We start from the raw sequence: 288,358 nt of genomic DNA, 5'->3' as shown, positions 1-288,358 counted from the left end.
TAACTATTGCTTATGTTCTTTCATTGTGATCTATCAATCTGAGGCAATGTGCCAAACAAATATGCCATGAATAATCAACACCTTAACATTCTTTTTAAGTAAGTGTTTAGGGAAGTAGAAAGGCAAATATTTCATGAGAAATGGGTAGTCTGAATCCCTAATATCAATAACAAGTCTGCCTTTTCTCTAAGCCTTGTACAATAGGTTTATAGATATGAATAGCTGTGTCAATCCCTACTTCCTCAAAACCAGAAGGGGAAAATTGGTGTACTGTGGCTATCAAAAGTGCATCCCTAAGAAACAGTACCTGTTGGGGGCGCCTCAGTAGCTCAGTGGGTTAAAGCCTCTGCCTTCAGCTCAGGTCATGATCCCAGGGTCCTGGAATCGAGCCCCACATTGGGCTCTCTGCTCTGCGGGGAGTCTGCTTCCTCCTCTCTGTCTCTGCCTGCCTCTCTGCCTACTCGTGGTCTCTGTCAAATAAATAAAATAAAATAAAAATCTAAAAAAAAGAACAGTACCTCTCATAGGGACCACTCGATTCAAGCCAACTGACAGTGATAATAATCATAATATGGAAAACAAAAGAGGCTTCGATTTTGAAGACCTGTTCTAGATCTTTTATAAAGGGAGATAATAAATTTTTCCATTCTTAATGAGATTTCAGAAAGGAGCAAAAGAAATAATGAACTATGAAAGTATTTTTAAACTCTGAAACAGTATTACCTTGCCTTTATTGACAACTCACTGTAAGCTAGGCATTGTCCCATTTAGTCCTCATTAAAAACTCGGGCCAGAAATATTATCTCTTTCCACAGATGAGTAATCTGAGGTCCAGAAAGTGAAATAACTTCCTTATAGACAGGAAGTAGTAAAACTAGGGTTCAAACCCAGAGTTGGGACTTAATATATCATTTCATTGTGTTTTATTATATTACTGTTTTTAAGATTTGCTGGTTCCCAGATAATATTAACATTATACATACCTGGGATTGCCCAAAAATGACTCCAGGAGCTTGCTCTCTGTCCAATACTGTACCCACTAGCCAATTAGGACTATCAAGGCCCTGAAATGTGCCTAGCACGAAGAACTAATTTTAATTTAAACTTTATTTTTTAAATTTTTTTAAAGTTGAATTTAAAAATTGGTACTTAATTTAGGTATTGGAAAACTTCAAAGTATTTATTTGGAACAATTTGGAGATTAAAATCTACTTTCCTTTTTTTTCTTAAAGATTTTATTTATTTATTTATTTGACAGAGAGAGACACAGTGAGAGAGGGAACACAAGCAGGGAAGTTGGCGAGGGAGAAGCAGGCTTCCCGCTGAGCAGGGAGCCTGATGTGGGGCTTGATCCCAGGACCCTAGGATCAAGACCTGAGCCGAAGGCAGACATTTAACGACTGAGCCACCCAGGCTCCCTAAAAATCTACTTTCTAACTGTAAATTTTATGAAATCTATATACAGATAAAGTATTTCCAAAAGAAGTTTAGTGTCCAAATTGAGCAATTCTGTAAGTCTAAAATACACACCTGATTGACATTAAAGACTTAGTAATAAAAAAAAAATGCAAAATATCTCAATAACAGCTTTTATGTTGATTGCATGTTGAAATATTTTGGGTATAGTAATTTAAATAAAATATTATTAAAATGGATTTCACATTTTTATTTCCTTTTTCAACTGTAGTTAGTAAAACACTCACACTTGCATATATGGTTTCTATACATATATGTATTTCTATTGATCAACACTAGCCTGGATAAGTCATCTGCAACTGAGACCTCTCCCCTCTTACCAGCAGGAGGAGCTGACAAGGAACTGGCCATTCTATCCTAGGTAAGTTACCATGGACCCCAGGTTCCCTTTGTTTCCTCAATTCTTCACAAATTTATTGTTTCTTTGTCTAACAGATATAAAAGTGCATTGGTCACTTCTTTGGCGCTCCTGTAGGTATAAAATTAAATTTGTTTTTCTCTGGTTAATCCGTTTTATGTCTGTTGAATTATTAGACTAATCAAAGAACTTAGAAGGGAAGAAGAAGAAAGTTTTCCTCTCGTACACTTGCCCTATAAGATGAGAGATCGAGAAACAGGTCCTGCTCTAGAATGTTCACCCTAGAATGTGCACAGTGCACTGCACACAGCACACCTTTCTATTCTTGCCATTCATGTCATGTCACCACATCTTGCTGAACATTGCTTAAAGTTCCCCTAGCAAAGCCTTTCTAACCCATCGAACTATAGAATTTGCCTTGGCTCATGACAGATGGTGACTATGAAGGGACCCACCTTGCACAAAAGGGGCTCCTGGGATTACTCAGAGAAAAAGATCTAGGAAAAGTCTGAACTTCTTCCTAATAGAAAGATAGATACTCAAAGAACAACGAGATCTGTGATCTTATTGTAAATGTGACACATGTGTAATTAACACAGGAGAAGCCAAGGGCATACTGGTTACATTTGTAACCAGTGTTGGTCTCCTGAGGCACATTATCCCATAAACACATAAGTGGCATTAAAGCAAGATTCCTGTACTAACATACAATGCTGCATTTAACCCAGAATAAAGCTGAAACACAATACAATTTATATACTCCAGGGACAGGGGAATTCCTATCTGCTAGCAAGCTTGACAGAGGGCTACCTATTGATGAGAAAATCTACCTCTGTTTAACCGCTAATTAAACATCTACTGAAAGTATCCACTATATGCCAGGACATAGAATAGACATTAAGATAGTAATGTGAAATAATATAAAAAGCATTAGCTTTCTCATCATGTGATCCAGGTCTCAGTCTCCCAACCTGGGAAACAATGATAGTAGTCCTCAAATGCGTATTGAGAGCCTTAAGTCAATCACGTATTTTAGTGACTAAGGGAGCGACATAGTAAAGACTTTAAATTTTAGCTCCCTCCCTCTGAGAGCTAGAAAAGTGGAAAAGAGTCCCTGGCCTGAAGGAGTTAATGCCATATGGCCAGAAGGGGGGGGGGGCACAGACCAGACTCTTCCTTGGGGCTCCTAAGGCAGTGCTATAGCTGATGGTAACCAAGGACAGGCATGGTGGCAGGAAGGAAGGAGAGCCACTGCAGAATGTGGGTGTAAAGGTAGGAGAGGAAGGGGCAGGAATGTGACCCAGAAGATGTAAGAAATTGAACTGATCTAAAACGATCCCAGAACATAAAGTAAGAATTCCCTCCTTAAAGATAAAATTGATTTTCAATTTGATTTCTTGTCATTTGCCTTTCCTAAAAATGTTTAGCATGGAAGGAATTTAATGAACTATATTCCAAGTAATCACAACTTTAAACTAAATATTTTGTTTTTTACCAGAATTCTAGATTTTTATGAGATGGAAACATGCCTTCCCCTTTAAACTTTACAACTAGGTGTTTGGGGTGAGTTGTTGTTTTTTGGTTTTTGGTTTTTGGGGTTTTTTTTTTTCCATTTTCTCTCAAAATCTCAAATTTGTCCACTCCACTCCCTTGGTTCCCATGGTCACTGTCTTCGTTCTGCCTTTCTATCTTCTTTCTGTCATAATTCCTGATGGGCCCTGCTTTCCAGTTTGTCCTCACTCCAATCCCTCTTTCGTGTCATGACCAGAGCACTGTCTCAGGATCCCACAGTGCCTGCACTGCTTACTACACCATCTGCAGTTCCCCATTTCTACAGATGAGCCCCGGCCACTTGGAATGCACAGGGAGGGATTACACGTGTCCTGCCTAATTGCCTGCCCCAGTTCTTGAGCAGCCCTGCCCTGGGACACCCCCTATCTGGGACATGATGGGCTCCGCACCCTGGCCATCTCTGCCTTCCCTGTGCCCTTCCCTTCTCTCTACTCCGCCTTCAAATCCTCAGCCCCAAATGTCACTGACACTTTAAAACCTTCATCCATTTACTTCTCCCTCCTCCAACCCCTGGTAGACTCTATCACACTTCCTCAGCATTTATAGAGTGGTACATACCGCTAGCACAACTCTGGTCATACCAGATCGTATGAGAATGGATTATTTTTTAAGATTTTATTTTTTCATTTGACAGAGGAGAAAGAGAGCACAAACAGGGGGACCAGCAGGCAGAGGGAGAGGGAGAAGCAGACTCCCTGCAGAGCACAGAGCCCAATGCAGAACTCAATCCCAGGCCCCCAGGATCATGATCTGAGCTGAAGGCAGACACAACCCACTGAGCCAACCAGGCATCCCTAGGACATCTTTTCTTTATCCTCAATTTAACATTGGACATGGGCAAGGTATCATCTTCAAAAATTAGGGCAGGTAGTATTTTTTAAAGTGTCCAGGATAGCGTGAATGTCTCCAAAAAACTTATAGAGAAGAAGAAAATTAGAGACTAGAAAAGGACAGACCAGGGGGAGGTTATTTAGCAACTGAATTTAAAATTTAACACAATTGATTCTTAACCTAGTTCCTAGAGATGAAGTTGCAGTGCTGTGATCGAGGACAACCCACATTGTTTCTGTGACTGTCACTCACCCCATCTGCAAAGTGGCAATAATAATAGTAGATCTTACCTCCCTGGCACTGTTATGGAAGTAAATGAATTGCAAGAGTGGCTGTAAAATTCCCGTTTTGAATTGAATCCAAGGTCATTCTGTTTTTAAAAATGTATTTTTCAGAAAATTGGAAATTTGCTCTAAAATTTTTATTGAAAAAATATTCTCTTTTGTTGAATAATGATAGGAAATAAAACACGCTACAGTTCCAACTCATCCCCCTTTATTAATGAATTAAGCCACATCAAAATGCAATAAAAAGGGTAAAAGAGGCTCCTAAGAAGCATTCAAATTTTTATCTGTCATTTTCCTTCCATAAAATGAGCATTTCTATTAAAATGATATTACATAAAAATGGAATTTTAATGTGTGGAGATTCCTTAAAATCACAAGACCACCTGGTAAAAGGCAGGCTTAACACTTCTTCTCCCTCCCTAGAAATTAGGAATGAAAGAAATCAAAAATGATTAAAATCAGGAAATGCAAAACCAAAATAGCCACAAAATAAATGTGCTCCCCAAATGTGGAAGTGTCAGGGCACCCAACTCAAAGATGCCATTGTTATGAGTATTAGGCTCTTGCTCGGCAGTGCACGGGAGATAAGAAGGTCTACATGGGTCATGAAAGCACATAGGTCATGCAGGAAGGCATGTACAGGAAGGTCATGCAGGAAAGAAGGCCAGTCTGACTGAGAGACGGGGATTGTGACACTGCAGAGTGGAAAACATGCCATGAGAGTCACCGTAGGCAAAAATACAATAAAGTGGAAAGGATGGTCACTCCCAAGGTAAACGGGTTCCACAAAGAATAGGGAAAGGGTGCGTTGGTAAATATGTATCAGTAGTCAGGCTATGATGTCATTTTCAAAATACGACTATTGATGATGAATAGAAAACATTTTAAATTGACAAGTGTTGAGACAATAAGCATAAAAGCTCATACACCGTATTTATAAATATTTGGGGGATGTGAATATTTCTCTTGATCAGCTCTGAAGAATTTTAATTTTTTTCTCATTTATATTTGTAATTGAAGCATTGCTACTCATTTTTTCTTAGATCTCTCTTATAGGCACCAAATTTTAATATCTAAGTCAATCTTTGGGGAAGAAATAGCATCAAGAACTCCCCTTCAGAACAAAACAATGATGTTCTTTCCTCCAAAAAACCAAATTTGAAGTCTACCAAAACCAAAACAAAAAGCCTGCATATAAAAAAAAGTAAGAAAAATCACGTTATAGGGATTCAGTGCATTTAGCAGCCTTTACTGTGGAGCCCAATCATCCTTCAGCTGACCTTCAAAAAAAAAAAATAATAACACCCTAGTTCATCAAAATATTTATTTCCCATTTGTCCTTTTCTTCATTGAATATAATAATTTTAAAAAAGAAAGAAACCTTGAAAGAATTCACAGTGAATCGCCTGACTCATTTGGATGTCATGTACAGCATACAAAGATCAGGGAGGCTGTTTGCAGCACACATGATTAGCGGATATTGGTCTTCAAGGCTTTGCTTTCTTCCAAATAGTGTAAAATATCCACAACTCCCGGTATGAAGGAATTCAGACTATTTCCTTTGAGAATTCCACAGGACAATACAGGCACCCAAGCTGTTCTCCATAGAGTGCCAGGGCTTCTGTCAGATTGACACCGTTACCCTCTGGAAAATATTTCCCATACTGTTTCAGTCCTTTCATGGAGAGGTCAAGAGTCTGTCTGAGAAACTACCATATGAAATCTTCTGGAGATGCAGAGATCAGAACGGCTGTCAGATCATTAATCCACATAATCAAACTCTCTCCCTTCTTTGGTGTACCTCTTTGGTACTAGAATACAATCTTCTATTAAAACCTGAGAGCAGTCTCCCTTAAGATTGTCTAAGGGGTGGCTACATGGTTTTCACAGGTGTTCCTTACATCTGTCAATCACCATTTGGTCAGTCTCTACCATAGTGACCATCTTTGGTTTCGGTTTGACTATTTCACATAATATGCCCCCTACCTCCACCACCTGGAGTCAGTGTATCTTAGCCACCATACGTAGTCTTTCCTACTGCTCGGGATGGCCTATGTGTACCCAAATCACCCTCCGCTGGATGAACATCTCCAAATTGCTTCGAGTGTAGAATTTTGATGTTCTTATAAGGGGAGTCTTCATCTCCACTTCATACACCACTTCATCGATGTCAGGAGACCATCAGTAGTGAGCCAATACCTGTCGAGTCCCTCCTTAAACTACGGGTGGTAATCCCTACACCTCCCTAGTACGGTCCTTTCCCAGTTCTTTCATTCTTTCTTCTACTGCATTCAAAAGACTGTCAACTTCCTGGCCTTGCAAATCGTCACATAACTCTGCAGGTACAACAATGCCAATCCATGTGGGTAAATTCTCAAATTGGTGAAGCTGCCATTTTTGTTTCTACACATCACTAAAATAATCATTTGCACACCATTTGCTAGGTGTGCCCCAACTCTGTCTTCCCTTACTCCTGGAAAATGGATTGGAGACCCTTTTAGAATGGTCTCACCACCAATGGCCCAGAGTGCCAGTGCTGCGATGCTGTCATAGCAGGGAGAGGCCCTGCTATGGGAGGCAGCTTCGGGAGACCAAGGGGCCATGGGCATGCCAGGCTGCCCAAGGAGTGCCTCTCAGAAGAATTTTAATTTGAAAAAAAATAAAAGATAAAAAAATGTAGCAAAAGACCCAACAAACAAAAAGTCTTTCAGGGTATTAGCTGAGTACCTCGGAGGGGGCAGCACCTCCATAGTCTCAGACACAGCTAAAGAAATAACTTTTCTTACACTAGTGTTTCCCCAGTGTACCAGAACTGGGTCTCCCAAGGGATTTCATTCACTGTTAACCATCTTTTATAAGCAGGAAAGATCTAGCTCAAAACACTCAATGTACTTAAGAAATCTACAGGGCCACAAATCACTAGGACTATTATCTCCCATTAGGCTTTCTTACCTCACTGTCAGATACCAATACTGATGACATTTTACATTTGCAGTAAGGTGATTTATAAGAAATATATATTTGGTCATTTAAAATAAACATTTTCCTTATTTATTTGCCTCCTCCCACAGTACTTAACTGACCCAAAAGAGAGATAAAGTTGTCACTTGTTATGTTAATGAGGTGACTTTTGCAAAGTGCCTAAGGACGGAGCCTGAGGGCCCCTGGAGCCAACCCTGGTATCTGAGGGTTAGAATGCACAGTCCCACCCCTTGACCCATGTGGTGGGGTAAATGGTAAAGGTTGGATCAGTTGCCAACCACCAATGATTTGCATCAGTCGTGCCTATGTAATAAAGCCTCCTAAAAATCCAAAAGGCCGGGACTCAGAGACTTCCAGGTTGATAAACATGGGGAGATTTGAGGCGAGTGGTGTGCCTAAAAAAGGCATGGAAGCTCTGAACCCTTTGGCCATACCTTGCTCTACGCCTCTCCTCTATCTGGCTTTTCCTGACTTAATATCCTTTTATAATAAATCAGTAATTTAGGAAGTAGGATATTTCTTTGAGTTCTGTGTTCTAGCCTCTCCAGCAAATTAATCACACACCTAAGAGGGGGTGCTGGGAACCAACGATTCATAGTCAGTTGGTGAGAAGTGCGAATAACAAACCTGAGCTTGTGGCTGGCATCTGAAGGGTAGGAGAGAGGGCAGTCTTGGAGTACTGAGCCCTTAACCTGGAGAATCTGCTGTTATCTCTGGGTAGAGAGTGTCAGACTTGAGTTAAATTGTAGGACATCTGGCCCATTTCTGGAGCATTTTTTGTTGTGGGGAATCCCAGCATGTGAGAACACACCGGCGCGCGCGCACACGTGCACACACACACACACACACACACACACCCCCCGGAACTGGCTTCCCAACATGGGAAAAGCTGGTCCTAGTTTCCAAAGCAACTTCACACACACTAGCTCTTTTGATCTTCAACACGGCCCCTTGCAATACGTATTTCTGTTATGTATTTTTGTTATTTGGGGGATGAGAAAACCAAAGAGCACGAATGTCATCCTTCTGGAAACAGGCACATGGTAGACAAAACTCCAGGTCTCCTGGGTCCAAACCTTCTGCCTGTCTCGCTTCCCTTTTAAACTGCATAAATAACAAGTTTCCATTTCCCCCCTCCCAGGGGGAAAAAAAAAAAAAAAAGAGCAAAACCTTTGGCAAATGCTCCTACTTTTTTCCAGGGCCCCTTGGAAGAGTAGGTGCTGTGTTTTCATCACCTGGGGAGGATAAGACTGCGGTGAGCTGAATTTCTCCCGTGCGTGGAGGCGTTGGCAGCGGGCTCAGGCTACAGATGGGCTGAGGGAGGGGAGACAAGGGGACCAGGCTCCAAGCGGGGATTAAACATGCACAGCGGAAGGAGAACAGCTGTAGCCCCTGTACATTACAGTTTTAAAATTCTGCGCGTGTTAAGAACTATAAAAATCACAAGTAGGCCCTGGATCATAACAGATGAATAAGGGATTTATAATCTTTAAACTGCAAGGAGAATGGCTTGCATTTGTACCATTTCCTATTTTGATTACAATCATTGTCCTGAGAGCAGATTCATGTTGTGCCTTTTCTGATTCTTTTTGCAATCCATCACAAACAGACAACAGAATGGTAATGCTGCTGTACATTCTTTGAAAGACAATAAAAGCCTCTAACTTCAGACCTTCCCCTTTGGGTTTTTTTTTTTCTTTTCTTTCTTTCTTTTTTTTTTTTTTTTCATTGTCATAATTTGATTGGGCAGTCATTTTCTATTGTGGCCTGTTAGCTACCTCATTAACCTGGAAAGGTGAGATGGCCTGGACAATTAATTCCAGAATATTAAAAAGGTTAAAGCAAGAAGCCTGCTGCTTAGTGCTTTTCATAAACTAGCTCAAGTATTAAATTCTGATATCTTGTTCCAGGTTCCCAGGCTGTAATCATAAGAAATGGCACAAAACAAGGCTCTTCCTGAATTGTTTTAAAATGACATTCTTCTCCTAATGCTTTCTGGGCCTGTGTAGTTTATACATCAATAAACCTTGGGGAAATTTCTATGCCTCCCTTCGCTACATTGCCCCGCTGCAGCCGGATGTCCTTTATTCCTTAGTAGGGACTTTTTCAGCTCCATCTGTTTTTCTTGGTATTAGAGGAACATGCATAAAATTGATAAGAACTTCTATCACAACGAAAATTTTCTATTAGTCTGGAATCCACCATCCACAAACGTGGCGTGAGGGTAACAGAAGCTCATACGCAAAGAAACAAATGCAAAACCCTTAGAAATGGGTGGGCACCTCTGGGCTCTGGCCTGGCTATCAGCTCTTATGGCCCAGAGTAGGGCGACAGCAAGATTCACCTGCCCGTCTTATCGTGCTATCCATGTAGCCGTCTGGAAAACTCTCACTGCACTCATGCAAGAAAAATGAAAAAGGAAGCCATGGGTTATGTGACATTTTTCGGGTGTCATTCAAATCCTACCACTGGGTAAATACAAGGATGACATGAAAATCCAGTGATTTCTAAATTAAGAAGGGAACATGAACTTTTTCTTCTCTATGTTAGTTTTTGTCACTCACAGCCCAGCCAGATTGCCCAGGCTTTTATAGCCTAGGAAATATGTGGATCATAAGAAGAAGATCATAGTAGAAGGCCCTCAGCTGGACCCGACCTTACAGAAGTGCACTCCTAGCCTCATCGCTTATATTCCAACTGTCCCCTGCGTGGCTTGATACCCAGGTAGCATTTGGGACCTATAGGGAATTGCCCTTTGGAAGCCACAAAGCCTAGGGTAGGTTATACCACGTGTGGCACATCTAGGAGCTCATTAGGACATTTTGACACAGTGCTTTATGACAGATTAGGCAGCCTCAGGAATTTCAGCTGGATACAGAAAGCCTCTTGTTTGTTATTCTAATTGTGGTCCTTATACAAATGGAAATGAAATGTACATTCTGCTCTTCCTTTGCAAGTAGATTCGGCAAGTGGTGTCTGAAAAAACCAGCCTTGTCACCCACTTCTTTTACCAATCAGTATCCATCTCAGACAATAGACTAACTCATGCATTCACCCTTTCATTTATTCCACAAACACTTACTCTACATCTCTCACGCACAGGGCTACGTGAGAGGGTAACACACATGGGATATACAAAAATGGTGAGAGCTCTCTGCCCTAGTGGGGAGAGAAATCTAGACAGATAAATTATAAGTACTATTTGTTTGTTAAGTGGTATAATTCATGTACCAATAAAAATCTATATCGGGAAACCCAAGCAGGCAGGTTTGGTAGAGATGTTATTTGAATCGGATTTGAGGAATGAGCAGGACGTTTCCAAACAGACAGCTCTGAAGACATCTTCGATGGGGAAAGAGCAAAGGTCTGCAGAAAATGTGTGTCAAGAGAGTTAGTGTTAGCCCCGGCCTATGCAAAATATAATTCAGTAAAGGAAATTCGCTCTCCATTGCTTCCTCTCCGCCTTCCCTAAATCACATAACATGGGCAAACTCCAATACAAATAATCCGGCACTTGGTTTCTGTTCCTCTCTGCTGTTATAAACAAAGAAAAAGATTTTGTTACAAGGGCCACAAAGGTGCCGCGCTCTTTGCCATCTCCTTTGATCTCACAGGTTGTAAGAAGCAATCTAACGCGGTTGCAGGACAGACAACGTCTCAAGGAGCTGGTTAGTGCCCCAGCAATGAAATGGCCTGGGGACTACATTTTCTAAAGACGGAGTGAAAACGCGGGGTCTGGTAACAGGACAATATTACCTTGAAGAGCTGCCAAGATGGAAGGGCACAGCAACTATCTCTCGGAGCAGATCTGTTCTCCAGACCGGGACTGCCCAGGAAGAATTTAATGTGAGGCACAAAAGTGAACCACATATGCAATTTTAAAAAATTTTGTCACTACATTTAAAAAGCTTTAAAGAGTGAAATTCACTTTAATTACGTATTTTATTTAATCTCATCTACCCAAAATATAATCAATGTTGTTAAGTAGTAGCAAGATATTTTACCTTATTATATATATATTTATTTATATATATAAAGTCTTTGACATCCCATGTGTATTTTCCACTGACAGCACATTTCAGTTTGGACTTGCCCCACTACAAGTGCCAAGTAGTCATGGGGTTCTGGTGGCTCTGGTCTCAAAAGGCATGGATCTATACCTGAGAAGCTATCTGTGGTCCTCTCTTCCCTGTACCACTCTGTATTGGTTTGTAATCCCCAAATAATCAAAGGACTAGCCAGGGTTAATCAAAATTCTAGCTAAGGACAAGTGGTAAATATTCTCGGTTTTCCATTAATTCACTTACTCACTTACCAAACAATGGTTCAGCAACTATTATTATATGTCAAGTTATGTGCTTCATGTGGGAACAACAAAGGAAATGGGTCTTGGTCTGTGCTATCAGAGTCTTGTTGAGAAGAAATAAGTACCCAATGAGGGTGCCATGCCTTGAATCTCTGACTGTGTGTCACAGGAAGTCTTAGGAGCTCAGAAGAAAGTCAGGAGTGAACAAGGAAAAGAGGGGAGCTAGGGGAATCATTCAGAGCATGATGGGGCCAGTGAAAGTTTAGTTAGACAGTTGTAAAGTGGAAGGGAAAACATACCTTAAAAGAAAAAGAAATATGTGCAAAGACCTAAGGCATTATTCTGCAAAAGTCAAAAGCAAAAGTAAAGTAGGGTACCTGGGTGGCTCAATCAGTTAAGCATCTGCCTTCAGCTCAGGTCATGATCTCAGGGACCTGGGATCGAGCTGCACATCAGGCTCCCTGCTCAGCAGGGAGTCTGTTTCTCCCTCTCCCCTTGCCCTTCCCCTTGTTCATGCTCGCTCTCTCTCTCTCTGTCTCTCAAATAAATAAAGTCCTTGAAAAAAAAGGTAAAGCATTATTTACAATAGCCAAGATATGGAGACAACGTAAATGTCCATCGACAGATGCATGGGTAAAGAAGGTGCAGTGCATGTATACAATGGAATATTACTCAGCCATAAAGAAGAATGAGATCTTGCCATTCACAGTGATGTGAATGGAGCTAGAGGGTATTATGCTAAGTGAAATAAGTCAGACAGAAAAAGAAAATACCATATGATTTCATTTATATGTGGAATCTAAGAAAACAAAAGCAAAACAAAACAAGTGAACAAACAAATAAATGCAAAAGCAGAAATAGACCCATAAATACTGAGAACAAAGTGATGATTACCAGAGGAGAGGAAGATGGGGGGGTGGACAAAATAGAGGAAAGGAAGTGGGAGGTACAAGCTTCCATTTATGAAACGAGTAAGTCACAAGGATAAAAGCTACAATATAGGGAATATAGTCAATGGTATTGTAAGAGTTTTGTGTAGTAGCAGATGGTAGCTACACTGGTGGAGAGCAGAGTGTACAGTATAGAGAAGTGGAATCACTATGTCGTGCACCTGAAACTAATGTAACAGTCTGTGCACTTCAATAAATAAAATAAGTAAAAGCTTTAGCAGCGGGGTAAGGGCGTTCTGAGGATATCAGAGAATATGTTAGAAACATCTGTGTGCCTGGGTTGCGCGTACCCAGGCGCAGCTGGCATGACATGGAACCAGAGAACCTGCAAGCCTCCGGTAGGGGTCTAGAATGTTCCAATAATTTCCAGGAAAATCCCTGCAACTTGCTTTTAGATAGGGACAGTAGGTGTCTGTTATTAACGCTCCAGTCCCAAACTAAAAATCCAACAATTTACACCACAAATGTATATGCCAGATGTGAATATAAGGTACTGTCAGTTACTTAAAATATTTTCAAACCAAAGACTGGGGGCTTGAGGTCAACATGTCTTGCTTATAAAATAGAACATCTGATACCAAATCGGAGAACTCTATACTAAAATATTTTTGGCAATAGTAGCAGAATTACACTTACCTTGGTTGACTCCCTTTGACTCTAAGGTGGTAGGCAAGCTTGTTTCTCCTCCTACATCCTCACTCTGACACTCACATGTGCAAGCAAGCTGCACTCCAGTTGTGGCAAATCACACACCCTTCCTGAAATACAGAGCTGTGTCTCTCCCATTTGCCCACCCGAGTTCCTGCGATTCCCAGAATGCGATGCTAATTTCTACCTAACCAGCTCCTTAAAACTCAGCTCAAGCACAATGTCCTTGGGGAATCCTCTCGCATCCTCCCACTCTCCCTGCTCTGGGTGGTACTTGTAGGTCCTCTCTCGGACCCCAGTGAGTATCTCCACCACAGCTTTTTCTTCCATTTACTTGCTTACCCACAAGATGGTTAACTACTAGTGGGCAAAGATTTTCTTTTATCTCTATATCCCCTACTCAAGTGCTAAGTGATTATAAATGAATAAATAATGAAACAATCAGTTAGTTAGAACAAAATGATTTGGGTTGAAGAATTTATGTTATGAATAATTTCCACAAAAAGGCAGAGTTGGGGCCAAATATTTTTTTATCGAAAGTAATGCATGGTAAAGATATAAAAGGTTATAACTGATTTAAAGAGAGGCAGATTTGGGATGCCTGGGTGGCTCAGTCAGTCAAGCGGCTGACTCTTAATTTCAGCTCAGGTCATGATCTCAGGGTCCTGGGATTGAGCCCCGAGATGAGCTCTGTGCTCAGCACAGAGTTTGCTTAAGGATTCTCTCCATCTCCTTCTCCCAGCTGCCCCTCCTCCCACCCTCTCTCTCTGTCTGTCTCTCTCTCATTCTCTAAAATAAATAAATAAATCTTTAAAAGACAGAGAGAGAGAGAAAGAGACATAAATTTGGGCTCAAAGTAGAATTTTCTAACATTCAGGGCCATCCCACAAAAGAAGGGCCCATCTCTGCCTAAGCAAATTATGCCAGTGGGCTGAATCCAGCCCATGCCCATGTTTGCAAATAAAGTTTTCTTGTAACACAGCCACACCCACTTGTTTACACATTGTCCGTAGCTGCTTTCACACCCAGCAGCAGAAGTGAGTAGTTATCAGAAAACCCTAAGGCCTGCAAAGCCTCAAATATTTACCATCTGGCCCTGTAGAGAAAGAGTTTGCTGACCCCTGATCTGCTAATGAAGTTGTGAGATTCCCATTATAGAAAGTATTCAAGTAAGTCTTGATCTGTCCAGGATGTGGAAAAAGTATGTTCTTTGAACAGGAGAGTGGTAACCTTTAAATTTCCTCCCCTCTGGGCAGGTCTGTGATTACAGGCCTCCTTTTCTATGACAAGTCATACTCTCTAATTCGTCTTTGACTGACAGCCCTTATAATGGGCAACATTTCTAGGTGTGGAAAAGGAAATCATTGCCCAGCCGTGGTTGAAGTAATGCATCTGACTCCCTAAATACAGTTTACTGGTGCTCTGGATAATGAAAGAAATAAATTTTTGCCTTCAAGTATCACCACGGCCCTAGCATAGGAAGCTGTCATGAAAGATTCAGAGGAAGCCAAAAGGACAGTGACCTGGCCTGCTGCTCACTCTGTATTTCCCACAGACCTAAACCCAGGCTCTCCCTCAGGACCCCATGTATTAATCAGCTGGCAGCCTTCGGCCTTCGCTGTTCTTTTCGAAGCTGGATGGTGGCAGTGGGAGAGGCCCTCTCCTGCTTGCTTTCTTCTTATCAACTCCCCTCAACAGTGCCTGGAGGTCAGGCCTCCAAGGCTGCTTTTCATCCTTTGGCAGGTTTACTTACCAATTCTTACAAATTCTCGGAGCCAAGCACTCTGGATGAAAAAGAATTCCCTTTCAGACAGTATTTCATCTTCACATATTAACATGAGACTTGTGGAATGTTGTTAATGTTGGACTAAAACTAGGTGTGTTCAACCATTTGTTGTATATTAGGAGGGTTGAAATGTCTGTATGCTTCCAGACTTTCCTTTCCAGAGGCAGGCCCCTTTGGGTAGATGAAGGAAGGAGCTCCTGCATCAGAAAGACAGAAGGTGTGCCTGTATCCTGCCATGGAAGGCCTTGCTGCAGGAAACTGACCACGGAGGGCAGGGAGGAAGCAAGGGGTGTCTTGTTCCCACTGCCACATCAGTACAGCTCAGCAGCCATCTTAACACATTTATAGTACGACTAGGTATGTTGTTCTACAAATAAAGAAGGGACAGAAGCTAGCCCCCAAAGACTTCTTTTTTTTTTTTTAAGATTTCGTTTATTTATTTGACAGAGAGAGAGAGCACAAGCAGGGGAAGCAGGAGAGGGAGAAGCAGGCTCCCTGCTGAGCGGAGAGCCTGATGTGGGACTGGATACCAGAGCCTCAGGATCATGACCTGAGCCAAAGGCAGACGCTTAACCAACTGAGCCACCCAGGCACCCACCCCAAAGGCCTCATTTTCAAGTGGTTACATGAGCTTTCCCCAAAGACACTTAACATTCATTCAACCCCCTTCAAATTGCTCCTCACTAAATCTATCAAGTCCCAGGAGATGCTCAAGGAGGAAGGCAGCTGAAAAGACCCCCAAAATTTGTGGTTGAAATTATTTATGGCTTCTGTTGACTTCTTCCTTGGCTACATTTGAAAATGCTTTCAGGTTTCTAATTAATCCTCCACCTTTCCTTCCCAACCCTTCACGCAGTGGCTGTCTCCTTATTAACCACAGTTGCTGTGCCAAGGAGCTGCTCTCTTGCTTCCAGATTTCTGCCGACCTTGTTATCAGTCTGAAGGAACTGGCTGCTTTAGAAGGGAAGGGAAGAAATCTCTCCAGTATCATGTAGTATAAAGGAGGATCATGTAAGTTATAGATGTCTGGGGCCAACTTGCCCAGATCCCTGGCATTGGTTACCCTCTCCCTCCTTCTCCCCTTCTCCTCGCTGCTGGAGGATACCTGTGGTAATAAAAAATAATAGAGAACATTTTGCTCCCATGAAACCTTATTGAGATGCTTCACGAGAAGGAGTGACTAGAGGTCCATAGGGAAAATATTCGGTCAGTGGGATTCAGAGCATCACTCCCTCTTCTGAACTCTTGTAGCACCAACTGGCTGAACAAGTCCATGGCATCTATCAAATCCTGCTCTGCTCTGTTGTCTGTGTGTGTCTGTCTCACCCACTCAAAAAGCTTGTAAAAATTCCCTAAAGGCAATATAATCACACCTGCTCTCCCCTGTACTTCAATAGCTCCAAACACAGGACCGTGCACCCTGAAATCATTTGACTTCTGTTTTGTTTTGTTTTTTGTTTGGTCTGCTACGTTTGAAGCCTGTGAGCTAGTTTGAATACACTTAAGAATTATTAAAAGTTTGGAGAGTAACCCGAACACAAAGAGAAGGATCAGATTGTTTCATCCTTCCTTACTGCAGTAGTCAGAATGATGGCACTCCAAAGATGTCCAAGTTCTAATCCCCAGAAGCCGTGAGTGTTTATTTGACATAGCAAGAGGGAATTAAAGTTGCAGAAGGAATTAAGGTTGCTAATCAGCAGACCATAAAGTAGGAAGGTTTCCCTGGATTATGTGGTTAGACCCAACATAAACACAAAGTCCTTGACAGTGGATGCAGGAAGTAGAAGGACCAGTGTCAGAGTAAGGCCATGTAAGAAAGACTCTGCTAGCCATCACTGACTTTGAGGATGGAAGGGGACTCAAGCCAACCATGTGGGCAACCTCTGCAACCTGGAAAAACCCAGAAAACAGATAATCCCCAGGGCTTCCAGAAAAGAAGGCCGCTCAGCCAATTCCTCACTTTTAGCTCAGTTCTGCCTTCCCCAAAGGTAAGGTAATAAATTTGTGTTGTTTTAAGTCAACAAGTTGATAAAAATTTGTTACAGAATTAGTAAGAAACTAACAGACTCAACTATCCAAGATTTATGGAAAAGGAAAAAAAGTTCAATGAGGAAATATTAAGGATGTTTAATAAGGAAGGGGGTCTAATTTCATGGAGAAGGATAATGTCACCCAGTTTACTTTCCCAAAAATGTCCCTCCTACTTCCCACTGGGCCTTGAGAACTGGGAAAGTAATACCTCAGCCAGTTGAATAGGGCACTGTCTGTGGTTTATGTAAGGAAATCTTTTTTTTTCTTTTTCTTCTTTTTTTTTTTTTTTTTTAAAGAGTGCACATGGAAGGGGAAGAGGGAAAGAAGGGGAAGAGGGGGAAGAGGGAGAGAGAATCCCAAGCAGGCTCCACTCTGAGTGCAGAGCCAGAACGGGGACTCAATCTCACAACCTTAAGATCATGACCTGAGCCAAAATCAAGAGTCAGATAGATATTCAACTGCCTGAGCCACGCAGGCACCCCTCTGTAAGAAAATCTTATACCTGCGGCAATCAGGGGTCTAGTTTTCATGACAGAAAACCACTCGCTATGGTGCCAGGTCAACAAAAATGTCACAGAAAGTGGTGTCCCCAAACCTGATAAGCCGTGGACGTTGCCAACTGAGACAGGCTCAGAACCAATACTAGCTGGAAATGCAAGGTGATGCTTGGAGACACAGGTGTCTGCCAAGCCGGGAGGAAAATCAAGAGAACTGGGCTCCAAAGGCCATCTTTGCTAATATCACAATTTTGCTTATGGTCAAACACTTAAAGGGACAGGCTCCCCAGTTCAGTCTTTATCGAGCTGATTAGCCTGGGAGGGCTGCGGAGACTGCCTCTATTACATGCAACGAGTGAAATAGGAGCCTCCGGGGTTCCTGTAATTGCTCAGTACCAAGGTACGAGTCAAACACTTTTATGGGAGTTGGCCTCTAGCCCACTTCTTATGAATACACATAAACACACCTTTTATTGCTCAATAATGTTTTCCCTTTTGCAACTTTTTATGAACCACTAAAAAAATGGGGCCTGTATTTTAATTTTTTCCAAAAAAGGAACCAGAGAAATACCAAATCTTCCAAATGGGAACTCCTCTTGGCTGCTGCCTCAACCAAATATTATTCGCCAAGGGAGCGATGGAAGCCTCAGCTTCGACAGCTTGATATTAATTTGGCCCAAATCCAACTGACTTGTTCCCCAGACTGAGTTTTGGCATTCCCCTTTATGAGCCCAACCTCAGCCTCCATGGTGCCTAGGTGCAATGCAGCAGAATTCATCAGCTCTTTATGCCTATGGGAGGGGCTCCCCACTGGCTCCGTTACTATCAATGTTCTTACCTTGGCTCCCATCCAGAGAAGCAAGAAGCTCTTTCCTCCACGCACACCTTTCACTACCACTTCTACATCGTGAGTCAAGCCTTTGTGAACCCCTACCTGGACCATTGCAGTAGCTTCCTAACTGAGTACTCTATCTCCATAATCCACATTTCCCAATCTCTATAACCAACCACACCATTGCCAAATTAATATCTAAAGGAGAGATGCAATCATATCAGGCCCTGCTCATCCTCAAGACCCAGTTCAGACATCACTTTGAGGCCTGAGAGCATCTGTTTTGGCTGTGTACCTCTAATTCAAAGTATGCTCCCTCCTGTCTTGGAGTCCCCTTTACTTTCTTCCTTGATTTATAATTTGTATGTCTCATCCCTTTCTTCACTAGCTTTGGATTGAGAAAGTTACACACACACCCCCTTCTGCTCCAGTTTCTGGATCTATAAAATGCAGACAGTAATAACTGTTTCACGGAATCTTAGGATGTAATGGGGTTAGCTCAGTGCCTGGCACATGGTAGGTCCTCAGAATATGCTGTTGTTGTTTGTATTAGCCTGTAATCATCACCATTATCTGTATATGACTCTTTTAGACTGGAAACCAGGATGAATCTTTCTCTATGGACCTCAGTGAAATATTTTACATACAAAACTATTTGCCACTCCTGGTGAATAAATGACTCAATCAATAGAACAATCAATCAATGAGGTAAGAAAAAATTTGGAAGCTGAAATTAAAAGTGGGATTTCAGTAGGCCTACTTTTTCTACTTTTGCTACCCAGTAACAGACCCCAACTAGAAGAGCAAGGATCATTATAGAAGTTCTGAGAAACAGACAGAAAGAGAGCTTTCCGTTGAACACTCTGTGGTCGTGAGGCACTTGGAAATACAGCCCCAGCTCTGTTTTTTTGCAGCGACAGCCTGTGTCTGCAGGTGATTTAAAAATTGGTAATGAAAAGAAGAAAGAAAGGAGGGAAGGAGAGAGGCAAGGAGACCATTCATTAAATCTTTAGAGTAGCCCATGATAATAGGAAACAGATACCCTAGCCCCTGACCTAGTTTTCCAGCTCCGTCAGTAGTCCCATCAAGAGCCATCCTTGGTGCAGCTACTATGTACAGAAGTTAGGGATGCCCCTCAGGCTTTCTTATCTCCTTGGTTACCATTATGGGTCTGTCATCTATGAATTATCTAAACCTTCTTCAAATCTATTTATATGCTCAGCCTTTGCCACTTTCCACTTGTATCTTAAAGCTGTGCTTTAAGCCTCATCTGGATGACTGGGGTGGGGGGAACAAGCAAAAATAAGTCTTTCCAACAAAAAAACAAAGTCCCATTGAAATCTTACCTGTGCCACTCACTCAGCAGCTTCGGACCAGGCATTTGCTCTCTCTGTTTCATTTTGATTCACTTAAAATTGACATAATAATCTTCAGATTAGTACATTAAAGGTTGATTAGATTTTAACTTTCCCTGCCATTTAAGAACATGAAGGAGATTAGATACATGTTACATCTTATTACTGATTCTGGATTAGAATCCATTTTTAATTTGCCTAAATGTGTGCCACTCCCTGATCACTTCTTTGTCGTCATATTTTTTACACCCTTTGGATAATTATGATAGGACCACAACAATGGTTATGTGGACTATGCACTGCAGTACCTAAGGGACAACATTCATATCTTGTTTATCATACATGTACATTTGTTATGAAGATTTCCGGACAAGTACCAGTAAGGTGTCTCAAGGAAGGGCTACCTTTTTCTACCTCACACAAAGATATTAAGAAGACATTATTGTTGGTTTTGAGACAAAATATGTCTTCCCCCACTTTATCCTTGGGTCTTTAATACACTTCCATATTAAATAGATTCAAGGGAGCCCACTGGTAATTCGAATGCAATGACCTCCTACATCAGACTTATCACTCATGGTGTACTGACAGTCCTTTGATGGCAGCTGTTCCTCATGGATTTGGTTCTTGTAAGATGCCAGCAAGCGGGTGCAGAGGTCTTCTCAGTCAACAGCAGCCCAAGACAAGCCCCCAATGTAGGTAAGTTCCCTTGTTTCTTAAACCTGTCACCTACCAATCTGGAGTGGTCTGCCTCTTTCTTCAATCTCTTCCTGCCCTCTGTGTGCAGGGCAGAGGGGGACCAGGGGAACTCCTGAGACTGCAAACCCCAACACCTAGTCTTGGGCCTAAAACAACATAGTCAGGAAATGGTGGCTGAGGGATGGGATGGAGGAAAGAAGTAGAGGGAGGGAGGGAGGGTTGAAACAGCAAGATGACAGGACATGAGGATTTGGCACTGAGACCCACAGTGCTCCATCATTTGCTACAAATTTGCCTCCACTTATAGATTTTGAACTTAAGAACAGAGATCAAAATTTAGAATCATCTTTATATTCCTCCAGCCAAAATGCCTAATATAGACACAAACACATACTAAACATTCAGTAACTGTTCACAACTTTGAATGTCCTCAATGAAATTTGTTGGCTTCCTTCTTTCTCTTTTAGGGAGCGTGATGTGTTGATTAGCCATGCTTTTTAAAATCCACAGGTTTTTGTGGATGGGTAGCTTCTAAATCCAAAATTATAATAAGTTTACTCCTAGTACTAAGAGTAGTACCACTGTTCTTCTTGCCTCTTATGCCCAGGAATACTTAAGCAAACCATGGGCAAAGGAGACTGGAATCTTTTAAAAACTCAAAATTAAAGGAGCCTGCCTTCACCTTCTCTCCAGTATGCCAGCAAGAATTAATTGCCTGCTTTGGGATGAATGAGCAGAAGCATCACCCCATCTAGAATGGGAAAACCAGGCCCTTGGGACTCAGAGGACTTCAAAGCTGAGCCTGCTAAGCTGCATCAGTTTAAGGGGGATTTAAACACTTTAGTCTGCTTCCTCTGTGTCAGAAGTGAATCACACTGAGATGAGAAGGAGGTCTAGCAATGACAGCAAGCATCTCACATGAGGTCAGTTGGCATCGCCTATCCTAGATACTGGAAGTCTAAAGATAGCAACCGTGTCTCTGGAGTTAGCACAACTTTGAATTATTAAGAATGGGGATTCAAGATTAGAAAGAAGCCTTGCATTTAAAAACAGATGGGTTTCTCTTAATTTCTAGGGAAATTAGGAATGCCTAGATGCTGCTGCTGATGGAATTGACTTCTCCTATTAGCATACTACAAGGTTGATGCTGGGTCATTTGTGCTTTATTGCTCTGTAAAATTCCAAAATCTTTAAGTGCTCTCAACAGTAAAAACCCAAGCAAACGAAAAAAGCTCCTTTTGTCCGCATCCCTCACCATCTTGCACTTCCCTTCTTCTGCTTTGCACTGAGCACTTTCTGATTAAAAGGCAGTCACCCATAAAAAGCAGGCAGAAGCCCAGAAAAGGTAATGTGTTTTCCCTTTATAAAATGAGTGGAATGTCAAGCTATTACCCAATACACCAGTTTTAAAGATCTTCAGCAAGCTTTCTAGGTGATAAGCAGTGCACAGTGATTCACTCATTACCTGAACAAACTTTTCTTGAGCATCTGTGTTATGCCGGGATTGAGCTGGCATATGTACTGGTCAGAATCCATCACCAAGGGTTTAGGACAAAAGGCAATGGTCTAGACCTCATAGGCACAAAGGCCAGTACCCTCCATTCAGTCAAAGGTAGGCTGTGATCTCTTCCAATGATATACTAGCAAGAAAGAAAGAAGAAGGTCTTCATAGTGTCTCTAGTAGCCTTTGAAATAAGTTTTTATAAATCTCATGACTTTCTTGTGAAAAACCTACTTACATTGCACTCTATTTTTGTGTTTCAAGAATTATTTGGTCATAGATAGATACACATATATTTTTTAATATGCCAGTTTTTAACCCTGTTTTAGCATTTCTCCATGTGTGAATAGACTGGGTATCTCAAAATATGGAAGTGGCCCAAGCATCCCCGAGAGTATAAAATAATACAGCCAGCATTAATTCGTGGAAGTGACATCATTGTTTTCTAGCACTTAACTCATCTCAAGGTAACAATTACTACCCTTCTAAATCTCCACTAAAGGTTTCTGACAACTCTCTTCATAATGGCTTGATTGCATTTCAATGCAGTTTGGAATTATATTCTGCTGTACTTTCATCTAAATCCTCCCCACATCAATTTCCCTCCATTCTTTCTTCACCCATTGGTGTAAGTAGAACAAAAAAGAGCCATTGACCATCTTTTATAGTGGCTACTCCTTACCTTCCTGCAGTGCATATAGACAAAGTACTTTGCTTATCATAGATGCTGAACAAATGTTGTTCAAATTTAACCCAACAGACTCCTACACCAAATATACCTATCTATAGCTATACATAGATATATAGAGAGCGAGACTATTGAGCAAACTTCTTCTTCCAAAAAACTTCATGTACACTATTTTGCAAAATTCCTGTAAAGTTGTTTTTATTATCCTTGATTATACCGCTGAGGAAACTAAGTTTCAGAGAGGCTAAGTGACTTGCCCCTGGTCACACTGCTCATAAATTACAGAGTTGGGACTTAAGCCCAAGCTCATCTGACCTCAAAGCCATATTTTTGGCTCCAGATTACTAGGTAGTGTCTCACCTTTGATCCTGGGGCTAGATTTGGCTGCTTCTAATTGCCGGCAGTCTCCATATGTACTTTCTAACAAAACAATTCTTAGCTGTGAACAACTCTACAGAGAATTTGAAAAAAATGAAGAGTATATTTGGAGAGGTCAAGGCTTTGAAATTTGTTCTCATCATATTTCTTGAAAGTAATTGCCCAGGAAGATAAGGTGGTACTTGCTTCCAGTAAAATGGTGACAGTCCCAGAAATGCTGACTCACTTGTAAGGGAACATCATTCCTGGAACTATGTCCCATATAAAGAGTCCTGTCAGAGCTCTAGTGGGCGTGAGAGGGACTCCCTGACCATGGCACCTCTTCCCCCCCACGTCAGCAAAGGTGTTCAAGGGACACCTGTCTGCTTGATGCTGACACAACATTTCTGCCTTAAAGAAGCCACCACTTCTCTGGTTGCATTCTAAAATATGTGGCTGCCAGGACACTTGTTTCTTTAAAATGAACAGTTTGAAATTAATGACTTATTTTGTCTCCTTTACTATTTTAACATTCCACTGTTTGGATTATTATATGCTTACTTCAATTATGTGCAAGTCACTTTTATGAGTTCTGACCCTACATCATATAGAGCAGGAAGCCGACCTCTGGCCAACCCTCTCTCCAAAGCTCCCCACCCCATAATTTCTAGTGTCCTATGGCCAAGCTTTATAAAGATTCACATCCAGCCTATCATTTCTCATTCTCTTTCCAGTGTTCAGCCTTCAACCCACTGTTCCCTCCACTACAGTAAAATGGTCTTAGTCATGTACTTCCCAAAAGTCACATTGAATGGACGTTCTGTTCCTTATTTATTTAATCTCTCCAATATTTAGAACCACTCACCATTCCCTCCTTGAGACTTTTGTATCCTTTGACCTCCTTGGTATCATTTTTTTTTCTTGTTTTCCTCCTATTTGCCCAATCCTCCTTCCCATTTTCATTCATAGGATATCTTTCATATCCTTCATCATTCTTTTTCCTCCTGCATACTGAATGCTGATCATTCATGAGATCCTATTTCTGCACTTCTAACTTGGGTGACGTTACTCTTAAGACACTCTTATAATGTGCCTATACTGCGTCTGTCAACTACTGCAATCGTAATAAAGGCAAGGATCACACCAGTCTTGGTCTGGAGCATAGAAGATGGTTATTAGATGTTTGTGGAATGCAGTAAATATCCATCTTCAACCCAGGTCTCCTTCCTGGGTCCCAGGCAATAAATGTATATATGTGTATGTGTGTGTGTGTACATACTACATGTCTACCTCCTGGACTACTCCACCTGCATGTCCTATAGGCATCGCACATTTATCTCAGTCAAAAGAAGCTTATTCTCTACTGGCCCTCAGCCTCTTCCTTGCCTTTGGTCCTCTTTTTTAGTAAATGGCATCATGCAAATCAGATACCTTAAATGGTGTCTTTATGACTCCCTCTTCATGCACTTGCCCTCTCCCCATATCCAATTATTCATCAACCACTTATTTTTCTCTTCTGGAGCTTTCAAATCTACCCTCTCTAATCCATCTACCCATTTGACCACAACCTGAGTTCAGGCCTTCATCATTATGTATCTACCATGACCCTTCTAACTGATCTGTCTCTTCACTCTCTGAATACCTCCAGGCATCTTCTATATTGCCATCAGTCAGAGTATTTTTTTTTTTCTGAAAGTAAACCCAATCCTGCATAACTATATATCCAGCATTAAATGTCCATGAATTTCCCCTTTCTCCATCCTTATGAGGACTGCAACAAGCACATTTCATGAAAGCGGCCCTCAAGGCAAATGCAACTCTACCTTTGTAACAGGATTCAGCCAAACCCCTGATGGGGATCAGAGCACCAGGTCAAGAGCACCCCAGATTCCTTTTTTTTTTTTTTTAAGATTTTATTTATTTGTTTGACAGAGAGACAGAGAACACAAATAGGCAGAGCAGCAGGCAGAGGAAGAGAGAGAAGCATGTTCTCCACCAAGCAGGGAGCTCAATGCAGGGCTCAATCCCAGGACCTTGGAATGATGACCTGAGCTGAAGACACACGCTTAACGACTGAGCCACTCAGGCACCCTGAAGAGCACCCTAGATTCTCTGTGTTCATGCAAGCATGGTAGTGTCTGTACCATATTCCCAGGCAATAAACTCATCTTGAATAGTACTTATTTCACTGCTGTAAAATTTTTGCTAGCATCCCTTGGGCTAATTAATAAACCTTCTAGTGCTCACTGAGATGGCTGAGGCTTTAGCATTTACAGTAGCCACCTGATTAGACTCTTGTAAATGCCAACTAACCTCCCCTGGAGTGTAGATTTCTGATCAAGGTACTTCCAGTATTAGCAAGCTGCCCTCGGAGGTAAGTTTAACTAAACACACACTTACGCATTACACTCTCTGTGCTAGAATGATTTTAAACTAGATGACAGAAAATATAATGCCCTATTTTGTGGGGTCTTACATGCTGGTGTAATTTACCTACTGGGTAATTAAGTGGTGCCAGTATATACCCAGCCCTTGGCATCCTTGCTTCAATAATCAATACAGGAAGGAACATGCAACAAAGGTTTTGTTTATGAATAAATGAGTGATTTTCCTAACTCATACTTTGTAAGGACAAAGATTCTGGACAGGAACTCAGAATTCATTTTGCCTATCTAGGCTTCCATCTTCTATTTCTCTGATCGTAGCTAATAGTAAGTTAAAACATATTGAAAATGCCATCTTTAAAAGTGAAAAACTCGTGACTATTGGCAATTTTATATGGTTCAGCCTTCCATGAGGCTTCCAGCCACCTTCAAATAAATGACAAGAGACAAGTTTAAAGCACTTGTAAGAATCAAGTTCTGTTGAGATGCCTAATGGTGGGGTCCCAGGAAGAGGAACCCCTGACTGTCAGTGTCGTTCATGCCTCCAACCCCCTTAATATTCGTTAATCATTCAGTGAGGGCTGTGGCTGCCTTGAAGTTGTCACGGATCAATTAAATCCTGGGTCCTTCAGAGGTGACATACAGATTAGTGGCCGGGTGAAAAGAAATCAATTCTTACTTCTCAGCCTGTGGGTACCCAAAGATGTCCCGGCGTGACGAATGAACTCTCATTTCAGACACAAAGGCAAGGGGGGCCTCCCTTTTCAGGGCCACTAGCTGATTGCTGAGGTGATGCATGGAAGAATAGGAACCCCAGGGGCCTCGCCTTGCCATTAAGGGCACTGACACAAAAAAGACCTCTTTATACCAGCGGTTCCAAAGAGGGCAGGACAGAATTCCTCTTTCACCAGTCCTTGAAGTAAAATTACCTTGAGAATTCGGGCTTCAAACAGGGATAAGAGCACCAGCTTTCATTACCCAGCCAACAGGTGAAGGGAAGAAATGCTTTCTGTGAAAGAGTGTCCCCGCAGAGGGGTGAGGGGAAGGAGGAGCGAGTCAGGGTGAGGCAGGTGAATTCCACCATTTAATAAGCGATCACCCCTGACCCACCAGACCCAGGGAGTGTGATTCCTGAATGGTTAAGTCAAAGCAAAAGAGCAGGTAATTAGACCGCGAGTGCCAGAGCATTGACAAGTGCTCCATTTCCAGGGTTTGCACTGAGAGCAAATTGGATATATCTCCTCTGCTTTTAATATATTCTGTTTTCTAATTAGCAATCAGAGCTGATTTGTCAGTCATTCCACCTCTAATGCATAAAGCACTGGAACATGGGGCGGGGGGAGAAAGCAAGTTCAGAAAATCAATTATGCTTATATTTACATTCCCTCCAGGCTGAGGCGTTACAAAAAAATGCCGAAATATTATCTCTCTCTTTACAAAGGAGCAGAAAGGAAGGGTGAGATTGCAATTCAATATAATGAATAAATCTCTGGCTGTTTGGGGAGAGGTATAATAGCTGAATATTTATGAGACCAATGATGGGAAATGCATTTCATGTGGTCAGCAATTGTGGAAATAGTCTACCATTTTTAAAGAGCCTAAGAACGAGTACATGGTGAAGAAATATAGAATCATCTTTTCTATGCGGGGAATTAACAGGAAATGTTTAAAATCCAGCCTTTTTATTGAATGGGGGGAGGCAGCATGGGAATGCCTCACACCCCTCCGAAAGCCACGTGGGTGTAACCACACTCTTACAAGAGGTGGTATATAACCTCCTTCCAGGCTTCTCAAGAGTGTACTCTAAACTCATTCAGTTACACCACTTCCTCAGCCCGCATTCAGTCCCCAAAGAAAATGAAGGCATTTCTTTATCATCAGCCGGAGCCCTGGGCCAAGGCCACCAGGATCTCTTAATCTCCAGTTTTGTGAAAACTTCCCATACTCATCCTAACAGACTTCCCTGTGGTTGTTGCCACTGATGCCTCCTCCCTTCTTCTCCAAAGGCCCTCGTCCTTGATGTCTGGGATTCTCCGTCTGCCTCTCTGGCCACTCCTTTTGTATTTCTTCCATGAGCTTCCCTTTATCTACGTGTGTCATAAATATCTGTGCTGCCTGCTTCAGCCTGCACATATTCTTTGAGTGTTACTTGTTTCTGACCTTATTGTTTTAACTGCCATTGGCGGGCCAACGATGCCTAAGTCTCTGCCTCTTGTCCTGATGGTCCCTGAGCCTCAGGGTCAACATCTAACATCCAGATGGGCATTTCCACTGAAAAATTCACCAGCACCGCACACTCACATAGAACTGGCTTCTACTTCTTATGGCCCCAGCCTCCAATTCCACTCTTCCTCTTGCCTCCCCTGCTGTGGTTTGCCATGTGTGGCAGGAACCCTCTCTGAGACGCCCCCAAGGCCTCCCACTTCCTGTTCGTGTGGTTTCATCCCCTCCCCTTGCATGTGACTTAGAACTAGTGATTAGCTTCTAACACATGGAATATGGCCATAAGTACATCCAAGATTTGGTTTCCAAAAGAGATAGTGACTACCTTCTTGCTTGCTCTCTTCCTCTCTCTCCCTGGCTCTGAGGAAAGCCAGCTAGCATGTTGTGCACTGCCCTACCGAAAGACTCAAATGATGAGAACTGATGTTGCCAGACAGCAGCCTGGGCATGCCTGCGTCCTGCCGAAAGCCGAGTGAGTGAGTTTGCTAGAACATTCTCCCAGAGTGGAGCCTCAAGGTGGTTCAAGCTCCAGACACTTTGATGGGAGCTTTGCAGAGCTTGATCTGGCTTATATACTATAAGAATTCACCGTTGAATATATTTAAACAGTGAATTATTTAGGAAAAAACACACATGGTGAAACAATAAAAAAAACAGAAATGATTAACACAGTATTGAGAGCAGTGGTAAACTTTGGGAGGAGAGTATGGAGGATAAAATCAAAGAAAGGATCATAGGAACTTTGGAGGTGTTGGTACTATTTAAGTTTGATGGCAAGAAGTGTTTTGTCATTTAAATTTTATCTTTATATGTGTGTGTATGTGTGTGTATATATATATAAAATGTACTCTTAGTGTACATTTGCATTTGCTACATTTCACAATAAGAAATTAATGTATCCCATACAATCCAACAGTTCTATTTTGGGGTGTATATCCAAAGAATTGAAAACAGGGTCTCAAAGAGGTAGTTGCACACCCATGCTTGTAACAGCATTCTACACAATAGCTAAGAGGTAGAAGCAAAGTGGCCATGGATAAATGAATGGATAAACCAAATGTATTATAAACATAAAATAGAATATTATTCAGCCATAAATATAAAATAGAATATTATTTAGCCTTGAAAAAGTAGGGGCGCCTGGGTGGCTCAGTGGGTTGAAGCCTCTGCCTTCAGCTCAGGTCATGATCTCAGGTCCTGGGATCGAGCCCCACATCGGGCTCTCTGCTCAGCTGAGAGCCTGCTTCCTCCCCTCTCTCTGCCTGTCAAATAAATAAATAAAATCTTAAAAAAATAAATAAATAAAAAATAAAAAGGAAATCTGGGGCACCTGGGTGGTTCAGTTGGTTAAGCGTCTGACTCTTGATTTCCATTCTAGTCATAATCCCAGGGTCATGGGCAGTTGCTCCGTGTGGGGCTCCACACTCAGTGGGGAGTCGGCTTGTCTCCCTCTGCCCCTCACCCCTAATAAATCAATCTTCAAAAAAAAAAAAAAAAGAGGGAATCTTGTCACGTGCTGCAACATGGATGAGACTTGAGGATATTATGGTAAGAGAAATATGTCACAGAAGGACAGTAGTGTATGATTCCACTTAGACGAGGTACACAGAGTAGTCAAAATTGGACATCAGAAGTTAGAATGGTGGTTTACCAGGGGTGAGGGGAAGGGAGCAAAGGGAAGTTGTTGTTGCTTTTAATTACGTTTTAAAGATTTTATTTATTTATTTGAGAGAGTGAGTGAGTGAGAGAGAGGTCATGAGCAGAGGAAGGAGAAGAGGGAGAGGGAGAAGCAGACTCCTCACTGAGCAGGGGGCCCAATGTTGGGCTCAAACCCAAGACCCTGGGATCATGATCTGAGCCCAAGGCAGATGCTTAACTGAGTGAGCCCTCCAGGTGCCCTGAGGAGTTGTTGTTTACTAGGTACAAAGTTTTAGTTCTGGAAGATGAAAAAGTTCTGGAGATCTGTTTCACAACAATATAAATATTTTTAACACTACCAAATTTAACCTTAAAAATAGGCCAAAAAATGGGCAAGATGATATATTTTATGATACTGTCTTTTACCACAATTAAAAAAAAAAAGTCTTTAATAAAAAAAAGTAAATCTATGAGCACCGGGGTGGCTCAGTCAGTTAAGCATCTGCCTTTGGCTCAGGTCATGATCCCAGAGTCCTGGGATCAAGTCCCACATCAGCCTCCCTTCTCAGCCAAGAGCCTGCTTCTCCCTCTGCCTATTGTCGTGCTGGTGCTCTTTCTTGCTCTCTCAAAAAATAAATAAATAAATCGTTGAAAAAAATAAATATATTCATTTTTCGCTTCAAAATGGCAAAAGGTATACTTTTTATACAGAAAGGTCCTTTCTGAGACTAGATTTAAATGCTAATAAATTGTTTAAATTTTATAAAAATAATTTTAGACATAAAAAAAGAACTGAAAAAAAGAACGTTTAAAGTTCAAGTATACCCTTTACTCAGCTTTTTCTTCTAAACTTATATAATTTACATACATAATTTAATGATCAAAACTGGGACATTAACACTGTACCAATACTATTAAGTAAACTAGAAAACGTATTCAAATTCCATCAGTTTCTCCCCTAAGGTCCTTTTATGGCTCCAAGATCTAATCAGAATCCTAGATTGCCTCCTTAGTTTTATTTCTCATTTTTCTCTTGTTTTTCATGTTCTTGACAGAGTACTGGCCAGTCATTTTGTAGAAAGGAGCTTAATTTGTTTTCTTTCCTGTTTTCTTATGACTGAATTGACCTTAAGTCTTTGGGGCAAGAACACGATATTAAGTACTGTTTGGCCTTCTCAGTGCCTATCAGAAGGTCATGCCTTATTACTTGTGATGTTAGCCTTGATCACTGGCTGAGGTGGTGCCTGCAAATTTTTCCTTCCTAAAGCTACTATGATTCCCTTTGTAATTAGCAGAGATGGTTTGAGACTGTGCTAATACCCTGGTTTTCCTCAAAATTTTACCCAATCATTTTAGTGTCTATATTAGTTAGAGGATCTTTCTTCTGGATTCGCTCAGGAATGATTTTGTATTTCCTTTCCTTCTGTACTTTTTAATTGGATTTTTTCTGTAAGAAAGAGTTATCCCTTCTCTTCATGTATTTATTTGATTATTTATTTAATCAAATAATCAAGTATTGACTCAAGGATACTTACTTTATTTTATTGATTATATATTTATATATGTCATATATATCAAATGTTATCATCTTTATATATACAAACACTAAGCCACAAATGCACGCATCTATATTTATTTCTACATCAATCTATCTGCATTTTTATTAAAAACCATGAATTCGTATTGGTGCCTCTGATTTGACTCCAATACCATGAGGTTCATTCTTGCCCTCTCCCTTTATTTTTCTGTAACTTCTTTCCCCAGGGAGACCAAGCTGTCATTATCTACAGTATATCATGTATTTGTTTAAAACTAGTTTACACATAAGGTAGTTACGCTATTGTTCATCAATATCTCTAAGAGAAACAGACTTACTAACTAGATAACAATATTTGTATATCATCTGTTTCATCTTTGGCCTCTCAATATCCAGTCAAAACCTTTTCCAAATCTATTTAGGTGAGTTCTTCTTTAATCCATTCATTTCAGTGCAGTTATGCCTTTCATTTTTAATACAGTTAGATTTGTTTGTTATTGATTACATTCTATTTTAGATTTCCTTTACTTCCTCATTGATTTTATTTATGAAGGAGAAGGTTGTATATGAAACATTACTATGGTTCTAAAAGTCACACCTGTATTTTATTTTATTTATTTTTTTAAAGATTTTATTTATTTGACAGTCAGAGATCACAAGTAGGTAGAGAGAGAGAGAGAGAGAGAGAGAGGAGGAAGCAGGCTCCCCAGCAAAGAGAGAGCCCGATGTGGGTCGATCCCAAGACCCTGAGATCATGACCTGAGCCAAAGGCAGAAGCCTTAACCCACTGAGCCACCCAGACACCCCTCACAACTGTATTTTAAAACATGCATAGTACATACATATATAATGTGTGTGTGTGTGTGTGTGTGTACACCATTATGTGTGTTTCTCCCTCTTTATCCCTACTAACCTGTTCCCATTCATGCCTTCTTCCTGCATCTTTTCCCCCCAACTTCTGCAGGTAATCAATCTCTTTAGTTTCTCATTTATCTTTCCTGTATTTCTTTTGCATGGATGCACAGATACATGTGTATTTTCTTATTTCCCTTCTTTCACACATGAAAGGTAACATCCCATAGACACGTGTTTGTACTTTTCCTTTCCACTTATTTGTCAAAATGTCCTAGAAAACACTCCATAACAGCTCAGAGAGATCTTCCTCATTCCTTTTTACCAAAGCAGACTACTCCACTGTGTAGGTGGCCTATGCTTTCAGCCACACCCCTATGTATTGGAATTTAGATTGTTGCCAGTATTTTGCAATTATAATCAATGCTGTCATAAGTAACATTGACATATATATTTTATTTATTGGAAGTATATCTTCTGATTCCTAGAAGTGGGATTTCTGGGTCAAAAAGCAAGTGCATAGGTAGTTTTTTAAGATACTATTAATTTGATCTCCAGGAGAGTTGTAATGGTGCACATTCTCAACAACAGTTTATAAGGAGGTGTCCGTGTCCTAACAGCTTCACTAACAAAATGTGATGACATGCTTTTTGGTTTTTACCAGTCTCATAGTGAGATGTACATTTCTCTGTTTTAAGTGAATCTGAACGTCTTTTCATATGTTTGAGGGCTGTTTATATATTTTTGTGTCTGTTCATGGGTTTTCCCCATTTTTCTAACATGTCTCAGACTTTATCTCTCAATTTCTCTGTATAAATATCTTTGTAGTATATGTTATAGATATTTCGTCCTAGTTTGTCAATCCACCTTTGATTTTGTTTATGGTGTAGAGGTTTTATTGTGAAAAAATTTTTAATATAGTTAGATTTCTCAGTCTTTACTTTTATTGATCCTTGATTTTGAGTCATGACTAAAGAGATTTTTCCCTCACCTTTAGTAAGGTTGAAGGGGAATTCGCTCATGCTTTCCTCACATATTGTACACTTTCATTTTTTACATTTAGAACCCTAATCTTTTGGAGTTCACTCTCGGGTACAGTATGAGATATGAGTCGAATAATATCTTCTTCCAAATGGCTACCCACTTGTCCAGCACTGTTTATTAAAAAGTCCAACTTTACCCCAATGATCATAGATGTCACCTAATAAACTAACTTCTAAATCTGACAATGAAGAGACGATGAGAACCATCAACTGACAAGAGATTTCCAAAAATTATTTATTATAAGAAGCAGATAGAAGAACATTGACAAAAGAGGGTGAGCTAAAGAAGCCATGCCTAAAATACATACAGAAGAGGGACATTTTCCAATGACAAAAAAAAAAAAAAATCATAAAGAATACATAACACTCTTAAATGGGTGTAACTGTAACATGTCTCTTGACCGATGTTCTAATCTAACAAAATATTATGGGCCTCATTTAACACAAAAGTTTGGGTTGGAAAGCCATTTCTTTATTGTTTAGAAATTGTTTTCCATTTCAACCCACAGAGCCAGAGGCACAACGAGGAGTTTTCAGCCACATCCATAGCAACATCTTAATATTCTCAACATCCTTTAGGTCCTTGGGACACAGCTGGATATAGTATTCATTTAATTTTTCCAGCTGTGAGTTTTTAGCTTTTGCTTTTGGCTTTTTAAATTTTTACCAATTAATTTCTATTTTTCAGGTAATGAAAATATCAAAAAAAAATTTAACAGAGTGGTTCTGGGGCAAGACTTTATTCTAAAAAGCCATGAAAAGTCAAGCAAAGCAGCTACTGGCTACATAGTACAGGCAATTCCGTTCTGTGTTAGTCCTGATCACTGCTCAGCTTCCCATTCTGCAAAAGCATTGAACTTCAAAAAACACTTTGTGTTCGTTACAAACTGGATGATGATTTTTGTTATAAGTAAGATCAGTTTGACATTTAGGAAACTCTCCAGAAGCCGGTTTTAAGGTGTGCATGAGATGGGTAGATTAAACAACTAGAATTCATACCAAAAGATTTTTCCATTTCTCTGAGCTGTTAGAATCAGTGAGTCAGTAAAGTCTTCTCTTCATGTTTATGAAATCTATTTCCTCCAGGGAGTTCTCCTCACACTCATCTCATTAATCATCCACCTATTCCCTTGGAGAAAGGAAAATGGGTAGACGTAGGTTATGTTAGCTCTCTTATTCCCAGGAGGGAATATTGATACTCAGAGAGAACAAAAATAGTAATTCAAATCTGTGGGGGGAAAAAATGCCAACCTAAGGAATGTGTGGAGTAATCATGTAGATTTTACTTTTAATTGATACTGAGGATAAAATGTGAACTCTGCCCAATGAGTATCATTAGTGTCAATTTGTGCTTTAATGTGAAAAGAACTTTAGGGCACTGTACCCATAATGTTGGTTAAAGTTTTGACATAAAATCCAAACTTGTAAGAGTTTTTCTGGCCAAGCTGCTGAAAGCCCTATCTTCCTGTGCATGCTATGAAGACTTATCTGTGATCTGCCTCAGATGGGGATAAATTACTGAATTTCTTCATCTATAAAATGAGTCCTCTGGCCTTGCCCATATGTTTTTGCTCTAGGTACTTGGTAAGAATGAAAGATTAGAGAAGTTCCTTATGCTTTAGAACAAAATAATTCCCTATGGCTAGTCCACAAATTGTTGCAGGTTGAAAGCTGCAGGACCTTAAGAGAAATGAGGACCTTATGCCGCTATGACCTCAGTGAGAATTTTAAGAAAATGAAAATATACCATGAAAGTACCTACAGCTGTTTTGTGCCTCCTGATATTTATTTCTGGTGGATCATGGTTATCATCCCAACCAATGAGGCTTTTATAGGTTGGTCATTTCCATTTGAAGGTATTGATGGGTTTATCACACATATGATAGAATGAAACTAATTAACATTTGGAGGTACTACCTTTGAGTGTGTAATTGCAATTATTCCTAACATCAGCTAAAACAATAAAGCATTATTATCCTCCTTGAATATTTTATATAGATAAAATTATAAAAGAAACTTCTCTAGGATATCATAGCCAGTATGTGGTAGAGCTGAGATTTGAATTCAGGTATTTTAATTCTTAAATACAGGTTCTTTCCAATCCACGGAAACCTTGTCAGCCATAGTGTATCATTTTAATTTGAATTACTGCAATATTTTAAATTGTGTAATTTGCAAAATGGACATGCATCTGTATTTGCTGTTTTGGAAATCCTGGGGTTCTGGATAAGATGGGAACAAATTCAACCTTTGTAAGTAGAAGAAGGATACATAGTGTCTCTTCTTGAGAAAGGCATCCCTGGGGAGTTTGCAGCTCATAGAGATCCTCTGAAGAAAGTTCCATAACCTGACATATCTGGGAAAAGAGTTGTTGTGGGTATTTATAATATAACTGAATAGTGGGTACTTCCAAGATAATAATGTTCAAGGCTAAAATTATGACTGCCATTCAATATGACATAATTTTCAACTTTTATTTTGCCCCAACATCCCCGTGGGATAAAATACACTGATACCAGTCATAGTGGTGTGGTTCTCTGCTATACCATCCACAGCCAAGTGAGCAATCTGTCTGATTTCTTAAGGATGAGGTGGTGTGGTCTCTGTAGAAATATGGAAAAGTTCCCTTTCTCACATAATTCAGCTGTGGGAGTTGGGGGAGGTAGGGAGAGCCATACTCTCAACGTTAACTAACTCCAATACTTGGAACACCTGGGTGGCTCAGTTGGTTAGGTGTCTGACTCTTGATTTTGGCTCAGGTTATGATCTCAGGGTGGTGAGAATGACCCCTGTTTCGGGATCCACACTGGGTGTCAAGCCTGCTTAACATTCTCTCTCTCCTTCTCCCTCTGCATCTCCCCTCTCTCCCTCTGTCTCTAAATTAATTAATTAATTAATTAATTAAATCCAAACCTCATTAGAGCAGACCATGCTTTCACACAAATTATTAGAAATAGCCTAAAAAATGACAGATTCCTGTAATTGTATGGGCCTGGTGTAGCCCATACACAACAGGTAGCTTGAAAAGTACATATTATATACATCAGTCCCAAGTCTCCTCTCTGGGCTAACTGGGGGTTACTCTCTGCAGCTACCAGCAGCAACCACGTTCAGGGCAGTGAAGATACAAGTCTCCACATTTTATTAGAAGCACAGAATGACTCCAACCAAGTACCTGTTAAAAGATTAAAACTTCAATCTCTTTGCTCCTCAGTAATTATCAACAACTCAGTTGATTTACTTCCCAGAAACATTTAATCTACCTAGAAATTAAAGAAAAACAAACTAAAGTGATTTTCCACTTCTCAAAACTGTGATTTTTATAAAGTTTAAACCAGTGCTGATGACTCAGACATTTCTGCCTGCGGTGTGCATATTGGTACAAACTTGCTGGAAAGCTCTGTGCAAAGTGATTCAAAAAGTAAAGATGGAGACACCGGGTGGCTCAGTCCATTAAGCCTCTGCCTTCAGCTCAGGTCATGATCCCAGGATTCTGGGATCAAGTCCCACATGGAGCTTCCTGCTCAGTGGGGGGCCTGCTTCTCCCCTTCCCCCTGCTTGTGCTCTCTCTGTCTCTCTGGCAAATAAATAAATGAGGTCTTAAAAATATATTTAAAAATTACAAAAGTAAAGATAAAGGCTACGTTATAATTCCAGCTGTTTTATATCCGGGAAAAGGCAGACTGCGGGGCCATTAAAAACTGTCCGTGGTTGCCAGAGGTTAGGGGGAAGAGAGGAATGAATAGGTGAAGCAGATAATTTTTAGGGCAGTGAAACTATTCTGTATGATACTATAAATGGCAAATACATGGCATTACAAAGTTGTCAACCTCATAGAACACACAACACAAGGAGTGAACCTTAGTGTAAACTGCAGACTTTGGGTAATGACATATCCATGTAGGTTCGTTGTTTGTAACACGTGTCCCACTCTGGTTCAGGATGTGGTTAAGAGGGGAGGCTGTGCCTCTGTAAGAGCAGGTGGTATAGGGAGAACTATAATTTTCACTCAATTTTGAGGTGAACCTGAAACTGCTCTAAAAAAATTAAAGCATTTTAAAGGAAAAATTTTAAAATTTTTGTTTTAAAAATCTTACTACTAAGAATCAATCTTGAAAAAATCCTCAAGATGCAATCAGAAAGTTACATTAAGGATGTTTATCAGAGTAGTTGTGAAAATTTAGAGACTAAATATCTACCAGTAGGATAACAGGAAGAGAACTAATGGTATAGCCATAATGGAATACTAGGCAGACATTGAAAATCAACCTTTTGATGAATACATAAAACTATGAGAAGACTCCCATTGAGGGTAAAAATCAAGATATAAAAGTAAAAGATATAAAAGTGAAGATATAAAAGTGAAATCAGTAGGATTTATAGTCCTTTCCATCTCCAGGATATAACAAAATCTGTATCTAGGAGAAAGTGTGAAAGGTTTTTCTTTTAATTCGCGGACGGGGAAGGCTTTCTGAAGCATGGCAGCAAAAACAGAACCCAGAAGAAAAAATGGATGAAATTTAATTATGTAAAATATTTTAACTGCTGGGCATCAATCAAAACAACAATTTAAATAAAATTAGTTGTAAACGAGGGGGAAATACTCACAGCATATGTGACACAAACAAGCAGTGAACTAACCTCACAATCTGGTCATCCAGACCATTTCTTACTTGTGTCTGTTCATATTAAACCTCTCTTAAATCAGTTTCCGTTTCTCTAATAATAGCTACCATGTTCAGTTGTTGTGAGGATGAAATTAAACTTTGAAGTTCTTAGCACAACTTATGACGCATAGTTCTAAATTAAAATAGCTGTTACTAGTAATAAGCTAAAGAAAACTCTAGGAAGTCAGCATTTTTCACCCAAAATATTAGTAAAAACTAAAATGGAAAATAATGCCAAGTTTTGGGAAGGGATGAGGACTCTCATAGTTTGCTGGTTGGGAGTATAAACCTGTAAAGTCTTTTTTGAAGGCAATTTGGCAATATATATCAAAATCCTTAGAATACCCACATTTTCTTGGAGAAATATTGCTTCTTAGAATTTACCCTAAGGAATACCAAACACACTATGATGAATATACAAGGTTTTTCATGAAAAATTGTATGTAAGGTTGGAAATAATCTTAATGTTCAACAACAAGGAATTGATTAAATAAATTATGGTACATTAATACTACTAGGATTTTTTGGTTATAAAAGAGAGACTCATTCAATTTGCCTTAAGTAAGTGAATATTTATTGAAACTATAAATGGCACAGAATGAATTTGAGAATCTTATCCACATTATCATGCTTCGGTGGAACCCAAAAATATTCTCAGAGGAAGCACTAGTCCAACCGTCCGTTAAGACCTCCCAAAGATGAGAATGAAATTAAAAGAACCAAAGAGTTATTCAGCAGGCGGCAACCTAAGAAACCCAGGGTTTCTTACTGTTGACTGTTGATCTTGGGGTTGTAAATTTGAGCCCCACGTTGTGTATAGAGATTACTTTAAAAAAAAAAAAAAAGAGCAGGTTCAAATCAATAAGAGTAGTATCTCATTTTTTGTAAAAAATATATAAATTTATATTCGGTCATTGCTTGTTGAATCTAATCCTTCCCTGGTTTGATACATTGGATTTCAAATCTGGAAGTAGTGGGAGAGTGGACTATACCTATTCCACTATTTTAAGGTTGTGTATTTTGGGAGAGAGCGTGTGAGTGGGGCGGGGAGGGGCAGAGGGAAAGGGAGAGAGAGAATCTTGAGCAGACTCTGGGCTGAGTGCAAAATCCAAGCAGAGCTCGATTCACGACCCTGAGATCGTGACCTGCACCAAAACCAAGAATCCACCAAACCACCTGGGCACACCATATTCCACTATTCTAAATGGGAAAAATTATAATCTGTCCATCCAAAAACCCCAACAAATTCTCCAAAATTTAACTAAATATTCTTAAACACCTATATAATAATATCCCTAAGGATTTCTGCATAAATGTATAAAATGCCAGCTACCTACTTATTTAATACTTTGTGGGCTTTTTAATGGATACAGCTTTATATAATATGCAACAATACAGTAGAAATTGGTTTTCCATCTGTACTGCAACAAGCACATATGATAGTGTAAATTTAAAAGTACCATATCTTTTAAAGTTATGTTATGAACATAAGTAACAGTTAAGCAAACATGGAAATTGTTTTAAATGATTACATATCAAATAAGGAGTAGTTTAGGGAGAGGAAGGTAGGCACTGCTGATGTTGCTCAGGATGGGGTGAAGGCGGGGCTCCTGGGTGACTCAGTCCGTTAAGCTCAGGTCATGATCCTGGCGTCCTGGGATCGAGTCCCACACAGGGCTCTCTGCTCAGTGGGGAGTCTGCTTCTACTTCTGCCTGCTGCTCCCCCTGCTTGTGCGCGCTCTCTCTCTCTCTGCCAAATAAATAAATAAAATCTTTAAAAAAAAAAAAAAAGGATTGGGTGAAGATGAGCTGGAGGGAGGTGGCAGAGAGCAAGTGAAAACAGCAAACGCCTACAGTTTGCTCGTGTTAGGTCCAAGACTCTCATGAACAGTCATCTCTCTTTGGCACTTAAGTTTCTAGAAGTGGAAGGCTGTGCACCATTACCTAACCACAGAGCAACCAAAAAAAAAACCAAAAAACAAAAAACAAAATCTTGCAAGAACAGTCACTCATCTGCGTAATTCCAAGTTCCCTAAAGATCAGCAACAAGTATTTACGGCTCTGCTTCCTTCCCTTCCTTTGACCTAGAATGAATATCAAGTCAAGCAAGTGCAAACAAATGCGTTGGTCGTAAGTTCTTTGTACCATCCACTTCACTAAATCTAGCCTTCTTCACAAGATTTAGGATTTTTGCTCTGCGTTCATCACTTCCTCCAAACCTTGAAAGTCAGCAACAATTGCGGGACCAGTTTCTCCCATACTGCATTCATTGTTTGTTATGATACCTGCCAAACCCAGTTGATAAATCTGAAGACCTTCTGAATGTCAAAACTCTTCCATAAATCCTGAATCGAAGCAGTGTTGCTGGCATCATCAGACCATCTATCAGCAGATAAGCACCACATACTGCATCACCATCTGTAAACAATATGCCTTGAAGGCTACAGCAACTCGTAGGTTCAGAGGCCACAGTGATGACATAAGGCTGGGAGGCAAAAAGACCACTGTGATATTATCTCCATAATCGTCAACACTGGAAGGACATCTGGGCGCATTGTCTATTCTCGAAAGAGCCTTGTTCGCAAGTTTTCCATCCTTCTGTGCTCTCTGATGAATAGAGACAGTTAGCCCCTCATGTAATCACTGAGCACTGCCTTGGTCCCCCAATCTTTCTGAGCTGGGTATCGCAGAACAGACAATTCCCTCTTCAACAGCCCCTAAAAGGCGCAGGGGTTTTTGAAGTGATACAGCAGCAGTGGTTTTAGCGTCAACATCACAGTCACTTTAAAGCAACGTTAGCCTATTTTGGATGGTTTATGTTCTAGCACTTTTGTCTCCTTTACTGAAATGAACATGCAACGTAGCCTTCACTTCCAAATAGCCTCGTTTCAACAACAATGAAAATCTGCTTTGCAGGTCAATTGCCTTTGTCAATTGTTGTCTGCAATTCACGGGCCCATCTACTTTCTTCACAGGCTTTTCGGCATTCTGAGGAGACATTTTCATTTCATAAATCGGGGGATCTGATGAAATAATGCACAACGTGTGTAAAGTGTGCAAGCACGGGGTTCCGTGTGATCAGAAGAGTTGAGAATCCGTTGCAGTGGGCTCTCTCTTGTCTCTGAATTTGTGTACAATTTGGTTTGGCCGTTGTGACAATGTGGGTTTGCTAAAGTAAGTTCTTTCTTCAGAGAGTGAATTTGGGAAAGGAGAAATTATGTCATTTAAACACGGATTTGTGTAGTGAGATTCAGAAGACAAGACCTGTTCGTTAGAGTGTGAGAAGAGTATGAAAGGATATAAGCCAAGGTTAACAGAAAACGATCCCTAAAGCCTGGGACAGCCATTTTCATGATTTTTCTTTCTGTTCATTAACGCTTCTAACCTCTCAAGAATGAGAACGTATCAATTTTGTAGCTGAAATGGGAAAAAGAGATCAATCAATAGAATAAAATGTCATCTACCTGGACTAGCAGATCACTTTACACCTGAACCACATGTTTTGGTCCTCAAAGCGGAAAGGCACTTTAACAATATTTCTCATCCACTTATACTGCAGAACTTTATTAAAAATGTAACAAGGTATTGGGGCTCCTGGGTGGCTCAGTTGGGTAAGTGTCCACGTTCGGCTCCAGTCATGATCCCAGGATCCTAGGACTGAGTCCTTCATCCTGCTCCCTGCTCGGCAGGAAGCTCGCTTATCCCCCTCCCACTGTCTGCTGTACCCCCTGCTTGTGCACTCTCTCTCTCTGTCAAATAAATAAATAAAATCTTAAAAAAAAAAAAAAAGGAACGGAGTACATCATACTCCAACCTTAAACACACCTTCCCTACCAGAACCCACAGGAAGTCATCACCCCAGTCTGTTCCAGCCACAGATCTACTCCACAGTGGCTTGTCTTCATGTTCCACTCACTGTGACTCAAGGAACTGGTCCTGAAGATGGTGGAATCAGCTGTTGCACAGCTGAGAAGATGTCCAGAATACAGTGCGTGGGACCTGTCTCACAAATACACCAGACACTCTGCAGGCATGTGAGTGACAACTTCAATCCTAGCTTCATCTTACAATTACTACTTTTTGCCATTGTTCTCTTTTCTCTTTTCCTGTACTACGTTTCTATATAAACCACCTCAAATCCTTTCTGTACTGTGGCAGGGCAATAAGTATATTTATCACAAATGTCTACGGTCCTACCTTAAAATAATTTGTACTAAAATTCATCTCGGACATAATTCAACTTTGTTCTGATAACTATAAAGAAGCTTTGGGGTGTTGTAGTGCCTTAAAATATTATCATATATTATGAACTCCAAATTTAAGGTCACAGGTAAAGAAGAGGACAGGAGGATAGGGGACTGAAAAGAGAGTGATTAAAATTCCTCTGCTAAACACTCTGGGAGATGGGGTGGGGAGGTTGTAGGGCCAGTTGAAGGGAGGAAGGCAATAAGGAACACAGGGGAAAAGAGCCTTACAAGAAATTTCTGTCCCCCAAATCATGGACACTAAAATATGGCACGATTTTGAACAGCTGGAAGAGGGCTTGTGGAAGAAATGGAAATCCATTTGATTTGGCTTTGACTGGCTAAAATATTGAATTTATAATCCTAAAATTATTTGTCTCTATATAGGACAGTATTCACTTCATCATAACAAAGGAAATACTGTGTATTAATATTCAAACTTTGAATTCACCTATAAACCAAACCTGGAAAACTTAACAATATTAACAGAATGTAACACAATGTAAATGTTGCAATTTTGACATTATATGGTTATTTTCTTTGGGCACAAACTGTTAATACTCTCCACTTGCCTCACACCCCCCACCATCCTTCCTGTGGCCCTCTGCTCCAGGGCCCCCCTCACACTGGAGCCCCTGCCAGGGTGCACGAGAGGACGCCCATCATCAGCACCACTGTTCCCACTTCCAATGCATCGGACTTGGGGGAGCTGCCTTTTCATTTCTGGAACATAGGGCCAGATGGATCAGGGAGCTTCCTCAGAAGGAGAACCACAGAGTAAAAAGAAGAATCATGATACTCTCCCTGTAGGAGGTGAACAGGATGTGTGTGGGGAATGAAAAGGAAAAAAAAAGTGGTTAGATATAGGGGACAGGAAACACACGAAAAAGTGGACAGACATAGCGGAAGGCAGACAGGCATTCTAAGAGCCTCCTTCATGTGGGAGATAAATATATTTGTTACAAACATATTTCTCACTGTGGGGAAACTGGAGCTTACTAACCAAGAGCACAGACTTTAGAGCTATCCCACCACCACCACTTATTAACTGGTAACCTCATGCAAGTTATGTAAGGGCTCTGTGCCTCAGTTTCCATGTGTGACAAAGAGGGGGAAGAATGGTGATTTCTCAGGTCCAATGTGAATGACATTGTGAATGACAAAGAGGGGGAAGAATGGTGATTTCTCAGGTCCAATGTGAAGACAAATGAACTACCTGAGTGCTAATAAAAATTTGCTCAGTGGGTTAAGTCTCTGCTTTCAGCTCAGGTCATGATCCCAGGGTCCTGGGATTGAGCCCCACATCGGGCTCTCTGTTCTACGGGGAGCCTGCTTCCTCCTCTCCCTCTCTTCCTTCCTCTCTGCCTACTTGTGATCTCTGTCAAGTAAATAAATAAAATCTTTTTAAAAAAAATGTGCTCAACAAATTTAATGTTATCTAAAGTCATTGAGGGGGTGCCTGGTGGCTCAGTTGGTTAAAGATCTTACTCATTTAAGCTCTGGTCATGATCTCAGTACTATGAGTTGGAGCCCTGTGTGGGACTTCAGGCTGGGCATGGCAACTGCTTAAGGTTCTCTCTCTCTACCCTTCCCCCACTCAAAAAAAAAAAAAAAATTGGGAATTATGAAATGCTGTTTCACTTAGTATAATAAAAAATCAAACAAAAATAACAATTGTTTTAAATTGGAGGTAGAAGGGGGCAAGGAGAAAGTGTAACGTACGTAGACTAAGTATTTTTTAGCCTCTCAGAAGTCTGGCTAATAAATAATGCGTAAAGTTGACAGTTGAAGAAACAGCAGTGTTTTGTATTATTTAAAATTAGGGAAGTAACCGTTAGAAACACTAAAACCAGGAATAGTAAACGCATTTATTATTTTTTAATCAAGTAGAAAATTATACAGTTCTTCATTTAAAAAAATAAAGTTATAATAAATTTGGCATGAATTAATTCTAGGGAAGTTGAAACCACAAAAGCCAAACAAATCAAGCTTAATCTATTCTTTTGCAAATGAATTCAGCCTGGCAGATTTATTTGGAAGTGAAAAATAATCTTTCAGCCTACAATATTTTCCCAAGTCTCTGCCACACTTTCCCAGGGTTATTTCCAGCAATGCCCCTCCTCTTGGCAGCGAGGCACAAATCCTGGGGAGGTATAATATTAGTGCCTTATGTCACATTTTCCAACTCTGCAAAAATTATCCTGGCCCACAGCCCAACTTCATCCGGGCTTACGTGGCTGCTTTTCTAGCTCCAGCATGTGGGTGCAAGGTATGGGGACAAGGAAACACTTTCCCTAATGGATTGCTACAGAGGTTATCAGTTTTCACACTTTTTGCAGGCAGGTGATCAGCCAAGTACTGTTTCCATCAGTAACAACAAGACCGCTCTTTCGACACTTCTAGCAGGTCAGAGCTGCCACCTTTCTCATCTCTTTACCTAACACTCTTCCATGCAATGCTTATAAACTGCATTCTTCCTGTGGCACATCTAACTGAAACAGGTTTGATTTACACCTGCTAAGAGGAACTAAAACCCCAAAGGTATTTAGACATACATTGAATGTGGTTATTTTTCACTTCAGTGATGGAGTTGGTTCACTTTCCCCAATATACTTGGAAAATTTCCATTGTTATTGAGCACCTGTTACCTGTCGGATTCTGTGCTAGCAATTGACAATCTCGTTTAACAGAAAAATTGACAGCCCCCCCACCCCTGCAAGTTCTAGGATGAGGGCAAACACAGAATGCTGCTAGAACATGTAGCAGGGGAACTAATCCAGCCTAAGCAAAAGAGTAGAGCAATAGGTAAGGTTTCTTAAAGGAGAGAATAGTTAAGCAAAAAAGGAGAGGAAGGGCATTCTAGGAAGAGGGTGCAGTATTGACAAGGAGCTAGAATAAGACTGGGAAATATTCTGGGAAGGTTTTATATGAAGAAGTGATGAGTGAGGGGGCTCTAAGGAGGTAGGAAGGGGGCAGATCATAAAGGGAGGACCATTATAATATTCTAAGAAGCATACATTTTTCTGGAAGTATCTAGCAGAAACATCAAAATAATTTTAAATAAGAAAATAACAGAATCATTTGTTTTTAAGAGATTGTTCTGGGGGCACCCTGGTGGTGCTTAAGCATCAGTTGGTTAAGCGGCTACCTTTAGCTCAGGTAATCCCAGGGTCCGGGGATGGAGCCCTGCATTGGGCTCCCTACACAGTGGGAGTGTGCTTCTCTTTCTCTCCCCCTGCCCCTCCCCTGACTCATGTGCTCTCTGTCTCGTAAATAAATAAAATCTTAAAAAAATATATTACTCTGGCTCTAAAGGATGGACCACAGAAGTAGAAGAATCTGTCAGTTAGGAGGTAAATCAGACACTTCCTAATCTACTTCAAACCCATCCCTCTTCTTACTGAAGCCAGTGCTGAAGTATGTGCTACCTACCTCTCACTTCTGCCCCAGGCCATTTCTGAGGCTTGGAGGTGTCAGAATTGCCTGGCATTCAGCATGCAAATACAGCCTAGAATTGCTGGAAACCTGACTTTAAAAAACTGGGGATGGAAGCTTCCCCCAATAACAAATAAAATTTTTCCACAGGACCGAGCAACCCTGGCTTGTGGTAGTGGCCAACTTGATAAAGCAAACTGTGTTGGATTTCCCGTCTCTCTTTCTCCATTCCTACTCCTCAAGATAAACCAACTCAAAACAAAACAAAACAAAAACCTTCGACACAGCCTTGTTCCACATTCTGCTTTTGTAGAATGTAGGCTAAGACTTGATTACCATATAAGTCAAGGAGAAAGTCATGTACACCTGAAATAAAGTATAACAATTAGAATAGTGATGTAGGCATGTATTCCTTTATAAGATCCTAAGGAGTGAGATCCCAGGCTGACTATGAAGAATGAGAGAGAGAAGCCAAGGCATTGGATGATTCCCTGGAGTCTGGCTCAGGAGACAGTGCGGACAGTAATGCCATTCATAGAAAGACATAGAGGGGAAAAAAAGAAAGAAAGAAAAACAGTATTACAGGGGTGAAGGAGGAGGAAGAGACTTCAGATTTGAACTACAAAGTGTGAGGTGGCTTTAAGTCAGGGGATGATTAACTTGGGAGCACCCTAATATATAAATCAATTAATAACCAACATAAAGAAACTCATTTATAATAATACAATAATAGTAGGGTACTTCAACAACCCATTTATAGCAATGGACAGATCATCTAAGCAGAAAATCAACAAGAAAACAATGACTTTGAATGACACATGGGGCCAGAGGGACTTAACAGATATATTCAGAGCATTTGATCCTAAAGCAGCAGAATACACACTCTTCCCAAATGTACATGAATCATTCTCTAGGATATATATCACATACTGGAACACAGATCAGCAAGTAAAAAAAGACTGAGATTATACCACACATATTTTTAGACCACAACGCTATGAAACTTGAAATCAACCACAAGATAAAATTTGGAAAGACCACAAATACATAGAGGTTAAAGAACACCCTGCTAAAGAATTAATGGGTTAACCAGAAAATTAAAGAAGAAATTTAAAAAAAATACATGGAAGCAAATGAAAATGAAAACACAACAATCCAAAACCTTTAGGATGCGGGGTGCCTGAGTGGCTCAGTGGGTTAAGCCTCTGCCTTTGGCTCAGGTCATGATCTCAGGGTCCTGTGATTGAGCCCCATGTCAGGCTCTCTGCTCAGTGGGGAGCCTGCCTCCCCCACTGCCTGCCTCTCTGCCTACTTGTGATCTCTGTCTGTCATATAAATAAATAAACTCTTTAAAAAAAACCAAAACTTTAAGACACAGCAAAGGCCATCCTAAGAAGGAAGTATATTGTGATATAGGCCTACCACAAGATAGAAGCAAAGTCTCAAATACACAACCAAACCTTACACCTTAAGGAGCTAGAAAAGGAATAGCAAATAAAGCCTAAAGACAGCAGAAGGGAAATAACGAAGATTAGGGCAGAAATAAACAATATAGAAATGAACAAATAAAAAGAAAAACAGTAGAACAGATCAATGAAACCAGAGCTGATTCTTTAAAACAATTAATAAAATTGATAAGCCCAAAGCCAGACTTAACCAAAAGAGAAAGGACCCAAATAAATAAAAGCACAATGAGAGAGGAGAAATCACAACTAACACTACAGAAGTATAAACAATTGTAACAGAATATTATAAAAAATTATATGCCAAGGGGCGCCTGGGTGGCTCAGCGGGTTAAGGCCTCTGCCTTTGGCTCAGGTCATGGTCCCAGGGTCTTGGGATCGAGCCCTGCATCGGGCTCTCTGCTTGGCAGGGAGCCTGCTTCCTCCTCTCTCTCTCCCTCTCTCTGCCTGCCTCTCTGCCTACTTGTGATCTCTGTCAAATAAATAAATAAATAAATAAAAATATTTAAAAAAAGTTATATGCCAAAAAACTGGACAATCTGAAAGAAATGGACTAAGTCCTAGAAACAAACCAAAACTAAAACAGGAAGAAATAGAAAATTTGAACAGACCCATAACCAGCAAAGATATGAAATCCATAACCAAAGATCTACCAACAAACAAAAATGCAGGGCCAAATAACTTCCTAAGGGAATTCTACCATACCTTTATTTATTTATTTTTTTATTTATTTACTTGACTGAGAGAGAGAGCAGCAAGAGAGGGAGCACAAGCAGGGGGAGTGTGAGAGGGAGAAGCAGGCTTCCCACCGAGCAGGGAGCCCAATGCAGGGCTCTATCCCAGGCCTCTGGGACCACGACCTGAGCTGAAGGCAGACGCTTAATGACTGAGCCACGCAGGCACCCCTCTACCAGACATTTAAAAAAGAGTAATAACTTTTTTTCTCAAACTGTGCCAAAAATTAGGAATGGAAGGAAAACTTCCAAATTCATTCTATGAGTCAAGCATTACCTTGATTCCAAAACCAGACAAAGATTCCCTGGAAAGGAGAAACACAGGCCAATATCCCTGATGAACATAGTTGCAAAAATTCTCAAGAAGATATTAGCACATCTGATCCAACAGTACATTAAAAGAACTGTTCATGGGTGCCTGGGTGGCTTAGTTGGTTAAGCAACTGCCTTTGGCTCAGGTCATGATCCTGGAGTTCCTGGATCGAGTCCCACATCGGGCTCCCTGCTCAGCAGGGAGTGTGCTTCTCACTCTGACCCTCTCCCTTCTCATGTGTGTGCTCTTTCTCTCTCAATCCCTCTCTCTCAAATAAATAAATAAATCTTAAAAAAAAAAAAAAAAGAACTGTTCATCATGATCAAGTGGGATTTACTCCTAGGCTGCAGGGGTGGTTCAATATTCCTAAATCAATCAATGTGATACACCACCTTAGTAAAAGAAAGGATAAGATCATATGATCGTATCAATAAGATACAATACGATAATATACGATATCGATAAGAACCATACGATCCTCAATAGATGTAGAAAGAACACTTGACAAAATACGGCATCAATTCTTGATTTAAAAAAAAACTGTCAGGGCACCTGGGTGGCTCAGTCGGTTCCGCAGCTGCCTTCAGCTCAGGTCATGATCCCAAGGTCCCGGGATCAAGTCCCATATTAGACTCCCTGCTCAGCAGAGAGCCCGCTTCTCCCTCTCCCTCTGCCTGCCTCTCTGCCTACTTGTGCTCTCTATCTCTCTGTCAAATAAATACATAAAATCTTAAAAAAAAAAAAAAAACCCGTCAGCAAAGTAGGAAGAAGTGGAACATACCTCAACATCATAAAAGCCATATATGAAAGACCCACAGCTAATATCATCCTTAATGGGGAAAAACAGCTTTTCATTTATGGTCAGGAACACAACAGGGATATGCACTCTCACCACCGTTATTTAACATAGTACTAGAAGTCTTAGCTTCAGCAATCACAACAAAAGAAATAAAAGGTATCCAAATCAGCAAGGAAGAAGTCAAACTTTCACTATTTGCAGATGACATAATACTCTACATAGAAAAACCAAAAGATACCTGGGTTGCTCAATCAGGTAAGCATCAGCTCTTGGTTTTGACTCATGTCCTAATCTCAGGGTTGTTGAGATCGATCCCTGTGTGGGGCTCCGACTCTTGGTTTCAGCTCCGGTCAGGACCTTAGGGTCGTGAGATTGAACCCTTTGTCAGGCTCCACACTGGCATGGAGCCTGCTTTAGATTCTCTCCCTCCCTCTCCCTTTGCCTGTCCACCACCCCTCCCCCACCACCACACACACCTTTCCTACTGTTTCTCTCTTTAAAAAAAAAAAAAAAAAAAAAAAAAAAAAAAAAAATTAGAAAGAGTTACCCCCCCCCCCCAATGTTTATAGCAGCATTATCAACAAGAGCCAAACTATGGAAAAAGCTTAAGTGTCCATCAACTGATGAAGGGATAAAGATGTGGTACATATCTACAATGGAATATTACTCAGCCATCAAAAAGAATGAAATCTTGCCATCTGCAGTGATATGGATAGAGCAAGAGTGTAGCTAGAGTGTATTATGCTAAAAAAATTAGTCAAAGACAGACACCTTATGATTTCACTCGTAAGTGGAATTTAGGAAACAAAACATAAACACATGGGAAGGGAAAAAAAGAGGAAAGGAGTAGGCAAATTATAAGAGACTCAATGGTAGAGAATAAACTGGGGGTTGATGGAGGTAGGTAGATGGGGTATTAGCTAAATGGGTGATGGGTTTTAAAGATGGCACTTGTTATGATGAGCACTGGGTATTTCCTTTTTTTAAAAGATTTTATTTACTTGAGGAAGAGAGAGAGAGAACATGAGCAGGGGTAGGGTCAGACAGACAAGCAGACTCCCCACTGAGCAATGGAGCCTGACACAGGGCTTGATCCCAGGACTCCAAGATCATGAACTGAGCCAAAATCAGATGTTCAATCAATTGAGTCACCCAGGTGCCACAGCACTGGGTATTATATGTTAAGTGATGAACCACAAATTCTACCCCTGAAACCCATATTACACTGTATGTTAACAGCTAGAATTTAAATAAAAATTTGGAAGAAAACAAAATTAAAAATTAAAAAAATAAAATCAGAGCTGTTTTACAAATAGATATAGTTTTATAAATATTTATGTGTATTGATATGAATATAGAGTAGAGATAGAGATATACATACATACATACATAAAATAGTATAATGTAAGTATATAAGATGCAGAGAAATAAGGACCAAAGATGAATATTTGGGGAGCATCTACATGTAAGAAATGGAAAAAGATTATTTTATTCACTCAAAGATATATTTGAGATGTAGCTCAACAGGTAGGAGGGGAAAAGAGTAGTATCACAAAATCCAAAGGAGGAAAGAGTTTTTATAAAAAGAGGGAATAATGCATCAAAAAGAATAAAATGCCTAGGAATAAATCTAACAAAGGAAGTGAAAGATCTGTACGTGGAAACTAGAAGACATTAATAAAAGAAACTGGGAGAGACCCAAATAAATGGAAAGACAGTCCATGCTCATGTATTGGAAGAATTAATATTGTTAAGATGTCACAATATCCAAAGCAATCTTGATTCAATGCGGATCCTATCAAAATTCCAATGACATTTTTCACAAAAACAATCCTAAAGTTTGTACAGACCACAGAAGACCCAAATAGCCAAAGCAATCTTGAGAAAGAACAGAGCTGGAGGCATCACGCTCCCTGATTTCAAGCTATATTACAAAGCTATAGTAAACAAAACAGTATGGTATTGGCATAAAAACACAAATACTGATCAATGGAACAAATGAGGAACTCTCAAATATATTCATGAATATATGGTCAATTAATTTTTTAACAAAGGAGCCAAGAATACAGTTGGAAAGGACAGTCTCTTCAATAAACAGTGCTGGGAAAACTGGTTAGCCGTGAGAAAAACAATCAACCTAGAGAGTTATTTCCCATATGGACAAAAATTTAACTCAAAATGGATTAAAGACTTGAGTAAGATGTGAAACCGTAAAACTCTTATAAGAAAAATAGGTGGTAAGCTTCCTGACAATGGTCTTGGCAGTGATTTTTTGGATTTGACACCAAAAGCCAAGGCAACCCATAAAAGCAAAAATACACAAGCTTTGACTACATCAAACAAAAGCTCCTGCACAGCAAAGGAAACCATCAACAAAATGAAAAGGCGACCTACTGAATAGAAGAAAGTATCTGTACATCATGCATTGCAACTTAAGAGCGGAAAAAACAATCCAATTTAAATATGAGTAGAGGACCTGAATACGCATTTTCTAAAGATATACAAATGAACCAACAGGTATATGAGAATGTGCTCAACATCACCAATTATCAAGAAAATGCGAATTTAAATGCAATGAGATACCCATTTATACTGGTTAGAATGGCTATTATCAGAAAGGTAGAAGATAACAAGAGTTGGTAGAAATGTGGGGGAAAGCAAATTTTTGTGAACTGTTGGTGGAAATAAAAGTAAATTTGTACAGCCACTATGGAAAGGAGTAGGAAGTACCTCAAAAAATTAAAAATAGAAATACCATATGATCCAGCAATATTAACCATTTGCATTATTTCAATTATGAAATGCTTGTTTTTCTACATGGAGGTCTAATTTTTTTGGTTTTCTAATTATAATACAATTCTGGATGAGTCCATCAGTTATATAGATTGTAAACATATATGCTGTGACTTTCGCTCTTAATGATGTCTTTTCATGACTAGAAGCTCTTAATTTTAATGCAGATTTATCAATCTTTCCCACTATAATTATCTTAAACATAGTGAGACGTTTAAGCAATATTTTCCAGTCCCGGAAAGATTAAGATACTTTGCTGTATTATCTAGTAAAATCTTCAGTTTTACCTTTCATATTTACATCTCTAATTCCCCTGGAATTGATTTTGTATAGAGTGTGAAAAGAGATTAGATTTTTCTTTTTAAAGAAAAAGATAGCTATTTTTCTCAGCACCATTTATTGAAAAGACCGTCTTCACTGTTTTAAAGTGCCATGTTTGTCTGTTTATCAGTTTTCAGTTATGATCCTTAATTTATTTGTGTTCACTGCACCGAGACTTCTAATATCTGGCTGTCCTGATACTACTGTTTTATAATAAACCTTATTTCTGATAAAGCAAGTTCTCTCACCTCTTCAACTGATTGCTCATATAACCCTTTGTAATATTCATATACACTCTGCAAACAATTTGTCATGTTACAATCCCCCCCCCACACACACAGTCACAAAACTTGTATTTTGATTGCTTGGATTCCTATCAATTTCCCACAAATGGTGAGTTCCATATTTTTCCTCACGCTCAGTTATACACTAATTTATTTTGTATTTTTAATATTTTTAAATTGTATTTCATAAATGTTTGATATTTCCATTAGAAGGATACCCACTCTAACCGTAGTCATGTTGCCCAAAATTAGAATTTTATGAATTACAGTGGCTGAGTTTTATTAAATGACCTTATAGAATCTATTGATAAATCATGGTTTTTTCTCCTATATATTGTAAGTCATGTTCGTAAACTTCCAAATATTGAACCACACTTATATTCTTGAAAGAACACTATTGGATGCAGTAAAATCCCTGAAACTATTCAAAAGACTCTTTACATTAATATTGGATCCATCTAAGAACCTGATTCCCATTTTGGCTCCATAATGGTGCAGAGTTGAGAAATTTGAATCAAACTACTGAGTCTAGGATTTTGATAGATTCTTCCCTCACACTGTGGTCTTTTATCCATTTAGAGTTTATCTTTGTGTATGGTGTAAGAGAATGGTCGAGTTTCATTCTTCTATACATAACTGTCCAATTTTCCCAGCACCATTTATTGAAGAGACTTTTTTCCACTGGGTATTTTTTCCTGCTTTGTCGAAGATTATTTGACCATAGAGTTGAGGATCCATATCTGGGCTCTCTACTCTGTTCTGTTGGTCTATGTGTCTGTTTTTGTGCCAGTACCATGCTGTCTTGGTGATCACAGCTTTGGAGTAAAGCTTGAAATCAGGCAACATGATGCCCCCAGTTTTGTTTTTCTTTTTCAACATTTCCTTAGCAATTCGGGGTCTCTTCTGATTCCATACAAATTTTAGGATTGTTTGTTCCAGCTCTTTGAAAAATTCCGGTGGAATTTTGATCAGGATGGCATTGAAAGTATAGAGTGCTCTAGGCAGTATAGACAATTTAACAATGTTTATTCTTCTGATCCATGAGCATGGAATGCTCTTCCATCTTTTTGTGTTTTCTTCAATTTCTTTCATGAGTATTCTGTAGTTCCTCAAGTACCGATCCTTTACCTCTTTGGTTAGGTTTATTCCCAGGTATCTTATGGTTCTTGGTGCTATAGTAAATGGAATCCATTCTCTCATTTCCCTTTCTATATTTTCATTTTTAGTGTATAAGGAAGCAACTGATTTCTGTACATTGATTTTGTATCCTGCCAAGTTACTGAATTGCTGTATGAGTTCTAATAGTTTGGGGGTGGAGTCTTTTGGGTTTTGTATCACCACGGACAGGACTGGAGATTATGCTGAGTGAAATAAGTCAAGCAGAGAGAGTCAATTATAATATGGTTTCACTTACTTGTGGAGCATAAGGAATAACATGGAAAGACATTGGGAGATGGAGAGAAGTGAGTTGGGTGAAATTGGAGGGGGAGATGAACCATGAGAGACTGTGGACTCTGAGAACAAACTGAGGGTTTGGAGGGGATGAGGGTGGGGGGTTGTGTGAGCCTGATGGTGGGTATTATGGAGGGCACGGATTGCATGGAGCACTGGGTGTAGTGCATAAACAATGAATTTTGGAACACTGAAAAAGAAATAAAATTTACAAAAGGAAATAAACAGGCACACACACACACACACACACACACACACTCACACTGCAGAACAATCAGAAAATAGAGAAACAAAGTGAACACCATATTAGTCTGCTCAGGCTGCCCTAACAGAATACCACAGACTGGGTGGCTTAAAGAAGAGAAATTTATTTCCTCACAGTACAGGAGAATGAAAATTCCAAAGTCAAGATGTTTAAAGTGTTAGCTTTGGGTGAGGCTTCTCTTGTTGACTTGCAGGTGACCATCTTCTTACTGTGTCCTTGGATGGCATTTCCTCTGTGGCCACCACTCCTAGTATGTCCATTCCTCTTTTTTTTTTTTTTTTTTAATATTTTATTTATTTATTTGACAGAGAGAGAGAGATCACAAGTAGGCAGAGAGGTAGGCGGGGGGCGGGGGGGGGAAGCAGGCTCCCTGCTTAGCAGAGAGCCTGATGCGGGGCTTGATCCCAGGACCCTGAGATCATGACCTGAGCTGAGGGCAGAGGCTTAACCCACTGAGCCACCCAGGCGCCGCATGTCTATTCCTCTTCTAAGGACATTAGTTATATTGGATTAGGGCCCCATTCTTATGGCCTCATTTAACTGAAATTACCTCTTTAATAGCCCTCTTTCCAAATACAGTCACAGTGGAGTTAGAGCTTCAACATATGAATTTGAGTGGGGAGGACACAATTCAATCTGCAGCAAACATTAGACTCTCATAATATTCTTTTAGATATATGTTATGTATAAATATGTGTACAGTATATAATTTTTTTAGATTTGAGAGAGAGAGAGAATGTGTGTGTGGACGAGTGGGAGCAGGGGTAGAGGGAGAGAAAGAGGGAGAGGGAGAGAATCCCAAGCAGGTTGCATGCCCAGGATGAGCTCCTCCACCCAGATCATGACTTGAGTCAAAATCGAGAGTTAGGCTTAATGGACTGAGCCACCCAGGCACCTCTGCAGTATGATTTTTAAGAAAATTATATCAACTATTTTGTTTGGTAACTTGCATTTTAAATTAGTTCATCATGACTGCATGTGAATAGATGCATTTCAACAACTTTTTTTTTTTTTTAAGATTTTATTTATTTATTTGACAGAGATCACAAGTAGGCAGAGAGGCAGGCAGAGAGGGAGGGGGGGAAGCAGGCTCCCTGCTAATTAAGCAGAGAGCCCAATGCAATGCAGGGCTCGATCCCAGGACCCTGAGATTATGACCTGAACCAAAGGCAGTTCAACCCACTGAGCCACCCAGGTGCCCCTCAACAACTTTTTTTTAAAAAGATTTTATTCATTTATTTGTCAGAAAGAGCACAAGTAGGTAGAGAGGCAGGCAGAGGGAAAGGGAGAGGGAGAAGCTGGCTCCCCGGTGAGCAGGGAGCCCAATGTGGGGTCAGATCTCAGGATCCTGGGATCATGACCTGAGCCAAAATCAAGAGTCAGAAGCTTAACTGACTGACCTGCCCAGGCATCCCATGTCAGCAACATTTTTAATGGAAGTATATTATTTCAACGTCTGGATGTTTGATAATACCAATTCTTTTTTTCCTTGACATTTGGATTGTTTTACTTTTGCTACTAAAACTTTGAACATAAAAAAAAAAAACAAAACTATTGAGCCTAAGAAGGCTAAAGTAATAATGAGAATATACTCAGACTTCAGATTAATGTAATGCACCATTATCCTATAATCATGTTGTATGTCACATGACTCATCTTTCCTTTAGTCAAGGGAAGTGTGTTCCATTTACTATGATCATTTTGTTGATTTAGCCCAACTATGTTTATTGTTCAGTCTAATGGTCATACATTGGTTAGACTGTATTTTAATTGTACTCCTGGACTTAACTGTTCATCGTTTATTTAGAATGACTGCTTCTATATTCAAAACTGAAATTAATCAGTACCTTCCTTTCCTACATTATCCTTTTAAAATGTTGATAAAATGCTTGTATTTTAACTTCATGAAATGAACTAGATAGCTGCCAATCTTTTTTAATTCTACAAAGTAGAACCATTACTATACATTAAGTAGTATTTAAATGCTGGAACTCAGTTTTAAAATCATTTGGAATTTGCATCTTTTTCTAACAGTGCATATTTACCTTTCTAACTTGTGCTATTTATGGGGCCATTAGAAGTTTCTATGTCCTCTTGAGTCAAGTTTGGCTATACTTTGCTTAGGTCCTCCACATTATCAAATTCGCTATGGAGTTAAACATTTTCTTATGTCTCTCTCATGAATGTGATTCTTTATTAATATGGTTCTATATTCAATATATCATATATGAATTATACAGTATAACCCACAAATACAAGAATGGGTTAACATTACAAAATATATTAATATAATATAACAGATTAAAGAAAAGTGGATAAAACATTTTCTCAATAGAGGTTAATTTTATGTAATATCCATACATGATTACGCATCTTAACAGATAAAGAATATAAACAAACTGTTTTTAATTTGTTAATGGGGATATGCCAAAAAAAAAAAACCTAGATCTGAGAGCAGGTCTCATTACTGAGAAAAACTAGAGGCATTCCCTTTAAAGTTAAAATTAACTACCTGCTAATATTTTGCCAGTATTCACCCAATACATTTCCAACTTCGTGCCTTATCTCAGGTCATTTCCTCTCTGTGAAACACCGTAGTTTTGGAGGGAATCAAAGTTCCATCTCCAATAAAATGATAAAAGCTGTATGGTTTCTGCCAGAAAAATGTGTACATGCACTAAACACAAATATTTTAAACTATCATAGGATTCACTAGCTCCATACTGCAAAATAGATTCCAGATTAAAAGCTGCTGCCCTGGAGCATCTGGGTGGCTCAGTCCATTAAGCATCTGACTTCAGCTCAGGTCACCATCTCAGGGTCCTAGGATCAAGCCCCACATCGGGCTCCACGCTTAGCAGGGAGTCTGTTTCTCCCTCTCCCCCCACAACTTCCTGCTCATGCTTTCTAATAAATAATTTTTTTTAAATTGCTGTCCTACATATGGCTCAGTATATATAATGCTTAGAAATGTTAAAGGAGAAAGGAATAAGCAAATAAATAGGCAAGCAAATATGTGAGAGAAGTTAATTTAAGCATTCATACTGACCTATGAAAATTGGTGTAAAGGAATTATTTAAAACATGAAACAGGGGTGCCTGGGTGGCTCAGTTGGTACCATGTCCAACTCTTGATTTCAGCTCAGGTCATGATCTCAGGGTCTTGTGATCGAGTCCAGCATCATACTCCATGCTCAGCAGGAAGTCTGCTGGAAGGTCTCATTCTCCCACTCCTTCTGCCCCTCTCCCACTCTCTCCAAAATAAACAAATAAATCTTTAAAAAACAACAAAAAACATGAAACAAAATATACTTGACTTTTAATTATTTATTTACAAAGTTCTTACTAATACAACTGCTTTTAAAATCTATCAGTAGAGGGATTTACTATTTAAAAATGGCAAATATGTGGTATAGAAAAAAATCTATATAGTCAGTTAAACTATTAAAGCAGATGACTGGAAATTGTTAAATGACAATTAAGTGTTTACAGTACTCCCTAAACAGATAGGAAATAAAAATAAAAAATTCATAGAAACTTGATTATTTTGTATCATTGACTATTAAAAAAAACCTATTGTGAAAATTAACATCAGGTTTGAAAGATATTTTACAACAGCAAATAAATGTATTTTGATTTTACATTTAATTATGGGACCAAAATAAAAGGCAGACCATACAAATACCTATGTATTTTACTGCAGATTGGTAAAACTGATGTCAATTTTAGAATTATTTCATAAAATGTATAACAGTCTATACCACAATTTCCCCATGGTCTTACACTTCAAAATAAAATTCCTTAAACTATCAAACTAAATGAAGATTTGCTAGTGGCTAAAATCACCCAAAATATATGGTCCCTGAAAAAGTAACAAGTATACACCAATAATACCATATTTGTCAAAATATACATTATTTTTTAATCTTTCTGTTCTTATCTCAATTTGCAAAAATATTTTGAAAACATCTCCTTTAACTATTATTCTTGTTAGTGAGGGCAAATCTTTTAAAATCCACACTCTAGATCTTGAAAACATTTGAGAATAAAATAAACTGCAATAGGAGCAGTTAAATAACTACTTCAAACAGCACAGGTGAACCAAGTCCCCACTATTAACCAGGAATCTATGCAGGTGTTTTACTAGTAAGTTCTGTGATATTACTTAATTTCTTCACAAACTGAGATACACAAATAGGTATTTCCAAAAATTCATTCATGGACAATATACAGAGAGATTCACAGCAGTATTTGTCAAACACCAATAAAATTTATTTACTATTGTCAAGTTGCAAAGCTACTAATATCATGAATAACTTAAATTATTGGTCTTCAAATGAAAGATTTGAGCAAAGAGAAAAATTACATCAAAATCAATATAATTTTTTACATGAATTAACTCAAAATATGTAAGAGGTTAATCTTACTCTTTCAAGAAGAAAATCAAATGACATAGTTTTAGTGTTACCTATATATTCTTTCCAGCTTTCACCAAGTGCTTATGACAAGTACCATTTAAGTCAGTTTCTTGAGTATGAAGTGTTTATAAGTTGCTATAAATTAACATTTTTTAAGCTTCATATCAAATGAGTTGTAGATCTGCTTAAAGTATGACTTCTTCTTTCAAAGAAGGAAGGCAGGCTGACAAGGGAGGGAGATGGGATACCCTGTAAAGACAAGACAAATATTTTATATTTACATTTTTCTTTTAAAAAATTATAACATAGTTTAGCATGATGCATATTATTTTACAAATTAACACAACAATTAATTTTAAAACATCCAAAATTCTAAACTCTTTAAATAAATAAAATAATTTAAATTAGGGGAAGGGGAATAGGAAGAAAACATAATTAAAACTATTTTAGCATTTCGAAAACAAAAAAAAATGGATAGGCTAGTTAACTACATATTGACTGAACTGGTTTACTGCTAATAGGGTATTTCTGTGTTACATTAAAGACTGTTTCAGGTTCTTCGAGAAAACTATAAATCAGTAAATTTTTGAGGTAAAAAGACAAACCCTAGTGGTTTCTTCTTAATCATAAAGCAAAATTAAGAGGAGTGAAATTACTTCATGAAAAATAATTCTCTAAAATTAAAGGTCATACAGTCCTACAGTTTTTGTATTATGTGTATAATCCATATATAGGTGTAGGTATATAATTTTGCTCCATATAAAAACTGAGCAAAATAGCAGCACTTCTGATAACAGAGATTATTAAGTTACTAAGCTATCTAAATTTATTGTTTCAGAGGTCAAAGTTAAACATCATAAGAATTTTCAATAATAACAAAGGAACATGTACAAGAACACCAAAAACTGAAGAACAGATATAAATCAAAATGAATTATAAAGAAAGCTACTGCTTTATTTTAACATACATGAATGTCTATAACTAAAGTTAGAGCCAACAAGGTAGCTGGCTGTAAATTCTCATCAACAAGGTAGTAAAATGCAGTATTTAAAGAGCTAGGTTGGTAAAGAATTACCATTCAGGTGGTAACAAAGATGATTTAAGTAGATAGTATGAAATCTTACATTTTCTTCAAGGGAAACGTTTATGATTTGCCATATTAAAAAGCATGAATTTTATATAAATGTCATAAATCTAAGATTAAGAATTAGATTTGGAATAAAAATCTACTTTATATCAAAATTATTACTATTCTTGTAAAATGATCATTTTCATAAATTGGAAAATTTCTAAGGGGATTGATTTTTTTCTGGACGTAAATTACCTAGCAAAAAAATTTTTATGTGCCAATACACAAGGAATCTCTATCAAGCTTAAATTGTTGTGAATTCAAAGCAGTTATAAAGTTGTGAATTCAGAAGTCCCCACCCACCTAATAATGATTCAGTGAAGAAAGAATACTTTCTTTTTTCACAAATACAAATTTCAAACAGCTAATAAGCTCACATTAAACTTTCACGAGGCTTGTTTCCATTATTGCTTGGCATATCTCCTAATTCTTCACAAATGTCAAAGATGACTTGGATAGGACTTTTTTTGAAATTTGAAAAATCAATACTTCCTTCTAGTATCTCTGAAAAACTAGCTCGTGAGGCAGAATGACGGACAGATCGAAACCAGGAGTTTTGAGAGCGCCCACCAGTAGAGTTTGAGCGCTGTACATAAACATGCTTAGTAAATCCAATTATATTGCTTGTGGAAACAGAATGGACAATCTGTTAGAACAGAAATAAGCAATTGAGAAGAGGACATGAAGGTCTTAAAGATATTTTAAGTACTTCTTATTTATATTATCTACATAAAAGTGACAAAACCATAAATAATTTTCTAAAAATTTTCTGTAAAATCCAATTACATTCATTTGAAAAGCAATGCTTATAATAGTTACAGATATATAGATGCAGGATATAAAGAAGGGGCAGTACTTTGGCCTAACTGTATTTTGTCCACTTTAATTCATTTTATCAAATTTCTTTGCATATATTTATATTATCAAGCATAACTTCCCTCCCACTGAAAGGTTGACCTTCCTCCAAAATTTGTGTAAACATACTCATAGGTTAAACTGTAAGTCTCTGAATTAGAGACTGAACTGGCTTTAAAAAATAAATAAATAAATAAGAGTTACTGTGTATGAAGTACCTTATCTATAAATTTCATATAATAAAAGGTAACCATTCATAAAACACTAGGCCATTCACTATGTGCCAGGAACTATTCAAAGCAATTTGCATATATAAATTTATTTAATCCTTACAACTACTACCTTAAATTCATCTAACTGATAGTGAAATTGAAACAGAGAGATCTTTAATAACTTGCCAAAAGTCATACAGCTAGCAAATAGCAGAGCCAGGATTTGAACATGTGAGTTCCAGAGTTCATGTTGATAACCACTATTCAAACTGTCTCTCATTAGATAATCACATTGTGTGTGTGTGTGTGTGTGTGTGTGTGTGTGTGTGTGTTTAGTCCTTATAGTTAACACTATATGGTTAAGTACTTTTAACCTCTTTTCTCCTCAGCTGCAAAAATGAAGGTAAGAGAATAAGAAACTTGCTGAAGGACACACAACTAAGAAGTAACAGTTACTTGCTTTTCTTAACCTTAGTAGATTAGATCAATAATAATTTTACAAAGAATAGATACATCGCTCACATAGTTAGGGACAGTAATAAATGTTAGAAATGTCCCTAATATTAATTATCTAATAATTCTGATATCACTAGGAATTTGAATTATTCAGAAAACATTTAAAAATATTTAAAACATTTAAAAATTTAGAACTATATCATCCTCCACATATGAATTTAGAATCCATATCACCCTCAGTATATTCTACTCATCAGAGAAATAGTTTAAAAACAAAAAACAAAAAACCTCAATCTCCACTGTATTCTTGGAGCCAATCTCCATAAACAGAACCATTTTATTACTTACACTAACGTGAGGGGCCTAAATAAAACATGTACCTTTTCTTAGATTTTTGAATGTATTTCAATCTCAATAAAATTTCATATCAAATTATACACTAAGTATGTCTCTAGTTCATTAAGTGAAGTTTCTCTCAGTTACCTTTACCCAATAAAGAGGCTAAAAGTTTAGAGATTTAAAAAAAGAGAGTTATCAAGACTTCCATCTTCAAAAAGTTCACAAATTCCAGACCAACTCCATAAATATGAATAAGTCTTTAGCCCATAAGATCAAAGCCACTTACTGCTAATGATGATGTGCTAGTCAGACGACTCATTACATGCTGGTCATTGCTGGAAGGACTTCTTCCCTCCACTGAGCTTTGGGATGTCATAAGGGCCCTTCGCAGAGCTCTTTTTGGGGTTTTTGAAAAAGAGAATGCTCTTGTAACCTAGAGATAAAAGGAGTTACAATTAATTAAGCATAGATAAATTTAATACAATTGACGAGGATATAAACAATGCCAAATATACATGACGTTTTTCTACAAATGGTATACGGCAGAATTAGAATTTCTTTGGACAAAACTGTGTGAGAAGATGAAGTACTCTATTGCAGACTATTCCACCATGCACTCATAAAGCACTATAGCCCAAAGGGAGAAAGAAAACAGGCTGGAAAAACCTGGCCTGGGAAATTAGAAACCTGGGTTTTTATCGGATTCTGCTAAAATTTGGTTGTGAAATCTTTAGTCCAAGGCCACTTGAACCTCAAGTTATTTATTAAAAAAGTGAAAGAGCTCATTTGACATTATTCAACATGTTTATCTAGTATACATTAAATGCTGGGAGATACACGATGGTTAAATAAAGTAGAAGGCCTCCCCTCGAAAACAATAACAAAAAATTGTAGATCATGACTGCAAATTTTGCTCGAACTATTAAAATTCTAGTTCTACTTTTAAGAAGTCTCATTACATGGAGCGCTTGGGTGGCTCTGTCAGTTATCTGACTTGATTTTGCCTCAGGATAGTGAGTTCAAGCCCCATATTGGGGTCCATGCTGGGCTTGGAGCCCACTTTAAATGAATGAATAAATACCCCATTGCCAACATTCTTACATAGTCCTCAACTCTGATAGGGTAAGAAGGGAAGTGATCTTCATCATTAGGAAACTAAAACATACTTATGGTCAAGAATAGATCCCAGGTCTCCTGATTCTGTCAGTGCCCATTGCCAAAAAATATCTGAGGCAATATTTAAGATGAATGTACACATATCTACATCTAAACGACCACCAGTACATTTATAGTGAAGCATGGGGCATAGAAGCATCACTATAACAAGAATGGTAGAGATAACAAGTTGTTATAATTACTGAGCAAAAGAATTTGCTGAACTAAAACTATTATCTCTATGTGCCATTTCCTAGAACCAAGAAAACAGCTCTGTTAGACTATCCTTATACTGGTATTTATGGCAATATTATTTTAATATACTCTGAAAAATACATTTTGGAGATATGTTAAATAATAAGCTAAGACTCACCTTTTTTGAAGTCTTTTTAATTGCTCTAGATGCTCTACTCAACGTACTGTCCATATCTTTAGTATTTACTTCAAAGGATTCTGGATCAGCACTATAGATAAGATTCTCCTGTTGAAAAAAATAACCCTTTTTTATTATTTTAAAATAAACGAGTAAAACAAAATAAAAATACACAACTGTTTCTAAAATCAAGGCTCTAAGCACATGGGAGTATATACAAGCTACTCGGGCTTTTTATATGCTTGACATAATTTCAACTCTTAAGTGTACTAATTTAAGGAGAGTAAAAACTTAGCATTCACTAAATGAAAAATACATTCCAAGGACTATGAACACCAAAGCAACTGAAACAAGAACTCAATACAAAATCTTTTTAACAACCTTAAAACCAACAAGTTAGAACCTTAGTGGACATGCTTCAGTATAAAGTCTGCTATAAAACCAACATCAAGAAACAATTTCCTTGAGATTATCTTAAATTAAAACTTAGACTTTTTCCTTTTTCCTTTCTTCCTCAACCAACATCTAGATGGATTCCAAATTGGAGGTTCTGAATCTGTGATCATCCTAGGAGTGCTAATGGATAGAAATAGGAGGTAGGCAACCTCCCTGAAATCCTGTGCAAAATTCTGTGTGTTCATAAATGCAAAGGTCAGTTTTCTGAGGAATAGGTTTGTAGTTTATGTTACATTCTAAAAGGAGTCAAAGAGTTCATATAGGCCAAGAACACTGATCAAAATGAACCTTAAATGAGACAACTAATTTCCAAGTAATCCAAAATATCACTTGCTCAAATTACATCTGGACTTTTCGAAAAAAGCAGGGGAGACAAAATGTTTTTGCATACTCCTATAACCAATTTGCACTTTAAATTTATAAATCTAGGTCATGAATCAAGTTTCCCCACTAGTCTAGCACTATTGAGACTATCCTCCACCACTGTCATTCTGTGGCTAGAGAGAATTTAATACAACCTTGTGAATATTGGTTTTTCTGAAAATGTTCTCATATGCAAAATGTAGAAAATATCTGCATATTTAACCCACAGGAATTATGAAACAAGACAATGCACAGTAGTTCTTTGAAATAAAATGTTAAACCCCCTTGCAAACAAATAGTCTTAAAAATCATACTCTACAGTTTGCTTGTTTTGGCTCTCTACCATTGACATCCACATACTCAGGCTTGATTTTGCCAAAGCTTCTTAAAACAAGCAAATTCACCATGCCTATTCCAGACACTCTCTTTCCACTTTGTCCATTTGCTAAAAGACTGTCACTTAACTAATTCTGATGAGGTAATATTACTTGCAATCATCAGTAATTTTTTAAAATATTAATATTTTTCCTGAGTGTAAAAAAAAAATTCCATTATAGAAATTTTTTTTTTAAGATCTTATTTATTTGACACACAGAGCGAGATCACAAGTAGGCAGAGAGGCAGGCAGAGAGAGAGAGGGAGAACCAGGCTCCCTGCTGAGCAGAGAGCCGGATGTGGGACTCAATCCCAGGACCCTGAGATCATGACCTGAGCCGAAGGCAGAGGCTTAACCCACTGAGCCACCCAGGTGCCCCCACTACAGAAAATTTGAAAGAAAAATTTAAAAATAAGAAAATTACCCACTGTTATGCCCAAGTTTTCATGTCCGAGAGACCACCAAGGAGCCAACACCGATGCAATCACATGAGGGTTTATTTGACAAGCTTAAGCTTGGGCCCAAGTATACCCGACATAGAGGAGTAGGGACTTGGACCCCGAACTGGATTACAGTCAGAGTTTTTAAAGGCAGAGTGGGGGTGGACTCGGCAGTAGATAATTGGGCCACGACTGCTGGCTCAGCAGTGAGGACAAAGGGGATGTTCAGAAGGGCTATCAGGGTAAAGAAGACTGTCAGGATATTGGGAGGCCTGGTTATTACCAAGTCAAGGCCGTTCTCCCGCTGAAGAGGCACTAACATGACGACAATTGGGAGTTTCCTGGTGGAATATCACATTTCTCCTATCAAGTGTTCTTGTTAGTGAGATTTAGGTTTAACTTTGTTTCCATTTTCTTCAGCCTCAGCTTCCTTCAATTTTATAGAGGGGAGGGCGATGTTAGGGCTTGAGGAACTGAGTTACTTGTAAATCTCTAGGACATCTGTAAACCAAGGGAGACTCCTGTCTTGCAGGATTGTGATCTCTGCAAGTTAACTATTTGTTTTTCTTGGCCTCCACACCCACAAGTGTCCTGATCATTTGCTATTTACATTTACACACACTTCTTACGTATACTTTTATATGCAAAAATGTTTTAACAAAATTTGAGTGGTTCTATTCAGTTTTATATCTTATATTTTTCAATTAGCTGTATATTATGGTTTTCAATATCATTAGATACTCAAAGGAATTACTATTAATGAACAGATGATAAAAGTCTCTTCTGATTATTTGAGAATTAATTTGATCATTTCATTATTTTCTAACACAAAATGCCTCTATTTTCTTCTCCTTAAGAAATAAATATCACATCAGAAAAAAATAAAATACTTAGGAATAAACTTAATCAAAGAGATGAAAGACATACATTGTAAACTACAAAATGTTGTTGCTGAAAGGAATTAAAAAATACATGAATAATTGGAAAAACATCCTGTGTTCATGAATTGGAAGATTTAATATTAACATGTCAGTACTACCCAAAGCAATCTACAAATTCGATAAAATCCTTATCAAAATCCCAGCGACTTTTTGGCAAAGAAAAAAAAAAATTTCATGCCAAAATTCATATGCAATCACAAGGGGCCCCAAATAGCCAAGGCAATCCTGGGAAAAAGGCACAAAGTTGGCAGTCTCAAACTTCTTGGTTTAAAAACCTACTACCAAAGGGTGCCTGGGTGGCTCAGTTGGTTGAGCATCTGACTCTTGATTTCAGTTCAGGTCCTGATCTTGGGGTCATGGGATTGAGCCCCATGCCAGGCTCCTCCCTCAGCAGGGAGTCTGCTGGAGAATCTCTGCCCCTCCCTACACCCCACTCTCTTCTCTCTCTCTAAAATAAATGAATCTCAGAAAAAAAAAAATAAAACCTACTATAATCAAAAAGGTACTGTATTGGCATTAAGATATAGAATAGAATGGAATGAAACAGAATGGAGAGCCCAGAAGTAAACCCTCATATAATATGGTCAAATGATTTGACAAGGGCATTAAGATTATTCAATAGGAAAAGGACAGCCTTTTCAACAAAGATGCTGGGAAAACAAGATATCCACAGGCAAAAGAATAAAGTTGGATCCTTACCTTATACTACACACAAAAATTAATTCAAAATAGATCAAAGATCTATATATAAGAACTAAAACTATAAAACTCTTAGAAGATAAGAATACATAGGTCAAAACCTTCAAGATACTAGATTTAACAGTACTATCTTGGATATAACACCATAGGCAGAGGCAACAAAAGAAAAACAAAAAAAAGAGATTTAATAAAAATTGGTAAATGTTGTACAAAAGACTATCAACTCTATCAACTAAGGCAACAAAAGAAAAACAAAAAAAAGAGATTTAATAAAAATTGGTAAACGTTGTACAAAAGACTCTATCAACTAAGCAATCCAACAGAACAGGAGAAAATATACGTCATATAACTGACGTATCTGAGAAGGGATTAATATCCAGAATATATAGAGAATGCCTAAAACTCAACATCAAAGAAAGCAAAACAAGATTCAACATTCACCACCTACAACTACATTTTCTTACAAGTTTTTTAATGGTTTCACTTTTAACTCACGACTCTACCTATAAACTTATGTGGATATGAGGTTAGGACATATATCTAATTTTCCCTACGTATTTAACCAGCTATTGTAGCACCATATGTTAACAATCTTATTAAATTGTTAAAGTACTATATTTATCATGTGTAAGTCTTATTTCAAGGACATTTATCCTTTTAATTGTGCAGTAATGTTCTTATCATTATAACTTTAAAAATATAATGTAATATCTCATAAAAGAAATACAGTTCTTTACTTTTTTTTATTATTGCTTTTTCTTTAAAAATTATCTTTGGAGACATTCTGTCAAAATCCAGAAATTTCCTGTAGGATTTTATAAGAACTACAATGAATTGACATCCTTATGTTAGTCAGCATTCTCATTCAGGAACATCATAGATTTCTCTGCAAAGTATTATAAAGTTTCCTTAAAATAGAAAACTTTCATTTATCTCTTACAAGGCTATTCCTAAATTTATACCAAGTTTTATTGGAAAGAGGGGTCTTCCTTTCCTATACTTTCTAGTTGGTTACTGCCAGCACAGAGAAAAACTACTGAGGGGCAACTGGATGGCACAGTCGGTTAAGCCTCAACTCTTGGTTTTGGCTCAGGTCATGATCTCAGGGTCATGAAATCGAGCCCTGTGTTGGGCTCCACGCTCAGCAGGGAGTCTGCTGAGGACTCTCTCTCGCTCTGCTCCTGCCCATCTCCAGCCAACTGCCATGCTCTCTCATGGGCTCTCTCTCTAAAATAAATAAGTCTTTAAAAAATAAAAAAGAAAAACTATTAATATATATGTATTTATGAGAAACTATAAGAAACAAAGCAGTCAGGACTGTGATTTAAGCTCTGCCTATCCCTGAGTCTTCCTTATCCCCATTCACATACACCTGTAAGGTTCTGCATTAAGATTTCCTACATCTTATAATAAAGGGATCACATTTCCTTCATTGCTGTACATATGACACCATAAACTAATAAGCACAGCTGTAACTTCAGTTTTATGAATTTGATTTTGTTCTCATTTCATTTTCAATTTTAGTTTCATCTGATTTCATTTCAAACTGGCTTTCATTCAATCAACAAATATATATTAAAAATCTATTTGATAGAAGTTTTTTATGTTCTGAGATACAAAAGGAAATTCAGAAAAGGGATGTTTTCACACAAATATCTCTTCCCCCATGATGTTTTGTTTTCAAAATTCAAAGTAACTCATCAATGCTCACTCTAAATTGGTCAACCCAAGACATTTTTAAAAAATTAAATACTTAGGGGATGCCTGGGTGGTGAAGTCAGTTAAGTGTCAGACTTTCAGTTTTTGGCTCAGGTCATGATCTCATAGTTGTGAGATCGAGCCCCACAATGGGCTCCACGCTCAGCATGGAGTCTGCTTAAGATCGTCTTTCCCTCTCTCTCTGCTCCTCCTGCTCATGCGCACGCTCTCTCTCTCTCTCTCTCTCTCAAATAAATAAATCTTGAAAAAAATTAAACACTGAAAGATCCAATAGAATTAGGTGGGACACAATTAGAAGCTATAGGAGAATTAATTTAATAAAAGTGACTAGTTACAAAACTAACATCCATATCAAACATTAACCTACATACAAAATAACTAGAAAACAATTTAGCTAAAAGATCTCATTTATGAATAGAATTATAGATAGAAAATTACCTAAGAATACATCTAACCAGAAATCAATGTGTCTACACTCTTTTTTTCTGGAAAGATAGATGAAACTGTCAAAAGTTGCACTGCTGAAAAAAAGACTAGTGGGACAGGTGCATATATTTTACTGGAGTATACTTCTGTCCATTTGATTTTTTCTTACGTGCAAATATTATTTTTCGATTTAAATTAGAGAGTAAAATTCACAATATGAAAATAAAATGAAATCCCTAAGTAGTTGCTAATAAAGAAAAGAGATATTTTCCTATTGCTATCTTAACTATTATTAAGCATATAATAACAAACTTTGAACTGAAAAGAGAGCAGATGGCTTCCTGTTTTCTCTCAACAAACAAATAAACTACTTCTAATTTGGTTAGGGTAGATATAGGAGGTCTTTTACATTTCTAGAAGCTCTGGGTTCAGAATGCCTGAAAGAGTAAGCACCTAGCTAGCTCTAGCGGCTGAGAAGACATATAGCTGTTTGCTAAGATATAAAGATGGAAACACTTCCTTTAGTTCTCTCTACACAGAGAAAGGTAAATAGGGCAAATCACAGACAAAAATGTAAAGTAGGAGAAACTCTTCTTTATTATTCCAAGGTTTTTTTCTACTAGTCTTGTCTTATTAACAGTTCCCATTCTCTCTATTGCAAATATTGAAAAAACTTACTCTGGGCGTACAGTTGTGACCTGGTCTTTCCCCAAGTTTTTCCTCTCTCGTCCCCACTCAGGCTTCTCTGACAGGCACTTCTGCAGAGGATTGGATACTGAGACTGTCTAAAGCCACAGGGAAATGGTGGGAAATTCACCATAACCATTGCCAGAAAGAGTGATTTATGGCTTTGTTCTTTTCTTAAGCTCTCAGCTTGGCTTCATACTATATCTTGTGTGAGCTTTTTATTCCTGAATCTTGGCTAAATTCCTCAGGCTTAACCTATTGGCCTCAAAAATACTAGGCAATTGCACTACTCATCTACCTCCTCATTACCATAGTAATCGGTTATGTACTCTTACAAATCTGATGAGTACCTCTCTACTCAACTCCATTTATACAATCCCAGGCAACTATGCTAAAAATCAACAGCAGAAGAAATACCAAGAAGACACCAGCCCAACCTTAAGAGATATTCCTATTAGTGAAGTAAATTAAATGTTCTTTCTTGCAGCCAAAGAACTTTATGTCAAAAAGTAAATTGTATGAAGACTAACATCAAGCATTTAAAGTTTTGATGAAATAATTTTGACCATAATTATTTTTACTATCTTTTATAATACCTAACACTGAAATGTAAAAAAAGTTGAACTTAAGTTCCATTGATATTATAAAATGTTCTCGAATATTAGAAATAGAGTAAATAAAATACAGCATAACCACTTACCAGACTTTTTAAAAAGTAATTATCAGTAAAAGCAAAGTCCCTCCAAATAAAAACTTTATTCTATTCCTCTAAATTAATCGTCCAAAAAAAACTTTACTCATCTAAATTTCCAAAATAAAAATAAAATTTATGCTAGAACTAAAACTCACTTTTAATAACATACTAATATAATTCTAAAAACATTTCATGATTTACTCAACATATCTCAAGGATTAAAGGCTAGAAAGGGAAGGAGGTCTTCAGTAAGCCCCAAATTCACATGTACCTAAGACTCATTCTAAAGACAGATCTGCAAATTTTAAGATTAGAAAGTAGTAATTGGGGGCGCCTGTGGGGCTCAGTGGCTTAAGGCCTCTGCCTTCGGCTCAGGTCATGATCTCAGGGTCCTGGGATCGAGCCCTGCATCGGGCTCTCTGCTCAGTGGAGAGCCTGCTTCTTCCTCTCTCTCTCTCTCTCTATTTGTGATCTCTGTCTGTCAAATAAATAAAAAAAATCTTCAAAAAAAAAAAAAAAAGAAAGAAAGTAGTAATTGATTTCTCCCAATGAGAGACATATTAATTTCAGGAGAAATTAAATCTCAGCTACAAATTTATTCATGGGTGTTAATTCAAAAGAAATTTTCCAGCATTTCTGACATCTTGAGCTAATGAGCCCACACACTTGAGTTATCAGACCCTTTTTTCCTTAAGCTCTCCTCTCCTACTAGTCTTCAAACACAGATGCTAAAGAAAAAGTAACTAGTATCATGATGCCTCCCCTTAGCTTGTGCGTCAGTGATTTCCTCAAGCTCTATAATCATATTTACAGCTCAGAATGTCTGCTTTGGCCAAATTAAAATAGTACCAATAACAAATATTTATATTAGCAACTTATTATATGTGGCTAATAACCAGCAGAATAATTTTAAGTACAAATCATAATAACTCCATTATAAATAACATTGGCTCAGAAGCACAAACTTATATGTTCCACTTTCAGTCTATTATTCATGTAGCTAGTTCTTAAACTTGTAAACAGAATTTCTAAGAATGAATATTGCTACTGAAAAGTAGCCAGTAGTGATTTGATTAAAATATTAAAACTTGATTTTTTTAAAGAAATCTGAAGAATTAGTAGTAAAAGAACTGAACTGCAGCATTGGGCATTTAATTTTCAAATTACTTCCTCAGTAGGGGTAGTGGAAGAATAACATTGTTTAAATCCACTTGTTAATAAATTATACTTTTGATATTTGAGATTAGAAATCTGCAATGGCTTTAGAAAGCTACTATGTGGCCTTAGGCAATATATGAACCTTAAGAGTACGGACCATACATTTAAAGGCTACATGCTGGCAAGAGACCAAAAATATAAACCCAAGTATTCTGAGAGATAAAACTCTCAACAGATTAAAACTCTACTGTTAAATTCTAAATGAACAGACAATGGGACACCATATCCATGGGGAGAAAAGCTATACAAAAGGGTTTAACCAAGAATCGGAATACCTGGATTCTAATGTAAGCTTTATGTTCTTGTCCCTAATGTCACAGGTAAAATAATGAGATTAGATTAGGTTTCATTTCAGCTTAAAATTTTTAAGTCATTTATAAATGAGCATGAAGAATGAAACAGTACAGAATAAGACAGCTGTATTACTTTGACTCTTAATTAAGTAAGCTCCCATTGTTTAGGTAACCCAAAATTTGTAATAGAAGGACAAAAACTACTGATTGAAAGAATCAAGAAAATTTTATCTTTTACACTGTGTGTGTGTATGTGTGTTTATTTAGAAATCTTCAACAGGCAAATGTTATCAAATGGTAAGATATCAACTCAGGGCTTTTTAAAATTTACTCTGTAGTATTTTAAATGTGGGAAAGAACTCAACTGAAGTCAGTGAGAATATCTCAATTTATAAAATATTTCTTAGTAACAAAATTTCACAACTTGAAAGAATTTTGTGATTTAAGTATAAATCAGGACATAGTTAAACATTTGCTGCCATCTTGTGGCTAATGTATGAAATTTTTCCATTAGCTGTTTATATTTTAGTTCCAGAATTATTAGCCATCCCATGGCTAGTAATTCAGTAGATTATTTTATGGAAATTTTTCCATTGATAGCACTTCAGTATTATGGTTATAAATTTGGAAAGAACTACATAAGCCATCTAGTCTGACATGATAAATGTAGGAGTAATTTCTACAATAGGCAGTCACTATACTACAAGAATCCATTTTGTATATGCATTCTTAGAGAGCTGTGAAAAAAAAAAAAATTCCTCCTAACAATGAGCATTTTGTAAGCTTTCTAACAAAAGCTGTCTCCATCATTTTTCAAGCTAGTACTGTTGTATGCAATAGCCTTCTGTGAACCTTTTTGTGGAACAATCTTTTATTTATAACAACATATTGTTGGCCCATAGAAATTAAAAAAACAAAAACAAAAACAAATCATGCTGGATGAAGTGTTCTGCAAATGACAATTAGGACAAAGTAGTCAATCTCAGGATTTTATTCTTTGGTTTTCCCTGTCAAAAACTGAAATCTCGGGTGCCTGGGTGGTTCAGTCATTAGCGTCTGCCTTCAGCTCCAGTCATGATCCTAGGGTCCTTGGATCGAGTCCTGAATCAGGCTCCCTGATCAGAGGAGAGCCTACCTCTCTGCCAACTTGTGCTCTCATCCTCTCTCTCTTTCTCTCTCTCTCAAAAATAAATAAATAAATAAAATGTTAAAAAAAAAAAAAAAAAAAAGAAAAACATTTAAATCTCCTCCTTATTAAAAAAAAAAAAAAAGGTCTGTTAATTGTTCTCAACATTTAAGGAGGTTTGAGTCAAATATTATCTACTCTATAAACCACTAAAATTATACCTCAATAGTCTTCAAGGTCAGACTTAACTATGATAAAATAATATTCCAACAAGAATGTCCAAGGTAAATTTCCATTATAGTGCTACTGTACTGTAAAAGGGTTGTTTATCAATACATTCTCCTCTATCTATGTTATTTGTACAAGGACGAAAGGGTCTATACCTGTCTATCACATGTCTCTCCCATATATAATGAAGAAAATATATCAAATTATCTGTTAAGGGATCTAGATTTCATCCAAGATCTCCTATAGGCTCTCTGATTTTTGTGAGTCATTTAACTTTAGTAATTTGATTTTCTCATGTATCGGCATGTTAAACTGTGTAAGATAATTATATATTCATAATGGTATTTGATTTTCAGAGGTTGGGTTGAGAAAACCGGATTGGCAACTTGCTGAACAGAAAAAACAACTTGCTACAACTCATCTATTGCTTTCAATAAGATAAAAGACTAGAACAAGATGCCCTCTATTTTACAAACAGCCAGGTCAAAGAGCACCAATAAAAATCTCAGGGTACATCAGAACAAGACCCAAAAGCCTCACTCAGTCAGAAAGGCACAGAAGCTATTAGGCTTTGAGGACCTATCTGTAAGTTAGGGACTCAAAATGTCCATGTGTCTATATTTTTAAAAATCTTTTCCAAAACAACTTTTTAAACCAGTTTTCCTCAATTCACGTAAAACTAAAACTCTCCTACATTCATAATCACCGAGTCATCAGAAAGGTACAGGGTTAGTCTGAATGCATTGCAATGAAGTTAAAACTTTCATTTTAATAGTTAAGAACTTACAGCATCCGCTTTACAAATGGTATTGGCTACATGTCGACATAGCATCTTTAACCAGTTTTCTTTTGGAAGTTCCTCTGATGTCATCTGGAAACTGAGCAGCACATTTGCCCGCTCTGTTGGTGGCCTCACAAGCAAGGCAAAAGCATTATGGCAATCTAAGGTTCCAGAATAAGTATAAACATTAAGTGTTACTCCTTAGAAATGATAGATTTATTCAAGCTTAGTTTCCTCAGAGCAATAAAGTTCCAATAAAATTATCTCTTCTCCACCCTTTTCATCCATTTTTTTTTTTCCCAAGGAGATCCTTCTATCCCTCTATTTTTAATTGGACAAAGAACATCCATATTACATTGAAACACTGGTAAAAATTATAATAGTAAGAACCATGTAAGAAACCAACAATGAAATTTATTGACATTAAGTAGTATTTTCTATGAAATTTAATATTTTCTATGAGATAGTTTTTTGAATTAGATTATATCATTTCTTAGAATTCCTGAATTTAAGTTTTAAATTAAAATGGTATTATAAGATTAATTTGGTAACTTAAATCAAGTTCAAAGAAATAAAATATCCAAATATCAAAACTGTTACAAAATGTTTTTGGACCAAAATGCTAAAACAGAACCTATTTTAAACAATAATTATAATCTCTAAGTCAAATCCAAAAATATGGAGGTGATTTAAATAAATGCACTATTATAACCCTTAATAAATCCAGATTTTGACAACCAAATCAAGATAACAATATAAGTTGCTGTTCAAGTTTTCTTTGTTTCTCATAAACTTCAAAGTCTTCCATTATTAGTGGGCAGGATCAGTAATGGAACCAGCTTACACCATAAAAACATTATGTCTAACATCTAAAATACGGTCAAACACACACATCACTAGATGCCAACTAACCAGATGATACTGGTTTTGGTAGGTATAAACTTTTGGTAATTTCAGGCCTTCAGAGAATCTCCCTAACACTATCAAGCTTGAGTAGAAACTCTCCTTAATATACATTTGACCCATGTTAATTCCACCATAGTTACTTTGGGTGCATTTATTCAAGTACTTCTTTCCTGGCCATATCCTAAACATATTTCTAGCAATGCAGCCATTGCTGACAGGGAAGAAATAAGATGTAGAGTACAGGCAATAGACGTGATTTCTTTTGGATTCTGAAGGAATAAAAGTAAGTTTTGTTGTGGTAAGAGGCTAGATTAGGGCACTATTTTTTTTTTTTTTAACTTTCACATCATTTTTTTTTAACTTTCACATCATTTTTTTTTTAAAGATTTTATTTATTTATTTGACAGAACTCACAAGCAGGCAGAGAGGCAGGCAGAGAGAGGGGAAAGCAGGCTTCCTGCTGAGCAGAGAGCCAGATGTGGGGCTCCATCCCAGGACCCTGGGATCACGACCTGAGCCGAAGGCAGAGGCCCAACCCACTGAGCCACCCAGGTGCCCCTAGGGCACTATCTTGACACAGAACCATTTAAAAGCTACTTTATCCCTTAAGGGATGGAAGGTATCCCACAGGTTGAGAGAGCATTTTCATTTAAGAAAAGTAAGATATCAAGTAGGTTCCTAGAGAAGAGTGGGGATAGATGTCTAAGAAAAATTACAAAAACTAACCAACTGTATTTAAAGATAATTTATCAGTTTAGGAGTACCTGGGTGGCTCAGTTGGATAAGCGTCCAACACTTAATTTCAGCTCAGGTCATGATCTCAGAGTTGTGAGATCAAACCCATGTCAGGCTCCAGGCTCAGTGGCGAGTCTGCTTGAGATTGTCTCCCTCCCCTTCTCTCTGCCCCTTCCCCAGCTCACACGCTAGCACTCTCTCTCTCTCTCAAATAAATAAATCTTTAAAAAAATAAAAATAAAAGGAGAGTTTACCAGTTTAAAACAAAAACAAAAGGAGAGTTTACCAGTTTAAAACAAAAAAACAATTCAAAAACAATGAATAAAATTATTTTCATTTGCCAACAGTTTATCCAGTGAGCATACCTTCTGTTTCTCTTATGTCCAGTACCTTCTTAATTTGAGAAAGAGGCATTAGATGAATATGCTTAAGAGAAGCTGGGGGTCGGGTATGGCCAGGAGGACTCCTAAAAGTGCCAATAACCTTGTGTCGTTTTCTTGCTATCTGATTACAGAAAAAAATAATATGAATGAAAACAAAGACCAAATACATAAAAATGATAATAATCACATAAATTTACATGAGATCCATTTGACAATTAGTTATTCCAGAATTACTCTGTGATAAAAAGCAGAGTTACCATGTGACAAATTCATACAGGCATGTAATTGTGTAACAGAAATGCTCATGTATGTAAGAAAAGAATGTTAAAAAGTCAGGAAAACAGACCAAAGAAGATCTATGCAAAAGGTCCCAAAGCTGTGAAATAACTTAGAAGCACTTTGAGAGGGAACAGCATTGAAGGACAGAGGAATCTTCAACAAAAAGCCTTGAGTTCAGAAAGGGGAATAGTTGCTCTGGATCTTGGTCTCAGGTTCAAAAGATAATCGATTTTAGTTTAAGAGCAGAATTCACAATGATCTCAGATCCTGTACAAGACATTGAAGACAAAAGAGTAAAAAACACAGAAATGGTTCTGGGTCTCGTGATATTTACATACCATTGAGAAAGAGGCAGAGTAAAGAACTAACTAAACAATACATTATGCCAATGATACAAATTATAAACTCAAGGTGCAGTATTAAGATTAACTTTACTTAAACTAGGAATTCCTGCAAGAGAAAGAGATAGGTAAAGTAACTCAGGGGAAGACAGGAGTAAAATCAGAAAGGACCCTGTGATTCATAATGTACTGAATTCTGTGAATTTTCTAAGGTGTTTAATTTATTTTTTTTCATTTCCATGAAAGTCTAGTGTACTATTTTGCTTTTTTAGAAGAACATCTTTTTTGAGGTCACAATCATCATCATGAATGATAAAGTCTGGCTAAAAATGCAAAAGACAGTCAATATCATATTCACACTGAAGCAGAAATAGGATATGGATCTATGTTACATTATCAAATATTAAAATTTACATTAACATAGGAAAAATAAGCAATAAAGATTTTCTTTAAGTAATTTCCACTATAAATCTGAATATACGTTTAAATCAATTTGGCTAAGCAAATAATTTTAAAGTTCATTTTTTTAAAAAGAAAAAACAATAACAAGTACCAATAGTGATGACACAAATGCTAGCACATCAAAGTAAAAATTCAAAGCACAGATAAAATATAAAAAGGAATACATGTCTATAAATCCTCTATCAGCTTAGCTTCAGTAAAACATCAACTGTCAAATTTAAGAGAGGTCAATTTAGATCTTTATCCATTTTAAATGTTTCTAACTTTTATCATATTCTTCACTGCAAATTTGCTAAGGGTTTGGTTTTGTTTTGTTTTTTTTAAACAAGCTAAGGAATAAAAGTTTAGAATTATAAATCTTTAAGTCTAAATTGAATGTTGGGGATAGAGCTGTTTGAGTTAATATGATTCTGAGAGAGAGAGCTAAGATACACAGAACAAAAAGTCAGTGGACTTAAGAAGGTAAAAGAAATACGAAACTGGAATATCACATAATGAACTCAGAAGCTACAGGGAATAACCAATGACAGAAATTAAAGTGGCAGGTAAGTCGATGAGCCAGTTATAGAAAACTTCATGGAATTTGAAGACATATGACCAAAAATTTAAAGTAAACCACAACTCTGTCAAGATTAAGAGGATAAAACCCAGAATAGATTAGCAAAGAAGTACAGACAATGGAGCCAGCTGACCTGGGCACTTCAATAGGAAAAACCGAAAACGCGATTTTAAGAGAAGTTAATATATAGAAGTACTGAGCAACTATGTACAGTAAAACCCCACTGGAAATTGACTTCACCCAGCCCCTGTTCTCCAAAAGCAGGCTGAAGTTCTCCTCATGGGGGTGACAAATAGTTCAAAATTATCTGCCTTGTGATTTTTTATGATTTTTTCAGTTCAGGGTATGGTCAATTATGTATAGTATTTTCACTGTCTTTGTGACATTACTGACCAATAAAAATATCTTTTTTTATTAACTTCACTACAACAAAATTCTGCATTTAACACAAATCAAGTTTTGGTGAAATTTTATTATACCTGTAACTGTGCATGGTTGGTTCTTTAAAATTCCCTTGTATTTTATACTTTAAATAATAATATACATAAGAGGGCAGCACTTCTAGGGAAGTAGAAAAGCATAAAAGGAAGAAGTACAGACTTTAAAGAAAAAGGAAACCCATCAAATCACTGCAGTGAAAGCAACAGCAAGTTACCCAATAACAGAAATGTCAAAAGTCTTCTGGTTAGTATTTGTTTTCAAAATACACAGGTATTTTTTTTTCTGAGATAAAGGAAAATACACATCTTTATATCTTCCATTAGACTGTTTAGTTGTTTAAAAATACTATTCAGAAAAGAATTGGAAAAGCACACAAAGATAATTCAATTTGCCCACATAATTAATATGTGGGAAATACCTGAATAGAGGAGAATTTTAAAATTAAAATCATCACACCCCATCTGATACACCAACCACTCACCCTAAAATGGGCTGTTTTAAGCAAAAATCAGGGATCACAATTCATAGTAGTAAATAATCACATTATCCCACTCATCAACAAAATACAGGCTCCCTCTTCACTTGAAAAATCTACTTAAATTTCAAATTATTTTGTGGATCTTGAACAAACATACATAGAAGCAAGAAGTTCCTAAAATTCTTAACCTAAGCATTTATTAGCATGAAAATAAACTACATTTTTCATTTTGACTTGTATTTTAAGTCATGAAAATTTATCTTCCTAGTATTGGCCTTCTCTAAAAGCAGTCTATTAATAGTATTAAACCAACAAGTGGTCTCAAAAAACTGATTACATTAACTTTACTTTAACTTGTATATTAGACTTCAATCAAAGCTTGGCTTTAAATATTCAGGCAAGTCACATAAATCAGCAGTTTATTATACTACATTAAGTACAAATTTACCTCCAGGCAGTCATTGAAGAGAAAGAGAGTTACTTGCTCTCCTCTGTCACAGGGGTGTTCACCTAGAGAAATTGTTTCAACTCGCTGGACTAAGCTTCGGTGAGAAGACAAAAGATTAGCCTGTATAGATTGAAAGTATTAGTAAAAGAGATCACTTGGCAGTAATCTTTTTAAAGTTACCATTTAAAAGAAAATGGTGCCGGGCACCTGAGTGCCTTAATTGATTAAGCATCTGGTCTTGATTTTGGCTCAGGTCATTATTTCAGGGATCAAGTCCCACGCTGGGCTCTGTGCACAGTGAGGACTCTGCTTCAGATAACTTTCTCTCCCTCTCCCTCTGCCCTTTCCCACCTTCCAGAATAAATAAATTTTAAAAAGAAAAAGAAGATGGTGCCAAAATTCTGTTCATATTTAAAATACGTAATCTAAATAATAAAAATAAATTGACACTCATCAAAAATGAATACTTACTGGGCATCCATCTACTTCATAAACAACATCAAAAATTTGCTTTTGGGCTTCTGTTTTTCTCTTATCCTCGTTAATATGGCTGAAAAATTAATAAGTGTAGTTTTAAAACTTCAACTTTTAAAACTTAATAAAATAGGAAAACTGCATACAAAGACATCTCATGTCATAAAAAAAGATCTTCCATGTGAGTCTATCTTAATTGTGACAACTGAATCAGTTAAGATATTTCCCAACAGTAGCCAACTATATTAAAAAAATTCCATAGAATCCTTCAGAAAATTGTTTTACTATCTTCTTTTATATATTTTTTTCATTATACCCACGATATACTTCCTAAAATACAATAAACCCATACAAACTTTAGGTTAATAGAAGTTCTAAATCTAAGTTCAGTTAAGGTTTTATGTAGGTTATTCCTAAGTCATATGCTAATTATTTTATTGAAACAAAAACTAAGACTACTACTTCCATATAAGATGAATTAAGAAGGAAAGGATACAACTTCCTGAAACAACTAAAAAACCATCAAGATATAAAGAAACAGAGTTGGGGTGCCTGGGTTGCTCAGTTCAGCATCCAACTCTTGATTTTGGCTTAGGTCATGATCTCAGGGTCCAGAGATCAAGCCTGGCTCCACTCCATGCTGTGTGTGGAGTCTGCTTAGGGTTCTCTCTCTCCCTTTCCCTATGCTTCAGTCATACCCCTAACCCCCCACCCTCACCATGCACAGGGTGCTCTCTCTCTCGAAAAAGAAAGAGAGGAAAGGAAAGGAAAGGAAAGGAAAGGAAAGGAAAGGAATGGAAAGGAAAGAGGGGTTGTCAAGACACTAGGAAGTCAATTCTGTGAGACAGGAGACAAATAAGGCAAACCCAATTTAATGCTGTCTATAAAAAAACACACTTTCATATAAATAGGCCGAAAGCTAAATGATAGAAATACTCTACCCAATAACAACAAAATACACATTCTTCTCAAGTGTATATGGACCATTTTCCAGGTTAGGCCATAAAATAGGCCTCAAAAATTCTGAAAGGATTGAAATAACACAAAGCATCTCCTCCTACAACAACAGAGTAAAATTATAAATAATAAAAGGAAATTTGGAAATTCACAAATATGCTGGAATTAAACAGCACACTCCTAAATAACCAATGGGTCAAGAAATCATAAGGAAATTAGAAAATCCTTAGGGAGAAGACAAAAACACAACATACAAAACATACAGCATGCAACTAAAGCAGTACCTATACATTTATAGCTATAAATGCACACATAATAAAAAAAATTTCAAATTAATAACCTAAACATGTTAGGTTATATTGATTTAAGACTCCGCTCTGAGCAATGAGGAGAAAAACAAAGTAAATCTAGAGCAAGCAGAAAGAAAGAAAGAAATCATTGAATAGAAATTACTGAAATAGAGAATACAAAAAATAACTGAAAAATGAACAAAATTATTTACTTCTTTAAAAGATTGACAATATTGATAATCCTTTAGCTAAACTGGCCAAGAAAAAAGAAAAAAAGAAGACATAAATTACTAAAATCAGGAATAAAAGATGGGACAGCACTACCAACCTTACAGAAATAAAAGGGATTATGAGAAAACTATGGACAACTACAAGCCAACAAATTAGATATCTTAGCTGTAACAGACAAATCCTACAAAGACACAAACTATAGAAACTTGCTCAAGAAGAAATTAAAAGTCTGAATAGATCCATAACAATAATTTCAATTAGTGATTTTTAAAGCCTAAATGGCTTCACTGATGAGTTCTACCAAACACCTAAAGAATTAGTACCAATTCTTCCCAAGTTCTACCAAAAACCAGAAGAAAGTAACTTTTCATAGTCTCTAAAGCCAGTATAAGCCTGATACCAAAGCCAAAAGACATCACTAGAAAATTATAGACCAACATTCCAATATGAATATAGACACCAAAACCCTCAACAAAATACTAGCAAACCAAATCCAGCAACATAAAAAAATATACTACCCCAGGAAATACAAGCTTGAGTAAACAAGCAAAAATCAATAAATGTAATACACCACACCAAGAGAATAAAAGGCAAATACTACATGATCACTTAAAAAGACAGAAAAAGCATTTGACAAAATCCAATGTCCTTTCAGGATAAAAACACTCAACAAACAAGAAATAAGTAAGGACTTCCTCAATCTAATAAAAGCAATCTATAAAAGTCCCAAAGCTACCATTATACTCAGTAGTGAAAAACTGAATGCTTTCCCCCTAAATTCAGTAACAGGGCAAGAACAGGATGTTCACTCTCACCACCTCTGTTTAACATTGCAGTGGAGCTTCTGGCCAGGGCAATCATCACATGAAAAAATGCTCAACATCATTTGTCATTAAAGGAAACACAAGTCAAAACTACAAAGAGATATCAATGGATATACACATCTATTGAAATTTCACAAATTAAAACAACTAACATCTGAGAGTTGGTAAGGACATGGAACCACTGAAATTCACCATATACTGATGGTAGGAATGTGAAATAGTACAACTACTTTGGAAACAGTTTGGTAATTTCTTAAGTTATACATACACCTACTAGTTGACCTACTCATTCCTCCCACTAGGTATTTATCCAAGAGAATGGAAAGCATATATTCATACAAAGACCTGTTCACAAATATTCATACCAGCTTTATTTGTAAGAGTCAGAGATGGGGGAAACAATCAAAATGTCCACCAACACATGAAAGCATACATCAGTTGTGGTACAGCCATACAATGGAAAACAATAATAACCAATGCACTACTGATATGAGCAATGACCACTCTCAAAATAATCATGCTGAGTGAAAGACTGACGAAAGACAATATACTGTCTGATTCTAGTTTGTTTTTTTTTTTTTTTTTGGTCTGATTCTATTTAGGCAAAATTCTAGGAAATGCAAATTATACTGATAAAAACAACACCAGTTGTTATCCTGGCATGAGCAGGACTAGGCATGAGTAAACTTTTGGAGGTGACAGAAATTGTCCCTTATCTTGATGGTAGTTAGTGATGGTACCATGGGAGTGTATAAATACCAAAATTAATCAAACTACATTTGAAGCATAATATAGCTTGAAAATAAAAAAAAAAAACACATACATACTAAAGCTACTAAAGCACAGATCTATAACAAATTAATCTGTATAAGCTAAGCATGTGTGGGCATCTGGGTGGCTCAGGGGCTTAACTGTCTGCCTTCAGCTCAGGTCATGATCCCGGGGTCCTGGGATCAAGTTTGCATCAGCCTCCCTGCTCAGCGGTGAGTCTGCTTCTCCCTCTGCTCCTTACCCCTCTCCTGACTTGTGTTCTCGCTCTTAAAAATAAATAAAAATTAAAAATATATGTAAATAAATAAAAACAATAAGTTAAACAAGTGTAACTAATGTTGTAAGAATCTAATCTTAGGAGGGTTTTGTTTGTTTAAATGGCAAGGACTAGTTAATTGGCCTGAAAAATTATAGTTGTTTCAATCAAGCATAATAAGCATTTAAAACCCAAGCTAAATATTCAAAAGTCTCAAGAACTCAGATGTGGTGAAACTGTATTAAGTTTATAAATCAGCATCACAATTCAACACTAAAATAGCAGCTCCTATAACTCAACACTTATTGAAAACCTATTATGAGCATAGCATTCAGGATAGGGATATATTAGAAAGATTCTTAAATTCTCAGAAAGCATAAATAATGTTGAATGTTGAAAAAGGAAAAAATCTTTAATCACCTGTCTTATCAGTATGGCTCATTATCCCTAAAGCAGCCAATAGATACTATTCTAAGGGAGACAACAGGTCAAATGACTATTCCCTACTTAGGTACTCTATAATCTTTGTTTATAGAACATATTATACATAAATACCAAATACTATAAGCTGCCATCAAAATAATACTGGTAAAGTACTCTACACAGCAAACAGGTAGATTGGGCAAATAATAACCTTTCAGTACTCTCTTTTGTGAGGACAAGTTACCACTGACTGTCTACTTCACAGTTTGTTGAAAGGATCAAGGTAAATTATGTGCAGAGTATGTTAAACCATGAAGTGTTGGAAAAAACTATTCTCCTAGCATCAAAATAACAAAGCAAAAGCATGAAGGGTGGCTGGCTGACATATAAAATATAAACATAAGCAAAAAACAAAACACCCGTAACCCTTTCAGCAAAAACAGAAGCTATTATTCATTAATTTGAGCATTATTCTACTGGTGGACCCTCCCTCTAGAGCTAGCAAAGTCTCTAAGAGCTCCTTTTCAAGTATTTTAAGAAACTGTTTCACACAGAAGCACCTCAAGGAATCTGAGAAGTCACTTAAGGAAATGACTTCTATCTATTAAACATGTTGATGACAAAGTCCAAAGAGTAGAAGTGCCCTCACCCTCCTTGAGGCAAAACAATTAATAGCAACAGTTTTTTCTGATTATAATAATTAGGAAAGATAATTTCTGCGGTGCCTGGGTGGCTCAGTCGGTTAAGCATCTGCCTTTGGCTCAGGTCATGATCCTGGGATGAGAGTCCCACATCAGGCTCACTGCTCAGTGCGGAACCTGCTTCTCCCTCTCCCTCTCTCCCTCCCCCTGCTGGTACTCTCTCACTCGCTCTCTTGTTCTCAAATAAATAAAATCTTAAAAAAAAATCAAAATGTAAAATATAAGAAATAAATAAAGATCATTTCTTTTTTCTTTAAGTTTATTTGCTTATTTATTTTTAAATAATCTTTACACCCAACATAGGGCTTGAACTCATGACCCCTAAGATGTGGTATATACATATACCACATATATACATACATGCACACACACACAATGGAATATTAGTCGGCTATCAAAAAAAAATTGCAATGACATGGATGGAACTAGAGGGTATTCTGCTATTATGCTAAGGGAAATAAGTCAATCAGAGAAAGATAATTATCATTTGATTTCACTCATATGTGGAATTTAAGAAATAAAACAGAGCATAGGAAGGGAAGGGATAGGAAAAATAAAACAAGATGAAATAAGAGAGGAAAACAAACCATAAGAGACTCTTAGTCATAGGAAACAAACTGACGGTTGCTGGAGGGGATGGGGGTGAGGGTGATGGGCATTAAGGAGGGCATATGATGTAATGAGTACTGGGTATTATATAAGACTGATGAATCAATTAACTCTACCTCTGAAACTAATAATACACTATATGTTAATTAATTGAATTTATATTAAAAAAAATCATTTCTGATTAGAGCTATGTTTCCAAGTTAGACCTATAATAATTAGCCCAAGTTTAACAATCAATCACCCAAGTCAATTATACAGGGTTTATACTTTTAATACATCTCCAACCAACCCTATCAATTCATACTCCATTAAATTCAAGGTAAGAAACAAAGTCAAAAGTAAAAATGAAAGAAGTATTATAAACCTTTTCTTTTTATTTCACCAGTCAACTTCCTAGTTACATTTGAGTAGTTTAAATGAAAACAAGAACATGCTATGACTGGAGGTATATAAAGAACATGTCCAGAAGTACGTTTATAATATTACCAAATTTCTAAATCATTGTTTCTTTCTATACATAATAGTTTAATACCTTAAGAAATAAATGTTTTTGGTTAATCAATGTATTCTCACAATACTTCTCTCATCATTTTAATGTATAATTATACTATTAGAAAGATAATTCAGACATTACTTTATAAAAATTTGCTATTAATATTTTTCTCTCCATTTATGATTCTGTTTTACAATTCCATTTTAATCCAGGAAACAATAAGAAATTGAAATAATGCACTTACGTCATTACTTCCTTTAGTGATCCAATAGCTTTTTCTAGAGTGCTTTTGTCAGGATTTTCTTCAGCTGTATGCTTCTTAAGATCTGTTATATAAAATGTTTTTTTTTCCCCAAGATTAGAAAAATAGTAGTAAAAAAAAAAAATCGTAGTTTTTTATCTAAGACTTCAAAATACTGTACATCTTAGAGTGCCTGGGTGGCTCAATTGGTTAAGTATCTGACTTTGGTTCCAGTCATGATCTCAGAGTCCTGGAACCCTGAGATAGAGCCCATTGTCGGGAAGCTCAGCAGGGACCTGTCTGCTTATCCCTCTTCCTTTGCCCTTCCCCCTGCTCATGTCTCTCTCTCTCACTCAAATAAAGAAATCTTTAAAAAAATAAATAAAATGGTGTCTATTTTGATATAAGCTGATTAATTTTTAAAGATATTACCTAAGCTTCACTTCAAAAGTTTTATGCCATGCTCTCTTGGGAGTTCTCTTCTTGCACAATTGTTAAGGTTCCACAATTTTGTTGACTAAATTTTTAGAATATGTACAGATTTTTCTTACACTGTTATCTCAATTCTCTTTTAGTAAAACTTGGGGACACCTAGGTTCTTCAAGCTGTCCTTTTTTTTTTAGATTATAAGGAGACTAGATGAACAAAGTGGTGTGATTTAACTCTGTAAAGCATTTTTCAAGCTCTCTCCATAGTGCTGAATGAAAACACACAATTCTCAAATTAGCTGAGAAGTCATTATATGTTATATTTCATGTTGGGGCCCATGGCTCCATCACAGAGAGCATTTGGTAACCTAGAAAGAAGGTTTTGTGTAACTTCGAGGTTCATCACATGCTGAATCTTTGACTCTTATCCAGGTTAAGTTCCCTATGCTATGTTCCATCTGATGGTTTCCTAGCACCATGCCGACCTGATCTCTGAAATTCAAATGATAGGAGAAAGGCTTAGAAACTATTTGATGGATTTCTACATGTACTTAATGAAAAAATAATGAAGACAAGTAAATAATCCAAAAATAAAATGCTTTACAGAGTTAAATCACACTACTTTGTTCATTTCGTCTCCTTATAATCTAAAAAAAAAGGACAGCTTTTAAAGATGGGGAAAATCATCTTATAAACTAGCTACTCTAATCTACATTAGAGGACCTTAAAAGAAACAAAAATGCAAACAAAAAAACAAAAATTTTTAAATTATAACAATTCATATATTACCCAAAATATTTAAAGAGAAAAATAGATTAAACAGTCATAAAATTAGTCTCCTTATTTGCTGCTATCCATAATAATGTGCTTAAGGACTGGGGATCAAAATACTTTATTACAGACTTATTCCTATTTGTAATTTAGTTTTCATACTTAATTTTAAATATATAAAAAATTGATCCTGTCCTAAAAATATTCACTACTTTAATCAGCTAAACTTAAAGGTATACACATATGCTTTTCTTTTGCTACAGGCAAAATTTACTCATAAAAATTAACTGCAAAAAACCAAAATTGGGGCACCTGGGTGGCTCAGTGGGTTAAAGCCTCTACCTCCGGCTCAGGTCATGATCTCAGAGTCCTGGGATCAAGCCCCACATCAGACTCTCTGCTCCATGGGGAGCCTGCTTCCTCCTCTCTCTCTCTCTGCCTGCCTCTCTGCCTACTTGTGATCTCTGTCAAATAAATAAAATCTTAAAAAAAAAAAAAAAAAAACCACCAAAATTAACTCTGTTTAAGCTCTAGAATAAATGGATGCAGGCTTCAAGAGTCCTGTACAATTGAAGAAACAAAGTATTATAGACCAAGTATACAGACTTTATAAAGATTCAGATTGAGACATGAGTCATCTCTCATCTTGTGATTTTGTGGGTAAATTTTGTTTACATGGATATAAACTGATTTTCCATTAATGACACACCATGAAATGTAAGGTTTTCCATAGAGAAACAAAAACTGAAAAAATAATAGTCAATGTAGTTGATATGGTAATAAATAAAGCATTTTAGGAGACTGAATTATTATAGTATCTATGATTTTAAGATTATCCATAAAGGTATTTTCTACATACGACATAAACTTTAATGCTGAAATTTAAGAAAACTACGAAAATGAAAAGAATTTCAAAATTTTTAGAGCAAAACAATTCCATAAAAAACATGCAAAGTAATCTGAAAACAGATCTGAGAAGTACCATTTAAAAGTAACGCAACACTGGGTAACCTCTGTACCGGTCGAATGAGAAGTTCAACAAGGCTTTGCCGTCCACATTCTGGTTTAGCTTGGTTTATCTGAAAGGAATTAATTTAACAATAAAAAAGTTTTCCTCCAAACATCAAACACCTTACATTTATTAGGTTACACCTTACCACAAGTGTCCTGAAAAGAACTAATAGAAGAGATGAGGTAGCGTTGTTCTCTGGAAGATTACTGTGGTGGAATAATCTTCCAGGACCTGAAATGACCTCCTGGCCACTCAAGGATTCAGATCTTAAACACAAAGTGAGTTTCTCTGCACACTCCTATAAATTCTATCTTAAGTTTCTCTCGAGTCTACACCATTCACAAGAAGAAAGTTTTTGAGGTATTAAGTATGCAGATACCACTGAGTAAACAAAATAAAGCACTGGTAAAGAAAAAAAAATCCTTAAAGGCAAAACCAAATCACACCAACAAATGTCTGAGAACTAAAACATGTATAATTTTAAAAAAATCTGAGTAGTAACAAATAACATTTTCACTCACTTGGCTCCCTCGCAGCTTCTGCTATCTAAATCTTCTGAAGACTATTATCACTGGCCCCCCTTCAGGTCTGGCTGAAGTTAACAGGTTAAACATTAAGATGTTCTTATATGGATAGATTTTTACTAAAAGCATAATTTAAATGAACTCCTTCAGAAATTATTCTCAGACTTTTTTTTTTTAAAGAAACACACATTACCTTCAGAAAAGCATGAAATCTTGGTTTCTGTTTTTCACATTTAATAATTGTTTCCTTGCTCATTTCAAAGAAGTTTACAAAGGGAGGGTAGGTTTTTACCAAATCTTTCGACTAGGAAGAAGAAAAAAACACATTAATTTGTTATATATGTTACTCTTAGATAATGAAATTTAAAGCCAAATAATAAATAGTCAAAATCTGACATACTGGATGAAAAAGAAAAATTTAAAGTAAGTTTCTTCTCAAGTTAAATATAGAAATTTTACAAATTTCTCACTAATGAGTTAATTGCTAACCAAAACGCATCAACTGGTACATATAGCCTAAAACTTGAAAAGCAAAGACTCAAAGAATACTAATTCTTATTGCATTGACAGAAACATGACAAAGTTTAAAAACTTCTGTAAGTTCAGAATATAGTAATTAGTACCCAAGAACATGTTATTATTTATTGATGAATCCAAACCACCATTTTTTTTTTTTTTAAGATTTTGTTCATCCATTTGACAGAGAGAGAGAGATCACAAGTAGGCAGAGAGGCAAGCAGAGATAAAGGGAAAGGCAGGCTCCCTGCAGGGCTCAATCCCAGGACCCTGAGATCATGACTTGAGCCGAAGGCAGAGGCTTTACCCACTGAGCCACCCAGGTGCCCCAGTTTTATTTTCAAACTACCATTTCAAAGATCAATTATATTACCCCAAAACTCAACAACAAAAAAAGGAAAAATGTCTTGGCTAATTAAGGAGACTAAAAGGTATCAAAAAGATATGCAAAACATTATCCAAAATATGGAAAGAGCCCAGTTGTCTACTGACAGATGAACGGATAAAGAAATGTGTATGCATGTACACGCGCACACTCTCTCTGAAATATTACTCAACCATCAAAAAGAATGAAGTCTTGCCATCTGCAACAACATAGGTAAAACCAGAGTATGGTATTATGCGAAGTAAAAGAAGTCAGTCGGGGAAAGACACCAAATGATTTCACTCACATGTGGAATTTAAGAAACAAAACAGATTAACATAGGGGAAGGGAAGAAAAATAAAATGAGATGAAAACAGAGAGGGAGGCAAACCATAAGAGATTCTTAACTCTAGGAAACAAACTGAGGGTTGCTGGAGGGAATGGGGTAACTGTGTGATGCGCATTAAGGAGGATACTTGAAGTAATGAGCACTGGATGTTGTATACAATTTGATGAATCACTAAATTCTAGCTCTGAAACAAGAAAGAAAGGAAGGAAGGAAGGAAAGAGAGAGAGAGAAAGAAAAGAGAAAAGGAAAGGAAAGGAAAGAAAAAAAGATATGTAACAATAATCTGCATATTTGGAATTCTTAGTCAACCAGAAAAAAAACAAGTAAGACTATATGGTAAGGATGGAAGTTAGGAGGAGGTTTCAGAAAAGTATATGCACCAGAACTCAAGGAATTGAAACTTATAAATTATATTCAAAGAGACTGAAAGATACTTATAAACCTTATTCACAGCATCTCTTTCAAAATGAATTTACTTTATTTGATAAAATTAAGTTATGTGGCTCCTACCCTAGTAGAGAAAAAGAAGTTCATTAGAAGCTGTTAGGCAGAGAAATAATGACAGCAAAAAAGGTATCAACTATAAAGAAAAAAAACCTCAATTATAGAAAAAAATTTTTTAATTCTGTGATGGACAAATAAAGTCATATATAATAAAGAGATTATAGCACAGTATGACAATTAGTGTCCCTAACAATGACCTTAGGGTATCAAGAAAGTGTTAACTTATATATAGCAATTATGTTTCAGAAGACAGGAACATTTCCAATATATTTCACAAACAACAATGTCAAAGTTGAAAGCTCTCACATTTAAACAAGTAACTGTCATTCCCTGCGAGTACTTAATGAGATGATGCTTTAACCTGAAATCCTAAAAGAGAAATAAAATACTTACATATTTAAGAAAGATGTCACCAATGCTTTTGCTCTCATCCCAATTAACAATAAGGTCTTCAAGATCATCCTATAAGAGCACAAAGTGAAACATTTAAGCTTGCATTTGACAGTCCCTTAAACATCTTTCAGTATTTTTTAAATATTTGAAAGAAGCACCTTACAAAATATCTTACTTTGATGTGCAAAACAATTAATATAACACATTCTTTCTCCTCAACAAGGAATTAACTTTTTAACTAGAAGGAAAACATCCTTGAAAAATATTAAGAAAATATAGTGTCAAGTCAATAAGACTAAGCCTAACTTTCCAAATTGATATGACCGCTGAACATCTTTTTCTTTTAAGTATAAAGTTGATTGCTGCTATTAATTATAGAAAACTACTTTTGATCTTGCTGCTGAAGCATCATATTTTACATCAGCCATTTGAAACTATAATCTCTAACAGGTCAGCAAATTTTACTTAAAGGGCCAGATGGTAAATATTTTAGGCCTTGCAGGCCATATGGTTTCTGTTACAAGTACTCTGCCCTTGTTCTGTGGAAGCAGACATAGACAATCCATAAGTAACTGAATGTGGCTGTGTTTCAATAAAACTTTCTTTACCAAAACAAGCAAAACACCAAAATCCAAAACTGACTGGATTTGGTCCATCAACCATAGTTCGTTAATTCCTGATCTATAAAACTTTTCTATCGTCATCCTAAAAAATGAAATATTTATAAGAAATTAGAAGACATGTAAAACCATTATAAGATAATAAAACACAAATCAGATGATAAAATGAGATGCCAAGAAATGACACATTTCCTAACTGAAATTCTGAAAGTGACTTTAAAGTAGAAATTAATCAATAAGCTCTTATAACCAAAAGTTCTCCAAGTGTCAACCACAGGCCCCTCAGGACATCCTTTTAGTGGGATTCATGAGATTAAAACTATTTTCATTACAATACTAAAGTTCTATTTGACTTTTCCACTCTAATTCTCTCAAATCATACAACAAAGTTTCCTAGAGTCTACATGATTTGGGATACTGCAAGTGACTGAATTCAGAAGTTGATATGAGAAGCTGTCTTCTCTTAAACCAGACAGAAAAAATGTAAAACACCATCACTCTTCTCACTATTTCTGCTTTGGAAATTAGTTATTCTCCATAAAGATTATGTTATTTATGCTACCCACATAATGAATTATTATTACTTTAAATGTATTAATTTTTAAATTGGATTGGATATCCACATGCAAAAAGATGAACCCTCACTTTACCCAAAAATTAATTCAAAATGGATTACAGACCTAACTATAGAGCTAAAACAATACAACTTCTAGAAGAAAACATAATCTTTAAAACCTTAAGTTAGGCAAAATTTCTTAGATATGAAAGCAAAAGTAAAGTAAATAAAAGAAAAAATGGAGAAACTGGAGTTCATCAAAATTAAAAACTTTTGTATTTCAAAAGACACCATTAAAAAAATGAAAAAAAAACAAACAATAGACTGAGACAAAGTATGTACAAAACACATAGCTGATAAAGGACTCATATCAAGCATTTATAGAGAACATTAGCAACTCAATAAGATGACGAACACCCCAATCAAAAAATGAGCAACAGAACTAAACACACATTTCACCAAATATAAAAATGACAAAAAGCACATGAAAAGATGCGTAACATCATTAATTTTTTTTTTTCTTTGAAAAGGCAGGCAGAGAGAGAGAGGGGGAAGCAGGCTTCCCACTAAGCAGAGAGCCCTACATGGGGCTCAATCCCGGGACCCTGGGATCATGACCCAAGCCGAAGGCAGAGGCTTTAACCCACTGAGCCACTCAGGCGCCCCAACATCATTAATTATTAAGGAAATGCATATCAAAGACACAATGAGGGGCAGCTGGCTGGCTCAGTCAATGGAGCGTGCAACTCTTGATCTCAGGGTTGTAAGTTTGAAATCTAAGTTGGGTGTAGAGATTACTTAAAAGTAAAATCTTATACAAGCCAAAAAACCAAAAAACAGACCACATCACATCCTAAAATGGCTTAAAAAAAAACAACAACGATAAAAGTATTGGCAAGACCATGGGGACATTTGAAGCTCATACATTACTGATGAGAATGTAAAATGATGTAAAAGTTTGGCAGTTTCTAAAAAGTTTTAAATATAAGACTACCACTATGACCCAACAATTCTCTTCCCAAGTATCTACTGAAAAGAAATGAAAGCATGCCCACACAAATATCTACATACAACGTTCATAGCGGCATTATTCGTAAAAGCCAAAAACTGGGAAAACCCTAAATTTCTGTCAACTGGTGACAGGATAAAGAAATGTGGCAGAGCTTTGTAATAGAATATTATCTGTCCATGCACAGGAACTACTAACATGCTACATCATACAGGAAATTTTAAAATACGCTACATGAAAGAAGTCAGACATACGACACAATATACCGTATATTTGTATTTGTATGAAATGTCCAGAAAAGGCACATTTATAGAGACAGAAATCAGATCAGATTAGTTGCATCACTTAGTAAAGTCATTAAATCATTGAATAGTATATTTGAAATAGGTGAATTTAAAGACATATAAAATATACCTCAATAAAGTTAAAAACATTTGAAGCATCTCAAAAAATATTTTTAAATTTTCCATTTTTATTTCAAATACAGTTAATACCAATAAATAAAACCCACATTAACAAAAGGTCCTCAATAATGATACTAGCAGATTCAGAAAAGTTTTAAAAGGGGGGAAAAAACTACTTCTGATAGCAGAAGAGTAAACTCAAAGCAATAATACCGTAACAGCCCAAAAATCAAGAACTAAGATTTAACCATTTAAAATTGCATTTGGAAGAAACAAAAGAAAGCACCCCTCAGGATTCTTCTAAGTACTTAATAAGTATTAATTTAATCCTTTTAGATAGAAATTATTATCATCCTCATTTTTCAGAACAGGAAATTGAGACACTGAGAGGTTAAATAACTTGCCCAAGGCCACAGAACAAACCCTAGAGCCAGAATTTAAAACTAGCTAGTCAGTGTCAGAATCTACTACATTATATTGACCGAAGCAAAGTCTTATTTACAAACTTCCTCTCTCTTTTGTTTCTCTTTTGGTAGAACATACGACTCTTGATCTCAGGGCTGAAGTTTAAGCACCACATTGGGTGTAGAGATTACTTAAAAATAAAATCTTAAAAAAAAAAAATCCTTAACAGATTGTAGTGCTGAGTAAGCTATTATTAACTATATTTACATATGTATTTAATATAAAGTACACAGAAAATTCAGAAAACTGTGATACAAAAGAGAAAAAAACTTACAGGTCTGGCAATCTAATCTAGTGGTCCTTTTCTAAAGAGTAAAAAACTGGGGTCCCTGGGTGGTTCAGTCAGTTAAGCGTCTGCCTTCGGCTTCAGTTATGATCTCAGGGTCCTGGGATTGAGCCCTGCGCTGGATGCCCTGCTCAGAGTGGGGTCTGCGTGCCCCTCTCCCTCTGTCCCTCCCGCTGCTCAAGCTCGCTCTCAAATAATAAAATCTTAAAAAAATAAAGTGTAAAAAACTGTAAGAAGGGTGTATATACTTTTGTAAGAACATTGCTATCAGAAAGCAATATAATCTCTAGGCACTCTGAAAAATAATCTATTTCTGATGAACCTTGAATTCCTAATGTTTGTTGATTCAGCATTTCTGCCTTCATGAATGGTTACCTCAGAAACTATGTAATAAAGAAATTAAGGCTTAGAGAGATCAAGCAATTTGACTCAAATCACATAGTTGTGAACCAGTTCAAACTCAAGTAATCTAGCTCCAGATTCCATTATTCCACTTGATCTACACAACAGGTCCTCTCCATTAGAAATGGGAGTCAAGACAGGCAGGTAGGTCCCTAAGAATATTATTCATAGTGCCACCATTTCTTACAATGCTTCTGTCTGAAAATGCTTCGCCCAATTTAGCATAGACACTGGGGTACATCTCATTCTCCTTGCCCATAACACATCAGGAATTCTCCATAGGATTCTCCCAGGTTTACCTCCTAGCCATTAAGAAAGAACTCTATAGTTCTAAGACATAGAGCAGGCTCCAACAACCTGCTGGAAGAGGAGAAACTAAACAGATGGGACTAAAAGAGCTGAGCTTACTTCTTTTCATCTTTGTTAAGATTTCTTTTGTACTGTTATTATCTACTTTTTTAAATATTTTTTTTGTTTTGTTATTATCTACTTATATTTAAGATGGATTTCTCTTTTACCTAGCTCACCGCACAATAAACCAAATTAGCAGACTTCCCAGTACACACCTGTTCCTGAAACAAGCACCAGGATACTTTGAGACTTATATTAAATTAACAAAGGATAAACATATAAAGAAAAAGTACTCTATCCAATCCCTCCCCTTTCTCTTTTGTTTCATCATAGTTCCACACAAAAGCAGGCATTTGTACATCAAGGATGAATGTTGATAAATTCTGAAAAGGAAATATTCACAAATAGGAAAAGAGAGATGTTGATAACAACCTCAAAAATTATCATCTTAAACTAAGTGTCATCAGTGTAGTACTTTGGAGTCAAATTAAGAATGAGGCCAAGTTGTTCATGTACTATCTAGATAAGGAAACACAGACTTCCAGTCTGATCTGGACATTTAAAAACAGCATGACCACCATTCAGCAAACATTTACTGACAGAAATCTAAGTGCCAGACACAGTGGTTATAAACACAGTGAGCAAAGTTTTAATCCTTTACAAAATGTCTGAACATTAGTTTACTCAACTTCTGAATTTAGATTATTAATATGAATTGTTATTTATTGAATGCTCAGTTAAGTATCAAGCACTATGCTTAGTGTCTTCTAAATATGTAAAAAATAAAAAAAATTCCACAACCCCCAATTCAGACACTTACTATCCCCATTCTACAGATAAGAAAACTGAAGCACTTCACTACCTGACTTCATGACTAAATATGCCTTATTCCACAGTCTACATCTGTAACCTCTATGTGATACCATAAAATACATACACACCAGTGCTTCTCAGGAATTCTGTATTAACAAGATAATATGAAAAACTTTACCAATTTAGGACACATTTACACAGTTTAATCCTTTACATACTAAAAGAGTATACCTACAGCATGATCAAGAAGCAATATACCATTAATAGCCAAGACATGAAACAATCTAGCATTCATCAACAGATGAATGGGTGAAGAAAATGTATGTGTATATAAAACTGAATATTACTCAACCATAAAAAAGAAAATCCTGCCATCTGCAACAAGGATGAACCTTGAAGGCATTATACTAAGTGAATTAAGTAAGAGAAAGACAAACACTGTATGATCTCAATTATATGTGGAATCTAAAAAAACCCAAACTAACTAAAGAAATAAATAAAACCAAACTCATAGATACAGAGAACATATTGGTGGTTGCCAGAGCCAGGATGCGGGGCGAGGGGGAGGCAAAATGGGCAAAGGTGGTCAGAAAATACAAATTTCTAGTTATAAGGTAAGACAGACCTGGGGATGTAACATACAGCATAACTATGGCTAATAATACTGTGTTACATGTTTGGAAGTTACTATGAAAGTAGATCTTAAAAGTTCTCATCACAAAGAAAAAAGAATTTGTAACTATGTGTGGTGATAGATGCTAACTAAATTTATTGTGGTGATCACTTCACAATATATACACATATCAAACCATTATGTCATATACTAAAACTAACACAATGCTATACCAATTATATTTCAAAAAAAAAAAAAAGCAAGATAGCATTAGGGTTTAAGAAAAGAAAACAGTCTTTGAAATCAGATAAACAAGTGTTCAAACACTGAATGCAGCATTTATTAGATGACTTGACTTTGGAAATATTATTTAATTTCCATGTGTAGCAGTTTTACATCTATAAAACAGAGACAATAATACCAACTTCTTGGTACTACTCAAATAGCTGTGGCAGTACTTGGTGGCTAGCTACATTTAAAAGAAGGGAAAAAACTGCTATGTATAAAAAAAAAAAAAACAAAACAAGAAAATACAAAAGAACTTTTCAAATTTGGGTGATGAGATTATGGGTATTTTCTTTTCTTTCCTTTTTTTTAGATTTTTTATTTGTTTGTCAGAGAGAGAAAGCACAAGCAGGGGGAGCAGCAGGTAGAGGGAGAAGCAGGCTTCCCACCCAGCAAGGAGCCCAAAGGGAGATTCTATAATTCAGATTGATCTTTTTATTGGAATATGGACTAAACATTAATATAAGGTGTCCTGAGGAGAAAACGGATCAATTTTGCTCAAGCACCTTTTAGGAAAAATAAGAGGAAATAAAGTTTAACTACTTTTAAGAGTTTAGCTAAACTTGCTCCCAAATTACTTAACTATGAGAGACTGATAGCTATAAATCACGAACACTTCATCACAGGAAAAAAATCATTAAAAAGATAGCATTGTCTTATGTGGTTTTTGTATTTATTTGACCAAATATAGAGAAACAAACAAAATGGTCTCTAAGTCTTTCCAGCTTCACAGTTTTTCAAACATTCCAAAGCAAAACAAAACATACCAACTGAGAGGAACAGTAGAAAAATAAGAAAATAAGCACTAGCAAGCACATGTCTCTTTTCTCTAAGAAAAGACTTAAGAAGGTTTAATCCCTTATTTTCAGAATTAAAAAAAGAATCAAAAAGCAGGCAAACAACAAATATTAATAAGGCACTGGAGCAGAGGGACATAAATGATTCAAAGGAATAAATAAGAGAATAAGAAGTTTTAGGTATAAACCTCATTTGGCCAATCAACAGTACTCGAGAAATTATACAAACACAATCCAAAAAGAATTACTTACCAACCTAACATATAAAATTTACCTTTATCTTCATGTGCACGTCAAAGATATCAGGGATACTACCAAAAATAGTCTTAATCTCTTCTGGTGCAAGGATAGGCCCGCCACGTTGTCCTTCCTCTTCCAAAGGTACTTGAAATAACTAGAAGATTTTAAAAAAAAAAAAAAAAAAAAGACTAGTTTAGATAGATTGCAGGAAAAGGAAAAAAAAAGCAATCAATAGTGATAAGAGGGGAGATATTAAGAGGTGCCTGGGTGGCTCAGTTGGTTAAATGTCTCCCTTTGGCTCAGGTCATGATCCCAGGGTCCTGGGATGGAGCTCTACATCAGTCTCTCTTCTCAGCAGGGAGTCTGCTTCTCCCTCTGCCTCTCCTCCCTTCTACTCACCACTCCTCACCCCTGGCTTGTGCTTTCTCTTACAAATAAACAGATAAAATCTTTAAAAAAAAATTTAAAAAGGGAGGAGATGTTAATGGAAAAGAAAGAACCAATTAAAAAAATACTTCTTAAATTTGAGAACTTTTTTCTTATAACATTTTCTATTTTATCCTATTTATTTATATATCTCTGTGTGTATACGCATTCCTTTAATAAAATGTTGTTAGAATCTAATAAAAGTTTATCACACAGTTCTACAAATCATTTAAATTGTTAGAAAACAAGAGTAATTTGTTTTTTTTTAAAGATATTATTTATTTATTTGAAAAGATTTTATTTATTTACTTGACAGAGAGAGGCAAGCAGAGAGCGAGGAGGAAGCAGGGTCCCTACTGAGTAGAGAGCCTGATACATACGGGGCTCAATCCCAGGACCCTGAGATCATGACCTGAGCAGAAGGCAGAGGCTTTAACTCACTGAGCCACCCGGGGGCCCCAAGAGTAATTTGTACTTTCTATTAAGTTACTAAGGAAGACAATAAGCAATCAGTTTTTTCCAGACATGCACTTAATATAAGTACTAAATGTCTTGACATAGTAGTGTAGACACCTGGTTTATAAATAGAAAAAAGACTGGATTTCAAACTAGAAGACCTGTTAATGTCTATATTGGTGCTTGTATCAATCTTAAAAAAAAAAAAAAAAAAAGGGAAAAACCTATAACTAATAAGTGAGCTTAGCAAGGTCACAGCTCAGCATTCAGATATGCATGTTCTCACTCCCTCTCTCTCAACACACAGATCACATTCCTATATACTAGTAATGTACAAATGAAAACCAAAATTCAAAAAGCAGTTCACTTACAATAAAGAACTAAAATTAGTGTAAATATAATAAAATATATACATCATGCTGAAAATTACAGGAAGTTGATGAAAGAAACCAAAGACCTAAATAAATAAGGACATGGACCAAAAGATTCAACACGGCAAGAAATGTCCATTCTTCCCCAATTTGATTTATTGATCTAACCCGATGTCAATCAAAATACCAGGACTTTTTGTAGATAAAGAAAACCTAATTCTAAAAATTTATATGTAAAGGCAAAGGAACATCTTTGTATAAAGTTTCAGTATTCATGACTGTGATACTGGTGAATGGAAAAATATATAAGATTAATATAGAATAGAAAAACATCCACAAACCAACACACACACAGATGACCAAGGCTTGTCATTCAACAAATGGTACTAAAACACCATTTGCCCTAGGCAAAAAAATAAACTAAAAATGGATCATAGGAGGTGCCTGGGTGGCTCAGTGGGTTAAAGCCTCTGCCTTCAGCTCAGGTCATGATCCCAGGGTCCTGGGACCGAGCCCCGCTGTGGACTCTGCTCAGCAGGGAGCCTTCTTCCCCATCTCTCTCTGCCTGCTTCTCTGCCTACTTGTGATCTCTGTCAAATAAATGAATAAAATCTTAAAAAAAAAAAAATGGATCATAGACCTAAGCAAAAAACCTAAAACTATGAAACATTTAGAAGAAAACATAAGAGAAAATCTTGTAATTTGGGCTTAGGTAAGAACTTTTAGATAAAAAAATCAAATGCATGAACTATAAAAGAAAAAAATTAATAATTAGACTTCATCAAAATTTAAAAGTTTTCAACCCAGAATAAAAAGACATGATAAGGGGGTGCCTGGGTGGCTCAGTTGTTGAGCATCTGGCTTCAGCTCAGGTCATGATCCCAGGGCCCTGGGATGGAGCCCCAAGTCAAGTTCCCTGCTCAGCAGGAAGCCTGCTTCTCCCTCCCCCACTCGCCCTGTTTGTATTACCTCTCTCACTGTTTCCCTCTCTGTAAAACAAATAAACAAAATCTTTAAAAAAAAAAAAAGACATCTTAGAGACTAGGAAAAGATATCTGCAAATCACATATCTGACAAAGGACTAGTATGCAAAATATATAAAGAATTCTCAAAACTCAAGAAGGAAACAACTCAATTAAAAATGGGCAAAATCTTAAGCAGTTATTTTATCAAAAAAAGATATAGAGAAGAGATGTTCAACATTATCAATCATTACAGAAATGAAAATTAAGGCCATAATAAGATACAATTACATACTTATCTGTGTGGCTAAAACAAAAAGTACTGATAATATCGAAACTGGTTGGGATGTGAGCAACTGGAACTCCCACACACGGATGGTAGAAATGCAAAATCGTAACCCCTCTGGAAAAGGGTATGACAGCTTCTTATAATGTTAAACATTACTTACCATATGATTAAACAATTCCACTTCCAGGTGTTTACTCAAGAGCAATGAAAATTTATGTTCACATAAAACCTATACATAAATGTTGATAACAGCTCTTTTTATAATCATCCAAACCAAAAACAACCCAAATGTTCTTTAAGGAGTCACCAAATAAAAATGTGGTACATCCATACAGTGGTATACTATTCAACAATAAAAAGGATCAAACTATTCACACAGACAAGTTAGAAGAACCTCAAAGGCTAAAAAATGCTAGTCCAATAGTTATATTAACTGTAATCCCATTCACAGGACATTCTCAAAAAATACAAAAATTTTCTTTAGAAAGACAAAATTATAGTGATAAAGAAGAAATCAGTGGTCACCAGGAGTTACCATGAGGAAAGGGTATGACTTATAAAGGAAAAGGAAGTACCAGGAGTTGGGGGGGGCAGATAGAAATGTTCTGTGTTCTGACTGTGGTAGAGGCTATACAAATTTTTTCATGTGTTAAAATTCATAGAACTGTACAAAGAAAGTCAATTTCACTGTATGATAATTTAAAAAGTAAAATTTTAAAAAGTCAATTGACTATTCAAACTAAAAATAATAATGTATTGTCGGGATCTTAATATATGTCAAGTAAAATGAACGCCAATAGCGCAAAGGAAGGAGGAGATGAAGTAAAAAAAACAAAAAAGCTAAAGATAAAAGGAAAATACATTATAAACAGTATATAACTATACAAACAGTATATAACTATAAACAGTGGGTTTATAGTAAGCATAGTGGTATGAGACTACCTACAGTCTAATAATTCAAGGGCTTGCTTTTTTTTTTTTAAGGCATTTTAGTGAATTTAATTGATATGCAAATTAAATTCTGAGACCCCCAGTGCATTTACCATGGCCTGAAAGGATTTACAGTTCTGGGTAATAAATGCTACCAAAGTACATGAACAGTATATGCCAAGGGGATTTTCTGCTACTTGACTACATTTTGGCTGACTATAAAAACTTAACTCATCTAGAAAGATTTCCCTTGAGGGAGAAGAGCAAAGCTGACTTAAAACAAGTAAAGTTCAATACAGCAGAGGGCCTCATAAACCCGTGACTACGGCTAAACAAATTAACTGTGAAGAATAACCTCTCCATGAATACCAAGAAAGAAGTCTTTCCATTTCTTATCCATGCATTTTATCAACAGCACAAGCAACTAAAGGCTATTATACTGAACACTAATGAGTTATATTAAGAATTCAAATAGAGGTCCATTAAAAATTAACCCCAATCAGAAATTCCCTATTATTTTTCTATTCGAAGACAAGCTTGATGGTATCAACTTTATTTTTCTGACAATCTGCTTTATAACCTAAAACAATCTATTCTCTCTGCAGATGCCAAAATAATATCCTAATATTGTCTTTCAGAACCTTGAATTTCAGTTTATTCTTAGTATCTTCTTCAATCGCATCCTATAAGGATCCATTAGAATTCTTCTTCTTTGGCAATAACTTCACAGTACATTTTAATGATTTGCAATGAGTTAACATTTATGACTAACCACTGCATATTCTAAGAAACTTGATACATGAAAGGATTACCAAAATACATCCATATTGTTATGCTTCATTGCTATTGCTTTTCACGTATTTACAGCAGTAAATAAAGCAATGACTCCTAGAATGCACACTTTCAGGAAACGCTACCTACCATATCCATGTATAAATATAAATAAATGCAGTATCATGACAGGGAACTTGTGAAGTTCTGTATCAAATAAAACTTGGTCTCCTCTAGATCATCTACAGAGGATCCTTCTCTTTTTAGTCACTATAGAAAAAGGTGTTATTTCTGTATGAATAAAAGCTACTATTGTAGTATGGCATTTCCCTAATAGCAGTTTTTTGTCATATATTTTCATTTTTATTACCTACATACAAATTCTACGCTTATATAATTTTCTTATAAGAAATATTATCTCTGGGCGCCTGGGTGGCTCAGTGGGTTAAGCCTCTGCCTTCGGCTCAGGTCATGATCTCAGGGTCCTGGGATTGAGTCCCGCATCGGGCTCTCTGCTCGGCAGGGAGCCTGCTTCCCCCCCCCCACCCCCGCCTGCCTCTCTGCCTACTTGTGATCTCTCTCTGTCAAATAAATAAATAAATTCTTTAAAAAAAAAAAAAGAAATATTATCTCTTAGATTTTTTTTAGTTACAACAGGGATCATTTTGCAACCAAACTTTTACCTGAATAATTGTGGCCAATATATTTACATAATTACTTTCAGTCTGATAAAGTTCTTTTGCAACTTGCCATCTGGCTGACTGCTTCGAAGGAACTGGAGTGGAATTTTTAGAAGACTTAGTACAAGACTTTGGTGTTTCTAAAAGGTAAAAAGGAAGAAAGATTTAATGAAAAACCAGATGTAAGTACCAGACATTCTGCAGATTTAAGAACAAAAAAGGGGTAAGTATATCCACTCTTAGAAATATACCCATTTAGCTTTTCATTAAAGTAAAATTTCCTCATTGGATAAGGCCAGAAAAAAATAATGGTCAAAAGTATCCATGACTCCAAATTGACAGATATTATACAAATAACTGGCCTGTACTCTTCAAAGATGTCAAAGTCATTAAAAACAAAGAAAGCTGAGGAACTATTCCAGATTAGAAGAGACTAGTGAGAGATAACAACCTATGATCCTGGACTGGACCCTAGACCAGAAAAAAGAATTTTTCTTTTCCTATAAAGGGTATTAGCTAAACAACTGATAAAAATTAAGTCAGTCATACTATTAATATCAACTTCCTAATTTACAATACCTCTACAGTAGCGGTACAAGAAATGTCCCTCTATTTCGGGAAACACACATTTAAGTATTTAGAAGAAAAGGCACATCATATCTGCAATTTAGTTTCAAACAGTACAGATACAAAAAATATGTGTACATATAGAAAAAGAATCAATGAATGCTAAAGCAAACATGGCAGAATATTTCCATTTGGGAATTCTGAGTAGAGTACTAGAATCTCTGTACTATTTTTGCAGCTTTTTGCAATCTGAAATTATTTCAAAATAAAAAGCTCAAATAATAAAATAAAATGAAGAACTATATAAAAATATTTAAGTTTAAGGATAAAAAGGTTATGATGACATAGTAAGAGAAAACTTACACATATAGAGGAAGGCTTCCTCAACAACACACAACAACATCAACTGCAAATTCTGTTAGTTTTCAACATAATATAAAACACCCAGTGCAACACAAAGTGGGAGGACACATTAGAATACTTTATATGTGTTTCAAAAAAGTTAAATTTCATAAAAGCTGGAGATATACTTTCTTACTCTAGATACGGTTAAAGTACTTTAACATAATGTACAGAATCTCCTAAGGGCAAGTTTTTAAATAAGAAAACAAATGTATAACACACAATGACATGACAAAAACAATATAAAGACCCAGTATATCATTTTTACTCAATGATAATTTTAAATATTAAAACAATGATGCATACTATGGAGTCTGAACGCTCTTTAAAGCTAACAGACCAAAAACTTTCCCACTTGCGATGCATTATTTCAGACTATTCTCCAGACCCAAGAGCTTCTGCTATTACATGTCAAGAAGAAAAATCTGACATACATTGATTCAATTTAATTATTGTGTTCACACAGTGATCTACTAACTGGGGATTCTATATAGAGCACCTAATATATTATATAGTTGTCATGTCTATTATCTTTAGTGATTCATTTCCTTCTCTATCCCCTAAACTGCATATTCAAAGTTTCAGTCCTTTATGATCAGCTCTTACCACCCCATGCCCAGTATGTCACAATCATAGAACCAACAAATTCTCAGACCTAAGTATCTAATCATAATCTTTCCACCCAAGCACCAAATTCAATTTTTCCAAATACCCGCCAGACATTTGTACCTCAATTTAACCTGGACAGTCTCTAAAACTACACTATCTTCCTCCAAAAGATAGACTTCTTATTTTTGTCAAGGTAACATTTCTTCTATTTTAATACTCTGCTGTCATCTCTTATTCCCTTCCTGTCACTCCATTCCATCACTATCTCCATAGTGCTTCCTACTTTCCTTTCCAACCATTAGCAACCCTGGTTCAGGGCTTTATCACCCTGTGGGCAAGCCACTGTAGATTACTTCATGGTCTAGCCATCTCTGAACAGTCTTCATTTTAATCATTCTTCAGAATAATCTACTACAAATTACCTACTCAATCAATTACTCTACTGCTCAATGTTTCTAAAGTTCATTATTAATGACAATACAAAGTTCAGACATACCAGTCTGATTTCAAAGTACTTTAATATTAGGCCCGAATTAACCTTTCCAATTTAATTATTACTCCTCCGTACTCGTAAGCAAACTGACCTATTCGTTATCCCTTAAAATGCAAGTTTGTATAGTATTATTTGTATTCTCACTCCCCTCATTGCTCAACTCCCCCTCAGTTTCCTGGGCCTTCTACAAGTTGACACTCAACTCCTTCCATGAATATTTACTGAGTACCTACTCTATACTAGGCATTGAAAACAAAGCAAAGTAGTAGACAAGGTTCTTGTTCTCTTAAAGCTTACATTCTGGTGAAACAAATAAAAAATATAATTTCTAACAGTGAAAACTATTGCTAAAAACAATCAGGTAATGGGTTAGTGAGAAGTGCTAGAACAGGGACTTAACTTCACAGAAAACACAAAAAGATTTCTTTAAGGCAAAGAGGGCAAGTATAAAGTTCCTGAGGTTTGAATGTAATGGAAATATCCAAAAATAACAGAGATAGTGTGACTGAAGCTTAGAGTATTATTGGAGAGCATGATATTGTCATATGAGGTTGGACATATGTGGGAAGGATCACATAGGAACTTGAAAGCTATGGTAATACAAAATCATGGGAATGACTTCAAGCACAGGACTGGCATGATCTAATTTATATGTATTTTAGGACCTAAGTGCTGCATATAGAATGGCACAAATGTGGGCACATGCTGACTCAGAAGAGCATGTGACTCTTAATCTCAGGGTCATGAGTTCAAACCCCACGCTGGATATAGACATTTCTTAAATAAATAAATATTTTAAAAAGGCAAAATGAATATAGAGAAAGCATTTAGGAGACCAACATAATCATCTAAGAGAGATCCATTTTATAGAAAAGGCTGATAAAGGAAGAGTGGCAAAGGAATAGAGTTGAGAGTGGTAGAGAGTATCAAAATCCAGAGTTTTAATTTGATTATGGTAGGTTTAAGATATGTATTAGACAAAGACAAGTAAGTATTAAGTAAGCAGTTGGACAGGGAAGAAGACATATTGGAGAGTCAACAGCATATGAATTTTTTTTTTCTATAATCATTTTTTTTAATTTATTTTCAGCATAACAGTATTCATTATTTTTGTACCACACCCAGTGCTCCATGTAATCCAGTGCCCTCTCTAATACCCACCACCTGGTTCCCCCAACCTCCCACCCCCCCCCACCTCTTCAAAAGCCATAGAATTCAATGAGACCAGTTAGGGAGAATACAATAGAGAAGAAATGACTCAGGAACAACATTCAATGGTTAGAACTGGAGAAGTTAGGCAAAGGAGAATGAGAAATGAGGTACAAAAGTTAAGAGAAAAATACTACATCCAGGAAGAAATAGCTATTCATGTGTTAAATGTTGCTGACTGCATAAAAACTGTCAGTCTTGGTGAACCTGCGTGGCTCAGCTGGTTAAGTGTCTGACTTCAGCTCAGATCATGATCTCAGGGTCCTGGGATTAAGCCCCACGTCAGCCTCTAGGCTCAGCAGGGCGTATGCTTGTCCCTCTGCCTCTCCCCTGGCTCATGCTTTTTCTCAAATAAATAAATAAAATCTTAAAAAAAAAACAAAAACAAAAAAAACTGTCAGTCTCCTCACCAAGAGCAATTTCATGTAGTAAGGGCTTAAGTTCAATTGGAATGGGTTGAAAAAGACAATGAAAAGCAAGGAAATGACACAACAGATCAAGGCAATTCTTTGAAGAGTACTCATGTCAAAGACAAAAAAGAACCGGAATAATAAGTAGAGAGAGTCATGGGGTCAAGAGGTTTTGATTATTTCTTGAATCTAAAAAACAACATATTTGTGTGAAGATTAAAAAATAAAAATACAGGGGAAAAATTGATGATCATGAGGAAAGTGTTAATTGTAGGGCCTTCCTATATCATTTGAGAACAAACTGAGCTCACCCTCCACAGATTTCACCGTACCAATTTTCTCCATAATACATGTGACACCCTCTGTGATCTTGTTTTGCTAATGTTAAGAATTTGCTCTTTGAACAGCTCTATCATTTTCTAGAGTGATATACAAATAAAATATAGAAAGCACTTAGCATATAATAAGCAATCATTAAATGGAAGCATTTTTCTGTGCTTTTTCTCCTCAGCTAGAACAAAGGTAATAAAAGGCAGAACCTTTCATATTCTCTGTGGTAGTGATTTATCTGTATTCTAGTAATTATTCCATTCCACTAAATTTTAATGATCAATTTTTTAAAATGTGAATTACCTCCATAGTTAATGCTAGACTCTGGTGTGTTGGAGATATCTAGAAGTGACCCTATAGAAAGGGAATGTTCAGCTGACGGGCGCTTACGGGGAGGAAAAGGTGACATGTCTGTCTCTCTTGAAAGCTGAGCAAGGGTCTCTTTTAAACGACGTCTTTTGCGATTGCTGTTTGGGGTATTTAGAGAAAGCAGTGACACTGATTTCTTGAGCTCAGGAGTATTAGCCTGCAATCAAAAGCACAAAAGCTCAATTTTACTTCCTTGGTTCTATACTGAGACAGGAGCAGAAGAAAAATATATTTACAAGTCTAACAAAATCTGGATTCTGCACAATAATTTTACCACTCCATACTCTGCCAGGTAGTTTAGAAGAGTCATAAAACACAACAGTCCAGGGACCACTGTAATTGCCCATCCCCAAGCACCTCATTCTGTTTCTTCACAGCTCTATCACCATTCCATATTCGTCCGTAAGCTTGTTTACTGTCTAGTCCCCCATTAGGCCATAAACTCCAGAGGGCAGGGACCACTCATAGTTTGTTCACTGCATCCTTAGCATTGAGCACAGTGCCTGGACATAATGCTCTCCAATATTTGCCAAATAACATTTGACTTTAAAAGTTCTCTCCTGAAATTTTAAGCAGTTTTTAAACTTTATGGGTAAGAGCCTTATGCTGAGAACAAGAGTCAGAAGACAAGACAATAGAGTACCTATCTAGATTTTATAGTAATACAATAAATCTGCACCTCACCTTCATTATTCCATTCAAATTAAATCTCCAACTAAAGAAAATCTTTAAGTCTGCTTCTACTACTTTATGCCACATTTTGGTGAATGATACCACTCTTCACCAATCTAGCATGAAGGTTCCATTTTCCTTGCCTACAATTTACTACTAGAGTCAGTTTTCTAATGACATCTCTTCTCTTAATATTCTTCAATGGTCCCCAATACTTAAATTCTTTAACATTATAAAAAACTCCTTAGTTCTACCTAAATCATAAGCTTTATTTGTTGGCCTTCTTTCCCACACTGTTTATCTAGAGCCACACTAAACTACCTGCTATTTCAATATACTTTTAAGCTTCACACCATCTCCATCTGCTATCAAACTTGAATGTCCTTACAAGATTAGCCTAGAAAGTTGGCTCAACATTTATTTGCTCTTTTCAGTCCTGCCCGAGTCTCTAAGTGAGGCTAGTTAAAGTAATTACTCAACTATAGTACATATTCTGCACTATAATTGTATTATCTATTTTTCCCTTAAGGTTCTAAGTTTCTAAAGATAGGATTTTATTGTTCATAGTGGCATCACTAAGAAGTACCACAAAATGACATATATTAGATTAAAGTAATTCTATTGCATTAGTTTTACTTAAATCTACACAAACTGTTACTCAGTATCTAATTGTTCAATTATTCTCAAACTCTTAAACATGACATAAAAGATGATTGGTATGCCAATTCTACCATGCTCTTTTTGGACAGAAATGTTATCTTTACACAATCAAATCCACAGAACAAATGACTAATGGACAAAAAAAGCATACCTTTTCATATAAATACATAGTTTCTCCAGCTCGGGCATCCATTTGAATGCTCCCCCAGAACCACTAGGTAGGAGAAAAAAAAATTTAATTAAGAATTTATCTTATCAGAGAAGTGATTAGTAGTATTTTTAAAAAACCAATCTTGGAGCTTCTAGCTGACTCAGTTGGTAGAACATGCAAATCTCAATTTCGGTGTCATGAGTTCAAGTCCCGCATTGGGTGTGGAGCTTACGTTAGATAAAAAATAAAATAAAAATAAAATTCTATATATTTAAAAAAAAAAAAAAAAGCCAGGGGTGCCTGAATGGCTCAGTGGGTTAAGCCTCTGCCTTCAGCTCAGGTCATGATCTCAGGGTCCTGGGAGCGAGTCCCGAATCAGGCTCTCTGCTCAGCAGGGAGCCTGCTTCCCCCACCCTCTCTGTCTGCTTGTGACCTCTCTCTCTCTGTGTCAAATAGATAAATAGAATCTTTAAAAAAAAAAAAAAAAAGCCAATCTTATTCTAGAATTACTTGCCTCCTGCTTGACCACATAAAGTTTTTTCGAAGGTTCAAATGGAAGTTCTTTTACTACATTCTCTTCAACTACAAGGTGAGTGCATCTTTCATCTCCAACAGGTAAACAGTTACCTCCTAAAGAGAAATACATGCAAGCATAAAAAAACTGAACTATTTATCTCCAAACCTGAATTTTTAAAGAGGCATATTCTCCAGGAGATGATTAAGCAAGAGTGGGGAAAAAATATAACTTTTAAATTATAGTATATTCAAAAAATAAATAAATAAATAAAAAATAAAAAATATAGTACATTCTACCTTGCATTTTAGTCATTTCTTCCATATTGGTTTTTTCTTCATCTGAAAATCCTAAGAAACTTAAAATGCAATCTTGAAAAGGAGGAACTTTAAATTCATTTCTAAAGTCATCAACTGAAGCACAGAAATCCCTAAAAAGAAAATACACTCTTCTAAAACCAGCTTAACTTAAATTCAGTTAAGTATATCAATTTATAAATCTATAATAATTCTCAAGGTTTTCAGGATATCTACTTATTGAAAATATTTTACATGTAGTCCTGAAATGTTCACAAAAACATCAGTTAAAAAAAAAAATTGGTGCATCCTTGGTAATCCCCAAAGTAACTTCTAACAAAATTCGATCACAAGTAGTCTTTACAAGATTCAAATCCTTGCTCTGTATATGAAATATTCTCTGTATTCCAGGGGTTTTATAGTTTCATGAAATGTTAAGTAATGATGTAGTAGAATAGCAAGGAATTTCGAAGTTGGAAAGCTTAACACGTTACCAATTGTAATCACCACTTAGAAAGTAACCAGAAAAACACAGTGAAAAAATGTAACAATCTAAATATCCAGATGCATTAAGTTTTTACCTAATAGTTTTAAAATGCTAATGATAATCAAAATTATTTCACAAGGAAGAGTCTGAAGATATCACAGACTTCTTCCAACTTTTAATTTTTTATAATTTTTTTTTATAACTTTGCTCCTCCTAGACTTTATTCTTTAGGCTACCTAAAGACTAAATTCATTTTGTCTATGCTATCCATGAATTTAAGGGTTTGGACACTTGGATTTATCTTCATAACATACTTAATTCAAATATTGAACTACTGAATTTCTAAACACTTACTGTTCATTCCGCCTTTCCCAAGCTTTATAAATCCATTCTGACTTCATAATTGGAGTGCCCAGACTCACAGCAATCTAAAAATATAAACATTAATTACAATGAATTTTCACCTTAAATAACTGCATTCATGGAATTTCTAAGCAGTTTTACACACAGAGATTTTTGCAGCTTTAGATCATTATTCATCTGCTTTATGACAAAATATAAAGAAAAATTAACACAAAAACTGTCTTTCGATCATACAAGTTAGGTTAAAAAATTTAGAACAAGTTCCATGATGTCCAAATCATTTCCTTATTTTAAATAAATATAACTCTGAAGCTAAGTTCATCTTTATTTTATTATATTTCTATTTTTCCATGTTTACTTCCTTGGAAGTACTGACCCCAAGACAGGACTACAGAAGAAAATATCTGATTAAGTCACAAAAAACTAAGATATGAATTGGAAAGTATACCTCTCAGGAATTCAACATTACCAAAAAATTACCATTTGTTACATAAATACACTGATGGAGGGTGGGAACAAGGTGATAAATTCTTCCTAAGATATTCAAGTACAATCTTTAACTAAGATTTTAATTCTAATTAGTTTCTCCTGTTCTTTTATAGTTTGTACTAGTTAAATCTCACAATCATCTTATAAAAAACAAAGCTTTGTGCTTATTAAGACCACTTAGACAAGAGTGAAATATCTGCTCAACACTTCCCAACCCCCTTATTCACCAATGCTTATAGTAAACTTTGCTAATATTAATCAACTGTCTGAAATGTTACCCATCTACCAAACCTCCACAATTCTACTCATTCACAAATTCTACTTATTTCAAGACCAATTCAGGTACCATTGCTTCCTTAAAAACCTAAAAAGGGCCATGCTCCTTTGATTTAAAATTTTTACTAAATGTACATATAGCAAAAATTGAATTTCTGATCCTCAATAAACTATGGGAAAAATAGATGGGATGAAAGTGCTGTTATTAAATCCATCCCCCTCCAAAATGCTATACTGAAATGCACCCAAGTTTACATACCCTGAATTTTTCTCCTTGTGTACAATTTGCCACCAAGTGTGTAACTTTTGAATTAAAGTCTTTTCGAATAACTCCACCCATGTGATGAACCAATGTCACCAATCTGACCTCAAAAGAAAAATTAGGCAACATTAACTTTATGATTAATTTGAACAAAATTTTAAATTATGTTTAGAAGTCATTTAGGATCTACTGAATAATTTTTATTTATAAAGTACATTTAAGAATTTTTATACAGTTATGAATTTTACGTCAAAAAAATTAAAAATTCATTGCCTAATTGGCACAGGCAAAATTATACATAGAGATAAGCTAATAAAGATAATTACCCAAAATTTAAACAACTGGCTTTCATACAACCTAAACAGAAGACTGTTTTTTTTAAACACCAAGTTATATAACACCAAGATTCTTCCCACAGTCACAGTAATACCCCATTAGCTCCAACAAAGAAAATTTTATGAATCAGAAAATTTCTATGAATTCTCTAGAGCAATGAATATACTTTAAGGTTGGATTTGTAAAACAAAAAAATGTAATGTATTAACAAAAACTTCAAAGAATGTGGCTGATGATACTTAACAAAAAGACAATTTAAATGGATCCAATAATAATGAAGTTTTTCTCTTAATTCATACGCCTGTCAAACAAAATGTTTTTTTTTTTAAGATTTTTATTTGTTTATTTGACAGATCACAAGTAGGCAGAGAGGCAGGCAGAGAGAGAGAGCGAGAGGAGGAGGCAGGCTCCCTGCCGAGCAGAGAGCCCGATGCAGGGCTCCATCCAAGGACCCTGTGATCATGACCTGAGCCAAAGGCAAAGACTTTAACCACTGGGCCACCCAGCACCACAAAATGTTTTTTTACAAGGCTCCTCAGAATGTTTCTTCATAAAATTTCAAACAGTATATTCATAAATTCTCCTTCAATATGTTTAAAATAAAACTATGATATAATTAACCAAAAAAGTGTCAATTTAAATTTATTTGGCTGGAAAAAATATTCCTTGAATAGAATGTTTTGAAATACTTACTAGTTCCTCTTTTTTCCTAAATCCAGTAAAGCATAGTACTAGATTCATCATGCTTGTACAATAGAGTGGGCGACATGAAAAAGGCAAAGGCTAAAGGACACAACAATTTTAAATCTGTGAGTTTACAGTAGAGAAGAGAACACATCTTTTCAAGCTAAAACATATTTCCCCCTCTTGCCAATCAACTTTGTCAATCCAAAGATTTCTTGCATTTTTTAATATGCAACCAAAAAATAGCAAAAAACAGATTACAAGTTTTATAATACAAAAATCCCCCATAACTCCTAATTCATATTTGACAGACATAATCTAAACACACTTAACTACTGGCAAATGAAACACATTTATATGCAAACTTTTAGTTCTAAAATATACTTTGACACATTCAAAGTTTTATCTACTAGGAAAAATTTAAGACTCCATAGACTATTGTAAATGATTCTAATTAAAATTAAAACAGTTCAAAATATTTTATAACAAACACCACGTAAATTACACATATACTTGAACCAAATATGATTCCAATTTTTGAGCTAAAAACATGCAAATAATAAATAACTTTAGCAATGGAGATATATATATATATATAATGGAAAAAGAATGGTTAAAAAAATAGGTATAGTTACATAATTTCCACCATTATGTAAGTATTTCACAATTTTGATCTTGAAAGATTTACTTGGTTTTTGAAAGCAACACCTCTGAATCAAAACAGAGAATTAAGGATTATCATGCACGTTACTAAGTATCTATAACAAAAGAAGCACAAAATTGACCTAAACAATTTTAAGTTAATAAGGCAAGCTTAAGGACGGCAAAATGTAGCAACAAAACCAAAGCATATAGACTAACTCTACTACAACTCTAACACTGAAATGTTATTAAAAACAAAAAACTGGGGTACCTGGCTGGCTTAGTTGGAAGAGCATGAGACTCCTTACCTATGGGTCGGGAGTTCACGCCCCATATTGGGTGTAGAGATTACTTAAAGTAAATAAACTTAAATTTACAACCCAATATTAAAAATATTTTTAATAAAAAATTATTATTTATTTTAATAAAAAATATTTTAATAAAAATAATTTCTTTAATTTTAAACCATGCAGTAACAAATAAAAATGGAAGTGTGTATTTATTCTGTGGAAGAAAGTAAGTTTATATATTTATATACATTTCTAGAATCCACGTTTAACAAATTATTTCTTCCCAAGACATTTTAGGTATTAAGATATTTATGTATGTATATATACACACAAATATGTTAATTGTCATTATTTAACTTCCAAAAGTCTTAGATTTTCACTCCAAAAAGTTACAATAGAAAGATTTTTTTTTTTTACAATAGAAAGATTTTTAAAACAATATTAGAGTAGCCAATACTACCCCTGTTCTAAATCTTACATATTCCCAACAATTAACAGGATTTTTCTGCTTATGAATTTTCACAAATTCATGAATAAAAATTTAACCTTGAAAGTCATAATAAATGTGTATTTTCTTACCTCTCCTTTTTGGGCACAGTTTAAGATAACTGGTGGTCCAATAATTCTACAATCAGTCTTGTGTAACTCATCAAAAATGGAATCCTGGAAGTCCATGACTATGAATACATTTTCAAATTCTGGAGAATCCAAACTTTCAAATTCTTCCAGTGATTCCATCTTTACAAAGGGCACTTTAATTTCCTTGATTTTTTTCAGGTGGTTATTAGAAATAAAAATTATTTATAGATTATAAAATTAATTCATTTAACTCTAAATAACACCTAAAAATCAATTCACTATCGATACTTTTATTTTTATATTTGTAGTAAACTTTTAAATTTAAATAGTACTTTTATTGTGTAATAAGCATTATACTTAATAGTGAACAGCCTTATTTCTTTACTTATTTGTATTTTTATATAAACATATCTCCATCTATATTGATATTAAATTTTGAATATTAGTATTATAAAGGCATGACTTTTGACATGGCTTACTCATTATAAATCATCTAATAAACATATAAAACTAAAATGATGATTTAAGTATACACATTTTGATAGTAAGATACATTAGAAAGATGTCCACTATTACTTTTTATTCTCACTATGAAAATGATGCCACATTTAACAGTTCTTCCTGCGTAATCAACTTCAGAATGATTTATAGAAATGAAAATAGAAAAAATACTATTGCACTTAGTATCTACAAGAAGGGTGAAGATTAACTTAATCATTTCAGTATATATGAAGGAAATAAGAGAAAGATAGGAAACATATAGGTAGTTGTCATGTGGCAAATGTAGACTATAAAAAGGCTAATTTACTGTTTAACATTTTATAATATACATCTATGAAAAAGAATGAAGATATTTAAGTACCTACATGACTCCTATGCAAAAAGAATGGAATCATTTAGAAGAAAATTCTGAATAGGTGAATTGGACTTTATTTGCTAGGCTGATGTAATGAGCTGAATTGTATATCCTCAAAATTCACATTGAAGTCCTAACCCCCGTACCTCAAAATGAGACTGTATTTGAATACAGGGACTTTTAAGAGGTAATTAAGGTTAAATGAGGTCACCAGGTGGGCCCTAATCCAATCTAACTGGTATACTTACGAGAAGAGGAAATTTAGACACACAGAGTTATCAGGGATGTGCATGCCAGAAGGGCCAAGGGAAGACATAACAAAAAAGTGGTGGCCATCTGCAAGCCAAGGAGGGAGACCTGAAGAAAAACCAAACCTGCCAACATCTTGATTTGAGACTTCTAGTCTCCAGAACTTTGAGAAAATACATTTCTGTTGTTTAAGCCACCCAGTCTTGGTATTTTGTTATAGCAGTCCTCACAAACTAATAGAGCTGGTATATAGGTCCCATCACCATTAAACGGAATTTAAGAACACAATCAAGAGTAGTGCAGCATGCCACATGCAATGAAATGCTTGACCTACCATATTAACAACACTTTTTATTAATTTTTCATCCGATTTTCCAGGACAACTTTCTCTTATCTTTATAACAGGGACTTCCATTATTTTAATAGTCTGTGGAAAAGAGACTTACGTATAAGATTAAGAAAACTATAAAATTATTTAAGCACTGATGGAAGAAAAATAGCCTTTCCTAAAAAAAAATTTTTAAAAAAAGGCTAAAATTCCATACCTTTAAAGCTTTTAGAAGTTCTTCTTGTTTTCCAGCTTCCTGAACCAATATCATTCTCGTTTCAATTTGAGGCATTTCTTCTATTAAAATTAAAAATGTTTACATATGTTTATCAGGTACTAATACCAAAACCAGCAGTTCCTAAAGGAGTTGATCCCATTTACAATTTCACCCAAAACCATAAGATACCTAGGAATATATCTAACCAAAGAGGCAAAGAATCTGTACTCAGAAAACTAGAATACTCATGAGAGAAATTGAGGAAGACACAAAGAAATGGAAAAATGTTCCATGCTCATGGATTAGAAGAACAAATACTGTGAAAATGTCTATGCTACCTAGAGCTATCTACACATTTAATGCAATTCCTATCAAAATCCCATCAATTTTTTTTCAAAGAAATGGAAAAAATAATCCTAAAATTTTTATGTAACCAGAAAAGATCCCAAATAGCCAGAGGAATGTTGAAAAAGAAAACCATAGCTAGCAACATCACAATTCCAGACTTCAAGCTCTATTACAAAGCTGTGATCATCAAGACAGTACGGTACTGGCACAAAAACAAACACATAGATCACTGGAACAGAACAGAGCGCCCAGAAACAGACCCTCAACTCTACTGTCAACTAATCTTCAACAAAGCAGGAAAGAATGTCCAATGGAAAAAAGACAGTCTCTTCAACAAATGGTGTTGGGAAAATTGGACAGCCACATGCAGAAGAATGAAACTGGACCATTTCCTTACACCACACACAACAATAGACTCAAAATGGATGAAGGACCTCAATGTGAGAAAGGAATCCATCAAAATCCTTGAGGAGAACACAGGCAGCAACCTCTTCCACCTCAGCCTCAACTTCTTCCTAGAAACATCGCCAAAGGCAAGGGAAGCAAGGGCAAAAATGAACTACTGGGACTTCATCAAAATCAAAAGCTTTTGCACAGCAAAGGAAATAGTCAACAAAACCAAAAGACAACTGACAGAATGGGAGAAGATATTTGAAAATGGCATATCAGATAAAGGGCTAATATCCAAAATCTATAAAGAACTTATCAAACTCAAGATACAAAGAACAAATAATCTAACCAAGAAATGGGTAGAAGACATGAACAGACATTTCTGCAAAGAAGACATCCAAATGGCCAACAGACACATGACAAAGTGCTCAACATCACTCAGTATCAGGGAAATACATATCAAAAGCACATTGACATACCACCTCATACCAGTCAGAATGGCTAAAATTAACAAGTCAGGAAACAACAGATGTTGGTGAGGATGTGGAGAAAGGGGAACCCTCCTACACTGTTGGTGGGAATGCAAGCTGGTACAGCCACTCTGGAAAACAGTATAGAGGTTCCTCAAAAAGCTGAAAATAGAGCTACCCTATGAACCAGCAATTGCACTACTGGGTATTTATCCTAAAGATACAAATATAATGATCCAAAGGGGCACTTACACTGCAATGTTTATAGCAGCGATGTCCACAACAACCCAACGAAGGAAAGGGCCCAGATGTCTATCAACAGATATACAATGGAACAGTGGAATACTATGCAGCCAAAAAAAGGAGAAATCTTGCCTTTTGCAATGACATGGATGGAGAGGGTATTATGCTAAGCGAAATAAGTCAATCAGAGAAAAGACAATTATCATATGATCTCACTGATACGAGGAATTTGAGAAAGAAGACAGAGGATCATAGGGGAAGGGAAGGAAAAATTAAACAAGATGAAACCAGAGAGGGAGACAAACCATAAGAGACTCTTACTCTCAGTAAACAAACTGAGGGTTGCTGGAGGGGAAGGGGGTGGAAAGGATGGGGTGGCTGGGTGATGGACATTGTGAAGGGTATGTGCTATGGTGAGTTCTGTGAATTAATGAATCACAGATCTGTACCACTGAAATAAAAATATGTTATGTGTTAATTTAAAAAAAAAAACAAAAACAGTTCCTAATCCCTGTTTTGGCTATATCTGGCATATTTTTCTGTCTTTGAGGAGATCATAACGTTCTCTAAAACTAAAACAACTTAATTCTCAGTTTATTTTTAAAATTTGGCCATCTATCACTTTAGAGAAAGAAAAAACAAATTGCCATGGAGTATACAGTACATTAATGAGTACTCCTCGTAACCAAAAAAAGCATTCACTATTTTGCAAAGCCATCCTCTTCAACAGTGCATGCAAATTCAGGACAGACCCATTTATAAAGTGGTTAAGGGAAGAAGTGGCTTTTCACCTAACCAGTCGTAACTGGATAAATTCTAACAATGTTGCAGCTGGACTGCCCTCATATATAGAAAAAGTAATACTCAAAAATACGAATATGAAGCTTTCTCCTTCAAAGCTGGGAAGCATTAATCCAAACAATAATCAAAAATCTATACAGTATAAGTGGCTAAAATCAACACCACAAGAAATAACAGATGTTGGTGAGGATGTGGAGAAAAGGAACCCTCTTGTGCAGTTAGTGGGAATGCAAACTGATACAGCTGCTGTGGAAAACAGTATGGAGGTTCTTCATAAAGTTAAAGATAGAGCTACCTTATGAGCCATCAACTGCACTACTGGGTATTTATTCAAAGAATACAAGAATACTAATTCAAAGGGATACACACACCCATATGTTTATAGCAGCTTTATCTACAATAGCCAAATTATGGAAGCCAAGTATATCCATCATCAATTGGTGAACAGATAAAGATGTGGAATATAAATATAATTAAATATTACTCAGCCATAAAAAGAATGAAATGTTGCCATTTGCAACAACATGGATGGTGTTAGACGGTATAATGCCAAGAGAACTAAGTCAGTCAGAGAAAGACAAATACCATATAATTTCACTCGTGTGAAATTTAAGAAACAAAACAAGCAAAGTGAAAGAAATAAGAGAGAGAGAGAGAGACAAAGAAAAAACAGACTCTTAATTATAGAAAACAAACTGATGGGGGGGGGCAGTTTAAATATGTGATGAGCACAGGGTGATGTATGGAAGTACTGAATTACTATATTATACACCTGAAACTAATATAACACTATATATTAACTAACTGAATTGAAGTAAAAACTCTAAAAAATCTACAAAGTATAAAGAGATTGTCAACAAATATTTACTCAATAACTACTGTAGCTTAACAGTATTATAGTTAAATTCTAAATTTCTAGTCAGAAAGTTTAGGATTAAAACAGTGATTTGCTGTTTTAAAGCTGATTAATAGGTTTACCTTCAACATATGAAGCAGATCTAATAAATACATTTTCCTTAGAAATTTCAGTAACTTTAGAATCAAAAATAGAGGAGTCTGCCAAGCTTGTCCTCCCAGTAGTAGATGTTAAGACACTATTGTCAGCCATTATTAGTACTCTTCTCTGTTGGCTGAAAAAAATAAAGATTGAATAAAAATACTTGAGTATTGGACAAAAACATGCATTAGAGGCTCTACTTTTATATCTAGAATTTATAAAAAGCAGTATTACTCATTTTTCTTAATACTGAACCAAAGAAATGTCATTCAACTTCTGAGCCTCAGTTTCCCCTTCTGTAAAACATACTACTACCTGATAGGAATATAGTAAAAGTAACAACGTATGAAAAGTACTCAGAACATTACCTGACATAATGAAAATTCAGAAGGTGGTCATAAATATTCTACCTCCTTCCTTCTCCATCCCTTTGCCTCAACCAATCCATTCTTCTTTTCCTATCTTCATTTACAACACTACCATCATCACTCAAATAATCCCTGTCAAAAACTAGATCTATCCTTACTCTTCCCTCTACTTTATTTGCCCTCCCCCAAGTTCCTACCAATCCTATCTCAAGTATTCTGGAACCTCACTGGGTTATCTCTGATTGTTAATTTATTGCCAAAACAGCTTCAAATTTTAGAAAAAGGAGCTGAGACCTGGCCCCATTTCTCTATGCTCAATGCTACAATGGCCACTTGGTCAACTACAACAGCTCCAAACAACTTTATCATCCTAAAAGCAAATGTGACCATATCACTTTCCTGCTTAAACTTCCATGAACACTCTTCCCTATATTGTCAAGTCCAAATTCACCATCAGGTGTAGGTGTACAGTTTCATCCTAGCCTACCTCTTCAACCTCATCTCCTGTTTAATTCCCACAGTCCACATATATCCCAAGCTCCAGCCACAATGTATTTCTCAGCATTTTTCAATCACAGATCACGATTTACTCCACACACCTAGTTACACTGAATAGTACTCAATTCTCCACCTAGCACAACTTTCAACTCCCAACCCACTGCTTTTGACTCATTCTCTGCGGATGTCTCTGTATATCTTGTGAGAGATTGCTCTCTTATCTGTATTTTCTTATTAATTTACTATCATCTCTCCTTTAAAAGATTTAACAAGAAAATTACACATGGGTTAATGCCAATATGACTCTGGACATTTAAGGAAACCTTTTTTTTTTTTTTTTTTTTTTTTTTTTAAGACTTCAGGACCTAAGAGTTGAAAAGCTAGGCAAACAGGAAATAAAGAAAAAGTTAAATGAATTTTCATCAATTCATATCAAGGGTATTATGTAAGCTTATTATCCTCAAGTTAATTTCCAGAATATTGGGCAAATATAAAGAGGAGGCCCTATCTTTATCTGGTACATGTCTGACCTACTTTCGCCTCCTACTTTTTTTACATTAATAAAATAAACAAATATCTTCCACCAGCTTTTTATCAAAGTAATGGTTTAAATAAACTATATGCTATGGAGAAACAGCATTTAGTAAGGTGCCATTAACATCATACCTAGATGTTGATGCTAAGTAGCATGAATATATGCACATTAATAATATCCAAAGACTAAGCATAACTGTTAGGCTCACACTTCAAAGCCAGGAAACCCAGCTTCCTGTCTCAACTCTGCGCTCAGTTTCCACATCTAAGAAGATAGCACAACTCAAATCCAGTTGTGATGAAAACTGAATATATGGCATCATAAAGGGGCAATTATTAACTTTCATAATATTCACAATGTGAACATGTTTAATTGTCTTACCATACATCCCTAGCAATCATTATTCTAAGGCTCTCCAAAGGAATGCCCCATTAGTTGTTAGTAACAGTCTCTACTTAGAATCAATGACAAATTCTATCCAGTCCTTATTTTTTTTTAAGTCTCTTACACTTAAAAGTTCTCAGTAAGAAAGATTCTACAAAGGCTATCACTCAAAGTTCCCTTAAAAGAACCTTAAAAATAGTCAAGAGATAAACCAACATACTTTAAAGAATGAAGGAGGGAGATTTTAATAATCAAAAACACCTTATGAGTTTACCTTTTCTTTTATGCCTGTTTAAAGGCCATCAAAATAGGTAATTAAAAATTAAAACTGTGTCTGATAATACTGTATGTATATGATCAATATATTGCTGAAATAGCTTCAAATTTTAGGAAAAAAAAGAGAGTTGTATGGAAAGTTGATGACAACATCAGCACTCTGATTAAAAACGGAAATACACTCATAACTTTTTCACATTCATGTATTCTGTAAACTTGTATAAGAGGATTAGTGCTCATAAACCAATACAGCTTATTTCTCATCCAAGAACATAATCAAGCAGCTTTTGACTAAATAACTACAACACATGCCTCTTTTCATTCCAAAGAGAAATCCGTCACTTAAACAAATACCACTTTAGGTTTCCTTTTACTTATTTTTTTAGATAATCATTTTTCAGAAGAGCTAAATGAAATACTGGATATGATGGTGGTGTTACTGACAACAATAACATTAGTGCTAACATTAAAAACATTATGTTAATACTTAACGCTTAATATGTGACATTGTTCTAAGTCTTTTACTTGTATTAATCTTTGAAACCATCCTAAGAGGCAGGTACTATTACTGTCTCCATGTCATAAAGAAGCCTAGAAAAGAGAGCTCAAGTAACCATCCAAGTCAGTAAAACAGGGATTCAAACCCGGGCTGATTCCAGAGGCTCCAGTTTTAACCACAAAGCCAAATAAATCTGTACCCCGGAGGAAGGCGCAAGCGGGCGGTGGGGGGGCGGTGTTAGGCGGAGGCCGGAATGGGCTGGCGTTTATAAAAACTAAAGTCTACTTCCTACACAGAAGGCACCAAGAAGAATCCTAGAGCGAAACCACTAAGCACTCTAAGATAAGCCCCCAAAGGCAGCAGCGTGGGCAGCCAGAACCGCAGGGACAAGGCGGCTTGTCAAGACCACTCTTCCCAACTCCCTCCCTTCACCCAGACCTTCTTCCGGAAGAAATATCTCACCAGGTGAGGGATGAAGATGCCCAACGACCGGGACTTCGGGATCCCACTGCGCGTCACTGCTTAGCTGTTGGGAGCGCAGTGGGGGAGTTTCCAGAGCCAGGAAACCTGAGCAGGGCTGCTTCGGAATTCGCGGTCATCGGGTGGGGCAGTCCGACAAGAAAAGGAGCCCAGTGCTCCGGGGACGTTGGCCCACTCCCACCTCCCCAACCCACATCCACAAAGTCCTCACCACTCTCAAAAAAACGCCTCGGAAGTCCACCTGTTCAAGCACTGATTCCCCTTACTGGTACCGCCATTCCTCGAGGGTGTCAGCCACAACCAATTCAAAAAATGAGCCTCCTTCTCTAAAAGCCATGCCGATTGGCGCGTGATGTCAACCTCCTTCCCATAGGCTGCGGTCTCCAGAGGGGCGGTGATTGGTCACTGCTCTCCGCACCCTCCCCTCAGGCGCCGATGGATTGGCTCTTCGTGTGTTTCAAATAAACCTAACGGCTCGCACGTCGGAACTTCAGGAGTTGGTAGAGAAGTACCCGGATGTGACCGGGAGGCAGTAGAGATAGTCCCTCGTTGTCGCAGGTGTGTCTGGCTACCGCTTGTTTACTCAATAAACTTCCCATTTCCTGAGTCAAGTTTGAGTGGATTTCTCCGCCCCGCCTGCTTTTTTTTTTTTTTTTTTAAAGCGTCATTAAATCCTTTAAATCCGTGCTCCCACGGTTGAATTTTTCTTCACTGCTTGCTGGAAGCTGGAAGATTTTCCTGCCTGCGTACTTTCTGCTTTAGGAATGTTATTTAAATTTGGCATTAGAGGCTTTGACTTTGTCTAATAAATTTTTCTTTTATACCAATCTATTCTTCCTTTTCTCCTTTAAGGAAATCCTGCTGTGCTCAAGCTGTCTCCTCTTGTTTCAAGACATAGCTCCCTTGCTGCTGCCCTTGGCCAGGCTTTTGTCCCCTTCCAAGGCAGGTCCTAGCTAAGATTCTTTATGTTAAATGTTAGCCTCTTTCTCCAGGCCCCTTCACTGGAAATACAGTTATTAAATTTATGTCAGCCTCTGTTTGTATGGGGTAGACAGGTAAATCAAAATAAGGAGAAACTTGAAAGAATAAACCATTAAACAATTCTTATATATCATCCACAGACTTTGTGTTGGCTTGGAGGGGCCCTGGACAGGGGAACTCGTGGCTCTCCAGGTGGACTTCAAATCAGCAGCCGCTTATTTAAATTCTAATGTATGTAAGCACTGCTCCGGTCTGGGGAATTTCACCGGTAATTAGAATAAATTCTTAGTGTTTCCTCGGACTTTTTTTTTTTTCTAATATAAGTTTACATTTGAATAAATGTAAAAATAGGTCAGGAGATTCTAGAATCTCTTGGAGCCAAAGTAAATTGTTTCCTGCTGCCTCCTGCGGCCACCGTGAGATCTTTTCTTTCCTGTAAAGTCTAGCCCAGAATTTATCCTTTGTCCTGTAATTACTAAAGCTATGGTGAAAACAATCTTTTATTTTCTTCAATTTTTAAACATAATGCCCTATAACATGATATCTTAAAAATACTTATTTCCCCCAGGTAGGTTTTGCATAGTTCCCAACTAGGCGCTGATTTAAGTAAAAGAAGGGAATTCCGTTGCCCAAACTTAAATCCCAGTAAGAGAAGGAAAACTTGTACTTTTGCAGTGGAACACTTCCAACCATGTCACACAGGTAAGAATTTACAAGTTTTTCTAATTTTGTCAAGTCACCTTAGGATGACTGGAAAGTGTGTTATGTAATCAAAAAATGAGCGACACAGTCTGGTATTTTTGGTCTCCCTGTTTATAACTGAAGAATCTTTGCAGTCTGCCTTTCATTATAATGCTGTGATAACCGTTAAGGCAAATGAAAAGAAAAATAGTCATTGAAATTTCACTTTGGACTGTGCTTGCATACTTAAACCAGGGTGTGCCCAGCATTCCAAAAATTCTCACCAAGGAAACATACTAAGCTACTGAAGAGAGCAGCCTATTTCCTCTGTGCACTGCTCTGTTAAAGGGGCTTTGCACCCAAATCTAATGACCATGCCGTATCACCGCACAAAATGTATGCTAGCCTAGCAAAAGCTATACTTGATTTCCTTTAGGGGATATATGGCAATTTGACTAACAGACAATACAATCTTCTATTTCATAACCATGTAATAACCTCCTTTTACATTTCCTATCCATGTGACCTCAAGCAGGTTAGTTAACCTCTCTATGCCTCAGTTTGCCCTTCTATAAAACGGTCGAATAGTACTTCATAGTTTTGTTGTGAGGATTTAATTGATGTAATAAAAACAGGTGCCTGGCAGGTTCAGTCTGTAGATCTTAGGGTTGTGAGTCAAGGCCTCACAGTGGGCATGGAACTATACACACACACACACACACACATATGTATTTTTAACATTTATATATATATATATATTTACACATGTATATGTAAAACATTATATATTTATATTATATATATTTAAAACATATTTATAACATATTTAATATATATTTATATTTTTATAATTATATATATTTAAAACATTAAAACATATTCTGGCATATGGTAAACATGCAAGAGAATGTTAGCTGTTAAAACTATTACTACTTTTACTACTATTGTTATCTCAACTAAGGGGCCCTATAAATTGCCTGATTATCTTCTCACCCCTGACCCCAAGAGCACTGGCACCTATGCCTCCCTTTGCCCTGCCCTACCCCAGCCACAAACTAGCCCCCTCTCCAAACAAGCTCCAAGCTTGATACAGCCAAGACCTCCATTGCTTTCTTTCCCTACCAGAGGGAGGACAATTTTTCTTTTATACCAATCTATTCTTCCTTTTCTCCTTTAAGGAAATCCTGCTGTGCTCAAGCTGTCTCCTCTTGTTTCAAGACATAGCTCCCTTGCTGCTGCCCTTGGCCAGGCTTTTGTCCCCTTCCAAGGCAGGTCCTAGCTAAGATTCTTTATGTTAAATGTTAGCCTCTTTCTCCAGGCCCCTTCACTGGAAATACAGTTATTAAATTTATGTCAGCCTCTGTTTGTATGGGGTAGATAGGTAAATCAAAATAAGGAGAAACTTGAAAGAATAAACCATTAAACAATTCTTATATATCATCCACAACTCCTAGGATACCAAATGAACAGGTTTCAGATACCAAATACTAATTAACTGAATTTAAATGCTTTGTAGTGTATGACAGATAGTAGTGTATGACATATTTTCCCCCAAGCAACAAAACAATATCTAAAGATGGGGGATAAAAATTTTGAAGGTAGAGAAAATGAAATGTGAAAGAACTACTGAGATTCTTCCTTTGGAGGATTAGCTTTCTCACCTCCATCTCCAAACTGGGTGACTCTCTTTCTTGACCTCCATAGCCTTATTCCTCTTCTAATTTATTCCCTCTTATTCATATTTCCTCTTTTTCCTCCATTCCCGCACCCTCCATCTCCTTCTTTCAAATTCTTCAGAGCAGCAGAGAATGGGGAATTAGGAAAGTTAATTTTGAGTTACAGGATATCTTTCCCACCTCATACTCACCCTAATAAGAACTAGTATATCTGAAAAATTAAATCTGTTGCAATAAATGGGCAATATCTGTTGTAGTGGACTTTGATTTTATTACCTAAAGCTGTAATGAAATATATTACAATTTCTAGATTTTATTTTAAAAATGTGAAATGTTGGGATATCTGGGTGGCTCTGCCATCTGCCAACCCATCTGCCTTGGGTTCCAGTCAGGATCTCAGGGTCCTGGGATCAAGCCCTCCATCGTTGGCTCCTCATGCTCCCTGCTCAGCAAGGAGGCTGCTTCTCCCTCTCCCTCTGGCTCCCCACTACCCTGCCCCTGCCCTGCTCATGCTTACTGGCGCTCTCTCTCTCTCTCTCTCAAATAAATAAAATCTTTAAAAATTTTTTAAAAATAAAGTGCTTTCATGTGGAGTGACAAAAAAATTTTTAAATGTGAAATGTTTTCAACCAATAATTCTATTTTATAGTAAATTTAAATACTTCATCATAGGATTGAATGTTTTACTGTAACTAAATATTAACATTGTGATGTCACAAATTTCATGAAATTGTTTTTCTCCTTCTAGCACCATCCTTACCTCCTCAAAGTATTTTTCAAGTCTGTACCTATATATAATGCCACACGAGATATAAAGATTCAGTCCCTCTAAGAATTTATCACTTAAGGTATTTATTTCAAAAATTTTAATGACTAGCCTTGGAATTCTGTCCTTTCTTGGAATTAATAACATTTTCCAATGGAAATGTCATATATCCAAGTAGGTTATAATGCAGCATCTTTTAAGCTGTCATCTCTGCCTATAAAAAAGCTTTAGAAATTACAATCACAGGAGCCAGAAGAAGCCATTTTAGATACCTCAATAGCCAGTAATTAGGATATGAATTGTATCTTTATTCATATGAATCATTAGGCCATAAATCACTTACCATAGATTTCCAAGGCTATACAAATTTAGCACTTAAAGTTTCACTTGGACAAAGAGAATTAGCTTTGCTTGATGGAGCAAGAGGTTTCCAAATATGGAATATGATGAGGCCATTATTTCAAATTATGTAATTTGATTTAAAAAATTTTAGATGTGGAAAAAATCTCAGCTCGTTAGTTTCATTCCTTATTTTACAGAAGAATTTTACCAAGGCCAGCACCATAGAGGTTATATTCCTTACCCAAGGTCAGGTAACTAGTTAGTGGCAAAATCAACATCAAATGTTTTATTTTCATTAAGCTATTCTGTCTTTATTAAAATATTAGTGTTTATATTTTACATCATACTTGTAAAAGTGCCAATATCTTTATTTATAATCCATATATATATGTATTTTTTTTAACCTTTAAAATACCTTAAGATACTTTCAATTACATAAGAGCCTTGTTGGTCTTGTTTATGTATGTATCTTCAGTACCTGTATCAACAGTTCCAGGCATACATTAGGTGTTTCATAAATACATTGTAATTGATCCCTAAGAATAAATATTGCTCTCTAATCCATCCTCCCACCTGCATTCAGAGTGACATTATGCAAATACAAACTCATCTTAGTACCACCTCTTTAAAACACTTCAGTCCTACTTGGCCTGCATGGTCTGACCTCTACCTACATTTCCAGCTTCAACTTACACCATGTTCACTTTCTCTGAGTTCTATACCACCTTTTCTTCTCAAGGTTTTTTGCACCTGCTCTTCTCTCTACCAATCCTTCTGATCCCCATTCCTTCAATCTTATTTTATAATCTTATCTCTTATTTTTACTTTTATCTAACCCATTATTTATGACAATTTTTCAGGAAAAATTCAGTGGCATATTTCCAAAATTAATAAATTTACATCAAGGATAAAATAATTTGCATCTTTGACATTCAAGTACATTACCCAAGAATTGAATGATTTTTATACCACAGCCAGTCCACTTATGAGTAGAAGAGTGTTAATGCAAATGGTTCTGATCTAATTCATGTATAGTTGAATAGTTTATGAACATAGGCAATTATCCATATCAAAAACTCTGCCAGTTAAGTTTTGCCAGCAACTTCATCTTGGTAGAGTAGTATTTGCCATGACAATAATTTGAATACTTTGATTGTACCTAGTAGTATTTTTGTTGCTACTGTTCAAATGAATGGAAAAAAAATGGAATTGTTAATACAGGTGAAATAAAAATGGAAACCAGGTCATCCAAAAACGGTAAATATTTGACCTCAATTTTATGGTCATTTGCAATAAGCAGTTTAACTGTGGGTTTAATAATGAAGGAAAAATTACATGTAAGAAGGGCACCTGGGTGGTTCAATCAGTTAAGTGTATGCCTTCGGCTCAGGTCATGATCCCAGAGTCCCTGAATCAAGTCCAGCATCAGGCTCCGTACTTATCAGGGAGTCTGCTTTTCCCTCTGCCTCCCATCTCTTGATCAATCTCTCTCTCTATCAAATAAATAAAATCTTTTTTAAAAAATTACATGTAAGAAATAACAAGTTCATTGGGAAAATTATTTAAAAAGTGAGATTTTAAATGATATTTAAGTGCACAATGCAACTATATATAAATACTATGTATAGAAAAAAATTATGAAGAAATACAAAAAATGTTCTTAGTGTTTGTATCTAGCCAATAGAATTTGAGATTATTTCTCCCTCTACTTTCCTTTTTTTTTTTTTTTTTAATTTTCAAACTTTTATCATCATGTTTTAGTGAACAGTTGTTTTCCTGGCTGTTCAACGTTTAACCCTTCCTTCCTAATAATAGTCTGATTTCCCTTTTGAGAAATCCCTCATGGGAATATGGTTTTAATGAGAGGTACTGCTTCTTTGTTACCACAGATATGAATGGGGACACATTCTTCCCATGATTAAAGCTCTGCCAGTCAGATGCTCTCTTCATCTCTTCATAGGACAAGCTTAGCATGTGCTAAAGCTATGGAAAGCAGTTAGGATCATATGTATTCTGATAGCAACAACAGTATGCAGACTGGAGTCTTTGAGTCCAATAATCTCTGCTGGTGTTTCCACTACATACTCCTCCTCCTCTCTAGCTCTTGCCCATTTCCCAAGGTTGATCCTTACACTGATTCTGCAAAAAAAAAAATATAAATAAATAAATAATCTTTTTTTTTTCCTTCAAGATAGAATTGATTTCTATTGCCTGTGACCAAGAGTGCTAAGATGTGTTGCGCTTTTACAAATACAGATCTTGTTGGCTCTACCTTCAGAATACATACAGAAGCCGACAAGTTCTTAGCCCCTCCATTACCCTTTTGTAGGCTACTATCTTCCCTTACCTGAATTATTGCAGTAGCTACTAACTCATCTCCTCAGTTTCACCCTTAGAACCTCCACTGTCTATTCTCAGTAAAGCTGCTGGAGCATGCCTGTTAAATCAGAAGTCAGATCTTGTCACTATGCTCAAAAGCCTTTCATGGCTTCCCATTTCTTCCATTCTAAAACCAGTGTTCTCACAATAGACTTTATGGCCCCAGCACAATCCTTACCGACATCATCACCTCTCCCCTGCACAGTTTTACTCACCTGTAGCCACCCCAGCCTCTTTGCTGCTCCTCGTGTCAGGAGCATGTGGAAGGCATGCTCCTGAGTCAGGCTGTTTCCTCAGCTTTTATGTTCTTCCCTCATACATGCATGACTTTTTTCCTCTTTTCTTTCAATTCTTCTTCAAATGCACCATCTCAATCAGCCTAGGTGGCTACCCCAACCAGAACTGTAGCCCCTTCCCAAACACCTCTGGTCCGCTTTGCCTTGCCTTTTTTTTTTTTTTTTTTTTACTTTCATAGCCATTATTACCGGCAGTTATGTCATTGCTTATTGTCTGTCTCTCTATACTAGCATGTGAGCTCCATGAAAGCAGAGAGTCTTGTCTGTTTTGTTCCCTGGTATATTTCCGGTAACCAGGTCACTACCCACTACATAATAGGTACCCAATTTTTTTTTTTAAATAAGGATAAGCAAAAGAAGAAATGAGGACTAAAATATGAAAATGCGGAAGGGAAGAAAGATTTTAAAATTTCTAAATATTATCTACATGTTATAATGACAATTTAGTCATTTATTAACTGTTTTCCAGCTTTTTTTTTAAGTTTTCATTTGAATTCCAGTTGGTTAACATACAGTGTAATATTAGTTTCAGGTGTACAACTTAGTGATTCAACACTTCCATACATCACTTGGTACTCATCATGACAAATGCTCTCTGTAATTGCCATCACCTATGTCTCCCATTCCCCCAACAATCTTCCCTGTGGTAACCATCAATTTGTTCTCTATAGTTAAGTTTTCAAGCTTTTTGAGTATTTCTTCAATGAAACATCACAATGAACTCCCATATACAAAACATATAAAAGCCAAGCTGAATTGAAATAAGGAATAAGGGCACCTGGGTGACTCAGTCTGTGAAGTGGCTGACTCTTGGCTTATGCTGAGATGGTGATCTCATGAGTGGTGAGATCAAGCTCCTTGTCTTGCTCCCACTTTGGGCTCTGCGTTCAGTGAGGAGTCTGCTTGAGTTTCTTTCTGTCTCTTCCTCTGCCTCTGCCCCTCCCCCTGCTCGCTCACTCTCTCTCTCTCAAATAAATAAATAAATCTTGAAAAAAAAAAAAAGTTAAACATATGACTGCATAAGACCCAGCAGTCCCATTCCTACACGTAAGAATCTTTGAGGAAATATTCATGATTGCTAAAAACTGGAAAAAAAATTAAATGTGTCTCATTAGTGAATGCATAAACAGATAGTGGTACATCCCAAATATGGAATACTACTCAGCAATTTCCATGTAACAAAAAGGATGATTCTCAGATGCATTATGTTAAGTAAAATAAACCAGAAACAAAAAGCTACATGTTTTATGATTCTATTTATATGGCATTCTGAAAAAGACAAAGATGGGGACAAAAAACAGATTGGTGATTGACAGAAGCTAAGGCTGAAGAGACAGTTTTAGTATAGAATGACACAAGAAAACTTTTGGGAATGGTGGAAGTACTCATTTTTTATTGTGGTTATAGCTACACAAATGTATACCTTTGTCAAAACTCATGAATTTTACCTTTTGTAAGTAATACCTCAATAAACATACTTTTAAAAAGAACAAAATGGAATCTGTTTCCATTTTCAAAATTTTCTAAAATGGGAAATATAACAGTTAAAATCTAAAATTAACTGGATGGGCTAAACAGTAGAATGTAGGAAAATGTTCATTAACTTGAAAAGAGATTAATAGAAATTATTCAATATTAACAACAAGACAAAGATTTTGGATAAAAAAAAAATGACAGCTTCAGGAACCTGTGGAAAAACATCATATATAATTGGAGTCCCACTGTTAAGAAACTGGCCAAAAATCTCTCAAATTTGACAAAAGACATAGCTTTTGCTAGAAGAAAAGGTTTCTACTTCCAAAAGATCAGCAAACCCAACTTAGGATAAATACTAAGAAAGTCTTGCATATCATAGTCAAATTGCTGAAAGCCAAAAAGAAGTTTTAAGCCCATGTTGACTGAGCTACTGAAATTGTAGCAAGTATATGGGACCAAGTAAACTGTATGAGATGCTAAAGACCAGAGAGTACAGAAAGGAAAAGAATTCCATACTTTAGACAACAGTAAATGAGAAGAAACCTAAAATTCAGGCAATTGTATGATTCTGAAAGTTCTTAACCTTTGTCCTATAATGAACTAACTATAAACTTTTTTTAGGTACCACTGCCTTTGAACTCATATCCCATAAGTTGTAAATTCCTGTACTAATAGATATTCTATGAAGCAGTTTGTGAGTTTTTGTGAGGACTGTATAAAATAATATTAGTGTTTAGAATAGTTCACTGAAAGCATTCAATAAATGCTAGCTGTCACTAGTATTATTTATCTCACAAATATTTATGAAGTACTTATTATATACCAGGCACTGTGCTAGGCACTGCGGATACAACTAAGAGAAACGCTGATGCTGACTTTGCCCTACAGAGCTCAGAGTTTAGTGAGTTCTATCTAAACAATCCCTGTTTTATCCTACTGCCTTTCTTTTTGTGCAACTGGAGTTCACATGGCCATATAGCATCCTAACCATCCATAGAAGAGAGGTAATTTCATGGTAATGTGTATAAAATAGAAAAATGTTTCCCTAATGCACACTAACATGAAAGTTGTAATGCTTGATATAGTCACAGGTGTGGAAAAAAAAATCTAATGCTTTATCTGTCATTATTTTTACCTTCTCTTTCACACACAGTTGAACTTATTTTATAGAGGCGATTAAAATATTAGGCTATTTTCTCCTTCATTAAGCATAATTTCCTTTAATTTTTCATTAACATTTTGCCTACTTCTCTTTTTGAAGATTAAATGGAGCTGTTATATATAGTATCATATTGAGTTGAGATGTTTATCAAGATTTTAAAATTACATTGTTTCATTTTCCTAAAATACTTTTTGTTTATTTTCTTTTCCTTTTCACATGAATGTGACTGACCAAAGAATTTATATGTATTAAATTACTGCTCTTTGGAATGCCAACATGAAATTAAAAGCCAATATGTTATCATATAATAGATACCTCTAGGCAGCACTTCTATATTGTTTGATTTTTAAAATTGTGAACATGGATTGTTTTTATAATTTTTAAGTTAGGGAAGCAAAGTACCCCTAATTGTGCTATTTTCCTTATCAAACCCTTGACTCCCTGTTAGTTATCAGTAACATACATCTAAGATCTGTCCCATGAACACTCAAGGTCTTTTACCAACTCTCCCCCAAAGCAGATAGAACAAATATGTTTTCATGCTATGAAAATAAGAAACATAAGTTAAAAGACCCATATCCTGGAAACTCTTGGAATACCTTGTGGTGGAAAACACAATTCATATATTTATCTAAATTTTTAAAACTAGAAATTAATCATCTACCCATAACTTTACAACTAATCATGCAGATCTCAAAAACAAAAACAAACAAAAAAAAAGGTTAGTTTATTCCATTATCTTGTTAGAATTATAATGAATATATTTACCATTTTATTATCTTAGGTCCCTAAAGAAAAATCAACTGTGTTTGATTATCACAAGATTATCAAAAGGAAGGAATTTTTTAGTTAAAACCAACATTGTACTGTCTTGAGGAAGCTCTGGCTTGATTTCTTGACTTGACTTTGGTATTTCACAAGACAGAAAAAAAATGCTTATTACAACACCACAGTTCCTCTTCTTGAACCAAGAGACGGGGCATTAATCATAGGCTTTATTTCCTAAGCCATGCAAATAAAGAGCTAAGTTCTATTTCACTGTCCTTGGTTTACACCGCATTACTGGATTATACCTCCACCAGCTTCACTTGGTTGACCTTTTTATATCTCCTCTCAAATGTGGACACATTCCAAAAAACCAGGGATCCCACAGTGGTATCTTTCCCGTGCGTCTTGAATAGCTTAGGCTGAGTCAAAATATACCGGCCCCACTACTCCTTTTTTTTTTTTTTAAAGTTTACTATCTTTTTAAAAAATAATCTCTGCAATCAACATGGGACTGGGACTCACAACTCTGAGATCAAGAGTCACATGCTCTTCCAACTGAGCCAGCTGGAACCTCTGGACCCTCTGGTTCCACTACTTTTATAAAGGCTGGGAATCTGCTCCACAGTACTAGGAGCAAAAAAACACCATTTTCTTTAGTGTTCTAAATTAGATGTATCTGCTTAAGCTTGCTCTTCATCAAGATTGATGGGAAATCCATCATTAATCCACCTTATTTAACTGATTTTATGGGAGAATGAAGATAGGACAGGGAAGAATAAACTGGAAGCCAGAATCCATCTTTACCTCAAAGACCTGGTCTCATTTTTTCCCTCTCCTTCCCTCCAGTGCTTCTGAAACAAAATGGCTTACTTCCTTGAGGGCAAACAGGAGAGTGCACGTGGGGCCTTCAATTTCTGGACCTTTCATGGAAAGGAACTCTGGTTCCTACATGTTCTTTGTTTAATGCTAATTTACTATACTATTTATTTATTTATTTAAGATTTATTTACTATTTGAGAGAGAGAGAGAGAGAGAGAATGAGCAGGGCAGGGGGTAGGGGCAAAGGGAGAGGGAGGGAGAGAGAGAGAATCTCAAGCAGACTCCCTGCTGAACTCGGAGGCTGACACAGGGCTGGGTCCCACCACCCAGAGACCATGACCTGAGACCGCAACCTTAGCAGAAACCAAGAGCCATCTGTGCAACTGACTGAGCCACCCAAGTGTCCCACTACAGTAATTATTTAAACATGAGTTAGGAGATATTAAAGTGAATTTAAACATTGATTATTTACTTATTGAAACGTATAACTGAAGTTTCATAATTATTAATTAAAAACCACAAGTCTGATGTCAGATTTTCTTAAATATTACATATTCATTTATCAAACTACACACAAACTATATTGATTATAAAACTTATTACTACTTTTATACTTCAAGTAGTTAAAAAAGTATTATACTATGGATTTAAATTTATGATTTTCATTATTTCTATACTAATCTTATTATTATTTCTCATTCCTCTTAGGGGTTGCCTTCCTCAGGTCACAGAAATATTAATTACCTTGAGGGGTAGAGTACCAAGTAAAACAACCAAAAAACATCAGTGCAAGGTAGCCAGGATCACAGATTCTGGATTGTCAGTATATTGGGTCTGGCTTCAAACCCTAGCTTCCGATCTCCAGGCTAAAGTTCCTTTTCATATTTATTTTCTGTGGCAGAGACTCTAATGTGAAATTTAGGATGAGGTATTTTGGGCAGAGAAGAGTCAGAATCAATAAGAGCACTGGGAATAAATCATGGAATATTAGAGCTAAAGAACACCTTAAAATTAGTCTCTGCTCACTTCACTTTCTAAACATGGAAAAGAAAAAGAAAAGGAATCAGGTACTGATGGCAAGACTATTAAGATACCATTTTTAATAATCTAAGAGTCATAATTTTATGGTCATTACCAAGGATGCTGGCAATTAAAAAGAAGATTAATGTGAGAGCCAAGATAAGCAAAACTGATAGCCATCACTGTGAATTTATTCTGTAAATGACTAAATCAGGGCTTTCAATCACAAAGAACAGAACCAACTCACACAAGCTAGTTTTAACAACAACAAAAACAATCATTCTCAGAACCTAAAGCTTCTTGGAGCAATACCCAAAGCCACCACCAGATTGTCCACAGTGCTCTGGGAATAAGTTGCACAGACTACCAGCAACCCTCGCTTCTGATGCCACTGAGAACTCAGTGGCCCTTAGCCAGATTCTATGCAACACCTCCTTCCTCATGATGCTCTTTTGAGACAAAAGCATTCCATGAGTACTGCTAATGGCAGGATCTAGGGGACATGCTGGATGTCTGAGATGTGAGAGAGACTAGGAATGTGACATATATAGCCTCTAGCTTGCAGACCCATGACTCACAATGTGGGAAATAAGCAACATTTATGAAGAGTGTTCAAAAGTGGGGCGCCTGGGTGGCTCAGTGGGTTAAAGCCCTTGCCTTCGGCTCAGGTCATGACCTCAGGGTCCTGGGATCAAGCCCCGCATCAGGCTCTCTGCTTAGCAGGGAGCCTGCTTCCTCCTCTCTCTGTCTCTCTCTCTCTCTCTCTCTCTCTCTGCCTGCCTCTCTGCCTACTTGTGATCCTTGTCTGTCAAATAAATAAATAAAATCTTAAAAAAAAAAGCGTTCAAAAGATTCTGGGAGGCCACAGATATACTAAATGTTCACTATGATGCTCATGCAAGGTTTCTTTGGAATGATGTTCCATTCATATGCTCCCAAACATTTTCACTGTAAGGCATATGAAAAGTCAGATGATTCCCTATTTATTTATTTATTTGTTTGTTTATTTATTTATTTATTTAAAGTAAGCTCTACATGGGGCTAGAATAAAACAATCCCAAGATCAAGGGTTGCATGCTGGACCAACTGAACCCAAAAGATAATTTTTGAAAAAACGAGTCAGGTGCAGCTATTATGAAGTAGATTATCAAATAATTTCTAAAATTAATGGGACTTTCACTTAATTGAAATAGTATATGTGTATATATATAAAAGTATATGTGTGTATATATTGGGGTGTGTGTGTGTGTGTGTGTGTCCATTTATAAATTTATAATGAGTTAATCATGAATATTGCAAAAACTGAATGATTTATCTTACCAAAGGTAAAGAAAAATAACTTTAGGCCAATGAATCTAGTAGACTTTAATCATGTTCCATGTTTTTTTCCCAATGATAGAATTTTGTGCCAATACACATTTCTGTGATTTGATCATGATCACTTACTGAGTTAATACTATATCTTAACCATTCCTTGTTTTTTTCCACACATAAATTACTTTTTCATGGTAGCTTTTGCGTTTTTCTTATAGAAGTGTGGCATTAGAGCCTTATTTAAAGTACCTTTTGTAATGTTTACCTTGTATTCGCATTCTCATATAACTGGTAATTCTTTGAGCTAGAAAGAATCTTAGAGATCCTGGGTCCAAGCCATTGTTTTACGGAGGAAGAAACTAAGAGTCAAGAAAGTTGGGTAACGGGGCGCCTGGGTGGCTCAGTGGGTTAAGCCTCTGCCTTCAGCCCAGGTCATGATCTCAGGGTTCTGGGATCGAGCCCCACATCGGGCTCTCTGCTCAGCAGGGAGCCTGCTTCCTCCTCTCTCTCTCTGCCTGCTGCTCTGCCTACTTGTGATCTCTCTCCCTCTGTCAAATAAATAAATAAAATCTTTAAAAAAAAAAAAAAGTTGGGTAACTTCCCAAGGTCATATAGACAGCGAATGGTAGAGCATAGTCAAGAATTCCCAGCCAACTTTCCTTCTGTTAGGACAGGCAGTTTGTGACAAATATAAAGGATTGTTTTATAAATACAATTTTTGAATTGGATAAATAAATGTAAATAGGTATAACTTTCAATAAAAGTTCAAGTGTATCTGGTATAAGATGGTTCTAGTACCAATTTTCTTAGGTATTTTTGTAAACTTCTGTTTCTACATTATTTTTAAAATATTATTAGGTAGTAATGAATGAAGAAAATTAAAAAACTGAAAGTGTTAAAAAGAAATTAAAATTATTCATAGTTCTACTACATAAACAGAATTGCATCTGAGGTTTGGGTATATTTATCTCCAGTTGTTGTATTTAAACTTTGCATTTCTTTAAACTTAATTGTTGTCATAATATGTATTTACTTATTATAACCTAAGCAATTGTTTGTGGTAGTATCCTGCTTTTTAAATTATTTTAATGAAAAAATAAAAAAATAAAAATAAAAAACATAAATTATTTTAAGGGCTAAGTGTTCCATTTACATTTAGGTACAATGTTTACTTATTTTAATATGTAGAAGAAACTTATTTTTATATATTTTAAGTATATATAATTTTTAAAATAATCTTTATTAAGGAATTTTTTTTCTACATGAAGACTCGTATCATGGCATCATTTATAAAAGGAAACTGGATACTGTGTATTTACCTACCTTTCATAACATCTATTTTCATCTATGATCTATTCTCTCTTCATAATTTTTTGCAGGGGAAAAACAAGATCCTGAAAATTACTTTACATTCCTTGACTCTCAGTAAGGTTAAATATCTTCCTATGTATCTCTTTAATGTGCATTTTCTGTCACATGAATATAATGATTGTTAAAATGTACTTATTTTATCAATGGATTTTTATATTGATATAAACTTTAATATAACAGAAACTTAAAATATTTAAACAAATGCATCAAAAGTCTGCCATATCAAAAAAGAAAAAAGACTGCCATGTCATATTTTACTATATATATCAAATTATCACAACTGAGTAACAAACTTTAAGGAAAAAAAATCCTTAAAAAGTGCTGATGTAACATCCATATCTAATGATAAAAGGATCAATTCATTTAAAAGATGTAACAATCCTCTATATATATGGACCCAACAGTAGAGCGCCTAAATATATTAAACATATACTGACAGATTTGAAAGGAGAAATAGACAATACAGTAATAGCAGGGACTTCAACAATGGTTAGATCATCTAGACAGAATAAAAACAAAATTGGACTTGAACCATGCTTTAGACCAATGGCTCTAACAGATACATACAGAACATTCCATCCAACAGCAGCAGAATTTACATTCTTCCCAAGTGCACACAGAACATTCTCCAGAATAGATTGTATGGTAGGTCACAAAACAAGTCAGAGCAAATTTAAGTATACCAAGTATCTTTTCCAAACACAACAGTATGAAACTAGAAATCAATAAAAGGAAGAAAGCTGGAAAATTCACAAATATGTAGAAATTAAACAACACACTCCTGAACAACCAATGGGTCAAAGAAATCAGAATGGAAATGAAAAAATATCTTGAAATGAATGAAAATGAAAACACAACATACTCAAATATGTGGGATAGTACAAAAGCTGTTTTAAGAAGGAAGTTTATAATAATAAACATACTAAGAAAAATAAAGATTTCAAATAAATAACCTAACCTTGTATGCCAAGAACCTAGAAAAAGAACAAAGTCCAAGGTTAGTATAAGGAAGGAAATAACAAAGATCAGAGCAGAAATGAATGAAATAGAACAAAAAGACAACAGAAAAAACGAATGAAACTAAAAGCTGTTTTTTTGAAATTTAATTTTGAAAACAAAATAAAATTTTTAGCTAAACTAAAAAAAAAGAAGATTCAAATAAGTAGAATCAGAAATGGAGGGGGAGACATTGCAACTGATAACACAAAAATACAAAGCATCATAGAGACTATATTGTGAACAATCATGCCAACAAACTCGATAACCTAGGAGAAATGGATAAATTCTTAGTAATGTACAACCTGCCAAAACTGACTCATTAAGAATAGAAAATCTGAACAGATCAGTAACTGGCAACAGTAATAAAAAAAAGAGTCTCAAGAAGAAAGGCCCAGCACCATTTGGTTTCTCTGGAGAATTCTACCAAACATTTAAAAAATTAATGCATATTGCTCTCAAACTTCCAAAAAATTGAGGAGGAGGGAACACTCCCAAACTCTCTTTACAAGGCCAGCATTATCTTAATACCAAAGCCAGATAAGGACAGTACAAGAAAAAGAGAGGTAGAGATCAGCATCTCTGATGAAATGAAAACAGAATATCAGAGAGAGAATCTGCAATATTTTCTGGTCATTGCAATATTATTCACAATAGCCAAGATATACAAAAAAACACAAGTATCTATATCTATCAACAGGTACACAAATAAAGAAGCTCTGTCACAAGCACGTGCATGTGCACAAACACAGTGAACTAATTCAACCATGAGAAAGAAAGAAATCTGCCACTTGCAGCAACATGGATGGACCCTGGGGCATTTTACGCTTAAGTGAAATTGGCCAGATGGAGAAAGACAAATATTACTGCATGATATCACTTAGTATGTGGAATCTAAAACAATGAAATAAAATAAAATGTCAAACTTAGAAACAGAGTAGAAAAATGAATGCCTTGGGCTGGGAGGTAGGGGAAATAGAGAAAGTTTGGTAAAAAGGTACAAACTGCCACTTTTAAGTCAGATACAGAAAGAAAAATGCTGAATGACATCACTTATTTGTGAAATCTAAAAAAGCCAAACTCACTGAGAGTGAGAGTAAAATGGTGGTTGCCTGGGGAGGAGGTAGGAAAATGGGGAGATGTTGATCAAAGAGTACAAACTGCCAGTTATAAGATGACTAAGTTCTGGGGATCTTATGTATAACATGGTGATTATAGTTAATAATACTGAATTATATACTTGAAAGTTGAGGGAAGAGTAGCTCTCAAATGTTCTCACCACAAGAAATGGTAATATGTCACGCCAGGGAGGTATTGGGTAATGCCTTGGGGGTAGTCATTTCACAATATTTAAGTGTATCAAATCAATACATTGTATACCTTAATCTTATACAATGTGACATATCAATTATATTTCAATAAATCTGGAAAAAATAAAACAGGGATAAAAGTTTTACTTTAAAAAAAGGATTTGGGTATTTCCAAGTGCTCTCTCTCAGAGGAGATATTCAAAAGTTTTGGATTACTTCCCAAAATTAGACATACATAAAAAACAGATTTGAATTTAGTAAACTTACTGTTTTTTGTCATTGTGTTATATTCAATTTGTTACCTGATTATATTAGCTATGGAAGAGAGATGATGATTTTCACATTGTCGGCCCTTCAGAGCTCAATATTAGATTTTATCCGCTATATGTATTTACTGAACTTTGGCTATGTGCCTAGGACTGAGTTGGGACCCGGCTATAGAGCTTAGGGCAGACACTAGAATAGGTAAGAACTTAAATCTGGGGTTCAAATTTTTAAAAAGAGTAACTTTGGGGCACGTGGGTGGCTCAGTGCGTTAAGCCTCTGCCTTCGGCTCAGGTCATGATCTCAGGGTCCTGGGATCGAGCCCCGCATCAGGCTCTCTGCTCAGCAGGGAGCCTGCTTCTCCCTTTCTCTCTGCCTGCCTCTCCGCCTACTTGTGATGTCTTTCTCGCTTTGTCAAATAAATAAAATCTTTTTAAAAAAATAAAAAAATAAAAAGAATAACTTCTGGGCATATTCTGGGGACTAACAAAAGTAAATGCCCAAAAGAACTAACCAACGGTTTATTTTTCTGAGATAAGCACATATTTAAAAACCAAGAAACAGTAGAGAAACCTAACTGAAATATATAACCCACTTGATTTATTTTTAGCATGTCTAATTGCTAAACTTTAAATGTCATCCTGACTACCTGGCCTAAACTTAGGCCAGTGGATATTTTAAACAATTATTATCAAGCATATTTTATCAATAGAAGTCATTTATTCCTGAGATGCATAGACAGATTTTCCTATCTTTGATATATATACATTCATTTAAATCAGTGAAATAAATTCTGATTGTACATCACTATCTTTGGTTCCACTGGTAGTTCAGTTAAGAACAGACCTGAGGAATGTCTGGCTGGCTCAACTGGTAGAGCATATGACTCTTGATCTCTGGGTTGTGAGTTTGAGTCCCATGTTGGGTGTGGGGCCTACTTAAAAACAACAAAAACAGACCTGAAACTTCTGCTTATTAATTTTATTATTCTGTATTATTCATAACATCAGGAGAAGCTACTCTCTGAAGGTTTCATGCTCATGCCACAAACCTTAGATTACACAGTATGCTTGCATATGCCTTTCTCCGCTTGTGTGTCTGATGTGCTTCCACACACCTTTGAAAACTATTCTTTCTACACCTCTACTATAGCGCTTAGCAGTTTTCTTTCATTTTCCTGTGTACTGTTTATTTTTTTTCCTAGTAGACTGAGCACTCCTTCCATGCAGGGATATTATCCCATCCCCAAGCATGATAGTGTTCAGTACTTAGTAGGTCATTGGTAAATGTCTGCAGACCTTAGAAAACAAATGACATCTATGTCCCAAGGTAATAAGGTAATTGTAATATATTGTGACGTTATATAAGCTTGAATATTATCAATTCCTTGATACATAATTGCATACGTATGCCTGAAAAAAAATATCTGGTTCCTAGGTGCACACATAAAATGGGAGGAGCCACTTTATATAAAAAAAATTATGAAGTCACTTTCTCAGGAATCATAGGAAGATAAGCCTTAAATATGTTACCCATAGTTTTTTGCATCAGTCTGAGAATCTGAAAAAAAAAATGGAAAATGGAGAAAAGACACTTAACCACGACACTGCTAAAAGATTGGCTTTTAAGCAGGCAAATATCCACTAGTCTTTCTGAAACAAGATTCTGAAATAAAATCATTTTAGTGTTTTCAGAAATATTGAAAATCACTTTAAAAATGGTTCCTTCAGGATATAAGTACCCAGCAACATAACGCTCTTTCCAACTCATTTCCATGTTTACTCAGAGGTAGGTCTTTTAAATTAACTTTGTGAGGAAGATAAGACCAATAGGTAGTCACTTAGCAGTTACAGAAGGTACTCACAAGCTTCAGGGCCCAATTACATGCTGAACGTTACAAAATATTGTCACTCGGAGGAAGTGACACCTAAGCAGAGATCGCAGTAATAAGAACGAGCCAATGAGGATGGAAAACAGGAGCAGAGTGCCATGCAGAGGAAACAGCACGGAATGACCTGTATAAAGATCCCGAGGCAGAAAAGCCCTAGCGTATCTGATCGGAAGGAAGCCAATGTGGTTGCAGCATAGAAGACAGATGGAGAGGGCAAGAGGTGAGTTACAGAGGTAGGCAGGGGCAGCCAGACCAGCCCAGAGTGAGGTCTGGAAAGGAGCCTGGAACTTACTTGAAGAGGATATTCAAATTCGCATGAGATTGTCTGGAACCCTGATTACTTTCCATCAGATACACCTCAGGACCAACAACTATGCCCAGTCATCTACATAGGCTACCCCTTTTCTCGTGGGTAGATCCACCAAGGACATCAGAATAACATTCAGTTCCCTGGAGAGCACAGCAATTTTTAGAAAATAGAATGTGCCCAGTTTTAAGCAATAAATATCTTTGGTCAAAGGCCCCAACTTGTATCTTACTGCAGACCATCTTCTTGTACCTTCCTTACATTCTCCCTACGCCCGCCCCCATCACCACCAAGTGTGAAAAATCAAAAAGAGCAGGGTCCTTATTGCCTTGCCTCACTCCTTTATTTCCTAGGCTAGGTATATATGTTGAATGAATGAAGTATTGGAAACAAGTAATGAAGATGTTTAAATTTATCTCAAAGCAGTCTCTCTCTCTCTCTTTTTTTTTTTTAAACTTCTGAGATTTACAGAAGCATGGAGAGTTACAGTGGTTCCTTCCATCCTTCTTGGTTTGTTTCTTAGTGTACTGCTTAAGAGAAATCGTACTGCACTAGGAGGTAGGAGAAGTAAATATTGGTTCTATCGCTTACAAACTGGAGGACTGTGAGCAAGCTGCTCCCGGCCTCGAGAATTTCGTCTATAAAACTGAGCTTGTTACTACTGCTAAAGATAAAAGCTATGAGTCAAATGTGGGGGGTTTGTTGTGGTTTGTCACCAGCTCTAAGATCTATGATTTTATGAATATAATCAAAATCTAGGAAGAAAATATCGAAATCTACAAAGTAAAACTTTGAATTATTTTACAGATTACCTGAAAACAAATTATATTAATTTAGTAGTCAGTTTGGTTGGTATCTCTGGGATTATTTCTAATCACCTATAAAGATTAGCTTCTAACTTTATGCACATGCATTCACCCACAAACATATACAACTCTTTCTGTTTAGAGTTACGTGCTTAACCAGTGGCTACAACAAAAGCTACAAAACAATGATTTAAACTTGAATGCTTGAAATGCCATTGAAGTGTCCTCTTTACATAAATGTTTTCTTCCAATTTCAAACAAGAAACACATTTTCTCCTAATAGTCTCATTATCAGTCCCATACTTGGGACTTTTTCACTTCTCTGGATCAGATTAAATTTAAATGACTATATTAAGGTGAAAAATTATATGTACCAAGTGTTTTAAGGCCTAGTTTGATAAGTTTGGAGCTGTCCTCATACCACCTCCTTAAAACAGTTCTTCCAAATATTTTCCTCCTGGATCTCTGCTTGTAATTCTGCTAGTAAAGTTCTTGGGCCCATTCTATATCCACCCTTTCTTCCCCCATCAGCAATGTGGACTCAAGTGATTTTTCTGCTTTCATTGACCCACTGAAAGAATTTTTTTTCAGGTGGCATTTCCTCATTTATTTATTCTTGTATATTAGTATAGATTTCTGGCTTTTATGTTATTTATAATCCATTAATTATTTTTGATGCTAAAAATACCCCCCCCTTTGCTATTGGGAGATCCTTCAGGCTGTCACCTGTGTCCTTTTGACCAGTCCCATCAGTTTTGAGCACTTCCTTACCTTCTAGCACAACAGACTCAACTTGTACTTTACTTGCCCCGGCCTTGGAATCACCCTCAGCCATCAGAGTCCTGGTTCTTTTTACTGGCGAATGAGATTTGAAACCAAGACTTTGGATGCTAGCTATGCTACTGGCTTGTCACTGATTGAACTATGGGAATTTAGTATCTTTTTCCAGCACGTATCAGCTAGAATTTATATTCCATTGCAAGTCTGGCTCTAGAAGACAGTGTAATTTTATTCTTTCTCAGTATCTCCATTGTGAGTCAGAGTGGCCCACGGGCTTTGCACACACACAGAGACTCATCACACCGAAACTCTTCTGGGTTTTAGTTTGGGATCCTGCAGGAGCGAGCCCTTAGTTACGGGCGTGCAATACAGACCTGTGTCCTCCAGAGTCCGCTGTGCTGCGCCGAGCGCAGCCCGCGACCGTTCTCAAACCCCGAGTGGCTGCAACACTTTGCAAGGACACCGAAGAGGAGGCACGTCAGCGCTCCGACTTCCTCCCGACGCCGCCTCTGATTGGCTCCTGGGCGCATAAGAAACCGGTGAATGAGCGGCTGACCCTTACAGAAACTTGCCGGAGGTCTTTGGGTGGCACCGATCTCTCCTCCGCGTCCACCCGCGGGCACGCCGAGCCGGAGGAGGATGAGGTCGTCCTGTGTCCTGCTCACCGCCCTGGTGGCGCTGGTTGCTTATTACATCTACATCCCCCTGCCCAGCTCCGTGTCGGATCCCTGGAAGCTGATGCTGCTGGACGCGACTTTCCGGAGCGCACAGCAAGTGGTGAGACGCAGCCCAGAGCTGATTCTCTCTCCCTCCTCTTAAGTAATATTTGAAGGGGGAAAGCAAGATTTCCGGACCGCGTCCCACGAGAACGCATATTTTTCTAACGCAATTAGGCGATCGATTTTTAAGGTGGTTCAGTCTGGCGTTTTCGGGGTGTCGCATTTGCCTCCTTGCTAGCAGCCGGCTAGATCTGTATCTTCTCCTCTGCGTTGGTGCCCGCGAAGGTGAAGTTCTTGAATAGAATTTGACAACTGTTTAACCCTTCGTCTGTCCTAAATATCCCCCCTCTTTCTTGGTTGGCAACGTCAAAAAAAAAAAAAATAAAATAAAAACACTTTTCAGCATTTTTATAAAATCTCCCCATTTTCCTTCTTCTGTAGGGGCCAGCAGAGAGTGAGTTAAATGTTTTAGGAAGGCTGTGGGAGAAAACAGTCTCTGATTCCTGGTCGTGTGCAGCCACCTTAAAAGCAGAAGCGGGCCCCCGCGATCTCCCGAGGTCCCCTGACTGTGGAGCTGTCTGTTTCTGGGGGCAGCTGGCAGGGCCCTGCGAGCACTTGAGTAACCGCGGTGATCTCCCGTGATCTCCCGTTCCGTGCGCGGTGCTTATCAGCTCAGCCCAAGAAGGAGGCCAGGAGGCCTGGCTGCCGCTCCGAAGACCAGGCGGCGGAGGGGGTGGCAGCCGCGGTTCGTGTGATGCACTTGTTTTCTGCCTGCTCTGCAGCATTTTTCTGTCCTTGATTGTCAAGGAGATCATCTTTGAGCCAGGATACTCCTGCTCACCTTGGCAGGGGAGCATTTCTGTCTGTTGTGCCTTGGGGATGGATTTCTTCTCCCCGTAGACAGTGCGGTGTAACTGCAGTTTATTCTACAGTAAGAGACATTAATTTTAGTGCCAGAGAATCTAAAATCTTAACTACAGTCTGCAACCAAGGCTGGGTCCTATTATTCTAACCCTTCTTAATCTCAGGTTATTTTTGTAAGCTCCCTTTTTTTTTCTTTTTTTTTTTTTTCAGGAGTGACTATAGAAAGAGAGAGAGAGAAAAAAAAAAAAATCATGATTTTCCTAGCAGGCTGATATTCCTTTTCCCTGTCCATTCTAATTGTGTGTAAAATCACAGAGTCTCTGAGGCTTTGTCCTATCAAAAAGCCCCTGAAGGAGGGTATTGTAGCACATTCCTACTTGGGATTTGGTTTTCTTTTTTTTTAAATTATTTTTAAAAAATTTTATTTTTAACTAACCTGTACTCCCAATGCGGGGCTCAAACTCACAACTCTGAGATTAAGAGCTACCTCTTCCACCTACTGAGGCAGCCAGACACCCCAGCGATTCGTTTTTCTTAAATTTAGCCATATTTTCTGTTCCCTGTTGTCTCTTAGGAATGGTTTGTGAAGTTATAGATCTCCTTTCTTCCCTCCTTCTGACTGTAATGCTGACCTGGTGGAAGAATGACCATTCCCTTCTCTAGCATTTGTCCCAAGAAAGGCGGTCTTCTTGTAGGAAGCCCTGAAGTCCCTCTCTTCTTTCAGAAATTATGTAATTTGGGAGTGGTATCCTTTAAAGTTCTTTTAAAGACCTTAAATTGTCTTTACCTGGGTGGGTTATAATGGCCTTCAACAATAAAAAGAAGAATGACTAGTTAGAGGAATAAGAAAAACATGAAAAAAAATCCAACTGCTATATCGGCTACAGAGATTTTTCTTAGTTTTCAGGTCACCAAAGGAGTCTTCCCCATCATGTGTAATTTGGGAAAAGTCAGGTTCAGAGAAAAGCCATTCTTCCCCAACTATAGGCTGTCAACCCAACAAGGGCAAGACCTTTGGACCCGATGATCCTCTGTATAAAATGTGCCCTCAGCTGGCGTTTGGGACTGATACTGTGTGTAAAGCCAAGTCACAGAGATAAATAAGGTAACCAGTTATCCTCACCTGACACTGGCTTGAGAGTGGGTTTGCCCAGAAGTGGCTCTCATCACTTTTCTTCTAAATTGTGAAGTATCAGAAAGATTGTTAAGGCCACATGATAGCATATTCTACCCATTAAAGCAATTTACTAATGTCACTTCAAATTGTGCCAGGGAAAAGACAAGGTGACTTGACACATTGTAAATAAATACGAAAGCATGACTGCTGGAGGTATGCCTCCCTGAGTCCCATCCCAACCAGGCCACTTGCTGGCATCAAGGCCAGGCAATTTACAAACCTTCTCTGGTCCTCTGTTTTCCCTGTAAAACAGGCTTAAAACCTACCTTAGGAGGTTGCTATGAGGTTTAATAATGTATTTAGATGTCTGGAACTTCTAGTTATAACTCTAAGAGTTGTTCCAAGGGTCCACTACAGATTGTGGAGAAAATCTGTGGGATTGCCCAACCTTGTTGAAATGGTAAAACAAATGTAAACTGGAAGTGATTTATCTCATTGAAACCTGGGGAGCTACCACTAAATTGCATGGCATGAAGTTTGTTACCCAAGCAATTTTAGTTAGAGTTGATTTGCTCATTGACAAAAGCCACTGAAGCTACTTCAGAGGTGAAGCTTGGCCTACTTCTTAGCACAGTCGGCACGTGCCCAGCATCAAGAATGATGGATGCTGCTTTTATTCTGTGTCATTGGCAAATGCTGCACCTCTTCCTGCCCATTCTTGTCTCCTTTATCTTGTGCAGGTAAGTCAGATAATTGAGATTTTGTTCACTGTACTTTGTCTTTCCTTGGGATCCTCCAATATAACCTAAGAAGAAGCTACTTGAGATCTTTCTCTGAAGTCATTTCAAACACAGATGCTGCATTAAAATCCCCAAGGAGCTTTACAAATCCTGATGCCCAAGTTCTGTGCTTTATTCAGAATCTCTGGGAGGTGAGTCCCAAGCATCAGGAGCTCTAAAAGCTCCCCAGGTGATTTCAATGTGCAGTAAAATTTGAGAACCACTGCTCTTTAAGGTCAATCAAATGCATTATGGATCAAATAATCTATATTCCTTAAATTGCACTAGTTATCTTGCACACAGGTTGCTGGACATGAGTCCTTTTACATTAGCATGGATTAGTTTTTCAGATTAGTTGATTGACACTTTGGCTGTAAGAATCTAAGGGGATAAAATACTAGTTAGGCAAATTACATTGTTATAGCAAAACCTTCATAAGATGTTGAGCTGTGGAAAAACATGAAAGGTTTGGGAAAGGCAGTGGAGAAGATTGGTCAGCAAGACACTAGGGGACAAAAGTAGAGAGTTGGGGGGGTGCGTTCTGGAGACTGATTTCAAAATGCTATGTAAGGAAAGGTTTTTTCAAAATGGTAATCCTGGTGCAGGTGGAGATACTGAGAACTGTGCACTGCTGATTTGGGCAATATGCATCGGAAATAGTAGAAGTAGGCTTATTCTTTGACCCAACAATCCCTCAGTATGAATTAATTTTGAGTAATCAGTGATATAGTCAAAACTATAGCCGTAGAGATCGAAACATTTTGCAGGATTAGAAACCTTATTCAACTAGTCCAAAAGCACTACTTTTTTTTTTTTTAAGATTTTATTTATTTTGAGAGTAAGAGAAAGAGTGAGTGGAGGGGCAGAGGGAGAGGGAGAGCCAGAATCTCAAGCAGACTCCACACTGAGTGTAGAGCTCAGTGTGGGGCTCCATCCTACAACCCTGAGATCATGACCTGAGCTGAAATTAAGAATCAGTCACTCAACTGACTGAGCCACACAGGTGCCCCAGCACTGCTGTTTCATGAGAAATATGGGGGGAACATTCACCAACCTTGTTTTGTTTTTGCAGCATGATTTTAAAAAAAGTGAAAGGAAGAAAAATAAGAAATTGTATAAATTATGGAACACACATTTTTTTAATACTATACAGTCAAAACATTTAGGTTGTAAAATAATGTTTAATGACCTACAAAAAATATGTACTTTATGTTAAGTGAGGAAATGCAACAAAAATATATAGTTCTGTATATCCTTATACCAAAACATGCAGTTATGTATATCAGTAGCTATACCAGGCTATCTTTACTTAGAGAAAAGGCAGAAGGGTATAATTTAAAATATAATGCTTCTTTTCTGGTCCATCTTCAATTTTCATTTCTATATATTCTAGCTTTTCTATGAATGAGTGTAGTAATAAGAAATTGTTTTAAAAAGTTTTTATAGATTTCCTACTTCTAAAAAAAGGAATTGATATGCACACACATACCAATGTGATTATTATTTTAGTCATTGTTCTATAAGAAAGTCAGATTTCTTTAAAAAAAAAAAAAAAAAGCATCCCAGATCCCCTGATACAGGTATCACAGTGGCATGCTTCGTACGTAGTCACTTAGATGTGACACAGTTGGGAAGCCCACTATGTGCAGTTTTAGGGAGATGCTAGAATGACCTAAAAGAACCTACAGCGTGGTAGAATGGAGAAGACATGTTAATATATAGCTGTTAAGAAGGCAGCTGCTGACAGGCATTACTGAAGAGGCACAGTTTCAGAAGCTCATAGGAGGGAGAGGTTATGTACAATTTACAGGAAGGTAAAGATGGCGGCTAAAGGCAATAGGTGTCTGAAGGGAGCTCAGAGCAAGGGCTGGGTTTGGCTCACCTTGATCATTTCCCAATTTACTAATAACTCTACTATGTATCTTTTTTAAAAAAGATTTTATTTATTTGAGGGAAAGCGAAAGAGCGGGTGCAAGTAGGGGAGGAGCAGAGGGACAGGCAGACTCAGAGAGGAGTACAGAGCCTGATGACCTGAGGTCATGATCTCAGCCAAAATCAAGAGTGGATGCTTAAACAAATGAGCCACCCAGGCGCTCCTCTACTGTGTATCTTTTTGATGACATAATGTAAAACAGGTGATTGAAATTGATATTTTTGCTGAATGTTCCCCCTGTTTCTTGTGGATGACAGTGCTTTTGAACCAGATGAACAAGGTTTTTCATCTTGTAAAATGTCTCCAAACGTCAAAATGCAACCTGGCTTCCCCTGGATGTTCCATGCATGAATATGCGTTCAGGCTGTGTAAGTGTGTGGTTTAAAAAAAAAAAAAAAAGCTCAGCCGGATGCCATGCAGAACTCCGGGTTTGCTAACCGTTTTCATAACTGTTTGTGAACTGCAATGTTTCCTACTGTCTGGTAAATTTACCTTAAGAACATCAGTAAATAGTAAGTTTTGTCCGCTGCCTTCTAGACTTGTTATGATACATATTTCTTCATTTAATTAAAGATTTCACCAGTCACAATAATTCTGAACTAACTTGATGGAATTTTTATAAACACCTGCAGCAGAAATGCTTTAAGAATACTTTAGGGGCGGGGCATCTGGGTGGCTGTGTCCAGTAAGTGACTGACTCTTGATTTTGGCTCAGTTTCCTGATCTCTGGATCATGGGGTCGAGCCCTGCATGGGGATCCACTGGACTCTCTCTCTCTGTCCCTCTGCTCCTCCCTCAAGCTGTCTCTCTTTCTCTCTCTCTAAAATAAATAAATAAATCTTTAAAAAAAAATTAGGGCAGATTGATTTAGCTACCAGATGTGTCAGGCAATGCCCAGTTTATAGTTGATTTTGTTATTTTTCCTAGAACTCTACAAATATAGCCCTCAGCACAGGAATGCTATATTACTTTATTTTAGTAGGACGTTCTGTTTCTATCGTGTGACTTGGGCTTGACCCGAAGACATTTCTGGGAGGTACAGAAGTGTGTTAATGCACAATTACTTGTTTTAAAATACTGAGTATATATTTTCACTGTCAAATGAAATGATATAGGAGATCATTACTTCTTTTCTCCATTTTATATTTATAAAGAATTAAGAAATGTAACTGAATGTCTAAGTGGCAAACCTAGTTATATTCTCTACCCAGTTTGTGTCCTACTACGAAATTTTAACAATCTTTCAGTGTTTCCAAAATAAAACTAAAATCCTACCCTTTGGAAGTCATCACTCCTTCAATAAATAATAACCGAACACCAGTGCTAAGAACCGGCAAAACAAACATGAAAAAGACCCGTACCTAATCTCTAGCAGTTTACAATGACGCGAAGGGAAGATAAGCCTATTGACAGTTACAGAGGGTGTTCTTTTTTTTTTTTTTAAGATTTTATTTATTTATTTGACAGGGACACAGCGAGAGAGGGAACACAACCGGGGGCAATGGAAGGGGAAGGAGCAGGCTTCTCACTGATCAGGGAGCCCTAGGCAGGACTGGATCCCAGGACCCCTGGATCATGACCTGAGTAGAAGGCAGATGCTCAACAACTGAGCCACCCTGGTGCCCCTACAGAGTGTGTTCTTGAATGACAGAGTTTTTGACAGAGGTTTCATGGGTTGCTCCAAGAGCCTGAAAAAGGACCTCTAACATAGAACCAAGCAGCAGGCATTGAGGACTGTTTCCCCTTCACATTGGCATCTAATCTGAGTTACCAAGGTTGATTGTTTACAGAAGAAAAAAAAAAAAAAAACCTGACAAAAAACTAACCTCTGTAAAGCACATAGTAAGCGGATGTTCTTACTCTCCTTCCCTTACAAAGGAGGAAACTGAAAATGCAAAGGAAAATAACTTGCACAAGACGACACAGTTTATGAGAGATTGAACTCCTGCCTGTCTCACTCTAAGCTCAAGAGCTCAACCATTGTACTAGCTGCCTTTCCACAGGAGCTGAGTGAACGAGATGCAGGAGAAGAGGAGGGTGGAGAAGGGAGGGTGGAAGGGCATTCCAATGAGAGAGGAACTGTGCCAGAAGGGACAGTCCATTGGGAGAGGATTATATAGCTAAGGAATTAAAGTGGTTTAGACTTCAGAGAGGTAAGGCTGGAGGGAGCCACAGACCAGAAAACAAAGGGCTCTGTGGGCTGAGAAAGGGGCCACTGAAAGATTTTTCACAGGGAAATCACATAGTCGAATCTGTGTTCTAGAACAGTCTTCTCAGTGAAAGTGAGTGGAAAGTAGTGAAAGTAGTGGCAATTGATGTGCATAGAGTGAGAGTAAGACTGAGAGATCCTACCAGGGATACCCCCAGGGGGATACCAGTGATGACACAGGATGTAGAGGCCTGCATTAAGAGAAATGAGACCCTAAAGGAACATGATTTCTTATTATATTTTACATTTATATAGCAGTCTAGATTTTACAAAAGGTTTCACTTAATCGCCCTCTCTCTCTCTCTCTCTCTTTTTTTTTTTCCCAAAAAAATCTGTGTTTGGCAGTGGTGGTGCCCTGGTTAAGCATCTGACTCTTGGTTTTTGCTAAGGTCGTGATCTCAAGGTCGTGTGATCAAGCCCCAAGTCCCACTCTGTGTTCAGTGTAGAATTTGCTTAAGACTCTCTCTGCCCCTCCCCTGCCTCTCTCTCTTTTTCAAATAAAATGAATAAATCATTTTTTAAAAATGTGTTCTAAGTTTTTTTAGTTGTTTTTAGTTTTTGGTTGTTGTTGTTGTTGTTGTTTTTAAGTAAGCTCTATGTGGGGCTTGAACTCATGATCCCAAGAAGAGTCACATGCTCCACCCACTGAGCCAGCCTGGTGCCCCACCCTTCCTTTTATTTTTGTAATGAATAACTGGCTGTCATGAATTACTTCCATTTATCAAGTGAGGAAATTGAGGTTCAAAAAGGGTCAGTGACCGCCCCAAGATCACATGATTCATTTATATTGGCAAAACAGACACTAGAATCCAATGTCCTGGTTTCCTATTTTCCTGCTCTCACTTGCTGAGCCAGGCTGACCTAAAAACAAAGTCCTCCATGATGGATTTGCCCTTTTTGTCTCTAGTGCTCTCTCTGTGACCCACCCCTCGTAGCTGCAGCCAGGCACATGGGAGTGCTCATAACTTTGACACTAGCTCACTGAATCCTGACCTTTTTCTGATCGCCCCCAGTTAAATTAATCTTCAGTAGTGCTTCCCAACCTTTTTCCATGCCATAGACTCGATTATGCTTGTAAAAATATGCCAGAGGAAATTGGAGGAGATAAGGAGGGAATCGATCTGTATGGGCTTGAATGATAGAACTGGCAAGATTTATACAGAGGATTACACAAATGGGTCTCAAATAGAATATGGATGCTGATAAATCTGGAGTAGCTATAAAAAATGGTTTTGAGTTTTCACCTCCATGAAACATCGAAACATCAGTGTCTTGTGGCCCACCTGTTGGGAAGCTCTCCCCCCTCTCCACAGTTTATAACTATTTAAGTACAAGTTTGTTATTATTGTTATTAAACATAGATAGATAGTCCCCAACGTACATATGTATCTAGGTAGTCCTATAACTTTTTGTCCAAACCAGGACATTTTTAAGAGTGCTAGGAGCTGCTATAATAATCATGCTGGGAAAACTACCCTAAACCAGAATTATTCCCAAACAGATCTGGACAGAGTTTCAGTCTACTTTTATTTGGCTGGCCAACATTCAGCATAATCAAGTCAAAGTTGTAGAATGATTCCTGTGCTCCCTGTTCTGCTGAAATCTGACTGTTAACCCTCCAGTGACCCACCCCCGTCATCCCTTCCCTCACCCCCAGGCTTCATGTCCCCTGCAATAGTGGCAGAATAGAAGTACCGACTTCCGTAATAGGCACATAGAGCCTGCCACAGTCAATCCCACATTGCAGGATCCAGCCTCAGTGTTCCCATGATGTCTGCACACTTGATACCTCTGCCTCCCATGCCCTCCCACCCGTGGACTTTAGCTAACATTCCACACATCTTTCAACACCCACTCAAAAAGCATCTCTTTTGGAAACTTTCCTTTTTCCCCAATCAGCCTTAATCTCTCTGTCCTTTATACTCTGCTGGCATTCACATGTGTGTGGCCCATTATGTTTCTTTCCTTAGGTGGATGTTTCTTTATGTACAAGCTCCCCACCAAATTCTAGGCTTTCTCAGCTATCATAGACATAATTCCCCTCTTATCCATTTTAGGGTTTGGTTTTGGTTTGAAGATCATTTGTTATAGAGAAAACAAGAATTCATGGTTCTGCTTACTTTCAGTCTTCTGTATTACTTCACTTGCACCAAAGAGCAGACTTAGTGCTCCCATGGGCCTGTGACTCTGAACTTACCCCCAAAGGATTTTTTTGCTGCCCTTTGCAACATTTTTTTTTTTTGCAAGCCTCACTGTTTTCTGGGTTTTTAACTTCCTCATATTATTTTTGCAAATTGATGCTTATTTTTGAATTTGTAATAAATGTATCTGTCTGCTTCTTGTTAAACATTAGGCTGTCTCTTTAAAAGATCACTGGTGAAGGGGCGCCTGGGTGGCTCAGTGGGTTAAAGCCTTTGCCTTTGGCTCCAGTCATGATCCCGGAGTCCTGGGATCGAGCCGCCACATCTGGCTCTCTGCTCAGCAGGGAGCCTGCTTCCTCCTCCTCTCTCTCTCTCTCTCTCTTGCTCTCTCTGCCTGCCTCTCTGCCTACTTGTGATCTGTGTCTGTCAAATAAATAAATAAAAATCTTTAAAAAAAATCCTTTATCAGAAAAGATCACTGGTGAATTCCCACATTCACTTGATACTGTTCTTCCATTCCTTTTCCTCTTAAATGGATAATTGACGAATGCTTCATGAGAAATTAATTTGACTGACCCTCTTCTGTGCTGCCTGTCCCATAATATCATCCGTGCTCTGGGATTCACATTACCCTTTCTTTGACGGTTCTGAAGTCTACTCTTCTAAAATGCAAGATGTTTATCTCACTCTTCCTAGTTTATGCCTCAGTTCTAAGGGTCACTCTGTCCCAAGCTTGCAGGCCTTTCCATTTCATGGCACAGTTCTTCCCTGCTAGTGAGAAGTATGTCCACGGCAGCAGTAATTCCTGTTTCCTTGACTTTCTTAGCAAGTCAGTTCGGCATGTAGAAAATGATCTGCTTTTAATAGAATAAGATTGCTGGCAGATAAGAGTATAATAATGGATCCGTTTACTGAATAATAAACACAACCACTAGCAAGGTTAAATAACTGCTGGCTGTGAACGGGATCTGTTGGGCTCCATAGCCCTTTCTATGATATTCCATAGCTTCCTTTTATGATTGTTCCTTCTTCCCCCCTTCCCTTCCAAACCCACACTCTGAACTGTTTTGTATTAGTTGTTTGATCCACATTAAGAAAGCATCAAGCAGGGGCACCTGGGTGGCTCAGTGGGTTAAAGGCTTTGCCTTCGGCTCAGGTCATGGTCCTGGGTCCTGGGGTTCTGGGGTCCTGGGATCGAGCCCTGCATTAGGCTCTTCGCTCAGCAGGGAGCCTACTTCCTCCTTTCTCTCTGCCTGCCTCTGCCTACTCTCGCTCAGTCAAATAAATAAAATCTTTAAAAAAAAGAAAGAAAGAAGGCATCAAGGATGTAGCATGGATTTATGAATTTCAGTCCTAGAGGATTTTATGATTATGCCTTCAAAATTTTAGTCCTGGAGGATTTTAATATATATTATACACTGGAGAGGTTCTATGGTTATATAAGACCAGGAAATAATGAGTTAATCAGGATTTCTTTATTTACTTGTAAAACATTTCAGAATTCCTACCATACTAACATGTATTTTGAATCTTAGAATATACAGTGAGTCCCAAAATTAACTATAGGTCTTCATTTTAGAAAAAACATCATGATAGGGGTGCCTGGGTGGCTCCATTGGTTAAGCATCTGCCTTCAGCTCAGGTCATGATCCCCGGGTTCTGGGATCGAGCCCCACGTCAGGCTCCCTGCTCAGTGGGGAGTCTGCTTCTCCCTCTCCTTCTGCTCCTCCCCTTGCTCATGATCTCTCTCTCACTTACTCTCTCTCTCAAATAAATACAACTTAAAAAAGAAAGCTTCATGATACTGATGGTGTTTTAACAATTTGGGAGATCATTTTCACAGTGCTTAAGAGCATGGATTTGGGGATCAAGGAGATCTGTGTTCAAATCCAGACTCTGAGCTATTCAAACTGTGTGACTTTGAAGAATGTATTTAACCTATGAGTTTGTCCCTTGATCGTGTAAATCGTTGTGATACTTAACCCATAATGCTATTATGAAGATTGCATGGGGTGATTTTTATAAAGCTTTATTGTTTGTTGTCATTATCACACATTAGTTAATATGTAAAGGACTTGGGGGGCATCTGAGTGGCTCAGTCAGTCAAGCATCTGCCTTTAGCTCAGGTCATGATCTCAGGACCCGGGATGCAGCCCTGCATTGGGCTCCCTGCTCAGCTGAGAGTCTGCTTCTGCCTCTCCCTCTCTCTCTGCACCCCTCCCCACCCCCCCCCCCCCCACTGCTCATGCTCTCTCTCTCACTTTTTCTCTCACTCTCAAATAAATAAATAAATAAATAAATAAATAAAATCTTTTCAAGAAATAGGTAAAGGACCTGGAACAGTACCTGACCTAAAAAATATATATAGTCCAGATCTGATTTTTATAACTGTCTGCAATATACTCCCAACAGTAATACACTGTTTTGTATTCTTTTATTTTCACTGTTACTCTTGTCAGTCTGCTACTGCTCTTACCAGCAGACTGGATTTCTGTATAGATATAGATCTTAACTTCAACTTCTGTTGGCTGTGGCTACGGTTTAACTCCTGGCTTCAGCACTAACAAGTTGTGAGAGTAGCTGGGCAAGTTCCTTGAACTCTAACCTTAGTTTTCTCATCTATAAAAGTGAGACAATGGTAATGCTTCCCTTGAGGCTTGTTATATGGACTATATACAGTTGCATATATAAAATTCCTGCACAATGCTTGCTGTAAAGCAAGAACTAAAAACTTCTCCCTCTGGTTAAAGTTTTGGAGTCTGTGGGCTGAATTTGCTGATGTTCTAACTGAATAGATCTACAAATTGTCATCCTCGTAGCTAACTCATACTGTTCTGTTTTGTCCTGTATATACTCAACCTTTATAAGAATCCTGTAAGGTAAGTACTATTTCTATTCCTGTAAATGAAGAAACTGAGGCACAGAGGGCGTAGGTATCTTGCCGAAGTCACCCAGAGCCAAAACTCTAATTCAGGCACTCGGCCTTTGGAGTTGGTGCTCTAAAATTCAAAGGAATTGAATGTCTCTCAGGCTTTCACTGTCTTATATCAAAGATTTCCACTGGAGCCTGCCAAGTTATCAATTCGTTTTAGAATATGATGTTACCTGAAAAGAGTTCCTTGGGCTTTAGGTCCCTAAGGTACAGTTGGTGACTTGACATTTTGTTATATAAATTAAAGTCCTTTATTTGAATTCTGTCCCAGTGGTGGGCCATCTTGCCACATCAAGAAAGTGGTAAAGAAGTACTTGCAAGGAGGGTTGATATTCTTAACAAAGGGCTTTGGATTTGCTCAAATGATTGCCATCTTTTGGACCTAGAGATCTGACCTGTACCTATGGAAAAGATGACTTTGACTTCTAAAGTTATTAAAGGCAGATGTCTTCAGTTGACTACCATAACAGAAGAAATTCATGACGGCCTCCTATCATTTGTTAACAACCATATACTGGGCGCTGTGGTGATAGCAGTTCACAAATCAGATGGCACTTGGCCTTCCTAGAACTACAGTCCCATGCCAAAAATGTGTGTCAAGAAAATATAGTGAATATGGAGAAACTTGTTGGCAGGCCAGCGGTAACTGAAATCCTGTAAAGGCATGAAATCCCCTATGGAAACAATGTTGAATGAGAAGAGAGTAGTTTTCGATCTGAGAAGAGGTGGTGCCAACAAAGGGGACAGAGCAGTCAGGGAACAATGAGGGAAACTGGGGAAATAAAGTGTCAAAGAAACCAGCAAAGAGTAGTACCAGGAGAGGGTGGTCAACTGAGTTGAATTCTCCTGAGAGACTGAGGGAAGTGAGGATGGAATGGGGCCCATCAGCTCTATATCCTGGTGTTCAGAAGTATCAGCCACAAATGGACTCCCAAGCAACTGCGAATTTTACATCTCAGGGTCTCGACCTATAGCCTGTTTGTTAGAATGATTTCAAGGATGTTGGCCAAAACTAATGTTTTGACTGATAATACTCATCATATTGAGCTATCATTTCTCACAGGAAATAGCAAAAATAAACTTTGTAGCTTATGATTAAAACCCAAATGGAAGTTACTGATGGATATTAATGAGATACTAAATAGCTATATATAAAAATAAATATACAAGTTATATACATATAACTATTTAGTAGATTAAAAAAAATTTGTTTAAAAAAATTAGGGGCCCCTGACTGGCTCAATCACTTGAGCAGTTGACTCTTGATCTCAGGGTCATATATTTGAGCCCTGTGCTGGGTATGGAGATTGCTTAAAAATAAAAAAAAATAAAAGAATAAAAAAAACTTTAAAAAAACTATAAAAGCGGAAAGAAAAAGTAAAATAGCTATTATGTTGGTTGGTTCATCTATATGACAACCTATTTTAAAATGTGGAATCTTAGAAGCTAAGTAGCCTTTTCTGTCTACTTCAAAATGAGGTTCACATCAGATGAATATTAAACTTATTCCCTTATAGATTGATGCCTATTAATTCTGTAGTTAAAAGTATACCATTAAAATGCTCATACTATACTTTTGTTAAGAACAATGGGCCAGGATTTTGTAGGACACACCATGTGCTAGGTTTGAACCTTAGTTAGCGACCACAGAAGCTCAAAACCAGTAGCTTGTCGATCTTATTTCCTCACGTAGCAAATTCAAATTGGCAAATTCTGCAACTTAACTGAAGATGTTTTGGATAAAAACAAGAACATTGTTATTGGTTATGTCTACAGAAGGAATCTGTTTGGCAGTGATTTTCAATTCCTCTAAAAACATGATTTCCCGACTCCATAAAAGCCTATTTTGGGGTAGATTGTAGAACTTTAACTGCTTAAAAAGTTGGACTTTCATTTGGGTGTTGTTAGTGTTCAAATGTCTGTATGCCATTCCCCTCCAACCCATCCATTTTTTGAGTCTGAAAGGATACAAAGAAACCATCAGACAGATGGGGAAGTAAGGGCATTCCGAGAAAATAGCAGGTGTACAATTCTGCAGTGGGACAGCATGGCACCTACCGGAAGCTACTTCTATTGAGATTCTGAAAGGTGTAAGAAGTTTGAAGGAGACCTTTATTTAACTGAACCACGGACAGAACTAGTCCCAGTCCTGTGTGAGGATCTATTTCACTGTTTTAATTATGCAAGCTCTAAGTTAGCGAATAGTAAAATTATGAAAACCTACAACAACAGTATTATTTTTTTCAAGAGTAAGTACCACTTGGTGAGATAAGCTTTAAACTACTTATTAAAAACATTGTTACAAACTGTAGAATAGCATTTAAATATTGGTGGCCAAATATGTCATTTGACTGAAAATTTATTTTGCTAGTGTTACTTGGTTTTTTGGTCTTAAACAAAGACTTTTGTAAGTCAGTCTTTCCTGTTGTGTCCCCAGTGCGCTGCTTCAGAAAACTCATTCTTTGTTTAAAGTTTAAAACAAACACTGCAGTTCTTGAGATCTGTGGTGCCTTCTTTGAGACAAATCTTCTTGCCTGCTCATCAAAGAGGTTGGGTCTAAGGTTAGAGACCTCTTGCTTTAACTACCCAGTCTAGTTTCTGTCTCATCCCTATTTCCCTCTCTTGCTACACCCTGTTCTTCCCCTCCACAGAACATTTGCTATTGGGAATTGCCTGTTTAATTCCTAAGTAATTTGTCTCCCTAAGTAATTCTGTCTTTCTTGCGAGGGTGTTAAGTCTGTGGGTTTCATCACCATGAACCCAATTCCTAAAAGTACCTGGCATGAAGTAAATGCATATCTGTGGGTTGAATAAATGGTGACTGATCCAAAGTCCCTGGACAGCTTTTACTGTAAAGAGGGTAGTGAAAATGTCCTCACGGGAAGTTTTCCCCATACATCCCAGTTGTCAAATAAGGCATCATCAGTAGGACCAGCAGCAAAATGTGCTTGCTGATGTTTTTGTTTTGGGTTTTTCTTCAAAAAATTTTTAAAAGATTTTATTTATTTATTTGCCAGACAGAGATCACAAGTAGGCAGAGAGGCAGGCGGGGGTGGGAGGGGTGGGAAGCAGGCTTCCTGCTGAGCAGAGAGCCCGATGCCGGGCTCAATCCCAGGACCCTGAGATCATGACCTGAGCCGAAGGCAGAGGCCCAACCCACTGAACCAACCAGGTGCCCCTTTCTTCAGATTTTTTTTTAAAAATTTTAGGTAGTTAACATGCAGTTCAATGTTGGTTTCAGGAGTAGAATTTGGCGATTCATCGCTTATATCTAATACCCAGTAAATGTTCTTGCTTTTGCCCTGGATTCCTGTTCCTCTTCATGAAAAGCCCAAGTAGAAGAATGATAAGGGGTAAGCTGCCTGCTTTTTTCAGAAAGCAAGAACTTAAAAGCAATAATGAAAGGAAACATAATCTGAACTATATTAATCCATTCACAGTTAGACTGAGCACATTACCTCCCAGGCAGTGTGCCCGTCTTAGGGGAACAAAGGTGAAGGAGGCAGATGTTACATTATCACCATCTGTTTCTACAAGTATCGAAAGTAGAAGCTTGAACCAAGAACTAGAGAGGGTGGAGGCAGGAGTGACTGTCTGGGGAGTGACTACGGCAGGGTGCCACAGAGGAGGGGACATTTGCAATAGATCCTGAAGGATGATGAACATGGGTTTGGTTGTGAGAGGAAGAAGGAGAAATTCCAATAACAGATGGAACCCTATGGTTCAGCCTTCTGGATCTTTAAGGAAAGGATGTACTGCATGGGGCAAGACGGGCTGTGTGAGTACAGGTGTGTACAGGGAAGTAGTGTGTAGGAATTGGAGTAGGTGAAAGTTGTGTTTATGCAGTAGGTGGAGAATGTTGCTGTGAGTTGTATAATCTCCAGCTGCCACAACTGCTTGAAAACTTTTTCCCATGGAAGCAAAATTCCTTGAGTAAATTAGAGGACTGAATAATTATTTTTGATATACCAGAAGAGGTATATAATTATGCTATAGAAAATGTGGAAAAGAGAAAAACTTGACCTCCGTCTCACCTTAACACAGCCTCCATTTGCTTTTCGTCATATTTTCTTCCAGTCTCTTTTTGTGTATGTGCTGGCTATCACACTATACATAGAGTTTTACACACAAATTATTTTACTTATCATTTACCAGGAGGATTTACCATATCATTACTGTTTAGTAGTCCCCTCCCTGTGGAATGGATATATCAAAGAGCATGCGCCATTTTTAAGCTATTTTCCTAGGACCAGATACTTAGACTAGTTACTTGCTATAAGCATAGTTACTAGTTACTTATAAGTATAGTTAGTTACTATAAGTTTCTATAAGTATATCGTTACTATAAGTATAGTTACTAGTTACTTGCTGTAAGTATAAATGTTACAGTGAACACATTTGAGTATATGATCTTTTTGTTTTTAAGGTTTTTCCTCAAGTGATTGCCCCAAATTAGAACGATCATATCAAAGGGTATAAATATTTTTACAAGTCTTATTTCTTATTTTCAAGTTGATTTTCCTGTATATGGTTAATAGCAATGTGAGAGAATGCCAGTTGTTTTATACTCTTTCCAACACGAACTGTTGGACAGCAGACCATTGAACAAAACAGGTTTGAACTGCACATTTCTTCTTATACTTGGATTTTTTTTTCAGAACATACTATAAATGTATTTTTTCTTCCTTATGATTTTCTTAATCACATTTTCTTTTCTCTAGCTTACTTTATGGTAAGAATGCAGTATATAAGACATATAACATATGAAATATGTGTTAGTCAATCATTATTGGTAAGTCTGCTGGGTAACAGTAGGCTAGTAGTAGTTAAGTTCAAGGGAGCTTTGGTTTTCAGTTTACGTGAGGATTGTTAGCTTCCACCCCTGCTTATCTTGTAGGGCCCTATATGTCTAGAGCACCTGTGTTTATCACATCTGTCAATCTCAAGGAGAAGGATCAGTGACCCTTAGCATATTACTGGGCACCTACCCTTATAACACCCAGTTATAAATAGCCCACTTCCAGGCATCCATGGAGGGTGGTGGGGAAGGAGACAGTACTTAGGCAGCCTGGACTTTCTTTCATACTTATACTCCATCATATTATATTATATTCTCTTTAACATATTTCCCTTTTGGAAAAAAAAAAAAAAAAAAGGTGGTGCACCAGGGTGGCTCAGTTGATTAAGCTTCCAACTCTTGGTTTCAGCTCAGGTCGTGATCTCATGGGTTGGGGAGCAAGCCCCCATTGGGCTCTGAGCTCAGCGGGGAGTCTGTTCAAGATTCTCTCCCTCTGCCTCTCCCCCTCCTTGTATATGTTCTCTGTCTCAAGTAAATAAATTAAAAAAGAAAAAAAACTGTTTCCCTTTTGTCTTCTAACTGTAACTCAGTTTATTTTCTCCATAAAATTAATCTTTATCCCCCATTTCTTTTGTAATCCCTTAAGAATGACTATAATTACCTCTGACAAGATTACTCAAATTAGGGATAAGGAAATCTGTGTGCTTTGAAGGGAAAAGAAATTTTATTTTATTTAGTTTCAATTTTATTATTGCTTTGAAAGGAAAATAAATTTTAAAAAGAAACAAGTACATCCACCTCTGTGTCCTCGAGAGAACCCATAAGCCCCACTCAGATCTTCCATGTCCATTGTCATTGCTCTCTAAACTGCTTCTATGCACCATTAGAATCTAAAATACCAAATAAACAAAACCCACAATCAAATATATCTAATTTTATGTCTTGGTTTTATTTATTGTTATCCAGGTTTAGAGTTAGAACACTGCCAATCAGGCATATTGTTTGTATGAGGTCTGAATTTCAGACCACCAACTTGAGAGCCACAGACTGACCTGCAGATATAATATTTTTTGGTTCACATTGTATATTAAACATCTTTTTTTTTTTTTGAGTTTACTTATTTATTTAAGTTATCTCTATACCCAAATGGGACTCAAGCTCACGACCCCGAGTTGAAGAGTTGCATGCTCTTCCAATGGAGCCAGCCAGGCACCCCTGTATATTAAACATTTATGAAGTCATTGCCAACACCTAAACTTCAGAATATTTCACTTAACAATCTGGTCTTCCTTCTTCTCTTGAAAGAATCAGATCATCTGGCGACAGTAGGCCAGAATTTCCGTACCACACAATCACCTAGGGAGCGTCCTTATTCTAGGCCTTGTTTCTCCAGGTTGCCACAAGCCTCCCATTCCCTGATGCCTTATAACCTCATTTGCCTTATTTTCCTCATTTGCATTTTCTGCTCTGGCCCCTGAAGACATGCGTTTAAGACTTCTACAATGTTTAGTGTTGCAGAGAAGTTGGCTAACTGAGGCAACGCAGCACAGCCCTCTGTTCTAATTGGATGTAGGGTCAAGCTGAAATAAGATCAAACATCCACCCTTCTCACCTTCCCCCACTGGAACACTACAGGAACATTTGTAGTCTGTCCAAAACAAAGGCTGGACACTAGACATGCTGAAGACCAGAAAGAACTGGATCCAGCAGAGGAGAAATAATACTTAGAATAACACTTAGAGAGTAGCCCCTGCCTGGGACTCAAGAGCTGGGTTGAGGCCCTGGTTCTGGCCCCCAGACAGAGGGAGTTTTCGGTAAATCATTCAAATTCAGTTTAAGTTTTGATTTCTAAAACAGCAGAGTTGGACCGGGTAAGGCGGTACCAAACCAGTTTTAAGGGGAGTTAATAGATATGAGGACTTTAAAGAGTAAGCAGAATTCAATAAATTTCTCTTTTACATCAGAGACTTGTCAGTGTCTTAAAAAGCGGGACTTTTTTTATTTATTGGGACTGTCTATGGAAAGAATTGATATATAGTATTTCCCAAGGTTATTTAATCACAGTACCACAAAATCCTTCATTCTTCGTTCTCTGTGCAAAATTATCTCCTCAAGGTGCTGTTTGATAGAACTCAGCTTGAAAGAAGGCACTTTGAGCTTTCCTTTCAGCTCTAACTTTCTAAGTATGTAAGCCAGAGATGTAAAAGAGAACTTAGGATCAGGTAATGGGACATGGTGAAAAAGATTGCAGATCCTTGGGGGTGCCTGGGTGGCTCAGTCGTTAAGTGTCTGCCTTCAGCTCAGATCATGGTCCCAGGGTCCTGGGATTGAGCCCCACATTGGGCTCCCTGCTCAGCTGGAAGCCTGCTTCTCCCTCTCCCACTCCCCCTGCTTGTGTTCCCTCTCTCGCTGTGTCTCTGTCAAATAAATAAATAATAATTTTTTTTTTTTTTTTTTTTTTAAAGATTGCAGATCGTGAGGACTTAGAAAGATGCTGGTGAAACGTGGATGCTCCAGCTCTTGGTCTGGGAGGCAGGTGGAACAGTAAAGTGGGGAGGGTGGAGTTAAAGCCACAAAAATAAATCTGGAGTTAAGAATTTTGCTATGAAGGGAAAGAGAAAAGTTAGTGTCTCAAAAACTTTCTGAGGTCAATTGGAACTTTTTTTGATAGAGATGTAGTAAAAACAAACAAACACAAAACAAAACAATTTGTAGCCAGATTCGCTGACCTGGGATCTAGTTCAAACATGTCAGTAACTGGATGATTTACAGTTTGTCACTCACCTCTCTGGGCATCCATTTCCTCAATGTTCAAAGAAGACAGACTATATAGGTAGGCGCTTTAATGTTTTAAAATTATACTTTTATTTGCATCTCATTTAAGTTAGTAAGGATTGAGTCCTTCAGAAGGGGATTTGGGGAGGAGAGATGTATAAACAAAGGAGGGCTGAGACCTAGATTAGAGAGAATTAGGTCAAGAGAGGTACATCATAAGCTCTTAGAGGCTGTCTTTAGTGGTACTCTGTGAAACTGTGAGTTCCAACTACTGGGGTTTCTCTATAGTCTTGCACATAGACTCGAAGGTATTTGGTAGGCTTCTTATGTTAACATGGCTTAATTTCCCACTGAAACCCACCACGCATCTGAACTGGATTGAGTTATCATTCACTGCTTAAGAAGTTGATTTATTTGACTAGCTTTCCCAGATGTATAGGTTTTTTTGGTTAATAACATGAATGATAACATGCTGTTAGTCATTTGGATAATTGCACTATGATGAACGGTTTCCAGTTTTGTGTGTAGTCTTGTGCTATTTTCTAGATTTGATTTTTTGGGATATTTACCAAGGTAAAATTAGTTTTAGTAATCATAAGATTATGAGACATAGTAATGTATTTCTCAGTAAATAATTTCAGATGTATGGGAAGCACCATAGTATTTCATTTTCAAGTATTAAATGTATACTTTTAAGTGTGATTTTGGACACTCATTCATTCCACAAGTGTTTGTTGCACACATACTATATGCCAGGCCTAAGAGCCTGGTGTACTAAGAGCTAAGGATGAAAGAGTGAACAAATGCATTATTATTTTCTTTGTGACCTGTGTGGATGTGTGCCTAGCTTCAAACAAAGAACTGCTACCTATGTTAACATTAACTCCCTCATTCATTTTTATCTGATGATTCTATTAATTTTAAGTTATGAAAGAATGATAAGATGGTAACCTTCAGCAAAGTTTTACCAGTAGAAAAATATGCCTGGTCACCCTATTTATCTAATATACTACATAAGAGGAAGAAAATGTTTGATAATACTAAATTTTATTTATTTAAAGATTTTGTTTATGTCAGGCGAACATGATAACCACTACACTACGGAAACTATTTGTTTACGATAATACTAAATTTTAGTAATATCACAGTGGCCAATAACCTTATACTTATGTTTCTTTATAAATTGCTGGATCACATACAATTCAAAACCCACAGAGAAACTAATGGTCTTTAAATTAAATGTGTTCTGGGGCACCTAGGTGGCTCAGTAGGTTAAAGGCTCTGCCTTCGGCTCAGGTCATGATCCCAGGGTCCTGGGATCCGGCCCCACATCAGGCTCCCTGCTCAGCAGGGAGCCTGCTTCCTCCTTGATCTCTTCCTGCCTCTCTGCCTACTTGTGATCTCTACCTGTCAAATAAATAAATAAAATCTTTTAAAAAATTAATTAAATGTGTTCTTCCTGAAAATTCTTAACTGCTATGTGCCAGTTTATCCTCAAGCAAAATTTGATTATGCACCATTTTATATTTACATAGGAAAATGATGAAGGCACCACTAGGGCAAGCACATTTAAACCTAGTCTACTGCTGGGCTGGAGGCTGGGGCACACTCCTGAGGATTGGTGGTTTTCCTGGCCTCAATGACAGGAGTGTCCTGATCACCACACAGGCCTCCTCTCTTCTGAAGTGTAAAGGTGATGGTCTCTGGGTTACAAAAAAAAATAGCATTTTTCTTGAGTTACGCTTTATCTACACTGGGACATTTCAGGGCTAAAGGAGTTGAAAAATTAAGTGTTGAGGAAATGTTGAGTTTGGGCTTGGGTGTGCATGTGTAGTGTGATAGCACAGTGAAAGGGTTTCAAAATGAAATTCTTCACTTCATACCTACTTGACAACTTTTATAAGTTCCAATTATTTTTTTAAGATTTTATTTATTTATTTATCTATGTGAGAAAGAGAGCGATAGAGCACAGTGGAGGGGAGGGGGAGAGGAAGAAGCAGACCCACAGAGCAGGGACCCCCATGCGGGGACCGTGCCAGGCTGACCCCAGGACCCTAGGACCATGACCCAAGCAGAAGGCAGACCTAACCTACTGAGCCATCCAGGTACCGCTATAAGCCTCAGTTTTCAATCCTCATAGAAGAGATCATGAAAAACAGTCTCAAGTTTAACTCCTCTTCTGCACCACCTTTAGATAGATTGTGTTGAAAATGAAAATCGAATTTGAAACTAAAGGGCTGGCCAAGATCTGATTGCTTTCAGTTAATATTATTTAGCAATGTCAGAATAGGTTGACATTGTTATTTTGCTATTATATTTAGTGTTTATATCACATCATTATATTGTTTATTTTTACATATTTTAAAATATTTTAGTTTCTTTTTTATGTATATATTTTTTCATTTTCTCCTTTTTAAAATTTCTGTCCCCTCTTATTTCTCTAACTCTTGAGACACTGCAGAGTGGGGATCTTCCTCATTAGACTGGACCTCATCTTCTTCCTCTTTGTCCTCCTGCTCCCACTTGGTCAGGTCCTCGGCCTGTAAGATCCACCCGTATCCCTCCATCCTCGGTGAGCTCATGGATTTTGACAAGTAGAATCTTAGCGATGTCATGGTACCTCTTTACCAGAGACTGCAATTTTCAGAACATTTGGCCTCTACCTGATCACGCCGCTCCTGCAGCTGAGGGCAAGGACTGGGCCTTTCCCAGAGCGAGGCTGGCTCTCACTTAAGGCATTCTGAGGCTTTGGTGCGCTCTCTCCCCGGGCCTGGGCTGCTCTGCCAAATGCCCAGCGCGCCGTCAGCCTCCACTCGTCGCTCCGCCTGCCCGCCTGCCCTCCGTGGCCGCCTGGCAGGGCTCCAGAGCTCCCAGCTTCCAGCGTCGGCCTTGCTGGAGGGCAGGCGTGAAAGGTGAAGAGAGGCGCAGGCCGCCGGCTCTGGGGGAAGGGCGAGGCCCCCGGCTGGGAGGGGCCGGCGGATCGGGCGGGGGTAGCTGGGCGCGGCGGGCCGGTGACTCAGCGCCAGCGCCAAACCCGCCGCTGCGAGAGAGGCCGGGAAGGTGACGCCTCCCCTGTCCTTTGTTCCCTGTCCACTGTGTCCCGCAGCGTTCCGCTGACCTGACGCCTTCTCCGCAGCGCTTCAACCCCGCCCCCCCCCCCGCCCCGCCTGCACGCCCGCCTCTGGGCCTGTGCACGCCTGCGGCCGCAACCGGGTTTCTGCTCCCAGAGTCGGCGGGGGGAGACAGACACAGACCAAACCTCGCACGGAGGACCGAGAGGGGCGGCAGCGGAGACGCGTCCAAGCCACGTCCGCGCACACAGCCTGGCAGAGCGGAACAGTTCTCTGCGGAGCCGGGGCTGCTGCGGGCTGGGGGACTTCACAGAGGAGGAAGGGGCCGTTCAAGCCGGAGGGAGGCCCGCAGTGCCTCAGACCTTCTGCGGCGCAGGCCTGCGCTTAGCAACATGGTCCCGAACTGCTCACCCATTACCGTCGCCAACAAAATCAGTAACAAGAGCTGTCTACGGGCATCTGGCGAAAGGGGCACTGAGCTGCCTCAGTCCGCAGAGCACGTGACTCTTGATTTCAGGGTTGTGGGTTCAAGCCCCTCTTCTGGTGCAGAGCTGGTATGAGAAACAAACAAAATTGGTTTAATGAAATGCTGTTTTACACTTTGAACTAGACCAGTATTTCTCAATTTAAAGTGGGAGAAAAACCGCCTGGAGAGATTCCTAAGTCCCGCCCTCAGAGGTACTAATTTAATAGGTAGAGTTGGGGCCTAAGAATTTGCATTCAGGTCCTGCTTGTCTGTGGACCATCCTTTGAATAGCCTTGGGTTAGACAACTTGTATGATTGCTTAAGGAAGAGATACGAGATAAAACCAGTTCTTAATAACCTCTTAAAAACAGGTGGATTTTTAAAATCAATGATTTTCTAATCTATCAGTGAGCCAGGCTCCTTTTGTGTCTTCATTTAGGAGCTCTGTCTTTTAGTGGAGCCATACTTTGGCTTCCCTGGGTTTTGTCCTGGGGATAGGATAGGGCGGGGAGGGAGAACAGATGTTCTTAAAAAGTTACTGTTATGCTGAAAAATAAATTAAAAAAAAAAAAGTATCCTAAAGACCAGAGGCAAAATCATCAAATGAAGGCTATTTCAGTACATTAAAATATGGTGCCAATCCTATTCTTCTTCGGGCCGCAGAACAGTAGTCCCTCCAACCTTTCCAATAAACCTTGTTTTTCTGTACCTTTGTGTGTTACTGCATTATTCCACTGTATGGAATGTCCTCCTCCCCCTTTTCTCCTGCCAAATGATTATTTGTTCTTAGAGACACGGCTTGAATGTCACCAATGCTGTGGACACATTGCAGTCTCCTGGATAGAAATTATTATTTCTTTCTCTGTGTATGTATTCCTGGTACTTATCACAGTATCACATTGTATATATCCACCTTCTACAGTGTCAGCCTCTTAAGGATGGAACCTATGTTTGTATTTCCCCTTATCTCCCTACTAGTCTTGGTGTCTGATGTACAATAAACATTCAAATGTTTGTTGAACAAGTGAGTGAAAAATAGATCCATACCCTTTTCCTTGTAGTGGGATATCTACCATGTAAAAACACCTCAGGAAGGGAATACAGTTATCTGGTGTATAGATACTTTTATTTAAGCTTTAATATTTTAGGGGCATTTGGGTGGCTCAGTTGATTAATCATCTGCCTTCAGCTCAGGTCATAATCCCAGAGTCCTGCATTGGGCTGAGTCTGCTTCTAACCTCTGCCCCTCCTCTTATCCTCCATTCGTGCCCCCCTCTCCCTCCTTCTCTCTCTCAAAAACAAATAAAATCTTTTCAAAAATAAACAATATTTTAGATATTAAACACACTGGATTTGCTTGTTGTAATTGTGGATCTTGACTAAATGTTTATAAGGAGTTTATAAGGAGTAAATTTTTTCTGTTTCCTGAGAAGCCTCTCCTGCGGCAGAGATAAAAACCTCCATCCTATCCCAATGGCCTGTGCCTTCCTCCTTGGGCCTCTGGGAATGATGGGCCAAGGAATGACTGAGCTTCATTAACTTGAAACTATAGAAATTCCAGTTGCTATAAATCTTTTGTACTGTTAGTTTTCTTAGGCATCATTTAAGTTGGCAAACAGGTCCTGCTAACCAGCCCAGCAGATCTGCTGGCAAATATACCTCTAGCAGAGTGGAATTTGAGATACATTTCATGACCTACTTCCCTTCCCCACCCTGATTTTAAACCTTTCACTCTTAGGTATTCAAAACCTGTGTGTTGGGAGAGGTTTGGCTTTAAATAATGGTATGGTTAGTGATTTTCATCTGAGCTCTATTATCATTGAGCATGATGAGTCGGTCATTTGGGCTTTTGGGTTCCAGTACTTGCTTTATCACTTTGAGCTTTATGATCCTGGGCAAGGCATTTAACTTCTTTAAGCCACAAATGAGCATAAAAAACGTGTAATACCTGCTCTTCCTATTTTACAGGTCCTTTCGAGATTTAAACTGGTGAAAGTTCAAGTAATCATAAACTGCAAAGCATTGCACAAAAGAGTATTATGATTTTTATTATTTATTACATGTTTTATATAGTATGCATTAATTTATTATAATCGCATTCTGCATATACACAAATGCAAGTATTTAATCTTAATTTATTATAATCATTATCTGAAGCTGGCCCTTCAGACATCTGTAGATATCCATAAAAATCATTTGCTTTGTATCTTTTGGATTTATATGCCATTTAGGAAACAGTTTTCAAAGGTCACATCTAATTTGTTGCTTCCCGCACTTTACCTAAAGCAGAAGATTACCCCAACTTGTGGCTTATCCTGCGTAACTAACACTAACACACTTGTGAAGTCAGGCCGAAGGCATGAGTGGGCCAGCTCTGAACTGTCATATAGCAGAAGGGAGTTTGGGAGGTTTTGCTGTGAAGTCTCATTCTTTTGTGCTGCCTTTAGTCAGCTGCTGTTTGGAACACTCAAATGAAAACAAATGCTTCTTGTCCTGGCCGTCAAGGGAGGCTTTTAGCAGCTCGAGGAGCCTCATGAAGGATATTTGTTTATGACCATCTGTACATGGGGCACTGGCAAAAATTTTGATCCCCAAGACTCAGACCTTGTCTGCCCCAAGGAGCCCACAATTAGTTACTGTTATTATAGATAACAGAAATGTGAATAAAAAAGAACGCAAAGTAATTTTTTAAAGTCTCATTTCAACAGTCCTGGGTGTGTGTATGGAGAAGAGTGAGATAGGAACAGGATCGAGGAAGAGGTGTTCCCAGAGAGAGAAATGCGCTGGTGAGGAAGAGCTGGAGGAAAGGGGATGTGGGGGGTGCCTCTTCAGCCCGAGTGGTCAAGGCCAGACTGTGCTAGAGCAGCTGATCCTGGGTGAGTCATGTATCCTATTCTTTCTAGGTCCGAATTTCCCTTTGTGTGATAGGGGAGACTAAATGTTCATTCCAGATATAAAATCTTCCAGTTTTCTGGTGCAGGTTCGAAACTACATTGACTTGAGTGTCAGTTGAGGGTGGCGGTTAAGGGTTCTGGAACTGATATGTTTGGTTCAAATCCAGCCCACCACTCTTGCTTGTGTGACCTTGGGTGATTCCCTGGACCGCAATGGGTCTGAGACTCCCCCAACACTGGGAACAGTGGCAGAGAGCAGATATCAGTACATGTGAGCCATTATTCACCTTGATGTACCCTGACAGGATGTAGGAAGCTTTTGGAGCTAGGCAAGCACATGGGCAATGTAGAACTACTTGTCTTCTGAGTCATAGTGAAAAAAAAAACAAAAGGTTTTAGCAACTGGAAAGAGACATGCTCCCCAGATTGTATTGCAACCATGGGAGTGCAAGAACAAGGTGAAGGTTTTAAGGGTGGAAGGTGTTAAGGTTAAGGAAGGTTAAGGTGTCAGATCCCGCAGTTCTAGGTTACCTTGCTAACTGAATGGCAGTGAGATCCTCCTCAGGTTTGCTTTGTAGCTTCTAATGAAATCCTTAGATAGGAGGCTAAACCAATTTGAAATTTTGTAACAGAGCAATCCCATCAGAGAATCCTACTGTTACATAATTAAATTTGCGTTGTCCAGGTTGGCATAATAATTCTCTCCAGTTCTTTGCTGTATGGAGAGAGTGCCCCTGTGCCCCAAACTGAACTCTTTTGGTCCATGCCTACTCTCAGAGTGTGAGATGAAAGATTTTTTTTTTTAATAAAAATAATACTGAGTAAAAGAAATAAGGGGGAAGGACAGGTATAGAAAGGGTCCCTAAGCAGATGGGGATCTGCCAAATGCCTGAGCAAGGCTTCTGCCAATTCAGGACCTCAGGAGAGAGGGGACAAACAGTAAGTAATGTGGACTTATTCCTCATGTGCAGGTTTTCACCTCTTTTATCTCGTAACTGGGGCCCAGAGTACTTAGGAAGCTTGCCCAGGTCATGTAGTTAATAAATGGTAGAGCCAGGACCTGTCTCACTGCAAAGTCTGTGCTCTTTCTTCTCAGTCATTTTTCCTTAACCCTTTCTGTCCTTGTTCAAAGAATTTCAAGGCAGGAATAATGAAAACTGGTTCTTCAGAGCCTTTTCTTTTGGGGAAGCCTTGAAGATGGGGTTTACATCAGTTAAAGAGCTCTGCTACTTTGAAGTCTTTCTATATTGCTCAGTTTAGGAACATGCAGCTGGTGATTTCGCCTGGCTCTTCAAGCTGGTGTAGCGAGACTATACTCTATGACAGGATAAAATGCTATGAAGTCCTGACATAAGCAAATAAAAAGAGGCAACATTATGAGCACTTATTAAATTCTGAGTTTTATGATAGGTGTCCTTTAAGAAGCACTATAAAGTAGATATTATGATCTCTCCAATTTCATAGGCAAAGAAACTGAGGCAGACAGAGGTTTGGTGAATTGCTCAGAATCACCCAACTAAAACATATCAGAAACAGGATTGAACCTCGGCCAACTGACCTCATAGTACACACCATTAAACACTGCTATGCTGTGAAAGAGTAGGGGAAGGGGAGGGGTGAAGTAGAGGCAGTGGAGTGCTGTCCGTGGGATGGGAGGGCTAGGAAGTGGGGAAACCCTGATTTATAGCAATTGTTGTTTTCTATTATGTAAATATTCCCAACATGGCCAGTTTCAAGCTACTGACCTGATGTCAGCTGACTTGTAAATTAAGAGCTGGTTATAGCACATCACTGAAGGGCACTGCCTAAGAGACTAGCCGACAAAGAGAAAAATAAACTTAGGCAAGTTATGCCTGAATATGCTTGATTCTAGTGAACTGGAAAGTATGAGGGGTGAGGTGGTGAGAAATGGGGTTGGCACGTAGAGTGGGATCAGAGCATCCCACGTTCAGATTTTTCTTTGTAGGAACTTAGATGTTAGTGGGCATTTTTTTAACAGCCAGGTAATGATTGGCTTTTCAAGGTTAGCACTCTAACAGCAGTATGCAGCAGGTAATAGAAAAGGAGTTCTCTAGAATTCAAGTTAGTAGGCAAATACAGGAAATAATGAGCATCTAATCAAGTCAGCAGTGTGAGTTGGGGTAAAGACTGGAAGTAGAACAAGGCTCAGAAAACATTGGCAGATGGAATTGATGTGAATTGATGATTGGATATCACATGAGAGAAGGGAGAAGTGGAAGAAATTATGAAGGTGTCTAGCTTGGAAGCTAGATTTATGGTTAGATTACTAATTGAGAGTTTAATGGGGTTGCTGAGTCAGAGGTGGAGAAGAAGAGTAGAACATGTTAATTTTGAAGAGCATATAGGGCAGATCCTAGAGATGGTTGGAAATGTGGATCTGGAGCTTAAGAATGGTAGATCAGGGACTGGAGATAACAATTTAGAAGTCTTTAGCATATGGATAGACGTCAGAGCCTCTAATTTAATAATCTGCTGATAAGCACTTCCCATCTGCTGGACATTGAGCCATAATAGTACATTGACTTGCTTAAGGAAAGCAGGAGTTGTAAAGCTGAATATAATAAATATGCAACCTTGGGGAACACTGTCACTTAAAGGGCCAGTGGACAGGAGAGGAAGAAACAATCAATAAAAGAGCCCCCCCACACACAAGTAGTTAATATTAGTATGGCAAAAGAGGTAAGATATTGGAGAAGTTAAAGGAGGAGAGAGTTTCAAGGAAGAGCAAATTTTTGTTAAATGCCCACAGAGAAGTCAAGTAGGTCATTGGTGTGGGCAGTGGGGTCATGGGGTCATTAGTGAACCTAATAAGGCTTTTATCAGAGGTATGGGGATGGGAGCCAAGTTGTAATGAGTTGCCTTCCAAGAGAGCAAGCAGTCTTTGAAAAGACGCTGTCTTCTTTAGGGTAAAGATAGAACCGGTCTCAACAGAAGTCAACTTCTAGAGGTTCATCTCAGCTTTCAACTTCAACTTCCTTCCCTGCCTACAGCAAGCTCACCTACCATGGCCTCCCCCACGGCCAACCCTTCCATCTCTTTCCCAGATCCTTTTTTCTTCCTCCAGGGTCTCAATTCACTTGTCATTTTTTTCCCCCTCCTGTGTAACTTTTCTCTCCCCTTGTTCACAGCCTCTTTCCCTACAACCAGGCTCAAGTCTCTCTCATCTACAGCAAAACAAAACAGGTTTTCTTTACTCTCCCTCAGCCTATTACACTATAACTTTCCTAACCTCTGCAGGGAAAGTACTCCTTCACCTTCACTCTCTGTTTCTTCCCTCACACTCACTTTGTAAACCATTACAGTCTGTCTGGCTCCCAGTCCCATCTCTGTAACTAAACTGGCCTTACTAGGTTCACCAATACCCATGTTCACTGCCAATACCCATGACCTACTTGGCCTCTCCGTAGGCATTTAACAACTCGCTCTTTCTTGAAACTCTCTTCCCCCTCGACTTCTCCAGTCTCTTGGTTCTCTTGCTATGCTAATAATTAATAATTCTTCCTCTTTCTTGAGGGGAGGCAGGGTAGAGTGATCTTTTAAAGATCGGTTCTTTCACTTCTACCTACTGTCTGCTTGAAGTGATGATGTTCCCAAGGTTTCAGTTTTTATTTTATTCAACTTTACAATTTCTGCTTTCCCTAAGCAAATTGACTTTCCCTCTCTAGTGGGATTTACTACGTAGCCTAAAGCTTTCCAGAAACAGTGCTCAGACAGTCCCGTCCTTTCATCAGAGTTGAGTTGATATGGAGATCCAGCCGTCAGCAGGTGAAGGAATTGTTTTTATCCTTGTAATCTGGGTGGGAATAAGAAAGAAGACTTCGATGCCTTTCCACCCTGTTGAAGGAAAGTGTTGGTAAGTATCTGTGAAGCGAAGTGTGGGTGGTGGGCAGAAGACTGAAGTGTGGAACAGCTGCCCCACAACCACAAATATCAGCACGGAACTTGCAAATGGTGGTCCTCAGTCCAGATTTGGCCTACAGACGTGTTTTGTTTTGTCTGCAACTTAAATAATAATAATAATAATAATCTGAATCAAAGCTTTAAAATCAGAGGATTTTCCTTAGAAGTTAAAGTCTCAGAGAAAGTACAGAGAACTGTGAAAACTTGAGGAGAGATGGAAATTTGGGGAAAGGGAGGGAATCAGACAACACTTAAATTCTTGACCACTGAAGTTCTCAGTCCATCTTTTACCCACCCTTGCATTCTTATAGCATGTAGCAGAGTCTTCACATAGAGTAGGTGCCTAATTAATACTGTTGAGATAGTTGTCTGACCTTTGCAAGTTTCTTGCCGCAGACATTGTGGGTTTTTTTAGAAGAAAATTTCTGCATTAGTGAATCACATGTGATCTCTGCAGTGGGCTTAAGTGTGATTCATATAGTTTATGTGACAATAAAAAAATCTGCACTTAAAAATATACTCAAACTTTACAGTATTTGAAAAATATGACCATAATTTTCATGCAGATATTCCATGAATTTTTTTTCCTGTAATAGACGGGAAATAGACCAGAATCCATATAGGAGAATTTAAAACCTGTTTGAAGGCAGGGGTGCCTGGGTGACTCAGTCGTTAAGCGTCTGCCTCCGACTCAGGTCCAGACCCCAGGGTCCTGGGATCAAGCCCTGCACTGAGCCCCTGCTTGGAGGGGAGCCTGCTTCTCCCTCTTCACTCCCTGCACGAGCAGAGGGAGGGGCAGAGGGAGAGTGAGAAGCAGAATCTGTGCTGAACAGGGAGCCCAATGACATGGGGCTTGGTCCCAGGACCCCCAGATCATGACCTGAGCTGAAGGCAGATTCTTAACAAACTGAGCCACGCAGGTGCCCTCAAATGAACTTTTTACAGGTAATTCTTTTCCATCTGTTTAACCCATAATAATTTCAGAACTTGGTAATTAGCATGGTCCTAAAAACAAATGTACATGGGAAAAATGATAGTCTCAGCTTCCCTAGAAATACTGGACTGGCTGTCCCTGGGCTCACATTTCTTCCTGCAATGATCTCCTGGATCGGGGTATTTTAATAATAATAATAACAACAACAACAACCACCACCATGACCACCAACTCATATAAGGTTTAGTATGTACCAGGTGCTATTCTAGGCATTTTTACCTTCTTTAAGCTTCACAACAATCTTTTGAAGTAGTTAGTATTATTATTTCTGTTTTATAGATGAGAAATCAAGACACTCAGAGGTTTACTAATTTGCCCAAGATCCCACCCCCCTGGTAAGTCAGGGAGCTGGGCTTTTCACTCAGGCACCCTAGGGCTGGAAGTCTGTGCTGTTGACGTTGGCATTATATGTGACTCTTAGGTCGAGCCTTTTATTTCCTCTCTCCCCTCTGCCTTCACTTCCCTTATGTGCGTGATCTCCCCATGGGTCTCTGAATTACACCACTTGCCCGGCACTTTAACATCTTGGTTTCCAGACCTTTTCTTTGCTTCCCATCCTTCATCTTTCATTAAGCCACAATTTAGGCTAGAAGCCATACTGAATTTCATCCCAGGAAGAACAAGCAGGAGTAATCAGCCACAGCATCTCTTTCAAGATATGTCTCCAAAGGCAAAGGAAACAAAAGTGAAAATGAACTTTGGGGACTTCGTCAAGATCAAAAGCTTCTGCACAGCAAAGGAAACAGTCAACAAAACAAAGAGACAACCCATGGAATGGGAGAAGATATTTGCAAATGACAGTACAGACAAAAGGCTGATATCTAGGATCTATAAAGAACTTCTCAAACTCAACACACACAAAACAGATAATCATGTCAAAAAATGGGCAGAAGACATGAACAGACACTTCTCCAACGAAGACATACAAATGGCTATCAGACACACAAATGGCTATCAGACACATGAAAAAATGTTCATCATCACTAGCCATCAGGGAGATTCAAATTAAAACCACATTGAGATACCACCTTACACCAGTTAGAATGGCCAAAATTAGCAAGACAGGAAAAAACATGTGTTGGAGAGGATGTAAAGAAAGGGGAACCCTCTTACACTGTTGGTGGGAATGCAAGTTGGTGCAGCCACTTTGGAAAACAGTGTGGAGATTCCTTAAGAAATTAAAAAAAGAGCTTCCCTATAACCCTGCAATTGCACTACTGGCTATTTACCCCAAAGATACAGATGTAGTGAAAAGAAGGGCCATCTGTACCCCAATGTTTATAGCAGCAATGGCCACGGTCGCCAAACTGTGGAAAGAACCAAGATGCCCTTCAGCAGACGAATGGGTAAGGAAGATGTGGTCCATATACACTATGGAGTATTATGCCTCCATCAGAAAGGATGAATACCCAACTTCTGTATCAACATGGATGGGACTGGAAGAGATTATGCTGACTGAAATAAATCAAACAGAGTCAATTATCATATAGTTTCACCTATTTGTGGAGCATAACAAATAACATGGAGGACATAGGGAGATGGAGAGGAGAAGGGAGTTGAGGGAAATTGGAGGGGGAGAAAAACCATGAGAGACTGTGGACTATGAAAAACAATCTGAGGGTTTTGGAGGGGCGGGGGGTGGGAGACTGGGGGAGCCAGGTGGTAGGTATTAGAGAGGGCACGGATTGCATGGAGCCCTGGGTGTGGTGCATAAACAATGAATTCTGTTACACTGAAAAGAAATTTGAAGAAGAAGAAGAAGAAGAAGAAGAAGAAGAAGAAGAAGAAGAAGAAAGGAGAAGAAGGAGGAGGAGGAGGAGGAGGACGAGGAGGAGGAGGAGAAGGAGAAGGAGAAGATGAAGAAGAATTAATTCCTTCCTTCTCTGGGCTCCTGCAGCCTTTTGTCTATCTCCCTGACTGCTTGTGTTACTTAGTTCACGGACATGAGCTATTCATTTGCAGCTCTTGTGTCTCATCTGCTCCGGAGAGTGTCTCTTTCTCCCCCCTCAGCCTCCCTGACTTCCTAATTTACATGTTGAGTGAGTTAACAGAAAACAACCCCATTCACAAACATAACAACTAACATGTATATTGATTAAACAAAGAGTACGGCTTCTGCTCTGCTTCCCTTGATTGTTGTTTGTCCTTCCATCTTTGGCCATCATGCCTGGGTAGGGAGCCAGTGGCTCACCTTTTTTGTTGTGTCTGGTTCTACCGTGGTGTAGTGAGTACCCTCATCCTTTCCATGTCCTCAGGTAGAATTTCTCCCCTAGATCCTGGAATGGTTATGGGGGCAAGTTTTAAGACATATCACTGCCCTAGAGTACTTCAGCTGGTAAATTCTCAACCTATGAGGCTCCGAAAACTTGGCCTGCTTCTCTGTGCTACTGGAGTTTTCCAGCCACTTCTAAGGAGATTTCGGAAAACTTTGTCAACTCAAGAATGTTTTGGGGGGAGGATCTGAATCCCACTTCACAAACTCAAGGATGCAAGAAATAAAACGTCATCTGTATTTTGAGTCTACCTTTTTAAGGTAGAACTTCATGCCCATAAATTTAGGTATTCCCCCTAAGTGCTGTTTACTTTTAGGTTTCAGAGGGTCTTATAAAATGTTGAGGCATAATGAATGGGGAGGCCATCTGGGTACTCATCCTTGGCTCACATCATTGTTCCATGCCGACGTTGGTGTTTGAGTCCTGTGCATTGCCCTGAAGTATCCTTTGTTCTAATTTATAAGAACCCTCAGGTTCATTAGTGCTCTCCTCTATCCTCATTAGACCCTTGAGAGCATATAGTGGACCACGGCTAACAGAAAGGTGGTCTCAAGTCCATCTCCAAAACACTCATGCAGTCCTTCCTTGCCACTTTTATCCTTTAGTGGAGTATGGAATCGTTCAGCTGCTCCTGCACTAGTGGAAGCCCAAGGAACACTCTGAGGCCATTTGAGGCACCATCGTCTTAAATATATCTTGCAGCCACTCTTCCCTAGGGTCTGGCCTCCTTCCGAGGTTCTGTCTGGGCATGGGGCATATATCCACTGCTCTCAGATTCCTCAGATTATCTGGGGGTTGCTGTGTCTCAGGGGTCTCTTCCAAAATCAATCCACACATTCCTCATTTCATCTCTACCCTTTGTCCTCCCCTCTCCCACTTCTTAGTCTGGAGAATGATCTTCAATTCTAGGAGACTTCTTACTCATCATGTGATCTTCTAAATCAATGCCTATTTTTTAATTCTCCAAAGGATATAGGCTTTGAAAATTAAAAGTATAAACTCACTCCTACTTCTTTGCTATTTTTTCTCATACCCTTTCCCTGAAGTAACAACTACAGAAAGATTCATATGGGAGGGGCGCAGTGAGAAGAGCTAATATTGGAGAGAAGAGCTAGATATTGGAGAAAAAAGTTAGATAATATTTACAATTTTATCGTGCCACATGATATCACATGCACATGCAAGAGTCATCCCATACTGAATAGGTCTACCCTACCCTATCCCTGTAGGTGCTCGGGCAGTGAGAAGTGTTATTAACAATAGTAATAGTAAGAGTGGTTGGTGACAGATTACTGTTGGAGTGTCTCTGTTTTCAAATTTTGAAATAATCTTGGCATTTTCTGGAAGGTAACTATTTTTCATTCTCTGATTTATCAGTGCAATTCCAAACATGAGCCCGACTTTATTTTAGCATCTGTTTGACCCTATCTTACTCCTATCTGCTTACCTGTCTTTCCCATTTAAACTGTCCCTTCTTGAGTCAACCCTTCTACTGCCCCTACAGCATTGTGAGCAATGCCGGTAGTTGTTCAGAACTTCCGTTAGTGCGAATGATGGTAAGCTGACATGGGAGAGGTATTTTGGGAAAAGCATGGACAAACTGAGTCGCGGCTGCATGCACCCAGAGCGTGCAGTGCATAAAGGATACCTGAGGTGGACCCTGTGTAAAATGAACAATCTTCTCTAATCTGTCTTGTAATGACAATTCACCTGTTTTACAGCTTTCCTGTAGTCGAAGAAACTCATATATACTTTGTCTTAAGTATTCAGAAGTCTTCATTTAACTTAAAAAAAAAATAGTCCAGAAAGTAACACAGCCAAGCCTGGGATTGCTTTGTTCGCATTCATTATTTCGTGCCTATCAAGCTTCTTGTTCTGTGAGAAATGGAATGGATCCTGTGTGTTCTCGGTTAATTGATAATGATATTGACAAGGATTTGTGTGTAAACGCTAGAAATCTTAGTGAATGCAGTGATTCTTAGCTATGTCCTGGCAGAAATCAATATTCCCCAAGAAAGCTGACATTTTACCATGAAACTCAAGTAATGATTGCCGTTTCCCGATTCGCCAAAAACCTTAATTTAATGGTTCGAAGTCTGCGTGTGTTTGAATTTATTTCATAGCACACACATTTATTCATAGCAAGCACACTATTAGTTTTAACTTTTTCAGCAAATTTGGGCAATTGATGGATATAGAAATTGAATTATTTTATTAACATTTATTTGCTGCTTATTTTGCCAAAAACAAATATTAATGAAATTTCTGGAGTAGCTTTTCATGGTTAGATTAATTGCCTGTTGTTTCTGTTTTTCATGAACATGGTCAATATAAATGCAGTGTTTTCCTAGTCTTTTCATGGCTGGACATACATATACAATAATAATATCTTATATGGGACACTGGGGTAAGGTGCTCTCATGAGCTTGGCTCCCCAGGGGTGAGGGGATCAGAATTATGGCACACCAGTGTGCCCCAGGCCCTTACTAGGAAGCTGTATTATGCTGTATCAAAGACTTTTTATAGTCCTGATTTCTGCTACTAGTAACATTGTTTCCTTGACCTTATGATGGCATTCCCTATTTCACTAATCATCAGTGTTCTATTTCATATTTTCCAGAAGGGTACTGTTACTCTCTACCCTAGGTTGGAGAGCCACTAGGAGATATAGTATCTAAATTCATGCCCCTGCGCCAGGAAAGTTTCCAGTCATTCTTTAACTCTCGTGAGCCTCTCTTTTGGACTAGTTCCTGGCTGCCTGATGGGTTCCAGTTCTCTGGATTTGAAACATGGCCATTAAGCCTTACAGGGAGGTCAGTTTTATAAGTGTATGCAACAGGAGGACCTTGTATAAGATGTGGAAAGAGGGGAGTACACTCTATAGCGTCTTTGCTGGGTAAATGACTTGGGTCTCTTCTCTCTTTGTTCCTTCTCCAACCAGATAACTTCCTGAAGTCACTTAATGCAGAGCTCAGTGCCCTTGGGTTCAAAGAGGAAGTGATGGCAGAGTGTTTATTCCTTGCACATTTCTATAAAGCTCCTGGTAATGTCTGAGGTGTTCTGCTTCTCAACACTGGGGCCAGAGTTTCCTGTGCTCCTGGCCTCTCATACACTCATTTCTTTCCTCACTCTCAAAACAACAGACATGCTGTAGTTAAGTAGATAAGCTATAAAACACTTTAAAAATACTTAGAGTAAATATGAAACTTCCATATATTTTATTTGCATCTAAATAAAGTGTTCTTCCTCTATTCTTAGTGTGTTATTAGAACTGTGATGTGCTGATTGAGAGGGAAATAAAGGATTAAAACCTAAAATTCACAAGTCCCAGAATTACCACTTAGCCAGCTCAATGCTCACGTTTGTTTAATTTCTAAGTCTTCTTGATAAAATGGGAATGATGGGACCTGTCCAATGTCCCTCTCTGAGCTGATCCAAAAAATACAGTCTCCTGTAGGAAAATACTTTGCAAACGCTTTGCAAACAAATCCAATTTGTTATTGGATTGAAAGTGGCCAGTGAGTCCTAAAGAGTATTGGCAGATGCTTGTAATAATTTAGACACCAGGAGTTGGTGAGGGTATGACAAAGCTGACTCATGTTCTTTCTCTGTGTTCCTTCCCTCGCCCTGCAGAGCAACCTGATACACTCCCTGGGCCTGAGCCATCACCTGCTTGCACTGAATTTTATCATCATTTCTTTTGGCAAGAAAAGCGCGTGGTCATCGGCTCAGGTGAAGGTGACCGACACTGACTTTGACGGGGTGGAAGTCAGAGTGTTTGAGGGCTCCCCGAAGCCAGAAGAGCCTTTGAAACGCAGCATTATCTACATCCATGGAGGAGGCTGGGCTTTGGCCAGTCCAAGTATGTCCTAGTCACCTCTGGGGTTCTGGGGACTGTGGTTGGCTCTGAGAGACATGTGAGATTGAGCTTGACTTCCTTGTTGGGGAAGGAGAGGAGGACCGTTTGATTTGGTTCCCTTGAGTAGTCTCAGTTACTGCTATCATCCCAGCAGAATTATTCACAGGGTCTCCTTTTCACACTTGAAAAGGTTCTGTCTTGGATGATTAACTGTATGATTTCCCTACGTAAAACTTTTGCCCATTTGTTTATTGCTTGTTAATTTGGGCAGACTCTTTTGAAAATAGGTCCTGTGACCTGAATCATAGGCTAACTTAAGTGAATTGCTGACAGTAGCTTTTGGCACCAAAACAAGTCAAAGTTTCACTGGGATAGAATATGAGGAAATGATCTGCAGCTCGTTTGCTGACTTGTGTTTTGAAGACAATTTTCTCTGAAGTAGGACCAGTATTTCAGAATATCCATGTTAACTCATCCACATTTTACCTGCTTATGAAACCAAAGATGAAAATATAAAAGGTAAACCAGCATTAAAAGGAAACAATGTTGCAAAATTCAAGAATGTTCTCTTTGGTGTTTGATCCTTTCATGAGCAGAATTACATTGAAAATGGCAGGCAGCCAAGTGGAACAGCCTAGCAGAAAGCATACCAAGGAGGTATAGTAAGGGCCTGTAATTATCACGGAGCTACTTTCTCATCTTCAACCCAAAGCTACTGGCATCCCCTATGATTTCTGTTTTTTGTTTTTGGGGTTTTTTAAAGCTTTATTCATTTGAGTATACTACACGGGGGCTCGAACTCATGAACCAAGATCAAGAGTCCATTCTCTTCCAACTGAGCCAGCCAGGTACCCTGGCATCCCCTAGGCTTAAAGGTAATGACAACTTGTTTGAGCTTGTTTGGGGGTTTTGTTTATTTGTTTGTTTGTTTTAATATAGACTCCACACCCAATGTGGTGCCTGATGCAGGGCTTGAACTCACCACCCTGAGATCAAGACCTGAGCTGAAATCAAGTCCGATGCTCAAGTGACTGAGCCATCCATGCATCCCTTTTTCTCTGTTTTTATAGATAGCTTTTTTTTTAATGTGGCAAAGGCCAAAAAAACTTAACTTTTTCTAGTAATCCCATTTCATATTCATTATTTATTCTTTTATTCGTGGTTTGGTTCATGTTTTCAACAGATGTTTATGGAGTATGTAGGTTTGTCCAGGACTGAGGGGTTTCCTGGGGTTCAGGACTTCCAATATTCGAACGGTTATGTGCGAACCTGTATCTGTGGTTATCCTAGTGTGTGCTAGGGGATGAGGATACAGAAGTGAATAACAGAAATGATTGCATCTATAGTATTGGACACTTGCCAAGTACGACATTCCACTAGAGGCCAAGAAGTGTAAGTACCAGGAATCACATGGATTACAAATCCACCTGGCCTCGTCTGCATGATTTTGACTGATCACTTCTGCCAGAGGAAGAGCTCAGGCTGGAGATGCTATGCACGTGATTATGTAGTTATTACAATTGTATTTGTCACTACATGTCTTTGGATCCTCTTTCTAAGAAATCCTAAGACTTCCCAAAATTCTAGTTTTTATGTGTTGGCTTAAACAGAATATGCTGTTCTTCAAATCGGAAGAATGCAATTGAATTGCAGCAAATGAAAGTATTAAAACAAAAATTTTGTGGTTCCAAGGAGAAAACTGTTTATTTGCTGTGATTTTTGGAAAGGTGTACACTGAAAGAGCTATAAAATTGGAATTAATTTGGTGTCTTTCATATAGTTTCTTATGAAATAAATGTCTAGTTACTTAAAAACACTTTCAAAGGTAATCTAATGTGGATTTCCTGTTATTTTATACCAATTACATTTTATCAGAAACCAGATTTCGTATTTGCTTCTGTATGTGTAACCTTATAAATGAGACATAGGTTCACATTTGCTTTTTATTATTTTTATTATGAATAACTTAAGTCCAAGTCTAAAAGCAATCCACAATGAGCAGAATTTAAAAATGGACATTATTAAATAAGTTGTTTAATACTGATTGTTCCTTTGTCTCTTTTAGAAATCCGGTATTATGATGAGCTCTGTACAGCAATGGCTGAAGAATTGAATGCTGTCATTGTCTCCATTGAGTAAGTTAATAATCCTAATCATAGAGGGGCACCTGGGTGGCTCAGTGGGTTGAGTGTGCTGGGCGTGGAACCTGCTTAAGATCTCTCTCCCTCTTCCCCCACACCCGTCTACCGATTCCCCCCCTACCCCACCCCACCACTACCCACCTCCCCGTGCTTACTCTCTCTCAAAAAGAACTACGGGATGCCTGAGTGGTTCGGTCAGTTAAGCGTCTGCCTTTGGCTCCTGTCGTGATTTCAGGGTCCTGAGATGGAGTCCTGAGTCTGGCTCCTTGCTCAGTGGAGAGGCTGCTTCTCCCTCTACCCCTCCCCCTGCTCATGCTCTCTCACTCTCTCATATAATGATTCTGATACAACTTGCAATTTATTTTTTAAATATTTTTATTTTTATTTTTTTTAAAGACTTTATTTATTTATTTGACAGAGAGAGATCACAAGTAGGCAGAGACGCAGGCAGAGAGAAAGAGAGGAGGAAGCAGGATCCCCGTTGAGCAGAGAGCCCGATGCAGGGCCTGATCGCAGGACTCTGAGATCATGACCTGAGCCTAAGGCAGAGGCTTTAACCCACTGAGCCACCCAGCCGCCCCCAACTTGCAATTTCTTGAACTAGCTTTCTGACACCTTGAATTATCTTTTTATCTTAGTTTTAAAAATTTCTGGAAAAGGAATTAACTGAAACAGAAAAATATGCAGTTATCTACAGCAACTAATTTTGTTTACTGCCTTTTAAAATTTAAAAACTGGGCACCTGGGTGGGGAGGGGCTCAGTCATTAAGTGTCTGCCTTCATCTGGGGTCATGATCCCAGGGTCCTGTGATGGAGCCCCTCATCAGGCTCCCTGCTCTTCAGAAGGATCAGGCTCCCTGCTCAGTGGAAGCCTACTTCTCCCTCTCCCACTTCCCCTGCTTGTATTTCCTCTCTCACTGTCTCTCTTTCTCTCTGTCAAATAAATAAATTCTTTAAAAAATAAAAAAATTTTGGGGCACCTGAGTGGCTCAGTGGGTTAAGCCTCTGCCTTCGGCTCAGGTCATGATCTCAGGGTCCTGGGATCGACGAGCCCTGCATCGGGCTCTCTGCTCAGCAGTGAGCCTGCTTCCTCCTCTCTCTGCCTGCCTCTCTGCCTACTTGTGATCTCTCTCTTTCTCTCTCTGTCAAATAAATAAATAAAATCTAAAAATAAATAAATAAATAAATAATTTTTAAAAATAAGTAAAATTTAAAAACCAATCCAGAGTTAGAAAAGTCATTCCCCTAGAGTTCCATTCTGTAACTCAGACCTTGTAAATAGAGTGTGTTCAACAAATCTCAGTCATCATTACTAATGGTATTAAGAAGAATATGAGTAAGAATTACTACAGTGGTGGTGATGTCAAAAATACAAAATCCTGCTGCCTCTTCCGTGGCAGGCATTGTGCGGATGCTGGTCCAATACATTGTCTCTCCTCCTTCAGATCCTAATTCAAATATCATCTTCCTGTTTCATTTTTCTTCAAAACTGTCCTCAACCTCTGACAGACCATATATTCGACTTATTACGTATTTATTGTACTGGGTTGAAATAGACAAAGTAAGTTCCACAGAAACAGAAATTTTCGGGATTTTGGCCTGTTTTGTTCATTGTTAATCACTGGCACCTGGGAACATCCCTGACAGATAGTGAGCGTTCAACCAGTATTTATGGAACGAATGAATAGGAGTCTTTCTTAATTCTCATATCAACCTTTCAAGATAAATGTTTTGATATTTTTCTCTTAGAGGAGGAAATGAGGTCACAAAGCTGGCCAGTTATATAACTAGAGTGAGGCATTAAGCCCACGTCCTGAGGCCCCTATACTTTTTTGATCCAGTGTCCAGCCAGTACTGAAGGACGCTGATAATGCCAAGTATCCACACTCGAGCTTAACCGGCTCTCCTCTTCCCACTGCATCCTCTCTGCCCGCTGTTCTTCTGCTCATGGCTCATCCCGTCTGTGCCCCTGCTTCAGACTGGAGATGTAAGGGAATCCTTTCTTCTGCAGTCTCTCGGAAGGGCTGGTCTCCCAAGTCATCTGGGCAGCGGTGACCCTTGAACGAAAGACTGAGAGTCACACAGAGCAGGGCTGCGGCAGCCTCCTGAGCAGATTTGCCTCCCAGACAGCTCTGGACAGCTCCTGGCCGGCCCTGGCCTCTCCGCCGGCCTCCCAGATCACCAAAGGGCCCGCGGCGCAGTTTTGTAATGCAGGAAACTTCAACCAGAAGGCCAGCATCTAGACTGGGCAGCCGGCCAGGACAGCAGGATCTGCTGAAGTAGCTGGGCCCCATTGTGGAGCAAGCTCCCACAGCTCAGAGCTGCGGACCCAGCCTCCGAGACCTTACAGTTGTTTCCTGCATGGTTCCGGCTTCTCAAAGGCCTGAGGACAGGACGGACACTGTGCCGGCTTTACTTGGCACCTTGGGGAGTCTCCATACGGGCCTTACCATCCTGGGCTTCAATGTAAGTAGTGGGCAGCGTATCTAAATTCTTCCTGTATGCCTGTCTCCACCTTGAGCATCTGTCTCAAGTAAAATAGGTGTTAAGACTAGGCTTCTCACACAACATGTAAGGATGGATAGGATGATTTTAAGAAGATTTCTTTTAAATATGGAAGGGACTGCTTTCGTCTTAACTTTCCATTCTGCCCCATCTCTGTGGTGTGGTACCCCTAAGTTTATCACCGGGACATATCACCGTGGTAGGCAAGTACCATTTCCCAAGACCGCCTGACCTCAGCCACATCATTTAATGTCATGTGCTAACTGGACTAAGGAGTCTGCCCTGTGTGTCTAGAATGTGAGCTATTGGGAAGAGGAATCCTGTCTTCTGTCCTCCAGTTCCCATCACCCAATACAAGACTTAGAACAAGTATGCTAAGTAAACATACTTTGAGTTAGGTTAAGGACTGCCAAGAACTGTCATGAGAGTCAGTCTGGTCAGTTGAGCTAAAAGGGCTTCAGATACGCTAAAGCACTAGACAGTTTGGGAGGATTAGTGCTCTAGCCCATAGAACTGGATGGTCCAACTGACAAATTTATTTATCAACATGTGTGTAGAGCTCACAGCACTCGTCTTTCAGAAATCAAGAGCTAAGGTGGTTAGAATCCAGGCAAGTGGAGGGGGAGAGGAACCATGAAAGACTGTGAACACTGAGAAACAAACTGAGGGTTTTGGAGGGGTGGGGGGTTGGGGGGGTTGGTAAGCCTCAGGATGGGTATTAAGGAGGGCACGGATTGCATGGAGTACTGGGTATGCTGCATAAACAGTGAATCTTGGAACACTGAAAAAATTAAATTAAATTAAATTAAATTAAATTAAATTAAAAAAAAAAAAAAGAATCCAGGCTAGCTAGCCCATGAAGAGCCACATAACCCGTACTATAGTTGAGGCAGAGCCAACATCATGGGATCATGTTTCTCTTGGAAAGTATACTCAGAGGTCTAACTTAGGAACATTATTTCCTTTCACTGCTCGTCTCTTTCCCCTTCCTTTTATTCCAGAAATATTTATTGAATTTCTGTTATGTGCCAGTTACTATGTTACACTCTGCTGACATCACAGCGTGAGACAGACCTAATTCCTGCCCTCATGGAGTTTACAGTCTAGATGAGAAAGTAAACAATGAACAAGTAATGCTAAATTGTGATAAGTGAGGTGAAGTAGAAGGCTATATAGTACAGAGGCATCAAATAGGTAAGAGCTTACCTAGTTTGAAGGGTCAGAAAATTCTTGTCTTAAAGAAAGTGGTGTTTGCATCGAGCTCCTAAGAATGAGAAGAATCTAGTTAGACAAAGTGGGTTGGTCACGGGAGTCCAGTGAGTGTAATGAGAGCGCTTGGAGGAAGGGGAGAAAGCAGAGAGCACTAAGGGAACGAAACATGAGAGAAGATAGTTGAAGAAGTTTCTGGTGATAACTAAGGAAAATAGGAAAGAGACGGAGATAATCTTGAGGCTCTTAGGAGGATGATAGACCCTTGGTTCTCCTGGAATCCTACCTTCTAGCAAGAAGCTGTGTGGAGATAATTGCTCCTTATCCATGAGGCCCACAGCAGTGGGTGGTGGTGGCTTGGCTTAGCTTCCTATGGGATATGGCCCTGGGGAGGGTTGCGGTCTGAGGAAGCTGGTAGGCAAGGGCTGGGGTCAGCCCTAGTAATGGAATCACTCCCACGCAGCCAGTACCAGGAGCTGGCACGCCTCCATCCTTGTTGCTAGCTCACGCACAGTTCTGGGGACAGACCCAGCAACTAAGGTTGACAAAGGTCTCAAGTTCTCAAACTAGGCCATGCTCTGCTCAGTTGCTTTTATGACATCATGCTGTTTTTACGTATTAATTGCCCAACAAGTATTTGTTAAGTAAATGCAAAAGTTCATCTAATGTTACCTAAGATACATGGACGTGTCCTCATTTATATAATCTAAGAAGGCTCTATTTTGTATCCACAAACCTATTTTCATAAATTTTAATGCAGTTTAGCTGTAACATTGCACCCTTTTACATGTAGCTTATATAATAAGACACAGTCCCGGAACCATAGGACATAATAGGAAAAGAAGATTTCTTTTTTTTTTTTTTTAAGATAAAATGCAAGATAATAGCAAAGTAGGCATGTTGGATTTTATTAAATTCTATTTAATATATCTACTTAATTCTATAATTAAGTTCTATAAGGCATTTACATTGCTTTTTTAGGGTATGGAAAATGTGTTTTGCTTTTAATTAAATCCTTACTACACTCAAACTCTCTATTTTATGTAGATGGAGATCTAGTCCCATTCTACCAACTGTCAGGTGGTCTTGTGCACAGAGCCCTTAAAACTTTACAGAGCCATAAAGAATGTTGCTAAAGTAGATGGAAGAGAAGCTGAAGAACTTTCCTGTGTTTGCTGCTAACATAGCAATAAGCAATGGGATTTTTAGGTTTCTGTTGTTTTTTTTTTTTTAAGATTTTATTTATTTGACCGAGGGAGACACAGCAAGAGAGGGAACACAAGCAGGGGGAGTGGGAGAGGGGGAAGCAGGCTTCCTGCTGAGCAGGGAGCCCAGTGTGGGGCTTGATCCCAGGACCCTGGGATCATACCTGAGCAGAAGGCAGAAGCTCAAGGACTGAGCCACCCAGATGCCCCCCTTCTGTTGGTTTTAATTCACAAAATTAGATGAGTGCAAGCTGACAAAGTCACAGAGCTTTTAGCAGGCCCAACACAACACGCATTTCAGCAAACAGTTGTAGGAATAAGGTCCCCAGAAAAACACAGAGTGAATGGTGACCCATCTGTGACTTTCTCTCTGTGCCTTTTCCTGTTCTTCATCTGAGTCCTGAGCTGAGAAATTTTTGTGCATCCCTCCTACCTGGGCAGCCCTGGAAGGTGGGGAGACCAAATTCCTAAGCATCCTCCCCCAGTAAGGAAAGATTTGCTGAAAACTTAGAGCCAACTTCAGCAAATCTAAAGGCCCACATCACAAATAATTTAAAACTAGAGAAAGCTAGTGTTGTGCTTCTTTTAAGAAGTAGCTTGTTTTATTTTCTTCCCTGTCATCGACTAATGAATCTCTCCTTTTTACACATATTCAGCTAATGTCTTCCCAGCTCTGTTTTCTAGTAATATGAAAAATCCATTGGCTTCTCTCCTGTGGTTTGGGTCTTCAAGAATTTCAGGGGAGCGGTGGGTGGGAGGACAAGGGGGACAGTCAGAGCTTTTACAACAAGTCTGTGTTGCAGCTTCAGAGAGCGCCTGTGACTGCGAAGCACAGTGAGGGTGTGCAGCTCAATCCCACCCACACCTGAGCTCCGGGAAGCTATGTTTAGCTCCTGAAGTCACACAAAGAAAGGAGGCCAGGAGCAGGAGGCAGCAAGCCTCCTTGGGCTTCCAGACCCACTGGAGAGTGCTCTGACTCTGGGTCTACCCTTGACGTTAAAGACAAGATTTGCATCTGAATGGGAGGAGGCTGTTTAGATCCACACCTAGAGTCGGGGAGATCCCCGCTGTGTACTAGAGAAGTCTCCCAAAGTCTTCAACTGTGCTCTGAGAATTACTTCATTTACACCGATCCCAGTGAATCAGTGAATCGCAGTTGTAGACTCAGTCACTCCTAGGATTTTGGCAAAGCACCTTGACCTCTGTCCTTTCTCTTGAATGCCCTTCTTACCCAATGGGCTAAGCCTTCGCTAATCTCAGCTCTCCTTTGCTGAATGACTACGGTCAAACTCTAGTATGTGGACTTTTCCTCCACTAGTAGAGGAAATAGAGGTGTCCTCGATGTCAAAGAGACTGTCAGAGATGTCAGAGAGATTTCACAGACTACTGTCAGAGAGACTTGGAGGGCTCCAAGGAAGGAGAGTGACTTTTCCTGGGCTCTCCAAAGGTTTCACAGAAGAAGAGGAAGAAGCGGCATTTGAGATGAGACTTACACGACAGGCACTTTGGATGAAGACTTCCTGGGGAAGGGCATGGAAGATGGAGAGACCGAAGCACTGGGAATGGGAACAGGGAAATGTGTTCAGAGAACAGTGGCAGTTTGGCTGGACTCAGTGATATTTCCAAATCTTGACTGTGCCTTAGAATTATTGGGGGAATTTCCCTTCAAATACAGATATGCAAGGCTCCACCCCAATTGGAATGTTCTGTAGAGGGGCTCAAACCTCTCTGTGTTTTTGTAAAGCTCCCAAGATTATCCTGAGGTGCACACAGAGTTGAGAAACTCGGAGCTATGCATAGAATGCAAGTAGAGTTCCTGGGGATATGCCCGGAGAGTGGGTGGGTTAGGAACAACTTCTTTTTTTATGTTTCTAAAGCCATATGGCTTATTACTTTTCTCACCACAGAAAGTGCTCTGTGACATATTTTATATGTAAAAGGTATAAAATTTTGTGTGGAAGGAAGAAAAGTATGTTATTAAAGATGTACCATGTTCCAGGCACCGTGACAGTAGGTGGTTTGTTTGAGAATATTGCAAAACCATGGAAATCATGAGACATGCTCCGGGATGTCAGAAATCTGTAGTTCTAAGAATTTCTTGGTTTGGTGAGGTAATGAGAAAGCACACGTACCCATGCACATTGACAAGGCTGTGAGTTTTGAAGGAGAATATTTTCCAAGGCAGGGGTCACACGTGGGTTTGGAAGTCAGTGGTCAATTCACTGCACAGCTTTGCCATGTACCAGCTGTCATAGACAAGTCACGCATCCTTCTTGAGCCTCACGTTCTCATTCTTTTTTTTTTTTAAGATTTTATTTAGTTATTACACACAGAGAGACAGCGAGAGAGAGGGGACACAAGCACAAGGGAGCTGGAGAAGGAGTGGAGTGCTCCATATGGGGCTCCATCCCAGGATGCTGGGATCAAGACAGGAGCGGAAGGCAGAGGCTTAACAACAGAGCCATCCAGGCACCCCTCACATTCTCATTCTTAAACCCAGAGGTTTGCCCTGCGATTTGAGCGAAACACACCTGCAGAGTACTTGGCCGGGTGCCTCACCTAGCAGGAGTTAGATAATTTTTATAGAGAGTATGCGTTTATTAAATTGATTAAGCTTCATTTCCGAGTTCACAACCAAATTTTGCTAGAAGGAGGTGTGTACCATAATAGATAGGCAGAAGCCCACTCTGCAGAGTCATCTGTCCCCTCAGTGAGTTGGGCAAATTAAGACCATATTTGCCACAAATTCATCAGGTGCTTTAACTCAAGATCTATCATTTTGAAATTTTAAAAAGTCAGAATCCTCTTTTCATACTTTGCAGGAATGTATCTTTAAACAAAAGGATCAGGTAAATAGATATATACTTGCTTTCTTTGGCTCTGGCACTCATTAATTTTCTCCTGACTCCAAGTTTTCTGTGTCTACAAAATATTAGAGCACTTTTGCTCTACTTCTCAGGTCCATTTCAAGTTACTTCGAAGGCTTATCTTACACTAGGTGACCTCAAAAGTATATAGTTTCACTCTATTTTCCAATCTATGAAAATTGTGTCCCTTATTGAATAAAACTAGAGAAAGTTTCCAGCTCAAATAAAGATAGGAGGGACTAGGAGACAAAGGTTTAAGAGTACCAGGAAGACTCTATTATGACCTGTCTTTCATTTACTTTGTTATCTGAGCCAATTATTAATAGGCTGGTAAGATTGAGGCAATAGCAAGATTGAGGCAATAGCCAAGGTTTTTTTTAAGAGTACTGATTTGCCTTGATTCAAAGTCACTAAGACCTTTTGGGTAAAAACACCTGAAGGTTCAGTTCGTGTGTGTGTACTGGTAGAATATGTTCTGACATCCTGGCTACCTGGAAAACAGTTTATTGTGATATATGGAATCTTGCTGAGACAGAATAGCCTTTATTGTCACAACTTGAGTCATGAAGTGCATTTGTTTTTATTTCATTGAAAGAATTAAGAATCCAGCCTGGGGGCGCCTGGGTGACTTAGCCGGTTAAACGTCTGCCTGCAGCCCAGGTCATCATCCCTGGGTTCTGGGTCAGGCTCCCTGTAGAGGGCATCCCTGTAGGGAGCCTACTTCTTTTTCCTCTCCGACCGCCTGCTTTTTCACTTTCTCTCTCACTATCTCTGTCGCTACCTCTCAAATAAATAGATAAAATCTTAAAAAAAAAAAAAAAAGAATTCAGCTTGGTAAAACTGAAGTTCAAAAATTGAGATCTTGTGCTAGAATTGGGGGTAAATGGAATCATGTGAGATGGCGCCATCTAGTGGACAAAATGTTGTAATCCTACTCCTTTCATTAACCAATAGTAGTAGTACATACAGCAGCTGCCCTAGGACGTAACGGAATTCAAAGGGAGAAAAACCATTTAGGATGATTAATTGATCCACAGATGGAAAAACAAAAAAGTCAGAAAAATCAGTTTGTCGTTATAAGGCAACCACTAAGGGAATTTTTTTATCATATTTAGAATTTTCAAAATGCTGTCATTCTTGAGTAACCAGATCAATGTTCACTAGTTCTTGTAGTATTTCACAAATATTTGTCCACTTGATTGTATCTGTACTGAATGTCAAAATATTTAATTAACTAGCTGGATTCTAGATGGGGGAAAATTAGTTTCCGAGAATAAGTATGTTAGTTATAAAATGGTAATTATAAGACCTGAGTTCTTAATATTGTTAATTAAGTAATTGGTTTCTATCCCACCTTGTTTTTATCTGTGTTTGACTTATTTTACAAATAATGTAACTTGCAGGTGCCTCAGTTTCTTTTGTCTGCAAAAGGAAGGTACATGATTATTGGAAAAGGTTTTACTGGATAGATGGTTATGTGCCTGGCACATAGATGGATACTGGGAACACAGTGATGAATAAAACAAAGAACACATTGTTTAGAGGAAGTCCATAAAGAAATCATTTTATGATGAGGTAGAAAGAACAGTAATATACCCCAGCACATAGAAGTATCAAGGAGTGGTACCCACCTCAGCCCCGGAAGCGAGTAGAGTTTTAATCCAGAAACTCTACCTGGAGGAGTCCAAACCCTTGGGTAAGGCTTAAAGGATGAGTGAAAATTAATAAGGAAAGAAGGAGATTGAGAGGATCCTCCAGGTCGAGGTTATCAGCAAATACGGATTTGTAAGATGATATTATGGGTAGGGCATTTGACAAAACTGGGTTCTTTGGAACTGTTAAGAGCATAGGAATCCTACAAAGTATACAGAGTAGGATCCCAAAGGGACTCTGATATTACAAAGTGGAGTGATAGGAGAAGACTCAGAAGTGTTCCAGAGGGCTTGTCTTCTGTCTTGCAGACCTGGCTTCCTCTTTGCTGGTTGGCAACTAGCTTTTCAGTTCTGGCCTCCTAGGGAGTGAATTCATTGCCTGGGTTTAATGTACTCTTCACTGGAGTACAGTTTTACTATATTTCTCAAGTAAATCATAAAGGATACCACATAGAGGCATTAGACATGAGGTTAATGAAATGGTTAATGTTGCCAGGTTACCTTCTAACTCACTGGTGTTGTAAATTGGAACACTGACTTCCAGAAATAAAATTTCAGAATCGATTGTGGTTCTACCCATATCTTAATAACACCCACCTTCAACTTTGAAGTTTTGTTTTTCCATTGGTGGTGACCTAGGTGTTTGTTTTGTTTGGAGGCTGATAATAAAAATATAAATAAAAAGGAGAGGGAGAGGACTACTGCTAATACAAAATCATTACATTCTTAAACTAGGTATTTGATTTGCAAGAAAATAAATGGTTCAGCATGCCTGGGGGCTCAGTCGGTTAAGAAACTGTCTTCAGCTCGGGTCATGATCCCAGAGTCCTGGGATCAAGTCCCACATAGAGTTCCTTGCTCAGCGGCAAGCCTGCTTCTCCCTCCGCCTCTGTCCCCCCCACCCCTCAGAGAGACAAAAAATAAATAAAATCTTAAAAAAAGAAAAGAAAGTGAATGGTTTATTTTTATATTTATTTATTTTTTTAAAGTAAGCTTTGTGCCCAGTGTGGGACTCAAACTCCTGAGATCAAGAATCACATGCTCTACTGACTGAGCCAGCCAGGTGCCCCTTTAGATGTATTTTAATGCCTCACTTGTTTATTTCTGTGTCCAAAGGACCAGTTTCCCCTTAAACTTCAAATGGCCTAGAAAGATTTGGTAAAGTCCTTAAATGAATACAACTTTTGTCTCCACAGATACAGACTAGTTCCAAAGGTTTATTTTCCTGCACAAATTCATGATGTTGTGCATGCCACGAAGTATTTCCTGCAGCCAGAAGTCTTACACAAGTATTCGGTTGACCCAGACAGAATTGGCATCTCTGGTGACAGTGCTGGTGGGAATTTGGCCGCTGCTGTGGGCCAACAGGTAACAGCCCTGTGGTGCTGGTGGTTGGGAGGGCACTGGCTCACCTCCTGCGGATGGACAGATTCTCCACCATGTATGGCCAAGGCGGAGCAGGTGGGCTGTTCAGTAGTGGGCCACGTTATTCAGATGACAGCACTTGAAGAACACACAGATCTTTCTGAAGTAGAAAGAGAGGTCAGTGACAAAAGTGTCATCTCTCAGTCCTCAGAAAGGCCCCGAATACGATCATTATGAAAGAAGGGCTGATGTTTTATAGGGCTCTCTTGCCACTCAGGGCTATGCATGGAAATCAAGTATCCCCAGCTTCTTGTCTATGTCAGACTCGCAAAATGGGGGTCTGTGTGCTTAAATTCCAATTGCTGAGATGGCTTCCTTAGAACTTGGAGTCAAATTGAAAAGTTAAAAAGCGTTTCCCAAAGTTTGTTTGTTTGTTTGTTTTTTTAAATATAAAAGAAAAAAATGAACATGGGTCAGCCACTTCAAATGTTATCTTACAAGATCATCGAGCTTACTTGGTTAAATTCTTTGAAAACTACCTAGCTCTAAGAGCATCCAGAATTTGGGGCAGCTGTGTAAGTTCAAAGATAAGTACATTTTCTTCCTCTGATGGATTAAATAAATTTAGAACAGCAGCTCTGTCTTCTCTCCTCCAAATTTCTTTTGGTATCCCATATAGCATCTGCCTTTTTATCTGTGGCGTACCTCGGTTTCTTCTCCTTTGCTGCATGTGAAGAAATTTGTTCTCTGGCATTGGCACGTTTGCTATACCTGTGTCAAGTGTGGTAAGAAGAAAGTGCTAGTCCATGAGGAGAGCCTCATGGGCTTTACAATGAGACAGAACTGGGATGGAATCCAGTCCCCCTGCTTTGAGAACTACAGGGCTTTGGGCAAGCGCCTTAACATCTCTAAGCCTCAGGAAAATGAGGATAATGCCATGTGATTGCAGGGCTGTTGCCAGAATTTAGTGAAATGATGTATATACAATTCCTGGCACATATTAATAGTACTATTAACCAATCATTTCCTTTTGCTTTGACAGAACAGTTTCATCTTCCCTGGGGATGGGGTTCTAAACTCCTACGTAAAACAAAATTGTATGGCTAAAGTGACCTTGAAGATTGTTTAGTTGCAATAAAACACAGTGTCCTAGTTAGCTGCCTTTCAGAGAGAAAAAAAAAAAAGAAAAGAAAAGAAAAAGAAAGAAAGAAAGAAAGAAAGAAAGAAAGAAAAGAAAAAAACCAGAAAAAAAAAGTCTTTAAAAAAATATATGAATAAGGGCTGAGAGGGGAGGATAATGTGTGGAAACAGTTCAAGATACTTGTTGAATAAATAAATCAAATAATAATAATTTATAAATAATAAATAAAAATAAATAAATAAAATTTTTGACAGACTCAAAAAAAGAGAAAAAATGAAAATATATATCATTTTAGATACTAGAACTCTGTCTAAAATGAAGCAGTATGTTTACATTTTGCGGGAGCATGGGGGAATTGAGATCTGCTGAGGTAGGGGATGCATTCACGTTCCCATTTCAACCTCAACTCTGGGGCGCACGCTCATTAAGGAGACTGGAGGGCACGTTGCCAGCAAATTTAAATTCTCTCACCCAACATGAACGCTAACTGCTCATCGGAGGAGATATCCTAAGGTCCTACTCCAACACTTTGGAGTCCCATCATCTGTTCCTTTAGCTTTTCCTCCCTTCTCCTCTGGAAGGGTCAGCTAGTTTGTTTCTCTCCAGGAAGCCACTGCCTTTTTTGGGCCTTGCAGAGCATAGTGAACTAAATAAGGTTCATAGGCTATCCATCCGTCATATCCAGCAGAGTGTGCTACTGCCAAAGAACGGAGACAAGTGAAGTGTGCGTGAGGGTTTAAAGACCTAAGAGATAGTGTACATTTGAAGGGTTCATTCAAACATCATACCTTTCTCAGTAAATATCCAGCAGCTTGATTGGGGCAGTGGTGGTGGTGGTGGTGGTGGTGGGGAGTTTTATTTTTTAAACTACATTACTTAATCCCATGGCTGGTGGAAATTTCATACTTTTATCCTCTGCTTGGCTTAAAGTGAGGCATCAAGCTACTATATAAGGTGTGGTTTCTATAAAAGGAGCCATGCCAAAAGAAATAATGTGTTTGCTTCCTCCTCCCCAGTTTTCTCAAGATGCCAACCTCAAAGACAAGCTCAAGGTGCAAGCTTTAGTTTACCCAGTCCTACAAGCTTTAGATTTCAACACACCATCTTACCAGCAAAATGTGAACATGCCGATCCTGCCCCGTTATGTCATGGTGAAGTACTGGGTAGACTACTTCCAAGGCAACCATGACTTTGTCCAGGCAATGATAGTCAACAACCACACTTCCCTGGACGTGGAAGAGGCTGTTGCCCTCAGGGCCCGTCTAAACTGGACATCCCTCTTGCCGGCCTCCATCACAAAGGACTATAGGCCCGTCATGCAGACCACTGGCAACGCTAGGATTGTGCGGGAGATTCCTCAGCTGCTGGATGCCCGGGCAGCCCCTCTCATCGCCGAGCAGGAAGTCCTGCGGCACCTCCCAAAGACCTATATTCTGACATGTGAGTACGACGTCCTAAGAGACGATGGGATCATGTACGCCAAGCGTCTGGAGAGCGCAGGTGTGGAGGTGACCCTTGATCACTATGAGGATGGTTTCCACGGCTGCATGATTTTCACCAGCTGGCCCACCAACTTCTCAGTGGGAATCCGGACTAGGAATAGTTACATCAAGTGGCTGGATCAAAACCTGTGAACGAGTCACATTTTTAGAGTGCGTGAGCCCCTCTTAACCTCCTGCACCTGCTTCGGAAATTGATGCACTTTTTAGTTGACTGATTTCCCCCGGTGACTTGTGAGTGATGTAATCTCTATTCCTTGAATACCCTGTGTGAATTTAATTTCTGGAAATGTGCTTAACTAATGTACATACAAAATGTCTGAGGCTGGTTCCCAAAGCGGGCCAGTCTCTCTGTTCTTCTTGTTTTAGCCAAACTACTACCAATACTCACGGCTGCAGAGAACAGGACAAGGAGCTGAAATAGCTTTGGGTTCTGTCTTCCTCAAGAAAAATCTTTCTAGGAGAAATTCTTCCAGCTGTGGATGACATAGTGACCTTTAATGACTAAAGAAAATGTGGGCTCTTCTTCAACTTGCTAGGGTCTACTTTAAGTTCAGAGCAGTGTTACCTGTGTGCACGTGAAGGTCAGTGCTGGGTACCAAGTGCCCTCTGTTCTTTACAGATAGATGGTTTTGTTTCCTATGGGAATTTCGGCAAAGGTGTTCTAGCAAGGACAAGTTTCTCAAATGCCTTTCTTCCTTTAGAGCGTTGATGTTATGGGATAGCTATCTCGAAGTCCAGTTGGATTAGAACAATACTTGAAAGTTACTTTCTACCACTATTATTAGAAAATATAGTCGCATGGACTGGAAATCTTGCACATTGCTACATTTCTGGGGTATGCTCTCTCCATCGGGGAGATCTTCTGGGAGCAAATTCATTTAGATTTAGGATAAGTCTTCCAGTACAGAAAAATAAAAACAGACAAACGAACCAACCTATTTATTTTCATAAGTAATACTTCTGACATAAATTACCAAAAGCAGTGTATAATATATTTGGCATAGTCAGGAAAGAAGATACATTTAATATTGAAATTATGAAAAATATCTTCAGAGGGTCTCGTTTATTCTTGAAAACTCAATTTTTTCACTTACATGGCTTTAAAATGGGGCTATTTTGGTATATATGATGTATTGTTTATTTTTTTAAGTTATTTAATGTTAATATATATAGCTAGACTTAAGATTTTTCAAAATAATGTCTATAATGAATATTAAAAATAATGATATTTAAAAAAAAACTACCTTAGAATTATATCCACATGTAATTTTATGGAAAGAGGTAAAGTAGCTATTAATACTACTACACATTAGGCTTAAATATTTCGATGCTTATATGCAATCACAAATTAGAATAATTAGAAACTATGACTACACCTGGTAAAGTCGTCTAAGTTTCTAGCTCAGTAACTTCAGTAAGACACACACTGCTCGTTTCTGCCCTCCTCTGTGGTCAGAGGAACACTAGATCATATTCTCCGGGGTGACGTGTACATCGGCACCTGGTGCCTTCACCTCTTCTTATCTCCTTCCAGCCTGGTCTCGAAGTTACGATACCCCAAGCTCCACTTCGTGTAAAGCCTTCACTGCCAGTGGGAACATCTTTGGCATAGGAAGGGACTCCAATTCTGGGTTGAGTACTTCTGCCCTCCTTCCTGCCACTCTGACCACTGCCCCGCCACACACACATATGCGCCCCCCTCCCACACCTCCCCCATTCTTTGCAGGGGCTGCAGAGAGCGATGGGACAGCCTGGTTATGATATGGCCTGTCCATCAGTGGAGAGGATGGAGAGGAAGTGAAAGCTTCTCGCTCATTTGAAAGGGAGGCACTAACCACTTCTGCATTGAAATCAGTGAAAATGTGCGCCCTTATTTTTCATTTATTGTATAAGCCAGTAGCATTTTATGTACAAAATGTGTGTGTGTGTGTGTGTGTGTGTTTGCCTGTGTGTATATAAAAAATAATCATGCAGATTAACATGCTAATGGACAGAGATAAGTCCTTTACCATCTCTGGGCCTTTTTCCCTTCCCTCTAAAATCAGCACTTTGAATTACTTTGAGTTAATCTACGAGGTCTCTTCCAACTAAATTCCAAGCATTTTGTCAGTCTGACAAATCATATTGACTTCTCTAGTGTTTTCGTTTTTTGTTTTGTTTTCGGGGGGTTTTTTTGTAGGTTATTTTTTCGTATACGTAGACACAAGTATCATCGAAGATTTTGTTTTTCTAAAAAAAACAAGATTTTGTTTCTTACTCTTTGACAGCTACTCTCCTCATTTAATACTATTGGAGTTTTTAAATACCATTTGAAGGGACCAATGTCTGGGCCTTACTTTGAGGTTATCAACCTCCAGACATCAAGGAAAATATACATGCAAAGAGTTTCTTAAAATGGCATGTTTTCCCCCAGAATTAGGAGCTAAATGCTATGGTAATTACAGACACCAAATGATCCTAGATCTTTAAAGGGTTTTCTTGGATGAACACAGAGTGAAAGAAAAAGGGTCAACCACTGTTTCAAATGAAACACTTGAGTTTCATTAAAGCTTTAATGTGTGTGAATAATTTGTCTAATGGCTTGTTACTGGACCCTATCTATCTCAGACCTTGCTTGAAGTTCTTTTTTGAAATTCTCCCTGGGAGTCAGGATACACAAAAACCAGTAGGTACAAGAGAGGTTAAACCAACCAGAAATCTGAGTGCTAAGAACTCCTTGGGGAAGCCTATAGAGTTTATGATGAAGATATTTTAGTGTGGGGGTGAATTCTCTCTCTTTTTTTAAGTTTTTGTTCTTGTATTAAGAAGTTATGCTCTGCAGATTGATTTATAGTATAATGGCTTTATTTTGTTTTCCTATTTTATGAAAAAAAGTTGATAGTCTTTTTTAATATTGTTGTTTGTGAAATATGAACGTAAATATATGAAGAAAAAACCTTGAAGTGCTGCGAATATCATGGAGTGTAAATTAGTCTTAATGTTTTATCGTTGATTTGTGAAGAATTTGAGACTATTGTATAATTATCTTGGTGGCTGTGATATTTTATGCATGACCTTTTAATTGACTTTTTGCTCATTTCCCACTGCCAAGAGGAAGGCAGATTTTATGAAGGATTTTAGTAGCCAATCTATTTTATAAGATGAAAATCCAGGGTGGAGGTAGGAAAGCCTGTATCTGTTTTGACTCAAGTTTAGAAATAAAATGGCTCCATCTGGGAATGTGCCTCTTTTACTTCTTCTCGTCTCTTTTTCTGGTTTCCATCTCTCCCTCTGTATCTCAGGTCCCTAGCCACAGCTCTGCCCAAATCTTCTGCCCACTGGAGTCCCGGAGCTACCTTTCAGTCACGGAGGGGTTGGTCAGCGGCCTCCTTGATGACATTCATTTCATGTCTGGATGCAGTATGTGCTGCTCACGTTGGGGAAACCTGCCTCGGACTGGCTAGAATCTTTGCAAAAGTGAGGCAGGCCCTGAGACCATTTGGGGACTTTCAATCCACGGATTGGAAAGGGATGATCCTGCTGCAAATGAATTTGGATTTAAAGCAGTTCAGCCACGGAAGTATCAATAGAACTAGAGGCAAGTTTTCAAATTGACCCTGACATTACAAGCAAATCTAATAATTCCACACTTGAGATTATTATGCTGAGTTTATATCAGTGTTATAGGAATAACATTGAAGTTCAAAGTGAATTGTTTGTGTTGGTTCTGAACCAACATACCTGGTGTAAATTATGTTTTTTGGTCACATACCTGTGTGTAAATTATGTTTTTCCACTCAGTTGTAGTTTCTTTCATCTTTTCCAACGGAATCTCTAGGGTAGAGCTCTACTTTGTTGGGAAGATCCACTAACAGTTCCAGCAATTCTCCTTCAGAGCATTGACGATGTACTCGTGTGTTTTAGTATTGTTTCTATTGTGAATATCATTTTTTTATCTCCCTTTCTTTTAATAACATCTCTTATTTTCCAATAGATCCTGTAGTTAAACATCTAGAAGATGTTGGTATCAAGACCAGCCTCCCCAGACCTCAAAGACTGGAGACGTAGACACGATTTCTAGTAGGCATGTATTATGGACTGGATAGCCCTGTCACTTTAGAACCAGCATCTTGTGTCATTAGACAGGCTGGTGACATCTGTGTCTTGTGGGGCAGGCTCCTCCCCCAGATTTTCTCACAGAGGACCCACTGTTGACAGGAGGTTAAGGGCCCCACCTTTTGGACAGACTGTCTGTCCAAAGGAGACCCAGCCCTTCCAGTCACCAGGCTTATTTCAGCCCCTCTGACCACCGTGGATGACTGCTGTTTGCCATCTCACCTTTCTGTTTGCAATTCTCGGTATTTGGTTGTGTTTGTTTTCTGTTCTCCCCATGTTTAAATGTAAGCTCCATGAAGGCAGGGACTTTGTTTTGTGCATTCCTGTTTCCTCAGCATTTAGAACAGAGCACACAGTGGACTATCAAAACGTGTTGGTTTTGTTATTTTAAAGAGAAAGAGATTGGTGGGGAGAGGGGCAAAGGGAGAGGGAGAGAGAAAAATCCCAAGCAGGCTCCATGCCCAGCACAGAGCCCAATGTGGGGGTCAATCTCACACCCCTGAGGTCATGACTTCAGCCAAAATCAAGAGTTGGACACTCAACCGACTGAGCTACCCAGGTGCCCCTCAAAATGTGTTTTTGAATAAATAAATCCTCACTGGGAAAAAAAAAAATGAGCTTATAAGAACTGGGTTATTATTTTTCATGTGTTTCTTCTAGAAGTAAATTAAGTTTATGTCAAATATAAAAAAACTACTTTAGATGTAAATGATATTAAATACTAAACATTTCCAAGAAAAATTAAATAATTCAAAGTAATTACATACCTGTTTTTAACTACTAGATTTTAAAGCAAAAACAAATGTTTTTAAGTGAATGGATAATGATGGGGAGAACAAATGCAAAAGAAATGTAGAAAATAATTAAATTTTCTTTGCAGCTCACTGACAAGTACTTCAAACAGTCAGGGTGACCTTCCTCCAGGACCTCAGTGGCCTCACTGTTAATACATTGCTAGAGGTAAAAGGCAACCTTAAATTGACATTAGCCTGACCTCCAGAATCCTGTAAGTCTTCTTCAACATATAAAAATCCTTTTGGAAACTTGCTTTATTGTTACCCTCCTCCCCCCAAATATATGTTAGCAATCATCTTCCTAACATATGGCCCACTGATATTCATCTGAAGGCTCTGAAGACTACGGTTTTACTAGACAGTAGTAAATGACCTTATCTTAAACAACAGCTAGCCCATCAAGGTCCTGAAAACCTTGCTTCCAAATTCCTTAGAGGCATACACCACCCTTAACCCCCTCCCAACTTAAAAGTATCCAATCAGTCACCTGTCACAACCCCAGTGCAGCTCTTTCTGCCCACGGGTCCTGTCCCTGTGCCTTATTGAAACCACCTTCTTGTGCTGAAGACGTCCTCAGAATTCCTTCTTGACCATTCACTCCTGGACACTAAATATTCTGTCACATCTGATAAAGTGAAGTGATTTTTTTTCTCTCTTCCTTCTATAGCTCAAGTCCTTCCTGTATTTTTCTTAACAGATATTGGCCGAGGTTTTTACTGTGTTAAATAAAACTGTCACAAAGTGCCCTAAAAGAATGATCTATATATAACTTATTTCACCAGGTGTTCCATGGAAGTCCATTTAAGAACCTGAGAAATTTTAAACAGTTAAAGCAATTCTACCCCTTTTAGAAGATTGTCTTCTTTCTGGGCTCATTATTTTTTAATAGGGAATCAAATTCTATGTTCTTTATTCCAGTTAAATTCATGCAATAAGGGCACTTGGCTGGCTCAGTTGGTCGAGAATGTGTCTCTTGATCTCAGAGTTGTGAGTTAGAGCCCCACATTGGGTGTAGAGATTACTAAAAAAAATTTTTTTAACTTAAAAAAATCATGCAATAAATAATATTTATTTGCTTGGCCACAGATTAAAATTATTTTAAGTTTTCTTCTGTAAGATAAAAGGCTTACCAAGCTAAGTAATCATATTATCCCCTGCTGACTTCATTTCCACCATTCTGTTAGAATGAAGTTCCCTATCTTCTATACAAAGCCAATACATCAGTTTGCCTCCTTAATTGATTCATTATGGTCTCATTCAAGGACATGTGAAAGTATCTCTCCTTTCTCCTAGACCTTTTACTCTTCCCTGAACTATTCACTCCTTCGTTTAGGTCTATAAAGAGAGTCAAATCTGTCCTGTCCAGAAGAAATTCTCTTTTGGCCCTTTATCTCCATTGTGTCTTCCTTCCAACCCAAACACAAAATAACTCATTTGGTTATTTATTGCTGAGTCATAAATTAGGCTGAGACTCATAATTTAAAACACTAGCCATTTGTTACTGCATGATTCTGTGTTGACTAAGTTTAGACCAGTGGCTCATCCGCCACCAGGCTAACTAGGGCTGTAGCAGACCCACCTGCTGACTAGGGCCATTGTCTGAGAGCGCTCTGCTAGGCTGGAACATCACGATGGGACTCACTATGAGCCTGACAGTTGTTGCTGGCCAGTAGCTGGGTAACTTGGTTCTCCAGCACATGGCCTTTCCTCCTGTATTGGAATTCTAGAAGCATGGCATGTGGATTCCATGATGGAGCATTCTGAGTGTGCAAAAGTGGGAAGGTTTGTACCTCTTAAGATCCAGTTTTGGAAGTTGCCCAGCATCATTTTACCATATCCCATTGGTCAAAGCAAATCACAGGATCAGCCCAGATTCAGGGGAGGAGAAACAGACACCACTGCTTCCTGCTTCCTGCTTCCTGCTCACTGGAAGGAATGACAAAGAATTAAAGTCATCTTCGATGCACCACAATTCCTGCCTGGAGAGAATGTTCATTTCTGCAAATCATTGACAAGAACAAAACCCTCTGCTTACATTTATAGCACATCAGACGATGGGGAGTATTTTCTATAGATTACTTCTGGCCCCGTATGTTCTTGACCTTGTTTTTCCTCCACTACCCCCTTGAACTTCTGGTGCAGTAGTTCCTATTTTAATACATCTGGCCCTGTACTTCAGCAGAGGGTGGGATACAGGGACTCCTGGAAGTTATTCCTCTACTGGGTGAGTCAGCAGTAGCTGAAGAAGCTGTGAAGCACATAAATATATCCCACTAAACCCAAGGCCAATGCCCGGCCAACTCAATTTTCCCCTTGACCAGACCCCCCCAGAACGTCTGCAGCCATTCTAAGCATCCAGAGAATTTGTGATGGACAAACTGGGGTGGAGTCACTGATGCGAACAAGGGCAATTAAAAGGTATTTTAACATTCATGTATTTTAAAAAGGCAATAATCTTGTGCACCTAGTGGGGTCCCTCTGGTTCCCTGAATGGAACCCATGCATGTGAGGGGCCCTAAGCTCAAGTTCTATGATAAATCTGCCCCTGCACAAGATTCAGATTCATGCTTTCACCCTCGTTCTAAATGCCTCTCCTGGGCCATCTGATAAGCCCACTGGTGCAGCAAGTCCCAAACTAAATATATGCATTGCCTTCTCCCTCTGCATTGGTGTGGCCTTACCTAGGCCTTCTTTTACCAGGTCCTACTTCTGCTCTCTCTCTGCTCACCCAAGCTAGGACTGTGAGAGTTGTCTTTATCTTCTTAGTCCTTCAACTTTTTTCTTAAAGATTTTATTTATTTATTTTTGAGAGAGAACATGGGGGGAGGGGAGAAGGGGAAGAAGCAGGACTCCATCCCAGGACCCTGGGATCATGACCTGAGCTGAAGGCAAACGCTTAACCAACTGAGCCACCCAGGCGCCCCATAGTCCTCCAACTTTGTCAGTCATGGAGTCCAATCAATCCTACTTCCCAAATATTTCTAGATAAAATACTTACATACTTAATATTCATAAGAGATTTCAATAAAAATACATACAACAAATATGTATATCTCAAACATGCAAAACCCATTGCCTTCTTTCCAAGCCTGGACAGTCTGTTCTAGTTCCAAGCTTAAAGTCCTTCAGGCCGTTGGTTAGGTTCAAGGCATCAAATGTGGCAAGCACAGCACCCCCTCATGGCCCTACCCCTGCAGACTTGGGCAGCCATGCTTCTCCAAGTGTGGTCTGGGCACCCTTGGAGGCCTACAGAATCAAAACAATTCTGGTAATAATACTGTGATGTTATTTGCCTTCGTCACTGTTTTCCTTTCATGAGTGGAGATTCCCAGCTGCTACTAGACATGTGGACCAGTTTCAACAGGTAGGATGTTGGCTCGTATTAAGCCAGACATGAATCATTTTTGGAAAGATGTAAAACAATGCCACACTTCCACTCATTTGTGTTGGGTAAAATTTTGCATTTTGTTTTCCATAAAATACAGCTTAAGCTTAACATGTAATTAATTCCTAATACCATAAACATCAATAAACAAAGTCCCTATGAACAAAAGCTCTTTGGGTCCTCCAAAATTTTAAGGAATGTAAGGTCCTGAGACCAAAACATTGGAGCTCCACTATTGTACAATCTCATCGATTGGCAAGCCCCGTATGTTGTGCTAAACGATAGACAGCCGACGCTGAACTTATTATCATGGTTTGAAATACCCGCCCTGTGTCCTCTTCCTTCTGCCTTTCTTTGTCCTTTCCTCATCTTCCTCTGACAGCCTCCTCCAGGGTACCTCTCCTAACCTCTCCCTCCTCCGGTGGATTCAGGTATCCCTCCACTTCGGTCTTACTGCAGGATTTTTTTTTCTCCCCCAGTGCCCATGGTTCCTGGTCAAATCAATTCTAAGAATGAAGAGGTAGACCAGACAGAGTGGTGGGGACCAAAACAAAGTTTACTGAGCGATAGCAAAAATGACAGTACAAAGCTCCCAAAGAGAGAGGGGACCCGAAAGGTTTGCCACCAGAGTTTCTAAGTCTAGGGGTTCTTACAAGCTTCTTGATAGACTGTTTTAATCTGATTTACCCTTGCTGTGTGTGTCATCCAATCAGGTTTTTGTCATCTATCTATCACAGGGGAAAGGGTGGAGGGCTCTTTCCCCAGAGAAGCAAAATCCTTTCAAGGGTGGTTTCCTCTTGGGAAGGTTCTGCCTTCCTATTATCCTTCATTAGTCTCACAGTGCATTGCACACTCAGCGCCGAATAATTTTTAGTGGGTCTGACTCCCTCACAAGACTGTGGGATCCTTGATGTTGGCCCGAGTGAGCAGCACTTTTGTCACCCGGATGGCTGACACAGTCTTCTCAGAATAGGCGCTCAAGGAATCTTGGCTGAACAAATGTTCTCATGTTCTCACAAAGTAAAATAGTGTTTTTCTTCCTAATGTATAAAATTATGCTTGATACTATTATATTTAATATATTTGCTTATCTATATCCTTCAGATAAAATCCATTTTGTTTTGCTTTTGTTTTCCTGCAGATTTTTTTGCTTTACTAACGCATTAAAAACTTATTTGGTTTGCATTAAAAACTTATTTGGTTTGGGGCGCCTGGGGGGTTCAGTCGGTTAAGGTCTGCCTTTGGCTCAGGGACCTGGCATCAAGTCCTGAGGCAAGCTCCCTGCTCAGCAGGGAGTCTGCTTCTCCCTCTCCCACAGCGGCTCCCCCGCTTGTGTGCTCTCTCTCTCTCTCTGCCTAACAAATAAAATAATAAAATGAAACAAAGCAAAATAAAATATAAAAAAATGTAAAGGCCTAATGGTTAAAAAAAAAACAACTTGGTCAGCAAATGAAATCCTGAAACCTACCTACCGTATAATATTTTTAAATTCAAGGCAACTGCCAGCAGAGGGCACTCTTGAAAGGAGATGGCATTAACCATCCTCCATATTGTGTTTCACCTGGAATTTTGGAAAAAAGATTTCCCAGTAGCTTTCTGTAATGTTTTATATTTATCAAAGATAAATAAAAAGCCATGCTATGTTTCATAACAGAATAAATTAAGTTGGATTTTTTTAAAGTGGAGAGACTTTAAAATCCTCATTAAGAACCTGCTAGAGAACAACCGAATTCTCAAAAGAAAGCAAAACAAAACAGAAAAAGGACTTTTACTGATCCTTTGTTAGAGCGTGACTCACCTCCCCGCCCACCGAAGTGTTTGTCTGTTTCTCTTACATGTTTTCATTCAAGGTATGTAATTGCCATCCCCTTGGAAAGAAGCTGACAGAAAAATGGTGTTCTGCATTTTTGAAGGACCATTTAATGCAGCGGAGAATACAGGACCCTCATCTTTTGTTCTGCCTGCGGGCAAACCTTAGGCACCCAGCATTGGGTGGGTCCTTAGATGCGAAGAAACTGCCTTTGAAAATAATCTGTAAGGCAAGCTAGGTGGCCTTCAAAAGCTAAAGCACATTTTCAATTCAAAGAACATTCAACAGTGACATTTGCAGGACTGCCATACTTTTATAGTTTTTACTTTTACCTTTTTTCTTATTTTTTTTTTAGATATTATTTATTTATTTGACAGACAGAGATCACAAGTAGGCAGAGAGGCAGGCAGAGAGAGAGAGGAGGAAGCAGGCTCTCCACTGAGCAGTGAGCCCGATGTGGGGCTCAATCCTGGGACCCTGAGATCATGACCTGAGCCTAAGGCAGAAGCTTAATCCACTGAGCCACCCAGCACCCCAACCATACTTTTAAAAAACATGATATGTTCTGTGGCTAAGGGGGAAAAGCTTGTCCCTCACTCAGCTCACATGGAACAGAGAAAATGGCATGAACTAGCAGTTAGTAAACCAGAATTCCATTTCCAGCTCTGCCAGCAAATATCTCAGCAAATATAGGTAATCTTCGTTAGTGCCTTGGTTCTACCATTTAGAAGGTTATATTTGTCTAAACGTCTTTATTCCACAAAAATACTTGGAGCAGCTTATAATTAAACAAAATATACAATGAAATAATGACATAGAAATAGGAGCTCATAGCCAAGGAAAAGAACAACAATCTGCCAGCTAGAAAAATCACTGCTTCGGGACGCCTGGCAGGCTCAGTCAGTAGAGCATTTGACTCTTAATCTTGGGGTTGTGAGTTCAAGCCCCACCCTGGAGAGAGAGGGTACTGGAAGGAAGAAAGAAAGAAGGAAGGGAGGGAGGGAGGGAGGGAGGGAGAAAAGAAAAAGAAAAATCAGTTTCTTTGGTTAATTTCTTGTTTGACTCTGAACACCCTGACAGTTTAGGCAAAAAGTCAAAACCATGGTCAATGATTCAGCCTGCTACGTAACGAAGCATTTCAATTTCTCAGGGATGACGGTCTTTCCCTAGCACTAAATACTAAAAGAAAATTCCTACCTGTGCTCTGGATAATGTCTTCAAATATTTTAAAGTGAATATAACAGGAACCTTTGATATAACTATTTATTTAATGCATCTCAATGAAAACTAAAGCATATCCATACTTTAAATCCAGGGCGGTTATGGTGTTTGCCCTACTGTAGGCCTCCAAGGACTATTTTATAAATAATAAGCTATAGAAGGGTATTTTTTTTTGTTTTTATTTATTATTTTTTAAAGATTTTATTTACTTACTTGACAGAGAGAGAGTGAGAGAGCACAAGCAGGGGGAACAGCAGAGGAGAGCTCCCAAAGAGTAGGGAGCCCAATGCAGGGCTAATGTGGGGCTTGATGTGGGGCTCGATCCCAGATCCCTGGGATCATGACCCCAGTTGAAGGCAGGTGCTTAATGACTGAGCCACCCAGGTGCCCCTAGAAGGGTATTTTTAAAAATCGTTTTAAATTTATCTGTCCAGGCATAGTGATAATAAGGTGATCAGCTTTCTCTTTCTTTCTTTTTTCTTTTTGGAAAAAGTTAAAAATTCCTTAATTTTTCATTTCTGATGCCACCACTATAATTTACAGGGCAATATACCTGATGTACTGCAAAGACATGGACAAAGTCAAAGCTACAACAGGTAAAAGACCTCAGGAATGTACATGTAATTGACACTACACTGGTTTTATCAATAGCTGCACTGTTTGCAAAGTATGGCTGTGATGGTCCCACCACAAAAGGGTTCCTGTTCAAACTGCAGTAACTTTTCTGACTACAGATCATCGTTCCTTCTGTGGCAGATTTTTATAGTTCCTTTAATGCATTCGGGACGACTGTCTCAAAGTGACCTGCAATTGTCCTGACAACCCCTCGCTCTCTCTCCTGCAAAGAACTGTACGCCTTTTCTTCTGAGTTTCTTCAGAAACTTCTGCTGCCATTTCCACCACTTGACCACAAGGTACCTAACCACCACTGTAGGGACTCCCTGAGCTTCTCCCACCAAAACTGGCCCCCTTCATGGGCCCATAATTTGATTGCTGTTGTCCACTCTAATTTCTAAAATCCTTATGGTTCCCACCACCACCATAGTTAGGTCCAAAACTATCTCCTGTATTGTGACCATCATATCCTCCACCACCGCTACTGCATCCTCCTCCTTGGTGTCCATATCCTGGCCTGCTGCCACCATAGCGTCCTCTACTGCTACAACCAGGACCACCACCACAGTTGTCACCACCACCTCCAGATCCCTTTTACCCCCTCTCACTTCCTCTATATCTGCCGCTCCTGCCACCACCTCCACCATCAGAGCCTCCCCTATCACCAGAGTTTCTACCACGACCCATAAAGTTGCCAGATCCATCTCCATGACCTCTTTGTGATCCAGTAGATGGCATTTCTGGTTTAGGAAGGGCCTTTTTCACTTCACAGTTATGCCCATTAATAGTGTGGTGTTTCTGAACAATAATTTTATCAACTGTATCACGATCATCAAAAGTTACAAAAGCGGGGACACCTGGGTGGCTCAGTCAGTTCATTGTCTGCCTTCACCTCTGGTCATGATCTCAGGGTCCTGGGATCAAGCCCCACATAGGGCTCCCTGCTCAGCGGGGAGTCTGCTTCTTACTTTTCTCCTGTCATTCCCCCTACTCGTGCTCTTTCTCTCTCTCTCTGTCAAATAAAGTCTTTTTTTAAAAAAGCTACAAAAGCAAATCCTCCTTTTTTCCACTATGCCTAACTTCCATAATTTCTATGGTTTCAATTGTGCCATTCTTTTTGAAGTAGTTTCCCAAATTATAGTCTTCTGTATCTTCTTTAATACCACTGACAGAAATGTTCTTCTCTGTGGGAGGGGCATCAGGCTTTACAGAATCCTCTCTAGAAACAGTTCTCTTCAGTGCCCATCAACTTCCTATGGTCTGGCACACATGTCTGCATCTACCGCTTCAACACAGGAGTAAGTCACAAAACCAAAACCGCTGGAAGGTTTTGTTTGGAGGAGGGGTCTCTCATCAGCGCACAATCTGTAAGTGTGCCCTGTTTTCCAAAATGTTTTCTTTAATTATCTTCTGTAGTTTCAAGGCTCAAATCACCAATAAACAGTTTTCTCAACTTCTCTAGTTCCTTTGAATCACGACTCTCAACTTTGGGATTGGACTTGCCTCTTCCAACTCAAGTTCAATATGGGACCAAAAGCCAGCTTTTTTTTCTTCAATTGGTACCAAGGGAAAAAACAGGGGTAGTTACAGGTACACAGAAAAAAATTATTAAAGATTATACAAGACGCTGTTAACCATTTACCTCTAGGAAATAGGAAGAAGGCTCTTAGGGGAAGAAAGATCTTTTTTCCGTTTTGCTTCTCTCTGAAAATTTTGAGTTTTTCTTAATGACTATGCATTATTTAAAATTTTTAAAAGGTAATTTACTTGTAAATTACACCCTATACAATATACCTTATAAATGACTCCAAATATCTATTTTAATTTTCTTTTAGTTGTGCTTTTGTTATCTCTTTGCAAGTTATCTGTGGCTGGAAACAGATACTCGTTCAAGCTAGATTAAGTAAAAAGGGAAGTTTATTGTAATGATACAACCAGAAATCTCCTGGATGTCCAAGATCAAAAAATGAAAGAAAGTTTGCTATCAGGGAGCCTAATATAAAAAATTCAAGAACTCAGCTACTTCCTCTGTTTCTTCATATATCTAATATCTGCTTCTTTCTTCTAATCGTCTCCAATGGCCATTTGCTGTCAGTAGACAGACTTTCTTAATTTCTTTAAGAATCTATCATAATTTTGTATGATCAAAACTGACCACTAGGGTGCCTGGGTGGCTCAGTCGGTTAGGCATCTGCCTTCAGCTCAGGTCATGATTCCATAGTCCTGGGGTTGAGTCCTGCATCTGGCTTGCTGCTCAGCAGGGAGTCTGCTTCTCCCTCTGCCTCTCCGCTCCCCAGCTTACTTGTTCTCTCTCTAGCTCTCTCACTCTCCAATAAATAAATAAAATCTTTTCTTTTTTTTAAATGACCACCAATTCTGGATAGAGTTGAAGTATCTACTCCCGAATCTCTAAAAGGTTTACATCACTTTAACCAGAGCTTCCAAACATCAGTCTGCGTGTGAATCACCCAGGGATCTTGTTAGGCTGCAGATTCTAAGTCAGTAGGTCTAGGTGGGCCCAGAGAAACCCAGGTGATAGAGCTTGATGCTGCTGGTCCATGGACCACTCTGTGAGGAGCAAGGCCTTGTGCACATTTTTGAAAGCAGGGATCTATTAGTGGCTAGCCAGCCAATGTTTTGGACTGGACGCAATCATCAGGGGCCTGGGATAACTGGATGGAATGCTCTCTCGGTCGGAACTGTGGATGGGAGCAGAGTATGAGAGAAAGAGGAATGGGAGGACAAGCACATTCAAAACAGGTCATTTATTTGGCTCTTGTCTGCATCCAAAGTTGCCATGAACATGATCCAGCTGTATACAATAGGAAACCTTCTCCTCCAGTAGCCAGTACACCACAATCTAAAGTCATGTCCAAAGTAATTCTGGTTCCATAGGACTTACCACATCCAGATGATGGATGTTCTTCCTTCAGCTTTGTTGTTTCTATTCCAGGTGTGGTTCTTTTCATTTTGAGCTGATGGAGGGATCAGTGGTTCTCAAAGTTGAAATTCTGATCCCTGAATCCAGCGTGGGATATAGGTATTGGATCTTGAGTGAGCTCAAGGGTCATTCTGGTGCATTGGTGTACTCCAGTCTGAGAAGACCACTGAACTGGAAAAGTGAAAGTCCTTTCCAGTGGAGTGGAGGATGGGATAGAACAGGATGGGATTCCTTACATTAAAATGCATATGTAGCCATAGGCTACACTGGTGGTTTTCCAACTTCAGCTTGTACTGGAATCATCTGGAAGGCTTGCTGGAACAGGAATCGCTGCACGAATTGCTGGCCTCACTCTCCAGATTTCTGATTCAGTACGTCTGGGTCTGGGCCCAACAATTTACATTTTCATAAGGTCCCAGGTGACACTGCTGCTGTTGGTGCTGAGCACATTGTGAGAACCCCTGTGTCGTACGTTCATGCTACTACTGATGCTTGCCGACCTCATGAACAGGACCCAGGAAAGCAGACATGGAAATATTTATGAAATTACTTAAAGCCATATGAAATCTTTTTTAAAAAATTAAAAAAATAAAAAATAAAAATGATAGTAGTTGGTGAATTGCTCAGAGAAATGGATAGAGGATTCCCATCCAGGCTTTTTTTTTTTTTTTTTTTTTTAAGATTTTATGTATTTATTTGAGAGAGGGAGAGAGAACAAGAGAGAGCATGAGCAGGGGGTGGGCAGGTGGAGAAGGAGAGGCAGACTCCCCGCTGAGCAGGGCACCCAATATTGGGCTTGATCCCAGGACTCTGAGATCCTGACCTGAGCCAAAGACATATGCTCAACCGACTGAGCCACCCAGGTGCCTCCCCACCCAGACTTTTGCTGATGTTTAAGTATCTAAGACACAAAGGCCAACTCACAGATGCATTAGAGTCTCTCTGCAGGGGAGGTATATCAGCTGGGGTCCTGGCAGGAAAGAGGCATGCTTCAGTGGCTCATTTGAGAGACCAGCCTTTAACAAAGGCACTCTGTGTGAAGAAAGATGTGGGCAGCGATTACAGAAACCACCAACAGACAGTGCACACTTTGGGGCCAGTAGCAACAAGAAGGAGGTAGTAAACCCCATGCTAATATCCACTGTGTCCCTTGCTAAGCCATTAGAGAAGAAAGCAGGGAAATAAATACCCTCAACTCTTCTGCCCTCCATTCTGCTGACCTGGAAATGAGGGACTCTGTGTGAGCAGCCCATATTGGCCAAACTCTGTGGGTCCACAGAGAAAAGTGGAAGGGGGATCTAGAAACAGAAGATACTCAGCACACAGAGACCATAGGCCGGGCCCCACCCCCAGTGCTTTTGTAGCCCGAGACTGAACAGCAGAGATAATAAAGGGAGGAAGGGGTTTTTCATGTTTATTTCACACACACAAATTTTAGCCCTTTGGGCTCTCTGAAATAATTACACTTTTAAAAAAATACAAGTGACGTTTAATGTAGGATGGCACTTAGCAGAAATAATAGTGTCACTCTGTTTCTATATCCAGGCCTAGTGGTCATCCTGGCTCAAAATTCACAGGCACAAAAACTAAAAATAAACTACTAGCCTTTCCTTTTAAGTATGAGTTTGAGGATCAAATGATTTTTTTTCTGCCCACTTCGGAGCACTAATTTTGGCTTATGGTGGGCAGAAAAAGGACCTCATAAACTTCGACTCCAATATGCATAGGGGTGAATACTTTACATAAGTTGTCAGTTTATTGGAGAATCAAAAGAGAGGACCCTGCTTCTCTTCTGTGGCCATTGAGGACTGTCCGTGCAGAAAAGGGATGCACGGATGAGGCATTCAGCTCAAAATGCCCATTTCCCGTGTCATTCATACACACATTCATTCATTCATTTAATGAATATTGTTGCATTCTTCCTTATTGCTCGGCACAGGTGGTCCTTGGGGATCAGTGGTAAGCAGGACCCCCTCCAGGGACCTCAAGAATCCTGTGAGGGAAATGGAAAAATTAGTGGTATTGATCTAATCATAAAAATAACTGACAGCATTGGGCACCTGGTGGCTCAGTGGGTTAAGTGCCTGACTCTCTTGATTTCAGCTCAGGTCATGATCTCTCTCTCTTTTTTTTTTTTTTTTTTTGGTGAGGTCGTGAGATTGAGCCCCACATCAGGCTTCACACTTAGTGGAGAGTCTGCTTGAGATTCTCTCTCTCTCCTTCCCTCCACTTGTGCACCCTCTCTTTCTTTCTCAATAAATAAATAAAATCCTTAAAAAAAAAAAAAAAAAAGCACCTAACAGTGTTTGTAATAATCCGAAGTTTACCAAAGCATTTTTTTAACAGATGTTACTGAGTCCTCACTCAACTTGGGATGTCATTTTTATTGTCCTGATTTTATGGGCAAGTAACCAAGATGCTGATGGGTACCAAGTAATGAGTGCTGGAGACGAGAATTGAACCCCAAGTCGTAGACATACACCACTCAGCCAGCCATTGAGCTGTAACTGCCATCTTTGTTTGAAACCCAGATACGCCCCGAGGGGTGAAATAACTAGTCATTAATTCCAAACTACAAATCAGCTTTAACTGTGACAGGAACAGAGGGCTTGAGAAAACACAGAAAGGAAAGGAGGTATATAATGAAAGTTGGCCTGGAGAGAAGGAAAATAGTGTGAAAACAGAAAATGAGGGTCACTGATGGACGGACGACACTCCCTGCTTCGCAGCTCCCCTCAGGTCAGCCCCATTCCGCGACTACTGTCTGTGAGATTTGTCTGTAGGGTCGAGTCTTAGCAGGTCAATTATAATTAAGCCTGGATAATTTGTTCCAGCTTCGTTGCGAGGGACTAGGATCCCCAGTCAATGTGACAGGCCATGTTCTATCTGCCCTCGCCGTACTTGTTCTTTTCACTGAGGCCACAATGAGTTTGTGCCCCAAACAGGAAGCTCTGCATAGCCAAATTAAAATGCCCTGTTAGCGGTCCCAAAACTGTGTTTTTCTCGGTCTCCAAATGGGAATGACTAATGGGGAGGGTGTAGTAAACAACAGGGAACACGCTGCCCACTGTGGACGCTGATGCAGATGCGCCCTCGGCTTGCCTTGCCAAGTTAGGCACATTGAAGACTCAGTGAAGATTCAGGATGTCACAAAATCAAAGCACATTATAGAGGAATGTGGAGTATATAAAGAATTAATATCACGGTTTGTTTTGATTTTCCAAACCTTAAAGTTGCAGATATATTTTGCTGATGTAAAAAAAAAAAACAAAAAAACAAACTCTGACCATACCTTCAAAAATACTACATTCAAGCTACACTGATTTATCTTCTATCTACAAATTATTTTCTATGTTACCTAAAGTATTAAGGGCAGAATAGTTATTTTTTGGATCACGGATACATAAATCCGGAGGGAAGCACTAAGGATAATAGATAAAATGTACTAAATGCTTACATATATGACAATCACATCACAAATATTTTCCCCTAATAATCTGCAATATGATGTGCTTTCTGGGTGAGGAGATTGAGAGGTTAATCAGTTTGTCCAAGAGCACATAGGTAAAAAGTGGCTGAGATGTGGGATTCCAATTCAGATCAATTTAACTCCCAAGTCTGAGCTCTGTCATCATGTCACTCTAGTCACTCTACACCAGAGGAGGGGAGTCCTCCGACCCTAAGCTCCAACTCTGAGAGCTGCATTGATTGTTTTGGGCAGTGGGGAAAATCCTGTTAAAACAACTTGTAATGGTAATTTCCTGTGTCAGCTTGACTGGGTCACAAAGTGCCCTGATATTTATTAAGCCAAACGTTATTCCGGTCAAACAGCCTTTGGAGCCAGATGGTGAGCGTGTTTTGGATGAAATTAACATTTGAATTAGTAGCCTGAGTAAAGCAGATTATCTTCTCCAATGTGGGTGGGATTCATTCAATCAACTGAAGACTAAAATAGAATAAATTCGGCCCCTTCAGTTAGTAAGAAGGAACTACCCTCATCTTCAAGCCGGGACGTCTGTCTTCTACGCCTTTGAACTTGGGCTGAAAGTACCAGCCGCTTGCCTCGGTCTCAGACTGCTGACAGCTGACTCAGATGCTGCGAGTCCTCAGCCTAGAAATAGGTGAATTTCTGTGTGAGCCGTGAGCCGATTTCTTAAAATGGATCCATCTATCCATCTGTATGTCTGTATATCTCCTATTGGCTTTCTTCTTAGAGAACACAGACAAATACACAGTTCTTCCCAGCAAGTAATCTGAGATCAGCCCGTTGTTACTTGTTTCATTTGGTTGATCTCCAGGCCACTGACACGCTCATCTCCGATAATACCCTGGAAATTCCCACTACACTTCCCTATTGGCGAAATTCACACCCACTTAACCTTGGTGTTACTGAGAATTTCTGGAGATAATATGGTGGCTCATGATCCCAAGACAGCTGAAGCCTTCTATTTTCTTTTTTTTTTTAATTCAAAACTTTTAAAAACATCAAATTTATTTTTTAAAAGCACAGATTCGTTGGCTCAAAATACAAATGTATTTTTATATTTTTTACTGTGCACATTTGGTTTAATATTTATTAACTTATAAAATATACTGTATAAAGTATTTCAAGTATATCCTGAGTCATATGAAACTCATAGGTCAGAAAGGGAGACATTAAAAAATTTAAATGCATAAAAATTGAAATGCATTATTCACCTAATTTCTAGGACCACATTTTGTATTAGATCACATAATTGTGCCGAGGGTTTTTCTATTAGTGTCATTCATATTGAGAAGTCTGTTCAACAAATCAATTGAAAATGACGTTGCCCTGGGCAGGAGCATCCTGACCCACCTGGGGAAAGGTTGGCTTCAGATCCGCTGCCGAGGGCCTCTGACCGCAGCCCTCTGATCTGTTTGACATTCAGGGAATTTTCAGAGTGCCCCATCTCTGTGGCCTGTAGGAGTTAATGTGCCCGCAAAGGAGAACAAATTCATTTCCAGTATATTAATGAGGTCAGATCCAAGGACAACTGAGCAAGAATTCTATTTTTAAAACCTCAAAAAAAATTTCATGAATGAAATGCAACTAGAATCTGCAAGCCCCTCACTACATTCAAAGATCCCAGCAAAGGGAGGTGTTTTTGTGTGTTATGGTTTGTACCCCCAATCTTGTCTCGTGAAGCACATATTAAAATGTGTGCCTCTTTGCCTGCTACATGGTCAACTCCCTTACCCATCCATTCAAAGGCATCTTCCTTTTTGAGCCACGATGCTGGGTACTATAAGAGTTTTTTTAAAATGAATATGAAAGTGGAGGGGGAAAACAATTACTCCAACCACGGAAATGCAGAACCACTTTAGAAGTGCTGAGTAAGAGGAAAAACAAAAGGTTATCAGGATTCAAAGAGGCTAAAATTAAACAGAGTACTGAATGAAGAAATTTAGGGAATATTTGATGAAGGAAGAGAGCGTGATTTTAGCTTTGAAGGATGGCAGGCAGTCACTGGCAAAGAGCCAGCATGAGCGAGCCCAGGGGTATAAGTGGGGAAGTTCACCGATCAGCAGTTTGGTTGATGGGAAGAGTGTGGGAGAGTGCAGGGGAGTGATGGACCCAGCTCAGATCAAAGGAGAAATCAGAGAAGCCTAAAAGAATCAAAGGTTAAACTCAGCCCCAAGGAAATCCCCCTGTGTGCGCTCTGGCGGGGTGGGGGGGGTGATGTGATAGAACAGGAGTCAGAAGACCTGCTTCAATCTGGACTCTTGCGTTTTGGGGGTTCATTTGGCCTCTTTGGGCCTGAGGGTATGTCTGCTTCTATAAAACGGTGGTACTACTCTGTTTACATCATGGAGTCGTTATGAAGATTACATCATGCCGATAACTGCTGATGTCCCGTGCGGATTTGTAGACCAGTTGGTTAAGGCTATGCTATTCAACTTTTGAGAGCTCAACACACTAAATAATTTTTATAGTAAAATATTCTTCAAAATTTTCTGCAAACAGGGCTCCTGGGTGGCTCAGTTCATTAAGTGTCTGCCTTCAGCTCAGGTCATGATCCCAGAGTCCTGGGATAGAGCCCGGCATCTGGCTCCCTGCTCTGCAGGGAAGTGTGCTTCTCCCTCTGCCTCTGCCTCTCTCTCTCTCTATCTTTCGTGAATAAATAAATAAATAAAAATCTTTTAAAAAAATTCTGCAAACAGTACGACTAGACCAACAGAGACATAAAGCAAAAACGATTTAATCATATGTCCTAGCAATGACAGTAATAAAAAGTGCTTATATTTTTTTACAACACCCTTTTGATATGGCTGCTATTATCACCCTCAAATCAGAAGAAACACACTTAGAGCAGGTTAAGTCAGTTGCCTGTAGTCATGGACTGGATGATGGTACAGCTGAGTTGGCCCACTCAGGCAGTCAGACATGAACCTACAGGCTTCACACCAGGCTGTACTGCTTTCAGATGAAGCAAGAAAGACACAACCTTGCATATGGCTTTAATAAAAGAAAAAATAGAGGCGCCTGGGTGACTCAGTTGGTTAAGCATCTGCCTTCAGCTCGGGCCATGATTCTGGGGTCCTGGGATTGAGCCCCATATCAGGCTCTCTGCTTAGTGGGGAGTCTGCTTCTCCTTCTCCCTCTGTCCCTCCTCCTGCTCATGTTCTCTCTCAAATAAATAAATAAAATCTTTTTTAAAAAAGAAAAGAAAAAATATGAGCCTTCGGTGTCTATTATCCAGAAGAGTATTAGCCCAAAGAGACATAATTTTTAATTTTCTTTTATTAAAAAAATACACAAGAGAAAAACTATTAAATGTTAATGTTATAACTCAATGAATTGAAATTAAATGAGATACTACTTTTAGTTGACATTTTAGCACATATTTTAAATATTATTTGCATATTTTTTATTTGATTATAAATTAGGGGAGACTCATCATAGAAAACTGAAAGAATACTGAAAAGTATAAAGGAGACAAGAAAAACAACCAACAATCCCATATTAACATCTCATTAAATGTCTTTCCAGTCTTTTTTTTGTTTGTTTGTTTAAGATTTATTTATTTGAGAGAGAGAAAGAGAATGGGGGCTAGGTATGGAGGGAGGGGAAGAGAGAATCTCAAGCCGACTCTGTGCTGACCTTGGAGCCTGGCTCAGGGCTCTATCACATGAACCTGAGCTGAAGCCGAAGTCAGATGCTTAATCAACTGAGTCATCCAGGCTCCCTCATTCATTCTTTTTTTTTTTTTTACAAAGTTAATATATTTAGGGTTTTCTAGTGAAATATGCTACACTGTTAAGATTTTAAAATGTTTGCATTTGGAGGTAAAGGTCTCTTAGCAACAGAATTTTCACTCACTGCTAGCTTTTTTCCTGTATTATATATAGTTAAATATACATGTATAGTAATGTATAAATTATATATGAATAATATATAAATACATGCATAGCTCACTTAAGTTTTACATATACCCCTGTACAACACCACCCATATCAAAATATAAAACATTTATAATACCCCAGAAGGTTCACTTGTGTTACCTCCCTCTCAATACTGTGCCCTACTCAGGATGAGTATTGTCCTTATCTCTATCACCATTGATTGATTTCATCTGTTTTTGAACTTTGTATAAATCATACATTATGATTTACCACACTAGTACATAGCTCAGCAGTTCCTTTTCATTTCTATGTAGCATTCCAAAAGAAGTGACAATGATTGTTTTCATCCATTCTACTGTCCTGAGTTCTTTCCAGTTTGAGGCTATTTATAGAGAAGGTATAAACATTCTCGTACCTGTCTTCCTGGTAAACATAGCGCTTGTTTCTGTCGGGCATATACTCAAAAGTAGAATTGCTGGGTCAGAGAGTATACATGTGCTCAGCTTCAGTAGATACATTCAAGCCATATTCTAAAGAGGCTGTGCAATTTATACTCTTTTTTTTTTTAAAAAGATTTTATTTGTTTATTTGAGAGAGAGAAAGTGTGAGCGAACACAAGCAGGGGCAACAGCAGAAGCAGAGGGAGAAGCAGGCTTCCCAGGGAGCAGGGAATTTGATGCGGGGGTTTGATCCCAGGACTCCGGATTATGACCTGAGCCAAAGGCAGATGCTTCACCAACTGAGCCACCCAGGCATACTGCCTCTTAGTTATTTGGATACATTCTTTAGTGAAATGTCTGTTAAACACTTGCTCTTTTTTTTTTTTTTTAACACTTGCTCATTTTTGAAAATTAGGTTTTAAACCTGGATACAAGTCCTTCTTTGAATATATGCATTATGAACATCTTCTGATCTTTCATTCTGTGAGTCATTCTTTTGATGGAATTACCAGCTTTTTATGGGACAAAAAATAAACTATAGTCTTTACTGGTAGAAACAATAAATCCAGTAAGGTATCACTTTTTAGTTTTGTTTGCCATTAAGTTGCTGATAGTTTGGTTTTTTTTTTGAGATTTTATTTATTTATTTGAGAGAGAGAGAATGACAGAGAGAGAGCATGAAGGGGGAAGGGTCAAGGGGTGAAGCAGATTCCCCGCCAAGCAGGGAACCCAATGTGGGACTCGATCCCGGGACTCCAGGATCATGACCTGAGCTGAAGGCAGTCGCCCAATCAACTGAGCCACCCAGGCACCCTGTTGATAGTTTTTAATAATTTTATAAAATCATTTGCCAAAGTTAGCATTCCTTAACTCAAACTGGGAACTGACAAGCAAATGCTATTCCTTTATATGACAGTAAATACGTGTTAACCTAGTGCATTATGGTTGAATCAATAAACACAGAAAAGAATTCTCCGCTGGAGAAAGCATTTTCAGGCACTCATTTGGGTTTTCATCACCCAAATTCCTCTAAGACATGGTTTGATAGGAAGGAAGTTTGTCATTACATGAAAGTATTCATTGATGAATCGAATACTTATGAAGTTGTTCCCCTTTTGCACAACTTTCCCAACTTTGCTTGAATGACTATTTCTGATTAACCAGTAAACATTTTTTCCTTTTTTTTTTTTAAAGATTTTATTTATTTATTTGACAGACAGAAATCACAAGTAGGCTGAGAGGCAGGCAGAGAGAGAGGAGGAAGCAGGCTCCCTGCTGAGTAGAGAGCCCGATGTGGGGCTCGATCCCAGGACCCCTGGGCTCATGACCTGAGCCGAAGGCAGAGGCTTTAACCCACTGAGCCACCCAGGTGCCCCAGTAAACATTTTTTCAAGCTGTCTCTTACTGATGGTAGAATATTATAAACATCTGATAACACAAAGCAACTACGTGGCAGAGTGAAATTCTTGCAATTCTTGCAAAAGATGTAGAATTTCACGAAATTAATGAAAATGATGTTGGCGAACTGCTCCAGATTCATGTATAGTCATGTGTCAGGAGTGTCAAGAGACTAAGTAAAAACCAAAGAAGTAAAAATACACAAAGAATCAGGGAAATTTACCGAACAAAGAGGAAATGGGTAAAAATGGTAACGCAATAAATGTTTCCAAAATATACTGGCTTAAATATCAAAGAATTTTACAAACGCTTCTAGAAGGTTGATTTTTTAAAAAAACTTACTTATTTGCTTATTGATGAAAAATGATCCTCCTTCGATGGTGTTGCACAGGGTAATGTGAACTAAAGGGTGTTGCGTTGTGCCATCCTACAGTCTTGTCCATGAAAATATATGTCCTTTCCACATGGAATCAGCTCCCCCGCATTCTTTGTGGGGGAAATTAGTGCATCATTGCAACTAATTATAAGGATTCTGTTAACTTTATGATAATTATTTTCATTATTTACTTTGAAATTTGCTCCTTATTATAATAATAAGAGGATTAATTCACTTCGGCTCTTTGCTGATTCCACTTAGGCTAAAATAACAAGTGCTTCTTACAACTCTGGCCACTATGAAGAACTTCAGAGACGTAATGCGTTTCTTGACTCCACACCGTTCCTCGTTTTGCTGATAATGTAATTAATAGAAGCGTAGAGCCGATGGGTGACCTGCCAAAACCACAGCGACAGTATTTGCATAGACTCCAAAGTCTATTCTTTTTAGATCAGAATGCCTCCCAGGACCTCAAAAGTGGAAACAGACAGAAACCTAGGGTGATTCCTTTTACTCTCCAGTCCTCAGTCCTTGGAATGAGAGAATGACGTTTGCATGCATTCTTACTCATCTTAGGCAGGAATTAACGCAAGTACTTCGTGTTTGCATAAGCAAAGCCCCTCCACACCTCATTTGGTCTTTATTACCACCTGGAGGTGATGGAGACGTGGGCAAGACGGATTCTCAGGCTCAGAAAGCTGAATGGTCCGAGGACCCACACCTCCGCAAGAGCAGCGCTCCGGCTCGAACGATCTCCCTCAGACTACAGCTCATGCTCCTTTCTCTTTCTCACTCTGTCTCCTGGCATGAAAGGAGGGCTAGGGAGGTTAGAAGAGACATTTATGGACAAAGTGAATGTCTACGTAACACCTCCACCGAATACATGGCCCTTATATGGTGACACTTTCCAGGAGAACGGCTTGGGCCTCTCCTTCCAGAGTCAGCTGCTCGCAGTAGCAAGAGGGAGGCTTTAAGATCACAATTCTCCTTACTTTGGGGCTTGAAGAAGTTTCTGGCTTTTGACTTCTATTGCAGTGAGAAAACCAGAAAAAAGATCCCTCACGTGTCTCTGTCCCACCTAGTGCGCTTTTCAGGGGAACCAACGTGGGCCATTACCCGACACATATCCTGTGAAAATTCACAGTCCCTGAGTTGTTTTCTTTCAAATGACATTGTCTGTTTCACCTTATATCCTTTTTTTTTTTTTTAAGATTTTATCCATTTATTTGACAGACAAAGATCACAAGTAGGCAGAGAGGCAGGCATAGAGGGGGGCGGAGACATGCTCCTCGCTGAGCAGAGAGCCGGATGCGGGGCTTGATCCCACGACCCTGAGATCATGACCTGAGCTGAAGGCAGAAGCTTTAACTCACTGAGCCACCCAGGTGTCCCTACTTTCTATTTTTGAATCAACTGCTCATTGTCCATGCCAGGGGAAGGTGGAGACCACAGGAGCAACACAGCCAGCAACTTGTAAACTCATTTCTCTAGACTCTAGGCTCTTTAAGTTGATAAGATTTATTCTGATAAGCCCTGAAATTGATTAGACTTATCAAAGCACACTCCCTCCTCCTCCTAATAATTTGTAATTACACAAAGAGTAACAGGGTCAAATTTTGGACCCAACAATAGGGTGGGGAAAAAGCACCGAAACTTTTGGTCTTGGGGTGCCTGGGTGGTTCAGTCGGCTGAGCATCTGACCCTTGATATTAGCCCAGGTCATGATCTCATGGGTCCCACTCAGCTCCAAGCTCTGCGGGCAGTCTGCTCCTCCCCACCCCAGCCCCCACTCCCTCCTTCCCCTGCACTCACTCTCCTGCCCCAAATAAATAAATAAAAATTTTTTAAAAAGATTTTATTTATTTATTTGACAGAGAGAGAGAGAGGGAACACAAGCAAGGGGAGTGGGAGAGGGAGAAGCAGGCTTCCTAAGGAGCTGACGTGGGGCTCCATACCACGACCCTGGGATTGTGGGACCCTGAGCCAAAGGCAGACACACTTAATGACTGAGCCACCAAGGCACCCAATAAATAAAAATCTTTAAAAAAGAAAAACCTTTGATCTCACGGAGCCTAGGAAGGGAAGCTGCAAATTGAAATAAAAACAAACTACTTCATGGGGCACCTGGGTGGCTCAGTGGGTTAAAGCCTCTGCCTTCAGCCCAGGTCATGATCCCAGGGTCCTGGGATTGAGCTCCACATTGGGCTCTCTGCTCAGCAAGGAGCCTGCTTCCCTCTCTCTCTGCCTGCCTCTCTGCCCGCCTCTCTGCCCGCCTCTCTGCCCACTTGTGATCTCTCTGTCAAATAAATAAATAAAATCTTTAAAAACAAACAAACTACTTCAAATACACATTCTGAGCTCATCTACATCCAAAGACAGTTTTTAAAAACTATCATTATTATCATTCCTTTCCCTTATGTTTATTAGGATTTCTTAATCTTATTTTTTAGATTAATAAAGCTTTTGTTCAGTTTCTTAGTTAAATATGAACGTCCACTCTTACCTTGGATTCAATTCAAGACTTATTGAAAACACCCCACCCAGCACTTGGGAAATTCCAGATGGATTTCCTGCCAGTTGCAGTTGATCAGTTAAGCACTGGGTTGGTCACTTGAGGGAGCAGTTTCTAGTTGACTGAACCAGCTTGGTTGGGTTTAAATGCCTTTGCATCTGCCTGGATGGGCACACCCTTCCTCTTTACCATTGGAATCAAGTATGAAGGGAGGCTACTGTTCTCATAAATGAGAAGAGCAAGTTGGAAAAGACATTTCTGCGGCTTTAAGGATACAGGCATGCAAGCTAGTATATATTATATCTTATAGATATATCTTATATATGTGAATATATGTTATGTGTATGTATCTTTGTAGCTAGCTGTTCAAGTAATAATTCCTTATCTCCAGAGAACCCAAAGTGTAATTACAGGTAAGACTTTCCTGTCTGCATCGACCTTGGAGAGGACGGAAGGCATGAACAAGGAAAGGTGGGAAGGAGGGAGAAACAGCAGCTGAGTTCCCGCAGAGGTCACTGAATTTCGGCCAGCGAACAGGAATGCCTGCTTGTTAGACTTTGACTTGTGTAGCAAAATCTACAAGCAAAACCTCCATATGCACAGGCCTTGACTGCCTTAAGTCACTTAGAATAGATTTGTGGGAAGGTCTGGAGCCTCCTCAAGTTTAAGGAGAAATAAATTCTTCCTTGGTCTTTGTTTTGCTTAGAACAAAGCCACCATGATAATTATATGCCCAGGGGTATGTGGAGAAAGTTTTCTCAGAGCTCCAGAACCTTCCTATCACATCACACAACAAAACACACAAATTATGGCTCAGAACCATGTCCCTGGGAAGCCCTGTGTCCCTGGGCAGGAAAGGAAATGGAACAACTCTGTCTGGCCTCTGTGTCACCCCAACTAAGAAAGATGAGACTTTCAGGAAAGTTCACCAATAGAGGCCTTGGAGGCCCCAGGTTTAAGAAAATCTACTGGGGGGTGGGGTTATACCTAGCTGGCTCAGTTAGTAGAGTATGTAACTCTTGATCTTGGGGTCATGAGATCAAGTGATAAAGATCGCTTAAAAAAAAAGAAAAGAAAATCTACTGGGATACTTAGTCGACAGTCCTGACATTTACTTTCCTGTTGTATTTCAGTATTAGATCTTCAGAACTTCTGTCAGTCCCCAGGTAGCTGCTGCTTAGTGTAAATCTAGTCTGATCTCTTATGGCATCAAATCTGTGAGTCTGAAAGCTCTGCTCCTTACCAGACGTGAGGAAGAGAGTGGCAGCTGGAACCAGGAGAAGCACTCACTAACCCTTCCCTCATCCTACCCAGCAAATAGGGGAAAAGTTGTCTTCTTTTAATTCAACGCTTTCCTATCCTGTTCGGATTCACCTTACCTTATTTTGTGTGTGTGTCAGGGCTGGAGGGAGCCTCACTAACAAGGACTAAAGCTGATGTCCTTAACCCCCAAGATTGTCTCTGGAGAATGATTATAATTTCAAAGAAATTAAAGTACACTGGGGGAAATAAGCATATATATTTAATTTGTAAAGAAGAAATGTAGAATATGCTTTTTTTGGTTGTTTTTCCCTTAAGAAAATATCCTCTTTCATTCATGATTTTATTAATTTAGGTCCTTTCTCTTTTTTGTTTTTGAGAAGTCTGGCCAGGGGTTTATCAATTTTACTAATTATATCAAAGAACCAGCTCCTACTTTCATTGATCTGTTCTACTGTTCTTTGGGTTTCTAAGACAGAGGATCATAGGGGAAGGCAGGGGAAAATGAAACAAGATGAAACCAGAGAGGCAGACAAACCATAAGAGACTCTTAATCTCAGGAAATAAACTGAGGGTTGATGGAAGGGAGGGGCTTGGGAGGGATGGGGTGGCTGGGTGATGGACACTGGGGAGGTTATTTGCTATGGTGAGTGCTGTGAATTGTGTAAGACTGATCACTACCTGTACCCCTGAGGCAAATAATGCATTATACATTAATTAAAACAAATTTAAAAAAAGACTGAACTATATCTTTGCAGTTGTTTTACCTTACAGTAAACACATTCAAGAGATATGTTTTTTTTGCTGAGACCTATATCCTTTTTTTGTGTTCTCTTTCTTCCTTTCTTTATTCTTCTCTTCTTATCTCCACTCTCTTGAGTTTTCCTGATTCTTTTTTTTTTTTATTAATAAATTCTGGGGGCTTTTTTGGATTGATTTATTTATCAGAGAGAGAGAGAGAGAGAGAGATCATGAGCAGGGGGTAAGGTTAGAGGGAGAAGCAGGCTTCCCTCTGAGCAGGGAACCTGACGTGGGACTCGATCCCAGGACCCTGGGATCATGACCTGAGCCAAAGGCAGGCCCTTAAGGACTAAGCTACCCAGGCATCCAGATTTTCCTGTTTCTGAAGATAGACTCAGGAAAAGAAAGAAAGAAAAAGGCTAGGTTTGTGCTGATACTTTTCAGACTTCCCGGATGTGTTCATATGGTGGTAAAAATACAGAAGGATGTAAGTCTGAGCATGCCTAGATTAGTTGGCAAAATTTCCCTTAAATATTCTCAGTTTAATCTGAGAGGGATCACTATATGAAAGATTCAGATCCCAGAAGGAAAAAACAACAACAACAAAAAAACAAAGATGCCCATGACACCATCTCATGCTGGATTCACTAATGTCATCCATGAGTTTCAATAAAACAAGGCACTTTTAGGAAATGCTTTCTTCACAGTGTATCTGTGTGTGTATTTATCCACTGCAAGCTTTCTTGCCAGATTTTGAGTAGGTACCTGATTTCCTAGAATTGGCTGTGTTTTAAAGTAGTGTTAAGTTTCCTTTTACTTAGCTCTTTCACTTTTGCTTTACCCCAAGTGGAATCATAGGCATTTGGAACTGAAAGGATCTTGGCCTCTCCTTTTACATGGACAGAAAATTAGAACGAGTGGCTTGCTTAAGCCTTTCCCAGCACCACATGGTACTTTTTTTTTCCCCTTTACTCTGATTTTATACTTTAGGTAAAAATCCATACTATTCTATTAGTTGATTAAAGTTTAGATTGAGATCTACACTAGAAACCATCTCAAGTATATTAAGCAAGACTATCATCCAGGAACAAAAAATACATTCAAGCATGATTCATGTTGGATTTATGGCTGTAGGAAAAATGTATCTTTCTTAGAAAAAATGTATTTTCTTTCCTGTCTGTTTCTCAGGCAGACCACATTGGATAGAAATTTGTTACCTGTATCACTTTATAGAAGTTGGTAAGAAGTTCTCAACACACCCTAATTTCCTGATATCTCTCCACGGAATCCCCCCAAATCAAGGCTTTGAATAAGTATATACTCTGATTTAAAAAAAAAAAAAGGGAAAATATTTGCAAAAGGCATATCTGATAAGGAGTTGTTATCCAAATTTTACAAAGAACCTTAAATCAACACAAGAAAACAAACAACCTGTTGGAAAATGGGCAAAGACCTGACCTGACCCTTCACAAGAGGAGATGCCTAGAAAACAAATAAGTATATGAGGTAGTCAACATCACATGTTTTTGGGGAATTGGAAATTAAAAAAATAATGAGATACCACTACCAAAATCCCAAACACTGACAACACCAAATGCTGGTGAGGATGTGGAGCAAAAGGAACTCTCATTCATTGCTGGTAGGATCGCAAAATTGTACAGCCACTTTGGAAGACAGGTTGGCAGCTCCTTACAAAACTAAACATATTTTATCAGGCACACTCCTTAATACCCACCCAAATGAATTAAAAACTTATGTCCACACAAAATCCTGCACACAGAAGTTTATAGCCATTGTATTCATAATTGCCAAGACTTTGATGTAATCATGATGACATTCAGTAGGTGAATGGATGGGTAAATAAAATGGTATATCCTGACAATGGGGTATTTATTATTCAAATATTAAAAAGAAATGAGCTATCAAGCCATGAAAAGACATAGAGGAAACTTAAATGCATATTACTAAGTAAAGGAATCCAGTTGGAAAAGCCAACCACATTTACTGTATGATTCCAATTATATGGTTTTCTGGAAAAGGCAAAAGAGTAGAGACAGTTAAAAGTGGTTACCAGGGTTTGGGAGGAGGTAAGGGGGAAGATGTGGAGCACAGAGGATTTTTAGAGCAGTGAAACTATTCTCCATGATATTACAATAGTGGACACATGTCATTATACATTTGCCTTAATTCATAGAAACTGTTGCTATGTGACAAAATGAATTCTGATGTAAAATACAGACTTTGGGTAATAAGGATGTGCCAATACAGGCTTATCAATTATAACAAGTGAACAAGAGTGGTGTAGGATATTGATAGTGGGGGAATTTGTGCATGTGTGAGGGCAGGAGATACATAAGAACTCTCTCTACTTTCTGCTCAGTTTTGCTATGAATCTAAAGTCTACTTTTAAAAAAATGACAACAGTTTAACTAGTTGTTTTTGCTCTCACCTATCAGGGATCATTCCTTCTCAGCCAGGATAGGAGAGTTTTCACTGTCCTGTGATACATGTTGTCTTCCACAAGCCCATAATTTAGGGTCTGCTTCATGTAAAACCTCATTTCCATAGACTAATTTTTAGAGTAGTTAAGACCTTTCAAGCCATTCAGAAATCCAACTCAAACTGACTCAATCAAAAATGAGAATGTATTGACTATATCACTGGAAAGTGTAGGAATCAAACTGCATTTGGGCATAACTAAAACCAAGGGCTTAGAGATGTAGTCAGACCTCTCTCTGTCTTTGTCTCTGTCTCTGTCTGCCTCTGTCTCTCTGCACTTCCAACCTCATGTTGACCTCAATCTCATGAGGGCTGGCTCTCTCCATGAGGGGACCATATGGATACCAGCATCTCTAGACTCATACTACACTGGTTAAGCAACACTTAGAAGAAAAGAATGACCCTTTCTCAGAAAAAAAAAAGAAAATCACGAGTGTATCAGTTTCTTTTTTGCTCTGAAAAAAAAAAGAAAATCACGAGTGTATCAGTTTCTTTTTTGCTCTGAATGAGGCTGAAAGATAAAGAAAGGTAGTAATTCGCTTTTCATGGTTAGGATGAGTTTCACTTACGATGTTCAGTCACATGAATATTTCAAACCTTTGGCATTCTGAATCGTTCACCAAGATGTCACCTTTTCTATGCAGGCAAAATGATACATAGGTAGAAAAATCTAGTCACTATTTTATATGAGGGGGAAAGTTTGGGGTGATTGAAGTCCTTCAAAGAGTCTGGAAAAATCTATTGCATGTGATCGATCATTCATAAGGCAGGTTTGAAATGAAGTCAATATGCCCAAAATGGTATTTGATGATTTTGCATTCCATATTATAGTTGATCAATGAAAGATTTATTCCTGTGGAATGAGAAACCCATTCATAATATCAATCTTGTACCATCTGGGGGAGTTTGAATTAATGAGATATATAGGCCCTTGAGTATTACTAAAATCTTTATCCCATTTGAGAAGAAACAGCATAATTGTAGTATAAAGCAAAATTAGTTACACGACCGGCTCATTCACAGTTAAATTCCTTGTCAACTAAAATTATATAACTGATTTTTTCCCTTCTGATTTATTTTAATACAGTTTGATTACCAAGAGGAAGCAAGCTTCCTTTTTAAGTTTAATTCAAATTCTATTCCAGGAACAAACAGAAGCCATTTCCTTTTATATATATATACACACATTTTTTTTTTTACGTATCACTTTTGCTGCTTTGTGGTTTTGCTGAGAAGTAACTCAAGGTAGAAGAAGGCTGGTGAATTTTTGTTTCTATTCTTCAGTGACTTCTTTTTAGAAGTTCTTCAGATAATAGAGAGCATGTAGTTATAATGTAATTTTCATTTATTTGCAATAATAAAATTTTGTGAGGATTCATCCAGCATGAAAATATAAAATAAAGTCTCATTATTGCTCTCTATATATGATTATTTTACATGATGTTCGACATACCAAACCCTGTGGTCTATATCCTTCTTATAGCCCTTGTTTCTTTTTACCCATTTTGTCACACTTTTATGTTCATTGGTTCTTCTAACACTCTTTGAAAGCTGGACATGAAAGACTTCATTGAATCTGTACTCACAACTGGGGCAAAGTGAAACGGAGGCTACATCTGAACAACGGTCAAAACAGAAATAGAAAAGAACTGAAAATTAAAGATGAGCACATGTGAACTAAGGAAAGAAAGGAGTAAACTGAGTGGTTTATTACACATGTAGTTACATAGTAATTACACAGTAATTACATGGGGAATGTTATTTCTGGAGATAGATGTGTATGTGTATCTATCTATCTATATATTTTTTTTCTTTTAAAAGTAATTTCAAGGTCAAACAACTTCCTCAAGATCAACCAGCTTGTGAGTGGTATTTTGTTTGACACCAGAAGAGTTCCGTTACCATTCAGCCTCGGGAAGAACAATCTCACAAACAAAATTAGTTCACCTTATGTAAATCTCTCTGGAATATCTTTTGTGCGTTCTATGCATTCTGATTTATTCTGCCTCCTTAGAAGGTGATTTCTCTAGTAAAGTGGATTGGGGGCCAGAAGCACCATTATTTGGCTAACCTATTTCTTTAGACCAGGAAGAGTGAAACATCTTGCTCAATAACCCAAGAGGCAACATCCTGAGGACCCTTAAGTATAATGCAAAGGCTAGCAGGGAGCATCTCATAAAACTGTAAAAGGTCATGCAAATATCATTATCCATTTGTAATTTTTTCTTGCCCAGGCACCCTCAAAGGAACAAGTTGTGAAATTCAATGTTACAGACTGCAGGTAGGGAAGGGGACATTTGAGGCCTTTTGTTTTTAAGTCCAAAGTAAAGAGCAATGACCTGTTGAAACGATATAATGGAACAAGGCCTGCAACAGAGAGGCCATAGGAACAGGGGGCAGCCAGGGAACCAGGAAACAAAGAGGGACTGTTTAAACCCAAGTGTGGCCTTAGTGCCAGTCACAGGAGACGCATGCATCTACCATGCTTTGCCATTATGATGATATCAATAACAGCCATGTTAATAATGGCTTATCAGAGGTGTTTTTGATATGTTATTTCATATTCTAAAAACGACATTGCAAGGTTAGTATCAGCATTTCAGAGCAAGCTTCAGTGAAGTGGAGAAAGGCAAAGCAACCCAGCAAAAATAGCCGAGTGAGATCCCACCTAGGTCTTGGGCTATTGGACTCCTAAGTGCCTGCTCTTGATGCAGCTATGCAAAGCAGAACACACATGTTAAAGGTGTAGTCTTTCACTGAGTACGTAATAGGGCACTCCATACATAAAGTACATAAAGAGGCACTTTTAGGTCTCTTCTCCCTGCCCGTGACTTGCCATTGGAAAGAACTTCTGTTCTTGTTTTACTCTTGGGTCTGCTGGTCTGCTCTCTATATTAGTATCTTATTGCTGCTACAGATTCAATGGTTTAAAACCACAGAAATTTATCATCTTATTTTTCTGGAGGTCAGAAGTTCAAAATCAGTCTCACTGGCCTAAAATCAAGATGGTGACAAGGCCGCTTCCTTCTTGAAGCCGCCTGCATTCTTTGGCTCGTGGCCTCACATTGCCTCTTCTTATTCTCCCCTTGCTTCCGTCAGTCTGTCATCAGGATTCCTCCCTCTTGCCTCTCTCTCATTAAACCCTGATTGCACTGGATCCACCTGGATAATCCAGGATATTCTCCTTAACTCAGGAGCCTTCATTTAATCCCACCTGCAAAATCCCTTGCCTCGTAAAGTAACACAGTCACTGTTTCAGGGCATTAGAACATGAACATCTTTGAGGGGCCATTTTTATCCTATCACACCATCTCTTTCTGTTTCACCCTTCACTGGATGATCAGGCTCTGCTTAGGGTACAATATGAGAGGAGTCAAGGCTAAAAAGCAGGTCAGGTCACCCAGGGAGGAAACCAGTGCATGATAGGAGGTCACTGAGAGCAGACAACATGCACACCAAGTTCAAAGGGTACAGCGTTGAATAGCAAGAGGAGAGAACCCAGCCCCTTGCAACGTGCCAGGCCCCCAGGGCCAGCTATTTCATGACACTGGAGACCTGCCTCCAACCCCACATCTGTGAGGTCTAGCATGCAGAAAGCTGGAGGTATGCTTGGTGCACGGACTCTGACGTGTAGGCAGAACAGAGGAGGACAAATTGAGTCTGAAAGTGAGTCCCATGCAGGGCAGTAAGCCCAGTACAGGTGCAGGGGTTCCCTATCTCTTGGTAAGAAAGTATTCCAGGCCCGAGGTCCATTCTTCTATGGCCAAGCAGAGGCCTAAGGACTGCATGCACCACACTGCCTTTCCCAACACTTTTTCTTTTCCCATCCGCCTTCCCTAGTTTGGGAGCTATAACCAAGAAGCATAGGAATTGCTTTAATTCCTACCCCACCCTCAAATTCATCTACAACTCTCAGATATCTGGTTTTTTTCCCCCCCTCAAGGAACATTCTCTCAAGTGTTCCTCTTCTTGCCTGCTCTTCACAGCCAGGGTTGTTGCTAAGGTGTCATATCCTGCAACCTCCCAGATGGACATCTCTAGCCCAGAGTTCCCAAAGCGATCGTATGTTCAGGTTGTGAATGATACAACCCTGGGGGGTGCCATTCATAATGTAGATATTGTAGATTTGTATATTTTTTACATCAACTTTCAAACAGATGGAAGTGTCTTGAGAAAAAGCTTCCTCTTCAAATCTGCACAAGGGTGTGGTGCTGGCAGGCAGAGGTTCTGCTCTTCCCTAAGAAGAAGGAAAAGCAGCTCAGGCAGAAGGGGAGCAGGGGAAGGAAATCCTCATCACAAAGAAAGATAGTTCCTTCCCTGCTTGCTCAAGTGACTAAGCTGAAGGATGTTTAAAAAAACAAAACAGAAAACCAAAAGCACAATGATCACTTGAAGATACCAAGAAGGTGGGAAGTTAAGCCACTCCCTATTCTGAAATTTTGAGTTGAAGACCTCCATTTTCACAGTATTTTGCAATATGTCTTAGTATTGGGAGATCTGGAATGATTCCTATCAAAATCCAGAAGAAGTGATTGCAGGATGAGAAACAGTGATAAGCTAAAGTCTTGCTTATATATTTTTGCTTCCTTTTTACCATCTAAGGCTGCCTTAACTCGGTTCTAATCCTGTACTATATTTAGTTCAAAAAGCTCTGTCATCTGAAGGAGGGGAAAAACGGGCTTTTTGTCTGCCCATCTATCAGCCTAACTTCTGTGTTATTCTACCTCATGTATTTTCTGTAAGATTTGCATCCCTAGGCAAAAACTACCTGCTATGGACATACCTAGTGCCCAAATTAGAAGGGAACCCTACCTAGGTTCATGTGAGCTGGACCATTATGGTCCCCAATTTGAAATATTTTAAATTTTGGAAAAGATAAACAGGAATGACTTCAAAAGGTAGTTTTCCTTTGATAGATTTTGAAATATCTAAGAAAATCATGGAAAATGCTCTTCTTGCCTAGATTTGGTGGGGGGGGGTGTGCATGTGTATTTAGGGGAGGTAAGTCTTACCACCAAATACCTCAGACCTCACTGAGGACCTTGAGAAGAAATCTCGGTGGGCATCTCCCCTGCCACCTACAAAATCCCTCTGGAAAATGTCTCCCAAGACTGTACTCTGGTCTCCACCCAACTCCACCCTTGATAGAAGCCTAAATCTCCTATTCAGTTGGGCTTCTTTCCTCCTCTGCCTTCTAAATCCCCTAGACTCTCCCTGTACTGAATACTGAAGAGCTTCTCAGTCAACCATCCCAAGATGCCAGAATCGCACCCATGAGGTTGCTTCATAATAATACTGAGCCTTTGAGATCTTATCCTACACTCCCAAAACCCTTAGGAAGACACAATCTTAGAAATAATGGACTCATTATCTGGGACATTTTATCTTCATAGCTGGCAATCAGAAATAGTCAATGTGAAGTAGGTGTATCCTCAGAATAAGCCTAGATTGTAAACAGCAGAAAATAGAGCAATTGGTTGTCTCAAAGAATTTGAATCTAGCAGGAAGTATTGATACTGAAATTTGAATAAATATAACTGGAAGCAACTTTGCCCTTAAATGTGAAATAATGTTTGTTTTCCAGATGCAAAAGATCTTCCTGCAGGATCTTAGGCATAATAATAACATACTTTATGATTATCAAATAGTATAAAGCAGTATTGCTTTGCCCAGCTAGAACTCATGCATTACATGAGTAATCTAATCTTACACACACCATTCATTTAGTAACCTGATGAATCAGAGGGTGGCTTAAGTGAAACTCACACAGAACTTTGGAGACTCAGTGACTGATTTCTTCCCTCCTGTCTCTTAAGAGACTTTTGTTCTCTTCTGAAAAAGAAACTAAAAGCTTCTAAAATCAGGAAATGGGCACCTGTAAGACTATTAACAACCTCAACTGAAAAGGAACAAAAACAATCATACATTGGATAAGTGTTTCTGTCACACGTAGAAATGAGCACGTGTGAGTGACTTTAGGCCAAAATAAGTCAACTATATATCCATAGTGAGGCATATTCCAAGGATAGAAAGGACTGAAGGAAACCCTGAACTTTGTCCTCTCATCTTATTGTTTGGATTGATGGCATTACTGTTTGGGAATTATTTTCCTTTGCTTGTTAGGTAAAATGGACAGTACTCTTTTGTTAAAAAATCAAGATTTTTCAGCACAAGAGAAATGGAGGTATCATTATAGAAAGTAGTTTCAGTCAGAACATAGTGTTAGAACTCAGAAATATCAATACAAACTCATGCCTTGAGAGAGAAAAAAATACATCTTTTCTGGGACTATTCACTAAAATTGTTTACTAATAGTGGCATCCCAGAGAGGACACACTTAATATGTATGCTTAACACACATATTATGGTTTGTAATTCCATCTTTCTACAAAAACAAACCAGGACTCCTTGGAAAAAGAGTCAACTCCATGTCTAGGCCTAAGGTACAGGAGGCAGAAAATAGGAAAGGTTTCAAAAATTAATCTGCATAGGTAGTTTTAAATTTTTTTTTTCTTTTTTGAAAGATTGATTGAGTTAGAGAATAAGTGGGGGAGGGGCAGAGAGAGAGAAAATCTCAAGCAGACTCCTCGCTGAGTGTGGAGCCCAACGTGGGACTGGATCTCATGACCCTGAGATCATGACGAGTGCCAAAACCAAGAGAAGGACGCTCAACCAACTCAGCTACTCAGGCTGCTCTCCAAAATTTTTTTTCATTTTGATGGCATTTCAGTCTTGCAAAGCAGTTGCAAGATTGCTACCAAGATTCCCAAATGCTCTTCATCCAGATTTCCCAAATGTTAACATTTCAGTGTCTTTGCTTCTTTTTCTTTTTTTAATCTCTATCAATATATTTTCTGAAAAATTTGAAAATAAGTTGCAGGCATGATACCCCCTTCCACTAAATGCTTTAGTACATTTTTTAATATAACTGTACAACAATTAACATTTAACTGTTAACAGGAAATTAACATTAATACAATTCCATTATTTAATACATAGGTCTTATTCAGAGATGACCGTTTACTCCAATAATGCTCTTTATAATAAATGAAAACATTAAGTCATGCATTGCCATTCAATTATCATGTCTTTTAAGTCTCCATTAATCTGGAGCAGTTCCTCAGACTTTCTGTGTTTTAGGACATCACTATTTTTAAAGCATATAAACCAGTTATTTTGTAGAATGTCCCTCAGTTTGGGTTTGTCTGATGTTGCCTCACCATTAGATTCAACTTGTTTGTCTTGGGCAGGAATCACTCAAGTGTTGCTCTGTCTTCTCAGTGCATCATTCCAGAAGACACATGGTGTTGATCTGTCCCTTACGGTGGATGAGGTGAATTTTGGCCAATTGGTTGAAGTGGTGTGGTAGAGATTCATTTCTATATATCTCTTCATTACTTTCAACTCGCTTTGGTGGGGCCTACAAAGAAGACAACTAATTCATATTTGTTAGGAACTTAAAGTAAAAATCAGAAAGTATTCCAGCAGAGATTATAGATGAGAAAGTATTACATAAACTGGAAAATCATTTAAAATAGTATAAAAGTTTATTGTTACTTTTAGCAATGATTTCACTATAACATTTCCCAGGAAAAGTGATTTAATCTGTAAAAAAGCTAAGACTCTCAGCTTTTTCACCTGCGTTTTGTCAGGGAAAACAATCACGTGAAAGTAAATCAATCCAAAGTCTCAATGAAGAATAACTTCTGTTTTTCTTCAGAGTTTTATGATCTCAGCTCATTTGACTACCCCTTGGATAAACTACTTAGAGTCTCTGAGTTTTAAATTTTTCCTTCTATGAGAGAGAGACACAGAAAGAGCGGGGAGAAAGGAGAGGGAGGAAGGGGGGGAGAGAAAGAAAGAGGAAGAGAGAAGGGAAGGAAGAGAAACCACTCCAGTTGCAGAAGAGTTGGGAAGAATAGATATAAAATGCAATACACTTGGCATAATGCATAATGCTTGGCAAAGTCAACGTAAACAAGAAGACAAATTATTGTGAAAGTAGTCTTCATCAGTATTCCCTAAGGAACCCCATGAGGCAGGTGGGATGAGTAATTGTTATTATCTCCATTTTAGATATGGTCACTGTCTCTGAGATCATGAAAACCAAGCCAGAAGTGGGGCTGGTACATGCTCTGGGGTTACTATTTATCACTCTTTCTTCTATAAATGGCCGTAACCTTGCATTTGCTGCTTGGAGAACTCATTTTATGCTTAAATGCATATACAGTTTTGCTTGCATTTCTTGAAGATTCTGCTCAGACCAAAATGTGATCATGCAAAAGATAATAATAGCCTCTATTTAATATCACTGAAGTCATTTTGTTCTCTTATCTTTTGTGTTTAAAAGAAAGTCCCCAGTAGCATGAAAGGTGACCTGCGTGTGACTGCAAAACAAAGTTATCTATCACTGTCATAGGCACCAGCATTAAACATTTCTCTAATTTGAATTCAAGGGCATTCTCACCAATCATGCTGGCAGAATGCAAAGCAACATTTCTTTTACCCAGCACAACCTCCACTTAACCGACGACCATAAAAAAAGTATGATTCATTCCGTTGGAAATATATTACCTTGAAAACCCCCCTGGAGAGACCAATAAGTCTGTCTCGGTGGCATTCTGTTTTCTAATTGCAAGTTCACTTTAATCAAACAGTTTCTCAGATCTAGATCTTTAACTTATGAATACACTTGCTAAAATGTCAAGAACAGTTTATTACTTTTCTTTAGTTGGCCATTTTTTTTGGTTGGTGTTTTATAATCCAGAAATCAAAAAGAATCAGAACATTGCCAAATAAACAACTTAAGTTGCTTAATAGCTTGAAAAAGGTCCAATTAGTAGGAAAGAATGCCAATAGGAGGTTTCTAAGACAGGGTCTGTTCTCAGAAATTTCCTTGTCTTGGGGAATCCAGGAGCAGGGCAGCAAATCTAGCCAGGCATCACCACCTTAGTCCTACTCCTGGGCTGCATCCTTCCTTCCACCCTCCCTTTCTAGGTCTCTCTCTGCTGTCTGTTTCCTGACTCCTATATTTTCTGTAGAAACAATGTAACATGAATTTTAAAAGGAAAAGGTTAATGCTGACAAATCTTAAAATAACTTTTGAGAAAAACCCTCTTTGTCCTTCTTCTTAAATGTAAATGCAGATCATACTGTGGTTGTTATTTTTCCTTCTTATTTAGCAACACAGGACCTTTTAGCATCAGGATTCCGGATTAACTCATACTGACTTGGTTTTCATCACCAAGGGTAGCCTGTGGCCAAACTGTAAAATGGGTAAAGTTTTGCTTCTTTTCCTCCCTCTCACAAATATGTTTTTGAGTTGCCCCTGATGATTCTAGGTTTTCAGGTTGTATCGATTTTTTTCAGTCAGTGGTGTAAAGCACTCTGACAAACTCACCCCAGAACCAGGAAGCCTAGAGAGTTCCAAATAAGATGAATCATAAGAGACCGACACTGAAACACATTATAATTAAATTGCCAAAATTTAAAACAAGAGAATCTTAAAAGCAATGAGAGAAAAACAACTTGTTATGTACCAGGGAACCCACGAGGCTATCAGTCGATTCTTCAGGAGAAATGACAGGCCAGAAGGGAGTAGTACAATATATTCAGCATGCTGGAAGAAAAAAAGCCTGCCAACCAGGAATACTATACACAGCAAAACTATTCTTCAAAAATGAAGAAGAGATAAACACCTTCTCAGACACATGAAAGCTGAGGGAGTGCATCACCACAAGAGCTGCCTTACAAAAAATGCTCAAGGGAGGACTCCAAGTTTAAATGAGAGGGTGTTAAAAAGCAAGATCAGGACATTTGAACCTACTGAGACGGAGTGGGGGTGTGGGCACACAGAGGAAATACCATGTGAAGACACGTGGAGAAGGCAGGCAACTAGAAGAGAGCCAAGAAGAGAGCCCTCAGAGGAAACCAAACCTGCCAACAATTTCCTCTTTGAGTTCCAGGCTCCAGAGCAGAGAGAACATAAGTTTCTGTTGTTTGAGTCCCCCAATCCATGGTGCTTTGCTATGGTAGTCCTTGTGAACTAATATGGGAGTCTACCCCAACCCCCAACTCACCATGTGACTTAGCAGGACCCTTCTCCTCTCTGGGATGCAGTTTCCACATCTGAAAAGGACAGGTTGGGCTAGACGGTATATGATGCTCCATTCTGGTTTTGTGGCAAACTGTTCCAGAATTGTCTTTAATTTTTATGTGGTAGATTTTACTGTGAGAGGATAATCGCTAGGACAGATGGGCTTTTGTTTTTTAACCTAACTAGTCTCTAAAAGCCAGCATTGGTGGGTGGGTGGGTGGGGTTATGAGGAGGTCTGGGAAATCCCTCAGCACATCTGTATTCCTTTGTTAGGGCTGCCATAACAAAGCATCACAGACTGGGGGCTTCAAGAGCAGACATTTATTGTCTCGCCATTCTCCAGGCAGGAAGCCTGAAATGAAGATGTCAGCAAGATAGGCTCCTTCTGAGGGCTGTGAGGGAGAATGTGTTCCCGCCTCTCCCCTAGCTTCTGGTGGTTTGCTGGCAATCTTTGGCATCCTTGGTGTTAGAGGAGTGTCACCCTGATCTCTGCCTTCATCTTCCTCGGCGTTCTTGTGCGTGCACATTTGTGACCATATTCCACCAACTAGTCTTGTTGGATTCGGGCCCACCTTATAACCTTTCACTTAATTACCCCTGCAAAGACTTGTCTTCAAATAAGGTCACATTCTGAGATGATGGGGGTTAGAACTCCACTGTAAAAATGTAGGGGGACATAACTCAACCCATAAGTAATAGCATCCCTGACTGCTTACCTCCCACCTACCAAAGAAAATGTCACAGAGCATCCCCCAGTTCAGCCTCCTGTCATGGTTTGTCTCCCACCCACATGTTTATCGTGGGTCTTCCTGCCTCCTCTTCTGTACCTAGTACCTGATTTTCTCTCTCTGGCTGTTCTAGAGTCAACAGTTTGGAGAATCTCTTTGGTAACTAACCTCATTTTCCAGGAGAGGCTACAACAGTGCAGATGCATGTCCTTCCAGCCTTCCTCGGATCCACATTCTCCAGCCCATGGATGTGCCCATTTTCAAACCCATCCAGGCCAAGAATCAGTCAAAACCCTAGACCACTTCTGGCCATTCATCTAAGATGGAAGGGTGGACAAAAAGATCCTCGCAGATCCTGAGGTATCAGATTTAAAATGGCCTCTAAATCAATAAGCAGAAGTAGAAAAAAGACAACAGGTCAAGGAGAACCCCTAAAATCTATAAAAACATTTATTTTGCTCTACCCCATCTTCTTCCTAGTGGGCTGCTCTCATGCTCTTAGAAGCTTGGGTGGCTTGGTTTTACACGTCAACAGCAGACTCCTTGCTTTTATAAACAGAAGAAACATCAGCCAAGTCCGGGCAAGAAAACCAATTCACATTCTCTCAACTGTTTGGAAGCCCTGGCTTAAGAATTAATTCACTCCACAAGGAAAGCACAATTGTCACTTGCCATTTAAGGATGTTGGTTCATTGAAGGATAGGAATTAAATAACATATAAAAAAGATAATTACTTCAAAACAAAATCGATCCCCATAGAAATGTCCCATAGATGCTCAGTATACAAAAGCACAATTAGAAATGGTATTTTATGGAGCCGGCACTGATGTTGCCATGGTAAGAACAATTTTTTTTTTTCAGTTACCTAGAGAAAGAATAGAGTATCAGAAACATGTGCAGGCTGTTGGTTTCTAAACTCTAGGACAGCAATTTTTTTTCTTTCTGAAAAAGGAAATTTAATGGAAACTAAAACCTATCCTAGACCATGACTCCCCACAAGAGTTCCCTAAAAGAGAACCTTAAAACATGGTTGCTTGGGAGGGAGGGGCGCCTGCATTGTGTGAAACACCAGTGAGGGAGCAGTGGGATATTTTTCGGTATGGCCTGAGAAGATGGAGATAACATCACCTCTCTTTCAGGGTTGTTGCTTAGGTGGGCGGTCATCAGGGATATTTCCCCTGGCCCCTGTGTCTGGTATGTGCTATGTTTCATGCTGATCAAAGCTGGACTCAGAGTGTAAAGCCTCTCAGCAATTTGAGTGACTGAATAGAATTCACGTGCATAAAACTATTCTAGGCTTTCTGCAGATGTTAGAAGGAAAATGAAGATCAGTTTGAATTGCACAACTCTTCCTTTTCCCCGTCGCCATGAAAAAAAAGAGCAAACTCTCTTAAGTATTTCTACTTACTTCTTCAGCTGTTTTAGCCACCAAAGGCTTCTCTTTGGTGGCCTCTTTCCACTCATGGCCCAGGCTCACGGGCCACTCTTTCTCCTAAAATCTCATCCCCATTTTTTCTCCCCCCACCCACCCCTCCGCTCCATTTTGTTGAAGAATTCAGTTCTTTAATCTTACACCCAAAGTTGCACAATCCAAGCCATCAGAGTTGGATGGGTTCAGCAAAAGTCCTGGGTTACATCAGGGCCAGGAATGTGAAAGACCTTGCCTGCTGCCCAGCATAAATCAGGCCAACCAGAGTGTAGTATCAGATAACTTTTCTCCAAAAACAATGTCCTTGAAATTCAGCCTCTTTCTACTTCAGCTGTGTCCCTTCCTCAGTATTGTTCCCTGCAGTTCCAAGAATCAAAGACTCCTGAAAGCTTAAAGCTGGAAAACTTTGGGGACCAAACTTCACCCTCCCACTTTACAGAGAAGATCATTACAGCCCAGAGAATGAGAACTTACCTGCCCAAGGTCACACTGAAATTATAGTGATGAAATTGGGATGATAGCCCAGATCTCTCAGGTCCTCACATCACCTGATGCTTTTTCTGAAGCATCAGTGACATTCAAGATGTTTTTGCCCATAAGCTACAGTTGGAAATACATTTTACATTAGACCCTTGAATATCCATACATATGTAAATATATGATATATGATATTACTATATGTTTTCTATTCTGTTGTATTCAATTTCACTTTGTAAAATATTAGTCATAACTCTCTAACTTGATTTCAGGCCCCAGTAATGGGTTGTAACAAAGGGTTTGAAAAATGCTGTACTATAACCCACTGTTGATGTCATTTGAAATCAGGGAGGGTTCCATAGAAAATGTAATTCTTGGTTGGGAACTCAATATACAAGCAGAATAAAGTGAGATAAGTAGACGAGATAGAGCAAGGATCAGGAAATGTGGTTAATAGCAGATATGTGAATAGATAGACTTAGATAAATTACTTGAAGAAATGAAGGTAATAATTTAGGAACCAACACATGGTAAATTCTGATAGAAGTGTATTGGTGAGAAGTAATAAGAGATGGAGGGAATACTTATGATCAGTTCAAAAGTAAAACTATTTTAAACTATAGAGAAAATTCTTAGATGTACAAACTATGTACAAGTATGTAAAAATGAGATGAGTTACAACCACAAGATTTCATAGCTCACAGTGATTCACAAACTACTGACTACTTCTTTCCTGTCCTCACTGGCTTTGCCTGTAAATCAGCTTCCATCTTCCTCATTTGCTCCCTATTCTAGATAAAGCTATTTTCTCTCAGCTGCCTGTATCTCTAGGGATGAGGGTTCTTTAATGACAAGGACCCAGAAGCACCCATCCATCTTTCTTTTTTTTTCCTTCCTTCCTTCCTTCCTTCCTTCCTTCCTTCCTTCCTTCCTTCCTTCCTTCCTTCTTTCCTTCCTTCCTTCCTTCCTTCCTTCCTTCCTTCCTTCCTACCTTCTTTCCTTCCTTCCTTCCTTTCTTTTCTTTCTCTCTCTTTTTAAAGATTTTATTTATTTATTTGACAGAACAAGAGAAAACGAGCACTGGGAGAGGGAGTGGGAGAGGGAGAAGCAGGCTCCCCACTGAGCAAAGAGTCCAATGTGAGGCTTGATCCCTGGACCCCAGGATCATGACCCAAGCCAAAGGCAGATGCTTAACTGACTTGAGTGGCCCAGGCACCCCAGGAGCATCTTCCCTGGTTCAGACCTCTCTCTCTAGCTATGTGTATTCTAACCCACGACTACCAGACACCTCCCATAGAAATTCCCAGCCAGGCCTTACCATTAGCTCTGTACCCTCAAGCCTCCAACTCCTCTTCCTGTACAGAGCCTTCAAGTCTGAAGCCTTGTTCTTTCTACAGTCTGTGGATTTGCTCTGCTATTGTCCTCGGTCATTCCCAATGGGCTACTTACACACCCGACTCCTCACTCCCATTTAATCTGTGCATTTAACACTTCTTTCCTTGGGCTTCCAGAATTCATGAAAGGACCAAGTTCTTCCAGAGCTCACTACTCCATTCTTGATCCAGACATTAACTGCTCAGCTCAGACTCCATTTTGGTTCTTTCCAGGGACAACAGAATAGAGATCCCTGCAGCAGCAATCCTCAGAATGACAGAATGTCTCGGAATGACAGAATCCTAGAACCAGACAAGGAGTAGAGAAAGAGCAGAGGGACGACAGAACGAAAGCCCTGAGACTCAGGGCACTGGGTCTGTACAGGTGGTTAAGTGCCCAACTCTTGGTTTCAGCAACTCCTCTCAGTGCTACAGTCTGAACAGTGCCTAAAGGCAGAACGCAGGAGATCACTGGACTCTCCTTGTTTGTTTTTTGTTTTTGTTTTTGTCTCAGGGACCACCACAAGTGCCTGTTGCTCAACATCTGAAAACAGTCATTGCATACATACATGCAGTTGTTAATGGTGGGAAGACTGGTTCAGTACTGCATATCCCATAGCGGCTGGCATAGGAAGTTATGTTAGGTAATTTAAATCTACACTCAACCTTAATTGATTACACACTCTCAGGCTTTATAGTGACTTTTAAAAAAGCCTACTTCATGTGTTTCTACTATCTCTTTTTTTTCCCCCTACTATCTCTTTTTTAGGTCAACAACAGAGGCCTGTTTAGTGTAATTACTGTCTAGAAATGATTTATTCTTTGGTGACATGAGGGGTGGTCAAGATGTTCAGGCTCTCTGGGGATTTTGTGTCAGCATTTCTGTGCCTGAACAACATCTAAGTATCTAGTAAACCTGAGCCTAGTAATTCACACCTTTGTAATGGTCCTGTAGGCTGAGGATTTCAACATACTCCTGTCGCCATCAGATTTCCCCAAGGACTGTTGTTAATTGACTCTAACTAGGAAGTCAGCTGAATTCTACTGCCAGCATTTATTACTTTTTCTGAAGTGAGCCTTCCATGGGTTGGGCATGTGATAGAACAGAATTTGGGTTTAATCAAGAGAACAAGGGCAGTGCTAATGGCCACTGCTGACAAATGTGTGTTTGTGTAGCAGGATGCTGTGTAGCCCTTGACTTCCCTGTTATCTGAAGGCTAGGTAGTGAGAAGAGGAGAATTGTAGCTCTTAAGTCCTTCTAAATGTTGGTGGTGACCAAAAAGAATCTGATTCCTATAAACCATCAAATAAGCTAAAGTCAGTTCACAATATCCATTAGAACATTGAACAGTTAGAAGTTTTCACCTTTACTCGGATGCCCTGGGCTCTGTGAATTCTAGATGCATCAACGTGACAGCAGCATTATTTTCTTTTATTATGATTTTGTTCTAGATAGAACCGAGAGGATATGTAGGGGTTACAGAGATCCATGACTAATTTCCAGGCAGGCATACTGGACAAGTTTTCATTAGATTTATTTCCTTTAGCCATTCTCACTTGCTTGAGGGAGCACAATCAAAGAAGCAGATGCATCATCATCTGTGTACTCAGAGGAAGTCACGCTTTATCTTGACTTTATTTGGAATTCTTGCCTCAGATATAATCCTTCACTTAACTATCTTGTGCTCTCCAATCCACAAGACCTATTTTTTAAAAAATAACATTCGTTTTAAACAATCTTTGGGAATGCCTGACATGATATTTTTTTCTTTTTCTTTTTCTTTTTTTTTTTTTTTTTTTTTTTTTTTAGTAGCTGGTGATAGTCGCTGCAGAAATCTGAGGTGGGTGAGGGTCCACATGACCTTGCTACCAGGCTGTGATGCAAGTGAGTCTCAGAGTTGAGCCAATCCACCTATCTTATATACCTTTAATTTCCCCAGTGAGAAGTCATTCCTATCATGTATCAGGCTAATCAGCCATTATTTTTACCCATAAAAAAATTCCTAATATTTACTATGCCAATTAGCAAACTAGGGTGTTTTCGAGGTACATATAATAGAGACATTTTAAATAGCGAGTTCTGTAGTTCAGAATGCTGGATGACCCCCTGAAATGTGCATCTTTCTTTTAGGGCCATGGACTGAGTCCATAATGAAGTTTTGTCAAGTCAGTTATAGCTTTCTTAACACATCTTCAGACTTGATCACAAGGACTTCCATTGTAAAAGCCAGTGTTAAATAACACTCAATGTGTCTGGGGTTCTTTAAACATTAGTACACCATGTGCACATCAGTTTCCAAAGAGGTGATGGGGAGGCTGGTGGTGGCTCCAGTGTCCTGCATTTCCTAACCTCAGTGGGCCATGGAAGCCTTCTTGGTAGTGTAGCTCATGGGACTAGTGTCTCTTAGAAACCATCTTGGCAAATACCAGCCCAGCTGAATTATGTAAACAGATTTCAAGGGAAAAACCTGAAGGCTGGAAGAATGGAAACGATGCTGTCATAGATATGAAATAATAAGATCCTAAGTAAGGGTGGCAAAGCAAGAAATCTTGAAAAATCCAGTTAGACATTTAAAAGAGAGAAATGGAATAACTTGGAACATTAGTTTGACTTTAGTACCCTGGCGCTAGGGACAGGGAAAGCCTTCAGTGATACTCATAATCCAACGGGATGTCACCTTATTATCTGTAAGCGTGATCTGTCCAGGCAGGAATCACAGAAAAATAATTCAGTGCATATCCAGAAGTTAATAGAATCCAATCAAGTGGTGAAGTGATCTGTGTGTGTGTGTGTGTGCATAAGCACGTGAGCACATGTGTGTGTATGCGTGCACGCGTGTGTGTGTGTGTGTGTGTATATAGGAAAGGATGTGCAACAGATTTAGATCCTCTCCCCGTCACAACAAAACTCCTCAATAGAATTGTCTATTTTTGCAGTCTCTGTTTATTCTCCTCTCATCCAGGATTGCACTGAAACTAGTCGTGTCAAGGGTGCTGTCTCTACTTGCCACCTCAAGTGGGTGATTTTCGGTCTTTTTAAGTCAGTTTACTATATCAGACATTTTCAGAAGGTCATCTATTTCATTTGAATTTTTACATTTATCTACATAAAATATTTCACAGCATCCTCTAATTACCTCTTAAACATCGACAGGAATCCCAAATCTAGCAGCTGGTCTCTGCCTAGGTCACTCTGAAAACCTCCTTTAGGATCTCCTCGGCCCCTTTTCATTTTTGTGGCACTTCTCTGTTGAAACTTCGCAGGATTTTCAGCACTATCACTCACACAACCTTGGAGAGTGCAGGTGCTGGCATTAGTAACATCAGCAAACTGTAGCAAAAACAAGCAAAACTATTACAACAGTAATTTGAAATGCGGGGATGGGGAGGTGTCTGGGAACTGTTGTGTCAAGACCTGCAAGTCACCAGGGAGGTAGTTCGGTCAGTACAGATGAGAAGGGAATGATGCCAAACAGCGTCTCCAGATGAGCTATGCTACCCTGTCATCTCACCGAAATGAACTAGACATCCAAATAATCCAGAGAGATTTTACAGAATGAGGTACCCCACGAAAGAATCTAATATCCACCCCCCAACACACAAGAGAAGTTTCCTTGCCCTCCCTTTAAAAATCACTGTCATACTAAGCTGCCATTACTGATGTGAGAAGATACTGTGTTTCTCCCTGCAATGGTTCTGAAAAATAAATTCAAAAATCTAATAACAATTGATGTTGAAAACAAAGAAGTACCAAGATACTGAGAGCTAATACTTCCATCTCATTTACTAGGTCCGGATACCATAGTACTTTACATATTTTAACTCATTTCAAGTCTTCACAATAATCTATCAAGGAGGTTATTATTACTACACTCATTGTATAGAGAAAGAGAGACAGAGAGGTTAGGTAGCTTGACGAAGGTCACACAGCCCATAAGTGGCAGTGCTGGCATTCAAACCCAGGCAGCCTAGCTCTGGAACCTGTGCTATTACTAGTCACTGGGTACAGGAATCAGTAGTTAACATGACACTTACATACATCATAATACCTGTCCACATGAACTCTTTAGTAAGTCTACATTTTACCAACATCACTTGTGTTTTTCTCAATTCTCTGTTTTATCAAACCCTAGGAAAGAACACCTTTCATTATCACTGAAATAGGAATTCTGAAATCCTGGGTGGATCCAAGAAGGTTATCCGGAGGGCCCTATATTTTTTTCTTTTCTCTTTTCTTTTCTTTTCTTTTCCTTTCTTTTCTTTTCTTTTCTTTTCTTTTCTTTTCTTTTCTTTTCTTTTCTTTTCTCTTCTTTTTTCTTTCTTTCCTTTTCTCTTCTCTTCTTTTCAAAGATTTATTTATTTATTTTGAGAGGATGGAGGGGCCGAGGGGCAGGGAGAGAGAGAATCCCCAGCAGGCTCTCCACTGAGTGAGGAGCCCCAAGCAGGGCTGGTCTCATGATCCTGAGATCTTGACCCAAGCCAAAATCAAGAGTCAGACGCTTACCGACTGAGCCACTGAGGCTCCCTCCCTCCCCACTCTTTAAAGATTTATTTATTTATTTTGAGAGGCAGAGGGGGCAGAGGGAGAGGGAGGGAAGGGAAGAAGTATCTTGTTTTAAACCTCCCAAATGAAATAACTTGCCAAATTGTGAAGTAACTAAATTCACACTTCAAGATGTTACATGTTTTGAAAAATGTCATATTTGTAATCCTTTGTGCTAATGTTTCAACATGCTTTTCCTCTCTCCAATGGATTATGGGATCCCTTTCAAATAGATTTCTCAACAGGAGAAATCTAAGTACAGGAGGGAATACTAAGTACAGGAGGGAATACCAAGAACTCCCTTAATTCACTCATGTCCCAAGGTGCAAAGGTCTGTGAAACCCATTGCTTTTGTTCTTTTTATCTTATGTTTCTATTCCCCTACTGTAAACTATCATAGGTCTACAGGAGCACCAAGCTCTTCTCTCTTCAGCCTTTACTGCCCTGCTGCGTGTGCTGTTCCCACATGGGCCTTGGATGCTCAGACTTTGTGTGTGAGCTCCGTGCCCTCCCCACAACTGAAGGAGAATCTTACCTCTCCAAGAACTCTATCCTTTCAAGAGCTTTTCCTCTGATAAAGATTGTTCAGCAGTCTGGAAAACGCAGGGAATGCTTTTTTCTCTCCTCTCCAAATTAACTGGCTATACCTAAAGCCAACCTTGATTTAAGGGTGGACAATAAATTGTTTTACATCCATGACAATCTGCCCAGTTGAAAATGGAAATGGTTCTGTGACAAGCATCGTGGAAAGCTGTGAAGGGAAGCAAAGTTCTTTGTCTATAGCACTAAAATGATATGGGAATATTCTGCCATTTCTTTTTACTGAGGTGTGTGTGGATAGTACTTAGTGTATTTTTGTGATTGCAAAAAAAACAACAAAACAAAACACATAATTACCATGGCTATTTGGAAAACAAAGGCACAAAGATAAATATGAAATAATCTAGAGTGCCACAGCCAGAGATAATGTATGTTAATCATGTTAATTCATAGGTGTATATCTAACTAATCACTAAAAGAAGGACATGTTCTGTTCACTCTTTTGTTATATGATTTTTCCCCCTCTAATCAATATGTTGTGATGTTTTCCACTTCATTAAGTAACTCTTCTGTTACATGATTCTTTATCGATGTATCTGGTCTACAAATTGGATCTAAAAAATATACTAGATATATATTTAGGTTGAATTACATAAAAATGCCATTTTTGTAGATCAAAATAGTTGACTATCATCAATTTTATGTTTCAACCAAATATTTTCCCATTGCTGGACTCTTAGGTTATTTCCATTTTTTTATTTTATAAATAATGATGTGATGAAGATTTTGCACATAAATCTTTTTGCAAGACTATGATTATTTTCTTAAGATAAATGCCTAGTAGTGAAATTGCTGAGTCAGGAAGGGTAGACATTTTTACATGTTGCCAAACTTCCCTCCAGATAATGCTGATTTGTAATCTCTTTGGCAGCTTTACCACTTTAAAAAAACAAAACAAAACAACTCAATACTCAATATTCTGTTCATACTACTATCATGAAATCATGTGACTGTTGGTTACCTTCCCAGCATCGTCTGCTACTTTAAATATCATCAAACTGTATTTTTAATTACCCAGAACCTTTGTAAATCTGTAGTTAATGTAGATATAATGATAAAGCTTGTTAGAATCCAACACCCAGCTGTTTAGTTCACGAAAGCATAAAGAACTGGAAGGACTGCCTTACCCTCCACTCACTTCAATTCCCCTACACTGGAGTACCAGGTATGAGGCTAAGCAATGGCTGTTGCTTCATTTATAGTTATCAAGTTGAACTGCACTAGAAGATGCAGAAGCCACTGTTTTGTTTGTTTCTTTGTTGTTTTATTTATTTAAGATTTATTTGAGGGAAAGAGTACACAGGGAGGGGCATAGGGAGAGAGAGAGATAAGGAGACTCCACTGAGCACAGAGCCTGACTGGGGGCTCCATCCCATGACCCTGAGATCAGGACCAAGAGTTGGTTGCTTAACTGACTAAGCCACACAGGCACCCTGTTTCTTGGTTGTTCTAGATAGAGTGTGGTGATGCACGGAAGGAAAGTTGAGGGAGGATGTGGTGTAATTCCATGGGTGCACATGTGTATGTGTCTGAGCGAATATTTGGGAATTCTGGAGTTTACCCTTCTACACTTGACTGAAGTGTAAAGGAAAGATGTTAGTTAGCATGTTCTTAAAAATATATATATATATTTTTAAAAATGTGAACCAGCCAAAATGGGTCAAAAGCTTAGGTGACAATACCTGTATCTGAAAGTCCTTGCTTTAAAATCTTGTCACATTTTAGATATTATAGTAAGAGACTTTAAGAACATGGTTGCACTTAACTTGACGAATGTTATCCAGAATATTCTTACTATGTGGACATCCAGGTGATTTAGAATCAACATCTTTGTAGAGAAAGGAAATGTTGTCTGCGTTAGTGATATTTCAAGTGCTGCTTTGGAGTCTTCTAAAATCCTTTTCTTTATAAATCACGTAACTTATCCGTCCCAAATGTCTTATTTTGCCAGTGGAACTTATCTAGTAATTGCTAGTTTTATATCTTTCAAACTGCTTTGGGGGAAATTGCTTTTGGGAGATAAGAAAAGACTTTTATGATCTTTAGACTCAGATTAAACTACTTAAGTATGAAAGAGGGTCCAGCAATAGACAGTTTACAACCTGATATAGAAAATATATCCACATAATTTGCTTATACAGAAAATGGATAATATGCACATGGGGTTATTAAGTTATATGAAGAAAATACAGTGGTATTTTCTTCTGGTAGTCTCTCTTCTTTCCTAGAAAATGTTAACTCAGACTAGACATTTTTCTGATAAAGAATATGTTTTAAAAATCATCTACACTAACTAACTACTAACTAACTACACTAACCTTTCCCCTAACAAACTGTACATTTGTAAATTTGGAATGACCGATAAGTGACAATTCTGATGATCAAAGCAGGAACAGAATTCATAATTTAAAGTTTGTTAAAACAACACTGAAATTACAATGATCCAGGTAGTAATAATTTTTAAAAACTATAGTATTGAGATTGGTACTCGTGCTGCTAAGAGTGTAAAACAGTGCAAACTTTCTGAAGATGATGTGACACTATGTTTTAATAAACTTCACATTTTATATCTCTTTTTTAAAAAGTATTTATTTATTTGTGTGGGGGAGAGGAGAGTGTGATGGGAAGGGGCAGAGGGAGAGGGATGGAGGGAATCCCAAGCAGACTCCATGCCAAGCACAGATCCCAATGCAGGGCTGAATCCCACGACCCTGAGATCATGACCTGAGCTGAAACCAAGAGTCGGAATCTCAACTACCAACTCAACCACCCAGGGGCCCCAACATTTTTATCTCCCTTCACATTGTAGTTCTGCAAATGTAAAAGGGCAATTTGAGAGCTTGTTTAGAGGTTCTAGCAGGGGAGCGCAGCTACTCGTATACCCTTGACCGAAGAACGGTCCTCTCCTCTATCTGGGAAGGTCGTCCTTCAACCGAGCGCGCAGCTTCGGGAGGGATGCACATGGAGCAGTGAGGGAGGAAAGGGACACCCGCCTAGCCAGCCAGATCAGCCGAATCAACCCTGGCGATCAATGGGGTGACAAATGTCGCAGCCAGATATATGGGGAAAGATTCATGAACAAATAAAACATTTATCATACAATTATTTTTATTTTTATTTTTTTAAAGATTTATTTATTTATTTTACAGAAAGAGAGAGACTGTGCAAGTTAGGGAAGGGGCAGAGAGAGACAATCTCCAAAAGACTCCCCACTGAACTCAGAGCCAGCCATGGAGCTCCATCTCACAGCCCTTGAGATCATGACCTAAGCAGAAACCAAGAATCAAACACTTAATATATATACCAAAAGAATATACCAAAATATACCAAAGAACCAAAAGTTAAAAACCTATGGCAAGAATGACTACTGATGATTACTGCTTTCTGTTTTACACTTTTCTGCCTGTTCCAGTTCTTCTAAAATGGATATATATTCAAGTGACATGATATTTTGAATAATAACTTTCATAAAATGAAAATTTTGAAAGAAGAAAAAAGAATGGAAGGAGGGAAGGGAAGGAAAGAGGGAAGAAATATTGACTTCAGAGTGGTTCAGAAATGAATTTAGGAAAATACTATTCTGAAAAAGAAAACAAGAAAATTTTTGTTGGACCACTGAATATGGCAGTACAGATGTGATTATTTCTCCTTTTCAAACTGTTTCATGATATGGTGAAGAAAGGCATGTGAACTGAAAGATAATGAGAGCTAATAGTTCACATTAGGTAGACTCTGACCCCTGGAGTTTACAAACAAAAGATAATTAGGGTAAATATGGTGCCAGTGCATTTTGGTAACTTCAATAACTAGGTATCAGCTACCTTGGACACAATTCCCCACCTTAAATGTCTGCCACACAGATTCATCTACTTATTCTATCTTGGCCTAGAATTTCTCTTTCTAGGGACCACAGCTGATGTCTTTCTGTGTCTGTTACCTAGCACCACCTACCTTGTCAGATGCTTGGTTGTTGCTAACAAAGGAGTGTTTATGAGTCCTGGTTCTTGGTGGCAAAACCAGAAACTGGTTCTGAATAATCCAGTAAGAAAAGGAAATCACTGGAACAGTCTTCTGTTGCAGACAGAATGGAGAAATGGCCAGAGATCAAGATCAAGATCTCTGCCAAAACAAGGAAAGAAAGCAGAGATCAAGATCTCTGCCAAAACAAGGAAAGAAAGCAGAGCCAAGAACTCTTCAGTGAAACTACCTCTAGGGACATCATCTCTGCTGTTGTTGCTGTGGACACGTGGCTGAGTTGCAGTGACTGCTGGCTGTCTCTTCCCATTTGAGAGTCAACAACTGGTAGAGGCATCTGCCTGGCCCCTCTGTCTGCCAGGGGGAGGGGGAGTGTAATGTCCACCTTCCCTGGCTTCTGTAGAAGGAGTTGAAGCCTGACCCCTCACTATTGTTGAGAGTCTCCTCAAATAAGAAGCACGTTTGGGTGGTGGGCAGCCAAAATGTCAACTATGTCAAAATATGTCAAAATGACATTATGAACAGTGGTGTCGATGAAACACAGACCCTAGCTTTTGCTTTTGTAAAATAATATTGTCTGACTTAACAAGGTATTGAAAAGATGCACAGGTTTTGTGGCTGGATGATCAGAGTATCAGAAAGACAGTACAGAGAGAACATCCTCTTGGTGTGTTGAGCTTCAGTACCTGGTCTAGTACCGTTGCCACCTGCTTGTGAACTTGGTGTGAAGAGAAAGATGACATGCATTAAGGATATATGCAGACTGACTGGGAAAGCAAGTGGCTTAGGAACCTGGAAGAAGCAAGATTATAAAGTTGAAGTAAAGAGGTCCAGGAAAGAGCACATGAGTGGATCTAAGGGAGGACTGGGATATTGCCTCATATGCCCACCAGAGAGCACCATCACAGAAGAGGCACTAAACAGACAAGGGACAGGATGACTCAGCCAGCAACTGCCTCAGCCACCCCAGTGCCTGTCCAATGGCTTACGAATAGAGAAGCCATGATGGCGGAGGGGGAGGTCTGCGTGCACCCAACTGCATGAGTTCCCTTTCATCAAACTGACCGTGGCTTAGTATCTAGCCTATCAGCACCAAGACGAATGCTGAGCCCCTGAGCTGGCACAGTGCCATGAAAGGGCTCACCGACCACTTGGTGGCAAGTTGACTACATCATTTTCCTCCCACCCTAGGATGTTTTTTCTTGACTGGATAAGGACTTACCTTTCTTGTCTGTTGTATTTCAGTCAGGACCACTCCCAAAGGTTAATCTATCAACATGTGATCCCATATAATATCACCTCCGATCAAAGGAGCCCTTTATAGCTGAATTCGTTGGGGAGGGTGAGTTCATAGAAAAATGACAAAGGGATCCACTGACCCACATACTGTACCTTCCAGAAGATGTGGACAAATACTAGAGTGGTAGAATGGCTTATTAGAGGTGCAGCTGAGCTGCCAGCTTGGAGGTAACAATCCACAACAATGGGTGTACTAAACTTCAAGGTGGAATATGTACCTTAAACCAATGGCCGGGAGGTGATGCTAAATTCAATAAGAAGAAAACACGAGTCTAGAAAGCAAGAGGTGGAAGTAGAAGGTCCCTGACTTACTATCACTTTCAGACACACTTGGGGAATTTATACTTCCTGTTCCTGCAATTTTAGTCTTTGTGGGTCTGAATGCCCCGGTTCCCACAGGGAGGTCAATTCCACCAGGCACATAGTAAGAGCATCACTAAATGTAAAGCTACAGCTGTCCCCCTTGTCATTTGTGGCTGCTAGTGCCAATAGAGCTGTGGACACACAAAAAGTTGGCATCCTGGCCCGGCAGAAGTCACTGGCTCTGATGATTATGGGAAGGTAGATCTTATACTCACTCCATGAGGGCTGGGGAGGAAGAGATTTGGCTGGGACCTGGACTAGCACTTCCATGCACAGCGTTAGCTACACAGGGACAAGTGCAACAACGGCACCATGTTTAGCCATGGTCATCAGTGGCTCAGACCACCCCAGGGAGGAAGGGCTGGGTCACTTAATCAGGCCAGCCATGCAGACTAGTATAAGTACTAATGGAAAGGGATGGGAATCTAAGACAAGGGGAGGAAGAAGATGACAGAGTGTCATTTGCCGCCCCCATGACTAGCTGCAGCAGCGGGGACTACGGTACATCCCATCAAATCTGTCCTTGCAAGTTTTCCTTAGAAACTGTAGCCAAAGAGGATCCTGCAGAATCTCTAAGTCGATGGAGGGAACTTAATATAAGAAGCAAATGGATCTGACTCTACGTGGGGAGGAAACAGTGGGTGCCGTTGATGTGTCCCAAGATCTGCTTTGCCCATCTAGGGCCTCAGTCCCCACCCAGCTGTGGTGCTCCTTCTCTGGAGAGTTATCTCTGGCCAACAGGAGCTGCCTCAACAAGTTTTGGGGCATCGGGGTGGCTAAATCAGTTAAGCATCTGCCTCGGGATCGGGTCATGGTCCCAGGGTCCTGGGATCAAGCCCCGGGTCAGGCTCCTTGTGCTCACTCACTATGTCTATCGTTATCTCTCAAATAAATAAATAAAATCTTAAAAAAAAAAATGTTTTGCCCTCCCACCTCACCACGGCCTCATCCTTACCTAGCCTTCTTCCCTTGCCCTATACTGGTTCATGGTTCCCCTCTCCTTCATTAATCTCCCGCACAGCCATGCCCATGTCAGGCTCTGCTTCTGGGGTGATCCCAAACAGTCACCATTAAATTGGTTTTAAAGAGGCTTTCTTATTAATTACAAAGAATTTGATGTCTTAGATGGTATTTTAGTTACACTTCTGTAAAAAAAAAAAAAAAGATCCTTTTGCCAATTAAACTCATAACTTTGGATCACTTTTCTCCAGTTTTTGTGTTTTTCCAGGGGGTGCTTTGTGAGAAATGAGTTTCTCAAGATAGTCCACCACTTATTTTCTCTCTCTCTCTCCCTCTCTCTCTCTCTCTCTCTCACTCACACACACACACCACGTAAAAGATTTTGTGTTATGTGTTTTGAGAAACCCCGCAGTACATATGCTAGTGTGGGAGACTCACCAGGGAAACCATGAGCAGCAGTACCCAGTGGTTAAGTGACCCAACAGATCTGTTTCCAAATCCTAGCTCAGCCAATACTCATGATTAAGATCAACCCTTAACTTTTCTGATCCCCAGGTTCTTATACATAAAATTGATGGGCACATGCCTCACAGTTACAGTGCAAGAATTAAAGGATAGAATGCATGGGAATCACTTAGCACAGTGCCAGACACATAGTAACCTGCAATAAATCATAACAAATAAAGAAAAATAAGTGCCTTAAGCTGCTGGGAAGAAGAGGACTGTTACATTTTTTTGACCACAGACCCCTTAAAACAGACACACACAAACACACACAAAGGTCAGAGAAAAAACACAAGATGCATTTTACAAAATGTGAATTTGGTGATATTGAATCGCACTTACCACAAAGTAGGGAGCATTATCTAAAGAATATGAACAAAGTAAACAGCAAATAACTTCAGGCAAATACCACTAATGACAATTCAGAGATCTCTGCATTAAAAATAAACAAAACAAAATAACCCCCCAAAAGAAGTCATTATATTATTTCTAAGAAAATTAGCATCTGCCTTGCTTTTATTTTCCAAATCAACATTAATTTTCCACCTCGACTACATTTTTTCATCCAAATGATATTCTCATCCAAATCTTCCACCTCGACTATATTTTTCACCCAAATGATATTTATTTACCTGATTATATGTTATATGTCAAATTGAAAAACTGCAATCCCCCAGCGTCTTTTTTTTTTTTTTAAGATTTTATTTATTTATTTGACAGAGAGAAAGAGCGAAAGCAGGGGGAGTGGCAGGCAGAGGGAGAGGGAGAAGCAGACTTCCCAGCCCTGAGCAAGATCTCAGAAGGAACAATGGGGCTGGAGATCAAGAGGCTCTGAGCGGGGTGCCCGGGTGGCTCAGACCTTAGCATCTGCCTTTGGCTCAGGTCATGATCTCAGGGTCCTGGGATGGAGCTCTGCATTGGGCTCTCTGCTTGGTGGGGAGTCTGCTGCTCCCTCACTCTCAGGCCCTTCCCCCCTACTTATGCTCTCTCTCTCTTTCTGTCTCTCAAATAAAAAATATTTAAAAAGAAAAGAAAAAGAAAAAAAATCAAATAGCAGATTAAAGAAGAAAAAAAAAAGGCTCTTAAGTACCAAAGTAGTGGGTGGAGACAAGGTGTGTGTGTGGTTTGTTCGGTAGGGACAGGAGGCTGCAGCCAGAGTACTTTTGTAGAATTAAGTCAACAATTCTTCTTGTTCCCAAAATAATCATGAGAAAATTTCAGACAAGGAGACTCGGTGGATATTACATTAGTTTGCTAGGACCACCAGATAACAAACCATCACAGACTGGGGTGGCTTAAACATCAGGTACTTATTTTGTCACGGTCTGGAGACTGGAAGTCCAAGATCAAGGTACTGGCAGGCTTGGCTACCCCTGAGGCCTCTCTCCTGGGCTTGCTGGTGGCTACCCTCTCACGATGTCTTTTTATGGCCTTTTCTCTGTGTGTGCAGATCCTGATGTCTCTTCTTTCTCGTATAAGGACATCAGTCCTGTTGGGTTAGGACGCCATACTTAAGACCTCAGAACCTTGCTTACCTCCTTAAAGGTCCCATCTTTAATACTGATCACATTCTAAGGTTGGGTTTCAACATATGATTTGGAAGGAACATAATTCAGTCCATCACAGGTATTAACATTAACCACACATATTTTTTTGACCCCCTAAAAAAACAGTCTTGAAGAGCTATTTATTACCCTTGTACTCAGTGACAGAGTTGTATCTATGAATATTTACCTCTGGAGTATACTGCAAGGTATGATTTCCCTCTCTGGACTCTTAGGAAAATGCTATTCACCTTTAGAGTGATCATTTTTAAATCATTTCAACGTTGAGAAGAGAGCGGATCTCCTCTCTCATGGGGCCTTCCCCAAAGGCTGTCTATGTCAAATTCATAAATTTCCATGCAGAGAAAAGAGCCATTTTGGATTCGGAAATCAGAATTCTAGTCATGGTTTTACCTCTTTGTAATTGGAAAGTTCACTATGTCTCCTTAGGGCAAGGAAAATTCACCCTGCAGCATTCTTGGGACACAGGTTCCCTTTCACCTTTTTCACTTAGGTTCAAATGTGTCAAAGATCGTTGGTGTTCACTGTTCTCATTTAGCTCCTTTGTTACCAAAGCTAACATTTAGATAGCATACAAAGGAGTGAGCACATTACCATGGCATGAATCCAGGCTTACCAGATAAACAAGATAAGTTCATAGAAACACAGAACTTAAGGATACAGACTCTGATTTCAACAGAGGAAAAAAACCCACCAAGATTAATTCTTTTTTTAATTGGCACAGATATGGGTTTTTCTCCCCTCTTCCTAAAAATAAAAAATAAAAAATAAAAAAATAAAGTTTCTTTAAAGTAGAAAAAGTGTCTCTTTCCAGTTTTCTTCTCAGATGAGTCATTCGCAGATTATCTGTGTTTTGACGGCCTTCACGTGGGTGGGGGAATAAAAAGAGCTGTTATATGGAAATTCATCAAATGTTAGAGCTAAGAAAACGGCATTACAATAATATGGTATAACTTGAGTGCCGGAAGACTAACAAACCAAATCCAGATGTAGTCAGAGATAGCATTGGGTCATTGTCATGTCTCCCCAGCTAAAATATGTATTTTTCTGCACCAAAGACAGTGATTTATGCTTTATTACATTTCTTGTAAATCCCAGACAACTGCCAGGCACATGTTAATATTCTATAAATACTTGCGTATCAATAGTGCCATTATTGTAAAATGATGGTAGTAGAACCTAAGAGCATTAAAATTCTCAACAACAAACAAACAAAAGGACAGGTATTAATTTAATAACAGAACCATATAAAAATATTTTATTTATTTATTTATTTATTTATTTTAAAAGATTTATTTATTTATTTATTTATTTGACAGAGAGAGAGATCATAAGTAGACAGAGAGGCAGGCAGAGAAAGAGGGGGAAGCAGGCTCCCTACTGAGCAGAGAGCCCAATTCGGGGCTTGATCCTAGGACCCTGAGATCATGACGTGAGCTGAAGGCCAAGGCTTGACCCACTGAGCCACCCAGGTGCCCCTAAAAATATTTTAAAAGATTAATATAGTTTGGTAAAATAATTGCTAAATCAATGGTATCATCAAGAAAAGCCACCATGTGATTATGCAACATGCTGTGATATAGAATCAAAGAAATCTGTTAGAGTTAGAGGGAGCCACAGAAATTGTCTAGTAGCAGCTTCTAATATTGAAGTCAAGAAACCCAAAGAAATGACAAGAATAACCAAGATTCCTTCTCTTGAAGAAGAGATTAAATGGCTTATTTATAGAAGACAGTGTAGTATTGACAAAAGAACAGGCAAATATATCAATGGTCAAAATCGGGAACTCACATAATAGACCTATGCATATACAGATACTGGATATGTGACCGAGTTAGCACTAGAGATGGCCAGGAAAAGAGTGGATTTATCCATAAAAGTTCTGGCACAGTAGGTTATCCAAATGGAAGAAAAATAACATGGGGTATCCTACTTCACTCCATACCAAAAAAAAATTTTTTTTTATTAATTCCAGGTAGGTTAAAAGCATAAATGTTAACACCTAAATAAATGGAATTTTACATTGTGTTTATGACTTGGAGTAGGAAAGGATTTCTTAAACAAGACATAAAAAGCACAAGCCATAAAGGAATAGATCATTCAATGTAACTACATTAAAGTTCAGACATTCTCTGAATATCTGCTTATCAAGACACACATTAAGAGAATGCAAAGAAAATCCACAAAAATATCAGAAGATATTGGGAATGCATGTAAACAACTAAAGACATGTATCCAGGATATGTGGAGATTTTCCATGAATTCGTTAGAAGACAACCCAATAGAAAAAGAAAGTTTAAAAAAACGTGAACAGTTCCCTCACAGAAGGTGGAACCCTAAATGACCAATAACATAGCAAGAGATCCTCAATCTCACTATTAGAAAATCCAAATTAAAGCCACATGATTTCCCATTCTACCCCAACTAGACTAGCCCAAAAGTCCTACAATACTAAGTATTGATGAGTGTGCCATGCAGTAAGAATTCTTTTACTGAGGGGCGCCTGGGTGGCTCAGTGGATTGAAGCCTCTGCCTTGGCTCAGGTCATGATCTCAGGGTCCTGGGATGGAGCCCCGCATAGGGCTCTCTGCTCAGTGGTGAGTCTGCTTCCTCCTCTCTCTCTGCCTCTCTGCCTACTTGTGATTTCTGTCTGTCAATAAATAAATAAAATATTAAAAAAAAAAAGAATTCTTTTACCGAAAGTGGGATTACAAATAGTGCTAGTGCTGGAAAGCTTTCCCTAATCAAGTGACATGAACATAACCTATAATCCAGGTCAATAGGTATATGCTTCAGGGAACATTATGAATGTGCTCATAGCAGCACGAACTATCCAAAAAAAAAAAAAAAAAGAGAGAGAGAGAGAGAGAAACCACCCACAAGTCTTCTTAGTGGATAACTTGTGGAATATTTATGTGATGAAATACTTAAAAGCAATGAAAGTTTTAATAAATTACAGCTTCATACATCAACATGAATGAAGCATAAAAATAATGAGACTAAATGAAAGAAGCAAGTCACAAAAGAATATTTACTGTATGATGCCTTGTACATAGAATTCAGGTGGTTAAACTATCTTTTAAAAGGCAAGAAATTGGGGTGCCTGGGGGGCTCAGTGGGTTAAAGCCTCTGCCTTCTGCTTAGATCATGATCTCAGGGTCCTGGGATCGAGTCTCATATTGGGCTCTCTGCTCAGCGGGGAGCCTGCTTCCCACCCCCACCTGCCTCTCTGCCTACTTGTGATCTCTGTCTGTAAATAAATAAATAAAATCTTAAAAAAAAAAGTCAAGAAATTAAGACAAAACTCAAGACAACTCTTTTCTCTGGGAGCAAAGGGAGCACATAGTGAGCATCCAAGTTCCTGGACAATGTGACCGATCTTGTTCTAGACCAAGGTCTTATAGTAGGCAAGGTTCTATGTATGACTTGGCTATAATTTTAAGACTTTATGATTATTGTTTATATTGTATGTATATGTTTTATAGTATCTTCTACACGTATGATTTCTTTTAAGTTTATTTATTTCTTAAGCAATCTCTACACCCAATGCAGGGCTAAACCACTCACAACCGCAACCACAAGACCAAGAGTCACATAACATTCTGACTGAGCCAGACAGGTACCTCATGTATGATATATTTTGCATCACAGAAATAATTTTAAAAGGAAAAAAGAAAGGCAATCAAATCAACATAGAAGAAAGCGTACTAGACTTGGAGCCAGGAGGTACTACCATAAATTCAAATGTTAAAAAAAAAAAAATGTTTCTGTAAACTGTTAGTCACTCAACTGTTCAGTAGCAGGAAAAGTATTTGGAGCAAGGGGAAGTAGTATAGTGGATAGGCTTTTTAAGTTCTTTGGATAACATCACTATTTTTTAAAAATTATGTAAAGTTTTTCCGGCGAGATAAACACAACACCAGGCAAAGTGGGTGCAAGGCAAGAATTATTAAAGGCATCTCTGGCAAAGTTTCAGGGCTCAGGAGAAGGGGAGCCAGGAAAGTTGCGCGGGGAGGAGGTGGGCACCTTCAGGCGAGGTTCCAAGACTCTGGAAAGCAGAGTGGCAGAAGTCGCGCCCAAGGCAGGGAGAAGGGGGCTTTTAAGGGGTCTCAAGGGGAGTTCAGGGGTCTTTTGGCAAGTTTCCCTTATTTGGATATTTCGCCTGCTCTTCGGGGTCCCATTGGTCCACTGGAGCCCCGGGCGGGGTTCTCAGATTCCCGCTTGTCAGGGTCCCATTGGTCCACTGGAGCCCGGGGCGGTGGGGGGGGGGGGTGGTTCAGATTCCTGCGGAGGTCTTTGTTCTCCTATCCGAGCTCAGGTTTTGTGGTGGGAACTTCCGCCATCTTTAGTAGCCCTTTCTTTCTGCCAGCCCAATAAATTAAAGTCTTTATTTGTCAGAGAGAGACATAGTGAGAGAGGGAACACAAGCAAGGGGAGTAGGAGAGGGAGAAGCAGGCTTCCCGCTGAGCAGGGAGTCCAATGCGAGGCTCGAGCCCAGGGCCCTAGGATCATGACCTGAGCTGAAGGCAGATGCTTAATGACTGAGCCACCCAGGTGCCCCCACTGACGATTTTTGAAGTCTGGGAATGCCCAAGCCCTCTCCCAGCACCACACTCTTCACAACATTGTTTTGTGTTATCACAACACGTCTACAAAAACTCTTTTACAGATGAGAGATCTGAGGGTCAGAGAAGTCGAACGCCTTGCCCAAATTAATCCAGTCAGAAAGAAGATAGTACACCAGACCTTCTTGAACTTTACTGTGCAAATGAATCTCCTGAGATCTTATTAAAATGCAGATTCGGCTTCCTGAGGTCTGGGAACCTAGGAATCTGCATTTATAACGGGCCCACAGACCCACTCTGAATATCATGGGTTCTGGAGCCACACTGCCTGGAACTCCGATGCCACCATTTTGCAGTTTTGTTTTAGAGGACAGTTACATTCCTTTTTCTCATCTGTAAAATGGGAGTAGTAAGAATTTACTCATCAGGTTGTTATGATGTTTAAAGTTACAGTATTCACTCAGGGTTTCAAACAGTGTCTGGCACGTAGAAAGCATTTGAAAATATTAGTTATTTGTAGTCAGTAACATACAATTATGCTTCTAAGGAAAATTTGTCTGTTACTAAAGAGCTAATAAATTCTACCAGAGAGCCCTCAGCACAAACATTAGGAAAAATTGCCAAGAGACTCTCAGCAAGAAATTCTGCCATTCTGACTTCTTATACTCTCCTCATACATCGTGTCCGATCTTGTTATTTCATGTAACTTTACAGAAAAATACTTAATACCCAGAAGACTTACTCATGTGGAGGCTAATCTACATCTGTCTACAAACGAGCAGCGTTATGTGGGAGGAGGCAGCTTTTCTGGGAAAACAGCTAAGCCTGGGAATCCATCCAGCTGTTTAAAACTGCTGATCAAAGCCAGACTGACAAACACTTTTTTAACAGAAATCATTTTGAATTAAAATGTTACATTAAAAGGAATCATGGACTAAAGGTATTTGGGGGAAAATGCAAGCAACAAACAATATTAATACCAAATTCCTCTCTTCCCCAACATCCTAACACAGCACTGCTGTCTCTCCCTAATCACAGAGATTAAAGCTGGGGAGTGGTCTTTGTTCATTTCTTTCCTTTATCTTCCTCCTTTCTTCAGTTAGTCAGCCTATAAGGTTATATTCAGAACCTTTAGAAAGGATCTTAACACCACCAATAACCCTGTCTTTGGCCAGAGGAGAAACAAGGTAATTAACTGGGTTGTAAACACACTTTCCAAAAAAGACAAATGTGTGTTCCGGTTGCTTAACAGAAATTGAAAAGTAAGAAACCTACTGGGAAGTAACAAATTGGTTACTCTAACCCCCCACACCCTCAAAAAAAGGATGCAATCCAATTCAGTCAGGGGACAAGCAAAACCGCTTGGCCCGAGTCTCCACAGGTGCATCTGTCAGAATGATTAACCTTAGTCACAATCAGACATAGTGACCCCCATCAGTTAGATAATGGAGGTGCAAACAGATAGTGTGCCTTTATTTCCTGGCCAATTACACAGCCCTATTTTCCTCTGTGCTTAATGGAAGTGACCTAAAAGCTTTTGAGGTGCCCATCTAGATACGACAATCCCTCAAAAATTATTTCGTTCTCACATTTCTTTGTGGGGGGAAAACATCCGGCCGCCAAAGGGTATTGTTTTGTAGACCGGCAGAGACTGTTTAGGGGCGCTCTGGAATAGAAAAGAAAAGCAGATCTGCCTGTTGGGGGTTTGAAGCTGAATTTCCTCTTTCAGACAACAATTAATTTGGCCCTTTGTCTGAAAAGGAGGCTGAACTTATTGTGGGTGGGACTCTGTTTACAATGGATTCTGTAAGTTTCCATAGTTTTGTGAGTTTGAAAGTCAAACTGAACGTGAAATTTGGCTACTTGTTTAGTTAAAAAATTATATTTTTAGCTAAAATTCTACCTGTGACTGTCCCACAAAGATAAGAGGGAACTGTGGCAGGGCGGTTCCCCATGGGAAGCCCAGTGTGTTCTTTCCTGAAGACAGAGGAGAGGCTGTAAACCCACAGAAACAGGAGGAGTAGATGTGAATTTGACAAATTTTACAAACATCGACGAAGCACCAGCTTCATAGAGACATGGAGTTACTGACACAAATGCACAGGGTGTCTGCCTTTAGCATCTCACACCCTGTCTGGCAGGTCCTCAAGGCTTGGCTCTGCCCTTCTCAGGACAGCCCACGACAGGGGCAGCAACTAACTTATTGAGAAGCCAGACTAGCCCCCACGCATCCTTTCCCACACTAGGATGCATATCACCAGGTTAAAACAAACTTCTTGTCTATATATCCATACCCAGATCTGCCTAGAACTCTGGCCAGCTGCTGTACCCAGGACCTGGTGTAGGCTGAAATGCCACAAGGGATGAGTTATGGAAACTCCTCACCTTCCCGAGCACCACTCCTATTTCCTAACTGGAACATTTCAGTCCTGTCCTCTGGCAGTGGAGTCTGGCAATGAAGCACCACCTTTCCACTCTTCCCTGGAGCACACGCTCATCCCCCCCTCCCTTCCTGTGCTCCCAGGGCATGGCGCTTCTGCCAGCCCCCTTCTCTCTCTCTCATTCTCTCCATCCCTTCCTTCCCAAACACTTACTGTTCCCTTATGGAGTGCCAGGAACTCACAGCACCGAAAATCAAGGACTTACAGTATGGACCTCTGCCTATTCAGGGTCACTCCTGTGAGGGACCCCGACATATAATAAAATTTAGAGATTTTTTTAAAGATTTTATTTATTTATTTGACAGACAGAGATCACAAGTAGGCAGAGAGGCAGGCAGAGAGCTAGGAGGAAGCAGGTTCCCTGCTGAGCAGAGGGCCCGATGTGGGGCTCGATCCCAGCACCCTGGAATCATGACCTGAGCTGAAGGCAGAGGCTTTAACCCACTGAACCACCCAGGCGCCCCTAAAATTTAAATGCAATTAAAAAATCACAGTGTCCTTGAAAACAAAGGGACAAGGTACAAAAAGGGTAAAAAGCAGGGTGGTATATATTCTACAGGTGTGGGAAGGATAACAGAAAAGTGTTTCTCTATGAGGTTACACTTGAATTGTTTTCTCTCTCCTCCCACTGGACAAACTTCCTGGTGTTTGTTTATCACTGGCTCAGAGTTAAACTCGCTGAGCGGAGCAGAGCAGTGTTCTGGGCTGCAGGGCTAATGGCAGAAGGCCTGGAGGAAGGGGAGGAAAAGGGCTCTGAACTCCCTCCCATCCTCTGCCTACTCCGACTGCCATGGAGCTCTTGGAATCCCAACTCTATAGAAGAGAAATTCTCTTTGGAGAAGTTCATTGGCCTGCCCAAGGGCACACAGCTCCTAAGGTCTCTGAGGAGCATGACCAAACACTCAAGCAGTCTCACAAGGCCACTTGATCTTTTCCTACTCCTGGAGTCTCGGGCTCTTCTGCTCTACCACAGAAACCATCTCTTAAAGGTGGCGTGAGGGCTGCAGCTCGTGGGAAAGGGGCAAGGCCAGTAGCCTCTGACAGGAGTGACAGCCTGGGGTGTAGTGCTGGGGACCTGCCCACTGCTGGGGTGGGGAAGGGCGAGCACAGAGTGCCCTCCTCCAAAAGCTTCTGCTTGTCTATCTTTAACCATCAATTACTGTTTGATGAACTTCACATTTCTTTAAAATCAGTACCAAGGTGCCACTTCCGGAAGCCGTCCTCAGCAACTCCGAGCACTTTCCGCTCCTTAGCACCCTCCTTCCTGAGCTCGTCTCAACTTCGCTCGGCCCAGAGACGCAAGTCCTCACCTGCCTGCGCAGCGAAAAAGGGCTCCCTGCAGAACCGACACCCAAACCCGCTGTGTGCTGTAGCCCCAGGAGCTGGTAGGGGCATCGTGTTAGCCCCCTGCCCCCATCTCCATCACACACACCCCTCCCAGACACCACAAAAAAAGCAAATCTTATTGGCAACAGCGTCTGATACGAACCCACAGCTACCAGGTGAGAGCTCTAGCCATCTACCGCTATGCTCTTCCCACCCAAGACCACGCAAGCCACTTCACAAAAGTCTGCGGCCACCGCCACCGCCATCAGTGGGTTTATCACCTTTGACAAGGCCTTTCTTCCTGTCTAAAATACCAGCTGATTGTATCTTCAGGTATTTTTTTAAAGATTTTATTAATTTATTTTATATTAGAGAGTGTGCACGAGTGGGGGGAGGGGCATGGAGAGAGGGAGACAGCATCTCAATCCAACTCCGCGCTCAGCACAGAGCCCCATGCGGGGCTTGGTGCCAGGATCCCCGAGATCACGACCTGAGCTGAAACCAGGAGTCAGGTGCTTAACCGACTAAGCAACCCAGGTGCCTCACTTCAGGTATTTTCAGTTTTCATTTCTACTTAAAAACTAAAATCACCTGGTGCACCTGGGTGGTTCAGTGGGTTAAGCCTCTCCCTTCGGCTCCGATCATGATCCCAGGGTCCTGGGGTCAAGCCCCGCATCACATAGGGCTCTCTGCTCATCGGGGAGCCTGCTTCCCCCTCTCTCTCTGCCTGCCTCTCTGCCTACTTATGATCTCTCTCTTTCTCTCTCTCTCTGTCAAATAAATAAATAAATAAAATCCTAAAAAAAAAAAAAAAAGTAAAACCACCTCTTTTCCCAAAATTCATTGGTAGGGTAGCTGTACTTCTGTTTTCAAGAATGGTGCTGGTTAATGCCTTTTCTCCTGGCAGAGTTATAACAGTGTCTCATGGGGACATTTCTGTGTGGCCTTTCCAGACCCTGTAGACATGTGTGCCCCTTCCTTACCCACATGGATATCCTCAGGTGCTCCATTAATATCCCCTATGAACCCTTTCATGTGCCTCTTCAGTGTCTAATGGACCAGCATTTTTACTTTGTCTCCTGTGGTTGTTACTTTATACCCATCCTTTCTCCCATGTGGACATTCCTTCTAGGGTTGCATGCGGACATATGTACTGCTTCAATAACTCACAGGTAGTCCTCCCTGTGAAGGCTGCAGGCCCCAAAGTCTTACTGAGTGGCAAAGAGTCCTTGGGTGCAAATGCATACAGAGCAAATTTCACAAATGGCTGAAAAAATTTTCCTCTTGTTTAAAGAGAGTCTATCCCAGAGCCACTTGGTAAATTTGTGTAAAAAGCAGATTCCTAAGCTTCATTCTAGACCTACCAAATCTGAATGACTAGGATTGAGTCCAAGAGTTTTGACTTTAAACAAGTTCCATGGTGCTATGGTCTGAATGTTTTTGTCTCTCCCAAACTCATATGTTGAAGCCTAACGCTGTGGGATGGTAGTAGGAGGAGGGGCCTCTGGAAGGTGATTAGGTAGAGCCCTCATGAATGGAATTAGTGCTCTCATAAAAGAGGCTCAAGAGAGCTCTCCCCAAGTGGGGGGCCACTGCAGAGAGCTCCCTGTTAGGGCAATGCCCAGTAGAGTCATGGTGGGGGGAGGCAGGCAACCCTACAGCCCCAAATGGGCAGAACTTCCAGCCCTGCAATGGGAATGTCAGGTATGCAACATAGGCACTGAGCCTCTGCAGGGATAGGACCACCCAAAGCCCAAGGGCAGGGCCACTCAGAGCCTTGGTGACCAACTTCTGCCCCGGGGCATCCAGAAGATACTGGGTTTTAATGTCTTTTAAAAGGATCGTTTTGGGGGCACCTGGGTGGCTCAGTGGGTTAAAGCCTCTGCCTTCGGCTCAGGTCATGATCCCAAGGTCCTGGGATGGAGCCCCACATCGGGCTCTCTGCTTGGCAGGGAGCCTACCTCCCTCTCTCTCTGTGCCTACCTCTCTGCCTACTTGTGATTTCTGTCTGTCAAATAAATAAATAAAATCTTAAAAAAAAAAAAAAAAAGGATTGTTTTGGCGTACAGCTTGGGTTGAGAACCAGTGGTGTGGCCCTCCTTTCTTCTATTCTCTCTCCTCTCCATGAAATACCTTCTTTTTCTTCCGAACCAAATTCTGGTTCTGTTCACGTATTTGTATTTATCCTCTATGCTCCAAGCAGTTCCTTGCCTTGGAACAAGCCAACTCCACTCTTGACTGCAGGCATAATTTTTTATTGTTAATTAATGCTCGTTGCTCAAGAACAGTCTCAAAATATTTAGGAAAAAATAGGGACCCAATTCTAGCCAATGAACTCTTAGGAGAACTTGCCAGAGATATCTGGAAAAATTCTTCCTTGTTCTTAAGAGTAAGTCAGTATTGGGCTTCTAACTTAATAGAAGAGTAGCACGTATTGGACTACTCTTCTTCTGGTAACAGTTATAAGTTTTGAACAAAATAGAAGAAGAAATAACAATTGTTTTAAGGCGCTGGAAAGCAACCAAAAGCAGGCAAAAACTGAAAGGGACACAATCTTGAAAAAAGGGAATCACGCTGAGTAAGATATCACATTTAACTGGCACTTCCCTTGAGATAATGTCCTCATCTGAAAAATACATGAGCGGTCTCACTGGGTTGCGGAGTCAGAGGAGAGTTTTTAGGGTTATTGTACCTCAAAACTGAAGAGAAAATTCCAGAAAGGAGGGGGTCACAGAGAAGCGAATCCCAAAATCTGAATACAAACTTCCTTCACATGCTTGGCTGACTCCTAAATTATGTATGTATGTGCCAAGACTCCAGGAAGCCCACCCAGAAAGAAATTCTGGAAACCTGAAAGAGATGGGCAAGGATTTTAGCAATTACTTAGTGTTACAAAACCTGAGTTTGGAGTTCAAATCATGTTAAATTGGATACTTTGGTCTTTCCACTGAAATCCCAAGGGTCAGATCTTGAGAGTAAGAACCAAAATCCAGAACTAACAGCTATACCCTAGAACTAACAGAAAACATAAAATAGACCTGCTGTAAAAAGCCCAAAGCCAGGGGCACCTGGGTGGCTCAGTGGGTTAAAGCTTCTGCCTTTGGCCCGGGTCATGATCCCAAGGTCCTGGGATCGATTCCCGCATCAGGCTCTCTGCTCAGTGGGAAGTCTGCTTCCTCCTCTCTCTGCCTGCCTCTCTGCTTACTTGTGATCTCTGTCAAGCAAATAAATAAATAAATCTTAAAAAAAAAAAAAAAGCCAAAACCAAGCCTCTGCAGGATCAAAGTGTTCTATCTGTAATTTAACTGTCTGCTAGGAAAAAAAACTCAGCACACCTTAGAGGAAAATTATGGAATCCACAGTTTCTACAATGTGTCATTGACAATGTCTGGTATATAATCAAAAATTACTAGAAGTGTGAAGAAACAGGAACATGTGATCATATTAAATTTTTTAAAAGTTGATAAAGAGCTCTGGATTACCCAGATGTTCAAGTTAGTAGACAAGAACCTTAAAACAATTAAAAATATAATTTAAAAATCAATAGAAAACATTGATACAATCAGTGAAGGGATAGGAAATTTCAAGAGAGAAATGAAATCTGAAACAGAACCAGATGTAAATCCTAGAAGTTAAAAAAAAAAAAAGTTGAAATCAGCAGCACCTGGGTGGCTCAGTGGATTAAGTGTCAGCCTTCGGCTTGGGTCATGACCCCAGAGTCCTGGGATTGAGTCCCGCAATGGCCTTTCTGCTCAGCAGGGAGAGAGCCTGCTTCTCCCTCTCCTTCTGTCTGCCACTCTGCCTGCTTGTGATCTCTCTCTCTCTCCGTCAAATAAATAAATAAATCTTTTTTTTAAATGTTGAAATCAAACATTTATCGAATGGGAAATATAGAAAGATATGGCAGAAGAAATTTGATAAAGTTTGATGATAAAGTTGTTGACAAGTCAATAAAAAAATTATGCAAACTGAACCACAGAAAGAAGGAAAACTGAAGGAGGAAGGGAGAACAGAGGCTCAGTGGTTGTGGAACAGTATCAAGTGATTTAAATTCTTATATTTAAAGACTCAGAATAAGAAGAGACACAATGGGGGAGAAAATACATTTAAAGGTAGATTGGGGGCACCTGGGTGGCTCAGTCAGTTGAGTGACTCTTGGTTTTGGCTCAGGTCATGATCCTGGGGTCCTGGGATCAAACCCCATGTCGGGCTCCTTGCTCAGTGCTCTTTCCTGCTCCCCCTAATTGTATTCCCTCTCTCACTGTCTCTCTTTCTGTTAAATAAATAAATAAAATCTTAAAAAAAAAAAAAAAAAAAAACAAGAATTACTAAAGGAAATTCTTCAGGCTGTACTGGAAAGGTACCTGAGAATTCAGACCCACAGGAAATGATGTAGAGGGCTAGAAATAGTAAATATGCAGTTAAGTGTAAACCCTATTTTCCCTTTTTCCCCTTAGATTTTTTATAAAGACAGTAGGGTTATTAAAGCCAATAATAATAATGTATTGGGGTATATAACAAGCAGAAGTAAAACATATGTCAACAATAGCACAAAAAAAAAAACAAGAAAAAGGAAAAATAGTATAATGCTACAAATTCTTTTTTTTTAAGATTTTATTTATTTATTTGACAGAGAGAGAGCACAAGTAGGCAGAGAGGCAGGCAGAGAGAGAAGGGGAAGCAGGCTCCCCGCTGAGCAGAGAGCCTGATGTGGGGCTCGATCCCAGGACCCTGAGATCATGACCTGAGGCAAAGACAGAGGCTTAACCCACTGAGCTGCCCAGGCACCCCCAATGCTACAAATTCTTATATATGAAATTGTATAATTTTAATTCAATAATTCATAAAGAATATATAACATCTAATAAAAGATTCAGAATCCAAGAAAAAAAACTAACAGAAATCAAGTGAAAAAAAGAGGCAACCCACAATTATAACTGAGATTTTAATGTACTCTTCTCAGCAATTAATTGAAGTAGTTATAAAAATTTTGAGCTACACCAACAACCAACTTGCTTTATTTGATATTATAGAACACAACACCAATTACTGAATTCTTTGCAAGAGCACATGGAATTTCCAAGACAGATTATATGTTGATTCATAAAACAAATCTTAATTCATTTCAAAGAATTAAAATCATATAGAGCACATTTTCTGCCCACAATAGAATCATATTAGAAAGTCACTATCAATGATATGTTTAGAATATTCCATAAATATTTAGACATTTACTACATACTCTTAATGATCCTCAAAGAAGAAATTATAGAGTGTCAGAGGACATCACCAAATCTGAAAAACCCATGATTCTCCCTCCTTTGCAGGGAAAAACCCAGTTCTTCCTTAGTGGGTGTCTTTCTTTCCTTTACACAGAACACTCACGACACTTCACTTCTGACACTTCCAGTCACCAAATGTGGGGGAGCCATCCCAAGCAATTCTCCATGACATCAGGTGAGTACTCTGCAATTCAAGTCAATTCTGACACTATCTACCCAGGGATAGCATCTGGTCCCACACTATATACCCAGGGATAGCATCTGATCCCATCACCCAACTTTAGATGTCAATCACAAGTAGTAGGTTCCCAGGTTACCCACAACTTCTGTTGATTTGGCTACAAATCAGAGGTTCCTAAGACACCCCCCCCTCAGGTTTGATTAATTTGCTAGAACAGTTCACAGAACTCTGGGAAAACACTTACTTACATTTACCACCTTATTAAGTGATGTGATAAAGGATACAGATGAACAGCTAGATGAAGATACACATAGGGTGAAGTCTGGGAGCGTCCCAAGCTTAGGAGCTTCTGTCCCCATGGAGTTGGGGTGCACCAGTGTGAATGTATTTACTAGCCTGGAGACTTACTGACCCCTGGTTTCATTGGCATAAAAAACAGAATATAGACAACAAATATTAATCCCATTTCCAGCCCCCTCCTCTCTCTGGAGGATGAGGAGTGGGGCTGAAAATCTTAAGCTTCTACTCATGATTTGGTCTTTTGATGGCCAGCCCTCATTCAGGAACCATCTATGAGCCTAACTTGAGCTACCTCAATAGAACAAAAAGTACTCCTAGTGCTGTTATCACTTAGGAAATTACAAGAGTTTCAGGAGTTCTGTTCCATGAACCAGGGGCAGAGACGTATGTGTCATATACATGTGCCAGAGTCAAGCCTCCATCTAGACACACAGATATATGAGCTGATTGTGAAATTTATCTTTCACTTTGGCTGGCCAGCATGCAACCACTTCTATATGTTAGGAGTTCCCCACTTTATGGACACCCCACTTTTGCCACAGAAGCTAAAAATGTCAGATACCCACCTCATTGTTCCTTGAGGTTAAGGTGTGTTATGAGTAAGGCTCCACCAAACAGATGCATAAACCCACACTCAAATCAGAACCTCATTGTAATTCATGAAGTTTCATGAGGCAGAAGCAGAGGCTGAACATTTCTGTGCTGTTTCCAGAAAGAGCAGTGTCACCGGTTCTAGTGGTAGAATCTGATGTCTAGTGTAGGTGGCATCTGTGGGGCAGCAGTTACCTCAACACCAGAACATGTGGATAGACTGTGATGTTGTTTCTGAATATGAAATCTCCAAGTCTAAGTTTCTAGGAACCTCCATCACAATTCTAATCCCCCCATATCTTCTTATTAAATTGCTTTTTCTTATTCAATTCATCTGAATTTGCTTCAGTTGCTTGACATGAAAGACCCAGCTGAAATCTTCTTTAAGTTGTCACAAATAGGGTTCTCTGTTAATTACAGCTGAAAAGTATCCTAAGTAACCCCAGTCCTGGGCTCTTTCAGGTATCTATTACCACATAATGCTTTGTAGCCAATGATGCAGTGGATTGAAACAACAATTATTTATTCTTGTTCACTTGTCTGTGGGTTGCCTGTAGGCTGAGGTCAACTGACTTTGGCTCCAAAATGTGGACAGGGTCTATGGTGGATAGTACCATGCATCTGTCATTCTCCTTGGACCTCCTAGGGCTTTTCTTCTAATGGAAATGACAGTAGTCAAAAGGACAAGACCAACTGTGCAATTATAATTCAAGCCCTCTCATGTTAGGTATACTAATATTCCAATGACCAGGTCCCATGGCTAAACCCAACATCAACAATGCAGGAAATATATCCTCTAGTAACATGAATGGCACAGCATACAGCCAAGAGCATGCATAAAGAAGGGATAAATAATTGGGACAATAATGAAATCTTCTACATCAACCTACAGCCCATTCCTATCCCCACCAAAAACTGAAGTGTTAGGTGACACCTGGTGATGGTGTCATCATTTCTGTTTTATAGGTGTTGAACACTTGTCGGAAAAGGTCTTGGACACACTGCCTTCAGAGGAAGAAATGAACCTCTATCAATGTTTGTATGCTCAGGTAATGACAGAATCATAAATGAATGGTTTGTTAAAGATCTTAAAGACCCCTTAGTAAGTCCATTGCTTGATTGATAAGGAAACTAAAGCCCCAAAATGTGAGTGATGTGGTCATGGTATATAGCTAGGAAATGGCAAAAGAATGACTGGAATGCACACTGAATGTGGTGGGGTTAATATTTTGGAAAAACATCAATGTGTTTTTCTTCTTCGCCTGAGTATGTGAATGCTCCCTACTTCCCTGGCCTGACCCAAGTGTGTGTCTGTGTGTGCGTGTGTGTGTATACACAAGGTAATTGTGAAGAGGGATAAGGGTGGGAGTAAGAGTGGGGTGGGTTAAAGATGAGGAGGGAGAGTATAATTCATTTCAGGAGGTTTGCAAAGAGAAAAAATAATTTATATTCAGATTCTGACGTTCAACATAGATTATGTAGGAAGACAATAGCTAGGAGAGAGTACTTCTGCCTTCCTTTATCTGCTCCAAACTCACTCCTCTCCAACCTCACAGTAGCGTAAGAAAAATCAAGTAAAGGGGCGCCTGGGTGGCTCAGTCAGTTAAGCGTCTGCCTTCTGCTTGGGTGGTGATCTCAGGGTCCTGGGATTGAGCCCTGTGTCAGGCTCCCAGCTCGGTGGGGGCCTGTTCTCCTTCTCCCTCTCCCTCTGCTTCTCCCCTTGCTTGTGCTTTCTCACTTGCTCTGTCATTCATAGATAGAAAAATCAAGTGTGAAAATTTCGACTCACATAAATTCTCTTACAGTTTAGAAAACAAACCTTCTGCCTATGGCAGGCTTGGAGGTCTATGAGACAGTGAGGATATGTTATGATGAATTAAAGAAAATTCCACCCCCCCTTTATCTTGAGGGGACTGTAGAAAGAAGGAGAGCAAAAAAGAGAGCAAGGGGGCAGAGGTGAGGACTATAGAGGGGTACACAGACTCCAGAAGTGGAAGAAGGTTGTGCATTGTGTCCCCTTGTTTTCCTTCACACAGCCTTATTTCAGGCTCTGCTTGGGCCGTGGGGCAAGGGGGCAGGGGTGAACAGCTGCAGACTCAATTAATCTGAGCTGGGACCCAGGAGGCCATGCTTTCAACAGGCTTCCGGTGATTTTAATATGTATTGGGTTGAAAACCACTGAGGTCAAAGTGAGACAAGAATGAACGTGCGAATTCCTCTAACCTGCTTCTCAGAATGAAGCCCTCATGAGAACAGAGGTTAATTATGGGTAAAATAAAGAAGTTAATATTTTGTAGAACATTTGGGGCATGGGTTCATCTGTCACACATAACATGTGACAAAAAGTACTCTATAAATTGTAAAGAGCTCTCCTCTGGAAATTTGCAATTTTTAAATATTTTATTTATTTATTTGACAGAGAGAGACACAGCGAGAGAGGGAACACAAGCAGAGGGAGTGGGAGAGGGAGAAGCAGGCTTCCCACCCAGAAAAGAGCCTGATGCAGGGCTCTACCCCAGGACCCTGGGATCATGACCTGAGCCAAAGGCAGACACTTAACAACTGAGCTACCCAGGTACCCCTGGAAATTTGCCTTATTGTAACAAAGTTGCAGCCCATGGTAGAAAAGGAGTTCTCTGGTTAGGACTCCAGGAACCTGGGAAATGAAAATAGATGCAGGTTTTAGCTAAAAAGCCCACTGCCCAGGTGAATGTTCTTCTTCGAATAAAATTAATTTCTTTTCCCTAAATCAAAGTGATATTAGCCAAACAAAAGTCCTTTCTTAAGTAATTGATCACTAGTTGCAGATTCTGGAGGGCTTTGCCTCTGGAGTTGGAGGTGGCAGGTGGAATGGTCGTGGTTACAGCCAGGGCTCTGGAGTCAGAATGAGTAAGGTTAGAATGCTGGATCTGCCCTTACTAATTGCGTGACTTTGGAATATTTGCATAATTCTTGCAGCCTGTGTTCTCACAAGTAAAATGGACGTGTTTATACGGTTTGCCATATACTCACAAAGGCTGGTGTGAGAGAAGACAATCCTCAGTACATGCTTTTGCGGAAAGGTTAGGAGTCCCTTTGTCTAAGAATTCTGTTGAAATTATTTTAAAAACTGTACTTACTTGAGACAGAGAGTACACAAGTCGGGGAGAGGGAGAAGCAGGCTCTGCACGGAGCAGGGAGCCTGGTGGGGGATTCGATCCCATGACTCCGGGGTCATGATCTGAGCTTAAAGCAGACACTTAACTGACTGAGCCACCCAAGGATCCCTCTGTTGGAATTCTTAGGAGAGACCTAGGTTCTATGGTAGACCTACTGAAGAAGAATGGCCAGAGGTAGACTTCAAACAGCCACACAGGATGTCCCTGTGCACATGGAAGGATTATTTGAGAGCAGTGGTTCTCAGATTCTAGCGCACATCAGCATTAGCTGGAGGGGCTTGCGGTAGCCCGGGGCGGGGGGGGGGGGTTGGTGGAGCATTTGCTGCCAGTTTCTGATTCTGGAGGTCCAGTGTAAGGGCCTGAGAATGTGCACTTCTAACAAGCTCTCAGGGGCTGCTGATCCTGCTGGTGACCACGCTTGAAGAACTGTCCCGGGGTGAGGGTCAGCCAGCTAGGCGGTCAGCATAAATCTGGCCACTTCTTGATTTGGTGAAGGTGATTTTCTTAGAGCACAAACCCTGGGGATATAGTGTCTCAGGTCGCTTCTGTACTACAATGGTGAAGTGGAGTCGTTGTAACGGAGATCACAAAGATTGGAATATTTACGATCCAGTCCTTTCCAGAAAATATTTACCAACCCCTTTTCCAGAGTAGAAGATTTCAGGTGCTTTGGCATGACATCTTAGTGCTGGGAACACACCCATTATTAGATTAAATTATTCAGGGCTTGATAAAGGGTGGGGGTCAATCAGGAAAGTGTGTTTCCAGTATTTCAGTGTTGTGTTTCTTCAAATCTAGCTCTTGTTCTGTTTGTAAACTTACACATTCTTAGAATGAGTAGTTACGAGCTCGTACTAAAATTTTAATAAAAAATTCTATGAAAGGTAAATATTGATGATACTGTCTACTTGATTTTACTAGTCTTCATTGTCATGTCTAATATGTTAGCCTAACCACCTTTTATGACGCCAATAATTTACTTCAAATGGCTTCATCGCAAAGGAATACTTGCACATAAGAGTCACCTGAGGAAACTTTAAAAACATACCAATATCCGGGTCCTACCTCCAGAACTTCTGATTTAAAAGTTACGGGGTGGGACTTAGTCTTTGATGTTTTTAAAAGCTTTCAGATGATTCCGATATGCAGCTAGCATTGAGAACCACAAACACAGTGCGATTTTTAAAATGTACTAGTGAAGGGGTACCTGGGTGGCTCAGTAGCTCAGGTCATGATCTCATGGGTGGCAGGATGGAGCCCTACATCCTCTCCCCACAGCCAGCTCTGTGCTAGACAGGAGGCTGTGTGAGAGTCTCACCCTCTTCCCTTCCCTCCGCTTGCATGCATGCCTTCTCTCTCTCTCTCTCTCAAATAAATAGATACATCTTTAAGAAAAAAATAAAAAATAAAACGTACTAGTTTAAATTATCCCCAAGGTCCTGAACTCTATGAATTGACACCTATGGGTGGTCTCGGTAATTCTCATTTCAGAGCTGCCTTCCGAGCCACCATACTTCCTATTGTTCATGCCACACCCATACCATAAGCTCTGCTAATGGGCATAATGAAAGTCAGAAATTGGTTTTCATTGGTAGAAGTAGTGACTTGTTAATAATGAATATTAGACCTGGTGTCTGTTGAAATGATTGATAGTTAAGGTTTCCTAACCTGTTCTAAGTCCAGCTGTGAATTAAGAGGATTCTGATTGCCTGGTGCTAACTAAGAGAAGAGTCAAAGAAATCCAGTCAATGGTGCCTTCAACGAATCTTTTGTGTAAGGTGAATAGTCTGAGCATCTAAAATTTTTTAGAGATCAGTTGTTCTCAGCTCTGGTTGACATTAGAATCATCAGAGAGATTAAAAACCCTCTCATGGCCAGGGTACATCCCCAACCACTTACCTTAGTCTCTGGGGTGGGACCCAGGGATCGGTATTTTCTAAATCTCTTCAGGTGATTTCAATGGGCAGAAAACAATGAGAACTGCTCATCTCAAAACAACAAACAACTGGGACTTCATAAAGTTGCAGGACAGATGACCTGGTTGTTTCAGTATGCTAATAAATGTTTGCTTCGTGATAGCTCCACATGTGGAAGAAATGAGTCTGAGCCTTACTTGCATTTATAATGTGATGCAAGTTTTCTGGGAGAGTAGCTAACATGCACCCAGCTCACGAACAACATAGGAAACCATCAACAAAAGGAAAAGGCAACATCTGGAATGAGAGAAAATATTTGCAAATCATATACCTGATAAGGGGTTAATATCCAAAATATATAATGAACTCATACAACTCAATAGGAAAAAAAAACCAAAACAATCTGATCAAAAACTGGGCAGAGGATCTGAATAGACATTTTTCCAAAGAAGACATACAGTTGATCAACAGATACCTGAAAATGTGCTAATCACTCATCATCAGGGAAAAACAAATCAAAAGTACAGCGAGACGGCACCTCATACCTGTCCAAATGGCTAGTATCAAAAAGACAAGAGACAAGTGTTGGCAAGGCTGAGGAGAAAAGGGAACATCTGTGCACTGCTGATGGGAATGCAAATTGGTGCAGCCACTGTGGAAAGAGTGTGGAGTTCCTCAAAAAAATTAAAAATAGAGCTACCCTATGATCCATCCATTTCACTTCTGGCATTTATCCAAAGGAAACAAAATCACTCTCTTGAAAGAAGGACGTACCCCCATGTTCATTGCAGCATTATTTATAATAGCCAAGATACCAAAATAACCTAATCGTCCATCAACGGATAAATGGATACAGGAAAGGTGGTATGTATACACAACGGAATATTATTCACCTAAAAAAAGGAAAAAAAACCTGCCATTTGTGACAACGCAGATGGACCTGGAAGGTATTATGCTAAGCGAAATAAGTCAGACAGAGAAAGACAAATACTATATGAGCTCACTCGTATGTGCAATCTCAAAACCAAAGCAAAACAAACAATCAAAAAAGAAACAAGAAAAAAAAAAAAAACAAGAAAAACCTGAACTCATAGATGCAGATTACAGACTGGTGGTTGTGGTTGCCAGGGGAAGGGGTGGGTATTATGGATGAAGGTGATCAAAAGATACAAACTTTTGGGGCACATGGGTGGCTCAGTAGGTTAAGCCTTTCTCTTCAGCTCAGGTCATGGTCTCAGGGTCCTGGGATCGAGCCCACATCAGGCTCTCTGCTCGGCAGGGAGCCTGCTTCTCCCTCTGCCTCTCTCTCTGCCTGCCTCTCTGCCTACTTGTGATCTCTCTGTGTCAAATACATTAAAAAAAAAAAGATACAAACTTTCAGTTATAAGACAAACAAGGCCTGGGGATGCCATGTACAACATGGTGACTATAGTTAGTAATATTGTACAATATATTTGAAAGTTGCTATTACATGAAAAATAATTTTGTATCTATTTGTGGTGATGAACTGTAACTAGACCTCTTGTGGTGACTATTTTACAATATATACAAATAATAATGTCAATATATGCAAATATATCAAGTTATGTTGTACACCTGAAACTAACACAAAGTTACATGTCAGTTATATCTCAGTTTAAAAAAAAATGAGTCTGGGGGTGCCTGTGTGGCTCAGTTGTTAAGCAGCTTCCTTCAGCTCAAGTCATGATCCTGGGGTCCTGGGATTGAGCCCCGAATTGGGCTCCCTGCTCAGTGGGAAGCCTGCTTCTCCCTCTCCCACTCCCCCTGCTTGTGTTCCCTCTCTTGCTGTCTTTCTCTGTCAAAAAAATAAAATCTTAAAAAAAAAAGTCTGACATTATAGATGAAGAAACAGGTGCTTAGAAAAGTTTATAAGGTACCAAGAGAGGAAACAGAAACCTAGTCTGTCTCAAGGGACCACAGACTTTTACTCCCTAGAGCCTGCCACATCTGTGTTCTCTCGAGGGCTGAGAGGCAAAGCTGAGATTCCTGCCCGCATGCCCCCCACCTCCTTGTTTTCTGAATGTACTGGGAGAGCCCCTAGGATACTTCCCATTTCTTTTTTATTTTTTTTTTAAGGATTTTATTTATTTATTTGACAGAGAGATCACAAGCAGGCAGAGAGAGAGAGGAGGAAGCAGGATCCCCACTGAGCAGAGAGCCCGATGCAGGGCTCGATCCCAGAGACCCCAGGATCATGACCTGAGCCGCAGGCAGAGGCTTAACCCATGAGCCACCCAGGCGCCCTGGGAGAGCCTCTAGGAACAAATCTGATTAACACTCCTCGTTTTATAAGAGCGGAAGCCCATCCGCAGAGGTAACGTAACTAAAATCACCTGGAGAGTCAATATTAGAGACGGCCACAGAACTCAATGAAGTGTTTCCACACCGAGCTCCGGCAAAGGAGGGATAAAAACATTTTTTTAATTTATTTATTTTTAAATTTTATTTTATTCTTTTAGATTTTATGTATTTATTTGAGAGAGAAAGCACAAGCAGGGGAAGCAGCAGAGGGGGAGGGAGAAGCAGACTCCCCACTGAGCAGGGAGCCTGACGTAGGGCTCCATCCCAGGCCCCCAGGATCATGACCTGAGCCGAAGGCAGACCCTTAAGGACTGAGCCACCCAGATTCCCCTGAAGGAAGTTTTTAAGGCGAAGTAACCATTCTATAACTTGATTGTGGTGGTTACACTTTATATCCAATTACCAAGGTATACCAAAACTTTGACATTGATGAATTTTAACGTGTGTAAATAATAACCTAGATAAAGTTGGAAAACCAAATGGATATACATAATTGGGGTTGGGGTGCCATGACAAGAGACCAAGACAAATGCCTTGCATTTCTTACCTCATTGATCCTTGGGGGATCAACATTTCCTTGGTCTTTCTGGGTGACATTTTCTGGAATTCCATATCTCACTGTCAATAAAATCTCACTTTGGGGGGCGCCTGGGTGGCTCAGTGGGTTAAAGCCTGTGCCTTCGGCTCAGGTCATGATCCCAGGGTCCTGGGATCGAGCCCCGCATCGGGCTCTCCACTCAGCGGGGAGCCTGCTTCCTCCTCTCTCTCTGCCTGCCTCTCTGCCTATTGTGATCTCTGTCTGTCAAATAAATAAATAAAATCTTTAAAAAAAAAAATCTCACTTCGGACTAAATGGGACTTAATTTTCAAGTTGGTGAGCATCCCTTGCCCCATCCTCTGGTCCACTCCACTCTCCATGTCTGTAGCTAGAAAGGTTACGGGCTATATTGGCCAAGCAGCCCCAGGAAGCCAGACATGAGTAATTAATTCATTTCATCCACCAGCTACGCTTTGGGGTAGGTGCTGCTATCATCCCTACTTCATGGATGCTGAAGTTTAAGGACAAAGCCCTTAAAAACCCAGGTAGGGTTTCACATCAGGAAGCATCAGGGCCGATATCTACCTGCAGGCAGTCTGAGCCCCTGAGGTCGTTTGCTAAGCCCCACACCACATGGCCTCCCAACTGAAGACACCAACCAAGCTGCTGAACTGCTGCACAGGGCCACCAAGTGACTTTGGAGAGATGATAAAGGAAGCTTCTCCCCCTGCAGCCTGCATCTCCGACTAGAGTGGCCTCTGCGGATGGTCAGATCTGTGGTCTGGCTCTCAGGGACTGGCTGCTGGGATGAGATGTAGCCTGGGAGCCCAGGAATGAGCACAGTCCCTGGGCAAGAGCACAGCCACAGGACCCCCAATGGGCCCCAAGCACTGGGGAAGCAGCTGTTTGTCCTAACACAGAGCCCTGCCAGTTTTGAAAACAATTTTAATGTCTGTTTCCCTCCTTGGTCCCTGATATTCCCATAGAATGGAGAGAGCTTCCTGGAATTCTCCTTTCCCTAGCCTGTTGCTTTCGGTTTCGTTTTGACTCTGTTTTTAAATAAATGAAACCCAAGAAGAGCTCCACCCCTGATCTTTGGTTCAACAGCAATAACCCGCTGTCGGCTGCCTTTGCCACAGTGAGACTTGGACAGGATCACAGCGAGATGCAGGCCCCGGGGGGCCCCAGCCCTGGGCAGACTTGCGTGCTGATTCTGATTTTCACCGTGCTCCTGCAGTCCCTCTGTGTGGCCGTGACTTACATGTACTTCACCAGGGAGCTGAAGCAGGTCAGTACCATGCACACGGTCCCTGACAGAGGCACTCAGCCAGCCCAGGGGGTAACGGCCTCTGTTTCCTCTTCTGGGGAAAAAAAAAGTTCCCTCTCTCTGCCTGTGGACCCTAACTGCTAATGCATATGATTACTGAGGACCTTGCAAAAGTTTAAGTTGAAAGGACTGTATGAACAGAGTGGGGTTACAGAACTCGTTCTATCAGCTCCTGACAGATGCAAAAGCAAAACTCCTAGCATATTTATTTTTTCCCTCTTCATCAGTTTGTGCATTTTATAATACTAGCAATTGAACTAAAATCGGCACCAAGCCTTGGAGTGTCATCGGGTTTGTCTTTTTCCTCCAAGACACGGGGTGGGGGTAAGTCCGATCTTTTAAACATGTTTTAGTTTGAGATCTGTGGCATTTCTGTGTGGACAACAGTGAAGATAGGAAGGACTGGCATTTGTCTGTTCCCTGGCCCCAGACATGTCATGCATAAAGTCTAGAATTAAGTCTGTTATCATATGGACTCCACATTTTATGTTCATGATAAAATAATTGAAAATAAAATGATTGCTCTATATCTGTGGGTGGTCCAAGAGTGAATGCAGGTACATTTGACAGAGGGGGAAAAAAAACTTAGTACCATTTTAGTTCCTGCATTTCTCAACTATATAGAACTTTTGGAACCATGAATGCAAAATTGCTGAAAATAAACCAAGCCAACTTTTGGGTTCTAATGTATGTTTTGACTAATTGTGTATTATATAGTAGAGAACTGTGAGTTGGAAGGAAATTTGGACACCCCCCCCATTTTATAGATGAGGAGACTAGAGACCCCCAGACAAAATGACATATCTAAGCTCAGACAGGACTTTGGAAGCAGAGGAGAACTCAAGTCTTTGGGCTCCTAAAACACACCTTCCTCCTCTACGGAGTGTTTATAGAGTTAACATATTTGCACGCTCAGATGCCCCCTGCATCCTGACACATTACGATAAAGCAACATTGCATCTGCCGGCTGGCTAGGAAATGCAAGTAGAAGGGACTCAGAAAAATATAAATTATCTAAATGCCATAGAGTGAGTATCTGTTATGGAAATGCTGTTTGCATACCCTGTGGAGCATACATCTGGTTATCTCAAATAGTTGCAAAATTTTCCTTTGGAGTTGGATGAAGTAGACTCTTGTTTGATTTGCAAGGAATTATGAAAAGAGGGGCTATCCTTAGATGACCTGTAAAGTCAGCTTTGCTCTAGGGCACATTCAGAAGAGCCCTGGATATTTGTAACTAAAACATCTGTGAAACTATAAACATGCCTCTAGTTCTAAGTCCACCTGAGAGTCTGGAATACAGCTGTGTTCGTGAGTTTGGAGCTAGCATGTCCTAACTGTTGTTAATTTTGCAGGATAAACAGAATGAGTCTGTCTCTATTGCGCAAGCCATTCCCTCGGTTTGCTGACATTACAAGTTGGCCAAGTTTTAAGACTGAATTAACTAATTATTGACTCATGCACTTCCCTGTGTATATGATCAAGTATTTTTTATTCAACTATAAAAATGGAAACTGAATAAAGCTTAACATCTCCCCACATGCATACATTTTTCTTAATTGCATAGTTATATATGGATACATATACGTATAGCCATATGGAAGAATTCATGGAGAGTGCCAGAAAGGGGGGAGAATGAACAGATCTTCAGCCAATACTGTGTTCCAGAAACTTGGCAAGATATTGCTCTATTTGATCCTTGAACTTGTAAATAGAATTACTGAGCTCGTAACGAACTTGTAAATAGAATTGCCCTATTTTACAGATACATAAGGCACAAGGAATTAGATGATTTGCCCCAGATTATAAAACAGGTTAAGGGGAAAGCCCAATTTTGAGCCTTGGCATTAAATGAGTGCTCCATAAACTACAGTCGTAACTAGTGTTGAGAAGTCTCCTGCCGTCATCACCCTCTTCATCAGGAATGCTTGCAAGGAAAAGTGACTCTGTGTCTCTTTGGTTGACTGTGTAAAATTTGGAAAAGCATATTTAATGGAAGAATTAATTTCCTTAAACAGATCAGAGATTCTACTTGGGTTGATGAAAGTTCCCAGAAGGTAAGCTGAGCAAGGATTATAGAGAGCATGGCCTATGCAGGGCTGAGGAGCTCTGATCTGACCTTCACACATAAGCACAAAGAAGCCTGTAGACTAACAAGCCTGGATGCTAATTATGGGCTTAGCCTCTAAAGTTTATCTCTCTCTGAGAATATATCATGACAAGGGACTGCCTACCACTTTGGCATCATAGATGGGAAAGACAAAGGAGAAGGGGAGGCTTAACCACCGTTCTCCATAAATGGTTCTTTATGCTGCTTGTGGTTTGTGGAAAATGATTCCTTAGAAACTCATGTCAGGGCAGGAGAGAAAGCCAGTGTCTCTACCTCGAAGTCTCTGAGCCAGCTGGCAAAGGAGTCCAACCTGCAGACCACAAGCCCTGCCAAGGACTGCCAAGGTTGGCCTTGGCCTAGACAATCACCATGTTTGTGATGGCACCAACCACAGTCATGGTGGAAACCACCTGTCAGTGCTTCTGGGTCAGAAGAGCAGACGCTAGGTGCAAAAGCTCTCCGAGTGGCATGCAGATGAAAATAGCACACATGACTCCCCGGCCTCCAACACCCAGATGTGGCTAATGAGAGACTAGCTCTGGTCTGAAGCATGCTTCAAGAAATTCATGCTTTGAAGTGGGAAGGATGTGGGAAAAAAGGACAGAGAGGGACTCGTCACGTTAATCATCATGAATCGTTCTTGAAACAACCATGGTACCCCCTCACTCATGCAGCTAGTCACCAGCCCTGGCCAAAGTCTGGAGAAGAAACCACCAAATATGAAAATGCAAGAAGCATGTGGGGCTGGGGAGGAGTGCTGGGCTTTCCCTCGGGGTTTCAATTATTCAGAAACCAGTATTCATGCATAAAATATGTAGAAAGTGAAATACCAAAATGTTGATCATTGTGATCTCTAGACGGTATGATTAAGGATGTCTTTTTTCCTTTTCTATGTTTTATAAATTTTCTACCATGAATGCCATAAAAATATCTATGCTATCTATATATGATTTTTAGGTAGGCTTTAAAAACGTGACATTTTTATACAGTCTTAAGAGAAAACAACCATACATGCAATTGCCCACATACAACCCTGAAAACCAGAGAGATCATCGAGAGGTTATTTAAGAACTAGGATCAGGGTGATTTTAGTGGGTTTTTTGTTGATTTTTCATTTAGAAAAGCATTCTTTGCTTTTTTATATTTTGCAGGTTGCCCATATACCACCAATGGTTCTAGGCTTCATTAAATTTGGGGTAACAGTGGAGTCACATTAGCTTGTCAGCCTCCCTCCCATGTAGGCCTAGGATCTTATGCAATTTTCAGGGTTCTCCCTCCCACCTCCTGGAGGTGTTTCTGGAAAATCCCCAGAGGGTGTCCAGAACCACTCATTCACAGCTGGTTCTGGCCTGGGCTGGGCCCTACGGCTTTTCCACCCTCTCAGATTCCCCTTCAGTTCCCAGGAAGCTTCCAGCTACCATGACTGCGGGGGCCCCAGGCAGCTCTCAGCTCTGCCTTCTCCTGCCCCTGGTCCTAGCTTCTCCTGTTCTTCATCTTTTTGTGATGAGAGAGCTTCCAGCTTCTGTGAAGTAAGAAAAGAAATCCTCCTCCTCTCTGTGTCATGCACGCCTTTTCATGTCCACAAGTTATAGGCGTTTGTGAGCCTATTTATTCAGTTTCATCAGACCAATGTCTGGCCAGAGAACACCCATACTGGTTGTCCCGGGACAGGGTCCAATGTAGGTAACTTGCTCTTCCTGGAACCACCCTCAGGGCTTTGTACCGAATCCAGCTCCTCCTCTCTGACCCTCCCCACCCCCAGTTGCGGGATATGTTCTCCTATTTCTAAAGCATACCTAATCGAGTTCCTAGGAAATGCTTTTTAGCTCCCACGTATATTGGAGATGCAAGTAGATGTCTATAGGAGACGAGCATGGTGGGGAGGGAGCAAATCAGTGTTGTTAACTCCACACAGCTTAGGCGGCCCCAGCTGTCACCGTAGTACATCTACTAACACGAGAATGTTTGACTCTTGTAATTAAAGGCAGGAAGAAATAAAGTAAACATTTATTTAAAAGTAAATGAATGTTCTGTGCCAGAGTCTGTGGAAGGAATTCATCAACTCAGATTTGTGCTTTTGCACTTGAGGGAGCTTCGTCAAATGTCCGAGGGGCACGTGGCTGGGCCCAGAGCAATGGGACTCTGACTGGGACCTTGCACAAACAAATCATTTTGATTTGGAATGAGATTGTCTTTTCGTAGGAAGGAGCATCATTAAGTTTGATCTTTCTTTCAAGCTTTGGTGTCCCTTAAGTTCAAACAATAGATAAAAATGGCCATTTATTTCTCCAGAGAAAAGCAATTCAGATTTGCACAGGGAAATAACAGCTCCTCGATCCCAATTGTTAAAAACAAAAACAGGAAAAAAGAAAAAAAAGAATTAATGTCTGACCTCGAATGGACTTCCTGTTTTCCTTTGTAAAATTAACCAGTTGTCAGCCTAGAATGTGCTGGATGGTTTGGGATGTGTGCGTGCACACGTTTGTGTTTGTGTTTGTGTTTGCGTGTGTGTGTGTGTGTGTGTGTGTGTGTGTGTGTATTTGATATCAGGCTAGTACTTTGTTGACAGTTACCTGGCCATTAGAAATGCTTGTTCTCAATCGGAAGGAGGGTGAACCTTCAAATGGTATTTCAAGTGTCTGTAGATGAATCCCTAACTAGTGTGGACATTTAACAAAACAGCGTTTAATATTTCCAATGGAAATATATTCTAGATTCTACCATCCAGAGGAGTAGAATTCACAAAAGTAACTGGAATTTACTCAATACCAGAAGCTCGGATTGAGAAAAAGAACATTACCTGCACCCCAAAGGCCCTGAAGGATTTGTTTACTTTTTTATTTAGGATCCTGGAATTTAAATGGACTCTATTGCCTACTGTTCATTTCTTTTCTTTCTTTCTTTCTTTCTTTCTTTCTTTCTTTCTTTCTTTCTTTTTTTTTTTTTTTATTTGAGAAATTTGAGAATTTGAGTGGGAAGGGGCAGAGGGAGAGAGAGAATCTTAAGCAGGCTCCATGCTGAGCCCAGAGCCCCGCACAGGGCTTGATCTCACAACACTGAGATCATGACCTGAGCCGAAATCAAGAGTCAGACGCTTAACAGACTGAGTCACCCAGGTGCCCCTCTATTGCATACTTTATACCTAGGTGGTTTCCCATCTTTGGAATGGGATCCTCCCCATCCCAGAGTTGGAAATGATCTCAAAGATCACCACAATGAACCAGCTCAAAGATCAAATGAAAAACAGACACAGAAGAGAAGAAGCAGTTTGTCGAGGGACACACTGGGGCAGCGAAGGGCATTGTGACCCAGGCTGTCTGGCCCACACCTGTAACCTTTCCACCATATCCAGCTGCTTCCTTGTATTCACCAAACAAAGGACAGCATGCCTACTTCTATTTCAAGCCATGAGCTTATCTCAGGTGCCAAGACATCTTTGAATCTGTCATCCATCAGTTCCCATCACTTAGCTTGTAAATGAACAAAAATAAAAAGCTCTTGTGCCTAATATTGTGTTCTACTCCATCTTAACCCAGATGCAGGACAAGTACTCCCGAAGTGGCATCGCCTGCTTCTTAAAGGAAGACGACATCCCGTGGGACCCCCATGATGAGGACAGTATGAACAGCCCCTGTGGGCAAGTGAAGTGGCAACTCCATCAGGTTGTTAGAAAGGTAGGTGGGCCACCAGGTCCCTCCACCAGCAGGTGTGGAAGGCCACAGGACAGGGAACACTTAAGAGCATCGAGTGGAGATGCTGCATTTTGCAAAGGAGGAAACTGAGGCCCGGAGTATTTAAGTGATTTTTCCCCAAATTCATAGAACTAGGAGAAAGTGGAACAGCACCAAACAGTGGGTCCTGGCTGACTCCTTGGTCTTGAGTTCACTCCTCTACTCGATCCTCCCCATCTAGTCTGAACTTTTCATCTCCCATCATAGAAATTGAGGCACAGACAGGGCAGGGTGTTCAAGGTCACACGACAATAAAAGACGTGTGTGATTTTTTTTTGTTGTTCAGAAGACAGACGAAGCCGTGTACTGGTGTTTTTATACTCTTCCAATCTTGTTGATCTCTGGAATTAAACATATATTTATTTTTGTATGCATATAGAGATGAAGAAAGAGGAAAGGAAGAGGGAAGAAAGAGAAACTTTGAGAACTTGAAGGTGATGACATCTTGATTTATAGTTAATAAATAACCAGTTACAAAATATGTTTGTAGAAGTTGCTTAAACAGGATCCCTAGCAAAAACTCTCTGTCAGCAAACAGTTTATTTCATTAAATTACATAATTTTACCTTCTGCCTGTCCAGAAAGGTCAGGATGAGAACATGGGTATGAAAATAACTCTGTAAACCGTGATACAACATCATTATTTAAAAAAAAAAAAATGCTGGGGACATTCCCAGGGCAGGAAGGAGGTGTGTTTTGAAGATATGATTGCAAGCCCATTGTTTGGTGCTCGGTCTGTCTTTGCATAGAAACTGTCGTGCTTGTGGTTAGGGCTCCAATTTATAACCCATGCAATCCTCACAGTAGAGCCCAGATGTCCTCTAGGATGCCATTTCTATGAGAAATGGAATCTGACCTCACCCGGAGGCCAGGGCAGGGCGCCCACTGCACACAAGCTGTACAGAAGCAGCTTGACTCCATTGCCCCAGGTGGTCAGGTGCTGAGGACCAGGAAGTCTGGGGCTGGGGTGGGAAGGTGGGGGGGGAGGGGCAGGCGCCGGGTGGTGGGCGGGGAGTGGGGGCATCCGAGAAGACTGAGGAATGGGACTCAGCAGTCCCTGGGATTGGTGGGGGCAAACCCATGGGTGGCAGGGGAGAGAAACTCAGAGCAAGAGCAGAAATCTGGAGCCTGAGGAGGGGGCTGGATGCTGGGACTGGGAGTGGGGGGAGGGTAGAGAAGTAGTGGGAGTAGACTTCACATACCTCTTCCTGTTGTTCTCTCTCTCCCTCCCATTCTCCCACACTGCCACTCATTAGAATAGGGAGAGGCTGGGAGAGGACACAGATGGGTGGTCAGGGTAGGGGGGAATGATTTCCCATTTTTTTCAGGTTCCATTAATGGAACAGATTATTTTCCAGTAAACATCCTAAAATTCCATATGGTATGTCATTTAATCCTCAGAACAGCTCTCTGAGGAAGGAATCCAAACTATTATCTTCCTCTCTCTCTCTTTTTAAAATGTATTCATTTATGTTAGAGAGAGAGAATCTGAGGGGGTGGGGTAGAATCTCCAGCAGACTCATCACTGAGCATGGAGCTCGACTTGGGGCTGGATCCCATGACCCTGAACCTGAAATCAAGAGTCTGACACTCAACTGACTGGGCCCCCTCTTACTCTTCTCTTTTTTTTTTTTTTTTTTTTATTTGATGAAGAAATTAAAGTCCACATCAGCTAAGTAACTTGAGCAAAGTCTCCCAGAGCTAGTGATTGACACATTTGCATCTGGACCATCTGACCAGACTGTTATCGTTCTTTTATTCTGCTTCCCACACTACAGGAATTACCCTTTTCTCTTTCCTGCTGCTCCTCCTTCTTCCTTCCTTCCTTCTACCCCAGAATGAGATAGATAGAGAGACCATGCTGAGGCCACTGCTGGCTTCCCTCCTCCCCCGCATGCCCATTGTGCCAGAGGTGGACCTGCCCTTATTGGGTCAGGGCTTGAGACCAAGGGAAAAACAGAGAGTTTCTGGTTTGGGGTGGGAGTATAGAGGAGGAGAGTTTCTGGCAGTTTCAAAAGGGACAACAGTGGCAGGAAAGGAGGTCAGTGGCAGGAAAGGATGGACAAAGGCCCAGGGGACAGAACTAAATGGAGGGAACTTCAGAAGCCACAGCTGCGCTCAGTATTAGCTCATCTAATAGAAAGGTTAAGGTTTCCCTCTTTCTTACTGATTTTCCCCACAGGTTAGTACAAAGAAGGTGATGCTAGCTGTTTAGAAAAGGTATTGGCGTGCGGTAAAACATGTTAATGTGAAGAATGCCCTGGCCACAGGTCAGAAACAAGAGAATGGCACAGTGTTGCCAGGTCCTGCCTTGGTGGGCTCTGTATGTCCAATGTGCCTTACACCTTGAGGCTTGGGTCTGCCCAGCCATTCAAAGCCTCTGAACACTGTTCCGCAGTGCACTTAACCCACACACTTGCCTGCAGACTCACGCCCCACATGGAGAAAGCGAGGAGGCCTGGGGGCCACATCCAGTAGCCACAAGGTATAAATATCCATGTGATAGAAAGGCAAGGATCTACAAGAAGTTTCTTTGGGAACAGAAGGAGGTTTGGGGAACATTAGCCTCATCTACCTTGCCAGATGGCACCTTCCTCCTGGGCAGGTGTGGTCTTTGAAGGCCCCCTCCAGAAACAGAACTTTCCACAGCTGCCTCTGCCTCATTGTTCACCCCAGCTCCCACCCTACCCCACGCAAACCCTGTGCTTGGACATCTAAAGCTTCCGAGGTTCCTCTCTGGCATAGAAAGGACATCTTAGACATCAGCAAGAAGGGCCATAGACATTCTGTAGTCAGTTGAAATTTTTAGGGAAATTAACAAGCTTTATTCAATACTGTTTGCAGATGATTTTGAAAACCTATGAGGAAACCATTCCTACAGTTCCAGGTAGTATTTTTTGTTTGTTTGTTATTTTAATTTTCTGCTGTCGACTTCATGATGGGGTGAATGGCTCTCCAGCCCTTTTCCTCCACTCCCTTCCACACATCCCCCCTCAGACTGTGATTCAGTGTCTCAAGCCACTTGATTCTATCTTTCTCTTTGCATTGGCCATTAGGAAGCTTAGAGCCAAACCTGGGGCCCCAACTGCGGTCAAAACTTTATTTCTTCTGAATCTTGTTTTCCCACCATGAATTTCCTTTTCACCTCGATTTTTTCAGTTATTTATTTTTTACTTTCAAATGTGTTGTAAGTAAGTCATCTAAATCCTTTCTGGAACATGGCTGAAAGTAAGATAAATGAGGGCCCAACATGACCCATCTTCTCTGCTTCTGACCACTACGAGGCTCTATGACTTTCTTTACGCAAGGGCCTCTCGCTTTGTCACCTTTCCCAGCAATCATTTACCCCCCCCCCCCCCCCCACTTCTCATCCTGTGGTCTCTCAGCCACAGCCACCTTCCTGTTCGCGGTCAGCAGCCTGCTTCAACCCACATTCTCTTTGAGGGCTATTACCCATGCTGCCTTCTTCCTGGCTTCTCATATAACTAACTCCTTTTCATCCTCATCTTATCATCTCGTTACCTCTTCAGGGAATATTCCTCTGCCTACCTTTCTAAGTAAGTTCCCCCACACCCTGCTATTTCTATCACATTTTCTTGTGTATTTTCTTTTATTTATATATATATATATTTTTTATCCGTGTGCTCTCTGATTCCCTACTAGATTAAAGATCTGCAAAGATTGAATGCATGTCTGTTTCTCTCATCTGTCTATACCTAGTACCTAACTTGATGCTCGAAACCTAGGAGATTCTTTATCTCCCTGGCCCTGAGGGGTAACACCTTTTGTGTATGTGTATGTGTGTGTGTGTGTGTGTGTGTGTGTGTGTGTGTATTTTGATTGAGATGAAATTCACATAGCATACAAATAACTTTTGGGGGCACCTGAGTGACTCAGTTGGTTAAGTGGCTGCCTTCAACTCAGGTCATGATCCCAGGTTCCTGGGCTAGAGGCCCACATCAGGCTCCTTGCTCATTGGGGAGCCTGCTTCTCCCTCTTCCTCTGCCTGCCTGCTGCTCCCCTTGCTTGTGCTCTCTCTCTCTCTCACTATCTCTTTCTCTGTCTCAAATAAATAAATAAATAAAAATCTAAAAAAAAAAAAAAACAAGTAACTCTTTTTTGAGGTGTCATTCTCATTTTATTTTTTACTGAAATATAGTTGACATACAATATTATATTTCAGGTGTATACCATAGTGAGTTGACATTTACATATATTACAAAATGCTGACTACAATAAGTATGGTTACTAACTATCACCATACAGAGTAATTACAGTATTAGTGACTATCGTCCCTATACTGCATTTTATGTTGCCATGACTTTCTTGTTTTGTAACTGTACCTCTTAATCTCCTTCACCTGTCTCACCCTTCTCCCCAACCCACTCCCTCTGGCAGCCACCAGTTGGTTCTCTGAATTTATGTGTCTGTCTTGTTTTGCTTGTTTGTTTGTTCTTAGATTCCACATACAAGTGAAATTTTACATTATTTGTCTTTATCTGTCTGACTTATTTCACTCAGCATAGTACCCTCCAGGTCAGTCCGTGTTGTCTCAAATGGCTCGA

At 39.1% G+C, this 288,358-nt stretch overlaps 3 protein-coding genes and 3 pseudogenes across 3 annotated transcripts in view; 3 read left to right on the top strand and 3 right to left on the bottom strand.

The window, feature by feature from the left end:
- Positions 1 to 6,011: 6,011 nt before the first annotated feature.
- Positions 6,012 to 6,813, bottom strand: LOC116857921 (annotated as a pseudogene).
- A 52,468-nt stretch (positions 6,814 to 59,281) lies between these two features.
- On the top strand, positions 59,282 to 69,159 carry LOC116857919 (annotated as a pseudogene).
- Positions 59,573 to 120,276, bottom strand: ECT2 (epithelial cell transforming 2). The gene is given in 26 exon segments (XM_032842383.1): positions 59,573 to 59,617; positions 59,619 to 59,795; positions 61,298 to 61,444; positions 62,540 to 62,647; positions 72,993 to 73,147; positions 74,993 to 75,131; positions 78,019 to 78,138; positions 78,490 to 78,568; positions 84,292 to 84,373; positions 86,470 to 86,566; positions 87,217 to 87,327; positions 89,150 to 89,218; positions 96,025 to 96,144; positions 100,879 to 101,015; positions 105,199 to 105,421; positions 106,748 to 106,810; positions 107,262 to 107,377; positions 107,561 to 107,691; positions 108,399 to 108,472; positions 109,432 to 109,539; positions 110,464 to 110,553; positions 111,966 to 112,148; positions 113,405 to 113,497; positions 113,616 to 113,695; positions 116,846 to 116,997; positions 120,116 to 120,276. Coding segments are annotated over 25 exon segments (2,877 nt in total). The 5' UTR covers positions 116,976 to 116,997; positions 120,116 to 120,276.
- Positions 120,277 to 141,750: 21,474 nt separating this feature from the next.
- On the top strand, positions 141,751 to 196,344 carry NCEH1 (neutral cholesterol ester hydrolase 1). Its single transcript, XM_032842370.1, has 5 exons — positions 141,751 to 142,086; positions 178,829 to 179,057; positions 181,120 to 181,189; positions 191,830 to 192,001; positions 194,156 to 196,344. Exons 1-5 carry the CDS (start codon positions 141,949 to 141,951, stop codon positions 194,771 to 194,773), a joined length of 1,227 nt encoding a protein of 408 aa, XP_032698261.1. The 5' UTR covers positions 141,751 to 141,948; the 3' UTR covers positions 194,774 to 196,344.
- Positions 196,345 to 206,802: 10,458 nt separating this feature from the next.
- On the bottom strand, positions 206,803 to 214,433 carry LOC116857925 (annotated as a pseudogene).
- A 63,240-nt stretch (positions 214,434 to 277,673) lies between these two features.
- Positions 277,674 to 288,358, top strand: part of TNFSF10 (TNF superfamily member 10) — a 19,139-nt gene continuing 8,454 nt past the window's right edge. The window contains exons 1-3 of the mRNA XM_032842371.1: positions 277,674 to 277,913; positions 283,599 to 283,736; positions 286,638 to 286,680. Coding sequence (XP_032698262.1) covers positions 277,689 to 277,913; positions 283,599 to 283,736; positions 286,638 to 286,680 — 406 coding nt within the window. The 5' untranslated portion in view covers positions 277,674 to 277,688. The remainder of the gene's footprint in view (positions 277,914 to 283,598; positions 283,737 to 286,637; positions 286,681 to 288,358) is intronic.

This window comes from Lontra canadensis, unplaced genomic scaffold, assembly GCF_010015895.1.
Source record: "Lontra canadensis isolate GAN:19392208 unplaced genomic scaffold, GSC_riverotter_1.0 scaffold129, whole genome shotgun sequence".
In the NCBI taxonomy this organism is placed as follows: Eukaryota; Metazoa; Chordata; class Mammalia; order Carnivora; family Mustelidae; genus Lontra; species Lontra canadensis.
This window is presented reverse-complemented; position numbering and strand designations above follow the sequence as displayed.

What these genes read in the sequence shown, in the direction of transcription:
- NCEH1 (XM_032842370.1), top strand. Translation starts at nt 141,949, where the DNA reads ATGAGGTCGTCCTGTGTCCTGCTCACCGCCCTGGTGGCGCTGGTTGCT. An exon ending in CTGGGCTTTGGCCAGTCCAA is followed by an intron (nt 179,058 to 181,119) that starts GTATGTCCTAGT and finishes TGTCTCTTTTAG; the next exon opens with AAATCCGGTATTATGATGAG. An exon ending in CCGCTGCTGTGGGCCAACAG is followed by an intron (nt 192,002 to 194,155) that starts GTAACAGCCCTG and finishes CCTCCTCCCCAG; the next exon opens with TTTTCTCAAGATGCCAACCT.